This window comes from Erythranthe guttata, chromosome 4 (assembly GCF_056151865.1).
Source record: "Erythranthe guttata isolate IM_541 chromosome 4, IM_541, whole genome shotgun sequence".
In the NCBI taxonomy this organism is placed as follows: domain Eukaryota; kingdom Viridiplantae; phylum Streptophyta; class Magnoliopsida; order Lamiales; family Phrymaceae; genus Erythranthe; species Erythranthe guttata.
Window position 1 is genome coordinate 19396315 of NC_142536.1, and position 226917 is coordinate 19623231.

General features: G+C 35.6%; 32 protein-coding genes, 1 long non-coding RNA gene, 1 other non-coding gene and 1 pseudogene across 48 annotated transcripts; 15 read left to right on the plus strand and 20 right to left on the minus strand.

Moving 5' to 3' along the window:
- Nucleotides 1-11870: 11870 nt before the first annotated feature.
- Nucleotides 11871-15573, plus strand: LOC105958528 (putative glucomannan 4-beta-mannosyltransferase 11). The gene is made up of 9 exons (XM_012982530.2): nucleotides 11871-12541; nucleotides 13089-13187; nucleotides 13276-13528; nucleotides 13612-13722; nucleotides 14103-14239; nucleotides 14320-14433; nucleotides 14527-14729; nucleotides 14832-15038; nucleotides 15138-15573. The coding sequence occupies exons 1-9, from the start codon at nucleotides 12134-12136 to the stop codon at nucleotides 15313-15315; spliced, it is 1710 nt and encodes a 569-aa protein (XP_012837984.2). The 5' UTR covers nucleotides 11871-12133; the 3' UTR covers nucleotides 15316-15573.
- A 4637-nt stretch (nucleotides 15574-20210) lies between these two features.
- LOC105958526 (glucomannan 4-beta-mannosyltransferase 2) lies at nucleotides 20211-25076 on the plus strand. The gene is made up of 9 exons (XM_012982529.2): nucleotides 20211-20646; nucleotides 20785-20883; nucleotides 21597-21849; nucleotides 23152-23262; nucleotides 23370-23506; nucleotides 23782-23895; nucleotides 23980-24179; nucleotides 24298-24501; nucleotides 24586-25076. The coding sequence occupies exons 1-9, from the start codon at nucleotides 20308-20310 to the stop codon at nucleotides 24743-24745; spliced, it is 1617 nt and encodes a 538-aa protein (XP_012837983.2). The 5' UTR covers nucleotides 20211-20307; the 3' UTR covers nucleotides 24746-25076.
- Nucleotides 25077-25449: 373 nt separating this feature from the next.
- LOC105958525 (histone deacetylase HDT2) lies at nucleotides 25450-28106 on the minus strand. The gene is made up of 9 exons (XM_012982528.2): nucleotides 27929-28106; nucleotides 27458-27528; nucleotides 27157-27373; nucleotides 27013-27072; nucleotides 26749-26918; nucleotides 26561-26605; nucleotides 26370-26463; nucleotides 25875-26004; nucleotides 25450-25750 (listed from the first exon to the last, which is right to left on the minus strand). Exons 1-9 carry the CDS (start codon nucleotides 27939-27941, stop codon nucleotides 25690-25692), a joined length of 861 nt encoding a protein of 286 aa, XP_012837982.2. The 5' UTR covers nucleotides 27942-28106; the 3' UTR covers nucleotides 25450-25689.
- Nucleotides 28107-28611: 505 nt separating this feature from the next.
- LOC105958524 (vacuolar protein sorting-associated protein 29) lies at nucleotides 28612-31136 on the minus strand. The gene is made up of 4 exons (XM_012982527.2): nucleotides 30936-31136; nucleotides 30189-30351; nucleotides 29186-29323; nucleotides 28612-29064 (listed from the first exon to the last, which is right to left on the minus strand). Exons 2-4 carry the CDS (start codon nucleotides 30318-30320, stop codon nucleotides 28777-28779), a joined length of 558 nt encoding a protein of 185 aa, XP_012837981.2. The 5' UTR covers nucleotides 30321-30351; nucleotides 30936-31136; the 3' UTR covers nucleotides 28612-28776.
- Nucleotides 31137-31415: 279 nt separating this feature from the next.
- On the minus strand, nucleotides 31416-34101 carry LOC105958523 (vacuolar protein sorting-associated protein 29). 2 transcript variants are annotated; one of them, XM_012982526.2, is made up of 4 exons: nucleotides 33821-34101; nucleotides 33191-33372; nucleotides 32040-32177; nucleotides 31416-31934 (listed from the first exon to the last, which is right to left on the minus strand). In XM_012982526.2, the coding sequence occupies exons 2-4, from the start codon at nucleotides 33320-33322 to the stop codon at nucleotides 31644-31646; spliced, it is 561 nt and encodes a 186-aa protein (XP_012837980.1). In that variant the 5' UTR covers nucleotides 33323-33372; nucleotides 33821-34101; the 3' UTR covers nucleotides 31416-31643. The 2 variants fall into 2 exon arrangements, with proteins under 2 accessions (XP_012837980.1, XP_088673387.1); XM_088817261.1 differs by having other exon boundaries at nucleotides 33191-33369; nucleotides 33821-34011.
- A 1186-nt stretch (nucleotides 34102-35287) lies between these two features.
- On the minus strand, nucleotides 35288-36439 carry LOC105958504 (uncharacterized). The gene is made up of 2 exons (XM_012982504.2): nucleotides 35842-36439; nucleotides 35288-35687 (listed from the first exon to the last, which is right to left on the minus strand). The coding sequence occupies exons 1-2, from the start codon at nucleotides 36254-36256 to the stop codon at nucleotides 35497-35499; spliced, it is 606 nt and encodes a 201-aa protein (XP_012837958.2). The 5' UTR covers nucleotides 36257-36439; the 3' UTR covers nucleotides 35288-35496.
- A 5892-nt stretch (nucleotides 36440-42331) lies between these two features.
- Nucleotides 42332-48144, minus strand: EMB1211 (MORN (Membrane Occupation and Recognition Nexus) repeat-containing protein). The gene is made up of 11 exons (XM_012982524.2): nucleotides 47270-48144; nucleotides 46702-46773; nucleotides 46504-46593; nucleotides 46209-46382; nucleotides 45921-46011; nucleotides 45325-45387; nucleotides 45059-45125; nucleotides 44506-44609; nucleotides 44306-44432; nucleotides 43333-44078; nucleotides 42332-42785 (listed from the first exon to the last, which is right to left on the minus strand). Exons 1-11 carry the CDS (start codon nucleotides 47899-47901, stop codon nucleotides 42480-42482), a joined length of 2472 nt encoding a protein of 823 aa, XP_012837978.2. The 5' UTR covers nucleotides 47902-48144; the 3' UTR covers nucleotides 42332-42479.
- A 908-nt stretch (nucleotides 48145-49052) lies between these two features.
- Nucleotides 49053-56493, plus strand: LOC105958520 (DNA glycosylase/AP lyase ROS1). Of its 6 annotated transcripts, none has more exons than XM_088817263.1 (20): nucleotides 49053-49239; nucleotides 49443-49829; nucleotides 50613-51845; nucleotides 52086-52424; nucleotides 52546-52636; nucleotides 52740-53340; nucleotides 53440-53519; nucleotides 53660-53744; nucleotides 53841-53929; nucleotides 54012-54080; nucleotides 54164-54200; nucleotides 54328-54410; nucleotides 54537-54971; nucleotides 55047-55083; nucleotides 55187-55244; nucleotides 55386-55501; nucleotides 55604-55669; nucleotides 55751-55865; nucleotides 56023-56061; nucleotides 56192-56493. In XM_088817263.1, the coding sequence occupies exons 2-20, from the start codon at nucleotides 49469-49471 to the stop codon at nucleotides 56290-56292; spliced, it is 4035 nt and encodes a 1344-aa protein (XP_088673389.1). In that variant the 5' UTR covers nucleotides 49053-49239; nucleotides 49443-49468; the 3' UTR covers nucleotides 56293-56493. The 6 variants fall into 6 exon arrangements, with proteins under 6 accessions (XP_088673389.1, XP_088673390.1, XP_088673391.1 ...); XM_088817264.1 differs by having other exon boundaries at nucleotides 49206-49272; XM_088817265.1 differs by having other exon boundaries at nucleotides 49208-49239; nucleotides 52092-52424.
- A 6311-nt stretch (nucleotides 56494-62804) lies between these two features.
- On the minus strand, nucleotides 62805-63679 carry LOC148771352 (uncharacterized; annotated as a pseudogene). Its single transcript, XR_016031064.1, has 3 exons — nucleotides 63377-63679; nucleotides 63203-63291; nucleotides 62805-63104 (listed from the first exon to the last, which is right to left on the minus strand). The product of XR_016031064.1 is annotated as an uncharacterized LOC148771352 (transcript).
- A 1804-nt stretch (nucleotides 63680-65483) lies between these two features.
- TRNAL-AAG (transfer RNA leucine (anticodon AAG)) lies at nucleotides 65484-65564 on the plus strand. The gene has a single exon. It is a non-coding gene; the product is annotated as a tRNA-Leu (tRNA).
- Nucleotides 65565-70641: 5077 nt separating this feature from the next.
- LOC148771354 (arogenate dehydratase 3-like) lies at nucleotides 70642-72706 on the minus strand. Its single transcript, XM_088817266.1, has one exon. It carries the CDS (start codon nucleotides 72336-72338, stop codon nucleotides 70971-70973), a length of 1368 nt encoding a protein of 455 aa, XP_088673392.1. The 5' UTR covers nucleotides 72339-72706; the 3' UTR covers nucleotides 70642-70970.
- Nucleotides 72707-75895: 3189 nt separating this feature from the next.
- LOC105955662 (uncharacterized) lies at nucleotides 75896-77250 on the minus strand. Its single transcript, XM_012979432.2, has 2 exons — nucleotides 76867-77250; nucleotides 75896-76784 (listed from the first exon to the last, which is right to left on the minus strand). Exons 1-2 carry the CDS (start codon nucleotides 77158-77160, stop codon nucleotides 76326-76328), a joined length of 753 nt encoding a protein of 250 aa, XP_012834886.2. The 5' UTR covers nucleotides 77161-77250; the 3' UTR covers nucleotides 75896-76325.
- Nucleotides 77251-81467: 4217 nt separating this feature from the next.
- On the minus strand, nucleotides 81468-86813 carry NAT12 (nucleobase-ascorbate transporter 12). The gene is made up of 10 exons (XM_012982519.2): nucleotides 85873-86813; nucleotides 85512-85609; nucleotides 85221-85391; nucleotides 84449-84549; nucleotides 83283-83418; nucleotides 83109-83159; nucleotides 82726-83013; nucleotides 82394-82628; nucleotides 82032-82318; nucleotides 81468-81938 (listed from the first exon to the last, which is right to left on the minus strand). The coding sequence occupies exons 1-10, from the start codon at nucleotides 86408-86410 to the stop codon at nucleotides 81717-81719; spliced, it is 2127 nt and encodes a 708-aa protein (XP_012837973.1). The 5' UTR covers nucleotides 86411-86813; the 3' UTR covers nucleotides 81468-81716.
- Nucleotides 86814-87823: 1010 nt separating this feature from the next.
- LOC105972460 (phosphoglycerate/bisphosphoglycerate mutase family protein) lies at nucleotides 87824-90825 on the plus strand. Of its 2 annotated transcripts, none has more exons than XM_088817268.1 (9): nucleotides 87824-88305; nucleotides 88568-88673; nucleotides 88765-88981; nucleotides 89100-89218; nucleotides 89363-89455; nucleotides 89702-89755; nucleotides 89842-89940; nucleotides 90049-90156; nucleotides 90235-90825. In XM_088817268.1, the coding sequence occupies exons 1-9, from the start codon at nucleotides 87890-87892 to the stop codon at nucleotides 90616-90618; spliced, it is 1596 nt and encodes a 531-aa protein (XP_088673394.1). In that variant the 5' UTR covers nucleotides 87824-87889; the 3' UTR covers nucleotides 90619-90825. The 2 variants fall into 2 exon arrangements, with proteins under 2 accessions (XP_088673394.1, XP_088673393.1); XM_088817267.1 differs by having other exon boundaries at nucleotides 87839-88305; nucleotides 89699-89755.
- Nucleotides 90826-94576: 3751 nt separating this feature from the next.
- Nucleotides 94577-96191, plus strand: LOC105972457 (DUF868 family protein (DUF868)). Its single transcript, XM_012997419.2, has one exon. The coding sequence runs from the start codon at nucleotides 94995-94997 to the stop codon at nucleotides 95925-95927; it is 933 nt and encodes a 310-aa protein (XP_012852873.2). The 5' UTR covers nucleotides 94577-94994; the 3' UTR covers nucleotides 95928-96191.
- A 3769-nt stretch (nucleotides 96192-99960) lies between these two features.
- LOC105972455 (dehydration-responsive element-binding protein 1B) lies at nucleotides 99961-100548 on the plus strand. Its single transcript, XM_012997417.2, has one exon. The coding sequence runs from the start codon at nucleotides 99961-99963 to the stop codon at nucleotides 100546-100548; it is 588 nt and encodes a 195-aa protein (XP_012852871.2).
- On the minus strand, nucleotides 100546-103591 carry IPT2 (tRNAisopentenyltransferase 2). Of its 4 annotated transcripts, XM_088817270.1 has the most exons (12): nucleotides 103262-103571; nucleotides 103128-103182; nucleotides 102971-103050; nucleotides 102779-102847; nucleotides 102465-102537; nucleotides 102225-102352; nucleotides 102059-102133; nucleotides 101482-101742; nucleotides 101392-101448; nucleotides 101219-101294; nucleotides 100954-101111; nucleotides 100546-100840 (listed from the first exon to the last, which is right to left on the minus strand). In XM_088817270.1, the coding sequence occupies exons 1-12, from the start codon at nucleotides 103454-103456 to the stop codon at nucleotides 100706-100708; spliced, it is 1362 nt and encodes a 453-aa protein (XP_088673396.1). In that variant the 5' UTR covers nucleotides 103457-103571; the 3' UTR covers nucleotides 100546-100705. The 4 variants fall into 4 exon arrangements, with proteins under 4 accessions (XP_088673396.1, XP_012852879.2, XP_088673397.1 ...); XM_012997425.2 differs by having other exon boundaries at nucleotides 101392-101742; nucleotides 103262-103591; XM_088817271.1 differs by having other exon boundaries at nucleotides 101392-101742; nucleotides 102967-103050; nucleotides 103262-103575.
- Nucleotides 103592-104213: 622 nt separating this feature from the next.
- On the minus strand, nucleotides 104214-105230 carry LOC148771355 (RAB6-interacting golgin (DUF662)). Its single transcript, XM_088817273.1, has 4 exons — nucleotides 104946-105230; nucleotides 104768-104878; nucleotides 104568-104648; nucleotides 104214-104458 (listed from the first exon to the last, which is right to left on the minus strand). The coding sequence occupies exons 1-4, from the start codon at nucleotides 105147-105149 to the stop codon at nucleotides 104396-104398; spliced, it is 459 nt and encodes a 152-aa protein (XP_088673399.1). The 5' UTR covers nucleotides 105150-105230; the 3' UTR covers nucleotides 104214-104395.
- Nucleotides 105231-107765: 2535 nt separating this feature from the next.
- On the plus strand, nucleotides 107766-112066 carry LOC105972461 (uncharacterized). Its single transcript, XM_012997422.2, has 4 exons — nucleotides 107766-107912; nucleotides 108074-110404; nucleotides 111171-111460; nucleotides 111545-112066. Exons 2-4 carry the CDS (start codon nucleotides 108186-108188, stop codon nucleotides 111814-111816), a joined length of 2781 nt encoding a protein of 926 aa, XP_012852876.2. The 5' UTR covers nucleotides 107766-107912; nucleotides 108074-108185; the 3' UTR covers nucleotides 111817-112066.
- On the minus strand, nucleotides 112033-120301 carry LOC105954313 (pleiotropic drug resistance protein 2). The gene is made up of 20 exons (XM_088817269.1): nucleotides 119718-120301; nucleotides 119382-119502; nucleotides 119022-119110; nucleotides 118816-118900; nucleotides 118403-118693; nucleotides 118232-118322; nucleotides 117051-117951; nucleotides 116616-116776; nucleotides 116402-116505; nucleotides 116150-116306; nucleotides 115957-116037; nucleotides 115284-115408; nucleotides 114867-115199; nucleotides 114224-114514; nucleotides 113779-113862; nucleotides 113564-113697; nucleotides 113248-113475; nucleotides 112983-113154; nucleotides 112642-112896; nucleotides 112033-112549 (listed from the first exon to the last, which is right to left on the minus strand). Exons 1-20 carry the CDS (start codon nucleotides 120089-120091, stop codon nucleotides 112277-112279), a joined length of 4350 nt encoding a protein of 1449 aa, XP_088673395.1. The 5' UTR covers nucleotides 120092-120301; the 3' UTR covers nucleotides 112033-112276.
- Nucleotides 120302-121994: 1693 nt separating this feature from the next.
- Nucleotides 121995-124591, plus strand: LOC105958518 (uncharacterized). Its single transcript, XM_012982518.2, has 3 exons — nucleotides 121995-122127; nucleotides 124054-124216; nucleotides 124327-124591. The coding sequence occupies exons 2-3, from the start codon at nucleotides 124055-124057 to the stop codon at nucleotides 124372-124374; spliced, it is 210 nt and encodes a 69-aa protein (XP_012837972.1). The 5' UTR covers nucleotides 121995-122127; nucleotide 124054; the 3' UTR covers nucleotides 124375-124591.
- Nucleotides 124592-128517: 3926 nt separating this feature from the next.
- On the plus strand, nucleotides 128518-132171 carry LOC105972458 (Protein kinase superfamily protein). The gene is made up of 2 exons (XM_088817274.1): nucleotides 128518-129303; nucleotides 131244-132171. Exons 1-2 carry the CDS (start codon nucleotides 128699-128701, stop codon nucleotides 132046-132048), a joined length of 1410 nt encoding a protein of 469 aa, XP_088673400.1. The 5' UTR covers nucleotides 128518-128698; the 3' UTR covers nucleotides 132049-132171.
- Nucleotides 132172-133413: 1242 nt separating this feature from the next.
- Nucleotides 133414-136374, minus strand: LOC105958485 (NAD(P)-linked oxidoreductase superfamily protein). Of its 2 annotated transcripts, none has more exons than XM_088817276.1 (9): nucleotides 136002-136374; nucleotides 135298-135382; nucleotides 135077-135193; nucleotides 134808-134872; nucleotides 134629-134717; nucleotides 134460-134539; nucleotides 134257-134368; nucleotides 133943-134062; nucleotides 133414-133803 (listed from the first exon to the last, which is right to left on the minus strand). In XM_088817276.1, exons 1-9 carry the CDS (start codon nucleotides 136303-136305, stop codon nucleotides 133618-133620), a joined length of 1158 nt encoding a protein of 385 aa, XP_088673402.1. In that variant the 5' UTR covers nucleotides 136306-136374; the 3' UTR covers nucleotides 133414-133617. The 2 variants fall into 2 exon arrangements, with proteins under 2 accessions (XP_088673402.1, XP_088673401.1); XM_088817275.1 differs by lacking the exon at nucleotides 136002-136374 and adding an exon at nucleotides 135517-135933.
- Nucleotides 136375-143181: 6807 nt separating this feature from the next.
- On the minus strand, nucleotides 143182-144859 carry CYP94C1 (cytochrome P450, family 94, subfamily C, polypeptide 1). Its single transcript, XM_012982517.2, has one exon. The coding sequence runs from the start codon at nucleotides 144694-144696 to the stop codon at nucleotides 143194-143196; it is 1503 nt and encodes a 500-aa protein (XP_012837971.2). The 5' UTR covers nucleotides 144697-144859; the 3' UTR covers nucleotides 143182-143193.
- Nucleotides 144860-149652: 4793 nt separating this feature from the next.
- On the minus strand, nucleotides 149653-153839 carry LOC105958484 (fatty acyl-CoA reductase 3). The gene is made up of 10 exons (XM_088817277.1): nucleotides 153663-153839; nucleotides 153410-153513; nucleotides 152263-152462; nucleotides 151566-151666; nucleotides 151252-151444; nucleotides 150996-151157; nucleotides 150807-150888; nucleotides 150414-150680; nucleotides 150124-150251; nucleotides 149653-150051 (listed from the first exon to the last, which is right to left on the minus strand). The coding sequence occupies exons 1-10, from the start codon at nucleotides 153739-153741 to the stop codon at nucleotides 149889-149891; spliced, it is 1479 nt and encodes a 492-aa protein (XP_088673403.1). The 5' UTR covers nucleotides 153742-153839; the 3' UTR covers nucleotides 149653-149888.
- Nucleotides 153840-163152: 9313 nt separating this feature from the next.
- LOC105958516 (proteinaceous RNase P 2) lies at nucleotides 163153-165953 on the plus strand. The gene is made up of 7 exons (XM_012982516.2): nucleotides 163153-163766; nucleotides 163905-164297; nucleotides 164472-164573; nucleotides 164892-165064; nucleotides 165277-165397; nucleotides 165512-165583; nucleotides 165651-165953. The coding sequence occupies exons 1-7, from the start codon at nucleotides 163248-163250 to the stop codon at nucleotides 165801-165803; spliced, it is 1533 nt and encodes a 510-aa protein (XP_012837970.2). The 5' UTR covers nucleotides 163153-163247; the 3' UTR covers nucleotides 165804-165953.
- Nucleotides 165954-166138: 185 nt separating this feature from the next.
- LOC105958482 (alcohol-forming fatty acyl-CoA reductase) lies at nucleotides 166139-168848 on the minus strand. Its single transcript, XM_088817278.1, has 10 exons — nucleotides 168704-168848; nucleotides 168533-168636; nucleotides 168205-168431; nucleotides 167956-168056; nucleotides 167432-167624; nucleotides 167199-167369; nucleotides 167041-167122; nucleotides 166626-166904; nucleotides 166413-166540; nucleotides 166139-166331 (listed from the first exon to the last, which is right to left on the minus strand). The coding sequence occupies exons 1-10, from the start codon at nucleotides 168780-168782 to the stop codon at nucleotides 166166-166168; spliced, it is 1530 nt and encodes a 509-aa protein (XP_088673404.1). The 5' UTR covers nucleotides 168783-168848; the 3' UTR covers nucleotides 166139-166165.
- A 1175-nt stretch (nucleotides 168849-170023) lies between these two features.
- On the minus strand, nucleotides 170024-175917 carry HIRA (histone chaperone HIRA-like protein). Of its 2 annotated transcripts, XM_088817280.1 has the most exons (11): nucleotides 175377-175905; nucleotides 175190-175297; nucleotides 174423-174698; nucleotides 174091-174342; nucleotides 173616-174013; nucleotides 172048-173002; nucleotides 171665-171875; nucleotides 171330-171570; nucleotides 171058-171180; nucleotides 170840-170954; nucleotides 170024-170567 (listed from the first exon to the last, which is right to left on the minus strand). In XM_088817280.1, exons 2-11 carry the CDS (start codon nucleotides 175295-175297, stop codon nucleotides 170232-170234), a joined length of 3015 nt encoding a protein of 1004 aa, XP_088673406.1. In that variant the 5' UTR covers nucleotides 175377-175905; the 3' UTR covers nucleotides 170024-170231. The 2 variants fall into 2 exon arrangements, with proteins under 2 accessions (XP_088673406.1, XP_088673405.1); XM_088817279.1 differs by having other exon boundaries at nucleotides 175190-175917.
- A 572-nt stretch (nucleotides 175918-176489) lies between these two features.
- LOC105958513 (Tetratricopeptide repeat (TPR)-like superfamily protein) lies at nucleotides 176490-179635 on the plus strand. The gene has a single exon (XM_012982513.2). It carries the CDS (start codon nucleotides 176716-176718, stop codon nucleotides 179320-179322), a length of 2607 nt encoding a protein of 868 aa, XP_012837967.2. The 5' UTR covers nucleotides 176490-176715; the 3' UTR covers nucleotides 179323-179635.
- A 198-nt stretch (nucleotides 179636-179833) lies between these two features.
- On the minus strand, nucleotides 179834-183636 carry SKD1 (AAA-type ATPase family protein). The gene is made up of 8 exons (XM_012982514.2): nucleotides 182780-183636; nucleotides 182391-182496; nucleotides 181833-182031; nucleotides 181142-181210; nucleotides 180986-181060; nucleotides 180797-180895; nucleotides 180552-180707; nucleotides 179834-180238 (listed from the first exon to the last, which is right to left on the minus strand). Exons 1-8 carry the CDS (start codon nucleotides 183255-183257, stop codon nucleotides 180113-180115), a joined length of 1308 nt encoding a protein of 435 aa, XP_012837968.1. The 5' UTR covers nucleotides 183258-183636; the 3' UTR covers nucleotides 179834-180112.
- An 802-nt stretch (nucleotides 183637-184438) lies between these two features.
- LOC105958512 (S-adenosyl-L-methionine-dependent methyltransferases superfamily protein) lies at nucleotides 184439-187140 on the plus strand. Its single transcript, XM_012982512.2, has 5 exons — nucleotides 184439-184852; nucleotides 184985-185091; nucleotides 185885-186374; nucleotides 186501-186619; nucleotides 186722-187140. Exons 1-5 carry the CDS (start codon nucleotides 184598-184600, stop codon nucleotides 186918-186920), a joined length of 1170 nt encoding a protein of 389 aa, XP_012837966.2. The 5' UTR covers nucleotides 184439-184597; the 3' UTR covers nucleotides 186921-187140.
- An 11716-nt stretch (nucleotides 187141-198856) lies between these two features.
- LOC105958511 (Glycosyltransferase family 29 (sialyltransferase) family protein) lies at nucleotides 198857-200435 on the plus strand. The gene has a single exon (XM_012982511.2). The coding sequence runs from the start codon at nucleotides 199093-199095 to the stop codon at nucleotides 200266-200268; it is 1176 nt and encodes a 391-aa protein (XP_012837965.2). The 5' UTR covers nucleotides 198857-199092; the 3' UTR covers nucleotides 200269-200435.
- Nucleotides 200436-200617: 182 nt separating this feature from the next.
- LOC105958481 (poly ADP-ribose polymerase 3) lies at nucleotides 200618-205751 on the minus strand. Of its 2 annotated transcripts, XM_012982482.2 has the most exons (17): nucleotides 205543-205751; nucleotides 205150-205445; nucleotides 204096-204294; nucleotides 203886-203999; nucleotides 203726-203783; nucleotides 203573-203642; nucleotides 203310-203484; nucleotides 203088-203221; nucleotides 202762-202999; nucleotides 202468-202672; nucleotides 202226-202386; nucleotides 201921-202130; nucleotides 201714-201816; nucleotides 201539-201621; nucleotides 201305-201448; nucleotides 201029-201211; nucleotides 200618-200926 (listed from the first exon to the last, which is right to left on the minus strand). In XM_012982482.2, exons 1-17 carry the CDS (start codon nucleotides 205546-205548, stop codon nucleotides 200858-200860), a joined length of 2448 nt encoding a protein of 815 aa, XP_012837936.2. In that variant the 5' UTR covers nucleotides 205549-205751; the 3' UTR covers nucleotides 200618-200857. The 2 variants fall into 2 exon arrangements, with proteins under 2 accessions (XP_012837936.2, XP_088673407.1); XM_088817281.1 differs by lacking the exon at nucleotides 205543-205751 and having other exon boundaries at nucleotides 205150-205460.
- A 12224-nt stretch (nucleotides 205752-217975) lies between these two features.
- Nucleotides 217976-219760, plus strand: LOC148771356 (uncharacterized). Its single transcript, XR_016031065.1, has 2 exons — nucleotides 217976-218204; nucleotides 219595-219760. It is a non-coding gene; the product is annotated as an uncharacterized LOC148771356 (long non-coding RNA).
- A 2989-nt stretch (nucleotides 219761-222749) lies between these two features.
- ATC (centroradiali) lies at nucleotides 222750-224132 on the minus strand. Its single transcript, XM_088817282.1, has 4 exons — nucleotides 223845-224132; nucleotides 223660-223721; nucleotides 223340-223380; nucleotides 222750-223228 (listed from the first exon to the last, which is right to left on the minus strand). Exons 1-4 carry the CDS (start codon nucleotides 224040-224042, stop codon nucleotides 222975-222977), a joined length of 555 nt encoding a protein of 184 aa, XP_088673408.1. The 5' UTR covers nucleotides 224043-224132; the 3' UTR covers nucleotides 222750-222974.
- Nucleotides 224133-226917: the final 2785 nt, after the last annotated feature.

A 226917-nucleotide genomic window follows, 5' to 3' on the forward strand; every position in this document is an offset into this window, starting at 1 on the left:
TAAGACAACTGTAATCGATGAAAAAATTACCATTGCTGCAGTCCCGTTTGCTCTATAACGTATACTTTCATAGACGTGTTAGTATTCAATTCGAAGTTTTAACAATCTACGAGAATTTAATTCAAAATCGATAATATCCAACTCGTATTATTATCATTTCCTATAAATAAATTTGAAATTCAAATTAGACAACTGTAATCGATGAAAAAATTATCATTACTGCAGTCCCGTTTGTTCTATAACGTATACTTTCATAGACGTGTTAGTATTCATTTCAAAGTTTAAAAAACCTACGAGAATTTAATTCAAAATCGATAATATCCAACCCATATTACTATCATTTCCTACTTATGTCTATAATATTGATAACATTTTGACTAAAAAATGTATTATTTTCTTACAAAAATTAAGAATTTTAATTAACTTCCAAGCGATAGACTTTTATTTTTCTTTCCTATTATTTTTTTTATTATTATTAATTTATTATGAAATGAATATACCGAAAAAGGGAAAAAAGAAGAAGATAAAATGTAAATTGCTAACTCTTTATTTGTAGCACAAACACATAAATAATATATTCCTATAAATAAATAATTATACACAGTTATGAAGATTGTTCTTTAATTAAAAAAATTGCTTTTTTATTTCTTGAAATTTCAAAAGACTTTAATTTAATTATTCCACGTGTTAAATGATTTTCTAAACCCTAAAAAAAAGACAAATAAAATCTAAAAGGGTATTATTGGAATTTCGTGTAAAAATATTCGGGTAAATTCCACTTTACCCCCTCGTACTCTGCCCGAGAGTCACTTTACCCCCTCGTACTCTCAATTTTATCGATTTACCCCCTTGTACTTGTACAATTTCCCAATACAGCCATTTCCTTCAATTTTTGTCAATTTTGACTCTAACGCCATTTGGTCAACTCTGTAAATTACAAAATTGCCACTGCCTATAACGCGTCGTTTCTCCTCCGTCAATATTGTCATTTCTTCTTCTCCCACCACTTCCCCTTCCAAGATATCCCCAAATTGAACCCCTAACTTAGTAAAATTCAAGACCCAAAAATTGATCGATTCCACCCAGTGCAAAGAAAAAAATATATGAATGTGTGAAACTTTCTCTTTTCTAATCTCGAGAGTCAAAATCGAAAAAAATCAATATTTACGTCAATATTTTGACTCTTGACCAAATGTCGTCAGAGTCAAAATCGAAAAAAGTTGACGAAGAGGGTTGTACTGGGAAATTGTACAAGTACAAAGGGGTAAATCGACGAAATTAAGAGTACGAGGGGTAAAGTGGTTCTTGGGCAGAGTACAAGGGGGTAAAGTGGAATTTACCCAAAATATTCCCTATAAAACACACACACTTATACAGGAAGAGTGACCAAGACTGAAAAAAAATATATCATAAGGACTACTCTAAAAACTTCAAAAATTCTTCCGATTTTGCTTATTCTGAAATTTGCATAGAGAGATTAATTCTTTCAATCAGTTTACCAACACACGCTTGAACACACATTAGTATGTGTTCTTGTATATAACTACGTATTAATTTTGCATGCTTCTTTAAATGCTTTATGAGTGCTAAATCTTGTATTTGTTTCATTTTTCTATTTGTTATCGTTAACAAAAAGTTTGTTTTTGTTGTTTTTAAGACCGACAAATGGAAGATCTACTCGTCGAGAACACCATTCCGCATCATGCGACATCGGTCGCCGCCGCAGAACATACAAAGCTGGTGGAGGTTGCCGTAGAGGAGACGTCGGAGAAGGATGGCGGCGTTAAAACGGGTAAATCTACCGCTTAGGGCTCCAAAATATAATGGGGACATACATCGTAATTTCTATAATTTTGGAAGGGTGTTTTAGTAATTTTAAAATAAATTAAACCTATGAATAAGTAGGATTAATGTAGAAAAAATAGTCATACAAGTGACAATTGCTCTTTTAAATTAGCGTTTTTGTCATTTCGATATCTGCATTTATAACAAGAATTTCTTAGATTTTAATTTTGTTAATAATATTTTTCAAAGATTTGGACTAAAAACTAATACTAATTAATATTTGGTTTTGAATCGTTTTCGATTCTTTCGTTGTTATGAACGAATCGAAAATGATTTGCAAAAAAAAAAAAAAAAAACTGTGAAAATCAATATACTAATTAGTTATTTTGTTACATGCTTCTATAAATGTTTTATGAGTGTTAAATCTTGTAAACTTGTTCCCTTTTCTATTTGTTATCATTAACAAAATGTTTTATTTTTGATTTTTTTAATACTTAAAATTGGAAGATCTATGCGTTGAAAACACCATTCCGCATTATGCGACGTTTAACGCCGTCGCAGAACATGAAGAGATGGTGGAGGTAACCCCCGTTGTCGCAAAGGAAGAGACGGCGGAGAATATTGGCGGCGATAACACAGGTTAATACAATGCTTAATTAGGGTTTCGAATGTAATGGGGACATACATTATAATTTTACGATTTTGTAAGGCATTTTAGTAATTTTAAGAATAAATTAATACCTATTAATAAGTAGAATTAACGTCGAAAAAATAGGCATGCAAGTAATAATTGCTCTTTTAAATTAGTGTTTATCCGTCGTTTCGATACCTGAATTTATTACGAGAATTTCTTAGATTTTAATATCTTACTAACTATTATTTTTCATATTTTGAAATTTGAAACAATACTAATCATTTATTTATAATAATGTACATGAGTGGCAGTTAATTTTGAAAAAAATATTTATAATATTTTGAAACAATACTAATCTTTCAACTATTTGGGCCACAAAATAGTTGAAGACACCCCTCTTGGCAATGATCACGGAGTGGCCGCGGAGAGCTTCTCGGAAGGCGGAGGAGGAAGCGAAGATGTGGTTTGTAGCAAGAGAAAGAGAGGGCGGCCGAGGAAGCAGTCAGTGGGAGGCCGACAACAATTTGCGAAGATGCCGCCGGAATATTATATCTCTGCACCGAAGCCGAGAAGAGGCCGCCCTAAGGGATCAACGAAAAACTTGGCTGCCTCTTTAGGTAAATTTTATTTTTTTCTTTCTTGATTATTTAATTTTTTATATAAGCTAAGTATATTGCAACATGCATTTGTGAATCTACCATTATTGCATTAATTTTATTTATCAAATTATTTATTATATACATATACTTATTTATATTGGCATGGTAAAATCAATTTAGTTCTTGTACGGTGTGACATTCGTGCAATTCTAGTGCATCTAACAATACTCTCATTGTTCAATATATATAAAAAAAAATTATGATATCAATTTTCCTTATTAATTATCGAAATATTTTTGTATTGCAAATAAATAAATTATTGACAAACTTTTATTCCATATATATTTATTGCTAACCGGGGCAATATTTCTCGTAATATTGAAGGTGGAAGTGTTGGGGAGACGGCGGGAAGAAACTTCACTTTCCACACCATTACAATTGAACAAGGAGAGGTATACAAATATAATATATATGTATATCAATCGATTCGTTTTTTCTTCAACGTATAAGATTAATCGTTATAACTAAAAGTTACATATTAATTGTTTAACTTTCGTTGTTTGATCGACCAGGACATAGTGCAAAGAATTAGGTCATTTTCTGAGATGACTCCCGATTCAATTTGCATTATGTCGGCTTCGGGTACAGTCTCTATTGCTGAAGTTTATGTGCCTAATCCTCGCCGTGACATTTTCCGATACGAGGTTTATATATATATATGATCTCTATATTTTGTTCATACTTGTAATTATTTTCGCAATTAATTTGATCTCGCGTATTGGTGGTACAGCTGACTATAGTACACTTAAATGGATCGCATACATATGATGGAATAAGAGGTGCTAAAAAGTGCCTATTAAGCGTACTTTTGGCTGATTCCGAAGGCCGATGCTATGGTGGTGCTGTAGCCGGTTCACTTATTGCTGCCGGCCCAACTCGGGTAACCCGACATCTCAATATTTTTATTTTTAATTTTCTTGTGCAAAGATTGTGTTTAGCTTGTATATATTTTATGTATTTAAACACACACAATAAACGCACATGCATGTGTACAAGTGTGCGCACAATTCACACAAAAAGGGGTTTCCCCCCTTCATTTTAGCCACAAAAATAAAATAATAATAATAATCATGAATATACTTTTGAAATTATGTTTAGTTCCTTTAAGTTTAATTTCTTTATTTTTTTTCAGTTTAAGAATTCAACACATAATATTTCATTTTAATTCCCAGGTTATCATCGGAACGTTGATTCAAATTTTGAGGCATCGAAAACGTAGAACTGCAGCCCCAGAATCAGCCACTCGCAGCTCCGTTTCTCCGGTAATTGATGGTTCGAGTGAAGATTAGAGTACTTCACAAGATTTGAAGCTAAAAGAAAACCATTTTTATTCCTATTTTCTTGAATTAATGTTTTAATCACTTGACATTATATTTGTTTTTAAGGGCTTAATTGCTCATTTGCTGTATCATTTATATATGTTGTTATTTTTTTGAATATTTTACCTTGTTATAATGTTCCATTTATTTTTAAACAATATAGTGATTATGTCATTGCATGCCATAATATATGGCATTTTATAACTCTTATTATATGAAAAGTGATTTAATAATTGGTTATATATAATAATAACAATAATAATAATAATAATAATAATAATAATAATAATAATAATAATAATAATAATAATAATAATAATAATAATAATAATAATAATAATAATAATAATAATAATAATAATAATAATAATAATAATAATAATAATAATAATAATAATAATAATAATAATAATAATAATAATAATAATAATAATAATAATAATAATAATAATAATAATAATAATAATAATAATAATAATAATAATAATAATAATAATAATAATAATAATAATAATAATAATAATAATAATAATAATAATAATAATAATAATAATAATAATAATAATAATAATAATAATAATAATAATAATAATAATAATAATAATAATAATAATAATAATAATAATAATAATAATAATAATAATAATAATAATAATAATAATAATAATAATAATAATAATAATAATAATAATAATAATAATAATAATAATAATAATAATAATAATAATAATAATAATAATAATAATAATAATAATAATAATAATAATAATAATAATAATAATAATAATAATAATAATAATAATAATAATAATAATAATAATAATAATAATAATAATAATAATAATAATAATAATAATAATAATAATAATAATAATAATAATAATAATAATAATATTTTCATCATACATTTTAATATGCATGCACACTGAACACGCATCCCATGCACATTAAACACGCATCTCATGCACATCATTGCGTGTAACAATTACACATAGGTTTTTCTTTAGTTTAAAAAAATCTTTTATTTTTTGGTGATTTATTATATAAATTCTTGGATTAGGCGATCCTAGTACTTTTCAGTTATAAGTCGGGATCGTTATCAGCGTCACAAACAAGTGATTTCATGTGATTGATTATATTTATAATTTATCCCATGTCGTTAATAAAAAAAAAAAAAACTGAATAGTACATATAATCGACGATAGAACTAGATTTTCAGAAGAAGAAAAAAAATCGAACCAAAATCCCAAAAAAGAAATCAACTAAAAACGCAAAAAATATACGTTACGAAGGAGCTAGATTTTCAAAATTCAATGTAAATAAATTTGAAATTCAAATTAGACAACTGTAATCGGTGAAAAAATTATCATTACTGCAGTCCCGTTTGCTCTATAACGTATACTTTCATAGACGTGTTAGTATTCAATTCGAAATTTTAACAATCTACGAGAATTTAATTCAAAATCGATAATATCCAACTCGTATTACTATCATTTCATATAAATAAATTTGAAATTCAAATTAGACAACTGTAATCGATGAAAAAATTATCATTATTGCAGTCCCGTTTGCTCTATATATAACGTATAATTTCATAGACGTGTTAGTATTCAATTCGAACTTTTAACAATCTATGAGAATTTAATTCAAAATCGATAATATCCAACCCGTATTACTATCATTTCCTACATATGACTATAATATTGATAACATTTTGACTAAAAAGTGTATTATTTTCTTTCAAAAATTAGGAATTTTAATTTAACTTCCAAGCGATAAACTTTTATTTTTTTTCCTATTATTATTTTTTATTATTATTATTAATAATTTATTATGAAAGAAGAGAAAACGTAAATTACTAGCTCTTTATTTGTAGCACAAACACATAAATAATATATTCCTATAAATAAATATTTATACACAGTTATGCAAATTGTTCTTTAATTTAAGAAAATGCTTTTTTATTTCTTGAAATTTCAAAGACTTTAATTTAATTATTCCACGTGTAAAATGATTTTCCAAACCCTAAAAAATGGCAAATAATATCTAAAAGGGCATTATTGGAATTTCGTGTAAAAATCTTCCATAGAAAACACACACACTCATACAGAAAGAATGACCAGGATTGAAAAAAAAATATATCATAAGGACTACTCTAAAAACTGCAAAAAATCTTCTCATTTTGCTTATTCTGCAATTTGCATAGAGAGATTAATTTTTTCAATCAATTTACCAACACACGCTTGGACACACGTTAGTATGTGTTCTTGTTATATAATTAGTTATTAATTGTGCATGCTTCTTTAAATGTTTTATGAGTGCTAAATCTTGTGTTTGTTTCCTTTTTCTATTTGTTATCATTAAAATTAACAAAAGGTTTGTTTTTGATGTTTTTAAGACCGTCAAATGGAAGATTTATGCATCGAGAACACCGTTTCGCATCATGCGACGTCGGTAGCCGCCGCAGAACCTACAAAGCTGGTGGAGGTTGTTGTAGAGGAAGGGACGTTGGAGAAGGCTGGCGGCGATAAAACGGGTAAATCTACCGCTTAGGGCTCCAAAATATAATGGGGACATATACGTAATTTCTATAATTTTGGAAGGGCGTTTTAGTTATTTTAAATAAATTAAACCTATGAATTAGTAGGATTAATGTAGAAAAAATAGTCATACAAGTGATAATTGTTCTTTTAAATTAGCGTTTTCGTCATTTCGATATCTGCATTTATAACAAGAATTTCTTAGATTTTAATGTTTTGCTAATAATATTTTTCAAAGATTTTGACTAAAAACTAATACTAATTAATATTTGGTTTTGAATTGTTTTCGATTCTTTCGCTGTTATGGATGAATCGAAAACGATTTGCCAAAAAAAAAAACCGTGAAAATCAATACACTAATTGGTTATTATTTTTGCATGCTTCTATAAATGTTTTATGAGTGTTAAATCTTGAAAACTTGTTCCCTTTTCTATTTGTTATCATTAATAAAATGGTTATTTTTGATGTTTTTAAGACCTAAAAATGGAAGATCTATGCGTCGAAAACACCATTCCGCATCATACGACGTTTGACGCCGTCGCAGAACATGAAGAGATGGTGGAGGTTGCCCCCGTTGTCGCAAAGGAAGAGACGGCGGAGAATGTTGGCGGCGATAACACAGGTAAATCTAACGCTTAATTAGGGTTTCGAATATAATGGGGACATACATTATAATTTTACGATTTTGCAAGGGCATTTTAGTAATTTTAAGAATAAATTAATAAGTAGAATTAAATTCGAAAAAACAGGCATACAAGTAATAATTGCTCTTTTAAATTAGCGATTTCCGTCGTTTCGATACCTGCATTTATTACGAGAATTTCTTAGATTTTAATATGTTACTAACTATTTATTTTTCATATTTTGAAACAATACTAATCATTTATTTATAATAATAACGTACATGAGTGGTAGTTAATTTTGAAAAAAAATATTTATAATATTTTGAAACAATAATATTAATATTTCAACTAATCATTTAGGCCACAAAATAGTTGAAGACACCCCTATTGGCAATGATCATGGAGTGGCGGCGAAGAGCTTCTCGGAAGGCGGTGGAGGAAGCGGAGATGAGGCTTGTAGCAAGAGAAAGAGAGGGCGGCCGAGGAAGCAGTCGGTGGGGGGCCGACAACAATTTGCGGAGATGTTGCCGGAATATTATATATCCGCACCGAAGCCGAGAAGAGGCCGCCCTAAGGGATCCACGAAAAACTTGGCTGCCTCTTTAGGTAAGTTTTTTTTTTTTTTTTTTCTTGATTGTTTAGTTGTTTATATAAAAATATTGCAACCTGCATTTGTGAATCTGCCATTGCATTAATTTTATTTATCAATTTATTAATTTATTATGTACATATATATTGGCATGGTAAAATCAATTTAGTTCCTCTAGGGTGCGGTTTTTGTGCAATTCGAGTGCATCTAATAATACTCGCATTGTTCAATATATATACATTTTTGTTTAATTTTTTTTTTTAAATCAATTTTCTTTATTAATTATCGAAATATATATTTTTTTATTCCATATATTTATTGTTAACCGGGGAAATATTTCTCGTAATATTGAAGATGGAATTGTTGGGGAGACGGCGGGAAGAAACTTCACTTTCCACACCATTACAATTGAACAAGGGGAGGTATACATATATAATATATATTTACTAGTTCAATTTATGTGTTATATTTGTGCACATATATGTAATTCTATTATCGATACATTTGTTCTTCGACGTATAAGATTAGTCGTTATAGATACAAGTAATATTTAATTATATTGTTTATCTTTCGTTTTTTGATCGACCAGGACATAGTGCAAAGAATTAGGTTATTTTCTGAGATGACTCCCGATTCAATTTGCATTATCTCAGCTTCGGGTACAGTTTCTATTGCTGAAGTTTATGTGCCTAATCCTCGTCGTGACATTTTCCGATACGAGGTATATATGATCTCTCTATTTTGCTCATACTTGTAATTATTTTTAATTAATTTGATCTCACGTATTGGTGGTGCAGGGGGAGTTGACTATAGTCAACTTAAATGGATCGCATACATATGATGGAGTAAGAGGTGCAAAAAAATGCCTATTAAGTGTACTTTTGGCTGATTCCGAAGGCCGATGCTACGGTGGTGCTGTAGCCGGTTCACTTATTGCTGCCGGCCCGACTCGGGTAACCCAAACTCTCAATATTTTTATTTTTAATTTTCTTGTGCAAAGATTGTGTGCTTAGCTTGTACATATTGTATGTATTTAAACACACACAATAAACGCACATGCATGTGTATAAGTGTGCGCACAATTCACACAAATTAAAAAGGGTTCCCCTCATTTTAACAAATTAAAGAAAGAATAATAAATCATTAATATACTTTTGAAATTATGTTTAGTTCCTTTAAGTTTCATTTCTATAATTTTTTTTAAGTTTAAGAATTCAACACATTAAATTCAATTTAATTTCCAGGTTATTATCGGAACATTTATTCAAATTTTGAGGCATCGAAAGCGTAGAACTGCAGCTCTAGAATCAGCCACTCGCAGCTCCGTTTCCCCGGTAATTGATGGTTAGAGTGAAGATTATAGTACTTCACAAAATTTGAAGCTAAAAGAAAAAAATTCTATTTTCTTGAATTAATGTTTTAATTACTTGACATTATGTTTGTTTTTAGGGGCTTAATTGATTATTTGTTGTATTATTTATGTTGTTGTTGTTTTTTTTGAATATTTTACCTTGTTATAATGTTCCATTTATTTTTAAACAATATATAAATTATGGCATTGCATGCAATAATATATGGCATTTTATAACTCTTATTATATGAGAAGTGATTTAATAATTGGTTATATATAATAACAATATTTCCATCATATATTTCAATATGCATGCACATTGAACACGTATCTCATGCACATCATTGCGTGTAACATTTACACATAAATTTTTCTTTAGTTAAAGAAAAATCTTTTATTTTTTGGATTAGGCAATCCTAGTACTTTTCAATTATAAGTCGGGATCGTTATCTGCGTCACAAACAAGTGTTAGGGCGTTGGGTTTTAGTCTCGACAAAAACCCAACATTAGCCATCAAATTCCAGAGAATAAAGCACAAGTGTTAGAGCGTCGGGTTTTAGTCTCGACAAAAACCCAACGTTAGCCATCAAATTCCAGAGAATAAAGCTCCAAAGAAAACTTAGGAGAAGTGAATAGCATAAAATTAAAATTACCTCTAAACTATTGAGATTAGGATTATTTATACCGATAAATAAGACAATATGGGATTGGGCTTTGATTAAACTTAAATTAATTTAAATGGGCCCAATTGAAGTAAAATAAATTAAAATTTGGGCTTAATGAATTTATGGCCTAAGAATATTTTAAATTTTGGGCTGAGGCCTATCAGTCCTATTCAATTAATATGCTCAATTATTTTGTATTAATAATACATTGCATAAACAATAAATGAACTTTCCGAGTTCATTATTGGAATAAATAAATAATTATTTTCCGAGAGATGATTAATTTAATTGCTTTGAGGTTTAGGTTCCCTATGTAGGTTAGAAAGTCCTTAATGAGTGATTAATATCTCCTGCTACTTTAATTACTTTTACTCAAATTCAAACCCATCAATTGAATACAGTTTAGTCAATGGAACCAAAAATAAAAGAAAAGAAAAAAGACGCACGCACATTTAGACAAAATCGCACAAAGATATTCTAGTTGGTGGAGTAAAAAAACGCGTAATCTGATTGCTGAAGTATGATTTCCTTTGTCTATACTTTATAAGTCGAGTTTGTCGTATACAGTTTGCCTAAAAGAATAATATCCAATGGACATATATTAATACTAAGTTCTTTGTATAAAAAGAAAAAAAATAAGTAAAGAATTGTTGAGACACAAAGAAGCTTCCAAAGTGGTTTCGTTGTGTGTCTAAGGACTTTATAGATTACTTTCTTCTTCTCTAAGATTGGAATTTTCATTTTCATTAGCTATTAGTGAGAACTGTGAAACTAATAACATTAAATTAAGGGTAAATTACACACACCCCCTGAGGTATGCTTAAATAACTGTAAGGTCCCTGTGGTATTGATAATTACACTTAGCCCCCTGAAACGTAGTCAGAAACTCTAATGGGATAATGAATTGGATACGTTATTCCGATAGGGTTCTAACGGACTATTGGTTTCAGAAAGTGGTGAAGACAACAAAGAGTTATGGGGTGACATGGCTCCCCGAACATTCCCGAACATTTCTTAAATCACCCATAGCTCTTTGTTGTCTCCACCACTTTCTGAAACCAATAGTACGTTAGAACCCTATCGGAATAACGTATCCAATTCATTATCCCATTAGAGTTTCTAACTACGTTTCAGGGGGTTGAGTGTAATTATCGATACCACAGAGACCTTACAGTTATTTAAGCATACCTCAGGGGTGTGTGTAATTTACCCTTAAATTAATTAATTAGTCTTATGAATCAATTGAGGCAATTTGTCAATTTCAAAATTTAAGAGTGGAAAGTGCCCATTCATATTGTTTTCAGGGTGCAAAATGCAATTCACCCCGCAGAAATATCTAGAATTTTATATTTTCATTTAAATAATGAATTAATTGTAAATATCTCAATTTTTTTTTACCCTTTCACACACACACACACACGTGAATAAAACCCGGATCTGAAAAACAGAATAAATGGAATTAAATAAAGCCTCAGACAAGAGCGATAAATGGTGCGGGTTTATCGACTAATCTCTCTGATCAACTTTTTTTGCTTTGAGAAAAACAAAAACAAAAACAATCTCCATTGCATTACACTAATTACTAATTAGGTTTGAAAATAACGAGAAAAAATGTGTCTAAATGGTCCCCCACATAAGTGGGTAGTTGATATTTCTCACAACAACAGTCCACCAAACACCCTCCGCCCTTCATTCACTCTCCCTCAACGAGAAGAGAGAGAGAGAGAAGAGAGAGAGAGAGAGAGAGAGAGAAGGGTAAAATAATAGCTCAAATTCATTCCTTGGTTTTGGATTTGATTACGTTTCAGATAGAAAAGAAAACAAAAGGGGTTGGTAGGTGAAAATTAGAACCGGACAAAATAGATCTGTGTTTTTTTTCTTCATATATATATATATATACATATATATATAGTATATATAGATTTATATATATATACACACACAGACACGCACTAAGTGGTGATTGGAATGGAAAATGGGAACCAGAGCAGCATCCCCTGTTTGTTGATATTTTGCAAAGGAAAAATGGCGGAAATCTCGGCGAAGGCCGTTGTATTGGAGTGGGTTGTCGGCTCAACGGCCGACATAAGAGCGAGAATATCGCCTGTTGTCGCGCTGATAAGGGCCAACGTTGTCGTGCCATGTCTGAGGGTTGCTCTCTACACTTGTCTAGTCCTGTCCTTCCTGTTGTTCCTCGAGTGGGTCCACGTCATGTTTCTCGCCGCCGTCGCGAAGCTCTTCCGGAAGAAGCCGGCAGAGAGGTACAAGTGGGAGCCCATGGCAAACGCCGCCGCCGGCGACTTGGAGAACGGCGGTAATGGCAAAGACTGCTTCCCCATTGTTCTTGTTCAAATACCCATATTCAACGAAATAGAGGTTAACCTTTTTTTTTTCCTCAATTATTTTTAGGATAAATTACACCTATACCCCTAAAATATGCTAAAATAACTTTAATGTCCCTGTAGTAACGGAAATTACAATCACCACTGAAGCAGTGTTAGAAACCCTAACGGAAGACATGCATTTGAATAAGTTGTTTCGTTAGGGTTTGGAGTTCGGACGGACTATTAGTTTCAGTTAGTGGTGAAGATAACATAGAGCTAGGGTAGCATTTCTTAAATCATTATTATTTTATATAAGATTTATAAATTTTCGTCTATGGTGACATTAACTGCCCCATGAGAAACAAATATAGTGCATTTCGGTCTCCAAGACATGAAATCTTGGTTCCGGTAATTGTTTCAGGAGTGTGGCTGTAATTTTCAATACCACATGAATCTTAAAGTTATTTTAGCATACTTCAGGGGTGTAACTGTAATTTATCCTTATTTTCATTACACAACCACAAACAAACAAAAAAACACACACACACGTGCGGGTTTGTCTGAGAATAAAAAAAACAAGTGTTTATTATTTTATTTAGGTTTATAAGATGTCAATTGGAGCAGCTTGTAGGCTGTCTTGGCCTTCTGATAGGCTAGTGGTTCAAGTATTAGATGATTCCACTGACCTTACTATCAAGGTAATTTATTAAAAAATAATCTACAATTATTTTATTAATATAATATATTTAATATTTAATTATGTAATTAATAATATAAAAATTGCAGGATATGATTGAGAAAGAATGTATGAGATGGTCAAGTGAAGGGATTAACATTAGATACCAAGTTAGGGAAGGTAGAGTAGGTTACAAAGCTGGAGCTCTTAAAGAAGGACTCAAACGCGATTACGTTAAAGAATGTGAATTCGTCGCTATTTTCGACGCTGATTTTCAGCCGGAGCCCGATTTTCTCCGTCGGTCAATACCATTTTTTACGTACAACCCGGAAATCGGGCTTATACAGGCCCGTTGGAGATTCGGTAAGCCTCGTTTGTTGTGTATTTTTAATCAAATCGAAATAGAATTGATATTCTTGATTTACGAAGTATATATATATTTGCAGTGAATGCAAACGAGTGTTTCTTGACGAGAATGCAAGAAATGTCATTGGATTATCAGTTTGTGATTGAGCAAGAAGGGGGGTCATCCATTCATGCATTCTTCAGCTTTAACGGTAATCACTCCGTTTTTTCAAGCGAGTAAAGATATTTGTTCGAGTTTATTGCATTTAGTACCCCCTGCGTTATATCGAATTCCTAAAAAACCCCTTATGCGTATTTTTTTTAGCACGTAACCATCTAAGTAGTGATTTTTTAGGCGTCGTCTGTTAAAATAGAAAACAAAATGTTTGGCGGTTTTTGCAAATAGAATAATAACATGAGGGGTTTTTTTGCAAATAAAAAAAAATACAGGGGGTGTCGAATGCACTAAACTTATATTGTTTTAAAGTTAAGCCAGTGCTGGAATAAGAACTTAGACACATAATTGAATGAAATTGTACTACATAACCGATTCGTAATCTAAGGCGAATTCGTAATTATTTTATTTATTTAGGAAGTGGTGGAATATGGAGAATTGCTGCAATAGAAGAGGCTGGAGGATGGAAAGATCGAACCACCGTAGAAGACATGGATCTTGCTGTACGAGCTGGACTCAAAGGCTGGAAGTTTCTTTTCCTAGGAGATCTCGACGTACATTATTGTTATTATTATTTTCAATTTATATATATTTTCAGCCATTAAATCGAATATAATTTGCTGTTTTTCGACAGGTTAAAAGTGAACTCCCGAGTACTTTCAAAGCATACCGTTCACAACAGCACAGGTGGGCTTGTGGTCCAGCCAACCTATTCAGAAAAATGGCCACCGAAATTGCGAAAAACAAGGTTTTTTTTTTTTAATTTCATTTCGATACGAAAATTATTGTTATAACATATAATTTGTGTTTTAAATAATATTTTTTTTGGGCATATATGCAGGAAGTTTCGATCTGGAAAAAGTTATACATGATATACAACTTCTTTTTTATCCGAAAACTCGTCGGGACGATGTTCACATTCTTCTTTTACTGCGTTGTGCTGCCGTTAGTAAGTTTGATGCCGGAAGTTGATGTTACAAAATGGGGTGCCATTTTAGCCACCTTCGTAATCGCCACCATAGATACTCTCGTCGCTACTCCAAGGTCTATTTCGATTTCATTCTCGACTTTTTTTATTTTTTATTTTTGCAATTGTTTTTCGGATGATAATTAATTTAGAAAAATAAAAATAAAAATAAAATTCAGGTCTACTCATCTGGCTGTGCCTTGGGTTCTGTTCGAGAATATAATGTCGTTTCATCGAACAAAGGGAATATTCATCGGTCTCTTTGAGGCTAAGAGAGCTAACGAATGGGTCGTCACCGAAAAACGTGGAGATGCCCTAAAAAACAAACCTAATGTTGAATCATGTGCACCAAAGAAGCCTCCGAGATTTAAGCTTTTCAGAGACCGGTAAATTAATCTAAATTTATTTAAAGAAATTATTATAAACTATATATATACATATACACACTCTAATTATCGGGTTTTTTTTTCTTCGTAATTTACCAGAATACTACTACAAGAGCTCGGAATAGCAACGTTTCTTTACGCGTGTGGATTATACGGTGTGTTTTACGGAGACGACAAATATTACATATACCTATTTCCACAAGCCATTTTCTTCACAGTTGCTGGATTTGGGTATTTTGGTACTATGATAACTGCCCCCATTTCTTATGTTAGCTAATTAAGCATCCTTAGTTATAGTTAGCTTATGAAGTAATTAAGTTAAAGACATGACTAATTAATTAGGATTTGCTGACACTAATCCATAGTTTTAGGATTTTTGTTTGTCATAATACTTGGTCATATTTAGCAGGCAAAAAATTAAGGTAGTACTAATTTTTTTGTTGTTTAGAGTGAACACTAATTATTGTGGAGCACATTTGATTTTGTAACTTGGGCTCCATGGATTATTTTTTAAATATAAGTTTTGCACCTTTCATTTATTTATTTATTCAGATTTATCATTACAAACATAAAATAAAACTAAATTTAAGAAGTTTTAGTAATTATATCATGGTCATTTTATTGATTTTTATTACTTATTTATAGTTGCATATTCGGGGACACTGCTCCTGAACCTTCGTAGGTCCTTAGTTCAGTGTTTCGTTCTCTCGGCCACCTTTACGAAATCGTTGTCCTAGGTTTGCCCGGTTTGAGTATAAAGAAAAATCTAGAACTGTAGCTTGATTAAAGAAAAATATATATATTATTAGAAAGATAAATTTTAATTATTAATTTTGGCGGGTACGATGAATTGATGAGGGTTTAATTTTTGTCAGTTAATTAGCGAAGGGCATGTGCTATGGTATGTTAGTTTCCTGCATATTAACATGCATGCTAGATGTCTGTCACGTGACATAAATGAGCAACCACATTTATTGCCTTGTTTTTCTTATGCGAATATTAACTCATGAAAAATTGTACCAAAAAGTCGAGATCTCTCATCCCAGGGCCCCGATCTCCTAGTTCGACATATATTATGGAGGATGTAAATTGTTGTGACTCAACGACTCATTAGGGTTATAAACTTAGACCTGATGCCCACAAGTAACCACCTCGATTAAAATTGAAATTCTCACATTAGAGCTGCCAATAGTCAATGCTAAAACATTGCACCAAATTATCAATCCCAGTTGAGCTACACATGCTGGCTAATTGAACAATTATCTTCATTTGATTGTGGGTTGAGCGAGCAAAGGTACACTGGGATTGGTTGCTCCAAGCCCAATAACTTTTTATTGGAGGGGTATTTTTTAGAACAATTACAATAATAATTAGTAACAAGCCCAAGCCGCCTACAAATAAATTGGTAATAAGGGCAAATTTCACTTAACTCCCTTATACTCTATTTAGCTTTCACTATTCTCCCTACTACTTTTGATTGTATCACTATGGCCCATTCTAATATAATTTTTGCATCCGTTAAACCCTAATGTTAACTATGAAATTACCAAAACACCCTCTAAAAGACGAGAAAGTCAATTGTTAACTATATAGTTGATGATAAAAAAAAAATGAAACATAAAAAAATCAAAAGATTCCCAATTCAAAGTAGTAAGTATAACACAATTATATTCTTTATTCCTTAGCTAGATCTTCCGCATTTCACGGTTGTATGAATGCAAGTCTCCTTTAAATCATATATATAATTAATAAATACAAGTTTTTTATGATATAGTTAGTTAATATATAACTGTATTAAGTTGGAATTTTGAGTGTTGAATTTATTTTTCAACACATATTCCCCAGCAATCCATGCAAAATTTGTGGCATATTGCAGATCAATTCTTCTTTTATTTTATTTCCTTTCAATAAGGGACAGTGCTTCTGCTTCTTGTCTTTTTTTTTTAATTATAATTATTATTAATTTATTATTATTATTTTTTATTTAAAATGTTGTCTCACTGAACCTATTCCTAAAATTAATAATTATGACTTGACTATATGTGACTTGTTCCATGATCCCACTAGATATAATATCCAAATGGAATATTCCCCTATAGCTAAACTACCAACTGAGTCAAGTTGCTTCCCGAGTTAAGATCAACCGGTATATTTAGTAGTTAGGGGTGGTTCAGTAGGGTAACCGTATCAAACCCCTTAAATCACTATCGTTATTGAAATTTCGGTATTATAAAATTCATTACAATAGTTCTACCAAAAATTTCACTACGGTTCTATATGCATGATAATTGTAATTACCAATTTAAATTATCGAGACGAAATTGAATATTATTAATTATATTTTGAGTCATTTTCCATCAGATACAGGGGACAAAATGAAATCAACTATGTCATATATGGTAACACTATGAAAACTTCAACATCCAATGTCAACTTAAACTTAGCATTAACGTTAATTAAGATGGCACCGACATAATTTAAGGAAATTTTATGTTCATTTGAAGGAAATTTCTTCTATTGCTCTAAATTCCAAACACTTGACAATATTTTATAATATTTATCTATCAATTCTATTATAATTCTCAAACAAGTAGTAGGAATAGAAAGAGACTTTTGAGGAATTTTAATACCATCAATTAAAGGCTCCTTTTGGCTAAACTTATTCTAAACAGCTGATAGAAATTGAAAAGCTGTTATGTCTTATTTTTAGAATTAATTTTGAAAATATTTGGATAATGATCTTATAAAGTATTTTTCCTCATTAAGCGATCTTAAATAAAAAGGTGGGGTATTAAAGGTATTTAAAATAAAAAAAATCTGATTTGCTCTTTAACGGCTTATTTTTAATTTTTAAGATCTTTAAAAGAAAATTAACAAACATTTTTAAAATAACTTATAAGTTCTTGAACTTCTCATAAACTATGTTTAACAGCTTATAAGGTTAGCCAAACACCCTTTAAATCCACCAATTTCTTGCATTGCTTTAATAGGCCTACTAGTTTATAATTACATTTGACTAAAAGTGGGCAAAACTAAGAAAGTAGAAAATAGAGGGGCTACATTTAGAGAGTACAAAAAGATCTAGTATTATATTTAATTTTTTCTTTTTCCTTTCTACATTTTAGATCCGATGACGTCATTAAATAGGATGCGATTTATGTATGGATTTTACACATGTAATATACGTGGTTAAAAAAAAGGCCCATTAGGCGTAATTTGAATTTAATTACAAAAGTCTCTGCTAATTAGCCCATGAAATATATATATTTACTCTTTTTGCATCACTGAATTGAAGGAGCTATGAAATATTTTATTTTACTTTATTTAATTTTCTAAAATTAATTTATGAAAACATCAGCCAAACAAAACCTTAAAAAGACAACAAGCTCTTAGATGTAAATGTCGGCAGCCATGTTACACTTGTCGAATCACAACTTTCTTTGCTGTTCCTCACATGAATCTTGCTAATCTGCAACTTTTTTTTCACCTAAATTTCAATTTTTTTTTTATGAATAATCATTTTACATTTTCTTTTTTTGGTTCTTGAAATGAAATATAGCCTCTTGAATTGGTAATTCGGTCTATTTTACCTAAAACCATGGAATCCACCTCCGGCTGACTTAGGGGTAGAATTCGAATGAATTAGATTGAAATTAGAATATTCCCGAATCAGATTTTTTTGACCAAGTTGGCATAATTCATAAATTATATTTAATTATTTGTTTATAATATTAATAATATGGAGATTATGAATGTAATTTCAAGAGATGTTGTTTCAAAATATTTGGAATTATTTTTGAAAAGTAAGTCGGATCGAAAATCAAAATTTAATATATATAATCGTGATTGTGATAAAAAGAAACTTGAAAAAAAAATAAAAAAAAATCAACATTATGGGAATTATGATGAAGTGATTAATGAATTAAGTCAAAAAAAATAAAAATCGAACAATCGATGAAATCCAGCAATTTTGTTTTGATTTCCAAAAATAAATGGGCAAGAACTTTAGCTCACTTATAATATTTAAAAAAAAAAAAAAAAAAAACCCCATATACTTAAACTTCGCCTAGTTTAATCATAGGAAAACTCGATAGGTTAATAACTTCGTCAAAATAATATTTTTTCTCGATCTCAACTCGATAAAAATGTATTAAAATATTAATTTGATAATTTAATATTTTGCTGAAGTAATACAATTTTATTAATTCCGATTGTATTAATTTATAGTAAAATGTTTAATTAACTTTTTATGGATGGATTCATTTTGGAATTGATTTCAAATTTAAGTCTCTTATACATTAGCTAACTTTAAATATCAATGTAATAGATTTATAAATCCAGTTAATATGAAGTCATTTGAAATTATTTTCCAAAATTCTCAACCCAAATCTAAATCATTCCATTTAAATAGTGAATATTCTCAATATTTGATTTTAAAAATACCGTTGAAAACTCGTTTAAGGTCAATACTTATCTTAAAACAAATTCAAAATTTGAAAACAGTTAAGTATTTCCTAATATGGATTTCAACATTCCAACTTTCACCCTGGATATAGTATTTACTATTTACTATTTTAAAAAAAATAAGGGTAAATGTAAATTTCTGTAAAAAAATAATAATCCAAAAATGGTAAATTACGGTCAACCCCTAAGGAAATGTCAAATTACGAAACCACCCTCATATTTGAGTAATTACAATCATCCCCATCAACTGTGTATTGTCTCACACGTCCATCTTTAGGGCGTCAAATTTACCTACTGAATGAGAGTTTTTTCGTAAGAAAGTACATAGTTAAGGAGGTAGTCGTAATTTCCCAAATATAAGAGATTTTTTCGTACTTTAACATTATCTCAAGAGATTGGCCGTAATTTGCCAAGAAACAAAAGATTAAATGGGGTGGCTGCCAAACTATTATAGTCAAAGGATTTTGAATGCCAATAATTTAAATAATTATGATATACCCATACTTATTTCCTAGTGATTAGGGTTTAGTGGATATGAATGTCAAATGTTTAAACATTTTAGGGTGCGGTTGCAACATGGGCATAGTTAAGGGTGTGTGAATGCAAATTCCCCCATATTAGTTTACCTTAATTTAATTTAATTTTTTAATTACTTTATTAATAATTATCCTTATAAAAGTCACAGTCGGGCTTAAAAGTTTTGACTATAAAAATCTCTTCAATTTCTCACTCTCACTCACTCACTCACTCTCTCTCTCTACAACTTTCTCTCTCCTCTGCTCAAAACCCAAAATCCCTCTTCACAATGGCAGAGGTTTCGGCGAAGAGCTTCATACCGGAAACATTCCAGGGATACACGCCGGAGATAGCGGGGCAAATCGGTCTTTTATGGGAGCTAATCAAAGCGCCGTTGATAGTTCCGGTGCTGACGGTGTGCGTGTACATCTGCTTGGCGATGTCGATAATGGTGTTCATGGAGAGGCTTTACATGGGGGTTGTTATTGTTCTGGTGAAGCTCTTCTGGAGAAAACCAGAGAAGAGGTATAAATGGGAGCCGATGGAGGAAGACGCCGACGATTTGGAAGCCGCCGGAGCTAATTTCCCGATTGTCCTTGTTCAGATCCCCATGTTCAACGAGAAAGAGGTCTCTGCGCTTTTTTTCCTTTTCGATTATTTATGCTGTTTTTTTTCACACACAGATACACGTGCGGGTGTGTGTGTGTGAGAGAGAGAGTTTTAGAGAGAGAAATTAAAAGGTGAGGGGTTGTTTGGTTTGTTGCAGGTTTATAAGATCTCAATTGGTGCAGCGTGTAATCTTTCGTGGCCTGCTGATAGGCTGGTTATTCAAGTTTTGGATGATTCCACTGATTTTGTCGTCAAGGTATACTTACACTTTTTATATCTATATATATCTGTATATATACTATATATATATATGTATATAGAAATATAGATAAATTGACAGATAGATAGCAGGTAAAAGTAAAACCCAAAAATTCTGGTCATGAAAATTCAATTTTGGTATTCACTCAATTGTGTTCAATTCTTATATATATATATATATATATATATATATATATATATATATATATATATATATATATATATATATATATATATATATATATATATATATATATATATATATATTTCGTTTTCCTGAATTTTATTCGGTTTGTATATATAGAACAATAATAATAAATATATATATCGTCTGCATTTATACACGCCAAAAAGTACGTACATCCACGTTAGTACGTGTAGATGAGCCGAGCGGTAGATCTTCACTTTATCGATTATAACATATAACCGAAATAAACTTTTGTTATCTGACCTAATTACTAACATTACTATTATTGTTGAATGTTAATTAGTTGAAAATCCTTCATATTATGGTAATACTAAACAAACCATGATTTAATTATAGTTAATTTTGCATTTTATAGCGTGCAGTTATGGTTCAATCCCTCGAATTATAGTAATGCTAAAAGAAGGCATGAATTAGTTATGGTTTATTTTGTAATTAATATTTATTTTTTTTAATTTGAATTTCGATTAATATTTAATTAATTGTTTTTTTCTTTTTTTTTGTAGGACATGGTTGAGAGAGAGTGTTTGAGATGGGCAAGCAAAGGGGTTAATATTAAGTACCAAATTAGGGAGTCGAGAGGTGGTTATAAAGCGGGTGCGCTTAAAGAAGGCCTTAAACACGACTATATCAAACAATGCGAGTATGTCGTAATTTTCGATGCTGATTTTCGACCCGAACCCGATTTTCTCAAACGGGCCGTTCCGTTTTTGATCCACAACCCGGATATCGCCCTCGTACAAGCTCGTTGGAGGTTTGGTAAGCCGTTTGATTTACTACCTTAGTTTCATTTTTCTTTTTACTTTAATTATTTATTATGATTTGTAAATATTTGTTAATTAACAAGTCATATATTTGCTAATTTATTTTACTTTAATTATGTAAGAGTGTCGGTGGTGTTATTACTATAGAGGTCATAGATGCTGTAATGGGGCCCACAAAAAACACTAGAGCCCAAGCCATGGCCCACGGGCCCATTAAGCCCGCCCTTTTCCTATTAATCGCCGCCTATTACGGCCCTATTAAAATCAAATCAAATCTAATGCATGAGTATTATTAATTCCATATTTAATATACCAAAGTTTGATTACCATTTTGCTTACCTCTAATTACGAAGATTAAGGACTACTTAATCCTTGTAATTTAATTAATATAAGTTATTGCCCTTTATTAAACTTTAATTAAATTAAATTAATTTGGCCTAAGTGGACCAAAGTATAACACACATTGAATTAGGTTTACACTCATTTTCTGAATTCGTAGTTAGGTTTACAGTTTACAGTTATTGGATAAATAATAAAATTTAATTAACGCATGTGTATTATCCACGTCAGATTAATAAATACTAATTAATGACCACCGTCTATCCCTATCATTTGTTGTCGTTAAACTTGAAAATGACAAAACTGCCCTGACCTTTTACTAGAAATAAGACTGTTCAGGCCAGATATAACGGGGCATTTTCGTCCTTTCTGCCTCCATGCAGACAGACTGTTTAGTGTAGTAGTGGAGGGTAGATTTGTCATTTAATGTAGACAACGTGGTATTATTCTCTGCTCAGTATCCGCACACACCATTTGGTGGACCCGCGCACCTGTCTGCATCTTGTTTATAATTAGTGTCGACGTGTCTGTTTTCACAACCGACAACGTAATTTGTTTTGTAGTAAAACCGAACTTTAACTTATAGTGTGACGTGGCAGATTATTTTAGGTGTTAAATAAATAAAAATATTTTAACATTTTATAATTTTGGCATGGGTCGGTTTTATAGGCCTATCGACCCACTTTTTATGATCGATAATTTTTTAACCAACGCATATATATAAATGGGTTGGTGGTTTCAGTTTACGGTTGGCTGACAATTACCCGACCAATTGATTTATTTTAATAATAAAAATTTATTAGAAAATAATAAATTTCAATTCTTGTTTCTATAAGTTCAATTAATATATAAAAGAGGTCAAAAACTCGAAATACAAATTTATTGACCATTTTTATTTCCTATTCTTCTTTATATATTGCATAAATTTATTAAAAAGAGTATTGATATGATATTGCAGTGAATTCAAATGAATGTATGTTGACAAGAATGCAAGAAATGTCATTGGACTATCATTTTAAAGTGGAGCAAGAAGTGGGATCAGCAACTCATGCATTCTTTGGCTTCAATGGTGAGTAAAGTTTCATCAATTTGAACACGCTCAATGTGTGTGGCGTGTGCGTGAGAGAGAAAGTAAGAGTTATTAACAAATTAAATTAAAATAAATAAATAAATTAGGAACTGGAGGAATATGGAGAATAGGAGCGATAAACGAGGCAGGAGGATGGAAAGACAGAACAACAGTAGAAGATATGGATCTTGCTGTTAGGGCTGGTCTTAAGGGCTGGAAATTTCTCTACTTAGGTGACCTCCAGGTACATTTTTCTTTTTTTCTTTTTTTTTTTAATCTTTTTTAATTTTTTTTTAAGTTTTCAACAATTTAATATAATATATTGTCATTTAAAATTAGTCATTTGGTGATAAATTTTTATACTGTGGTGAATTTTTTTTGAGAAAATTTTCTGCATGGAATCATGATTTTGTTGTTTACTTCAAAAATGCTAATTCCGATCTGATTCTGGCTTCTAGCCCCGCCATATAAAATTAAATTAGAATTTGTGACAAAACTACAATTTTTTATTTCGGACAGGTGAAAAGCGAACTTCCTAGTACTTTCAAAGCATTCCGTTTCCAGCAGCATCGGTGGTCGTGTGGGCCCGCAAATTTGTTCCGGAAAATGGTTATGGACATTGCTACAAACAAGGTTTGTTAAGAAAACAAATTTGTTTAGTTTGTGATTTTTTTTATCGAAAATAAGAACTAAACAATTTTCTTACGTTTTCCACAGAAAGTTACGCTATACAAGAAGTGTTACGTGATCTACAGCTTCTTCTTCGTCCGAAAAATCATTGCCCATTTTTTCACCTTCTTCTTTTACTGTTTAATTCTGCCGTTGACAATTCTTGTGCCTGAAGTATACGTTCCAAAATGGGGAAGCATTTATATTCCTTGCATTATAACCATGCTCAATTCTGTCGGAACTCCAAGGTATATATATATACATATACATTGTTCATTTATTTTAGTTATTTTTTTATATATATAAAATGATCGCTAGTTCCGTTTTCGTTTTCGATCACACGAATTTTGTATTTGTTTTTTGCAGGTCATTTCATTTGTTGTTCTATTGGGTACTTTTCGAGAACGTTATGTCATTCCACCGGACAAAAGCTACGTTGATTGGTTTGTTCGAGGCCAAGAGAGTGAACGAATGGGTAGTCACCGAAAAACTCGGAGATGGTGTTAAGAACAAATCAAACAACAAATCAATCGGATTCAAGAAATCCATTTTTAAGTTTCTTGGTGACAGGTACAATTATCTTACAACATTTTATTTTTACTTCCAATTAATTTTGGAATTTTTTTAATTATTATTTTGTTTTTTTTAATAAAGGGTTTCGGTACACGAGCTCGGATTTGCGGCATTTCTTTTCGTATGCGGATGCTACGATTTCTTGTACGGGAAGAACAATTATTTCATATACTTATTCCTTCAAACCATCACCTTCACTATTGCCGGATTTGGCTACGTTGGCACCTTTGTCCCTAGCTAGTAGAAGATGAAGATGAAGATTATATAATTAAATATTTTAATTTTTTTTTCTAAACTTATACGAGAAAATGTACACACGTGTACAACAGAAATTCGAAGGGATTTGATCAGAAAGCAAACGTCGTTAGCATTTTATACAGTCAGGATAAAAAGGTTGAAAGAACCATATATATTATTAGGGTTAGATAAATAAGTGTTTCTTCTTTTTGTAGTCATGTAGTTGTCTGAAAGCTGTGTGTGTGTGTGTGTGTGTGTGTGTGTGTTTTAAAGATTTTTCTTTTAATGTAATAAGATAACTATATGAATTTTGAGTGAGAAGGTTCATTATAATTTGTTTTGGCTTTGGTTACAAAATGGAAACAAGGGTTAACTACGATTTACGATCACCTCTCGCTGTAAAGACAAATTGCGAAAATATCCCCTTTATTTGCATAGTTACAACTATCCATCAATTATGATTTTTTTTTTTTTTTTTTTGCAAAATCACTCATTGAACCAGAAGGTAAATTTAACTATAAAGATGAACACATAATACAACGCATAATTAAAGGAGGTGATTGTAATCACTCAAACATAAGAGATAATTTTATAATTTGACATTACCTGAGAGGTTAGACGCAAATTGCCATAAAGAAGGACGATATATCTATCTAAAGTCAAATTTAGATTCAAGGAGAAGCATAACATGAAAACATGCGACAACAATTCATTGCAACTCAATGATTTTAATAAAATTAAATCTAAAATCCATGAAAACAATAATTAAAATTCATAGTGAAACTTGCCGAAATAGAAACATCGATTACGAGACTCCCCATCCCCGCTACAAAATCCGCTACGATTAAGACAACACTCTTCAAAAGGCTATATATATAATAATTTTATAATGCAATAATATTATCAATCAAAATTGCTTCCGAAATTCACCGATCACCCATCGGAACTTCATTTGCCTCCATGCTTACCCTTCGAGTGCGAGACCTGAGCCTTCCCAGAGGGGAAGTTTCTGAAACACAAAAAAAAATATCAGCATAGTAAATTAAATACTAGGGCTGTTTTAGCAGTTAGAGTATGCACGAGGGTGCAGAATGCAAAAAAAAAAAAAAAAGACCGACAAAGAATGAACATACTTCTTGCTCGACTTGTTTGCGGATTGTCCAGCAGATTTAGGGGACTTCTCGTTCGACTTGTTGTTGCCAGCTGGCATTTTTCCAGCAGCTGCTTTTGAAGGTGGAGTAGCATTTTGGCCCTTCTTGTTACCTACAACAAGATATTACTTAGCCGAAAATTCATAGTTAAATAAATCAAATCGATAACATTACTCACAAATACACACACACACACACAACAAAAAGAAAACAATCCCACCGTTAAACAACTAATAAATATGGATGGATTTTCCACACACGAAAAAAAAATCATGTAATGTGACTAAAATACCCTTCTTGTTGAATTTATTTTCACAAGTTGTCTCGAGCTTATTAATAGTAACAAGGGCAAATTGATAAAATAATAATAATTAAAGAATCATTGGAACCGAGACAGGTAAAATAGAGCAAAGAAAAATTTACGACAGATAACTTGAAAAATGGGGGGGGGGGGTTATATAATATTATAATCAAAACCTTGCTTGTTGTCGGGAGTAGCTGCTTTAGCTTTCTTTGCTGGAGCAGGAATTTGCTGTGCAGGTTCAGCTGGTCTTTTCTTAGCCTGCTTACCCTAAATTACAATATAGAAACATAAGATTTTGCCACATAAAGATTCAAATCAACATTTGATAAAAATAAATATAAATATAAATAACTAAAATCCTTACCTTAGGTAACTCTTCCTCTTCAGAAGAGCTCCCATCCTCAGAATCCTGAAAAATCACATTGATTAATAAAGACATTATAAATTACAAATAAAAACAATTGCATCAGAAATATATATATATATATATATATATATATATATATATATATATATATATACATACACATATAAAAGATTATTATGACATACATCGCCAGATAAGTCGCTGACATCATCTTCACCCAACACAGCCATTTCTTCATCGGAATCATCACTGTCGATTTCATCATCATCAGAATCGGATTCTAACTTAGTCAGTACAGGCTTCGCCGGAGCTTCTTTCTTGGCCTTCACTTCGGCAGGCTTGTGGTCACATTTACCTAAAATTAATTACAAAAACAACCCTTATACTTTATGTTTACATTAATTTCAAATTTCAAAAAAAAAAAACACGGGTTGGTGTTTCGCATTTACCGGTGTGCACATGCTCATGCTCCTCCTCCTCTTCATCGTCTTCATCGGAAAACTCATCACCTTATAAATAATCAAGAATGGAATATATGTATCAGCAATTAAGTTAAATAATTTATTCCGTATATTATATGTGTATATATGTACCGTCAGTGGGATCATCAGCAATGTATCCAATAAAGAAGACGCTCCCGTTTTTCCAATCATGGGAGAGTTCGAAATCCTTTTCGAACACCAAATCAAACATCAACTGAGTTCGATCCTCTGCAGCAAGACTTCCGATTATGAAATTTTTGAGATCGATTCTCAAACGAAGCGGCACATTCTTGGCTCCTTTCACATCCTTCACCTCACCCAATGCTGCCTGTAAAAACAGTTCAGAAATTAATCAAAGCCCTAATTAAAATTTCAGCGATACAATTTAACCAAAAAAATCAACAACTCTTACCTGTGAAATGTGAATCAGTTTTCCTTCTTCGGGATGAATTTTGAGAGTTTGTCCAGCTTTGACTTCGACGCCTGATTGAATTGCACCAACAAACAACAGTTGAAATAAGAACACATGACAAAATATTACCAACAATTTATTAACAATTATTTAATTATTTCTCCAAAAAAGTCAGATACTCTTATCATTCAACACAGCATCTTAACCCACAAAGTAAAAAAATAAAAATTCAATTTCTAGGCAGCCACACAACCATGTAATAATTAAATAAAAATATATTTTTATTAAAAAAAAACGATAGCCGCAGAAACATATCAACAGAGCACCATCTAACAATCGAAGCACACAAATTTTCAATACAGAACAAAATTATTAAATTGAAATAATTCTCGAATTAATCAAATTAAACATAAGATATCATTACTGATTTACTGATAAATTAGAAATAATTAAAGGAAAAGAGAAGCGTACCCCAAAACTCCATTTCTTCTTCGGTAGCTGGGTGTGTGGATGGCGAAATGGATTCAAATTTTGAAAGAGGCGTGAAATGAGTTAGGGTTTAAGAAGGGTTTATATAAGAAGATGGGGAGTCGACAAACGGGTTTATTCCTCCGCTCGGCTAGGGTTTTCATTAAGGAATTATTTATTTATTTATTTATTTAATTTATTTTTGCCTTTTTCGATATAATATAATATATATTGGGCTTTCTTTTTTTGAATTGTATGGGCCTTCGTAACAAGGTAGGTAATTTCTTTAATACTTTGATTCTGATTTATTTATTTCTTTGTTTGGATATTAATTACTCGTGAATTTTATTTTCAAAAGAAAATTCAATTATTCTTTTTTAATATTTGATTTTTTTAATCATATTTTAGTTATTATTCTAATTCGGACATATCATAAGGTGTCAATAAGAAACGACTAATATACTTGATATAAAAAATTGAGTAAATTACGGATTCACCCTTAAAACGTCAAATTTACCTATGATGGATGTTTTCGTAAAACAATACATAGTTGCGAACAAAATGGATTTTTTAGTAATTTGAGTTTGCCTCAAGGGTGGCCGTAATTTGCCCTAAAAGTGTACGCATATTGTTATTCCTCTCATCATACTTCATAGCAATACTTATGTCTATCAATATGAACCGTCTTAATTTAAAGGGTTATTTGATAATTTTATTACAAAAGTACTTCAACCTCACAACAGACTAATAAACTGGACCAACTACAGCCAAAATTACAAACAATTAATTTAAAAGAAAAAAAGAAAGAAGGAAAAACACAATAACAGAAGCATCATTCTCTATCAATGAGTTCAGTTAGTTGTCTTCTTGAAATCGATTTTATCGACCTTCACTTCTCCATCAATGAGTTCGTAAACATAGACGACAACTCGCAGACCATCAATATCCATAAGAACAAAGCTAGGGTTGACATCGTAGGTGATGCTGCTAAAGGCACCCGTTGCTGACCCTGGATTTATCACAACCCCAGCCTCGTGCTTGTACGCTGTGAACTGGTGTGAGTGGCCTGTCACGAGAATGTCTACGTCCAGCTGTCGCTGTAGCATTGCCAGCGAGTCAAGGTCTCCCCATGGAATCACCTTCATCAATGGATCATCCGGAAAAAAAAAATCCCGTTACATCATAGATTTTACACATAATCACACACACATACATGTGGATGTGTGTAACTAAAACGCGTGTACGGTTAGATAATCAGACCTGATGACCATGGCATATGCCAAGCTTGAACTGACCAATTGTTAAGGTTTTGGTCTCTGGGTAACGTGCATCGTCGTCATATTCGCCTCGGGTAATGTGCAAATCTGGACAGAGGGTTTTCAAGTAGTCGTGAACCTCCTGCAAGTCATTATTAATGCGCTAGTTAATTATTTCCCATGTTCAGTGAATATGTCGTAGAATTGGAGGAAATTCTCTAACACGGCATATTGCAGCATAAGGAGAATCCTACAAACATATACTAGTTTTTATTTTAGTGCTAAAATTTGATAATACATGTTCAGCTATCAAAGCACAAAATTATATTTCGAGAATGTAAATGGATCAGAACTTTGATACTCGACTAATTTCCGCGTATCTACTTTGTAGCTCATCTGTAAGGATCTGTATATTAGACTAACATCGGGCAGGTGCATATAAACTTCCTTCATGGAGAAGTACTCTTTCATCCCGACGAAAGAGATTCGAGTATCTGCTGGATTTATACAAAATTTAACATATAGATCAAAATGACTTAATTTATTCCATTAACCCGTTTAAATTAGCAAATATTCTCATGGTTCCACGTTGAGTTACGTGTAGCCATCACTGCTTAGTGTTTAGCTAACTATCCCAATTATTTTTCTGAGTTTCAGAGTGAAACACAAAATCATTCCACCACGAGTCACTCTCTTTATCTATAAAGACCTATTATCTAAGCTATCTTTTTATCATTTTATATGTTTCAACGAAACACGAAACCATTACACCACGAGTTACTCCGTTTATCAATAAAGACCTCTTATCTAAGCTTCCCAGTTTCCATGATCTCTAGGATATTCCTTAAGCCAAGTTATTTTAGAGCATGGAAAAAACCCGAAGATTTTAGGACAGTGACACAAAGTACAGACTAACATGCCAAATAATTAAGTATTATAACAGTAGCACAAAAATCCTTCCGAAAAAGAAACGAAAAAATATAATCGGATACACCATGTACACTCACTTTGATACATAAATTGCCGGTGCAAATGACGTGCTGGATTTTTCCCGGAACAAGCATGGACTTGAATTTGGCTGGCAGATCGGGCGCCCTGTGCGGTATGTGTAAATCACCCAATGCTAGTACTAGCACCATTCCTCCTTTTTTCGATAATCGAACTTTTTTTCTGAATACAAATAAGAAACTTGTCACACACACACACACATAAAGAAAACACACAAATAGGTGAAAATGTGCACAATCAATAACAAATTCTAGCACCATTCCTCCTTTTTTCAATAATCAAATTTTTTTTTTCTGAATACAAGTAAAAAACTTGTCACACACACACACATAAAGGAAACACACACATATTGGTGAAAAGATGGACAATCAATAACAAATTCTAGCACCATTCCTCCTTTTTTCAACGATCAAAGTTTTTTTTCTGAATACAAGTAAGAAACTTGTCACCCACACACACACAAATTTTTTTTGGTGAAAATGTGCACAATCAATAACAAATTCTAGTAGTGCAATTCAATTTGACTTCAAATAAACCAAGTCCTAGGCCCATGATCTGCAATTTTAACCATTTCGCCCAATCTCAAGGCAAAGTGAGAAGGCTGTATACTGAGATCGCATAACAATTGAAGACGTTGGTTCCGATTAAAGTGAACCAAAATTTGTGAGTAAAGCTCCAGAAATTGAATTAGCAGCAGGCACGCAAGTATTTCAAACGAAAATACTAAAATTAAAATTGAATTTTACCTGCAAGAGGAAGAAGATTATTCAAGAGACGGAAGGAGAGAGTTAAGAGTACAGTGGTGATGGAATTTCTATTGCGATCTGAGGATTAGGGTTCTTCGCTGAGATTCCCGTTTGATCATCGTGCTGAAATTGCAATTCTAAAAGTACTTATTCAGGGGTTTTGGGAATTTGTCCCCTCAGTCTGCTTCGAGCCATTTCTTTAGTATATAATAAATAAATAAATAAATAAATAAAATTGTCAAATTTTTTTTTTTGTAAATTGAAATAATTGCTTATTTCTTCAACAAGGGTATTAAAAAACGTCATGAAAAAAATTGACTTGAAACAAATAATTGGAAAATGTGATATTTGCAAGCGAATTTTCATTTTTATTTTTTTTAATAATTAAAATATTCTAATAAAATGAATTGAAATAAATATAACAAGAGCATCGATATTGGTTACAATTTTCATTTATTTAATTATAAACATGTTCTCAAATTCGAAAAATTGAATTATAGCTTTAATCATCTCGTTTCAAAATGAGTAGAATACAAAAATTGTAATTGCAAAGAATTAAAACCAAATTACGAGCAATCAAACTCAACCATCAATCAACTCAGCACCTCCGAAATAACAAACTTGGTCCAATAGTTAGACAACTGTGGCAGAAATTTGTAAAGAAAAAAAAACTAAAAAAAAAAAAAAAGGAAGTCATTGTGGTTTCAGTTAGGATGTAGTTGTCTTCTTAAAATCGATTTTATCGACCTTCACCTCTCCATCAATGAGTTCGTAAACATAAACGACAACTCGTAGACCATCAATATCCATTAGAACGAAGCTAGGGTTGACATCGTAGGTGATGCTGCTAAAGGCACCCGTCGCTGACCCTGGGTTTATCACAACCCCAGCCTCGTGCTTGTACGCTGTGAACTGGTGTGTGTGACCTGTCACGAGAATGTCTACGTCCAGCTGTCGCTGTAGCATTGCCAGCGAGTCGAGATCTCCCCATGGAATCACCTTCATAGAAAGATTACATCAAGAGAATGAACAACCATTTATCTAATTTTTTTCGGCTCTATTTGATAATGCATTATCTTTATAGCAATTAAAAGAGAAACAAACCTGATGGCCGTGGCATATACCGAGCTTAAATTGGCCAATTGTTAATGTCTTTGTTTCGGGGTAACGTGAATCCACATCGTATTCTCCTCGAGTAATGTGCAAGTCTGAACAAACGGTTTTCAAGTAGTCATGAACTTCCTGCAAATATCTCAACATTCTCAGATTAAATGCCTTTCTTGATTTTGGGGCTCAATCATAAACCTGATGGTTAACTATCTAAATTCTAAGCAGCACTTTATTTCACGTTTTACTTTGGTGCTAGTTGACTGCGTGATGATTAGTCCGTGCAGCAACGGTAACAAACATGTGCATCTACATAGGCAGGCAATCATACGGAAAACACCAATAGTAGTAGTTTATGGATAGTAAATTAGGAGGCATAGAATTAGCGTATGTACTTTATAGCCCACTTATTGTATCGATTTTCCAGCCTAAACTGTTTATTATGAGTGCTGTAAATTGGAGATTTTGGTTGTTGACATGTCCGTTGATCACTCAGTGGAGGGTAGAGTAGTGACTAGTAAATTTTCAACATGAATTCAAAAAATGAATGCACAAACCAGATATTTACGTTCCTTCAAAATCTAATATCTAAATTCACTAACAAGTAACAAACACCATCACAAGTATCAAGAAATCAATAAAGATAAGACTCTACATGCAAAGAGAGTATAAAACAGGCAAAAGGGCAGTTTGATCAGTAACTTCTACATCTCATGAATTAATTGTTGAGGGCAAATACAGATTTCCGTGGCCTTTTCTCAAGTCACAAGGTTACCTACCCCATAGAAGGTCCCTCCAGTCCTATCTTTAGTAATTATTCACCAATAGAGATTTTTTATTATCTCAATCCACCTATTGGAATTAGCAAATATTCGTTTGGTTCAAAACGAGCTATGCAGCTATCTTCTGCTACGCGTTCAGCTGATAATCCTAATATTTAGCCCTTCTATAATTTAATGAAGTGGAAATCCCTAAGTTTGCCGTTTCAAATGCTCTCTAAGAAATTAAAAAAAAAAAAAAAAACAAATCCGCAGCATCAACGTAACAAATTTCAAGGCACATAAGTTATTCCAAAAGTACAAGAATGGAATTCTCAAGCGCATAATCCTTCCGAACGAAAAGAATAATCAGAGACTATGTGCACTCACTTTGATAGATACGTTGCCGGTGCAAATGACATGCTGGATCTTTCCAGGAACAAGCATGGACTTGAATTTGGCTGGCAAATCCGGAGCCCTGTGTGGTATGTGTAAATCACCCAATGCCAGTACTAACACCATCGCTCCTATTTCAATTATCAAATATTCGACTTTTCTTTTCGACAAATCTTCTGAAAACAAAACAGGGAATATACACTATTTTAGAAACTAAGAAACTTATCACACAGAAAACACACACACACACAGTGAATACATAAAAGTATGTACATCTCTGTGTTCTTGTATGAGCATTCTTAGTAGTATATTTAGGTTTGACTTCACAATTAAAAAAAAATGATCACATTTATCTGGCATTTTACCCATTTTACCTTAACACAGACGATACATAGATTGGGATCGTGAACGCTTTACAAGGTTTCATCTAACGGAAAAACAAATTGAATCTAACGCTTTACGTATATTTTGATAAAGGAATTATGAAATTTACAGGAATTTCAATGAATTTCAGGAGATAGGTTATGTAAAAATTGAATCGGAATTCGCGATTCAGCTTCAGAAATTCAATTAAATAGGCCTAAATTATCATTGTTATACACAAATAGATAAAGTGATGAATACCTGCAGGAAAAGAAGGTTACAGAAGTGATCGCGAGAGATGATTATTACAGCTAATGGAAGCGGCGGAGGCGGCGGATGGATGGACGGTGGCTCGGCCACGATAAGCTGCCGGCGGAGAGAGCCAGGCGGAGGTCCGGTTAGAAGGATCGGAGAGGTAGATCGTGGGGTTCGGACCGTTGATCTGATTAGTCAATCGAGTAATCAAGCGGCCTTGATTTTATTTAATATTAATGATAATAATAATAATAATAATAAAATTCGTTTAGCATACACCTTCCTTTAATTATACTTTTTACAAAAGAAAAGACCTTCAGAAATACATTGTGTAAAATAAATATTTTATAAATAAATAATTATAATATGTATTAAGGAGTTAAGTTGTAATTAATTAGTATGGTCTCAAAAAAAAAAACAAGTTGTAATTAGAACCTCTTTTATTTAATAAATTTTAATTGTCACAAAATGTTTTTTTGTGTAAAAGATTTGTTGGGCTTCATTCGGGCTTGTTTGGGCTCTTAGTTAGTATATGGGCTTTTATAGTGGGTCAGGCCCGAAGACGAATATCATACTGCATAAAAGTGGACAGATGTCCACGTCACCACCCACAAACAAATCACAATGGGAATATACCAAGTTTATTTGGCTTGTTCGATGAATTTCAAACGGTTTTATCATCTTAAATTACACGTGTAATATGATTAGATTAACTTATTGAATTATAAACATTCTTATAGTTTATTTGCTCTTATATTTCTATTTTATCAACTTTTTTTAAAACGTGTGAGCATATTACATACTCGAAGAAAAATAAATACTCTTTGTTTTGTCTATGTAGAAAGCAAAAAGTTTATAAATTGCGGGTTAGATGCTACACGTGTTTATTTACATCGGGTGGATTCATATCTTATATTTGATTAAATACTAATCATTAACCACACAAATACATAAGTGTATGTAATTATATGTAGATCTGTGGTTCGAATTCAGCGAGTGTTGATCGTTATTCTGAAAAAAATATATATATATACAATATTGTATTTTCACTTATCACGTGTTTCTGAAGAGAGTTGAGAGCATAGCGTTTTGGATGACCGTACAACTTCTACAACACCTTGATTTCGTTGTATTTTTATTGAGTCTGTTTGTATTTAATATAATTGGATACTAATTTGTACTTCTAGAGTTCTAGAATAAATACCATAGATTTAGAAATTCTTATGCTAGTATTCTTTAGATATTGTTTTAATAAAATTTTAGCTTGTAAAAACACATCAAAAAATTATATACTTAAAGATAATGACTTAAAACTTAAATTGTTTAATTTCCGCCGCAAAATATTTTGTTACACAAACTTTTATTAAATTATACGTGTAAATCCCTATTTTTATATTTTGTATATTAATTTACACGAATTTTGTGACATTGAATTCTTTCAATTTTGCGATAGAAAAATTCAACCATACATAATTTGAAATAGAAGACAAAAATAACCATACTTTATTTTTCCTAGAACAGTGTGACCACTCTATACAATTATGTCTTGCTGGAAAATATGCCAAACTTTGAATATTCCTAAGAAAAAGACATTCTATATATTCATTTTCTATTTTAATTTTACAATCTACATAATATTCAGATATTAAAAAAGAATTATTGGCACAAATTGTGGCTGTAGTTTACAGTAAAAAGTCCATGAATTTGAGCCATGTGCCTTTCTTGATGCTACCCCTATCAACTTCTTCTGAACATCTTGATGTCGACGCGCCGCCTCTAGCGGTGGCCGCCACCACCTCCGCCGCTGCCTTCTTTGGGTACAAAAAAAAGTTTCTTGATCCCAACTCATTTAGCTTCTCATCTCTATCCAAACCTGTTTATTAACCAATAAATAAAATTAGCCTTTTTTTAATATTAAAAAATAATCAATCAAATTATTGTAATTTATTGAAATGAATTATGATTTTTGTACAAAAATAATAAATTAAATTATAAAAATTAAAGAAAGTAATCGGATCGAGGCTTACTTTCTAAGCTGAACTGTGAGTAATGGAGGTCGAAGTCGGAGGCGCCGCCGGGAGGGATAACCGGCAGCCGCGCCTCCTTCGCGTACTGGCGGAGCGCCGCCGCGATCAGGTCCTCAACCGTCGCCTCAAGCGGCACCACCACCCTCACGGCCCCGAGGCATCTGTGTATAGTCACGTTCAACAGCAGCTTCGTCAGCTTCGCGGGTACTCCCATCGCCACCGCATCCTCCGCCGACCTCCGACCGGCGAACAAGTCCGGCGCCGTCCTCGGCCGTCGCAGGATCATCTCCGCCGCCACCACCGCGCCGTCGTCTCTGCCGTGAAAAGAAGACGACTTCTCCGACAACGTCTTCCTCATCATCCCCTTGATCTTGTTCTTCTCTCCAGCTTTCCGGTGAGTCTTCGGCGACGGCATTAGATATAGATATAGATATACAACTATCTGTATGTATATATTGTAGAATCTAGGTTTCGTAATATAGATTTGTAGTGAGAGAAAGTCATGAGAGAGAATGTGATGAGTTAACCCTGGAGGGATTTTATAGAGAGATGTACCTTGGAAGCTACATCGGCTGTTTCCGTTATTTGGGATGACTTTCCTTCAATGTAAGAAAAAATCTAAGTAAATAATTATTTATTTAATTATTTAAGAATTAAAATATTTTATTTAATGCCTTTTTAATATAAGATATATCGTAGAATTAGAGTAAATAAATACCAAAAATTGAGGGGGTGATCTTGAAATTACGAAACACTTGTTATATTATATCTATTTCCTAATTTTGAAATGTAGTAATTTTGATTGTTTTAACTTTTAACTAGCATTTTTTTCCCGTGCGATGCACGGGATTGTATTTTAAAAGTGAAAAAAAAAATGATCAATTTAACAAATCGAATTTCTATCTTTATTTCTTAAGATTTGAGATGTATTAACGAAAAATAGGAATTTTGATAATTGCTAAAAACATAGTTGTAAATTTAGTAAAAAAAATATTAAAAATAAATAATTAGAAAAATGTCATTAGTGTTTTTTAGGGTTGCCCAACGTTTCTTTCTTTTATACTAGTAATTTAACCCGTGCGATGCACGGAATTTTACAAAAAAGAATTAGGTAGATTATACTGGCCCTAGATCTATATTTGTTAAATGAAGGATTGTTAATTAACTATTATGAAGAGACTGTAATGGTAGATAGATGATCATGAGATCGATGGGTGACAATAATAGCAGCTCAAAAGCCAGAAAGAAGATGATACATGAGATTAATTACGATATCGAAGAATTATTACGAAGTAAAGATTCCACTAATTTCAATCATGAGGCATATAATTATTTTATCAATAAAATTAAGTTAAACATACACTATTCATTTTGGGAATATAATTGCATTGATAATTATATATTTTCTTAAGAGAAAATATTTCAAAGATACTTGAATAAAAAGTTACAATCGGAAATATTTGGACAAATTTAATCTCCTAATAATTTTTTTCAAGCCTTGAACAGTATAACTCATGTTCGACCGCTATCCAACATATTAGTAAAACATGAGAGAATATGAGTATAGAAAAACAATAAAATATAAATCTAGAGTAAACATAAACAAATAAATATAGATTAAAAAAGCAAAAAATGATAAAAGAAGTATATAACTTAATAAACTAAAATCAGATAAAATCATTTTCTTAACTTGAATAGTTAATCTATATACGATGATAATGTCATTGATAATCATTAAAATTGCAAAATAAAACAAAAAGAAACGAAAAAAGGAAAAAAAAACAACTCTAAAATATTATCTGTTTCTTCTTTCCAGCCTTGGGCAGCATATATCACCAGCTTTTGCCATTTCTTAGCATTGAATTAGATAATGGGGCAATAAAACATATGAAAAAACACAATCTTACCTTTAATATATTGTAAGTTGTTGACATCTTTGTTGAGCTTGCATAATGATTTACACAATAAGAGCGCAGAGCAATATATGTAGAGTTTCAGGATTCTTCGAAAAGTGGCTTCTCCTGATTGAATTTTGTTGCAGATCGGAGCGAACAAATAAACCCGTAGACATGCTAGGAGAAGAACTACTAAGTATTGTCTTCATGAAATATTAACATGTCTCTGCCCCGAGTTGACCCAGTTGTCCAAGTGATTAAGATGATCAACTCTTTAATCTGAAGAAAATCATTAGGAAGAAAAATTACCAAATATAATGAAATAAAAACTAAAAAAGATGGAAGATTTCAAAGCATACATTGTCATCTTTATCAAGTTTCTTGTATTGCAGAGAAGTTCTTTAGAGATAATTTTTTTTTTTCCTTTTGTTGTTTAATAAAATGGCTATGAAAAATCAAAAGGAAGAGAAAAAAAGATATATAGAAGGGAAGACGAAAGACTAATAATGCATGCTAATGGGTCTAGAAAAGCTGATAGCCAACTTCTCACATGGTTCATTAAAAATAATCAAACTTAAATACGTACCAATCTATCATCGCCAGGTCCATCGTAACTTAAATGTTCATCGCCAGGTCCATCGTAACAAAAATAGTCATGCGGGGAACTCGATGGCAGCCCGTGAAGTACGCTCCAGATGGCAGCACTGCCTTCGACATGAAAACAAAAATGTAGATAAACATTCATGAAAACAACGTAACAATTCGAGAAGAGAGTTTTTCAGAATACCTAAGGAAACTTTCTCGAGAGAGAGGGAGTAATAAAGAGAGATGGAAGTCCATATGAATTGGTCATATTTGCCTCTTACCGGTCACATTCAAAAATTTCTTTTTTTCTTGAAAACATGATGTCGCTCGTCATGACTGCATTTGCCTCTTATGAATCACATTCGGAGAAACAATCTGAAAAATTGACAGCAAACATCAAACAAAAAACTCATATATAGACAATTATGTTCAACGATTTACAAAGCAAGAAACTTATCACATCAATAAATCTTTCGAATGACTTACAAAAACTAATCAAAGAATATTTTTTTATTCAAAAGAGGAACCAAAATGAACCTGGAATTGAGCAACTGCCATCAATGCGATGCCTACGATTTTTCAGCCCCATTTTGTAGCAACCTTGTGTTACAGGGTTTTGGAAAAGAATAAATTTATAAACTTAAACAAATCATGCCTCAAATCTTATCGTATATAATTAATTCCACAAATTTCGGGCGTGAAGATGATAATTAAAAATTAAAAACGATACATATAGAGAAGTGGGAAGGGAGAATGTTGATGGAAAAATATACGTATCTTTAGATTTGTGGGAAGGAATTCGGGGAAGGAAATATTGAGAAAACACAAAAATCTCGAGAATTAGTTGTTACAATTGATTTTAATAAATTAACTAAATCAAATAATAAAAGAAATTAATCAAGCAAATGACAATTATAACCATTAAATGAGCCGGAAAAAAAAACCATAGGGTTTTATCCGGAGCAACCTTACTTTTATTAATAAAATGAAAATAATAAAATAATAAAATCTGGATAATTCCTTGAAAAACGGTAATAAGAGATTGAAGTAATCTTATTAATAAAATGAAAATAATAAAATAATAAAATCTGGAGAATTCCTTGAAAAAAGGTAATAAGTTTAGAAGATACATAATTAATCTTATTAATATATCATTAAAAGATAATAGCTCGATTGTTCTCCTATATACATTTTGATGCATATTCTAATAACAAAACCGACCGATAGAAGAAATATAAATCAACAAACATCCATATAAATTAAACCCTTTCCAATCCTATAATTACTGTTAAATACATAGGAAGTTGAGAATAAGTGGGAAGTGGAAAGATTTCGTGGAACTTACCTGATGACTAATGGAGTTTATTTTTGCAAAGAGAAAGATACCCATAGAGAAGTGGGAAAATGATATAAATAGGTGTTTTTTGGGAGAAAAAAATTTTTAAATGAAAATTGAAGTAATCTTATTAATAAAATGAAAATAATAAAATAATAAAATCTGGATAATTCCTTTAAAAACGTAATTAGTTTAGAAGATACGTAGTTATAGTTTAGAAGATACGTTATTAATTTTATTACTCTTATTAATAAGATTAATAAGATACATAATTAATCTTATTAACATAGTTTATAGTTTAAATGTAATTAGTTTAGAATTAAAATATCATTAAAATTATAATTAATCTTATTAATTATAAATGTAATTAGTTTAGAATTAAAATATCATTAAAATAATAAAATAATAAAATCTGGATAATTCCTTTAAAATACGTAATTACTTTAGAAGATACGTAGTTAATCTTAGTAATATATCATTAAAAGATACGTAATTAGTTTATAGTTTAGAATTAAAATATCATTAAAATTAGTTTAAATGTAAATTGAAATAAAAAAAATAATAAAATAAATAAATGGTATAAAAGACAAATGTAGCCATAAAATGAGCCGGAAAAAAACCCTAGGGTTTCACCAGAACAACCTTCCTTTTATTAATAAGATATACGGGATCGTTTTTTAAAAGTGAAAAAAATGATCAATTTAACAAATCGAATTTCTATCTTTATTTCTTAAGATTTGAGATATATTAATAACAAATATGAATTTTGATAATTGTTAAAATTATAGTTAGAAAATTAGTAAAAAAAATATTAAAAATAAATAATTACAAAAATATCATTAGGGTTTCTTAGGGTTGGCCAGCGTTTCTTTCTTTTACATATAAGGTTAAATAAAAAATTAGCTTTAGTTTTAAATTCCACTCATAAATCATAATACATTGAATCGGGTCTTTCTTTACGGGTCTTTCTTTAAACTTGGTACCGGCCCTTTATTGTTTAGATGAAAGTGATACGTATTGTTTGAACCAAGTTTAAATTTCTCAATTTACCTTCTAATGCTCGAATTAGTACAAATTATGTTAATTTACCACTATCAATTTAAATATTAACTTATTAGTCACGGGCGGACCTAGCGAAAAGTAAATGTTTTGCTCCAATAGCGAGTGCGAAAATATGTTACATAGTTGACAAAAAAATTTTGATGTTCGGGCAGTGCCCTAAAAAATTAAGACATGTTTTTGTTAAAAATATGACTAAATTAGAAAATAGGTAAAGAAAAAGAGAAAAATAATAAAATATTTTTTTATTTTTTATGCTTGAAATGTAATACGGTTATATTATATGCTATTTTAATAAAAAAAAATTATCAATATAAACTTATTTTTACAATCTTTTGTACGTGAACCTAATTTTTTTCCGAGAGCAGCCCCCAACTCCAAAAATTAACTTGATCCCCCCTGTTAATAGTAGTGGTTAAATTAAATACTGGTTTAACTGATTTTGAGTACATTATTGAAAATTGACAGATGTTGGAGTTTAATTTTTTTTAAAGGGTAAAGAAGTAAAATGGCATGGCCACTTGTTGCAAGAAAAAGACAGAAGAGTCATCGGTGTGGGACTCGGGCGGGAGGACTAGTTGACTATAAATTAATTCCATGACCGGTATGAGTTTGGCGGCTGTTGGTTTGTGTCACGTCATCAGATTATAACACGTGTCCCAATGATGATGTCACCACACGAACATTGTATTCAGACAATTGGGTCTTCTCTGAGCCATTTATTGGTTCATTTATTCAACAGCTACTGACACATAGCTAGTCGACTATTATGACTGTATGAATTAATTGTGACTATTTTCAATACTTGTCCGAAATTAATTTTCAGGAAATATATATAATTTATTTTCAATAATATTAATATCGGAGATATTAATATTATATGGGGTCCTGAGTTCGAATCCAGTGCCGCCTACACATTTCAAATATTTCAAGTGTAAGGCTTCAAATGTAAATTTTTTTGCGCCAATTGATCCCTCCAAAATCGAGAAGAAAGTGACATAAACCAAAAATCGCACAAGAAAATAAACATGTAAATATGAAATAATATTCTTGAATATGCAAAAAGAAACAATTTGTTGGAAACCCTAAACGACTAACTAATTATTATCCATTTCAAAATATTTGTTGTTGGCACAACTATTTTTTTCTTCACAAACTACAGTTAAACTTTTATAAATTAATACTAATAGTTAAGATTATCCAAATTCTATTAATTTAGTGAAATATTAGTTTATGAAGAAAAAAATATTATTTAAACGAGGTTATTAATTTATCGAGGTTCTACTGTATGTTAATTTTCACGAGACAATGGGATATTATTCTATTGTACAACTGTTGCTTTGCTTATTGAATATTAGCTTCCTAATTGGACGTACTTGATTCAAGTTTGTGTCACGTTATGTATGATGATGATGCAATGAATATGAAAATAATAATAATATATTACTTGCCGTGATATACTAATATTACTAAATATTCTACATCTGTTCACATCCAATGCATATTTTTTCTAAAAGTTTGTCTCGAAACAAAACGGAATTTGGAGAACGATGCGTTCGTTTACCAAATATATTTTCATTTTTTCGAGAATATATCATGAAAATGCAACTCCATATTAACTAACTCTCAGCCACGGGCGATATAAATTTTCAAAAAAAATTAAAAAATACGTCGAATACAAAAGGGGCTACAGCTCAAACGTAGTATATTCAGCTGCAGGTACACTACAAAAATAATCGATAATTTAAAGACAAAAAACGGGGCTATAACGTTATTGGTGTGTGTAATGATAATATACTCAAATTCTCCAAAACTCGTTCCGTTTCCATTGAAGCTTTCCTTTTCGAGCGATTTCTCAAGCTCAGCTTCAGGTTTTGTTCGACGTGGTGGTGGTGGTGTGTTTGCCTCGTTAATTTCAGGTTCAAGTTTTTAACAACTGAACGAGGAAAGCTAACGGCGTGCGTACTCTGAAGCTGTTGATGCGTAGGAGTAGGAGTAGAAGAAGAAGCCCGTTTTGGTAATTTCGCCTCCTTCCACTTTGAAAATGAATTCTGCAACTTTTGTGGAACCTGTCGAGGAACCATGAATGAGATGAATGTACGACTTTATTGAGTTCTAATAGTTTGCGGAAGGAAAAAGAAACGTACTGCGAACATACATTCGCGGAATCGAGAACACACATGCAAACACGCACACACGAATATACACTGTAAAATCGACTTTGTGCGTATGTGGATGTGCATGGTTTTATGTTTCCGGTGTATTCTGTACAGGTGATTTTGTGTTTTGTGTGTGTGTATGTTTTTATGGTGTGAGAGTGAATTAAAATAGTTTCATGCATTCAGTACCATTGTGTTTTACCGAATTGTTAAAGACCCCTCATGTTTTAAATATTAGCAAAAAGACCCCCATAATGTATTTTTTTTTCAGCACTCAACCCCCTAAACAACACTTTATTAGGAGGTAGTTTGCTAATAAAATCACAGAGGGGATTTTGCTGTTATTTATATAAACACGAGGACTTTTTTGACAATCAGAATAAACACACGGGTGCTAAATGCAACAAAAACCTCGAATTCAAACACAATCAAAAACTAAAGACGCTTCGAAACTTACCAACGAGAAGAGATTAGTAGAACTCCCAAACGACAGAGAAGTCGCCGCAAATGTAGACTTTCCAAATTTACCCCCCTTCGTCTCACTATTCACCGAGTTTCGCCCTTCAATTGACCCAAAACTAGACGGAGCAGCACCATCATCATCATCTTCCTCTTCCTCCTCTTCTTCCTCCTCTTGTTCAGCCTCGCCTGTAATTTGCTCGACCTCCTTTGTGGGACCCACAGTAGAAACATCTTCCTCTTCTACCCCTCCCTCCGTTTTACTCTCCTCCTCCTCCTGCATCTTCTTCAACTCCTCATCCAAATCCTCAATCGCATCCTTAAGCGCCAGCTCAGCGTCCACCAAGTCCATTTCTTTTTTCAAAACCTCCAACTTCGTCTCACTAGCTTTCTTCTTCTCTTCGGTCCATTTTTCTATTCCAGCAAGCATGGGTTTGCATTTATTTTCAACAGATGTTATAAAACGAACCCAGAAACTATCTCTCTCTTCAACCACTTCACGCCCGTAGAACTCGTCGAATCCAAGGGGGAGAAACTCTGCCTTGTCTGGATCGATTTCTTCGCCTTCCTCTACCGGAGGCTGCCAGAATAAGCGGACCCCATGTTCTTCATCGTCTATGTAGTTTATTAATCTTCCAGTTGGAGTGTGTAGGATAAGGGGGTCTTCGGTGTAAATAAGATTTGATGGATTTTCAGGATCTGGCTCCGGTTCTTTGCTTATCAGTACGAATTCTGGTTCTTCCTCTGAATTAAAAAGCGCGGAAATTTAATCAAGAAACCCTCTCATGTATGTACATTCATGAATACATAATCAGGCAGAAAATAAAAATAAAAAAGTAATTTAAATTAAGAAATTTCGAAAAGGAAAAGGCAGAAAAAGGTCTGGGAAGCTTAAGAAATATTGATTTAACTTTTCAAGTTTGCAGAAAAAAAAGGCAAAACGGGGGCATATTCAAGAACGAAGTTATTACCTTTGGACCACCAGTATTCGAGTTCAGCAGGCATGGGTATCCTGAGCGGAGCTTTATAAAATGAGTTCAACCACATCTGTCTTTCTTCATCCACCTCATGGACGTACATTTTCCAATAATCTGGAACCTGAAAAAAAAAATTTACAATTTTTTTATGCCTTGTATGATTGCATTTCTCGTGTTTTTATATGCTGAGTTACCTCGTAGAATTGATTGATGAAACCTGGAGCCATCCACACATCCTCTTCCTCGTATAAATAGGGATGTTGAGGATCAGAGTATGGACCTCTATCTTCTCTCACCACTACACAGATTTAGAATTGTTTTGCAAATTAATTAAAGAGGAAAAATGGCACCAAATGCAATGTTACAATGCTTAAATCACAAATTAGATTATATCAATTATTTAAATTATTGTTTCTAAGATAACATAATATCTTCGATCCCACCAGCTGCATATCATCCCAAATTATCATACTCGACTAAATATTGAGAGAGGGTACACGAGTGAGCAATTATAAAGATCAGAACACTGATTTGTCGAAGAAGCTTAAACAAATCTCCACATAGTACAATTAAACAAGCAGCTTATGTATCCTACAGTGAACTTATATTCTAGGACCCTATTAGGTTAGGGTTTTTTTCGAACATTGTCATGCAAACACTGCCATTTTTTTAAATGCAATGATACAAACAATTAAGACTTTTAAGAAATAAACGAGTAATATATCAGTAATCGGGAATGCTACTTACTTCCATCAGGCTTGTTGACAAACATGCGTGCCTTTGCAGCTGCCACCTCTGCTATACCTGCATGCATCTGAGGTAACATACTATAAGTTATCCTCATCTGAGCGAGTAAAAAGTTTTAGAGGTGTGTGTGTGTGTGTGTGTGTGTGAGAGAGAGAGAGAGAGAGAGAGAGAGAGAGAGAGAGAGAGAGAGAGAGAGAGAGAGAGAGAGAGAGAGAGAGAGAGAGAGAGAGAGAGAGAGAGAGAGAGAGAGAGAGTATTTAATTTACCCCTGAGACTTCTGCATCACATCCAGTAGTATCTTCCAAAAGTTCGCCAAAATAGAATCGTCCCTGCTCACATAAATAGAAAACGCGATGCATTACTTCTCATTGTTTGAAATTGTGCATGAAGGTGTTTTCCTCTTCCATAAGAAATACGATGTATAATATCTGCAATATTATGTATAATATCTGTCTCTAAATCAGAATTTTATAAGCCCTTTATATTTTCTCAAACATCAATCAGATTAACAAACTATATACACTATGTTTTGCCAAAGTATCAACTATCAAGTCAATCTGTTTAAAATTAACATTCTTAAATTGTAGTTAGATTGACTAGTCAACAACACCGGACGCATGATGGAAGAGAGATAGCATATAACAACCCTTAATATAAGGTGCTACATTGAGAAAAACTACGAAACGAAGATGAAAGAAATACATTAACTTCATAAAAGCAAGATACTGTCATTCTCATTATCGTTTTGTACGGGTAGAATCAGGGCTATTTTGTTTCTTTAACGTCAAATGTGTTTCAAGTTTTTTTACTGCAGAGGGATTAAATGCAAGGGAGAAAAGCAAGAGTAATAGCGTGTTCTTACAAATGTTGTTCGCTCGTTGACTTCATATACACCACAACCGTGCATTCTCCCATGTTTCCACTCACCAGCATATCGGTATCGGCCTTTCTCCCTAGCATCAAAGTACCACAAAAAAGTCACATAAGCACAATCAATTATAAGCTTAACCTAATGGGCAGCCATTCTTCTCATGTGAATCGAACGTTTTCTTATTCTTTATAGTAGTAATTCAGATGTTTTCTCTTGAATATCATAAAGTATTCACAAGGACCGTCTATAGCAATAGTAATTAATAAAAAAAAAACTTACGGTTTCTCTCCAAATTCTTTGATCCACTCGTCATTTTCGTAAAAAGGGATTTCATAATTTCCATCAGCTAAACGTACACTGTCTTCAATATCCTTCTCTAGCCATTCCCTGTCTTCAGGTGACATAAAATCTCTCGATATTATTTTCCCTTCGGCTCTCATCTTTGCTTCAAGCCTATATTAAAAAAAACAAAAGGGATATGATAACTAAATAGAATATTCCGCAATATGTTTCTATTCTAACTTCTAACTACGAATTATATAATAACGAGTTTGCATGGATGTGAAAGACGTACTTGGAACCGGGAATAGGCTCTGGGGTGGGAATATCCACTTCAATAACTCCGTGACCTTCCATGTTGTTTTGGAGCCATTCTCCTTCATACCTATCAAGCAGTAACTAACCCTTGAGGACTTGTGATTATAACGGCACAATCGGAAAAACGAGATATTCATGGATTATCAACGCAAAAACTTCAATTCTGCACACAAACCTGACCAGCCCTTGCTCGGCAACGTAAACGCCTTTACCATGAGCCAAATCATCCCAAACAGTGCCTTCGTACCTTAAAAACATCAAAATTCATCAATGATCATATAATCGGGAATATGTAGCATTAATACACAACAATCACACCTAAATCATAACATTGGTAGTAACGTTTTCATTTTGTTCCCAAAAACTAATAATCGATTATCGAACTTCTCATAAAAGTTCCCAAAACAATTTCAAATGTTCGCGTCTCTTCCAAACATGATTTGACTGCTACAGTCACTAGAAACAATCAAATATCACTACATTTCTTTCAAATTCTTCTTCTAAAATACATTTTTCCGACATCTTTAGACAAGTACAGTGTATTTTATCTCCTCCCTAAATATAAACAAACACTACTTTCGAAATTCTATCCTCAAAACATATTTCCCCAAAAATAAAATTAAAATAAGTCTAAGAATGCAAATATGTGCACAAAATGCTAAAGAAATACCCCACCAAATCACACAACAAATTCAAAATTCAGAAAAAAAAGTGCGAACGAAAATTGAACTCCGAACACTCACGAGCTGCCGTCAGGGAAAATGTAGCTAACCCAAACCATGAACTCCTCAATCCTATCGAGCTCCTCAATAACCGACTTCGGGTTCGAGATATCGTAGTGGTTATCCGGAATCACCGGATAAGGCTTCCTGTACGGCACGTAAAACGGGGCAATGGGCGGGTCCCGGCCCTCCCGAATCTCCTCGTCGACGATATCGAAATCCTCCTCGTCCGCCGTGTGTGGGTCCCACCCCTGCTTGGTGGAGGCAATCGGAGCGTCCCCCCACAGCTCCCTCAGATCCTCCTCCCGCCAGTTCTCCGGGTCCCTCGGGAAATCGAACAGGTCCTCGTGGTACTCGATGTCCTTGTCCTCCTCGTCCTGCTCCCGGCGCAGCCGCTTCGAGTTGAGTAGCTTCGTGAAGCGGCGGATGTTGACCTCCGGCACGTTCTCGCCGTCGGAGTCGCCGGCCATTACTTGCTGGCTCGTGCCGTCGGCTCGGGTGTAGGTTATGATTTCGTCGTCGGAGTCGGAGTCCAAGTCGGAGTCGGAGGAGGAGGAGGAGATTTCTACGGGGGTGCGTTCGGAATCGGAGTCATCTTCGCCGGGGTTTTTGGCCTCCGGTTGGGCTCCTTCTACCGGAGTTGGGGCCGGCATTGTTGGTTGAGTTTCAGTGTGTGTTTGTGTGTAAAAAATGCAGAGGAAGGGCGCGGAGGGAGGAAGAAGATAAGGTGAGGGAGAGTGAGAAATTTGGCCGTGGGTTTTTGTTTCTATTTCAGTATTGAAGTTATCGAAGAAGGGTAGTAGTGCTGCATTGAGGGGTTGTACCAACGTATCATATCGCTATGACTGGTTGTACTTAATTTCCCTCTTTTTCCCCCAAATTTTTTAAAGGCTTTTCTATGTAGTACAATTTTTTCTTTTTTCTTTTTTGATATAAAGTACAAATTTTAATTTCTATAATACAAAATTCAACATGTTTTAGAAAAAAATAAAAATTGAACACTACACTCTTTAGTCTCTAGGTTATAATTGTAAAGTTACCATTTCTCGATTTAATTTCCGAAATACTCGCAAAATAAACAACGGTTGCAAGATGCACCATAACAGCTCTAATTACGAGGTGAAATCAATGTTTTAATGGTCGTCTGACTGTTTGATGCTCTATTCGATACATGCTTTATGGAGTGAAAATATAAGTTGCCCCCGAGAGGCCGAGATTATAAGCTAATTCGCACGTCATCCCCAAACATTTTTCTGGGACATTTTTGCATAACTTGATTATATGATTGCACGATGACTGAAACTTACCATTTTCACCGAATTTTGAAGGATGTGTATATCACTTGCATTTTCCATGGATAGTATCGTCATTTCAATGGATTTCAACGAGAATCTTCAATTTTCTCTTGTGTGTTTAAATGTGATTCAAGTGCGATTAGGTCTTGATTTGTGCATTTGGATTGAGACTCACGATTTGAGTGCAATTCAACCAATTAGCTCTATTTTTACACCATTCAATTGCAATTATGCGTGAAGTAATCTAAACAGTCAAGATCGAGATAGTTGAATTTTAAGTGAACTTTAATTGACTTGGACAAATTAAAAAGTTGTGTGGTAAAAAAATAATTAAACTTAGGTCCAATCATAAAATATTCATCCATGGGCCCAAAACTTAACAAACCGAAAGTTATGGGCCGAAAGTTGTCACCGCTATATAAGCCCCATTCATAAATACATTATTGTACACGTAATAAATTGATACATAAATAAAAATATTAAATATCCCAACAATTAAACATGTAGTTGTATGATAATTGATAACCCAAATTCAATAGAGATTGATTCCAACAAAAATACTAGAATCCCATAATAATAAACTACTTCCTCTTAGTGAAATTCAATTAAAATAACATAGTCGATTTATTTATTTATTTCCTTTTTCACTATTCCTTTTCCCTGCGACAAATAAATTTGTTTAATTTGTTACCAAAGGTAAAAATTTCTTCTTTTCGGCCGTCGAAAATTGTGTGTTTTCTCTCTCTCTCCCTCTCTGTGTGCGTGCGTGCGTATGTTTTTTCAATTGAGTGATGACTTCTTCTGCAAGTATTTCTCTAGACGTTGTGTTTATCTTCAGTTTGATTCTCGTTTTGGTTCTCTCTCTCTTAAAGCTGAACGATTTTTTGCTTTTTTTGAAGTCTCAATAGAACTTTGACGGCGCGCAATGTCCGGAGAGTTGAAGGAAGACGGTGCTTGGGTGCCGTTAACGCCGCCGAAATCTGCTCCGGCGAGATGCGAAGCTACTACCAGCTCGGCTGATAAGGTCTTAAATCACGTCGATTTTGGTCGTGAATTTGGGGTTTCCGCCGGAACCTGCTCCGGGGGAGACCAGGGAGCTGTACGGAATTCCGATGGTTCTGTGCTGGAAATTAGGGCACTGGATTGTGCAAAAATTGGTGAGGATTGTGGAGAAATTGCTGCTGGAAAAGTTGGTTTCGTTGCTGATGGAAATCCAGGCTGCGCCGGTGGTTTTCAGTCGCCGGGATTACTTGGAAAACCAGAGGCCATAATCGGTGGGATTTCAGGTACACTTCGTGCACACTTAATTGCATCTGTGTGTGAGAGAGATTAGTCTGTGTGTGTGAGAGAGAGAACTTGGGAACATGTTGTATTAGATGAGATTTGAATTAATTATTTGACTAACAAGTAAAATACTATTGTATCCTTCAAAGCGAAGTGTTCGTTTTTTCAATAAAATGTACTTGTATTTAATAGCAGACTTTAATTTTTGTAGCGGATTTGAGTAAGTATGAATCTAGTCAACTGAAGGTGTCGGTACAATGTTATAGTGGTAACTGAACGGGCCCTTAAACTTTAAGTAGTTGTTTACTAATACTGCGGCGAGTATGTCTGTGGTCAACTTGACACTGGTCAACTGAACATGTCAGTAGAATGTTATAGTGGTAATTGAACGAGCCCTTAAAACTATAAGCAGTTGGATACTAATACTGCAGCAAAAGTATATGAGTATGCCTATATATATATATATATATATATATATGTGTGTGTGTGTGTGTGTGTGTGTGTGTTTTGTGTGTGTGGTTTTTTCTTACTATGCTTAGGGCATCATTAACTAGTAACCATATAGAGAAGCCTATGTTAATTAAAGCTAAATTCATCTTTTTAGGCAGGATTGTTTCCTTGTTGTTCTGACTTCACTTGTTCTTTATTCTGTTTTCACTTGGTCAGTTGACTGCATATGTACAAGGTTTTAGACACATACCTACGAGTAGAAGTTCATCGATGTCAATTTTGATTATATTTATGACATTTTCTAATTCTCTTTTTTTTCCTTCATTGTGCTGTAGAAAATGGCTTGACAAAAGATTCAAGTGTGCCGATGAATCAAACATCCAGAAAGAGGAGCAGAAAGGCCATGGAATCGAACAAAAAGCCACAAAAGAGACCGAAAATAAAAAGACACAGACCTAAAGTCTTTGACGAAACTAAACCGTTGAAGCCTTTAACCCCTAAACCTCGTACTCCGAAGCGCCCTAAACTAGTGAAGAAACAAATCCCCAAGCCTGTAGCCAGTCCGTTGAAAGATCTTCATATCGAAGAAGTCAGCGAGTATAAAAGGAATGGTTCTTGCAGGCAAAAACTGGATTTCGAAGTGCAAAACTGCGTTGTGAGTCAGAATATTCCTACGGTTTGTGACGGGATACAAATCGAACCTGAGGCTGAGCCAAAGCAACAGTCTAGCAGCAGATTCAGTTCTCCGATAATTGTCTACCGAAGAGTATTCAGACCAAACGAGTGTTTGAAAAACAGTAGAAAGACGGGTCCCAACTGTCCGAAAGTATTCAAGAAAAAGAGGACGATGCGGAAAAGGGCAATCGTGTTCGACAAGTACATTGGAATAGTTGGTGGTACAGTTCCACCCCCTCGAAAACAGAGAAGAACAGCAGCAGGGAACGAGCCACTGAGCTTGTGCCACATGGCAATACATTTCAAGAGAAAACCTCGATCTTTAACACAAAGGCGGAAATCCCCGAATGCATGGATATCCGTGGGAAAAGTATCAAAGAAAGTAGGGCCCACCTTGAATTTAACATGGAAGGCTACTATGAAGAAGAAAAGATCCAATAAATCCACTTCTCGGCTGGACTTATCATCGTTCGTTAGTGATATTTCTAAGCTCCAACTATCGGAGGCTTTTCTTTTGAAAGCTTTTAGTATTAGAACCCGAGATCGCGACGTGGACAAATTTGCAGCTTGTGTTGATATTCAGGATAAAGTCATTCAAGATTTGGAAACAAAAGAGAAAGAGGAAATTCTGAAGGACTGTGTTGTTGTTTCTTGTAATAAAAGTTCGACTCAACGAGAGGAAATTCCTCAGGATTATGGGCTTTCTTGTAATGAAAGCATTCACAGATGTCTTGCAGACGAGGTTATGCTTGAGGTTGAAACATATCCACCTGTGAATGGTGAAACCTCTGAAGTTAAGTGTGCGAATGAAACAGGATCGTTTTTCGATATTGCCACTCCAAACTTTGAGGGCCCGTGTGATGAAGAAGAGAATGTCTCGGAAAACGACAATCGTGAGTCCAAATCCCAAATTTTATATTTGTCTTTTGTTTTTATTGCATTTAGCACCCCCTATGTTTTCCGTAATTGCTAAAAAACTCCTTGTGTTATAAATGTAGCGAAATCCCCCCTTAAAAATGTATCATGGGTGGGTGTTTGCTGAGTTTTTTAATGCAATAAACTCATATTTTTTAGTTCGAGATTGTTTTACGAAAAACTGATGGATTGTGTTTTCACGTGTCTTCTTGCTCTAGCTTCAGATGAGGCAATAGCAGAAGCTCTGGCTGATTTTGCTACGGAGAGGATGGAGTGTCTGAATATCGAAGACCGATGTAATGAAATTGTGGTGAGAGATCAAAATGCCAACGGTGCGATTGTTCCTTCCGAAGGAAAATTTAATCCAATCAAGAAACAACGCAAACAGTGGCCAAAGGTTGAACTCGATCCAGAGTTTATGCTGGTGGAAAAATGTGAGGGTGAAAAAGATACTGATAAACAAGACGAAGATGCGACGGAGAAATATTGGAGGGAGCAGAAAGCACTATTCCGAGGGCGAGTGGACTCGTTTATGGCCCGCATGCGTCTTATTCAAGGTATGCATTCTATATTTTTAGATCGAATACTGGCTTTTGGGATAAACCTTTTATTTAAGTGTATTTATTTTTATTTTTTTGAAACTCTGGATTAACGATTTGAAATATATCAAATTCTCAGGTGACAAGCGATTCTCAAAATGGAAAGGGTCGGTTGTTGATTCGGTGGTCGGAGTTTATCTTACACAAAATGTCAGTGATCATCTCTCCAGGTATTAAAAGAAAAACATTCGTATTTTAATCCAAATTATTGCCTCTCCACCTTCTTTCTTATTTCAAAGTTTGACTATTTTTTGTTTGTTTTACGGCTTGCAGTTCCGCCTTTATGGCTCTCAAAGCAAGATTCCCACCTGCACCCGAGACTGAGCACAATGACTGTGAAGGGGCATGTGATTGTGGTCATGATATTCCGCAAGTGATAATAACCGAACCACCCGAACCACCCTCTGACAAATCTGAAGAAGTCCCGATCACGGAAAATTGCCCTTCACCGCCCCCAACAAATCAGGTGCCGCCATCTGTCAAATCCGACGAATTTCCAATGACGGACAATTGCCCTTCACCGCCCCCCACCAGTCAGGTGCCACTCTCTGACAAATCTGAAGAATTGTCTGAAAATTGCCCTTCACCGGACCCCTCAAATCGGGTTGAAGTTGATCAAGAAAATGGAATCGGTACTACACCTTCCTCTCAGACCGAATCTACACCGGGAAAGAAAAAGGGAAAAGCTAAAGAAAAACCTGAAATCAATTGGGATGAATTGAGGAAACAAACTTTAGCCGGTAATTCAAGAAAACGAACAAAAGATGAGGCTGATTCCGTTAACTGGGAAGCCGTTAGACAAGCACCGGTTGAAGAGCTGGCCAAAACTATATTGGACCGGGGCATGAACAATTTACTCGCTGCAAGAATCAAGGTTTTATTTATTATTACAGTAACGAGTCTTTTGTTTTTTTGGCGGTTAACATACGATGTCTCTTCATTATTGTGTCTTAAATATCAAATTCTTTTGCAGGATTTTCTTGATCGAATTTATAAAGATCATGGCAGTATTGACCTTGAGTGGCTAAGAGATGCTCCCGAAGATAAAGCCAAGTCTGCATGCATGCTATTGATTTTTTTTATTTTTTTATTTTTTTATTTTTTTATTTTTTTATTTTTTTATTTTTTTTATTTTTTTATATATTTTTTTTAAAGTGTAATACATCGAATCTAAATATTAAATTACTTTATAGGGATTACTTATTGAGTATAACTGGACTGGGATTGAAAAGTGTCGAGTGTGTAAGGCTATTGTCGCTTCACCATCATGCATTCCCAGTAAGTATTTGTTGAACACATATATATAGGTGGTATGTATATGTATGTATAGTATAACTTCATTGGCAATATTATGGATGTCTCTCCTTTTTGTAGGTCGACACGAACGTTTGTCGCATTTTGGTGCGTCTTGGATGGGTCCCGATGAGACTACCCAAAGATGTTCTGATACACGACCTGAATCAGTAAGTATTTATCGGAAACAATTAATTAATGTCACTTAAGTCATTAAATATACGGTAGATAATCTGAATTATTCTTTTGCAGGTACCCATCGTTAGATGATGTACAGAACTACATTTGGCCACGTGTGTGTGACTACTCGCAACCGGACTTGTAAATCAACGAACATGCTCTTTTCTTGTATATATATATATAAATAGTAGTGAAATTGCTTAATATTATTTTACCTTGTGCAGATACGAACTCCATTGTCAACTGATTGTATGTGGAAAGGTCAGTTTTTTTTTTGTTTTTTTTTTTTTAATCTTAAAATACAAATGGAATCTATGACAAGCTTTTCTCAATTGCCAATTGTATGAAAATAAACACTGATATGCGAACATGTTTTGTAATGAAATAGGCACTATGTACGAAGAGACAGCCAAATTGTAATGCATGCCCAATGAGAGGAGACTGCAGACACTTTGCGAGTGCGTTTGCAAGGTATTCTTATCGTCTGCTAACTTTTAATACAACAAATGCAATTTCAAAATAAATAAATAGACAAATAAAAAAAAAGAAATTACTGTATACAGATATATTTTTTATTTTAATATTTTTTTAATGCAGTTCCAGGTTTCGACTTGATGGCTCTCGAGCGGAAAATGTGACAAATGAATATCTTACTGCATCTAGTCAAGAAAGCTCAAAGATGAATACAAGTCAACCAGAGATCTCCTATTTAGACGGTGATTTCTCCACAGATGGGAATCAAAATAATAATACTTGTAATTCTGAGCCATTTATAGAATTTCCAGAATCTCCAAAGGCCTCTTCTTTTCCTACGGAATTTCTAGAGAGAGATATTGAAGACTTTGGCGAACCCGACGAATCTGAAATTCCTACAATTAAAATTAACAGCGAAGAATTCATTAGAAATGTAAGGAGTATCATTGGTGAAGACAATGAGACGTCAAAAGAACTCGTTATTTTAAGACCTGAATTTGCATCCATTCCCGTGCCTAAACTTAAGGATGTCAAGCGATTAAGGACAGTTCATCACGTGTAGGGATTTTTATTACCCTTTTTTGTCAATGTCTTGATTTTATTTAAAAAAAGTTTAATAACGATTCATTGCAGGTTTGAGCTCCCGGATACACACCCTCTTTTGTCAGGGGTGAGCCTTCTCTACTAACTTTCTTTAATTATATATATTTGCGTAATTTTTTAAAATTATATTAATGCATAAAATTTTCATTCTACTTCTTTTTTTTCCACAGTTCAGGAAAGTTGAAATTGACGAACCCTCTCCTTATTTGTTTGCAATGTGGGCATCAGGTTAATTTACTAATTTGTGAAATAAATGTTGTTACAAGGGTAAAATCCCATGGGAGTGTAGATATTATTCGATTTTGGACATTTTTTATTTTGTTATTACTCGGTATATTTCATTTTGTTGTTTTTTGTAATTTCTCTCAGATGAAACTCTGAATTATTCCCAAGAGTCGAGACAGGATTCCAACTGCGAGGAGTTAATAACAGGAGAATCTTCTCAACAAAACCAAAATGACACGATAGTTCATGGAACAATTATGGTGAAAATAATTTAACATTATTTTTTATTTTCGATTTTACATATTCTATCGTATACTACAAACTACAGGGAAATTTATATCTTCAACCAAATGTATTTTCAGATTCCTTGCCGAACATTTAACAAAGGATCTTTTCCACTCAATGGGACATACTTTCAGACCATCGAGGTACGATTATTATTATTTTTTATTTTTTTTAATAAATTAAAAACATTAATAAACTTTTATTCTTCGCTGGTCTTTATGCAGGTATTTGCCGATCATAAATCTAGTCGAAATCCAATAGCTGTTCCAAGAAAATTGTTGTGGAATCTGAGGAGACGGTTATTGTACTGTGGAACATCATTAACGTCAATATGTAGAGGTGATTTTCTTTTTTTGTGCTAATAAGTTCTTACACTTTGACTTGTTCGATTTTTATTTTTTTGTGCTAATAAGTTCTTACAGTTTGACCTGTTCAAATGAAATTGAATTTTACATCTGATGTTATTATAAACATTTTTTTTCTTTTTGTAATATAGATCTGTCAACGGAGGAACTTCAACATATGTTTTGGAGAGGTAAGTATCAAAATGCGTTCATAGGGTTTCTCTTGTTCATCTAAAACAACCGTAAAAGAATTCCAAGAATATTTGATGAAGAAAGAACGGGATTTTTAATGTCGGTTTGTTAACAAAAATATTTTTTTAGGTTTCATCTGTGTTAGAGCTGTTGACACAAAATATGGGAGAGCAATGCCACTTGCAAAGAGATTCCATCATTGCAAAACAAGGCATATTGACGACGAATGATTGAATTTATATGGAAAAAATAGAGTAAGTATATATTTGACTATTTTCGGTATATATTTTGCTTTTGTCTATGATAATTGATACAAATTCTTGAGACATTGACCAGCTATAAAGCTCGTAATATTTCCTCAATTGTAAATTTCTTACAAAGGAAATAGGGCTAATACTTAATTAGTGCTAGCTAATTAGTGTAGAACCAAATCATGTTTTTTTTTTTTTTTTTTTTATGATGATGATTATTATTATTATTATTATTGGTATTATTTATAATAGTGGGGCTAATACCAATTTGAGGATAGCCAAGGGAATGGAGCAAGACTTTGCCAAGTAATTTGAAAATATTTATTTAATTTGGGAGAATACAAAATAAGCTAACCACTAATCCGTAATTAAATTCATAAGCATATGCTAATAAAGGTGGTCGCCAATTGCTATAGACAAACCGATTGTTGATAAAATGGGGCCCACTGCTGCATATCTGGATCATGACTTCCTGAATTTACTATTCTTAGCCATTATTAAGTTGTAAAAAAAAATGTTATTTCACATATATTAATTTATTTAAAATATATGTAGGGGAATCAGAATCCATATAGTGTAAGATTGAGAATTGAGAAGAAAGCAATGGTGAGCATATTGAAATCTTTTTGGGTCCAAAAGGACCTCTCTTTTCAAGAACTTGTGTTGACTCATCAAACATTTTTACCCACCAATCTTTGATAAAAACATTTCAATTATAAAAGTCTCTCTCTCTCTCTCTCTCTCTCTCTCTCTCTCTCTCTCTCTCTCTCTCTCTCTCTCTCTCTCTCTCTCTCTCTCTCTCTATCTATAATAATAATATTAAATATTAAATATGCATTTCTAAATATATAGAAATATAGGTTGAATATTCCTCAATGAAATTAATCAAATTTGGACTACCCAACTGAGAAATTAGATGTTACATCTGATTATATACATCTCGGGTGATTGTTAACCGTAAATTTGCACATAATCACATATGTACTTAGTGAAGTGTAATTTAACTCCATCTACAATTTATAATCACTCTATTTAAATAATCAGGTGAATCATCTCGCTTGCCATACAATTTTTTTTTGGAAAAATATAAATAATGAGGTTATTTGTATAAATATTTGTTATTTCGAAAAATGTATTATCATTGATTTGCCGTCAAAGACTAATTAGGTTGGACTAAAAAAAATAATAAAAAACCAAAAAAAATAAGAAATTACTATTGTTAGGATAAAATTGGACAAAAAAAATTCTATGAAGCGACATTTGATTTTGATGTGAGAAAAAAAAATTATGGCTATAAAGACACTTTAAATAAAATTTAATAATCAAACATGAAAATATCCAAACATTGAAATTATGTTACAATGCGCATTACTAAGAAATTCCTGGAATTCCAATTTCCAAGAATTTCTTCTTCTTTTGATAATTCTACAAAACAGTTACTACTAAAAGAGACGATTAATTAATTACTACTACTAATTATTAATTAATAAATAAATAAAAACAACTGTAAAATTGTTCACCTGCATTTCACTGTGTTTTTTTTCTCACCGTCGTCTACGTTTTGACGGAAAAACGGACGAACCGGGTCTGGACAACCGGGTCAATGGCTCGAGCACCGAGTCCCTGTACTTGAACGGAAGAACCGGCGTCCTCCCTCGGTTCGACCGGACCACCTGCAACGACGGCGTTTCTTCATGAAACCCCCCACCCATTTCCTCCGCCGCCGTCCAGCAGCTGCTCCGCCGTCTCGTCGATTTCCTTCCGTTTGGCTCACGAATATCCTCCTCCGCCGCTTCGTCTTTCTTCAGCTCGCCGGACTCGGGGTTACCGTTTTCCTCGAACTCACCGAAGATCAGCTTCGCCGCTTCAATGAGAAGAATAAAACTTCTCTCATCATCCGCTTCTTCTTCTTCTTCAATCTCGTCGTGTGAATTTTCAGTAACACCATTCTCGTTCTCGTCGCGGATCTCTAGATTAGCTTCGCAGTATCCGCCGCCGTGTACGGCGGCCGACCCACCGCCTTCTACCGCGGCGGCGGCGGCGAAAGATTCCTTCGGCTCGGGCGGAATTACGCAGAACGCGGCCTCCGAATCGAACCCAGGACCTTCGTTTTCGCCGCTTCCATCGTTCTCCACCGACGATTCCTTGATTTCCGGGACCGATAGCGGCGGGCTTGCGGCGGAGAGCGGCGGCGGTGGCACGGTGGTAATTATTCTTAAAATCCTGTGCAGACACGTTTGTGATGTGGATCGGGCCCCACGGGTTTCGGAAAATACGGAGCCGAAGAACACCCGATCGTATTCGGAGCGATGCTGACCTAAGGAAGCCATGGAAGAATCTGATAAGAACTGTACAGAAATTGTAGGATTTTAAGCTCTGAAAATGGAAGAGGGCGACGATAGAAACAACTGTAGAGAAGGAGTTATTAAGCTATTTTATACAAACTGCACGAAATTGCAGACTCCCGAATATTTTGCGGCCTTTTCTAGTTAAATATTAAATCTTTTTATTTATTTATTTATTTTATTTTAATCCAAATAAAAATTAAATTTTAAATTGAATGAGTATGAGATGTGGATAAAATAGATGACTAGCTATTATTAGACTTGCAACTAAATTGAGTTGAGCCCATTAGGAACTAAATTTAATTAGCATTTTTTTGGAGAAATCAAATTCAATTAACTTAATTTATATACAAATAATTGAATATTTATAAATTAATACAATCGAGATAATTGTATTAGTTTATCGAAATACCAATTTAGCACGTTGTCATCAGTCGAAAAAACATATTATTTAAACGAGGTTATTAATTTATAGATGTTACGTTATTAACGGGTCTTAATTTGTTGGGTCCGTTTTTGTTTTTTTTCAAACTTTTACTTATTCCAACTCAAATCTACTAATTTTATGTTTATTATTATTTGTGTTTTTTTCATTTAATTCGAATTTAGTGCAGTAGGGTTCTATAAATGAGAAATGTTTTTGTTATTTAAAAAAGAATATATATCTTTATAATTGACTTGGATATATTTACCTTGAAGGAGGGTATATTGGTCTTTTCACTGTGGCAGAGTGGCGGAATAAAGCTTTTTGAACCGACGTGTCTTCCATTTGCCAGGTCATAATATTAGACGGTGAGTTGATAAAATATAAACCCTTTTCTATATGAAAATTTATTTAGAGAATGTATTTAGTTTTAATTAAATTCTATTAATCAATTAAAAAAAATGATTATTTTCAATAGTTATTCAAATTGGCTACATAGTTTTTACTTCACGTTACGACCCGTGATCGTGATCTATGTACCACAGATACGGAAACAGTGATCTATGTTTCATGGAAATTATAGCAAATAACTCATATTTATCATACGTATATTTAAATAGTATCGAATTTTAAAACTTGTAATATTTGATTTAACAAAATTGGAAGGTCAAACAAATAATTAATACTGTCCAAATTGTGTATAGATAAATAAATAAATAAATAATGGGTCTAAGTCTGTAGTCAATATTAATTTATTTCTTCACGCACCAGAGAATAACCAAAATAAAATAAGGGACCACTAAAACAACTAAAGTATTTATATTATTTTTATATCTATCCCATGGCACAAAATTTGCAGGTCTACTCATTAAATCCAGTCCTGTTTATTTAATTTAAATTTTTTTTATATGTGTACTTGGATTAATTGCCTAAATTAGTTTTTTACTTAGTAAGGTATTAGTATATTAGATTAGATCTTGTATTAAAATCTGTTAAATTTTATTATTATATGATATTTGACTATAAAATATTGTTACAAAATTCGATCCATAACAAATCAAAATTCATGGCAAAATATATTATTTCAAAACAGAAAAAATTTGATTCGGAATCGATGGAAATATCCTCACAAATAGGAAAATGTAAGGGAAAAAAATTAAAAAAACTTCGCGGGTCGGATCTTAGCTCCAGAAAGTCATGACCCATACCCGAGGTATTTGGATCCGAATTTAGAATTATTATTGAATCAAGTAGGAATATGTTTTTGTACGGATAATAAAAGGGAAAAAAAAAGTTTCTTTTAGGGCTAAAAGAAGCACTTTGAACATGCTTGTGTGGTGACGTCATTATATTCTTTAATGAACTTAAATCGTAATTACTACCACCTAATTGTAATTAGTAGTACACCCCAGCACAAAAAAAGTATTTTCTGGTCATAAGAATCATTTAAACTAAAGTTAAGCAAATTAATGAAGAGATTAAAAGCGAATTTCCATTAAATCATTAATAAATGGGTTACTCGATCCCTAGCCTTTTTTAATTTTTACCACGACGCAGTAAAAAAGAGTCAACAAACAGTAAAAAAAGTAAAAAAAAATGAAAAATTACTGTCGCATAATCACCTGGACTTCCGCTTGGTGGGGGCAACGGCGGCGGATTTGCCGCTTTTGTTAAATCGACGAAATTCCGCCTCCGCCGCCGCGTCGATAACTGCATCCCTGTACTTGTTCGGCACCGCCAACGCTCTCCCCCTTGCCGATCGGACCACCACCGGCGCCGCCTCACCGTGATCATCATCCCATTCATACGCGAAACTACGGCGTCGTTGTCGTCCGCCGGTATTAATCTTCTTCTCCGCCGCTTTAGGTAGCTCCCCGCTGAGTTTGAGTTCGAGTTGCCGAGTCGTCGTACCACGCTTCCGATTTTGTTTATTCCTGGGTTTCTGTTCTTCGTACTCGCGAAAAGCATTCCCTGCAACTTCTAGAAGCGCATTCCAACGTCTCTTTCGAATCTCTCGTTCATCCACCATTAATTCATCTTCCTCCGAAACCGCAACGCAATTCGAATTCTCAATTCCTTCCCCAAAACGATTGAATTCACTCGTTCCCCCTTTCGAACAATGCGATTGAATTCGATCCCGACCGAAATTCAACTCACGTTCGTCGCCGCCGCCGTCGTCGGCTTTCTCCCCATAAACACCGGCCGCGGTCCGGATTTCTCGCCCGTTATCCGCGGGCGGCGGAGATTCAGAACCGACTTCTTCAGGAGGAGCAACATTCAAGTCGATGTTCAGTAAACCCCTCTTCCTCCCCTCCGCGACGGGAATCTCTCCATCTCGAATCCGGCGGGGGTGTTTCCCCGGAGAATCCGGCGCGGCGGAGATGGTGTGGAGAATCCGGCCGAACGACGCCTGCGCCTTGGACCTCCCCCGTGGCCAGGTGATGCTGTCTATCCCCCGCTTGAAATTCGCCCTATCTTCGCTCGTCGCCATTGATGAACGGTACTAGCAATTTTGATTCTACAAATAAATCAAACCGAGAAAAAAACAACAATCTTTTCACTCCTTTCGCGATGTTTCAGTACGTGATCTCTCTGATTTTTACTCAGATCGCAAGCAAAATCAAATATGATTATCACTGTGATTTTGTAGAGAGAGAAAGTAAGAGAGAGAAAGAGAGAGGAGAGAGAAAGAAAGAAAGAGTAGTAATGGCACAGAAACAAGAAGCACACACCCTGATTCGAACACAGTTACTTTTTCTTATCATTTATTTATTAATTAATTAAAATTTCAAGTTTCCTAATTTATTTAATTTATTTCACGAGATTAATGACGTGGCAATTGCAGTGGGGACTCTGGTGTAAACGTGGCGTTATATGATTGGGTGGAAGGAGCTTCCCGTAAGAGGACAAAAGTAGCCGATGTGACCAGAATCTCATCAATGTACATAACTTTGGATGTTGCTTCTCCTGTCACTTTGACGCTAAATATCACATAAATGATAAAACGCTGTCGTTTCACAGAACTTGGTAGTGGTTTTGAAAAGGTGTGTCTATAATTACTTAATTACCAATTTAATTATAAAAACATAAAATTTAATTTTAAATATTAATATGTATAAAATATTTCAAAATAAAATTCCGTTAGGAAACAAATTTTGAAACCAAAATTTGGGCCCATTTGAATAAAAATGGGCCGGAAAATAATTGCTAAATTTCAGCATTTGGGCCCTTTGGGCCTATTGGGCCCGAGAAGTTTTAAATAACCCACCCTTGAAATAAAATTGCTATTTATTTTTGTTTATTCAGCTCAACAAATAACTTGGGCTTGAAAATAAAATTTTAGCTATTACACACACACACACACACACACACACACACACATATATATATATATATATATATATATATATATATATATATATATATATATATATATATATATATATATATATATATATATATATATATATATAGTCCCTTTTGTTTCATTTTTAAATGTAAAAAAAATCAGTTTTAAATAAATAAACTTATTTAAAGTTGTGGTTAAATTTATTTGCACCAACTACACAGCTTCACAGCATATTCATTCAATTTATCCGCATAAAATCCCCTCTTTTTAAGTATTACTGAAATTAAAAGGAGGAATTGCAAAGAAAAAATAATAATTAAATCTTATCTATATATATAATACTAAAATAAAGTTTTGTCTTGAATAATAATAATTGAAATAAAAGCACAAATATTCATACATGTACAAACACAACAAACTAAAATTAAAGAAATTATAAAAAAAAAAAAAAAAAAATTGTCTAGAGATTAAGAGTACTGTCCTAAAATTAAACCAGGCCTTTCTTAATTAATCATCCACGGAAATTAATTAAGTAATTAATTAATTAACTAAATGTAATTAATTAAGGTTGATGTTGCTGAGTGTAAATGTAGTCGAGATGAACCTCAGCAATAACCCTTCTCTCCAAGCAATCTTCATCTTCTTCTTCACACTCCTCCACCCCCATCACCTTCTGTTCATTTACATATAATATATATATTTAATTAATTATATCAGAAATTAAAAAATATATAAATTTTAAATTATTAAAATAATATCAGAAATTATTACACTAAAAGAATCTTTAGTCGATTCCATTTCTCCTGTAACAGATTTCTTGCTGCTAATATTGTTGTTAATATTCAGATTTGTTTGTTCTCCTGCACACAGAAAAAGATTAAATGTGTGACGTAATATATATATATATATATAATATGTTAGTATAATAATAATAATTAATTTTACCTATTAATTTGGGTGAGAGGTTTCTGGCGGAGGTTACTGCGGCGGCGATGGTGAGAAGAACAAGGAAGATTAAGACAAGTTGAACTGAGTTATTGAATTTCTGCTTCATTGTATATATTTGCTGAGTTCAATACAAATGTGTGTTTTACTGTGTGTTTTACTGTGTGTAAGAGAGAGAGAGAGAGATAAAAAGAAGAGAGAGAGAGAGATTGGGAGTGGGAAGGAGCATATGCCTAGTATAAATACATATAGAAATTGGCAGTGGGCTTGTCTTTTTCATCTTGTTAATTCTGTCGCATTTTATTATTATTATTATTTATTTATTTAAGATGTTGATTGAAGATATATGTGTGTGTGTGTGTGTGTGTGTGTGTGTCATGTGATATGTGTATAAAGGTAAGTAGTGGACAATATCAAATCCACTACATGTGTTGTGTTTATGTTTGTGTTAATAGGGTAGAAATCGGAACGCATTTTCGAATTCTGCCGATTTTGATTCAATAATATTTGTAAATGTAGTCCTCAATATGTAACAAAAATTCTTTGTAATTAATATTAGCAAATTTTCTCATAATATTATCCAAACCGAACAATCCACAATATGTAAAATTTATTATTAATATTGCAAATTTCTCATGATATTTTTCAGCAAATTATAAAAAAAAAATCACATTTATAGATATACCTACAATCAATTGGTATAAAATATATGAAAACTACATTAAATATATATATAATGGGGAATAAAAATATATAGGATTAATATTTGCTATAGTCATTGTCAAGATAGTGGTCCATGTAAAAGTCCAAGCACTCCAAAAATCAATGTAAAATAGTGGGTTTGACAGTATCAGCAACTAAGTCAACCTTTTGGACCTGCTTTGACAGCTGTTTCCCATTATCACTTTTTTTTTTTTTTTTTTTTCTTCTTTATAGTAATAATTTCTTTTTATTTCCATTTTGTTTTTGAAAAAAATTAATTTGAGAAGAAAAATAGTATTTATTATTAGTGGCATCTCAACGAATCATGATTTAAGTTGGCTTATTCCACATTGGTTACATGTAACTCAAAACAATATTTATAATAATACAAGGTCACATATAAATTTTGGAGATATTAATTATTATTATTATTATTATTAAATGGGCTGGAAATTACATTGAGCTGGAATAATGTGCATAACTTGTCTGCCAGTTTCAGACATCTTATAATATAAAAAAAAACATCTCTTCAACTCATGCAAAAGCTATCTCATACAATATTTAAATTATTAATCATAGCTTTGGAACATGGTAATTAATTCTATCTAGATTAAGATTCTTTTTTCTATTATTATATTACTAAACAATTATATATATTCCCTGGTGTGTATTTAAATATTCGTATTAAATCCAATTAATGCGCATTATGTATTTTAGACAATTAGAAGTATGAAATTTGCACCTAATGAAGTTTAGTGATTTTTTTAATATTTCAATATACTAAATTTAACATTCTTTATTTTATGTAAGTCATTTATCCAAATTTGACATATTTGTTTCATAAAAAATTACACAACGAAATTCATTTGTAGGGAAAGTATATATGCACGAAACATTTGTTGGGCCAAGCTCAATGGGCTTTGTGGTTAACGGGTTGGTTATGAGTATGATGTTGACCCGTTAACCGAGTTTAATGATCCGATTTGAGTATTTATTTAATAACGATTTGGGCTTATTTTAGGTCCAATAATTGATCAATATTTTTCGTATGGGAAATTTACTTGGTCAATCTGCAATACCAAAACTTTAAATAATAATAATAATAATCATATAAACCAATTTCAAAGATACATGCCAACCAAATGTGAATAGTATTTAGTGGTAGGTGAAGACAACTCTTAAATTTAGAGATTTGACTTAGAAATGATTCTATATTTGGATGTTCACATTAAGATTGTCTTAATTATTCAATATCCAAGGAAAATTGAAGGAATAAGTCCTATATTTTCTAACCATCATGTGCTTGGTGATGATAGCAAATGGAAAATTTTAATATCATTCACATTTATTTGCTCCTTGGATAACGCATAGGTTATATAAGTAATAAATTGATTTATTACCAACAGTTGATATGGCCGAGTTGGTCTAAGGCGCCAGATTAAGGTTCTGGTCCGAAAGGGCGTGGGTTCGAATCCCACTGTCAACATTTATTGTTTTTTGTATTTAGTATTTTTTTTAGGGTTAATAGCACTTAACCCCCCTGTGGTTTCCACGTTGTGCACTTTACCCCCCTCTGATATCAATTTAAGCACTTAGCCCCCCTGTGGTTGTCAGTTTGTAGCGGCCGTCTAATATTCCGTTAAAGTTAATGGCAAGTGCATCTTACTCGCCCAAAATTGAAGTGGTTGAAGGTTTTGCAAGCTAAAATTCGTGATAATATCCATATTGCCCCTTTTCCTTCAATAAAAACCCCTACACCAACCTCTCATTTTTCTTTTAATTAAAAAAACAAAATAGATTTTTTAAAATTCTATACTATATAATTTTTTGAATTTTAAATTAATTACTGTTTAAATACATCCCAAAATTGAAGTGGTTGAAGGTTTTGCAAGCTAAAATTCGTGATAATATCCATATTGCCCCTTTTCCTTCAATAAAAACCCCTACACCAATCTCTCATTTTTCTTTTAATTAAAAAAACAAAATAGATTTTTTAAAATTCTATACTATATAATTTTTTGAATTTTAAATTAATTACTGTTTAAATACATATGAACTTTTTTACAGCTAATAATCATCATCTGCTATGCTATGGGATGAAAACATCAACTGAAACTAAAAAATAAAATTATATATATACATACACACATATATCTATATATATATATATAAAAGAAATCAATTTAAACATTAGAAAAAAAATCCCTAAAATAATCAGTTACAAAATTAGGTTTAAATAATGGCTGATTGATTTATACAGCATAATAAAAAATACTACGAAAAAAAGTAAAAATAGAAAAAAAAAAACAGATGTAAGAAAATGGAAAATCTGGATGATGAGGATTTTGATCGACCCGCCGCCGATGAAAAAAAACGCACGTTTCTTTCTGGAAAATTCCGGAGGCCATAATCTGCCTGGGGTTCCGGCTTCCCATTTACGTACCCCCTCCATCACCCAACTCAATGCCTCGATTCAAGATTCTCAAATCTAATTTATTCTCTGTGTCTACAATAATACAAAATACTTATATTTCTGAAATCGTAAAATATCGAACCCCCAACCAAATTCTCTCAATGTAATCATACATAAAATAGAATTATCAATATTCTTCACAAAATTGAGGACTTCAAAGAAGAATCGAAACCCTAGGAATTTGAGATGTTTGCCCGAGAAGACAAAAAAACTCGAACATTGGTTTTTGACATGAAATCTTTGGGCTTTTTCCTCTGTTTTTTGGATGTAATTTTCTGAGTTTTCTTGGAATTTTTTTTTTAAGGGGTCTGGAACAGTTCAAGAGGATTCGAAGGCGAGGAGAAGAAGCAATTCTGATAATTGTAATTTAGTCCTATGAATTGGTGTTATTTCTAATTTAATGCAATTGAATTTTTATTTATTTATAAAAACAAATATAACCTGCAAATAGTTGGAAAATAATGGGGCAGTTCAGATATTTAACATTTTCAGTTAACTTTAACGGTGTATCTGACGGCCGCTACAACTTGTCAACCACAAGGGGGTAAAATGACCAAATTGATATCAGAGGGGGGTAAAGTGCACAACGTGAAAACCACAGGGGGGCTAAGTGCAGTGCTATTTACCCTTTTTTTTTGCGTCATTCAATGTCAGGACAACGTGGCACTGCCACCAACTCAATTTCGCAATCATTAAGAAGGAAAGAAAGTCTTGGGAAGTTTCCCTTGAGACCGTCAAACTTGTCTTTTCCATTATTTACCAAATTTAAAAGGGTTAAATACAAAAACACCCCTGTACTATGGACTTTGTATCATTTACACCCCTGTACTACACATAAATACAAAAACCCCCCTGCTATTATATTTTTTCCAAAATATGACGAAAATACCCCTGCTAAACCTATAAATATAAGGGTTTGTTTGAGCCATTTTCCACTATATTTTTTAACATTTTCGGTTAATTTTACTTGGGAAATTTTTATTTTTTTATTTTTTCCTTCAAAACATTTAATTACTTAGATTTTTTTTTTTAATTTTCTGAATAAAAACCTTTTATTTTTGTCATTTTGAATTTCTTCTTATTTTTCTTAAATGTCTTCCGGTAGTTCAAATTCTCAACAATAATAGGATTGTAAAGATGTTTGTAATCTTAGGATGTTTGAACTACCGGAAGACATTTAAGAAAAAAAAATGAAGAAACTCAAAATGACAAAAATAAAAGGTTTTATTTAGAAAAAAAAATGTAATCAATTAGAAAAAAATATAAATACAAAAATTTTCAACGTAAAATTGACTGAAAATGGTAAAATATATGGTGGATAATGGCTCACAGAAAAAAAAAAAAAAAATAAAAAAAAAATATATATATATATATATATATATTTATATATATATAGTAGGGGTATTTTCGTCATATATTGGAAAAATGCAATGTGAGGGGGGTTTTTGTATTTATGTGTAGTACAGGGGGGTAAATGATACAAAGTCCATAGTACAGGGGTGTTTTTGTATTTAACCCAATTTAAAATTAAAAAATCAGAATGAATTTTTATAATCAGTATTAAAATCGATTTTTTCTCTTCCAAAAAGCTCAAAACGAAGGTGGTATTCGCAAATGATTATTTAAAAGTAGTAGTGATTGTGAGGGAAGTCAGTTTTAAGTGCTTATTTCTAAAAGTTGACGGTGTTTGCAAATATTCCGGAAAATGAACTTAAGTAGAAAAAACAGGGTTATGGGTGCTTTTAAAAAAATCGCTTAAAGCAGATTATTTTACGAGAAGCAAAAGCAAAAGTTGATTTTCAAGCACCTAAAAACAGATTATAACAAAAAAAAAGCTTATAATCACTTTCAAAAAGCATTTGCAAACACCACCGAAAATATTGATCTCTCGTTTGGTTCCCAAGATATGATTAATTTAGATAATATTAAATAGTCTAATGAATACATATTTGTTTTATGACTGTTTGGTAGAAAAAACAGGGTTATGGGTGCTTTTAAAAAAACCGCTTAAAGCAGATTATTTTACGAGAAGCAAAAGCAAAAGTTGATTTTCAAACACCTAAAAACAAATTATAACAAAAAAAAAAGCTTATAATCACTTTCAAAAAGCATTTGCAAACACCACCGAAAATATTGATCTCTCGTTTGGTTCTCAAGATATGATTAATTTAGATAATATTAAATAGTTTAATGAATACATATTTGTTTTATGACTGTTTGGCTGCCAAGATAAAATTAATTTAGATAACGTTAAATAATCTAATGAAAACATCATCATGTTTTACGGGTAAATTATATGGTCAATTTACGAAAATTTCCCTTTTGTTTGAACAATTACATCTTCTCCGTCAATTATGAATTTTTTCTTACACCTCCACCCTTATGGTGTCAATTTCAACATAATTATCAAGATTTCGTTAAATGTGCTATAGTTTATACTCGTTCTGTGTAAACATACAGTTTCTGATGCACCACAATCTGATATATACAAGACATAAAACACATATTATGATCATCTTGTTTCAAAATGTGGATTTCAAATAGAATAAAACGAGTACAAAAGTGATAATATTCCATGTAATCTCGAAGATTCCACTAACTTTGGAATCGCAAGGGTGGACATGTACAAAGATTTGTAGTTGATGGACGATTGTAATTACCCAAACATAATGGGTGTTTTCGTAATTTACACTTGTTTTATTAGACTACGATACGTTCAATAAAAAAAAACTTTGATAATACAAGAGATAAACAATTATAACATAATATTTAAAGTGTCGACCCAACGAATTATTAGATATACCAAATATCAATCAAAGTCCTATTATTCAGTTAAATATCCCCAATTAAACGAGGCTCGAAATTATATTTTATAATCCTTTATGTCGATTTTCACCCCTTAATACGATCATTTTCATGCCCCCCCACACGCAAATATCTACACTATTAATTTTAAAGCAAAACACGCGCGCGCGCACACATTAAATGTGAAAATGCAAAAAAAGAAGGTAGGATGAGTGGCCAAGATTAAGTTTTGTAGAAGGTTGGTTACATTTCAATTTCAACCACCACCACCAACAACAACAACAAGCCTTCAACTACCACAACTAAGCTGGATCTGCCGTCAACCCCTTTTTCTTCTGTTTTTTTTTTTTTTTTTTAATTATTAAATTCCCTTTCCTTCAATGAATCATTATTTATTGTTTTACTTTTAAAAGACAAAAATTCAAGCTTTTCTAACATTAATTATTGAATAATATTATCAATATTCAATATTTTCATAGTCCAAATAATTGATCCTTGTACTTTTCATGACCATTATGGACAGATAAAAAATGATGGCTTTTGTAGTGATATATGGGAGTCATTCAATTCATAAGTTAGATAAATATATATATTTAAAAATAAATAAAAAATAAAAATTAATAAAAAAATGTTAGCTAATTGGATGCAAAAAGAGTGGTAAGTAGTTGGGTGCTATCAAGCATCATCACAAGTCATTCTATAATAGTGATGGTCCCTTCTTCAATTTGGAACACTAATTTCACATCTAATTAATCATCATCATTAGCTTAACTAATCTCAATTAGTGCTCGTGTATTTGTCATTGAGGTAAGACGTTCAATCACATTGCAATTGTTGTTTGGTGGGATTGCTTGCTAATTAAAAATCTAAATTTTGTTGCGACTCGAATGAAAGATGGATTTTTGTTTTTTGAAAATCAAGTATCATTACAAAATTTTACTGATATCGTAAATTTGTCTCTTCGTATGATGTAGGATCGACTGGAATATGACGTAACGTAATTAAATTAGACGGGATGAAAAACACGAACTATTAGCAAATAGTAAAACGTCAGTTGTTTTAATTTGAAAGAGTATTAGTGAACGAGAGCGAAAGAAGATGTTCGAGTTCAAGTTCAAGGGATTACCATACCTACCTTTCCAAAGAGATTTTGGAGGTAGCTAAGCCTAAAGTCAATATTCAATACAACAATAAACATTCAGCACTGGTAATTATTGAATAATTAAATTACACGTAAATGTCCCACAAAATTCATATTAAATATTTAAATAATTACAGATAAATGTCCCACAAAATTCATATTCAATATTTAAATAATTACAGATAAATGTCCCACAAATTTCATGGGCTCAAATTACATATTTACCCACCTTTCCAATTTGAAAAAAAGTAAACCTAAAAATTGGAAATATATATTCATATCTACCAACCTAATAAAAACAAACAGCAATTTTCAAATTGAATGGTTGTTGTATCTACTACTTTTTATTCTTTCGGGTCCAACCCTTGGGGTGTTTTCGTAATTTTTTAAATTACAGGGGGCAAATCGACAATTACCGGAAAATAAGAAAAAAAAAAGGAGAAAGGGTAAAATTGGAGAAGAGGTGGAAAGCCCTAATCTCCGCCGGCGGCGGCGGCGGAGGGCGACCACGGCGTCATATCCATAGGGTAGCTGCCGAGCACCCTGAGGAAGGAGGTGAACTCCTGAACCTCGGCCAGTGCGTTCTGCGCCCTAACCTCCGCCATTGACGCCTCGAAATCGACGTAGAACATGTACTCGAAGTGCTTCGCCGTGCCGACGTTGGCGTCGTCGACGAGGCGGATCGGGCGGTTCCGGTGCGGCCGCGACTCGATCTTCGTGAGGCTGATGTTGCGGAATGCGAACGCCGACAGTACCTTGAAGAGTACGCTCATCCCCTTCTCGTGCGCGAAGACGATGCTGGTTTTGAACGGCCGGTCGGTCCGGGGGATGATCGGTTCGCGTGCCAGCATCACGAACCGGGTCACGTTGCCCGAGTCGTCCTGGATCCCGTCTGCTAGGATCTGCATTCCGTAGAGATCCGCCGCGCGGGCGGAGGCGATCGCGGCGGTGTCGCGGAGGTTGTTGGTCGCGATGTACTCCGCCGCCCCGGCGGTGTCGTCCACCGCCTCGCGGATGACGTTGAGCCCCATTTTGGTGAGCGTGTGCTCGCATTGGGAGAGTGCCTGCGGGTGGCTGATGACGCGGCTGAGGTACTCCTTTCTCACTCCGGGGAGGGCTAACAGGCAGTGGTGGACGGGGAGCTGGACCTCTCCGACGATGTGGAGGCGGTGGCGGAGGAGGAGATCGTAATTGCGGTGGATGGATCCGCCTAATGAGTTCTCCACCGGCAACACGGCTCTGTCGGCGATCCAGAGCTCCACCGCCTGGAACGCTACTTCGAATTGGTCGCAAGGTATTGCTTCGCAGTTCGGGTAAGCCTTCCCGGCGGCGGCTTCGCTGTAGGCTCCGGGGACGCCTTGATACGCGACTCTGAGCTGCGCGCCGTGCATCGGCGCCGGAGACAGGTCGGCTATGCTCAGCGGCTTGGGGAGCGGCGCGGGGGATGAGCTGGATTTGTTGTTGTCTTTGATGGGGACTATATCGAGGGTGGTGGGGTGGCCGTTGACGACGGAGATGCCGTCGGCGCCGCCGCCGATCTTCTCGGTGTCCTGCTTCTGGGACTCCACCTTGCTGGCGAGAATGGCGCACGAGCTCTGCCACTCGTGGCGGCCCCTGCCGACGTGGCCGGAGCCGTAGCTCAGCCCACCACTCGCCGGCGCGGCGGTGGAATTGGAATTGGAATAATTCGCGTTGGCGTTGGCAGAATCATAACGAGATGCGCACTTGATAACGGGTCGACCCGGACCGACCCGGTGGTGGCTCAGACTCCGGCAAGGAGGCGACACAGTCTGGATTAAGGATTTGAGATCTACACCTGGAGCGGGAGTGAGGGATTGCATTGTTTATGGATCCAAGTGGAATGGAAAAGAAATACTGGGGCAAATCTGAAATACTGAGTAAATAGTGGGGAGGAAAAAATCAAACACAATTATTTATTTATTTATTATTATAAAAAGCTTGCAGTTCTCTGTTAGAGGAACGTCCAAGCTGAGAAAAACAAATGGGGATTAAGGGGGTTTATATACTGAGAGGCAAAAGACTCAAAACATGATGGGGTTTGTGAGCGTGTGTGTTCGTACGTGTGAAGTTGGTTTGGTCAATACCACACCTACCCCCATTCATTTTCTCCATTTTTTCCTTTTTTCTTTTTTTAACTTTTTTTATTTAATTATTTTGTAAAAAGACAACAAATTACCCTAATATGTCTATTTTCCAAGGTTGTAAAAAGCGGTAATCGGGTCCGAGTCGGTCAGGCACCGACTCACGATTAATCGGTACGGCGGCGATTAATCGTTGATAAATCGGAAATAAATCGATTTTTAAAATTTAATATAATATATTTCTAAATGTTATTTATAAATACTCCAAACATATATAAAAAGATATTTAAACATAGTTGTATCTTCATCATGTATATATCTCAATAACATAATAAAAGTTTAATAATCATAAGATCACAATACATAAATATCCTTATAAAATAGGATAAATTACAAACACCCCCCTGAGGTATGGTCAAATTACAAAAACACCCCTCTTGTTTGAATAATTACAACCACCCCCCTCAACTATGATTTTTTCTTAGACCTCCACCTTTATGGTGCCAAATTCAACATAGTCATCTAGATTCCGTGAAATGTGATCTAGTTTGTACTCTTTTTGTGTAAAAAATACAGCTTCCGATGCACCACAAACTGATATATACAAGCTAAAAATCACATATTATGATCATCTTGCTTCATAATGTAGAGTTTGAATGGGATAAAACAGGTATAAAAGTGATAATATTCCATATAATCTCGAAGATTCCACTAAATTTGATGAGTTGAGGGGGGTGGTTGTAATTATTCAAACAAGAGGGGTGTTTTTGTAATTTGACCATACCTCAGGGGGGTGTTTGTAATTTACCCTATAAAATATAAACAAAAAAACATTTTTTTTGAATTTACATTTATTCTTGAACATTCCTGGCATACATCATTAGTTCTTTAACAATTAACATAAACAAAATAAGGCATAAACTCATATTTTCTTTTATTAAAATCCAACTTTTATTTTGAATTTTAAAAAGAAAAAAAAAACCGATTTTTAACCGGATTTTTGACCGATTTTTGCCACCGAGTTTGACCCGCCTTAAAGGTTTGACCGCCTCAGACCGCTTCGGACCGCCTAAAACCGCCTCACAGGCAAAAAACCGATTTTTGAAACCTTTACACTAAAATCGTAAAGGTTTTGGACCGCCTCCGCCTCGGAGACCGATTAATCGGTCGCCTCGGCCGATTTTTAGAACACTGCTATTTTCTTACATAATCATATACGTATATGCATGCCAAAGAATTTGTTCTATACTTGGTGTACAAATCCATTTATTTTATACATATCTACATTTTAACTTATTTGATGTATTTCGTATAACACCGACAAAGTGTATAGAAGTTAGCTATATCTGAATTTATTACTTTTAATAGTATATGCACAAAATTATTACACCAATAATCATATGGATTAGGTAATATAAGATTAAAAATAAAAATCGGATCCTCATATATATATATATATTCGGCGTCTTTGAAGGTACGACTTATTAGTTAAGTTAAATTGCCGAGGTTAATTTGACTTCAATATATGCTACAGTCTCCGAGTAGATTGTATCCTGCATAATTAATCGAGGGACGATGTATCGAAGACGACTATCCATCCTTAATATTTAGTCGAGCGAAATTCGCATAAAAAACACACAAACATTTGTAATTACATTAATCAAATGCAACACAGTTCATTAAAATTGACTGACACCTGGTAGAGCAGATATAGATTTTTTTTTAATTAGTAATTAAGTCATATTAATTAATAACCTAAATAATTAATTAAGCTGAAATCTTAACCACACATCAAATTTATCATTTTTTTCCCCCAAGCACTGTGTTTGGTGAGATGCATTTATTCATAATTACCATTAATCATGTAGGGGCGATTTCATTTTCATAACATAGACATTTTAATTGGCTGTTAACAATGGATTAATTAGTGGGGGATATTCTCTAAACCAAGAGCTTAACCTGACAATTAGTGGCATCATCAATACATCATTTGAATCACATTTCTTTTATATTTAAAAAGATAAAAATAGCATAAACGAAATAAAATTTTATTGATTTTAATAAAATATCGTAAATTAAAATATATTATTTTCAAAAAAATAATTATTTGAACTCCCAAAACTCATTTGAGTAGTTGGGTGTATTACATATCTCACCTATTTGGTGGAATAGGTCAATCTAGGATGACTTATTAATGTATGGGATTATTTCTTTTTCATTTTTTCCTTAATATATATTATTCTAGGAAGTAAATAAATTAATAAATTGGTGCCATGTTTTATGAGGCCAAACATATAAAACAATTGTGTGACGGTTGCCCATAGCTTTTAGTGCAATTACTTTCATTAAAATTTTATTTGTGGCCATGTAATTTCGGGTGTTTGGCTAAACTTATAAGCTGTTAAAAAAAGCTTATAAGATGTCGACGACACATGTTGAATATTTTTTTTGGTCATTTTGTAATTTTTAAAAAGTTAGAAACATGTTTGAATAGCAAAATTTTAAATATTTATGCTGATTCCTTAATTATTTACATGATCTAATGACCAATTACAAATTGACGGTTGATAGTAAAATTTATCTTAGAATTTACGCGTTTCCTTCAAGTTCTCGTATCCCATTTTAGGATACACCGTTTCCCATATTAGTTTTTTTGTTTTTCGTATTACTATTTCTGTGTCCGTGCTACATGTTTAATTTCATTTTTAGGTTAAAATGGGAAGCATATATGAGGGCATCTTCCACCCATCTCCATATCCTATTTTTTTCACCTAATTTAGGTGTTTTTAACCTCCCAACTTAAATCACTAAATCGGCATTACACCTAAAATTATGATGATTTGGTTTTAGTCTCCCATTGTGGTCAAACCACATATCACCATATTACTAAATTCTATATTTTCACCAAATTTTTTGGTGAAGAAATTTGCAACTCCCACCCTATCACTACTTTACCAATTTTTTCACCAAATCCTATTTTTTATATCAAATATAGAAATTAAAATAGGATTTGGTGTAATTAACACCATTTTACAATTAGTATATAAAATTATTATATTAACTAATTTCATGTGATTACCAATTTATAAGCATATTTATAGAAAATATATTAGTGTTAATTAATGAATTAGTGTTCAAAAAATAAATACATTACTTATTATTATTATTATTATTATTATTATTATTATTATTATTATTATTATTATTATTATTATTATTATTATTATTAAATAAATATAAATACATTTGGCTCTAATAAGTTATATGTTTATACAATAAACATGTTTATTATCAAAAACCAACAAAAACATAACATTATAACGTAACATAATAAATTACAAGACAAAATATATAAATGAAATACATAAACTACTTAGCAATTTTTTTTTTCTAGCCAAAATAAAATTTTATTAATTCAAAGGGGCCTCGTTAAAACCTTGTTTGGCCTAACAAGGAAAGAGTACCCTTTACTTTCTAAGATTAATAGTCTTGACTATCATAGTTCGAATTAGAGAAATGTCCATCGCCAGTAGGTTCGCCATAGTTGCATTCTCTGTTGTTGTTTGGAGATTCCGGGACGTAAACATCTTCATCACTTGGTCCACTCCCCTCTCCACTAAAATTCAAATTCCTAGCAGCTCCTGACCTGCTTCCCCTATCAATGATGGCTTGTTTTTTATCACTCCAGAATTGTTTACTAAAGGGTGTGAGAGTACTCAAATCCACTCACATAACCTCCATATCTTGTTCAGAAGCCTTTAATTTTAGTTTTTTTTCCCTATTGTCTTCTTTTTTATGCTTAAGGCTCGCCAATAAATCCGAACGTGCTTCTCTTTTTCTCTGCATATCTAAGTACTCTTCATGCTGTTTTTGCATAAGATCTTGGCTCTTTCCAACACTGTTCATCATCTCCTGCCACATGGGATCCTTTTCCTTTGTGAGTCTTTTTTTTGTTTTCGCTCCTTTCATTCCCCTTGGTCTGTCATGTGAGTCACTATGTCCAAGAGGAGATGATGAACTATCTCCAAGAGGAGATGAAGTACCGTATCCAATGGGAGATGATGTACTCGGCTGAATTGGTTCAGCCCATTTCACGTGAAATTTTAATATTTTCCAAGCATGATCAAACTTAAAGGGTTGATTTTTGGGTTCTTTGATGATATATAGTTCTTTGGCCTCCGCAAACTGTAAAGGTTAGTAATAAAAATGTTTATTGGGAATAAATTATAATTAACTATTTTTAAGTATTAATAAGACATATACTTACCATGCTTTCAGCATTGCCACCGCTCTGGTTTCGAGCTGTAACTTGAATAAGTGCTGCCCGGAACAATGTGCACGAAGAAGCTATTTTGTCGAACCGAGAACTTAACGACCTCAAGTTTCTGTGCTCCAAATTATTTACATCAACAGCTTCGTGGTTGTAGTAGTTTTGTATTTTCGCCCACAAATCGTCTTTGCTCTGATATGTTCCGACCGCACTATCAGTTGAATGATGTACATATGCATTACAAAGAATCTCGTCCTCAATTACCTTGAATCCAAGACCCCTTTGACTCATTTTCTTTTTAGAAATACTAATACTATTTGTTTGAAGGAAAATATGGTGAGAGTATGATTTTGAGTGGTGAAGAAATCCAAATTCGGAAGACATTGAAAAATTGTTACAAGTTGCAGAATCTCGTGGTTTTCCTGGGATGTTGGGGAGCCTAGATTGCATGCACTGGGAGTGGAAAAATTGCCCAACAGCTCATGCAGGGGCATACCGTGGACGCAACAAAAAATGCACTATCATACTTGAAGCAGTAGCATCGCATGATACTTGGATATGGCATGCATTCTTCGGCCTCCCAGGTACAAATAACGATGTTAATGTCCTACAAAAATCAACTCTATTTCAAGCATTAACCAATGGTACATCTATACCAGTTAATTATTCGATCAAAGGTAGGAATTATGATGTCGGTTATTATCTAGCTGACGGTATTTATCCTAAATGGTCAACTTTAGTACAATCCATTCGTGTACCCAAATGTGCCAAAGAAACTTATTTCGTACAGAAAGATGAATCATATCGCAAAGATGTAGAACGAGCATTTGGAGTTCTTCAAGCTCGATTTGCAATTATTAGAGGAGCGGCTCGATTCTGGAATAAAAAAGACTTACATGATGTCATGTTTGCATGCATTATTATGCACAATATGATAGTTGAGGAGGAACGAAGTGGATATCTAAATGACATTCTTGACTATGAAAGTTCACCCACTGTCCCTCTAGCTGAACTTTCAAGAGATATCAATAATACGAAATATGTTAGTTTTCTTGGTCGACATCGGAATTTGATAAATCAAAGAGAACATAATGAACTAAGAAGAAGGCTGGTAGCACATTTGTGGGATAAACGTGACCAACTAGATGGTGTTGAAGATGATGACGACAATAATGGTGAATGAGACCCTATGCTAATAAGGGGTACTCTTTCCTTGTTAGGCCAAACAAGGTTTTGATGAGGCCCCTTTGACCTTCAAAATTATCAATGCAATAATTTATTTTGGCCAAAAAAATGTTGTAATGTTTTTTTTTAAACCGTGTTGTAATATTTTTATGCATTTAGTTATGAAATTATTGTTTATGGGGGGTTTTATTATATGTATAATAATTTACGTCGATTTTCATTCATGTTTCAATAGTTTTTTAAAATTTAATATAATTCTAAGATTATATAATCAATAAAATTATTACTTATAATCGGATCTATAATCAATATTTTTAAAATTAAAATAGATTAAAATTATGATTAACATTAAATTATAATTTTGTGATATATTTTATGAAATACTATGGGAGACCAAACCAAATGCTATTCTCTATAAATAGGAAAATGGTGAAATATTATTATTTTATTGTTTAGTGTAAAATTTGTTGAAATTGGTGGGAGACCAAATGCACTATTTTTTCACCAAAAGTAGTGAAATTATAGAATGGTGTGCTAAGGGTGGGAGATAAACCCATTTTTTCACCACAAAAAATAGGATTTGGTGAAAAAATGGTGATTAGGGTGGAAGATGCTCTGAAGAAGGCCAGATTTTGGCTTTACTCTTCTCCAAAAAAAATAATTTTATTCTTTACTCAAAATATATATGCAATACATATTCCTCACTTTTCCGGGAATATAGTGTGAACTTTACTTTTAAATTTCCTGTTGGCACAATTTAGCTACTCCCAATGTTTAGTATTTGTTTTTTTTCCTTTTTAATTTATTTACTTCTCATATTTGCTATTTCCAAAGTATTCGATATTTAAACTATGAGTATATAACACTCTGCCGATAAACTGATCGAATCCAAATTCGGTATGTGCCAAATATCGAATCGAAAATTCGATTATTGAAGTTTGACTTTCAAATTCAAAAATCAATTAGTTGAAATATTTTTTTTTACATTTTTGAAATATTATGTTTTTGATTTTACAGTTATCGAACCGAAAAGACCGAATTAATTCGGTAAAAAACGGTAAGAAACCAAGTAGTTGTGTATGGTAAACGGTACAAATATTCAAAATATCAAAATTTCGGTTTACCAAAATTCCGATACGTTTATTACCAAATGAACACCCATACTAGTATAAAACTTCGACTGTGCTTGTGTAATTTGCACTGGGAAATCAATGAGAAGGCCACAATTGTCATTTTTTGAGCGGAATTTCCACTGAATAATTAAAAAAAAAAAACTGGATTTCTTACAACACGTGGAATTTTTTATTTTATTTAAAAGTAGCCATTTTCCACGTGGAGTGCACCACTAATAAAGCTCTACTTCTAGAAAATATTGACTGTTACTGGAACTTTCTATTGTAATTTTCCTTTCCTCCATGACTAGTTTCAAATTTTCATCATCACATATCTATATTTTATTTATATATTTAAAGGAAAATAAGAACACCCACCAACTCATTATTCTGAAATAATTTGTTATTACAATATATCCTAAATATAATGGAAAAATAATACAATATTTTTTTATTACAATTATAAATCTTTATTTTTTCATAATACTATAGTTTGACTTAGTAGCAGCAGGGCCAAACCACGTTGTTCCATTACTTCATTACAATTAACATCTTCAAATTGTATATCTAAAAGCATTTTAATTAATCTAAATAATTTTAAAGTAGGTGAAAGCTTTTGAAACCCAAAACTGCAAAATTACAATAAAAAAATAGAAGAAAAGGATTAAATAAATAAAAATAACAAAATTTCCACGCTACACCTACCCTTAGTTGTTTTATTTTTATGACACGAGGCAATATTTCATCATTCAATTCATATACATAATTCATGTGAAACGATCTTATAAATATAATATTGCATATACACTTTTGAATATAAATAAATCAACTATTGCATATACATTAATTTTGTGTGTGTGTGTGTGAGAGAGAGAGAGAGAGAGGCGTCAAAATAAGTAGACGGTGTTGACAAATTTCATTCAACACCAGATGTAGATGTAAATAACTTGGCAAATACCCCTATTTTTATTAACATGCTTTTATTATTATTATTATTATTATTATTATTATTATTATTATTATTATTATTATTATTATTATTATTATTATTATTATTATTATTATTATTATTATTATTATTATTATTATTATTATTATTATTATTATTATTATTATTATTATTATTATTATTATTATTCACAAAAGGTAGAAAAAGTGGTAACAAAACATGGTGCCGAAGCTTTTCCAACTATAAATTGTAACAAATTAGATATAAAAATAAAAATCCGAATTTACAATGTACGCGGTTTATAATTATTACGCTAGATCATGATGACGTGTCGTTCTTCTTCCACGTTCGATACGGCTGATGACGTGGCCCGCCCCCCCAAACGTTGATGACTACCTTGACAAATTTGCTTTTAGTACTCAATGCATAAACGACATCTTCACGGCCGGTACGAAGCAAGTGGATGAAACGAATAGTTCCGATTGCCGAAAATAAAACAAATACCTCATATAAACCAAGCATGGCAAAACAACAGATCGTAGCCACGAAAAAGGAAGGCATCTTGTCTGTTTTCTCCACTTAGCAGCAGCGCATACCCGAAAAAGCCAAAAGTAATCGCTACGACGAGAAACATGGAAAGCTCGCTACGACGAGAAACATGGAAAGCTGATCGTAAAACAAACATCAATACTTTTTCATCGGTTCATTCTTCAGGTTTTAATCTGCACCATGCACCGTATTAATGAGAGAGAGAGAGAGAGAGAGAGAGAGAGAGAGAGAGAGAGAGAGAGAGAGAGAGAGAGAGAGAGAGAGAGAGAGAGAGAGAGAGAGAGAGAGATGCCGCCGTTAATTAGCTTACCGATCACGATGGAGGGGTTGATCGTTGTTGGTGCTGGTTGGTGCCTCTGTAGGATTCGCCATGCAACTTGTCCGTTTAAAAAAAAACAAATTAATAGAAAATACTAATTAAATCGAAGAACATAAATCATAATATATATACACACACATGTACATACATACGTATATTTCTTTTGGTATCTTGTGATTAATTTGTCATCAAATCGAATTTATGACTATTATTCAATTGATCTTACAACAGAAAGGAACGGAACTTTATAAAGTTGTGCAAGATATCAATTGTAGACAATAAATTTCGACATGCAGGTAAATCTTATTATATATATTTAATTTTTAATTTGGATGAATCTGTATGATGGAAATATTATTATTTATATATTCAACCTATCTAAGTTGGTCGATAATGGTTTTCAATTTTTAATTAAGTTGATCGGTTGGATTTGATTAGTTTATTTAATGGCCAGTAATCAACCAACTCAACCTACGGAGAACCCTAAAACTCATCTACAAAATGTTATAAGCAAGAGACATCAAAATAGACATACACCATCTTTCAAACAATTTAATATTACAACACATGACTCACTCTACCATTCTCCACCCTCCAACCACCACCACCACCAACGCCGCTGCCGCCATTCTAGTTTCCAAAAAAAAAAAAAAGAAAAAAAAAATAAAAAAAAATCAGCAAATATACACAAACTCATCTCTGCAAGACTGTACTCCCACAAAAAAATTCAACCCTAAAAACCAACCCATTTCACCCATCTGAAAATTTTGCCAACTCTAAACGGCAACTCATAGTCTTTCGACACAGCAGGCTCTCTTCTAGCAGCCTCAGCTTCGGACCAGGTATATACGCCTCGTTCCTGTCTACTCCCAGGCACCGTATTATCCAGGACGACAGCCACTAAGAATGCAATCACCATATTAAGCGAAAGCAGTGTATTCAGAACGTAATTCAGCTGCCACGTCAGATGAAATAACATAATAATCAGAAACAACTAATTTAAATGCTAGCCCATTAAAAGAAAGTCGAGAAGATTCTGTAAAATTACCCCGTCAGATTTTGTCTGAATTGGACCGTGAGAAGCCACGGCGTAGGGCTGGTAATAACTTGGTACGGACATGTTCGAGTTTGGAGAGATGCCATACTGCTGAAAGTAGGCGGGTACTGATAGGGAGAAGAATAAAGACAGGCCCACGATTATAATGTTCCTCGAACTACCTGCCTCGCTGTACCTTAAATTCGATAACCCTAATGCAGTAAGCATTGCCCACATGAAGCACAAGAGAGCTGCAACCATTACTTCGGGTATCGATGCAATAATTCCCCCAACTTTACCTGGGAAATAAAATCTTGAATTTAGAGAAGGGGAAAAAAAATCATATTTGGTGATGATGTTAGAATTGGATATACCTATGAGAGATAGGACAATCATTGCACAAGCACCGAATTCAACTGCTCTTCGACTTCCCATTTTAGTGACTGCAATGGTGTGTACATTTTCGGTCAAAGTTGTTGACCCTGTTCCGGTTCCCCATATAGCAGCTAGAATGCTGGAAAGACCTTCGAGGCCGATTCCTCGACTCAAGACACCTGGTGTTGGAGGTCTCGATGCCACCAACAATGCCGTTGCGTGATATGAACCGACCTAGAGATTTAAGTGGGCCCCGAGGAGGGATCAGTCTTCTGATAATAATTCAAAACCAATAGCGATATAAAACAAGAGAAAGCAAGTGCGGACTCACGGAATCAACTGACGAGATAATAGACACCACACACATTACCAGGGCCATCTTCCAATGAAAGACAGGTGTGCCCCATTGCAACGGGTAAGGAAATCTAAACCATGGTGAAGATCTGAATGCATGAGAAGTATCGACTCGACAATTCTTCATCCTTGAAACATGTCTTCTGCAGTGGTCCGATATTATATTCGCGGCCGGTATATTCGGATCACAGCCTTTGTAGCTGTATACTCCAGATTCAGTGAGAAGGAAGGCTGCAGCCCATGTAATAAACAGACCAAGAGGAACCTAGGTTTTTAGAAAGCAGAAATCGGATTAATGTCTGAGAAATACATTTGTCATAAAAAAAATCAGGATACGTAACGCAAACGACATCAGCTTACCGCATAAATTAGGAAGACTCGGTGACCCAATACAGATACTTTACGGAGGTACTGCAAAAGAAGTAACATGTCAATTAAAGCTGCTGTGTCGGAAATTCACTCTTGCATTATTATAATGTAAAAGAGAGAACAAAAGTTTAATACAGGTAATCAAGAATCAGTTGTCAAACTTACAAGGGAAAAGATAATAACTAATAATATCTGCAGCACACCGATTTCAATACAGGAGCCGACTCGCGGGAAGCCATAGCTGTAGAAAGAAAGCCCGATTGCCGCAATGGTAGGGGACACCACAACTGGATTTATTAACCTGAAAAGGAGTGGGACAAACAAATGAATTATTGGTATGTTTTTATTTATTTCCATTATAAAGAAGATTCTATTTTCCAATAGGTCAGAAACCGAATATTTGGGCATACGAGGAACCGGGAAAGCATTTAATAGACGTCTTACTTATATGAACCAACATCAGATAGATATTACTATCAATACACATCTTATGCAAATCTCAATCAATGTTAATTGACCAAATAAGATCAATTGGATCCTAACAATACTTGCCATATTTTTTTAACTGAACTATTCGTATTTTTGAACTGATAATTTAGGTGTTAATTTTTTTTAATGATGATACAAAATGCATTTAATAGTAGTTGGTTTGCTTGTGTTATCTAAACTCTTTTTCCTCTCATAGGTATCGTACATCTAACGAGAGTCAATGATTATGACTAATCAATGTCAAGCGCATATTGTTAGGATCCTATTTTGTTAATTGGCATTTATTGGGATTTGCACAGGACAGATTTAGGAGGGTTTTCGACGTGACAAAGCTCCGGCACCATAACGCCTGTTAATGACACAAATAGCAATCCACGTGTATACTTAGAACTTAGAGAGAGTCTTTATTTGTCAGTAAATACTAATAATGCACATGTAATCTGAATTAGTGAACACTTTGTTTGCAGATCACGTTGCACGTACTATACAATTGTGAAGCAAGTCAAAACCCTATGTCAATCAGTTGCCCTTTGCTTTTCATTGCAACGATTGTCTATTCCAAAAATTCACTATCTTTATTGAACTATTTTATTCAGTAAAAGCGCACTAAAGCGTATATTTCAACCCGACTCGCAGAATCAAGCTAAAAATTTTGTTGGTTCTAAGTAAATTTTTTTTACCATATATCGAGTCCCAGTTTTGAACAAAAATAATCCTTCTAAGCGAAATTTGAAATCAGATTACTTACCGGACTAGAAGAAATTCCAAGCGAACAAATAAATGGTGGCATGCGAGTTAAGATATAAAATATTGTATAATTATATGATGAAATAAACTCATACCTTAGTAATATTTTCATCAAACCACTGTATCCCAAGAAGGCCTGAAAAGCTGAACCAATTATTATAGCCCCTTGTAGCTCTTTCATTATGTGCTTGAAATTCTGCCATTTGGAAAACGTAAGTAAAAAGCACACAATACCAGATAGTAAAAAAAACAAACAATTATACTTGCAGGACATTTGGCACTAAAAAAATTGCCGCAGTCGCATTTGCAAATTACGGCCTTTCACCAGTCAACGTCTCAGTACTTGATTTTATAGATAAAACAAATGACGCCATAATAATACTTGGTCCGTGATTATACCGAAATGAAACTGGCATAACATATTTCTTTCAGTTTCATCCCCAAGCACACTGCTCGAATGAGAAAATGCAATCTAGCCTATATATAGTTGAGTTCAGTGTCTCACTACTGGATCATGACTTAACATACTTCGGTATGGGATTGATTACCCCTTTGGTAAGAATAAAATTCGGCGCCGTATCACTAGCAGACCAAAAAATATAAGATCTACAAAAAGCTGAGTAAGATTATCTTTATACTCTTCTTTTGTATACAGTATTAACAGAAATGGAAGAAAATGCATTTGGAACCTAGCCGATGCACCCCATTAGATTACCTACTTAGATGAGTTAGGCAAACAGAGCCCATAGATGTATCAAAAGCTCTTAGTTATGCAATTACGATAAAGTATCTCTTTTTCACATAACAGATGAAAAGAAGAATATAAAGAAAAATGCCTGAGAAAACAGCAACCAAACATTTACATACATTTCCGTTAAGCCCCAAAAATTCTGGAGAGTTGATAATTGCAAGTACAGGAGCAAGATAAACAAAGGAAGGACCCTGTATCAAGGGTAATCTTGACCCAAACGATATATGCAAAAGCGTCGTCATTCCCGAAGTGAATAGCACAGTGGAAACGACATTTGCTGTATCTTCCTATAAAAAAAAAAACAGCTACAATTAGTTCAACTTATCTAAAAACATATATATATTCAACACAAGAAGAGAAATATTTTTTTCCGAAATGAAACGTTGAAACGAATTACGAGTGCTCACATAGGTGCCACCCATTGCCGGAACTATCACGAGCGGGATTAGTATCAACGAACCCAAGATAGAAAGAAAATGTTGAAATCCGTAGAGACCGATGGGAACTGAAATATAAAACAAAGATCACTGTTACATAGTCATCAATAATGCTGAAGATATAGAAACAAATGGTATGCATTAAAGCATCAATCTCAAATTCGAATATTCCAACTTTTAAACTCCAGATTGCAACCGTTCCGCCATCATTACATAACCGATAAAAAGTGATTAAAGGGCTCATTATCTTGACTTTTAATAATGCAACAACAGAATCTTAAATATTCCAACACTTAAATAAGTAATTAAACGAAAATGTAAAAAAGCTAACCAAGGCCAGGGCTATCTCTAAGCTCGTATTTCATGTGCGAATTCCTCGAAATAAACCCATCGTCGTCCAGCGACTGCGGCAGCACATCCACCGTGGCAGCTCCGTCATTCCTCGCTCTTCGACTACCCTCCCCAGCCGTGGGCAGCCCGTTCGCCCCCAAATTCTTCCCGCCGTCTGATTCCCTCCGTTTCCTCACAGGCGGCGTAAGCTCCTTATCCTTCTCTTTCGCCCTATCCCTCGCAACTACAGCCTCTCCGTTGGAAGTGGGGCCCTGCCTCGGGGCAACCGGCCCAGCTTCAAGGTCCAGGTTACTATCCGGTTGCTTGGGCTTCGCCTGAGCCTGTTCCTGGACCGGAGGTTGAGCCGGGGGAAGGGGCAAAGTGGTAATTTGACCGGAGTCACTGGCATTAGTCTCGCCGGAGAATTTAGGACGGAAACCAGTGCGCTTAGCCCAGGAGGAAGGCGGCATTGCGGCGGAATCGGGTGCGGGTGGCCATGGTCCGGGTCGGGGCTTCTTGCTAGGGTCGGAGCTCGCCATTTAAGCAGCTGCTACCACAACTAGAAATGCATAGCTACAGAGAAGATTGAGAGTGTAGAACAAGCATAGAACAGAGGAATTAAGAACTCAGAAATCGAATGTGGAAGCAGATCTGAAGTTGGTGTTAGGGTTTTAGAGTTAAAACGATGGATAGAGATTAGAGAGAGAAAGAGGAGAGAGAGAGAGTGTGTGTTTTGGTGGGTGCGGAAAAGAAAGAAAAAAATCTAATAGGCTTTAGTGTGTACTGTGTGGGAGTGAGTGAGAGAGAGAGAGAGAGTAACGAAAGGCTGAGTTAGTATGTGTTTTTGTGTGTGAGAGAGAAAGTGAGAGAGGAATCGGAGTTAAATACGTCCGGCACCCGCGTTTAACTTTTCTGTCTATATATTTATTGTAATTTAAATTTATATTCGTATTTAGTATCGAATCTTTTATTTTACTTCACCAATATATATTTATAATCTTTTTTGCAAATTTACTTGAAGACCCCTGAAATTTGAAGACATGCTTCGGTAAGTATCATTTTGATTTTTAATTATTTTCTTCTTTTGTTGAGAAATTTAAAATTCGTAAATATTATTTTAATTGCGTTGTTTATTAATAGTAAGTGACTGTTGGGAAGTTTTATATGCATGCACGTGGGATTGTTAATTATTATCCTAAATCCTAATCCACAATCTATAATACACGTTACTCATGTTTTATTCAATGGGCCTCCAACACGCTTAATTATGCTAGTTAATAAATGGGCTTACTGTAGTAAATTAGTAATTTAAAGAAAAACATATATATATATAAAAAAAATCCATAGTGATCCAAAGTTGGCCAATTATATAATAAAACGATATCAGTATAAGTCAATTTTTTAGAGGTGAAAAATAATTTCAATTCCGTACAAAAAATATTCGGAAAAAATGAAAATCAAAATTTTGGAAATTGAAATTAACATATATGTTCAAGAATCAGAAAATTGCGGATCAGGCGGAAATTAAATATTTTATTTTGTTTTCATATATAATATAAAATATATAATAATTTTAATATAATAAATGTATTTTTTTAACCAAATTCGAACGTTCAAAAATATTTTTGAGAATTAGAATCAAATAAAAATTAAAATCTAATATATATTACAATTTCGATCAAAAAATTTAGAAATTGGAATTTTCAAAATTCAGAGTAGAAAATAGTATAATAAAAATCCGATTTTTTGGACCATGACTGAAGTAAATAAAAAATTTCGTTCCGATTTTCACCTCGAGAAGCAATCATTTTTCTTTATGATTCTAAACGTGAACTAGCCCAATACTTATTTGGATCAGGCCCACCTTGAGAATTGCAGCTTATCCGTATACTGTGGACCCCATCCAGGATTAACTGAACGTTAAACCACATAAAATAAATTAAAATAAAAAAATGTAATTTTAGCGCCAAAAATAAAGAGAAAAATCTCAGCCAATAAGAAAACAATTTCTCAGCAGCATGTTGTCCACAGCCCTAACAGTCCACCTCTTTCCCCTCCACAGAACCACCGAATTCTCCTACCACCACCACCACCGGAGCAACCGCTACCGGTGGCCACAAGGCAAGCCTCTGAGGATTAATGTGCCGAAATTCTCTTCGAGCCTGAAAGAAGAAATCGAGAAACCTCCGCCGGTGCCATCGGAGGGTTCCGATGAGGGGAATGAGGTGTTGACGAGCTGGGAGAGCATAGGTCTGCCGCCGGTGACGGCGGCGAAGAGGGTGGTTCTAGTGAGGCACGGTCAGAGCACGTGGAATGCGGAGGGACGGATCCAAGGCAGCTCCAATTTCTCGGTGCTCACTCAGAAAGGGGAATCTCAGGCCGAGATCTCGCGTCAAATGCTTCTGGAAGATTCCTTCGATATCTGCTTCTCCAGGTCTGTTTACACTCAGTTTATTTAATTGATTTTTTGTTTAGTTTTCCGAAGAGACGATGCAGAAATTATTGAACTTAATTGTGGCAATTAGGGTTTATTTAGTTTGAAATCATAATGGATATGGAAATTTTGCTTTAATCGATGGTAAAACAAAAATTGAAATCAATTTAGCTGAATTTTTTATTTTCAATTTGAAGTACACAAATGTTTAATTTATGTGTGTTCATAAACGTTGTTTGTCCTGTTCTTGCAAATGTTGCAGCCCGTTGAATAGATCGAAGAGAACTGCAGAGGTTATATGGGGTTCTCGTGCAGAGGAGATCGTAACAGATTACAACTTGAGAGAAATTGATCTCTACTCATTCCAAGTTAGTATCGAATTATTGGTTTAAATTTCGCAAACCGGATTTTATTAACATGTGTATGTAAAATCCACTTTATTGCTCTTTAATTATATAGGGTCTTCTCAAGAACGAAGGAAAGGCCAAATACGGTGAGGCTTATCTTCAATGGCAAATGGATGCACCAAATTTCAATATAGACGGTCATTATCCAGTTAGGGAATTGTGGTCGAGAGCTAGAAGTTGCTGGAAGAAAATCCTTACACACGAAAGCAGATCGATTCTTGTGGTTGCTCATAATGCCGTCAATCAGGCTCTTATTGCCACAGCTATCGGTATTGTGTGTGTGTGTGTGTATTAATTATTGCTTCGATTCTTGAAATTGAATGTTGATGTTTATTATCATTTCAACAAAATTGATTCGAATCTATTTTTTTGGTCTGTCACGTGTAGGATTGGGCACTGAGTATTTTAGGGTTCTACTTCAGAGCAATTGTGGTGTTAGTGTTTTGGATTTCATCCCAAAATCTGAAGGCGGGTCTCCAGAAATATGCGTTAATCGTCTTAACCAGGTATGCAGTCTACTTATGCACGACCGTGCTAAAAAGATTTATTGAAAAAAAAAACACAGCAGAAAGAAGCATATTTTCATATGTTCTACGTTTTTGTAGGTTATTTGAAGTTCTTGGTGTGATATTTAAAATGTAATAATGCAGACACCAAGTTCGCCTATATCTGCTGGCGGAGGAAGGAAAACTAGTACGAGGATTATACTCGTCTGTCATGGATTCCCTCAGAATAACTTAGAGGTATGAAAACACTACTATAATATAATATCCGAAAATTATAGTAGGCAATGTTTGTTGTAAGTGGTGTAGTCTATAAAATTTTCAGTGATTGGGATAGGAGTGCTATTGCTAACTATTTTCGATGAGAATATTGAGGCAAATAAGTTTGAATTGATTTCTTGAAAATATGCCATTATTTTGTCTTTTTCTTGTTATTTCTCTTCTACCATTGCTCGATTTTTAAGTGGCACGCCAATTTCTTAGCAGGGCAGCAATCCTTTCTCTGTGGATATCCCAATGAACATGCTTGGAACGATTCAGGTAAAAAAACACTTTTCTAAATGGTGCTATCTTCGAATAGTTTTAGTGTTATTTATTTTTTTAATTTTTTTTTAATATAAATATAGGCACAGAAAATTGCCGAGCTACTTCTTGATGCAAAGGTGAGCATTGTAGTCAGCAGCAGTGCAGTAGCATCGGTTGAGACAGCAAATGCAATCTCCAGAGTAAGTATATACTTTTGTTCGTAAAAAACAGTTATATTCACTTAGCTTAGCAATCTTTGTATATCAAATGTGAGGTTTACTATGAATAATGAAATAGCTCGTGTTTAGGTTCAAGAAGCTGCTGATTGCTTGGGCGCTGATTGTGTGCCACGCTATGTGGACGCAAAGCAAGTAGCGGATTTCGATGTCGAGAATATCCTTCACAAAACAAAGAAAGTAAGACAAAATGTCATGAGATAAATGGAAACACGAACTTGTCATAACCCTGTTGATTTTCTACGTTTTATTACACAGGATTTGACGAGTTTTCAACCTCTTCAATCGAGTTGGTTAAAGGGATTCGAGGAAGAGGTAAAAAAAGAATTATGGCAAAAATCAGGGGTCGCGTGGCAATTATTATTGGAAGAACTTTCGAAGGGATCGTCGAATCCCGAAAATGTTGTTGTTGCAGTTGGCCATCCAGCTCTTCACATTGCAATGATGGGGCATTGCTTGAACCTGAGCGATGAATGGCTGGGATTGTTTCATCTTGATGCTGGCAGCATCAGTGTCGTTGATTTTCCTGATGGGCCCACCGGAGGAGGAGTGATCCAGTGCATCAACTACACGGCCCATTTGGGTAGGTGGTCGGTACCGATTACGAAAATTAAAGGAAAATATGAGAACATAGTTACATAAGGTATATCTCTCATTTTTCAGAGCTCGTTTCATATAAATATATATATATACACACACAAACACAAAATTATGTACACATAAACACACACTCAGCACGCATAAACACATACATATGAAAACATTCAAAAACTCACGTACACATATAAACACACACATAAAGACACACAAACACATTCCATATATACACGTACACTCACACACACTAGGGTATGAAGAAAAGGACAAGATAATGGGTTTATACTGAGCTGCACCGGGTGAAATTACACCGAGTAGATATTAACCATTCATGTATAACACACAACACGCACACACCCGTATTGGTGTGTGTAGATCAACGGTAAAAATACACCAGGTGTAACTTTCAACAGGTGCAACATAGAATAACCAAGATAACGTGACGGACTCACAACAGATTAAGTAACAATTTTAAATTTGTGATAGAAGGATTCTTAGACAGTTTCTCTTTTATTTATTTGTCGACATCCAGACTCCTTCAATCAAAAAATATGATTACTGTGAGGATTAGGGCCACATATTATTTTAATTGCTTGCTTCTCAAACTACACATTTCACCTAATAACTAATAAGTGCTTACGATATATATTGTCGTAAGCAAAATCTTAACCATATCACAAATTAATATGAAAATTAAATGTCAAATGTTTGTCACTTAACGTGACGATACACATTAGCGGAGTCAGAACTTTAAGTACGAATGAGCTGAATGCATTAATTTTTTTAGGGGGCTGTTAATACTATTGTACATAATCAAATTATATTTATATAGAGATTCGAGAAATGTTGGGAGGGGTCTAGCCCCCCGCCCGTATACTGGCTCCGTCACTGACGATAATAAAAAAAGAATAATAATTTGAGAATGGCAAGTGGACTAACATGGGAAGGAATGAAGATATTCATAAACTAGGGTTCTTGAGATGACCACGAGAAAATGACTTGGGCCTGCAGTTAAGGGTACAAGGGAATTTCACAAGTTGTTTTTATCTTAATTAATTAATGTTTTAGCAGAAAATAAATATATATAAAAAAAGTAAATTATTAAAATATTAAGATAACAACGACAAAAGAAATTTAATGTGGACAAATTCCAAGAAGCAACGAGGCTATCATAAACCCTATACTTCTTCACTAATATAAAATATAATAATCCCTTTTGACCTCAAACAAGATTTGTTTATGGTTCATAATCCCAGTTTAACCCATTTTTAATTATGGATTAGGGGCCGCAATAAGTTACATTGCACATGTTCTCTATAGTAGATGAGATGTCTTCTCATTTTGTATTAATCCATTTAATTATTAATTAATTCCAAAACTAGGGACATCGAAAAGTAGTTAATTAGGTTTTGTTTTTTGGGGTCGAGTGGTTGATGGAGATTCTGTGGGCTAAACCGTTGTAATGTGAATTGATTAAGAGCCCGTTTGATTAAATTTATTATAAAAAACTGATAATCTCTATACGTTTGATAAGCTGTTATAGGAGCTAATAAGTTGTTAAGTCGTGTTTGTAAACTCTTTTGTCATTGTCTAGCTAGTATAGTCACCGGGTCTTATGTTTCGTGTCCTACCACCAAGTTGCATTTCGTATGCTTATAGATTTCTTTGCTCATTAATTAGAATTGATTAATCATAATTAGAGCATAATATTTTATATGTCTATATTAAATTAAGGCCGGTGGGCAAACATTAAGCTATCTTTTAAGTGTGGTGGCATTGTTTAAGAACGTATTATGTAAGTTTATACTAAGTTATAAGTTATAACCTCAAGTGCACATTTTTCAACTAATTGAATCATTTTACAAGTTAATCAAATATTGATATTTAATTATGACGATATAATCTATACAAAAATTTCACAACGACGACTCAATTACTTGGTCAATGCAGCCAAAAAGGGGAAGATTTTTCAGTCTCGACGTGATCATGCTCTTATTATTATTTTTCTTATAATGAATGAATCTGCAGATAACAATATACATGCACTAGGTAAACCTACATATTCGTGTAATAGCTTGCAAATCATACGAAAGACGTAAATCACACTAGGCTATGTGTGACAAGCTCGTATAAAGCACTTTTTTCAAGTTCAAAATATGCTTTTGAAAGACACAAATATATACATTCATTGAATCTTGTTCCAAGTTGTATAATTAGGCCAAAAATTAAAGAAATGACATGCAAAACTAGCCAAAGATTGAATAAAACAGTGATGAACAACAATATATGAACAATCAAAGCATCCAAACAAAAAACCACACACACACACATTTATGGTTAAATGAATTACAATCTACTTGTTGGACATTAAATGGGGAACATGGGTTGGGGGGCCGCTGCCCACCTGCGGTCCATTGCTCCACACCCTAAATAAATTACATAATATTGCAACCAAAACAAAAGCAATAATTCTTTTACATATATAAAGAATTTTTTGTGTTATAAGATTCAATTCCTCCATCCCTACATACATACATCCTCCTAATTTAAAAACAACTCCATCATAATAATCCTAATTACACTAACAGCCCTTCAAACTGAAGGTGCTGATAGACGACCAACTTGAGGTTGTCAACCAAATTATAGTCACATCTTTTCGGATGAGGCGTGTAGCGTCGGGGACTTTCAGCACTTGAATGCATGCATGCAAAATTTACCAGAATTCCGATGATCGTCTAGTTTCCATTAGTTGAATATATCAGCTAACGACGATCTTGATGGTACTTTGATCAGAATGTCGATTGTAACGTCGTGCACATCGGCAAATGTAGGACAACATTGATTTAATAAATCAACAAAATCATTGTCTATTTATGGACCAACTATCTTTATCTCAATAAATCAATTAAATATGATAATCAAGAAATCATTGTCTATAATGCAATAATTTGTGGCAAATAGAGTATTATTAGTAAAGAAACAACATATTCAATATAGGTACAATTAGTATATATTAGACTATTGTATGATAATCATGGCCTCCTCATGGTAATTTTTCCATAAGTATATATGTCTTTTATTTTTTTACTCTATTGGAGGATAGGTCAAATCATTTTTGTGACGTGAAAGGCCAAAATTAAATATAAGTTTCATTAGTCAATTATAATTTAATGCTCTTTTTCTTCCCAACTGCAACCATACCACAATTTTATTACAGTACATCTTAATCTTACCCCATTAAATCAATAATCTTGTAATAAAACAAATAATAAAAGTTTGGGATTTGTTACTCTTAATGTGGAATTTTAATGGCTTTTCTTAATAAAGAAAATAAAGAGAGGGGCATGTAAGAAAATTAATTAATCTATCTTAAAGAGAAAAAAGGAGGGAGTTATTTGTTTCACATTATTCCTCTGCTTTCAATCATAAGTGTGTGTGGGGGGCAGAAGTTGGTGGGTCATCAGTTTGGTTTTAATTTGTGGGGGCCAAATTAAACACTAACCATCATAAAATAATTAATTCATTTTTTGAGCTTTTCTTTTTAATTTCAATATATACTATTTACATAGTAAGTATTTTTTTTTTTTTTTTGTTTAATATGTTATTCTACTGATCAATTTTCTGCAAAATGTATATACATATATACAAGCACCATATTAAACTAGTCGAATGACCTATTAACTTAATTATTGATAGATGAGTTGATCGCTGATTTAATCGGTATATCTTGCAAGTGAATCGAACGCATGAAATTCATTGAGTTGACTATAATAGATTCGAGATACTTCTTAATTCTTAGTTCTTACCATGTTTGATGATTAAAATTACTTAACTAAATAGGGTTAAATTAGTAAGAGAATAAAACTTCATGGTCCGCATAATGTAGCGTCAAACCATTAATTAATTTATTTAGACACTTAAAACCACTATTATTAATTAATTATTAATTATTAATGATATTTCCAATTTTAAATATTACAATATCTCAGTATCAGATGATCTGTCCAGAAAATAAAGAAATAAACCTTTGAAACTTTCTGTTATTTCCCCCCTCTCTCTCTCTCTCTCTCTCTCTCTAGAGATGCAAAATTTTAAGGAAGAGAGAGAAAGAGACACGGAGGAATCATATTTATTACATACATGGGCCTGTCAGGAAATTAATATTTAAATAAATAAAAAATATTAATAATAAATAAAACTGGATTTCCATTACATTTCCTCTCCCATCTCCCCCTCTCTCTCTCAGTTTCTTTCTCTCTCTAGATTTTAGCTATTCTCTCTTAATTCCTTCGTTTCAAATTCACTTTCTCCCATTTCTTCTCTGCAACTACTAATCTCTCTCTCTCTCTCTCTCTTCTCTCTCTCTCACACACACAAACACACACACACACAAAAACACAGAGAGAGAGAGAGAGAGACAAATGAGAGACTTTGCGTCGTGTTTCAGTGAATACGCAGTGCAGGTATCCGACACGTCATGTTCGAGCTACTCGAGCAACTCCTGCATTTCACCGAATTCGATCCCATCCGTTCAAAATTCCGTCACGTGTCTCTACAGAGCCGCCCTCTCCTCCAAGAGGCACGTGCTCATCACGCTCACATGGTGTAAGAACTCCCTCTCCCAGGGCCTCAACATCACCTTCTCCGGCGACGACCCCACCGCCACCACCACCGCCGCCGCCGCCACATTCAAGCTCAACACGAACTCCAGACTCTTCCGAAAATTAAAGGGCAGCAAATCAATCGAGTTCCACAACACAAACATCGAAATCTTCTGGGATCTGTACGCGGCCCGCTACGAATCAGGGCCCGAGCCCGTCGAAGGATACTACATCCTCATCACCTTCGATTCGGATCTCGTGTTCTCACTCGGCGACACGGCCCACGAAGCCCACCCGAAGAAGCTCAGACCCAACCCGACCCGAACCGCGAAATCATCCCTCATCTCCAGACAGGAGCACTTCTCCGGGAACACGCTGTACTCGACCCGGACCCGGTTCTGCGAAAACGGGTCGGCCCACGACATCGTGATCCACTGCAGCGGGGAGAACGAAGGGCTGAAGTACCCGATCCTGTCGGTGAGTATCGACAAGAAGACGGTGATACGTGTGAAGAGGCTGCAATGGAATTTCAGAGGGAATCAGACGATATTCTTGGATGGGTTGCTTGTGGATTTAATGTGGGATGTGTTTGACTGGTTTTATAATCCCGGCGGTGCGCCGGGAAATGCGGTGTTTATGTTCAGGACAAGGAGCGGATTGGATAGCAGGTTGTGGCTGGAGGAGAAGATGGTGCAGAAGGATCTTGATAAAGTTGATTTCTCTTTCATCGTCTACGCTTGTAAGAATTTATGATCTTTTTAATTGTCTTTTTTTTTTTTTTTTTTTTTTTTTTTTGTTAATGTTTCATTACTCGTGAAAAAAAAAGGGTTCATTAATTATTTAATTAGGAGGGTTTTAGAATTCATATTGGAATTAATAATGGATGATTTGAAGAATTGTAAACTGATTTTTTTTTTTTTTTTTTTTTTTTTTTTTTGAAGTTGTAATTTGTGAAATTGTGTTTGAAGGTTTGAAATTATATGGAAAAAAAAAAAAACCCAGTGATTTTCATCTTCATTTGTGTTTTTTTTTTTTTTTTTTTCATTACTCGTGAAGAAAAAAAAGGGTTGGATTAATTAATTATTTAATTAATTAGGAGGGTTTTAAAATTTAAAATTCATATTGGAATTAATAATGGATTATTTGAAGAAGTGTAAACTTTTTTTTTTTTTTTGAAGTTGTAATTTGTGAAATTGTGATTAAAGGTTGAAATTATATGGGAAAAAGAAAAAAAAAACAGTGAATTTGATCTTTATTTGTTTTTTTTTTTTTAATAATTTAAATGTTTAAATTTAATTAATTTAATGAAATATAATCATTTGGAATGTTGAAAGAATTGCAAGTGAAGATTCGAATTGCAGTTTTGTGCTTTTTTGATGATGATTCTTTTGTTCACATATTTCAAGAAAAGTTTTGATGTAAAACCTGGAAAAGGTCAATCTATGCAAGAGAATATAATCTCTAAACAGTATTTTTTGTTTTTAAATTAGGGTAAATTATTGGTTGCCCCTTAGGTTAGGTTAAATTACAAAAATAATCCTTTTTGTTTGGGTAATTACAACCACCACCCATCAACTATGGGTTTTCTTACACATTCACCCTTATGACGTCAAATTCAATAGAATCTTCTAGATTTTATAGAATGTTCTTTAGTTTGCAATCGTTTTGTGCTAAAATGCAGTTTCTGATGCACCACAATTTGATATTTACAAGCCAAGAGACACATCTTATGATCATCTTGTTTCGAAATGTTGAACCTGAATGGGGTAATAAAGCAATGGGGGTAAAAGAAGTGAATATTCCATATAATCTAGAAGAATTCCACTAAATTTGACATTGCAAGGGTGCAAGCATAAGAAGATTCATCATTGAGAGGTTGATTGTAATTACCCAAACACGAGGGTTTTTTTGTAATTTGACATTACCTTAGGGAGGTGGCTGTAATTTACACTTTAAATTATTCTTACAAATATTACATGACACGCACTAAAATGTACATGTCCAAAACTTTATTTAACTTAATAAATGTCACATAAATAATGAAAAGTAAATTGATCACAAGGAAGAGGTGAGTCACATAATATATATGTTTGAAAACAAGAATATCATCTTATCAGTGTTAATATTCCTATCTGCATTATCTTTGGACCACTTTTTTCATGGGGCCCTTAAATATTTTCTTTTGTTTTTTAACTGAATAAAGAGCTTTTGTGGGGGCTATATTGCAAAGTAACTGGTGGTTTAATTTTCAGTGCTTTTAAAAAAAATATTTTTAATATTTAATTTCAATTTGATTAATATTAGGGTATAATTTGACAAAATAAATTTATTTTTCAAATTGCTTCTTTATTAATTGGATCTGTACGTTCTTGAATTTTGTGTCTGTGGGTGATAAATGAATTATTCTAAGTGATGTTGAAGGTTTTATCTATCCTACACCCGGTGAAGGTTACACCGGGTGATTTTTTACCGTTGATCTACACATACCAATGTGGGTGTGTGTGTGTTTGTGTGTATATGAATGGTAAAGATCTACCCGGTGTATTTCACCCGGTGTAGGATCTCAAAAGCCGATGTTGAACATGGAAAAAATTCCATTTGCTGCAATTTGTCATAACTGAATAAAAATAGGATCTTGTGCCAATTTATATAGCAGGGTCTTCTTCTTCTTCTTCTTCCCATGTTACAAATTAAATTACAATAATTTTTTTTTAATGTTATAAAAGTGTTACTTTATGGGCAAGAATTAAAGACGCTTTATGAACACAAATTAATTAATGCTAATTGAACTCACTAACATTAATGTTTGTGTTGGAGCCTTTTTGGCAAGTAGGATTTATTAAAAAAAGAATATTCAAAAAATCAATAATTCGCGGTTTTCGTTATAATGTATCGTAGTTGTGGTGGTAAACGGTACTTCCTCGATTTCCTTTTTAAGTATCTATTTAGCCAATTTTATTTTTCATGTATTAAATGTCACTTTTTATAGAATTAAATGTAGGACAAATTTTGTTCTTCAATTTTACGAAACTTAAACGACACATAAAAAGAAACAAATGGAGCAATAAATAACTACAAATTTATTTTTATATTTTCGTAGGTGTGTTTTGATATTTTAAAATTCAGATATACATTATTTCGTGAATATTTTTCTATCGAAATCAAAATATGCCTATTTAGATTCCAATTTTTCGATCCATTGTCACAAACACGACATAAATAGTTGCAATAATTTTTATTTTATATTTGAAACAAATAGTTGCAATAATTTAGTGCAAGTAATTTGGGGTAAAATATTTCATTTGACTTTGAACGTGTGAGATAGGTCGTATTTGGACACATCACTAGGTGTGTGCCATCCTATCTACTCCCCCTTAAATCCATATTTATTTTTGATTTATTTCCTTACCTATATTTAAAGGACCACATATTTATCATTTGTCAATTGGTTGCAATTTCAAAATACTATTTTCTTTTTCAAATTTTTTTTTTCAATTTTTTTTTTTTGAATTGGAACTGAAAATATATGTTTAAATTTGGAATTTTCGTTCAGATTTAATTTTGCCAAAAATTCGAAATAATCGAAAATTATCTCCCCCTTTCTGAATGTGAAATTAAAAGTAAAAAAGAAATATTGGAAATAAATAGAAAATGGAATAGAATCCGATTTGAGTATCTCGATTTTGGAATTATTTTATTCCGTGTTTGATATGGGCCGGTGATGTTCTAGTAGCCCATGACCCATTTCACTTGCAATCTGCCAATTTGGTATTTGGGCTAATTCGGAAACTATTACCCGACCCGTTTCTCTTTGGTTTGTTTATTTGTATACTTTCTCTAAAATGAGTTTATTAGCCCAAATCTTTCTATCGGGCTACACAATATTTTTCTATATTTTAAAAAAAATGTACACGAAAAGGTAAGAAAATTCAAAAGAGAATTCCATAAAATACAATAAATAAAACCACATGTACGAACAACAAATTGAAACATAAAGTTTCTGATGCAAGAGAGAGTTTCTGATAGAAATTAATATTTTTTCTAAGGTTTTAATTTACTTGACTATTAGATATCAATATTTTTCATATAAAACATAACATAAAGTTATATTACCGAATTACAAAATATATCATAAAATTAGATTATACATTTCGAAAAACAATCGAAATATTCGAAACTAAAATCGGAATATCCAATAATTTTATATACAATGTCGATTCCATTCCAGATAAATTCAGAAACATCGAAAAAATGGAACTTCAAAAATAAAATAAAATTAATACGATTCCAAATTCGAATATTTTCAAATCAAAATTAGGAGAATTCGAAAATCTCATTCCAGTTTTCATGGCTACATTAAGAAAGCGGCTACTTAAAAAATCAAAGAACAAGAGATGCCCCACGAAAGTCAAAACTCTTTTTCGTGTTTTCAGTTTTCTTGAAACAAAGTCACAATCTGAACCCCGCATTATTTTCACGTGCTTTATTACATCAATTTTTGTTCGGTTGTTCCCCCACGTGCTTTAAAATCCCCTGTCGTCCAATCCTAACAAGCCAACACCACGTGTTTCCGTCTTCTTCACTCCCTTTACATACAGATTTTTAATTTTCGCCATATTTTCACTAATCAAATAATTTTGACTTCAAAACACGTGATTTATTGCAACAAATTCAAGATTCTTTTCACTTCAACCAAACGTACTATATATATATATATATAAAACTACATTACATATGCACACATATGTAAAAAGCCAATCTTCAACCTCATTTTTGTAGAAAGCCAATGCTCACTCCATCCAAGATCAAGAAAAGGGCCGCCGCCCCCATTGGCCGCCGGAATTCATTGAAGAAGACGTGCCACCCGAGTCAAAGAGGAGTCCGGCGGAAGAACAGCGGATCAAAACACGCACGCACATCAGCTTTGGCCCCACCATCGCATGGTCATCAAAACGCGCAACTCAACTCACCAGCCGTGCACACGTGTCTCCCCCATGCCACGTCATCATTATCCCACCGGGCCGGTTTCCAATCATGTACCTGTGGTTGTCTTAATTCAGTGAGGGTTTTGGAAGAAAAGCAAGTTCTTGATATTGACCAAGTGGTTTCTGAAGCCTGTAATAATAGTGTGAAGTTCGTATTCGATCAAGAGCAAGAAATTAGGGTTTCCGAGTTGGGTAGTAACTCGGGCCGAGTCGTCGAATTTGCAGACGAGGAGGAGATTTTTAACATGCCGGTTTTGTTGGATAGCATGGCGGAAGGGATGCTTCTCACTCCATTAGCTATGAAGAAAGGCTTCAATTGGACCCAATATTATAATCACGACGAAGACGACGACAACGATGCCATGGGGTTGACTTTGTGGGTTGACTAATAAGAAATTGCACTTTATATACGTTGGTATAGAAAGTTTCTTCATGCAAAGAATAATTAATATACGAAAATACAGTCGGTCCAATTTTACTGCTTCAATACATATAAAGAACAGAAGTTACAGCCGAAAAATAAAAAAAAAAAAAACCTAATAAAAATTACTGTTCTTCGTCAAATCGGGAATGAATGCCCGATTTTTTTTTATTAAGACGTGATGCTCGTTTACGATGGGTTCGGCCCTGTTTATGCTGTTCCCATTCATGTGCACCTCTAAGCTCTTTGTTGTCACATGCCTAACAAAAAAAAAAAAAAAAAAAAAAAGACAAATATTTCATCAAATTATGTTTTATTTTTTTTAGTTTCGAGAGATTACGAAAACGAGTTCACTATATATATGTATAGTAACCTCACAAACATGTAGGGTCCACAGGTCCTTCTGAGCCACTTTTATTTCTTCGTAACCATTTTTACTCGTTTCGGAATTTGAAGCTTTATCTAGGAAAATTCTGATTATATTCACGGATGGTTCCACCACGTTTACACCCCACGAAGTTTCTGAAGCGCCTATAGAGAGGGGTGAATTCTCGATTTTAAACTAATGCAATGAAATAATATTACTCGGTATTTATTAGGATTATTTTTAGTGCAGAAATAGTAGATTGAAGGCGTACTTTGCAAGCAATTTGTCACATCGACGAAATGGATGCTCCATCCGAAAAGCATTTGAAGTCGACCGAGTCTTCTTTTCTGTTGAGTATTAATTAAATAAATTAGCAAATAATGAATAAAAAAATTAAAATGTCATAAATTTGAGCAAATAAATAAAATAAAATATTTTTCTTACTTGGCGACGAACAAGTCTTCTCGTATTTAATTTCATTTTCTCAATAGCTTCTTCCAACACGAGTTTTGTTCTTTCCTCACCAACACAATCCATGATTTGACTTGTACTACTTTCTTGAAATTCAGAGTTCTGACATTTTAAAAAATCCTCAAATTCTCTTACACCAATTGCTTGTCTCAATCCTCGTGTATAATCGGCATTCATATTGTAAATATCACGAACTTCTTCAAGTAAACCGCCACAAACCATTAGATCCACCCTTTGATCCACATATCGATCCAATGCCGAAAGAGATGCATCCACACATATAAAGCAACAATCGTATCTTAAATTATCCGCTCGACCCCATTTCTGCCCTGCCATTTTCCATGTAAGAAAAATTACATGAAAATGGTACGATATTTACTCAATGCTATTTTTAAATAAAATGCCTCGTTTGGGAATATTGATGGGATTGCTTGAATTGGATAAGATTAAATTGTCCAGGATAATCAATGAGTGATTTATCTTGTGTTTCGGTATCATTCATATGGTTGATTAAATTCAGGGCCCGGTTATAATCACGGGCTTAAAACTTAAATCACAAAAAATCGGAACATAATCAACTACCATATCGCTATTGTTATTCCCAAACGAGGCCTAAAGAAAACCTAGTAGTAGAACAAACCTGCATAGTATTGCCTTGGAAAAGTTTGCTTGGCAGTACACCGAAACGCGAATATAAATTTAGATATTGCTTGATCTGCAACCGTTGTGAAATATATATCATGGGACTGAAGACTATATCAATAAAAAAAATGTAATTAAAAATCTCAATCGAGTTATTTCCTCACCTTCCTTTGGTCGTTTGGATGAATTCTGTTTGCTGCAACTGGATCAATGTCTTTAAGACGACTATAAGTATAATCATCACAACTTTCGGTCCGCAATCCAAATTCAGAATCCAGTTCTTCGTTATTTTCTGTAAAAAGAGCAGAAACATGTTATTCTTGCAGCTGATTCCCTATGTAAATACGAAAAAACAGAACAGTGAAGTAAGCTTTCATGTTTTCAATGTTTCATTTTTTTTTTACCTGGAAGATCGAATAAGCAATTTGTTTCGAGATCGTCTGCATGGTCATCCAATAGGAACTGACTAACAAGAGCCTGAATAAAAAAATATATTTATCAGCTTAGAAATAAACGGCAAGACAACAAAGTGCAACGATCAAGAATATTCATAACAAGGATAAAACGAAAAAGCACAAGAAAGCTAAAAGTGGATGTGATTTACAAAAGGTTCAAGAAAATACGAGTTTCTGGGGTCTTCCAGCGATCGATAAATCGGAGAACAAAGATATGAAAAAACAGTTTAATATAACAAGACGAATATAATACAGCAGCTAACCTGGATATAGTAATTTGTTCCACCTACTATAACGGGCAAGCAATTACGAGATGATATCTCATCAATTAGCTGGAAAAAACAAAAAAAAAAAAAAAAAAAAAACAGAAAAAAACAGATGCCAAGATATCAGAAAATAAATCTGGAGAAGAAATGTAAGTACATACATACATCAAAATGTAAGTACATACATACTTGAATAGCCGAATCACGAAACTCTTTAGCAGTGAATTCAACATTAGGGCTAATTGTGCCCAGCAAATGATGAGGCACTCCTGTCAAAATTAGCAAATTTTATCAATAATTACAATAAACCTACAATTCAATTTTGCCCTAAATAATCATTGAAAACCTTTACGCTCAAGAACAGGGACTTTGTTGGTAAGAACATCCAACCCTTGATAAACCTAAGACAAAATCGAATTCATCAACAACTACAAACACTTTGCAGCAAAATTATACACGGATAAATACATGGGGTGGTACCTGCATGGAATCGGCGTTGATAATTTCAATCGGAAAGTGGGAAGCGAGGTCTATGGCTAATTTGGATTTGCCTGCTCCGGTGGAACCCATTATCACCACAATCTTCGGCTTTGCGTTCGGGTCATGGGTTGAACCCGGATCCGGATTCGGGAAAATGCCCGATAATTGCTCTTGAGGTGTGGTTTCGGCTTCCATTGTTGTGGGTTCCACTGGTGTCCCTCCGCCGCTGCTGCTCTAAAAGCGCCGGCGAGAATCAGGGTGGAGTGAGAGAGAATGGGCCGCGCAAATATTTTTGGGCTTACAATTGTGCCAACGGCTTATCTGGCCCAATTACGAACTCGTTAATTTTTAAATTTTTTTAGGGTAAATTACGATCAGCCCCTGAGATAGTCTCAAATTACGAAAAACCCCTTTATGTTTGAGTAATTACAACCACCCCTCAACTATGAATTTTCTTACAAGGTCATCCTTGCGGTGTCAAATTTAATGGATTTTTCTAGATTATGTGGAATATTGTTCAGTTTGTACCCGTTATACCCCCATTTCAGCTCTATATTTTGAAATAAAATGATCATAAAATATGTTTCTTGGCTTGTAAATATCTGATTGTTGTGCATCTGAAACTGACTTTTTACACAAAACAAGTACAAATCGAAAAAATTCCACGGAATCTAAAAGATTGTGTTGGGGTGGACGTTTAAGAAAATTCATAGTTAGGACTGGTTGCAATTACGCAAACAAGAGAGATTTTTTCGTAATTTAACCTCACTTCAAGTGGTGGCCGTAATTAACCGGTTTTTCTATTATTAATTATTGGATATAGAAAAGTGAGATACTTTATCTTATGCAACTTTGCTTTATGGAAACAAAATATAAGTCATTATATAATCAAAAGAAATAATTGTGACCTCAATTACATGAACAAACACATTAGTACAACAATACACATCACTTTAAAGTTTGTCAATCTTAATCATCAAAAAAATAAAAAAATAATAATACCGAAAATAATAACAAGCCGGTAAATACAAAATAGAAACAACAAAATAATAACAAACCAGAAAATCAATAAATTGTTAATTTAAAAAAAAAAAAAAAAAAAAAAAAAAAAAAACAAATGTTGGTGAAGGCATTCTAAATGTTCTTGCAAAGCTCCTCCAGTTTCTTGAACCTCAAATTCTCACTTTCAGTTACCAACTGCCAACAACAAATCAAACATATGTAGTAATTATTAATATTAATGTTAATAATAAAATAAAATAAATCATAATTGGTTAAACTAAAGCATAATTCTAATTATTTTTACCTCCACTAATTTGCCAATTAGCTGACCCTTTTCCTTGTTCTTCTCATTAAAAGCCTCAACAGCTTCTTTGTATTCTTTTTCCTGTCAAATATTATAAAAATATTATGCTATTGGTGTAGTGTGTGTAGATAAATCAAGGTTAATGTGGTAAAAAAAAAGGTTAATGTGGTAATTATACAATTAATTAATTAATTAATTACCTTCTTGTGGCAGTTAACTCCAAACTGCTTCAAATCTCTAGTAATCAAATCAATCCTCTTACAGACAATTGCAGCCTCTTTCCTCATTGGATCAGTCAATGCTTCAACCTCCTATAAATACAATTCATTAAACAAAAATCAAATTAAAAACATACACTTTTAATATTTCCAAACTTACCCCTCGAATTCCGACGAGTCTTTTCGTTTCTTCCTCGGCTCGGCTTAACTGAGCCTGGACTTTCTCCCTGACCTCACTCTTCCTCCTCTCGATTTCTTCTTCCTTGGCGCGGAACGTAGCCAGGGCCGATTTCGTCATTTCCTCGTCTCGTTCTTCGTTTACGAGCAAAGGGCTCTCGACGTAATTACTACTATTGTTCTTCATTTGTATATGCAGCTTTTGTATGTTTAAACTGCCTCCAATGTTGTTGCTTTGTCTCCTATATATTTTACTTTTGTGGGTTTTTATATTATATAGTTAGTTAGATACACACACACACACACATGTGTGTGTGTGTGTAACTTTTGATAAGGAGCAGAAATTTGCTGGCATGTTTTTACAGCCTGCTGCCAACACACAAGGGAACTTTAGTACTTTTGATTTGTTTGATGATTAGTATGTTTGTTTGTGTGTGAAATGATTTCTAGGTAATATTAAATGTTATGTATAGCTTCCTTTTTGCAAACTTTTAGCAGTTTACAGTTATACATTTTCAATTATTGATTTTCAATTTCGCATAATTTTGAGTAATAATATATTTAGGGCAAATTACGGTCATCCCCTGAGGTATGGCCAAATTACGAAAAAAAAACCTCTTGTTTGGGTAATTACAGACAATCCCCTCCTTTTAGATATTTTTACATCAAATTTAGGGTAAATTACAAAAACCCCCCTCTTGTTTGGATAATTACAACCACCCCACAACTATAAATCTTCTTACACGTCCACCCTTGCAGTTTCAAATTTAATGGAATCTTTGAGATTGTATGGAATACTACCACTTTTGTACCCATTCTATCTCATTCGAACTCCACATTTTGAAGCAAGATGATCATAATCTGTGTTTTTTTGCTTGTATAGATTGTGGTGCATCAGAAACTGTATTTTTACACAAAACGAGCACAAACTAGAGCACATTCCACTAAATCTAGATGATTATGTTGAATTTGACACCATAATGGTAGGGGTAGATGTAATTATCCAAACAAAAGGGTTTTTTTCGTAATTTAACCATACCTCAGGGGGTTGGTTATAATTTACCCTAAAATTTATGTAACTCGATTAACCAAAGCAAATCGTATATTCAGTTCGGTAAACGGTATGAATTGTTGGTGTACCGAAATTTCGGTTCGATTTTTTCGATATAACATCCCTAAATTTACCTCTGTAGGAGTTTTTTCGTAAGATTATACATAATTGAGGAAGTGACTGTAATTACCTAAACAAGAGGGAGTTTTCATAATTTGACCATAACTTAGAGGTGACTGTAATTTACCCTAATATTTATTTTAACATATTTGTATCAAAATAATGAAATATATCAAAAAATTCATATTAACTTGAATAGTATATTTATAAACAGGCCCGTTCCTAAGAATTCGGGGGCCCAAGGCGAGCTATGTAGATCTTGGAAATGGGGGCCCCCTAGCAAGGGCAACATTGTCTTTTTTTTTGTTCGAAGTAATATAACATAGTAGGTTAAAAATCTTGAGGGTACGGGGGCATCGCCCCCGATTTTTTTTAGAGGTGTTGAATGTAAGTTTTACACTAAATTTATATTTTCTTATGAGGATTTTTATGGAATTTTATTGATTGAATGATGCTTAATGACTTGGTTATTGTATTTTAGGTACAAATTGAAGAATTGGGAGTCTAGAGGATGGAACGGTAGAGAACAGGCAAGAAGGGAAGACAATCAACCACAGACCAAAATAGAACTGAGACGGCTGTCTGGAGATTTCGGCTGATTCTCCAACGGCTGTCCCGAAAGGAAAAAAATCTAATAGAAGGTTGAGACGGTAGTCTGAGAAAATGAACTAAATTTCGGACGACCGTCCAAAGTTCTTCGACTGCGCATTAAATGAATTTTAATTGCACAAGGAAGCTCCTATATAACCAAGTCTTAATTACACCTATATAAGATAACCTCAATTACGAAAATCTGGACGCAATCTTAGAACGAGATAACGCATAATCGAAGACAAAGACTTGACGAACCTTCATTATAGTTCTTCTTTTATTTCTCTTTTTTAATATATATATATATATATATATATATTATCAATTGGGGGCCCCTAAAATTCATAAAAAATCGGGGGCCCGAGGCGACCGCCTTTCTCGTCTTCCCTCAGAACCGGGCCTGTTTATAAATATACCCACATATTTTCAATATTTACACATTTCCGCCAAATTGTCGTATCCCCATTTTTAGTATGTGTCGTTTCCTGTGTCGGTTTCCCTGTTTACCCCGTCTCAGTGTTTCCTTGTCCGTGCCACGTAGAATGAAAAACAATAATGTAATTTTTGTAAAATATAAACATTACTATCATGAAAACATTAAATTAAAAAAAGGGTAAATTACAAACACCCCCCTGAGGTATGACCAAATTACAAAAACACCCCTCTTGTTTGGATAATTACAACCACCCCCCTCAACTCATCAAATTTAGTGGAATCTTCGAGATTATATGGAATATTATCACTTTTGTACCCGTTTTATCCCATTCAAACTCTACATTATGAAGCAAGATGACCATAATATGTGATTTTTAGGTTGTATATATCAGTTTGTGGTGCATCGAAAACTGTATTTTTTACACAAAGAGTACAAACTAGAGCACATTTCACGGAATCTAGATGACTATGTTGAATTTGGCACCATAAAGGTAAGAAAAAATCATAGTTGAGGGGGGTAGATGTAATTATCCAAATAAGAGGGGTTTTTTTGTAATTTAACCATACCTCAGGGGGTATTTGTAATTTACCCTTAAAAAAATTACTAACTAATTTAATTTTATTTGGTTGGTCGGACTTTGCCCTAAATCAGACGATTGCAGTTCCCTCACCTCTACAACCATACAACTCCCCAATCACAGTCTGAATCGAAGTTCCAATCACGCTGTAGAAATGGTGCCCTCTTTCCTAAAGGTTCGATTTTCCCGCTATATCCGATTGCAATGACTTGTTAGTAAAAAAAAAAAAAAAAAATCAAAACTTTTGAATGAATTTTTGTTGAATATTTTGGGGTTATGGAGTTTTAGAGATCGGGATTTGACAACGCAGTTCGTTTTTTTTTCTTCTTTCTTTAGGTTTTAAGTTTCTAGGGTTTGTTTTCTATGCCTTTAACTTCGTAATCGAATCGGGTGTTAGCTGAACAACGTAGTTTCTGCAAATTTTTTTGTTGTCAATTTATTGACGACGATGGCGGATAGGAGGTATAGGGTGAGTAGCAGGGGTGGGTCCCGGTCACCTCGGCGACACTCGCCCGGGTCTCGTGATTATATTCCTTCAAAGCGTGGAGAATATTCCCCCGATACTCGTCGTGGGAGAGAGGAATATTCTCGTGAGGCCGATAAATCACGAAGAATCAACAGAAGTGACCATTTCGAAAGGGATTCCGCTCCGAGGTTTACAGAGTACGATAGCAGGGATAAGGATAGATATGTGGTTGGTGGTAGGCAATATAGGAGCCGGAGCCCATCGATAATCGAGAAACGGGGTAGTTTCGGTAGGGATTATGAAGATGCAAGTAAAGGTAGATTTAAGGATAAGGGTTTTGTTGGGCGTCCGAGTATTGATTACCAGGGTTCTTATATTGGTGGTGATTCGAGTTTAATGAAGTTTCAAGTGGATCGCCTTATAGATGGGCCAAGAAAATCGGATCATCCCAGCTTGAAGGATTATAGCCAAGCTCGTCACTACAATGGTGTTGGTGATACTAAAGTCACTAGTGGTGGAGAGAGGGATTATTATCCGGGTAATCATTACTCGGAATCGGGTCGACCCGGATTACCGTCGGAATCGCAGTATCTGGATAGGGTCAAGCCCGTCCCCCTAGAATACGAGAGGGGGAGAATGACGCACCCTCGTTCTTACAGATTGGGTGATGGTGGTGTTGAACGTATACCCGCAAGTAATTTCGGTGGTGGCAATGGTAGCAGCAGCCAGATGCCATCTGTGGCATCACGGTATTTGAACAATACCGATACTGATAAATCGAGATACGTTCATTTCCGGGACGAACTTGCTACGGAGAAAAAATACGGTGGCTTGCCCGATCGAGAATCTCACCCTTTTGAAAAGAAAAACGATACCAAAACAGAAGGAAGAGAAATATACAAATTCAAGAAAGAAGACGACCTTCTTTCTTCACGAGGCTATTTGAAGGGAGATTCCGACTATATGGCATCATCGTCATCTCAGCCTAAGGATTATGTTCCGTATTCATCACGGATTTTGAGGGAGGGGTTTAAAAGTTACTCCGGTAGTAGAGAACTTAATACGCCGTCTGATGTGATTCGAGGAGGGAGTGGATTGGCTTCTCAGCCTATTGGCTTCGATAGATACAGTGAAGAGAAGCAAAACATGTTCTCAAGGAGTAACTCAAGATTAAGTATTGGGTTGCCCGAGGAGAAGCAAAGAGACGAGCTGTATGCAGGATTTGGTCGAAGCAAAATAAGGGGTATGAGTACAAGGATCAATGATGTTGAAAACGAATACAAAGACGAGTTTGTTTATCCTTCACCTTATAGCTTCTCTCCTACCGAGTACTTGCAGTCGACATCTGATAAATTTGATGCTAGTGGATCTGTGCGTGTTAAAAGGCAAGATCTAGATATGTTGGGTAATGAGAGCTCTCTCCTCAATTATGGAACTGAAGAATATTCTGGATATGGAATTGATAGAACTGAGGCGGATCGTTTTGAAAGATCGGATATCTTACAACCGAAAGCATACGACCCCTCGTTTGGCAGACTTTATGAGAGCTTCGATGAACCCTCTGAGAAGAGGTTGAGACACAAACATGTGAGGGATGAACTGTTGTCCGAGCACGATGCCGGGATCAGAATATCCACTGACAGGAATGGTGCTAGGAAGATTTACAACCACCAAGTAAATGCAGGAGATGAAATTGATCTTTTAAATTTGTCGAAGAAGAAGCCCAAATATAGCGAATCTATCTACGAGGAAAATGACCGGCCAGCCTCTTCAAAACGGCGTTCGGTCAAAACCCGTTTATCTGATTCTAGAGACGTGAAGGATCGATTGGGACCACTTCCTCAAAAGCTGCACGTTTTCCAGCGTTTGGTGAGAAAAAATAAGCCTTCCATAAAGAAGCGTTTGGCACCTGCCCCAACAAATAAACGTTCTCTTCCATGGGTGAAAAATCGGACTAGTGACAGAATTACGACAATCCAAGATGATTCGGATGTAATTCCTCACGAGCTTGGTGGGGCCCACTTGGAAGATGATCTTCCTCGTGCGAAGCCTGAGCCTTCGGAGAAGTCTCGGGACTTCAAGCAGATGATGAAAAGCGCGTTTTTCAAGTTTCTGAAACAGATGAATGAGACGCAGACGAGAAGAAAGATGTACACGGAGCGAGGAGAAGCTGGTAGTTTAAAGTGCATTGTATGCGGCAGGTCTGTGAATTGTTTACCTAGTGGAGATAAACTGCTAAACATCTTCCCGTTTTTTTCATTGTGCTTAATTATTTTTAGAGCGTTCGAGTAAGCATTTTTTACTGATCTCATGTCATTATTTCACATGAGATCATTCATCATTCACCTAACTTCGAGGAATCTTTGTCGTCATGCAAATGCAATCCCATGGGAAGATCACGAGAAGTCAACTTCAAATTCTAGTGTCATTCTGTGATGGAAAGTACAAAATTATTATTTGAGCTCCCGATTTCCTCCGAGTAGAGACTCTCTTTCCAACAGTGTTGTTGAGAATTTTCACTGCTGGCTGGTCATCGTGCGTGTGTGTGTTTTTCTATTATCGTTAGTAATAATATATTTTAGTTTATTACTATGTGGGTCCCACAGGAGGATAGATTAAGTATGTAGCATTAGGGGTAAAAATGGAATTCAATGTCCATGTGCATAGAGTTCGGAAATAGCAAAGACAGCATCAGTCTTTATAACGTTTTCCGAAAGAATGTTTAGTATGGAATTTGGGATTAGTGTATGGCTGGCATAGTTGGCGTTGGTTGAAGCATGCAGAAGTAGGGGGAAAAGAAACAAAGCACAAAATTGCGTCTTGTTTGATATTTTCTCACTAAGATACTTTATGTTGGATATTTTGTGTTCTTTCTGATATGAAATGTTCTCGTATGTTTTTTCTGATATATTCCTTCGTAACTCAAAAGTAGTAATATTTATCTTTGTTGGCCAAGTGTTGTTTCAGCGACTCGGACGAGTTTGTAGAGACAGAAAGCTTGGCAATGCATGCGTTTACGTCGAAAAAGGCTGGCCTTAGATCTCAGCATTTAGGGTTGCATAAAGCACTCTGTGTGCTGATGGACTGGAAGTTTCCAGAAGATTCGAGCAGTGAGTGGCACTGTGAGCCCATTTCCAGTGCCGAGAGTTCCGCTTTGAAACAAGACATCATTATTTGGCCCCCAGTCGTGATTGTTCATAACACTACCGATGAAGGGGTTGTTCTATCGACCGAAAACCTGCATATGAAACTCACAGGTCATATTTTTTCTCCGATTCTTTTTTTTTCAATTTTTTTACGTTGTTTCGGTTATTTTCTAAATTGTTTATATTTTCGTATAGAAATGGGATTCCAAAGCATTCTTAAAGTAAGCAATGGAGAACCTGCAAATCAAAGTACGATGGTGGTGAAATTCAACGCTACACTTTCTGGATTACAAGAAGCAGAGAGATTGCACAGAAACTATGTTCAATCGTCGGAGAGAGAAAAGGAAGATCTTTTGTACGCTCATCTGGGAATTGCGGAGGATCTCGATAAACTCGACTCCGACACCAAGAAACGGTGTCTTTTGAAGAGCAAAAACGAGATTCTCACCATTGTGGAGAATTGTTAATGCTAGGTGAAATATAATTTGTTTGGTTGGATGTAAAATGCTAGGTTGAAATACCAAATTACTTTACATTAGTAGCATTTTATTTCCAACCAAACAAATGGAACTATTTTTACCTCGTACTTTGTCCAGTCAATTGTTTTTCTTGATATAATCATAGTCTTGGTGTTTTGGATTTTGAAGACTGGAATTTTGTAATTTCTTTTTGTTCACGAAAAATTGGAGAAATCGGAATGAAATACATTGATCAGAATCGGTGGAATTCGAAGATTCCGTTTCGATTTCCAACCCTAAATATACATAATTATTAAAAAAAATACAAGGAAAGTAGTTACTCTCCATAAACAGACAAATGTATCCCAATAAACTTCAAAACAAGATCAAAACCAAATTAAAAAATATGTAAAAAAATATTATGGAACAACATTTCCCAAACGAAAACCTCAAAATTAATTTCTCACAATCATCTTCTTTGAAAGTTGAGGAACTTAATCCCGTACGCGAAAACGAGGAAGAAGAGCAACACCCATCCGACATGCGCAAACACCACCGGGATAAGAAAATCATGATCGTACCCTAATTCCTCTTTAAGAAACTGATTCACTTTCATCGTTGCGATATTTCCCGTTAGCTCAAGATCTCCTGTTTGGTCTCCTATTTGCGACGTGAAAATCCCGTATATTGTCCATGCAACCGGCGAAGCCCAGTAGTACCATCTCCACCATATCGGTATTAGCTGCAATTATTCATAAAAAAATATATAAACATATTTGTTCATGTCTTGATTTTTTTACATATATATAGATATAGATATAGATAAATACTTACGGGACGTGGGATGAGAAAACCGGAGAACAAGTTCCAGAAGCTGAGAAAAAAGGACATAACAATGGCGGCAATTTGATATCCGGGAGTTAAAGCAACGACCATCATACCGTACATCGAGAAATAAGTGAAGCACATAAATATAAAGTAGTAGAAATAGAAGAATTTTTCTCCAGTCCACTGATATCCAATCATCGAGTAGAGAAGTAACGAGTACACTAATGTCTGAATCGCGACATAGATTGTCTCGATCGCCACCTGTAATAATAAAAAATAAAAAAAATTACACCCCACTAAATATTTTAGGACACCATGTATCAAGAAAATGGGTAAAAAAAATTTACCTGTGCAAATGCGTAAGGCAACTCCGAGTACATTCCAGCGGCCCTTTCACGGTAAAAAACGGTTCTTTCGACTGCGACAACTGATTGAACTGCCGAAGCATTTGATGCTCCCAAGAAAAGAACAGCAGAATACGTTGCTCCCAATAGATTAAGCAAGTCTTGTTGCCTGTGTCTGATTATTTGAAAGATAAAAAAAGGTGTGATTTTTTCGTTGTTTTTCTAAATTAAATATGATTGAAAAAAAAGGGGATTTTTTTTAGCTTACATTTGATCTCCCTTTTGCCAAAAGATAACGCCAAACATAACGCCAATAACGACCGTCGTGAAGAAACGAATAGCATTGTACTGCGAGTTTCTCCAGTATGACCAATGCTGCTTCCAAAAGCAAGCTTTGCACTGAGTTAAAAAAGATTGCGAATATTGTGTCGGAAAATATAAATCCGATGATCCAGGTGGCGGATTGCTCAGTTCTTTTATCAGTTCTTGATTCCTCCTAAAAGAAGAAGAAGAAAAATATAAAATCAAGAAATAGTATCGAAATTATTGAGGCATGCATTTTGTCTCCGGTTTTTTTCGCTTACCGATAAAGGGCAGAATTGGCATAAACTTCGGCAAAGTCAACATCGAGTTGACCTTCAGCAGCGGAGGAGGTGACATCCAACATCCAAGTAGCTGGATTATATCCTTCTTTAATCTTGGCTACCCCTGGAACAGCCTGTGTATAAAACATTATTTAAATTCAATATTTCGGATTCTTACATCAAATTTTCGTCGAATAACAAAAAAAAAAAATCACCTCAAAATATTCGACAAGTTTGTGCGATTGCCGACCGAGTGGTCCAGCGTAGATCACTTGTCCTCCTCTCTTCATCAACAGCAGCTGCAGAGGGAGTAAATTAGCATATGTTAAAACAAAATGCAGTTATTATTTGATTATTGTAAGTAGACATGTCAAATGACAATTTTACCCCTTACAATCTGGTTCCGTCCAAATTTTGAACGGATATAGGGGCAAGATTGCGTAAAAAAGTGTTCAGGGACAATTTTACCCCTTTCAATTAGGGTTCCGTCCAAATTTCGAACGGAAACAGGGGCATGATACAACAAATAATTGAGTTCAGGAAAATTTGTGCAAAAACAGAATTGATAAGGTGGCAATGTGCAAATTGACATATAAGTTAGGGGGGGCAAAAATGGTATTTCGCCATCTATGTTATTATTATTATTATTATTATTATTACCTCATCGAAAGCTTCGAAAATATCGATACTAGGTTGATGAATGGTACACACGACCGTACGACCGGTGTCGACCGTGTTTCTAACGGTTCTCATAACGATAGCAGCGGCTCTTGCATCGAGGCCCGAAGTGGGCTCGTCCATAAATATTATCGAAGGGTTCGAAACTAACTCAACCGCTATCGTGAGCCGTTTCCTCTGCTCCGTCGAAAGCCCGTCGACACCCGGAAGCCCTACGAGCGCGTTCCTTATCGGGTTAAGCTCCACCAACTCCATCACCTCCTCAACAAACATCTGAAAAAAAATCATAAAAAATAAATTAATAAATATTTCTTTTGAAAAAAATTACACCTCCCATCCCCGAGGTTAGTTCATATTACACCCAGACACCCTCAGGTTTGGTTTCAGTCACTTTACCCCATTTGACCGTTGGGCGTTGACTAACAGAAAAATGACGATGTCAACGAATAAAATTGACTTTTAATAAAAAAAAAATATTCTGGTGAGGATAAAATTGTCAATTGCTGCATTTGAGTTGATTTGTAATAAAACGAAACTTCAAGGGGGGTATATATAATTTCTCAAACTTGAGGTGTATATTTGTAATTGTTACTAACTACAGGGGAGGTAAGTGTAACAAACTTGCCTTTCTGGTTTCAGTATTGACGTCAGCGGCGAGACGGAGCCAAGCAGAGTAGAGGAGAGATTCGTAGATAGTGACGTAAGGCGAATGGATATCGTTCTGTTCGCAGTATCCGCTGACACGTGCGAAGGTCGTTTGGTTTTTGGGATATCCCGAAACGGTGATTGTTCCTTCTGTGTAGCCGCCGGTTTTCCGACCGGCGAGAACGTCCATTAAGGTTGTCTTTCCGGCGCCACTCACGCCGACCAACGCTGTTAGAACACCTGGCCGGAATGCTCCGCTGGCGTCCCGGAGAAGCTGGAGCCTCTCGTCGTTCACCCCTTGCGTCTTCATTTCCTGAATTTAAAAAAAAAAAATCAGTTTTTTTTTTCACATGTTAGTGTGTGTATCTGTGTGAGAGAGAGAGAGAGAGGGACTGACAGCTGGCATATCGACGTAGTAATTGACATGGTTGAAGGCTAGAGAGAGGGGTTGAAAGGGCAAAACCATCCCTCTTTTGGGCTCACTTGCAGTTGCAGTTGCATTCATCTCAGACATTTGAACACCTGTTATTCATCAATTACAAATTACTAAGTTTTTTATTTTTTGGACATAAAAGAAGGTTGTCTTTAAATATTGGGTAAATTACGATCAACTCTTGAGGTAATGTCAAATTACGAAAACACCCCTTATGTTTGTGTAATTACAAACCACCGTCATCATCGGCTATGAATTTTTTTATACGTCCAGTCGTCCACCTTTACGGTGTCAAATTCAACATAATCTTATGGATACCGTGGAATGTTTTTTAGTTTGTACTTGTTTTGTGCAAAAATGCAGTTTATCATGCATCACCGAACATTTTATTTCAAAATGTGGAGTTCGAATGAGGTAAAACGAGTACAAACTCGAGAATATTCCACATAATCTAAAAGATTCCACTAAATTTGACATCGCATGAGTGGACGTGTAAAAAGATTCATAGTTGAGGGGGTGGTTGTGTAATTATCCAAACATGAGGGTCTTTTTCGTAATTGTTCCTTACCTTAGGGAGTGGCCATAATTTACCCAATATATATATATATATATATATATATATATATATCTCACACACCTTGAGCATTTGATGTAATCTGTCTCTTTTTCTTGCTGTCATCACTTTCATCACTTATGATAGCTTTATTATCACCAAGAGCTGAATTTTGAGTACACAAAACAGTTAAAATTAAGTCCAAATAATGATTAAAAAAAAGACAAAATAAGAAATACGAAATACGAAAAATCGAGTAGTTTAAATATATACTTACGGTTTAAGTATGTCAATGCTCCGATAAAGAGGACGTTGAAAAGAAGAGAGAATCCGAAAAGAGCCATAATGCAAATCCAGTACCAAGATTCTGTAGTGAATAAACCTCTGTCCTTAAGTAGTGTTTTTCCAACTGTTGGCTCTGATCCATTTGTAGGCTGAATTTCAAAACAAATAAATAAACCAACATTTAGTTGTCATAAAATGCGTAAATATACTTTCGAAAATTTTAAGGATATATAAATAAACTTACTGCACTCCATCTATCATCGAGAAACTCGTTGATGGCGATAGCATTTTGTCCGTACATCATAGGAGAAACGTAGTACCCCCATATCATCCAATCTTGAATATCATCTGCCAAAAGAAACGGGAATTCGAATTTCTTACTAACGATCGATTTTTCCATCGAGTATTCTAATAGTAATAGAAATTGAATTATTACAAAAGTGAATTTTGTTAATTACCTTTTGCAACAACAAAGCCTCCCAAAACGAAAACAAGCAACAGAGCGAAAGATCCGAGCGTATTAGCAACAACTTGAGTTCTTCCAGCTGCTGCGATAAAACGGAACAAAGACAAAGCCATTTGATGCACCCCGATAAATGCCAAGAATTGCTTGAAGAACCTATAAAATGTTGTATTAATACCAAAATCAAGAAATCATCCAAAAAAATAAAATAAAGGTTTTATCGCATTCGACACCCCTGTATTTTCTCTAATAGCAAAAACACCCATATGGTTCTTTTTTTTGCAAACTGCCCCCTAAAAACTCATTATTTAGGGGGTTGTATGCTAAAAAAAGCATTATAAGGGAGTTTTTGCTAATATTTATGACATAGGGGTACTATATGCAATAAACTAAAAAAAAATCATCAAATATTTCATTTGAAAAATCTTACCTAACAGGAGAAGGTGCAAAGCCAATGGTGTAATAAGTAAGCACAATCCACAATCCCGATTCCAGTACCGAAATCGGAATACGAAGAACCCAAATCGGAAGAGCAAAAGCCCAAGCGGGATAAAACAAACTATCCCTCTGTTTGAAGAAAACGGGCAACCGAAAAACCGTCATCGCCAATTCTTGCATGCCGTTAAACATAACATTGATAAGACTAAAGAACAGAGCTCCCCAAAACTTCGAAGCATCAACTATTTGACCCGATTTCATCTCCGTCCTAAGAAAAACCGTTAGAGCGATAGTGGCCATTATCGTAATTTGCGTGGTCTTGAAAATATAAATAAACGAGCTCCGTTTCATCAATAGCCATTCCCTATCAAAGCAAGCTCGAAAAAGCTCCCAATTCGAAATCCCGTATTTCTCCTTCACTAGAGCCGCGGGGTGAGCTCTCGATTTATCGTACGGTACTCTAAGCTCGTCCACGAAATTTTGACCGATGTGGAAAGAATTGAACGCCTGCGCGAATTGAGAGACGGGGATATAACGGTAATTTTGATTCGTCTTGCACCAATATTGCTCTTGGTCCCTCTTTGAGGTGACTTCTTGGAGAAAATCGGCCACTCCTTTTCTTTCGGGGCATTTGAACCCCATGTACTCGAAGAATTCTAGAACGTTCTCGCGTGGGCCCTGATAGACGATCTCACCGTCGGATAGAAGGATGACATCATCGAAGAGATCGAACGTCTCCGGTGCGGGTTGTAGTAACGAGATCACCATTGTTATGTCCATTATGTGAACCATTTGTCTCATGAATTTGACGATTTGGAAAGTGGTGGAGCTGTCGAGCCCCGTCGATATCTCGTCCATGAAGAATGCCTTTGCCGGCCCCACTAGCATTTCTCCTGCATTTTTTTCAAAATAAGTGTCGTTTAAGATTGATGCACACTGATTAAGAAAGTTATTAAATAGCAAAAAAAGTCTGATTTGACAAATTTACCCCTTTATGGTTTTTTATTTTCTATTTATCAGTTTAGGGTAAAGTTGGACAAAAGAAAATTGTTATACTTTGAAATTCTAAAGTGACAGTTATTTTGAAATAACAGAGGGAGTAATATATATTTATTAATATATATTTATTGAACATAGATAATTAACATTTCTCTAGAATATATATTAACGTACCGGTGGTGACACGCTTTTTCTGTCCACCGGAAATACCCCTCCGCATGTCGTCTCCGACCATAATATCGGCACAAATGTCCAAACCTAGTATCTGTTCAAGGTCATATCAAAATATCGGTTTTTTGTCACACAAAAAAAAAAAACGAAAATGTAAGGAAAAAAAAAACGAACCTTGAGGACATAGTCGGTGATCAAGCTCGTTTCTTGGCCAATCAAGGCGGTGGCTTTCATGAATGCATCAATTTCGGGATCGGGTTTAATACCGGCTTCTTTCTCTCTCCTCGATAATTCCACGAGCATTTCATACCTCGTTCCAACTCCCAAGCATCTACCGGAGAAATCTAACGTCTCTCGAACTGTCATTTCACCGTAGTGAAGATCGTGTTGACTGATGTAAGCGCACGTTCTTTGAGGAACGAATTCGTGGAATTCATGCCCGCAGTAAGTGATTTTGCCACTCACCTTTTATTCCAAAAAAATAAAAAAATCAAGATTAGTTATATATCGAGAAAATATTGAAATAAATAACCGAATTGATCGATATATTCGAAAAAGTTTTGCACACTAATTATATTTTAAATTACCCTCATATCATCATCTGGTTTTCCTGCGAGTGCTTTCAACAGAGTCGTTTTTCCCGAACCCGGTGGCCCGAGAAGCAGCGTCATCCTGAAAATTTTTAAATCGTCGATTTTTTTATTTTTTTTCGAAAATTGAAAATCAATTAGCAAAAGCCAAAAAAAAAAAAAGAAACTTGTCTGAAAATTTACAAAGGTGATTAATTAATTACCTTGATGGTCTAACAATTCCACTAATATCTTGAAGTATCTTAACCACTCTTTTCTTTGATGGAGAGAGCCCAATCATGCCTAGAGCAGCCTATGATTATCACAAATCCAGGTTAATTAGCTAATTAATTAATGATTTTAAATTAATTACTACAACAAAATTAATTACATATCATACACAAATAGTAGTAATATAATCCTGTCTAAAAATCAGTTATACTTATGTATTACTCATGTTAGAATTAGACAAACAAGTCGACAAAATCGAAAAATATGAACTATATTTTTTTGTTCGATGAACCAAATATTGTATACTACTCGAAAAATAACAAATTCGAAATATAATAAAATAAAATATATACCTCTAATGTATTGAGGGTTGAATTGATGAGTGTAGGAAGTGCTCTTGTTCCAACATAAGCATCTCCTTCTATAGATACATTCTGGAATCTCACTTCAATCTTTGGAATCTCAATTCCAACCCTATTAAAAAAATTAAATATTTAAAAAAATCCACATTAATTAGATTATTTTTTATATACAGTAGTTAAACTTCTATAAATTATTACAGTCAGGACATACGAAATTCTATTAATTCAGCGAAATATTAATTTAGTACGTTTTTACCGAGTCGGGACGGTATTTTTTTTTATTTAAGTGAGGTTATTAATTTATCGAGATTTTACTGTATACAGTACCTGTCGGTTCGGTTTCTGAGTCTGTGTAAGAACTTGTCGTTGTCGTCTTCGACGACTTTAAGGATGCTCTCCATCAGCAGTTTCTTGTCCTGCACGCCGAGGTTCGCCACGTCGACTTCGGCGTGGACCATCCTGCCGTTGCTCATGACCTGCTGGAGCACGCCTTTTCTCATCCTGTCGTACGTCGGCAGCCGCTCGATGGCGGCCCACCGGAGCTCCTCCTCGTCGTCCTCCTGCTGCCGCCGCGTGCTGCTCCTCATGAAAACGTCCGGCTGCCCCTGCCACACCTCCCTTATGCTCTGCGACCGCCAGCTCCGCTTGCTGCTCGCCGTCCGCGACAGCTCGTCGCCGCCGGCCACCAGCCCCGCCGCCATTTCCGATTGATTTTCTAGAGTGAGAAACGATTTGACAAGAGTGAGAGAATATATTTATGGATGCATGCAGTTTCTCTGTTTGAAAAAAACTGAGAAATTCAGATATTTTCTTGAGAGAATAATATTGTGAACGTGTATATATACATATTTATATATGTATATATATAGATACATATATGTGTGTGTATGTATGACTTAGGTTTCTTACATAGTACAGTTTGATGGTGGTGGCGGGGTGGTAATATGGGACTGAAGTCTGGTCAAAATTAGGCCACAAAAACAGAGGTGCAAGCATTATTGACAAAAGGGTTTTTAATTAGACACGTGGCACGTTGGCATTGGATGGGTTAGTGTAATTTCTTGATTAGATTTAGTAAATACTAAATAGTGGCAGTTATTGTTTGACTCATGATGAAAGGAGAGAGGTGTTTGGTTGTGCTATGCTGACCAGCTGACAGAAACTTCTTTTCCAGACGACGTCGTTTTCCTTTTGTTGGCTTAATAAATAAATATTGTTGGTAGATAAGGACGATTTGGTCTTTTTACCTTTTTGTTCATTTATTTTGTTAAAAAAATAGATGGGGTGGTAAATTACTTTACAACTTCACTTTTTAATAACAAAAGTATTAACTTTTTTTTTTTTGAATTGCATCTAGTCATTTTGGAGTTGAACTCTCGAATAAAAAATATAAAATAATAATTGAGTGTTATTAATGCCTTGAGCACTTCATCGTGCATAAGAAGGTTATTTCTATATTACACTCGGTGAAAATTATATCGGATGATTTTTTACCATTAATCTACACACCAAGAGACGTTATAGATATTGCACCGTCAGATTTAATTTAATTTTATTATCATTAAAATCAAGATTTTGCTTAATTTCAAACAAATTGACCCTATCTAGAAGAAAATTGTTGCTATAAATAGTAGGATGTTGTCTTATATACTATACTCGGCTTACTTTATTTGATGCTTTCTAGAAGGGTGGCTATATATATTTGATGGTTCCAATTAATTTATGATTCACTTTTTAAACTTTAAATTTTAATTATTAATACGTTTTTTTATTTTGTATTTTTGCTTCTTAATTCAAATGAGGATGGTTATTGGTTCATCAATTTCTCTCTCGGTAATTCGAACCCATGACTAAATAATTATAGATGCAAGGCAACAGGTTACCAACGGGCTACATTGTCTTGGCATTACCGAGAAAAATCTTAAAATAAATTTAAATTACTGCATATGAAAAGGCCATACGACTAATGGAGCTCGAGTCATTTTTCATGAGCTCGAAGCAGATCGAGCTCGGGTTCATTGAACTTTAATTATTATATTTAGGTCAAATAGGAATTTGGGATTAATTCATTAAATCCAAAGGTTGAATGCAGCCGGTCCCATTAGTTGCCTAAAAAGCTTAAAAACATGTCATAATTAATGAAAGCATTGACAATGTTTTTAGTCCTAAATGATTTTTGTATTAATATAATCTATATCAATCAAACAACTTAATCACTATTATTAAGTCACGGGTTCTATTTCTCGTTGGATTCGTTTGTAGGCCAATTAATTTTTTTTTTAAATAAAATAAAACAACTTGACTACTCAGTGTACTTCCAAATAAATAAATACAATTAGGACATTTTTTTTAAATATTTTTTAATCAGATGAATTAAGCAAATATCTATTTTAATATTTAATTAGTGAAGAATTAATTAAATGGCTGCCCCAAAGCCCAAACTAGCTATTTAGGCCCAATTAAAAATACTCGGGCTCAATTTTAAAATCGGCCCAATTAGAAAAACTTGGGCTCAATTTTAAAATCCGGGTCCTTCAATCGACCCACTTTGAAAACGGGTAAACAATTCGGATCATACCAGATTTTCAAGGCCCATCTTCTTCTTCTCCACTATTTTTCCAAAGCGTGCGCATTTTTCATTTCTCACATTTATTTTTTTTTCTAGATCAGAGAATTCCGCAGCTGTTCATCCACTCGATCTCTTTCTTCTTCGTTTATTTTCAACGCTCTCACTCAGGTAAATCCTCTTTTTCCTTACTCTTTAATTCATGTATATTCGTCGATAGCTGCCGATTTCTCTCACCTAGGGTTCTTTGCTCGATTTTCTGTTAGATTTAAATCTTCGTGGCGAGTCGATCGTTAGTCGCTACACGATTGAGATTCTTCATTTTTTGGTTTTAAAAATCTGTTTATTTGCGTGTAATTTTTATATTGATTTTGTGCCTAGCTGAAAGAAATGGTGTTTGAATTTTGGAATAATGGCATCCATGGATTTATCAGTTTCAATCCATTCATCGGAGTACAGATTTTATTTTTCATTGTTTGTATCGTTGTTTTTCTGAGATATATTGACAGTGTATGGTTTTGTTCTCGACTTCCACCGATTTCCCAACGAGTGAAGATCTAAAAACAAATTTATGGGCTTGTCGGAAAAAAAATGTTCTCCTTGTGAATTGATAGTCTTGGATATTTTTAATATGCTAGTATGTTCTTAGGCCTCAGTTTGGTTGGGGAGATTAGCCATGATTAACTAAATAATTGGCCCTTGTTTGATGTTTGGTATCCCCCAACAACTTGCTGGGTCGACCCGCAAGTATTACGTTATCATGGTTTATCTTGCCTTTGAGGGAGCTTTTTTGTTGGATGTCACGGGTTTGGATATAATAATTGGGTTTTCATTAGATTATTTAATCTTATCTTGGCAACCAAACAAGACATTAGTAGTTGTAGTAATGCGTTATGAAATTTCTAATGTGGCCTGTTTTTTTCGCTTTCGTTTTGGGTGTACTCTCTATATTTATGTCATCCATTTTCTGCATTTGTATTTCTCCGATTAATATGTATGAACACGTGATGCTGGAAGAATGTTTGTTTTCAGTGGCTTGGTTAATGGATTACTATTTTCGGTACCTCTAGTATGTTTAGTAAAGCAATTGGCTATTGGAACTTGGATTTTATCTATATTTAGGCTTGCAGAGAATGCATGTACTTGTGTATTTTTACCTCTTTTGAGTTCTTCAAATCCCGGGGCTCTTGCACCCGATAATACCAACTTAGAGTTATGTGTGTTAGCTCGAGTTTACCAGCAGAGTACTAAAACAATTAAAAGCAAGGCTCGTTTCAGATTTATGATAGGACTTGATAGACAATATAAGTAAGGTTTGTCAAATGTATGGGGTTTATTTGTCAAGCCATGATTAAAAAAAAAAACAAGGTTCAAGAATACGAGGATGTTTTGTTCGAATTCAACCCCTATTATTACACAAGCATGTGAAGGATATCAACCAGTGCGTGGTTTTTATAATCGCAACTCTCGAACATCACATAATCAATTATTATATCATCATGAACAATTGAATCCTTAATTAATTCTATTATATCATCATCGGGAAAACTAGGAGGTCAAGGTGTTCCATTTCCAAAATTTAGCACTAAGCATTTGTAGCCATTGGTTAGGTAATTTGCACGACTAATTACTCGCTGCTTGAAAGCTCGCTTTGTAATAGCTTCTAAATATTCATATCATCACATATGTTGAAAGTTATTTATGAATAATTGATTAATTGATGTATTTTTGATAATATATATGTAGTGGAAAATAATTTAAAAAAATAATAGTTTTGTTTATTAGTGTCTCGTGCTATGATCTGATGAAAATTCATTGGGAAGCAAAAACACCTGGCCTTTTGCATGTCCCAATTTCGTATCTTTTTATTTAAAATTAATATCTCTGTGCTATTTATATTTTTAATTTTAATTTTTAATTTTTATGTCTGAAAAGCCATCGATCTTGTTTACATAGACATATATATACATATATACCACTTACATGCATATTATATGTGTGTGTGTGTGTTTGTGATCGGATGGTGTGTGTGTAAGGTGCAACTTGTGAATTTTTAAATAAATAAAACTGATGTGCAATATCGTGCCAATGATGCAGGATGAGTATGGTTGAAGAACCCTTTAGGCCAAGGGAGAAGCTCGTCGAAAGGCAGAGGCTTTTCCAGAGCATTCATAAACACACATACCTAAAAGGACCATTCGACAAAGTCACCTCAGTTGCCATTCCTCTCGCTTTGGCTGGTTCTTGTCTTTTTATGATTGTAAGTACCCTTTTTTTTCCTCGTTTAATAAATTGACAAGTCCGATGTTGATTGTTTTTAAAAAAGAAAAAAAAAGTCCGATGCTGATTGTTATCTGCATTGTATTGCAGGGAAGAGGAATCTACAATATGTCTAATGGGATTGGAAAGAAGGAATGAGTATGTGTCTTTTGTTCTTTGAGAGTCGTTTATGGAATCAAATTTAATTTGCAAAACCCGTTTTTTTCTTTTCGTTTTTCTGCATTTTAAGTGCTAATAATTTCAGAATTACAGACATGTTATGAGTAGTTGATGCATCTTCCTTCTCATTAATGACATGATTGTATTGTTTGTGGAGTTTGTTTACTTTTTTGAATGAATTTGAAATTCGAGAAAAGATTCATATTAAGCTTAGGATAATGTACGAAAACTATCCCTTCGACATGTTAGAGAAATAGTCGGCTAAATTTTGTAAATTACGTATAGTCTCGACATTTACTTCAATTTCGCTAATTGGGAACTTAATAAATATAAAGTTTAATGGAATTATCATCGAAATATGATACTTCAGATTTTATGTTTTTCAGGCTTCGAAATGTGACAAAAAATAATCTGAATTTTTCGAAAAAGTTAATTCCGATTTGGTTCGAAAAACATTTTTGAATTATGTAAGCTGTGTTTGAATTTACATTTAAAAACATTGTAAGAGAATGGCCAATCAGCCAATAAATACTGCATGATATAAATGAAGTCACATGCATCTACTCTTACTATTGAATTGATTAAATTCTTACCTATATATTTTAAATAACCATCTGTAATATTGTTGACAAAAGGTTTTTTGGATCTAACATCCCCTTTACACAATCATATGTTACTTATTTATGCACATATTCGAGCATATAATTTTACGAAAACCAAGCCACATTTATCGAGTTTCTTAATACTTGTGCAAATATGAAAAGAGACGATTATTAAACAACGGAGGGAGTAATCAAAACTATGGTTGGATTTTTTTTATTTTTTTTTTTTATATTTGAATACGAGAAATTATGAGCATTTAATATATGGTTGCCGTACAATTGTCTTGGACCACATATGTATATGGAAAATTAAACTAAGGTTTATTAAGTGCATGTACTTATAGGAATTCAAAGTGACACTTCTCGAAGCCAGTTTGTAGGGTATTCAAGACTTCGAGTCGAATAATATTCGTACCAATAATTATTAAATACATGCATAAATTTTGGAGTTATGGATCACTGATTTTTATTGAATTAATTTTTGTAAGAGTAAATTACGGGAAATCCCATGAGGTATGACCAAATAATTTCTACTCTTGTGTTGTGGTATCGGTAATTACAAATACCTTTCTCAACTATTGTTATATGTAACAGTTACACCCTTACGAAGTTATGACTAACGGAATACCGAAAGTTACATAGAATATTCGATATAAAATTAATCTACCCGTAGGGTAAATGTAATATACCCACAGGGTGTAATTGCAATTTTTTGTACCCGTAATTTACCTTTGCTTAATAAAATGATAATTTAGACAATTCATATATTCCATTAAGGTTTATAATGGGTTGTTGCATTTAGGGGTATTTGTAAATACAAATACCATATGAATCTGTAAGTTATTTTAAGCATATGCGAGATCTAAATCAAAGTCCAATATGTTTTAATTCTTCTAGAAAATTATATATAAATATATATTATCATCTCAAGATTTTTTATTGATTATTGATCCAAATGGACCCACATAAACCATAGTTTTGAACCGGTCCTCTAATTCGGGTTCTTTGTCCCTACGATGATCAATAGAGGACACACCAAAAAAAGCAAGAAATTTAATTAAAATATCAGATATTATTATTATTTATTAACGACAAAGAAAATATTAAAAATGGGGAACAATATTGTTTGATTATTCAATCGAGTGCTGGTTAGTTTGAAGATGAAATCCCATGATTGATGCTAATCAAGATAACATGATCATATTCATATATATACTTTATGTGACATACCAACCGTGGTAATAAAATATATATATTTATATAATTTTATGTACTTCTCAAAACAAACTTGTCTGAATTTTTTTGGATAAATTTACGGTAATTAATTTATTCAGAAAAAAATATTTAAGTTTTTGAATTTGATAAATAGTTAATCTTGGTTTATTAAAATCACATTTTAAGGATTTTTATCTAAAGCAAATATAAATCTTAGATGGGTAACTTTAATTTGTAAATATATTTAATTTATAGCTAGTAATTATTGTTGATAAATTACAAGTATATCAAATTAATACTATTTTTTTTGGTAAACAACTACATTATGAGAAAATGAACTAAATATGGGAAGGTCTCGCACATGAGTTGTACATAGGGTATTTATGATTGTACTTTTGGATAGAAGACGGTCTCAAATCTTAATCGATCCTAAATTTTCTAAAAGGAAAAAAAACAAAATTAGGACCGACAATTGAGCGGACCTAACTGAAGCTCGCTTGGTTCGGCTCAATTACATTGAGTCTATAGTTATGAGGTCTGATGGTTTGTAAGCTGAATCCAATCCAAGCTCGACTGACATGATTCGATTGTCAATCCTATCCTTATTGTCTTTTCTGCGATAGTATAACCTCCCAATAAAATAGAAAAAAATAATTTATTGAATAAATGATGTCATTAAAACTAAAATATTCTAAATATATTAGGAAACGAATAAAAAGAAAGAAAAGAAAGATAATATAGTTATGGCAGCGACTATTTGCAAGACGAAAATTACTTAGGGCAAGACCAAATTAATTTTTTTTATTAAATTCAGTATAAAAAGACTATAATAACCTTAATAAAATACAAAAAAAAAAATTTATTTTATTAATTTCCTTTTGCAAGACCAATTTAAAAAAGAAAAATTAATAAAAAAGGAAAGAAAAAAGAAATTGAATTGAGAATTGAAAAACGAGGAGGGAAGAAGGGAAGAAGAAAACAAAAAAAATCATCGTCGCCCCGTCGCCGTCGCCCCGTCGCCGTTGAAGTCCACCACCTCCCCGTCGCCGTTGAAGTCTGTTGTCGAAATATCCGCAAAAAAATCGACATGTACAGGTCGAAATATCCGCTTAATATCGACACCATAATGTCGAAAATTTCAATAATATTCGACAATTAAGGAGTGTCGAATTATTTTGAAATTTTCGACACTACTGTGTCGATATAAAGCGGATATTTCGACACTACTGTGTCGATATAAAGCGGATATTTCGACCTGTACATGTCGAATTTTTTGTCCGTGAAATGAGGTGCGAAAAACGAGAAAAACGATCTCAAAGTAGAATATTTCTTACATCTTTGTGTTCTTCGACCTTAGAATCCTCCATATTTATGTCTTGTGTATCCATAATGTCCTTCTTTTCAAGTTTTAGTAAGATTTGAGGGTTTTATGTGATAAGGGTTTTGGAGAATATGGAAGATTTTTTTGTGGAAAAAAATGTGTAAAATGAAGGTGAAGAAGAAGATGTTGGTGTTTTGTTGGGGGAGTGAGTTCCCTCTCTTTTTTCCTTTTTTTTTATTTTTTTTTTTATATTTTTTTTTGGTCTTGCAATAGCAATTAGCTTAATTTAAATTCATAATATCTAAATTATTATTGAGGTTATATTTGTAATTTCCAGTCTTGATCTTAGTAAATTTATTTATATTTTGGTCTTGCATGAAGTAAGGTCTTGGACTTAGTAATTTTCGTCTTGCAAATATCTGCAGCCTATAGTTATATATAAATGAGGCAAAAAACATAGTAGTCTTTTTTATTAAATGATAGAAGTAGCAACCACCCACAAGAGCATGGTACAAAATTGTTTTTGGCTAAATAATGTAATTTTTATTTCTTCTTATAAATTAAACAAAGAATAAAAAATAAAAATAAACAAATAGTCTAGTTTGTAAAGTTTAGAAGCTATTAATGCACCTCTCAATATAGTTGAATACGAGGCAAAATCGTAATTTTTTTCGAGAATTAAGAGGACAAAGTGAAAAATTAGGACGGTTTAAGAAGAAAAGTATTTACAAGAAAAAAATTAACATAAAATAATTACTTGAAATTTTAATCATAATCAACTAGTCTTTTACTTTTGGAAGCACGAATTAAGTAATTAAATTAACATAATAAAATATTAGTAGTTTCCAAATTCAACCATTCCAAAAATATAGAAAAAAACTAAATAACCGCCTAAAAAGGGGGAAATAAAATAAAAAATAATTACATCTCGGGCCCAATAAATGCAAGTTCCTATAATTCCTCTAATTTGCTAAACACCCCCTCACGGCGCCCCAGCCTTTTTTTTCGGCCCAATAAACTCTTCCCATTTCCCAATATATATATTTAATAACTCACACCCACTTTCCCACGACGCTTTTCATTCTCCCCCCACCGCCCTCCGCCCTCTGCCACCACCACGCCGCCGTCACCACACACACACACACACACACACTATAGTCTATACATGATGGAGCCATGGCTGGACGACATAGCCGACGATCTTCAGAGCATGAGCTTCAACTCCACAACCACCACCACCGCCACTGACATCCACCGCTCCACCAGCTCCGGCTCCGATTGGACTTCCCCCTCCGCCCACTTCCCTCCCACCCCAACCACCACCACCGCCCTCAAACACCATTCCTCCACCACCACACCTTCCGGCGACCCCTGCTGGGACTCCATCCGCCGCTACCCCTCCCTCTCCCTCCCCGACATACGCTTCCTCCACCGTCTCGGCGCCGGAGACATCGGCTCCGTCTACTTAGCCGAACTCAAACCCCCGCCGCCTCCCTCGTCGGATGCCCCGCCGAAACCACCCCCTCCGGCGGCCCTTTTCGCGGCGAAAGTAATGGACAGAAAGGAACTCGCGAGCCGTAATAAGGAAGGTAGAGCGAGGACAGAAAGGGAAATTCTCGAAATGTTGGACCATCCCTTTCTGCCGACGCTTTACGCCGCCGTCGAATCTCCGAAATGGCTCTGTCTGATGACGGAGTTTTGCCCCGGCGGAGATCTCCACGTCCTCCGTCAACGTCAGCCGTGCAAACGGTTCCCCGATTCCGCCGTCAGGTATGCCGTTTCTGCAATTTTTCTAATTTTTTATTTTATTTTATTTTATTAAACCACTCATCCTCCATTTGGCCTGCATGCATTAAAAATATTTTGTCGTTTCATAGTTTAATTAATTAAAATATTTCGAAAAATATTTTTATTAATTATTTATTCAGAATCACGATCAATAATTTTTTGTTAATATGCAATTTAATTTTAATTTTATTTACAAAATTGGGTTGAAAATAATATTGGGGAAGTTTGGGGGGTATGATGGTGAAATTGAAAGCAAGGAGTGTGACGTGTCAATTAAGGAAGTGGGGCCCAGCACCTGGCATAAGAGCTGGTTGGCATCACTAGTGGGCCCCCACCTTCTGGTCACTGTCTTCTCTGTTTCGCAGGCAAACTGAAATACACTATACACCACTGCGAAACACTGGATCCCTGCTCCCTCCCCCTTTTGGCTTTTGCCTTTGGGAAGGTTAAAAGTGGAATTTCGAAAATCGTGAAAATTTTACTGTCAGCCAGTGTAATTATGATCACCACCATTTCCTTTTATTTTATTTTTTTTACTGTGGGTAATTTTATTTTTACCCGTTCTTGGGTAAGTAATCAAAATGATGATGCGAAAATTACCACAATGACCCCACTTTTTGGTTTTAAATATATTTTTTGATATTAATTTATTTGAAGCAACACGTGGCATGTCTATTTGTGATCGGAAGGTGGAGATTTGTTAATGCAATTACATGTTTTCTAGGTGTAAATCTTTTTTTTTTTTTTTTAATCAGTGTATAATTATTATTATTAATTTTTTTTTTATTACAGTTGGATCATTACTATTATGGTTGACCTAAAAAATAAAACATTGCAACTAAATCACGTGGACCTTGTATTATTTAATGATCATCACTGTAAAAAAGATTTGAATTTGTGCCAGAATTTTCTATTTTGTCCATATTTACACATGTGACCCTTAGGAGTAGAAGTCCCATCACATAAAAAATAAGTTTTATTACAGATTCGGTGTGTAGTATATAATTTTGACATAATAGTCCTTGGAATGGGGTTCTAATAACTTTTTGCTGATTTTAGGGGATTAAATTACAATTCTTGGAAATTCTTTACGTTCTAAATGGCCCCCCCTTAGGATTAGAGAAATTGTGTTTGTGGCCCCTACATGATTGGGTAATTGACAATTATGCCATGTTTGATAAATCTAGAATGATAAGAGGCAATGTGGCTACTAGCTAGCTAAGAATGGAATGAAGTGTGATTTGAATTATAGATTGTGACATTGATTATTATTGGACAAAAAATGTTAACTTATCGACATAATTTAGCTTCTCCTTGGACTAATTAGCGAAGCATTAGGACAAATCCGATTAGAAGGAACAAAATGAATTATTTGCCATTTTTTTGTTTGTTATTTTCTTCGTGTTTCTTAGAAAACTAGAAAACAAATCGAGACGAAGTCCAGAAAGCAACCTCGTGAAACACGACAAAATTGATAAATACCGACACTAAATGTTGAGTTTTAGAGGACAAATTGAGCAAACTTTCATCGATATTTTCTCTTACTTTGGTAATTTGTTTCTTTCGTTTGGGGAGACGAGGGTCCTAAGACACCCCATATAACATAGTTCATATAAAACATAGTTCATAAAGTTGGGAAACATATTGGTCCCTTCTTCATATGTGATAAACACATGATATATTACATATATATACATATATATGTATATCTATGCTTTAGTGCAATAGTGCTATATGTATTTTCTGCATGAAGTAATTAGGTCCACTCATTTGGCACATTGCTAAGTAATCAATAATTCAGTAGGTCTCAACTAATCAATTTTGTCGCTTCAGATAAATATTTTTGTTCCATGTTATCTGTCGCATTAAATGCATTATTTTTCTTGTTTTACCATTATTAACTTTCATCGTATTGTTACAAGGTTCTACGCATCCGAGGTTTTGGTAGCCCTCGAATACCTACACATGATGGGCATCGTGTACCGCGATCTCAAGCCCGAAAACGTCCTGGTCCGATCCGACGGCCACATAATGCTCACCGATTTCGACCTCTCCCTAAGGTGCGACGACTCCACATCCACCCCTGCCCAGGTGATCCCGGCCCAAAACCAACCACCAGCCCCACCCCAGAGCGAGTACGCAATGGACCCACCCAAATTCGGCGCCACATCATGCATCCTCCCAAATTGCATCGTACCGTCCGTCTCGTGCTTCAACCCTATGCGCAGGCGCAAGAAGAAAGCCATGGCCGGCCGCCACGTGGGCCCCTCGTTCGTGGCGGAGCCGATCGACGTCCGGTCGATGTCGTTCGTCGGGACCCACGAGTACCTTGCCCCCGAGATAGTCTCGGGGGAAGGGCACGGGAGCGCGGTCGACTGGTGGACGTTGGGAATATTCCTTTTCGAGCTCTTCTACGGCGTGACGCCGTTCCGGGGCATGGACCACGAGGTAACCCTAGCAAACATAATGGCGCGGGCGCTCGAGTTCCCGAAGGAGCCGGTGGTCCCCGCATCGGCCAAGGACTTGATAACGTTGCTGCTCGCAAAGGACCCTTGCCGGAGATTGGGATCGACGATGGGCGCTTCGGCAATTAAGCACCACCAATTTTTCGGAGGGGTAAATTGGGCACTCTTGAGATGTACAACTCCACCATTTGTTCCTCCTATTTTCACTAGAGATGTTCTCTCTGATGAGAGTTGCCCTGATACCCCTGTCGAATATTACTAGTGGAATATAATATATATTTTAGTAAAACAAATTAATTAATATTGTAAATAATGCTCTTATCTTTTTTTTAACATGCATGCATGGGTCAAATATTTATGTTATATCCCACATATTTTTTCATAATTTTGCCTCGAAATCGAATTATTCTAATACATTTTTGTAATTTAATATATATATGAATATATCACTAAATATTTATAGAATAATGTTGTGTGACGTGTCTACAATTGATTAGTTATTACAATGTTTATTTATTTATTTATTTTTTGGTCTAGGAGCCCATGTTTTGTTGTAATGATAAATTCATATGGTGACAAAGGGAATTTTGTTTTTGAATTTCAATTTTTTATTTTAATATTATTATATAATTATGTATAAGTCAACATTAGGTTTTGTATATGTGATGAAGGATGTGGACAATGTACCATGTAAAAAATAAGACAAAGACAACCATTGCATTTCATTGCATGATAAACCCACTTGCCAATACCATGTGGGCATCATTATTTCGTGCGTGTTTATGTATGTATACTTTGTATTAATATTTAATAGACGGTGACTATTATATTTTTATTTTTATTTGTATAATTTTAGCAAATTTATTTTTTATTACTTAGCACATAAACTGAAAAATGAGATTTTTTGTGTTTAATTTTTTTAAATTAAAATGAAAAACGACTTTTTAGATCTATATTCTTATGGATTTTCTTCAATAGTAAGTCGAAACATTAAAAAGACTTAATTTAAAACGGATGGAGTATATAAAAGGCATTTTTTTCGCTTTTCTAGCATCGAAATGTTCGAGGTAAAATAGACAAAACACGAATCGAGAAATTAAAAGAAATCGAAAAATTTAATTTTGGAAGTTATTTTAAGCCATAAATTGAGTTTCATGGAATTGCTCCCACCACGTGGTTACGTATACATCGATGGAAGAATGTAGGGTTGGGATGTTTTGTAATCACCTAATCAATGACGTAATTTAATTTAATTCTATTTAATCAAATAGTACAGTGCTACAGTTTTGCACGAATACAAATAATTTCATTTTTAATATTGTTCGTAAAGATGTATTTTTGTGTTCTGGACAAATTGCAGTAATTCAAATACTTTCTATGCAACAGGTCTTTTAAAAAGGAAGAAATTAGCTGGAAGCCCTTCAAAAATAAAAAAATATACTTTTAAGGACACACGGATTTTGATATTTTTTACATGTGTTATTTACCTATTCATATTAAATTTCAAACACCCTTATCTAAAATCCTGGATTCGCCGACATTTATATATACGGATGTATGGACTATTTGTAATGTATTATCTCGTTTTGAAGTTTTATGCGACAACATACTCAAATTGCGAAAAAAGTGTTCAAATGGTGCTATGTATAAGCCTTATATTCAGTATATAATATAAGAGAAGTTACACGTGAATTAGTTCGAAATCAAGAAAAGTATTGTAAAGAGATAAAAGATGCCTCATATACATAAATACATAATACGATTGGGCAATCAAAATTTTTATATATCGGTTGCAAATATGGATGAATGGTCCACATTACGGAGGCGAGTATTACGCGCGCCTGTATTCGTCGCCACAGTCACCGATTATTTTCATTAGATCTTTGCCTTTCTGGGTAACTTCTAGAATGCTGCTAACATCTTCAACGTCGAGTTCGAGGGAAAATATAGCATTGGCATCTTTGATGTGATCCGAAAGACCAAGCCTAACACCTATCATCGATCCCGCCACACCTTGCTGCATTATTTCAACCCATATTAGCACAAGATAAAAATCATATATATATATATATATATATATATATATATATATATATATATATATATATATATATATATATATATATATATATATATGATCTTATGAAAGAAGTAACCTGATCAAGGACGTAACGAACAGCAACTGTGGGGATTGAAACCCCGTGTTTGGAAGCTACTTTTTTCAAGGTCTGAAGCAACACTTGGAACAAGCTCCATCCTCCCCAAGCATCTACCATCTGAATTTTTTTCGAGACGAAAAGTGTTAAACCATCAATTTGTATAATTTAATTGTCAAGGGATGAATATAGTGTCTCAGAATGAAAATAAACAAGTATATGGGCAATACTCATCGAAAATACTTCGATTCAAGAATTCAACTCTGCACATGCAAACTTTGAGTAGAATATTTTGCTTGCTAAATGACACTTACCCTTTTGTACTTTTGCAGTGAAGGAGTGTTTAGTGGAGGGCCGGCAAAAGGAATCGTTAAATTGGTATCAACAAATTTTTCAGATAATAGTCCACCCATCACGGTTCCATACCTGCAAACGAGTTTTTAAGCTCAGCTTAAATCATAATTCATAGTGTGTGTGTGTGTGTGAGAGAGAGAGACATAGAGAGAGAGAGACGTACGTTATAAGTTTAACTCCGGTGAGCTCACAAAGTTTCGCCATCCTCTGTTGGGGACGCATATCAACAATCGAATGTTGTACCTGAAGAAGATAATAAAGCATTACTTGAGCACACTAAAACTCAAAATGAAGATCCAAAAAGACACTCAAGAAAATATTTTTTGTCTTACCTGGTTACTTACTACAGGAATCCCATTCTCCAGTATCTTTTCCAACCTCAACGTATCAAAGTTAGTCAAAGCGACTGTCTTAATCTTACCTGCATGTCAATTACTGAAGTAATCCAATCCAATCAAGAAAACTTTGAAGTCCATTACTATAAGTTGTACAAAAGTGAATGCAGACACACCTTCTTCTTTCAAATCCGTAAGGTGTTTAAGAGCATCAAGGTAGCCAGTATTAGCATAGTCCCACCTAGTTGAGGCACAAAGAAAAGAAAAAAAACGTTTCTATTTCAACGCTCGATCTTAACCGAAAGCTAATATGTAGACAAGAAATAGAGCCCGTTTGAACTTGGTCTTTCTTTATGTTTATCAAAGATGGTACATACCACATGTAAACTAAAATTCTCTTTTATTGTGAATTCGTAGAACATAAATAAGAAGAGGAACACATTACCAGTGAAACTGAAGCATGTCTAAAGCAGGAACATCCATTCTCTTTAGTGAAACATTAATGCTATCGCGCACAAAGCTACTCGTCATCTTGACAGGTGGCGGCACCCATTTAGTAAGACTGCATAGCATAACGAAAAACCAAAAGCACATCACATTTTCTTTTAGATTCACAAAATCAATGCCTAGAATCCCGTGATTTTGTACGCCACACTAAGGACTTACCCCCTGACGTTTTCCAAGTACTCTGGCGGACGCTCTCTACGTACTTTATTTATAAAAATACCGTAAAGATCTTCTGCAGGTCCATCTGTTAAAAACAGATAATATTTACATAAGGAACACAAAGACCGTAAACGATAAATATACAATATACAATACTCATTCACTAATTCATATTCAACAATGCGATAAATCGTAAGCGTTATTTTGGGGGTGGTTTACATATATCAGCTAAATCGAAAGTGTTGAGTCCAGCATCAGAATATCGAAGCATGGCCTCAACGGCATTGTCTCGATCGATTCTACCCCAACCACCACTAGTCTGCCACGTTCCGTTAACCACCCTGCAAATGTCCAGTGAATCTTTTCCATTCTTAACTTCAACCCTTTGCTTATTATCATCAGTTAACAAGCTTACAAATGGCCTTGTAAATGTAAACACTTTCCTCCTCTCAATTACTCCATTACTACACTTAGCCCTTCCCTTGATTGAATTGAAAATAAACGGATTACACGAATTGATCAAGATTTCTGCCATTGGAAGACAGAGAAAAGACCCAAATTGTCTGGAAATTAGTTTTTATCCTATCTTATAATATATGAAAGTTCTCATCCCTCTATTCTGTACCATGTATATAAACTACATAGAGAAATATGACATTTTTGCCCTAATAAAGGAGGAGGGGCAGAAGAGTAAATTCACGTACAGTGGTCAGCCATATCGAAGGTGGAGAGACCGGCGTCGGCGTAGCGGAGCATGGCCTGAACGGCGTCGTCTCGGTCGATTCTTCCCCACCCGCCGCTGGTTTGCCACATCCCGTTAAGCACTCTGCATATCTCTAGTGAATCGTTCCCGTTCTTCACCACTGTTTTCTTCTTCTCCGCCACTTCAACAGTCGACTCGCAGCACCGTACCACTCGGCTTTTCTCCGACCGCCGGAAGCCGCCGCAAGGCCGAGAATTGTACAAATTGGAAGTCAATTGATGCACTGACATTGCAGTAGCTGCCATTGTCGAGTGTGTGTGTGTGTGTGTGTGTGTGTGTATTTTGGGTTTATTTTTGGCAGTTGTATTTAGATTGGTTTAATTTTGGGGGCGTTAGATAAGGTCTATTTCTGTCTTTTCACAATCTTCGAAATATATATTATTTTCGGGAAAATATAGTTTTCACCCCTTAAGTTTGCATTTATTCCACATTTGACCCCCCATGTTCATAAAAAAACATATTTGGTCCCATGTTTCAAAAGTTCAAAACTTTTAGTTTTTTCCTTCAAATTTCCGTTAAAACTAACGGAATCAAGTGTGTGATCATCACTACCGTAGCTGACGGGTAACAGTAAATTGACGAAAATGACAGAAAATGTCAAATTAATAAAACATGATTATAAGAGGGATCAAATGTGTATTTTTGTAAACATAGGGGACTGAATATGAATTGCAAACTTGAAGTATGAAAACTATAAATGTCCCAATATTTTCCGTTTAAACTTTAATAATTCAATAATATGCAATCATTTGTCTAATGTAACACCAATCTTAAATTAAAATAATCATCATACATAACAGGATTTAGGGCCTGGTCCAATAAGCCATGGTAGTCCAACAAAATTATTAAAGCCCATGGAGACGAGCATCTTGGCCCAATGGGCCTATAGGGGAAACCCATAGACTAGTTGTCGAGCGTGCCACGAATGAACCATACCGAGCTGAAAGTCAGAAACGCGTTTATTGGTATGACAAGCGTCGCTGACAACCAGTCAGTGGCATTTTGGTGACGAAATGACCTTACAAATAAGAAACCCAACTCCCTCCTATATATATATAGAAGACCGTATGCCTGCTCGGTCCATCGTGGGACCGTATGCATGCTTGGTCCTCGGCGGTGCATCCCTTCCGCTTGGATAGATCGGCAAGAGCTTGCGTTGCTTTCTAGCGGGCCTCGTCTCTTCGGGCCGTATTACATACAATCTGGATCAATCACTAACTCAAATTTATATGTGTTGAAAAGGAATCTGGAGTGAATACACTAGGGGTGGATTCGGTACGGTTGCCAAACATTTGGCTCAATACCGTGTACCTACCGTACATTGCGGTATTGAAAAATTTCATACCATTACCGTACCAAAAAGTTTGGTATACCAATGTTCGGTATACCGTTATTTTCGGTACGGTATAATCGGTACGCGGTACTCTACCGTACTTGGTGATGCATCAAAGATTAAAGAACAAAATGAGTTAAAAATATACATATATATCCCAATTGAAAATAGTTCTAGTTACTCTTGTATGAGTTGTATTTTATTTTCTAAGAAGGTCCGGTGTATAATCGGAATAATTAACATAATTTGCTTCATTGAAACAAGAACATATGTCATAATAATGTAAATGTTGTTTAATTGAACAACTAGGTATTTATTAGGAACTTGATTGTACTTAATAATTATTACATACAATAAATACTTTACCAATGCTATACATACATGTAGGTAAAAAAAATAAAATATTCATACATCATATATAATAAAATTAGTTGGCTATAGAAAACATAAAAGACAATTTAGTAGAACATATATGTTCAATTGCAAAATTCAACTTGGTAGAAAAAAAGAAAAAGAAAAAAAACAATACACTACCACTAACTTAAGGGAAAAATAATTGTTGCCATTTATAAGATTCTAAGTAAACAAAATAGAATTACAAAAAATAATATCGAAAAAAACATATTAATCAGATTAAAAATGTAAATAGCGGTACGGCACGGTATTACCGTGGTATTAGAAATACAATACCAATAGCGTACCATATTGTAATGGTACGGTACTAATACCGTACCGTCGACAATGGTAACCGTTCTTTCGGTAATTTTTCGATAATCCTTGGTTGGTATACCATGGTATATGGTAATCGGTATTTTTTTTCCAGCCCTAGAATACACCTACCTCACCCATATAATTAATTATAAATTTAATTTACAGATGCACCTAAATAATTCATTACCGAGTTGAGTTGAGTTGAGTTGAGTTTCGTTTAAATAAATAAAGTGTCACCACCCGTCAACCTTGTCAGCCATGAATTTTCTTTGTTATATAAGTTGTCAATTTACTACGTCAGTCAACTATGTATATATTCAATATTAAAAATAATAATACTCACATTTTTTTCAATTGGATCAAAACTATCTTAAATATTCACTTACAAATTAAAAGTAACTAGTATTTCACCCGTGCGATGCACGGAGATAATTTCTGGAATGAAAATATTTGATTGAAAAAAAGTACTCGATCAAATTAAAAAAATCGGATATGCAATACAAAATAAATGGAAAGTAAATAAAATGACGGAGTCGTTTGTTTCAGATAATGAAGTAAACCAAACTAAGCAATAAATAGAAAAGTATCGAATAATAAAAGTTGTACACAAAAACAGACAATACATTTTTTGATTTAACTTGTATAACCATACCGGTCAAAATTTTCAATTGAAAACTCAAATAGCAAAATTGTGTACTACTAATATTAATACTAATACTAATAATAATAGTAATACTAATACTGATATTGATACTGTTACTGTTACTGATACTGATACTGATACTGTTACTCATATTGTATATTGTTATTGTTACTGCTCATACTGATACCGATACTGATACAGATACCGATACTGATACCGATACTAATACTAATACTAATACTAATACTAATACTAATACTAATACTAATACTAATACTAATACTAATACTAATACTAATATTGATACTCATATGCTAATGTTAATTCTTATGTGCTAATTATAATGTTGATACTTGAGGATGAGCATGGGTCGGGTCGGGTAACTATCAACCAATTACCAACCCGACAAACCGATTTTGCTGAAAAGTGAAAACATTACGTTAATGCTAGTGCTGATGCGGATCTTAATATTGATATATGTTAATGATAATGTTAATACTAATACACCAATGCTAATGTTAATGCTAAGCTAACGTTAATTCTAATATGCTAATGCTAATGACAATGACAATCCTAATCCTAATGTACTAACATTAATGCTAATTCTAATCCAAATTCTAATAATCATAATCTTGACCCTAATCATTATCTTAATTCTAATGCTAATATTAATATCATAGTTATAATTTTAATCATAATTATAATCTTAATTTTAATTTTAATCTTAATATTGTTACTAATCATAATCATATTTCTGATACTAATTATAATACTAATCCTAATACTAATACTAATGCCAGTATTGATCATAATCCTAATATACTAATGCTAATTCTAATTCTCATATGCTAATGTTAATCTTAATATTAATACTAATTCTAATATGCTAATGCTAATGTCAACGCTAATATTGCGAATGCTAATAATAATATAATCATAGTCCAATACTAATTATAATGCTAATGGTAATACAAATGTTAATGCTAAATGCTAGTGCTAATGTTAATGCTAATGCGAATATTAATACTAATATACTAATGTTAATGCTAATACTGATATGCTAATGCTAATGTTAATACTAAGTTAATGTAAATCCTAATGTACTAATGATAGTCCATATCCTAACATGCTAATGCTAATTCTAATCCAAATTCTAATAATTTTAATCATAGTCTTAATTCTAATGCTATTGTTAATTCTAATTTGAAACTTAATTATAATCCTAAAACCAATACTAATCAAATTATAATCCTAATCTTATTCCTAATACTAATATTATTATTAATGTTATCATAATCTAATATGGTATGTTAATTATGATTCTAATATGCTAATGGTACTGCTAATACTAATTAATGTTAAGCACCTCCTAGAAATTGAGAGTAACCTGCAGATATTTATACTAATAAGTTGCATTGGAAGTATTTATACTTTTTTTTTTATGCATAAGAAAGTAAATAATAAGTTATTAAGAAAAAAACACATTTAATTTAATATTATTAAACTATAATTAAATAAATCCTCTAATACATAACACATGAATTGAAATAAAAACAAATCTTAACAAACCGTTCATATATTTGTAAACTTTATTTTCATTATTAAACAAAGTAACGTATGTGAAAATCGATTTTACTGCTATTAAGTATTAACAATGTTTACATTCGAACTATTATTAAAATATATATAATATAAGAACAGGATTTATGTCATCTATGAATGATATGTGGCAGATGCTTATGTCATACCTCTAAATTGTTTAGCTGAAGTTCAATTGATGATGTGTATTTCTCAATTGATGATGTGCAATTTCAAAGGAGTATGATTAAAAAATCTATTTATATTTTACTAAAAATATTTTTTGTTGTGATTAAAATAAGCATAAACATTACCACAATAATATAAACGAAATACATTGTACATATTATTTAGATTAATTATTATATATTTCACTTATTATATATTTTCTTCCAAATATTTTTTACCTAATATTTACAATAAAAGATTCATCAATCGAATAAGTGATAAAAACTTATTTTATTTTACTTTGTAAGAAATATAGTTTTTCCACTTATCCGGTTTGATTTTTATTTTTTTCCCACTTGGTTTCGCTCAAAATTTGGTTGGATGTTAAAGAAACTGACAATTTAATTTTTCATTTTGCACTTTGAAAAAAAAAATGAAATTGTCTTTATTATTCAATTCAGGGTGAATTGTGATGTATTTATTGTGTTTTAAGGGTGCAAAGTGCTATTATTATTTTTCAAGGATGCAAAATGCGAAAATGCTCCATTTTAAATGTGCAAAGTCGAATTAAGTCATTTTAAGACTAAAGAAGTAACCAACATGAATTTAATGGATAGAATACAAACAATCCCCAAACAAATCATGTACAATAAAAAACAAAAAATAACAGATTCTTGGAAATTTTCAAGTGTAGAATCAAATTACACAAGCCCCGCACAAAATAATCATTCGTAAACAATTGAAATAAAAAAATAACATAAACTAATATGGTAACATACTAACATGAGTATTTCTTCGAGCACAAAGTGAACACTACAGATAGCCATAAATAGGAGACAATTCCCCTTTACGACTTCTTCGACCCTACACGCGGTGATAAATATCGGGTGTGTCTTCTGCTGTCACGTGTCCTTTTTTTAATTTTATAATATATCCCCACACTTAAGTTAACATGTATGATTTTAGAAAAATACACAAAAGAACACATGGCAGCAGAAAACTCACCCGATGTTTATCACCGGGTGTAGGGTCGAAGGAGGCCTCCTTTACAAAACCAACAAAGAATAACAATACTATAAATCATACCAATGACTGCCAATCAAAATTTAATGTGGGATATCATAATCTTTTTCAAAATAATTAGAAAATCGAAAAGAAATCCTTACTCATTTGTGTATAAAAGTAACAAAAGTAATTTAATTATTGAAAGATGTAATTAATAAAAAAAACAAATTAGAGTTAAAACATATAAAACAATTATGAATACTGAAATATATAAAGAGCAAAGCACGAAAAAGAAATAGAATAAAAATATACGAAAAAAATTGAACTTAGTGAATCCTTAATCTTTACACAATTTTATTGATACAAACAACAATATTCAACTGAAAAAAAAATATATATATAACAATAAGAAATGAACGGTAATGAAATACAAAAATGACAAAAAAAAAAGAGGATTAGAAAAAAAGAAGTATTTGAACAGTACACAGTTGGAGTGAAAAGTAGTGATGAAATGAAATGAAGACAAGGGGTTTATATATTATTTTTCAAAGATGAACTTACGGAAAATATCATTTATATATAGGAATAATATCAATTGCATTAAAGTGAATCATTAATTAGTATCAATATAATATATATATATATATATATATATATATATATATATATATATATATATATATATATATATATATATATATATATATATATAGAATAAAGATTCCGAAATAATAAAAAAATATTGGAAGAAAACAAACAATTAGAAAGTCGCAACAATAACCAAAAAATTGAAGCTCTCACATTAAATTCAAAATGTTAATTTCGGAAGTTTGAAATGTGATTGGCAACTTTTGATTTTTGATTTGTATATATGGAAATTGATAATATATTTTTTATATAGTAACTATAATAAATGACGTGGAAACTTCACTAAGTGTAATATGTTTAATGATGACGTGTTTTTTATGACTTATTTCAACCAATCAAGTTGACACATGGGATGAAATTGGGGAATTGCACTAAATGGAATTCATCTTTTATATATTATTATATAGATATAGATTAATAAAATAAAATAAAAACGAATTTTATAAATTAATCCAGTATAATTGATTGAACGTATAATAGAAATACGCAATTTCAAGTTATTATTAACGAAAACTATTGTATATTTATTAAACAATACAATGTAAAAATGAAACATTTTTTTTATAATTATGGTTAATCGAATGGATATTCGAATATTCCAAAATATTGAAAATTAAAAAAAAAAAACACAATTGTATTCCTTTATTTTAATATTTGAATATTAAAAAAATATTTTTTTTCCGGAAATTATTTAAATATTCGTAAAAAAATTAAGTATCCTTAATTTTTACAATAAATATATTTTGAAATACTAAAAATATAAATAAGATATTTTTATTTCGAATTAATAGAATATAAAATTAGGAATAATATATATACACATGGTAATTGTTTGAATGAGTGTACAAATGTTAAATAGGAAAGAACTTAAATACATACCAAAATAAAATTGACAACTCACCAATTGAAGAATCCACCTCATCAATTGAACTCCAACTAAGCAATTTTGATAAATGACATCATCATTTGCCACATGTCAATCATTGAGGGCATAGATCCTCTTTTTATATTATATATAGATTTGTGCTTAAAATACATGTAAATTAATCAACATTTTCTATCTCGGATAAAAACCGGTAAACCACCTCGAACGGTGGCGGTCAAACCGGGCACAAACTTAGGAGCCCGACCCGGATGAGCGACCCGGAAATCAAACCGCCGGATCAAAGACAAAGCAACAGTCTTCATCTCAACGACCGCCATTTCCATACCCAAACAAACCCGAGGACCCGCCTGAAAAACCGGATACTTAAACGGGTTCTCCTGCTTAAAAAGCCCATTCTCATTAAGCCATCTCTCCGGCTTGAATTCGAGACAATCGCCGCCCCATATTTTCTCCATCCTCCCCATCGCGTACGGGTGGTACGTAACCCTCGTGCCTTTAGCGACGAATGTTCCGTCGGCGAGAAAATCGTCTTCGTCGCAGAATTTCGAGTCGAACTGCACCGGCGGCAGGAGTCGCATGCTCTCGTGCACCGCCGCCTGCAGGTACTGCATTTCACGTAGCTGAGAAAAAGTCACCGGTTCTTTGTCTTCTCGACCCATGACCCGGTCCGATTCTTCCCGGATCGATTCCACTGCTCGCGGGTTTTCCGCCAGTAGCAGGAAGAAACCGGTTAGCGACGAAGCCACCGTGTCCCGGCCGGCGAGGAGGAAACTGATCACTATGTCCCGGAGAAAAACGTCGTCGTTTATCGTCCCCATGAATCTAGACAGTAGATCTTCATGTGAAAAGTCGTCGCCGGCGGCAATAACCTGGTTTCTCTTATGTCTGATCACGCCGTCGGCGAGCTCGTGGATGGATTTAATGGCTTCTCTCAGCTGCTTCTCCGATCCGACGTTGAAGAATCTTTTCAGCTTCCACACAAGCGGCGGCGTGGTGATAGCCCTCTCCGCCGACAGCTTCGAAGCTAAATCGAAAGCGTAAGCGAATTCGGAAACGGGTAAGGATAGGTTCAAACAACCCGGATCCATTCCGAATGAGAATCTGCATATACTGTCGAACGAGAATCGCCGGAAAATATCCTGCAAATCGACGGCTGCGTCGGCGCCGGAAAATGACGTCAGCAGCGGCGTAAGCCTGGACTCGATCTCCGACGAGACGATGCCGAAGGCGTAGGATCTGATGGAGATGCTGCCGAGTTCGAGGATTGCCATTTTCCGTTGAAGCTTCCATAAGTCGCCGTCGACGTTGAAGATTCCCCGGCCGAGTAGATCGCCGAGGAGAGTGGAGAACGGCTTCCCCTTCGGGTAGTTGTCGAAGCGCGTTTTCAGCACGTGCTCCACGTTTTTCGGGTTTGATGTAATTATGTTGTTGAGCACGTGGACGTGGATTGTACCTGTAGGGGATTGTGAGAGGAGATGGGTGTACCAGTCGCAGAGATTGTTGTACCTTAACGACCAGCTTGAAGTGAGGAAACTCTGACACGTGTCGCAGCTGCAGTACGGCTTCAGTCTGAAGATTGACAGACCCAAGAAAACGGCGGAGGAGATTAAGAAGAAGAAGAAGAAGAACATGCAAACTAACGCCGTTATTAACGGAGACAACATTTTTTTAGAGAGAGAAAAAATACTACAGATTGATTGTGAGGAAATAAATTTAGAATGTGGTTTATATTGTATTTGATGTGATTTGTTGTGTAGTTACTTGACAGTTGTGTAACTATTTGACATGAGGGAAAATTAAAGCACGTGGGAGAAACTAAATATACATGAAAAACACGTGTTAAATAGGCAAACGAATATGAACATGTGGATTTTAACAGGAAATGGCGTGTGTTATTTTACTTGTTGGAAGTGCTAATAAGAACAAAATTGAAAATAATTTATTTATTTTAATTTTTTTTTTTATCAATTATCCAACTATATATAATTGTTACTAGTTCTTTATTATTTATTTATTTTCTATTGTGTATATAGGAGCGGTGAAAAATGAAGCTTCGAGAATGAATGTTAGAAATTTTCAACTGAGTCTTCCTTGGACTATTTCTAGAGCTTAACTATCAAGTCAAAGTTGGGATTATTAATATTAATACAGTCAAATTCTAAGATTTCATGCGGATAAATCTTCGAATTATTACACTGCTATAAGTACTATATATAGTATTGTTGCAATTAATAATACGTTTATATATGATTATATGTTCTTTAGAAATATCCTTAATACATTTTTATAATCTTTTATGTTGTCTGCTATACAACAATGAAAAATGTGTGGTGATAGACTTTTATCGCATTTCTCTTTTGTCAAGACATGATTAATTATATTATTAATTCAAAGGTCCCATAATCAATTTCTTTTTAGGGGTAGTATATATATAGTAGAGGTCCCTAGTTAGAAACATAATTAGATGTGGAATACAACCTTAATATTTTTCTATGAACTAAATACTTTGTAGAAAAATAAATATAAGTCACGTCCTCAATTTTTCTTTATACCCTTGACCTAAATTCATAAATTCTAAAGTCACGTTTCTCTCAGATTTTTTTCTTTCTTTTTTCTATTCTCCCTCTCAATCTCGTTCCCTCTCTCGCATCTCTCTCTCTCTCTCTCTCTCTCTCTCTCTCTCTCTCTCTCTCTCTCTCTCTCTCTCTCTCTCTCTCTCTCTCTCTCCAATCTTTCTCTGTATATTTCTCTCTCTCTCAATGTTTATTTCTCTATTTTTCGATATTAATATCTCTCTGTCTCTTTCGTTCTCCACCACTCCAATCCACTATTGAGAGGAGCGGTGGTTATGGCGGTGGAGATGGCGGCAATAAACGGATGGTTGTAGAGGCAAGGAGACGGTGGCTATGGTGGTTTAAGGTCAGATATATGGTGGAAGGCGCGGCGACGATGTTGGGCATGGATGATGGCGTGATGGCGGCGCTCGGTGATGGTGGTGGTGGTGGATGGTGGTGGTGGAGGAGCGAATCTAGGGTTTGGTGGGGAAAATTAAAAAAAATTCGATTTGGATGTCTATGGGTCTGGCGGCTAAGGTTTGTAGTAGGAGTTAGGGTTTCAAGATGTCTATAGGTGACTACGGATTACTAAAGTTTCCTATGGGTTTCTGGAGATGTCTACGACTGTTGGCCGAAAACCTACACGCAAGTGCACGTATCGTACAAGTAATATAGTGGACCAAAAGTCCGGATATCGAACCCACAGAGAATATTTAATTGTCTAATCCTAGACTCTAAATTCTACCAATTATTATCAAGTCCACCCTACACAGTAGAATTTTAGAGAGAATTAACTAAATTAAATTAAATTAAAAAGCAAATTAAAACGACAAAGCAAGAAAACAAATTAAACACGAAGATTTATCAGAGTAAACAAGCCTAGGATTTTATTCTCCCCCTATGTGATTATTATTTCACCCAATTCCTTCAATTATGCAAGCAATTAACCCGGATTATTAACATGAGATGCTAAAATAATCATAACCCGCTTCCGCGTGTATTACGATTCTAATACCCTAGAATCAATTACTATATATTCCTATGCAATTAATTCTAGAACACATCATTAAGCACAAATCTCAATAAATGGCTACCTAAGAGATTAACTATATTCCTATGTTAATAACACAAAGGCTCTTCTACCACAGTTCTAATTATTAACCCGATCTTCCGATTCATGCGATTAACAATAACATAAAAGCGCATAAAGTGGCCAGTTTCATGAACTTAATAAAACAAGTAGAAGAAATAATCCGGAATTAAAACTTGCATAAAATCATAGAATAGGGTTCATAAATCCCACATAGGGTTCCAAATAAAATCCTAGAAATAAGAAATTTAGCTACTCATGATTAAAGCAAAAACACAAATAAAATAAGTCATAAACGATAAATCTATGCTTAGAGTCTTCGAATTCTTCGTCTTCGTTATTGCTTTGTTGCTCTCCAAATTGCGTCAAAAAAGATCCCCAATTGTGTAATTAGGAGTCCTTTACTGCGCCTTTTCGTCATCTCGGACGGGGGTCCCACAATTTGAACTAAAACTCGGACGGGGGTCCGAGCTTTTAAATCTTCAGAATTTTGATTTTTTTACTTTTGACCCATATTTTCTCCAAAATTGCAGTTTTGACCCCATACTTTTCCAATTCTTCAATTTGTACCTAAAATACAATAAATCAATTTTTTAAGCACCAATTATCGTTAAAACACACCAAAAGCTCAAATAAAAAGGTACGATAAAGTGTAAAAATATACACTTAACAACGACCGAAAAAATTAAAAAAAAAATCATAATTTTCAATTTATGTAGAAAAGAAGGGGAAAAATAGATTTTGATATAATGATAAAATACGGGAAGAAAAAAAAACGTGTTCCACGTAAAAAAAAAAAATGCTAGATACAAACTTAAAAATGTTAAATATTACCATAGTTCATTATAGTATATTTACAATTTGGTGTAATTTCGACTTTGTGAGTGGAGGGGCATTTTTGGAATAAATTTAATAAATGATGTGAAGCAAATTTTAATTAGACTTATCATTTAGTTCTAATAAGGTTTGTCACCAGGGACTTATATCTTAAGACCCCTTCTTTCCTTCTTTTTAATGCTTAAACATTTTGAAATATTTGAAGTTTGAAACTTTTTTTACCCTTAAGTGGAAATTTTATAGGTCTCCCAACTCAATATTGATAGACTTGATTAGATTAAACATGATTATATAATTAATGGGATTTATTATTATTATTACTTTACAATTATTACTATTATTAGTAGTAGTAGTATAAATTCAAGTATTTTATTATTTTATAGTATTTTTTATTTACACATATATTCAACCAGGTTCATTTGATGCAGGGTTTCGTGATAACTTTGTCTAATGGTGATTTTATGCCCAAATTAATTCTGGTTACATGAATTAAAAAAAAAAAAAAATTAACTAAGTGCGAATAAAATTGATAACCGAATTTTTTTTTGGCATTGGCATTAAAAATAGGTCAGTTGCTTTGCCATTACGAGGTTGGAGAACAAACATGCAATGCAAGTAGTATTCATAGCTTGAAATAAACGTTTTTATTTTTGTTGAAGTTGACATCTTAAATGAAACACGTTTTAAATGAGAAAAAAGCAATGAAGAATTTCAAGTACAAAAAGATATCGACATGTGTTTTTCTTTTTTTAGTTTTTACATGCGCTACAGTTTTGAGGTTTGCCCTATTTTGATTTGGTAATTAATTATGTTTCATTTTGAAGATTGACAGAGACAAGAAAATGGCGCCATTTGAGAGAACATTTTTAGAGAGAGAAAAATGGCGGGAAAAAATGTAGCAAAATGCCTTTTTTTTTTTTTTTTTTTTTTTTTTTTGTTGTTGAAGTCGATATCTTCAATAAACACGTTTTAAATGATAAAGTATTATATGGGAAATTTCAAGTACGATGAAATCGACATGTGTTATTTTAGTCTTTATAGGGCACTAGTTTTTGTGGTAATTGAAGTTTGCCCTATTTTGTCTGTATTAAACTGAAGATGATGATTGGTTTATGTTTCTGTTAATTTTGCAATTTATGTCGGCCCTGATTTTTTATTTTTTTATTATTTGTTATTTTTTATTCTAAAAGTTCCTCACCGTTGAAATTTTATAAATTCATTTTACATGATAATACTTAATTCTACTTTGCACCTTCAAAATGCACAATTTTGGCACTTTGCACCTCGAAAAATAATTTATGGCACTTTACACTCTCAAAACACATTTAATCGTTCAAAATGCACCCCGTTCTATGTTGCGGTCATATTTTCCGGCATTGACTAATTTTCTGATTGTCAAAAGGGTTACATTAGCACTTTGCAACCCAAAGAAAAAGTCGATGAAGAGACAAAAGTACGTCTGTTGACAATCAGAAAATTATTCAACGCCGGAAAATATGACCTGAAAATAGATCGGGGTGCATTTTGAACGATTAAATGTGTTTTGAAGGTGCAAAGTGCCATAAATTATATGTGAGGGTACGAAGTTCTAAAATGATGCATTTCGAAGGTCCAAAGTGGAATTAAGCCTACATAAGTAATATTTTTTTTAGGTTAAATACACTTCACACCCATCAAGCCCTTGAAGTTTTCTGATTTTCTCTTCTATGGGATGAAATAATAGAAAGAATAATTAAATTATATTATTAAAAATATGTAGTGGAAGAAATGCAACATTTAAAATTTTAAAAATGTCATCTTGTTTTGATACCATATTTAATAAATCCACAAACAATACATTTATTTATATACATTTATTGAATACTTGCATCCCTTGGTCCGACAAGGATTGATGGAGGAATGTAAATCATGGTAACTCAACGGCCCGTTAAGGTTCGGACCCGGACCTTGGTGCCCACAAGGAACCAATCTCATTGGAGTTGAAATTCCCACACTGCGGTTGCCAGGATTCGATCCTAGGACCTTGCTCCAACTTACCACCTCCGGAACCAGTTGAGCTACACCCATGCGGGCACATTTATTGAATACTTACAAGTAAGAAGGCATGTTTAAACAATAAATTCTCTTTAATTTCTACATCACTAATTGTATTAAATGTCTATGCATTATATTTATAGTAAATTTTAAAACACAAGTTGATGTTTAAGGGATAACTATTACAAATAATACCTTAAAGGGGTACCTATTTAACCTTAATTTTTCAAGACAAAAGTACACAAGTCATTATTTATTTCATTACATCTATGTCACACATACATATATATATATATATATATATATATATATATATATATATATATATATATATATAAAATCACCGGCGGAAGCCATATTTGACGACGGCGGCAATATGAGTGTACATGAAATAATCATCCCAAAATATGGTCTTCGGGTCAAAGTTGAACATTTCATACTCAATTATTCCATAGTTTTCCTTTGCTGCCCTTATCATATTTTCAGTGTTCATGTCATCAAAACTGCAATTATATATAATTATTATTATTATTGTAATTAAAAAAATATGAAATATGATATATTATATCACTTACACTCCCTTGAAGAAGACATAGGGGCGAAATAGTTGTACCAACCGCATCAAGAATTGAACCTTTCGAGATATATCGAGATACGTCCCTCGAAAATATTGGCAGCTCGCCGTGTTTACAAGACTTAGCATCTATTTTCATAGAATCGGAAATTATATATATAAATATATATATAAATATATATATATATATATATATATATATATATATATATATATATATATATATATATATATATATATATATATATATATATATATATTCAAATTAATTAGTTGAAAGAACAAATTTACCTTAAGAGGGATCAAGTAATGTATCTGCATGTATCTTCGGACAGATTCCATGGTCCCTAATTCTTTGCCCTTTTTAACAATTACGGTTTTGCCATTCTTGTCGACCCACGGTCGTTCCGTGAAGAAACGGAGCCCGTAATTTTGAAGGCTACGATAATGAACCGGATTCGACATGGAAGTTCCGATGTGGTAGATAGTTTGTTTCGGTTCGTCTGCATTTGCCACTATTGACACGATCATCGCATTCACCACCATGTCCGCTGGAATCTGCATCATTTATTTATTAAATAAATAAATGACGTTAATTATTTGATACTCGACTCGAGATTGATCATTAAAAACTCGTTTATTTATTTTTAATAGTTCGAATAAGAAAAGTATATAGCAACTCACCAAGTCTACTATACTTTGGGGATCACCCGGAAAGCATGACATTTTGCCTTTCCCATATCCAACAACAAAGCTATCAATATTTCTATATTCATCCAAAAAAAAATGTGAATTTAATCAAAAATTTATTATATATATATTTATTTATTGTAGGAAAAAATAAAAAAAAATAATAATAATGAGATTTATTACCTGACACCTTCAAGCCAGCCTGGAAAAGGTTCTTGAAAAGTACTTGTGATAATAGTGGGGCGAATTATTACAAGAGGAGTTTCTTCTCTCAAATGGCCCAACAACATTTCTCCCATTGCCTTTGTGAATGCATAAGTATTGGGCCATCCATACTTATTTGCTCTGTCACATATTTAAATAAATAAATAAATATAATATTTTTTTTTATTATTTTAGAATTTATGCAAATAAAGAAATAAATAGTTTGAAAAATTACCTTTGAATACCCAATTCCTTCATAGTTGATGCAATGTATTTTTCCGGGGCAGATTCCGCCCGGAGCTTTTTCAATAATTCGTCCACGATTTTCTTCTCGTTTTCGATATCCAGTCCACGTGTACCGTTCAGAGTGGCTCCCATGTTAAACGGCGTTTCCAGAACTAGCCCCTCCTTCTCCCCACACACGTATGCTGAAAATTTTAGTATTTATTTTTGAATTATTATTTTCATTTAATTTAATCAAACTATTTTTAGTTAATTTAAATATTTTATTAAAAAATATAGTAATTAGTAATAATAATAATATCTAACCGGTTGATACGTGAAGGAGGAGCCTTAAGTTTCTGCATTTCATCGAAAAATTTAAAATATTCGCAGGTCCGTAAGTATTGATCCCTAGTGCAACATCGTATCTGTTCAAAACAAATTAATAAACGAAGAAGATGATCGTACCTCGTTATTAGTATTAACAGCAAATTAGCTTACTTGCACAAGCAATTTTCTTAACATAATCCGTATATTTATCGAAGATGTAGCACTAATTTCGGGTACATTAACTGAAATTTGCTCCAAATCGACAAATTCCACTTTAATTAATTATGACTTTTATTTTCTCTGCACGAAATCTCATTTTTCATTAATAATTAATATCTTTACTTATAAGTGGCCATTTTTTGAAATCTTATGTTTGCAATTAATCTAAAACATAAGTGAGTTTTTTGCAATAAAGTGAAATAAGTTGATAAATATGGTGCAGATTTTTGTTAACACATGGTATATTTAATTTGTAAATGCTATTTACGGATTTACCCCTTAATAATTCAAGCTAATAATATTCTTTTCCTTTTCTTTTTGCATAGGTACATATTCTTCTAGATTGGCATCGAATATATATAATATATATGATGCCATAGCATTTTAAGTTGAAATAAAAGCAGGTAATTATTGATGTATAAAAAAATAATAAATAAATAAATAAATAAAAAGGAATAATTTTTAATATTGATACCTTTCATCAAAATCAGTGGTTGCAGCTGAATTTACGATAATATCAACTTCTTGAAAAAGCTCTTCCAAAATGGATTCTTGTAATCCCAAGTCGTCACGAGTGATGTCACCATTCAGCACAGTAATTTTTTCCAGGATTAAAGAATTCAAATTTGCACCATATTTCTCCTTTACTACCCCAAACAAGTCCTTACCTATCACCTTCATTAATTATTTAAAAATAAATAAAAATATTATCCATTCAAATAAAATTGATCTTACTATATGATCATTATCCATTACAAAATACTCATGGCAAGATATATATGTGTAACCTAATACTATTATGGGTAAATTACGAAAACCCCACTAAAGTTAGATTATATTTTAAAAATCACCTTCACCTATTCGTAATTATCAAAAAAGCCCTGACGATTGTTTCTTTCTTACACCAACACCTGACAGTGCGACTTTTCACGGATTTTTTTTATTCTAGAAAATAGACTTTACACAATTTAAGATATTTTCTTTTATTCCTCACCTATTTAACAGAATATATAATAGATTGTACACATTTTCTGTTAAATAACTCGATCAACAGTTAATCAAAGGGGTCTTTTAATTATTACGGATACGAGGAGGTGTTTTTTGTTATTTAGCCTAAGTTCAGGAGGGTTTTCGTAATTTATCCTAATATTATATATTCCAGGAAATCTACAATAAAAAAAAATTAATATCATATAAACATAATATAAGTTATATGAAAACACTAAATTATATAACGTATATTGAAAACACTAAAGTATATTTGATCAAATTAAAAATAATTATCCATAACAACTTATTTTCTGAATTTGATTATCGAAAATACCAATTAATTAAAAATAAATAAAAGTCAAACGGATAATTTAGGTTTCAACGTTGACTGATATATATACAGACAACATAGGAGAAGGTGTTGAGAAATGATGACGACGACTCACACATGTCATGTTCGCTGACTTACACAATCGATGACGTCACTCTTTTATGCATGAACACTATCATCCAAGTATATCAAATTATTGTTTAATTGATAAACATTATTTTTTTTTTATAAATTAAAAAAATGTACAAAAATAATAATAATGAAATCACCAAATGTTAGTTAGAGATTCTTGATACGATACCTCAGTATTGAAACGATGAAGAGCTGAAACAGAATCTTCAGCCCTCAATAGAAGATACAGCTTCTTCACCTTTGGTTGTACCCTCATTATTTTCTCTATCAACACTGTAATATATATATATATATATATATATATATATATATATATATATATATTCAAACACACACACATGTGTATTCAGTGTTTGTGAGAGAGAGAGAAAGAGAAAGAGAGATAGTGTAATGGATGAGAGAGAAAGGTAATAAAAAAATACCCTTTGCAAGAAAACCAGTGGCACCAGCTACAAGAATGCTCTTGTTCTCAAGAAACTGCACAATGCTCAAACACTCCATTTTTATTCTATCTTTTTTTTTTTTTTGTGTGTGGAAATATCAAGTGTTAATGTTGTATATATATATATATATATGTGTATGTGTGTATAGAAACTTTAGGATATGTTTGGGAAGAATAATATAATAAAAGATGGATGACAAATGATTTTTGACATGTTTGTGTTCGATGATGTTAAAAATAAATCATCTCGAGTGTTAAAGCTGGGAGAGCAAAGTAGGTCACGTGCTCACGAGCTAGATGGCCCTGAAACACTTTAGTTACCTCAATAATCCTGCGAACGGAAAACACGTAATCTGAGCCGGGAATTGATCCGGTGGAAACTCCTCCGACGCTCAAGTCAGACGTGAGGATAATTGATAATAGCCGATATAATTTTAGTAGAAGAAATGATTGAATAACAAAAGCGTACCTCTATGCTGCACGGACACTGATACGTGGACACGGCGATACGCGGACACGGACACGGTGATACGGTATTTCCAAAAAACTAGGATACGGACACGCGGGGGACACGCGTAAATATAAAAAATATAGGGGTATATTTATACATAATAAAAATATAGGGGTACATTTTTAAATTGTAAAAAATATGTCTAAGTCGTCATTGTATAAGAGAACCGCTCGCCCTTGTTGCTCGTGTTCTTGGTCACCGTCGCATGCTAGACTTTTGGAGTTTTGGGTGAACTCACAAAGAAAATAGAGGAAATGTGTATTACAGAGAAAAGAAAATGCGCATTTTTTTTAATTAGGGTTCTCTCTTAAAACGTAAGAGAAGTGTCCGAATTTTTTTAAAATTGTGGACACTGCCCGACACGGGTGTCCTACTTTTAGCGAAATTACGACACGGCCCGACACAGGTGTCCGAAAAGTGTCCGGGTGTGTCCGAGTGTCCAGGTGTCGGATACGGGGACTCTTCACCTTCTAGAAGTGTCCGTGCAGCATAGGCGTACCTTCATCAAATGAATTTAAGTTTTATTTATACTTTATTGATTGGGTCGAGACCAATTTATCGGGCCCAATCTTATTTGGATGCGATTGGGCCTTCGTAGAAATAGCTATTAAGTTGGGCCCGTGGCCCAGTAAATATGGGTCTATTGGGCTGGGCCAATAGGCATATCATTAAGCCCCCACTCTCGAATCGATGTGGGAGCGATTTGGAGAGAGGTGCCGGATCGTGTCAAGAGTAAAATTGTATTTCGATCTTCTGGTTTGTTTCGTTGACGTAGGGATAATAATAATTTTTTATTATTATTTTGCGGCCCGGATTGGTGAGCGGATTTATATTTAAAGTGCTTGAATATAATTTTTCGCCTTGTAGTAATTATTTCTTCTGACATCAGTAGAGAGGAGTATCAAGATTCACGTCGAATAAATATGAGTGAGTAATTTTTTTTTTTATATATCTCCGTATTTTAGTTGCTCAACATATTCCGTTGTAGAAAAGAATATATTCTCTGGCTGAGAAGATCATCAGATAAAATAATTAATATGACCGAAGCGGGGAAGGCGAAACAGTTGAAAATTATCCTGCGAAAGTCGTTTGTAGAGAGCGAGATGACCTTTGGAACTGTAGGAAAGGTAATTAGGTCGAGTTCCGGTAAAAAAATTGCACCGGAGAAAGAAGTCGAGCGTTTCGATTGCACGCGATTAGGGTTATCCGGGGATATTTCTGCGGAGCCAGTAGGCCAAGCCGCGCGGCTCGAGGATGAGAGAGGAGTCGCGCGACTCGGCTCCGCACGAGTGGAGCCGCGCGTTCAGTGTGTGAGGGTGGAGCCGGGCACGAAGCCCGAAATATAGAGGTGGGCCAGGAGAGAAAAAAGAGAGAGAGAAGGAGAGAGAAGGGGGGGTAGGTGGGGATTACCCACCTGGGGGAAGGGAAGAGAGGGAGGGAGAAGATGAGAGAGAAGGAGGGGTAGGTGGGGCTGGGGGGCTGGTGGGGGTTACCCACGTGGGGGGAGTGAACAGAGAGAGGGAGAGGAGGAGAGAGAAGGAGGGGTAGGTGGGGCTGGGGGCTGGTGGGGGTTACCACATGGGGGGAGGGAAGAGAGAGAGGGAGAGGAGGAAAGGGGTAGTTTTCATCGCAGGACTGCTCAGAAAATTCGGGAATTATAGGGGATGTTTGGTTTTATTTCCAAAACCAATTTCCAGTTCTATACTATTCATAAAACCGAGATCATGTTTGTTTCACAATTTTATCCAGAAAATCCCATTTTTTCCTATCAAATTTCTATTGAAAATACACTATTGATACTTTTTTCAATTTTCAAACCTACTAAAACCTACTACTAACCTATATATTTTATTCCATCAACTCATTTATCTCTCCTCATTAATAATCACACTCTCTCTCCTCTCATTTCTCTCTCCTCATTAATATCTACACTCTCTTTCATCTCAATTTACTACTACTAAAAATAATAATAATAATAATAATAATAATAATAATAATAATAATAATAATAATAATAATAATAATAATAATAATAATAATAATAATAATAATAATAATAATAATAATAATAATAATAATAATAATAATAATAATAATAATAATAATAATAATAATAATAATAATAATAATAATAATAATAATAATAATAGTAATAATAATAATAATAATAATAATAGTAATAATAATAATAATGATAATAATGATAATAATTATTATCATTGTCTGAAGAAGATTTCGCCATGAATTACACAGCTTTGTTGGACGAGAACGCGAATTATCCAGATTTGATTGAGTATCTCCAATACACTTGGCTCGTATACAGAGAGAAATTTGTAAAAGCATGGACGGATCTAATTTTCCATTTGGGTAATACATCGACAAGCAGGTATTTATTTATAAGTTGTTAAATATATATACTTAACTTACTGTCATGTAGTTTATTGAAACATAGCATATTCTTAACATATAAGGCTCGACCGTATCCATCCATCGAATAGTCCCGTGATGAACCGTCTTTGCAACTTCAGATGACACTTTCAATCCAAATGGCGTCCAATTCACCTATATTCATTTAATTATACACATATATTAATAAGCATAATTAATATAAAATGATACTTACACACATAGATACTTACATCTGACGGACGCATCGAATCGAGACGTCTACGATAATCTACAAGTATATCCTCGTCCTTAGGAATATGATGTATCACCTGCCACCGTTTACACCATGGCTCTCCCGTAACATATGCGTTAACCATCGGAGGCCGGAAACACGGAAAATACTCATATATCCAACACTACAGTACGGGAAATAATAATACGGCATAATTAACAACAACAACAACAACAACAACAACAACAACAACAACAACAACAACAACAGCAACAACAACAACAGCAACAACAACAACAACAACACCAGCAACAACAACAACACCAACAGCAACAACAACAACAACAACAACAACAACAACAACAACAACAACAACAACAACAACAACAACAACAACAACAACAGCAACAACAACAACAGCAACAACAACAACAACAACACCAACACCAGCAACAACAACAACACCAACAGCAACAACAACAACAACAACAACAACAACAACAACAACAACAACAACAACAACAACAACAACAACAACAACAACAACAACAACAACAACAACAACAACAACAATAATAATAATAGTAATAATAATAATAATACCTCTAATAGTGTCAGACATCCAGCAATCTGCGCCGCCTCAGCTCGCGTAGCCATGCCCAACTGTCGGTACAGATAGGCCAATGTAGCCGAACCCCAAGAATACTCGCAAATGAGATTGATTTCCTCTAACAGTGGGAAAAAATCTGCTCTAACCTTCGATCCACTCTTTTCCACGAACAACAACTTTCCAAGCAAGTATGCAATATATGCTCGTACCCGATACGCGGAAGGAAATGTAGAATTGTCGCCATACTTCACCTCCAAATCATCTAACCGGGGTCCGCCACCATACCACCACTGCTCCATAAGTGCGGGTGCGACCCCGAAAGCTCTCGCACCAAGCTGGATCGCGTCGGCCTTATCCATCCAAACGTTAGGGCGAGTTCCACTAACTCGCAAACCCATGATGTAATGCACGTCGTGCAGGGTAATTGTCATCTCACCGAATGGCATGTGAAAACTGTTGGTGTCCGGCTGCCACCTCTCAATAAAAGCCTCTATGAGTGGGTTATTGTGCTGAGGCAGCGAACAATCACGCAAGTGATACAAGCCGGTACTCTCCAGTAGTGAGACACAATCATCGTCGTCGGGGCCCGGCCAAGTACACTTCGCGTGCGACCGTAATTTAACCATATGTCGACCCTGTTCAAGATATATTCATATATAAGTATACCACAAGCAAGTGTAAATATTATAAACAAAATTTATTAATATTAATAAGTATTACCTTTCCCTCCCAAATGTCGTAGGCAATGTGTGCTCCAAAACTTGGAATCAAGTGAGCGTATTTAGGTCCACCGGGTGTCTCACCGGTCAACATCCAAGGTCGAGAAGGAAGTTTTTTTCTCGGAGCGGTGCGGGACCTCGAGACAGGATTAGAACCATCGAAAGTACCACCCATCGGGACAGGAGGCGGAGTCGGAGTCCGAACATCCTCGTAATCGTCATCGGATGGAAAATCCGGCACCGGAAACTGATACTTCTGCTGAAAGCGTAGTTGTGGATCGTACTCGTACTCCTGCGGCTGCATATATGCATCCATGGGTGCATCCATCTCCTGCTCGGCATCTGTCTCTGTCTCCTCCTGAATCATCGTACGTGGGGGTACAAAAGCACCAGTGCGTTCCCCACGACGTTTAGAACCGGTAACATTTCTATTATGTGTCCTTCCCTCCCGTTCCGCAGTATTCTCCTCCACCGGATCTGCAGGAGGACGAATCAGGAGTCCTTTCCCTTTTCCCAGTCCGAATTTTTTCGCCCAATTAGACATCCTGTAAACATAAAATTATTATAATTTTCTTTGAATTAACTAAATTATATTAAACTAACTTATTTTAATTCAGAATAAAAAATATTTATTTTAAATCAGAAAAAAAAAAAAAAAAAAAAAAAATTAAAACCGAACGCCCGGTTTGGGCGTTTCCCGACCGAACCGACGCCTGGACCGGGCGCCGGTTCGCCCGGTAAACGCCCAAACCGGGCGTTCAAACATTGATTCAACGCCCAAATCGGGCGCCGGCAGCATGAACAGACGCCCACTTTGGGCGTCTGTTCATGCAGCCGGCGCCCGATTTGGGCGTTTGGGTATAAGTTCCGAAAATTTCAAAAGCCCTACAAATCGATTTGTAGGGCTTTTAAACATGAAATTGGTTGCAAAATCGAGTTACCCATTGCATATAACACATGTAGGTGTTGAAATTACCTGAAAAAATCGAAGCCCAAGCTCGAAATTTGGTTGATTTCGAAATTTTTTGAAAAAAAAAAATTTTTCTGAAATTTTTGGAATGGGGGGTAATTGGAGAGAATTTAGAATTTTAGGGGTTTTAGAGAGATAAACTGTTTTTAACTTTGAACGGTAAATAGCAGTTATCAAACCGTAAAGAGCATTTTCTTAATAATAATAATAATAATAAGGGTAAATTACAAACACCCCCCTGAGGTATGGTCAAATTACAAAAACACCCCTCTTGTTTGGATAATTACAACCACCCCCTCAACTCCTCAAATTAAGTGGAATCTTCGAGATTATATGGAATATTATCGCTTGTGTACCCGTTTTATCCCATTCAAACTCTACATTATGAAGCAAGTTGATCATAATATGTGATTTTTAGCTTGTATATATTAGTTTGTGGTGCATCGGAAACTGTATGTTTACACAAAACGAGTACAAACTAGAGCACATTCCACGGAATCTAGATGACTATGTTGAATTTGGCACAATAAGGGTGGAGGTGTAAGAAAAAATCATAGTTGAGGGGGTAGATGTAATTATCCAAACAAGAGGGGGTTTTTTGTAATTTGACCATACCTCAGGGGGGTGTTTGTAATTTACCCTAATAATAATAATAATAATAATAATAATAATAATAATAATAATAATAATAATAATAATAATAATAATAATAATAATAATAATAATAATAATAATAATAATAATAATAATAATAATATTGTTGTTGTTATTAAAAATAATATTCATTGTAGAAGTAGTAATAATAATAATAATGGTAATAGTAATAATAATACTAATAAATAATAAAATAATAATAATTATAATAATAATAATAATAATAATAATAATAATAATAATAATAATAATAATAATAATAATAATAATAACAATAATAATAATAATAATAATAATAATAATTATTATTATTATTATTATTATTATTATTATTATTATTATTATTATTATTATTATTATTATTATTATTATTATTATTATCATAATAATCATCATCATCACTATCATCATCATTAATCATTATATTCTACTATTGCACGTACTTTCGTAGAGAAAATTCACCACAACCAAACATATTCTCATTTCTACACCTACATAAAACTAAAAATACACCTTCATCCAAACATATTCCCATTTTCTACACAAAAACCAATAATCTACAATTTCCATCAGAAATTTTGAAAACTAGAAATTCATTTTGGAAACATAACCAAACATCCCCATAGTTTTCTATAAAAACCTATAGTCTTCTATTGTATATCCCGGATTAATAATTCTTCTACAAGGGTAGACTTGTACTTGAAGAAATCTAAATCTATAATCGAGAAACTTAGAGAGAAAAGAAGAAGAGAAAAATATTCTCATCTCCGGAACGTGAATAGGCGTATATGAATTCTTATTGTCCTCTCATCAACTCAATCTCTATTATATAGCACAAGGAATTAAAGTCACACATAGAGAGGATTACATGGAAACAAATCCCACTCCTTCTATAACTCTATATAGTCGAAAATTACAGTCCAATGGGGACTTAATTTTCGGCTATATTAATTCCAATATATAATATTGGTTAAACTTTATTTTCTCGATTAATTAGAAAATCCATTGGGCTACAATAGGGACTAAAGGAGAAAATATAAATCGAGCAACTAATAATTAATTAAATCCAAACTCTTAAAAGAATTCATTTAATTAATCATTAAATAATTATTTATTTTCCACTACCAAATAATTATTGAACTCCCGTTTATATTCTCAAATATTATATTCGAGCCCCGGTCGATCATTACTTAGATTCTCCCCACATTAAGAAATCTTATAACCACCAAATAATTTGTTCACTGCTAAATAAATTAAATGGTTTCTTTTCATGAGTCTTACCCGCTTAACTTATTTGAGTATGCCAGATACGAAATCCACCTGGCCAGGACTTGGCATAAACAAATCTTACAAGCTACTAAAGGGTTATTATCAATCCCATATTTCAGAGATGTGGATTCCTTTCGATAATTAATTTCCACCTATTAATTCTTAATGTCTCTACCCAACGCACCGGGGCCATTTGTCTCAATATAGGAATCTCTCCCATTGTGACATCAAAGTAGAGATCATCAATTAAATGTGTACGTTAATTATCTAGGGATTAAGAGAGTAAGTAATATATTGTCAACTAGAAATAATACAGTTTCATTTATGAACAGTGATGAAACAATTATTTCACTTTGTCCGGTTCAACACATGTCGGGTGTGCTAGCACAATAAGTCAAAACAATAACTACAAAAGTTATTCGATGTTTACTGTGATCAAGACCAATCACTTAAATATTGTGCTACAATCTTTTACCAATGGTTAGTCCATTTCCATCTATTGTGAACGTTTATCATTATATTCTAAACGAACTTTCAAAATGATCTTTCTGTGCGCCGTAGCACACCATTTCGAATACTATTAGAATATTAGACTTATGCTTTTAATAAATTGGCAACAATCAATTAAATGCATTGAATACCCTAGTGCAGATTCTCATAAAATGATAATAAATTATTTTATTAATTCACCTAGAGTGTTAAAGCTGAGAGAGCAAAGTAGGTCACGTGCTCACGAGCTAGATGATCCTGAAACACTTTAATTACCTCAATAATCATGCGAACGGAAAACACGTAATCTAAGCCGGGGGTTGATCCGGCGGAAACACCTCCGACGCTCAAGTTAAACGTGAGGATAATCGATAATAGCCGAGAAAATTTTAGTAGAAGAAATGATTGAATAATAAAAGCGTACCTTCATCAAATGAATTTAAGTTCTATTTATAGTTTATTGATTGGGGCGAGACCAATTTATCGGGCTCAATCTTATTTGGATGCGATTGGACCTCTGTATAAATAACTATTAAGTTGGGCCTGTGGCCCAGTAAATATGGGGCTGGGCCAATAGGTACATCAGTGTTCATTTTCTTTTATGGCTCATCATCTATGTAAAATACAAACTAATTATAGTATTTAAGGATATTTTTTATGGGGATTCGGTGACATATTGTCCTGACTTTTTTGAAGGACATTCACAAGAATATAATACAAATTAAATTAAATTAATATTTGTAAATTTTAATTAGATATAACAAGTGTTTTTGAAAAAAAAAATGGAAAATTATATTTGTAATTATTTGTTCATTGATAAGATGTATAAATTATAGATATAAAATTTAATATAGTTACACAAGTTTGTTGGTTTAAATAGTCTAATAAGAATAAAAATTATTAATTTAGATTCATTAGTAAAAAAATTAAAAAAAAATTACATTCTTTGTATATTCCAATTTATAATTAAATTGGAAAAATAATTATTAAATACAACTTAACATAAAAATATTTATAAAGATATTTTACAACTTGAATACGAATTTTATCCAATTGAATATGTTAAGAGGAAAGAAATTTTATTAATGTGACTTAAATTGAACATCTGCCATCTATTCATATTATCATATATATACACAATGATTAGGAATCTTAATTATATCCCCAACTACTCATCTAACATCTAACTAACTAATTACTCTTAGGGGGTGTTTGCAAACGTTTGAAAGTGATTATGAGTTTTTGTTTGATCATAATTTGTTTTCAAGTGATTGCAAAATCGACTTTTGTTTTTGCTTCTTTTAAAATAATTTGTTTTAAGCTATTTTTTGAAAAGTACTCTTAATCTTGCTTTTTCTATTTAAGTTCATTTTCCGAAATATTTGCAAATACCCCAACTTTTAAGAATAAACATTTAAAACTAACTTAATTCAAAATCACTAAATTCTGCTTCTAAATAATCATTTGCAAACATGAATTCCAACAGAATATATCATTATCAAATTTCAAACAAAATGAAAAGCCCAACATAAAATAAAATTTGAAATGCAAATTAATTTATCTGAAGCTAAGCCCGGCCCAGCCCAGCCCGACCAAGCCCAACCCAATTAAACCAAAATGAAAATAGAAACTAAACATAACTCTCCGCCCCCACCTCACACCGCCGCTGCAACCGGAGAAAAAAAACGCCACCCACCAATCCCCCATTCCCGAAACCGCCACCATGGACCACCACAACACACGGCGGAAGAAGCAGAAACTGTCACCGGAATCCCAATTCCGATCAACACTCGACCAATGCTCCAAGACGAAAGACCTCACCGCCGCCATCTCTCTCTACGAATCGTCCCCTTCTCCAACCCTCACCCTCGGCAACCTCAATTCCTTCCTCTACATCTGCTCCAACTCCCTATCCGACCCGGAAACCCGACAGCCCGCCATCGAATTCGGATTCAAGCTGTTCCACCACCACAGCGACGGCGATAATTTCAAGCCGAACGAGGCGACCCTCACCGCCCTGTCCCGCCTCGCCGCCGCCAGAGGCGACGGCGACCACGCGTTTGAACTCGCGAAGAGCGTGAAGAAATACGGGGTTGCGCCGAAGCTCAGGACCTTTTCGCCGGCGCTGATTTGTTTCTGCGGCGGAGCGGCGGCGGCGGCGGACAAGGCGTACGAAGTGGAGGAGTATGTTGAATCCGTCGGGCTGCATTTGGAGGAACCCGAACTCGCCGCATTGTTGAAGGTCAGAACCCCTTTTGTATTGATTTCATGAATTATGATCGATCTTTGCATTCGGTTTAATTTTATCTGCAAATTTATAATTTAGTGTGAGAAAGTAACCTATCTATTATTGATTGAAAAATCAAAATCATATTTGAAGGTTAGTATCGAATCGGGGAAAGAGAACAAGGTTTACGAGTATTTACATAAACTCCGAGCAACACTAAGAGAGGTTAACGAGTCGACCGTGGCAGTTATCGAGAGTTGGTTTAGCGGTAAAAATGCAGCTAATATGAGTTTAGTTAGTTTAGACAGTGATCGTATTAAGGAAGCCAATACGAGAAACGGGGGTGGATGGCATGGGCTAGGGTTTCTCGGAAATGGGGAGTGGGCCCTACAGAGATCGAAAATAGCCTCAAATGGACAGTGCTGTGCGTGTAACGAGCAGCTGGTTTGCGTTGATACTGATACGGAAGAGACTGAGAAGTTCGCTCAGTCGGTTGCTTCTTTAGCCATGGAAAGAGAACTCCATTCGAATTTTAAGGAATTTCAGGTTAGATAGATATTCTTTTAATTTTTTTTTTTTTTGCATTGTTAAAATTCCTATTTTCCGCAATGAAGAACAAAGAAGGTAGTCGTGTTCAACATGCGAAACGGTATATCGTATCTTTTGAGTTGTGATTAACTGATGATTTTAATCAACGTATTTCTTGAAATAAATTTGAAGGATTGGCTGGAAAAACATTCCGAGTACGAAACTGTGGTGGATGGAGCAAATATTGGGCTGTATCAGCAGAATTTTGCGGAGGGAGGTTTTAGTGTTACACAGGTTGTGTGTGTGTGTGTGTGTGTGTGTGTGTGTGTGTGTGTGTGTGTGTGTGTGTGTGTGTGTGTGTGTGTGTGTGTGTGTGTGTGTGTATAGTAGAACCTCGATAAATTAATAACCTCGCTTAAATAATAGTTTCTTCTGGTCCCGACTCGGTAAAAACGTACTAAATTATTAGTTCGATAGTTTAACATTTCGCTAAATTAATAGAATTTTTGCTAGTCCCGACTGTATTAATTTGTAGAGGTTTAACTGTAATATATTTGAGAAAAAAACAACAATGGCTAATTTTTTTTGCCTCCCGTGTTTTTTATAGAGCAGCTTGATGCTGTTGTGAAAGAAATACATAGCAAGAGCAAAAAATGGCCACTTGTTGTGATGCACAAAAAACGTGTGCGCTCGATTCTTGAGGATGCTTCTAAAAGAGAGCTGATTGAGGATTGGTTGGATGAAGGAGTGCTGTATGGAACGCCGTACGGATCAAATGACGATTGGTAAATCTTTAATCCTATTTAGGAAATATCCGTCTTTTCTTGATTTATTTTTTCAATTTATCGAGTTTAAGTTGAATATAAGTAGTCACCCTTTTTTTTCATTGATTTTCTCATGTTTATTGAACATATGGCAAACTTCTTGAAGTATAAGCATGCTACGTCGTGTTTATTACTTTATTGCATTTTTATTTTTTTTAAATTCCGTGACTTAGGTATTGGCTTTACGCTGCTGTGAAATTGAAGTGTTTGCTAGTAACAAATGATGAAATGAGAGATCATATTTTTGAGCTAATCGGTAGCAACTTTTTCTCGAGATGGAAAGAAAGACATCAGGTACAAATTTCAGATTGGTTTTATTTATATTCTTTTCTATCTAAAATCAGTAATTAAAAAAATAAAAACTGGCCTTATAAACAACCGTTAAAATACGTGTTTTCCATGTTGCAGGTCAGATACACATTCACGAAGGGGGGTGGTCTAAAACTTATCATGCCACCTTCGTATTCTTTGGTCATCCAGGTAATATTTTTTTTTTTCCTGTATTTATTTATCGTTGATTTATGACATATTTTTTCTCATGTTACAGGAATCCGAGAAGGGATCTTGGCACGTACCTATAGCAGGAGAAATTAGCGACGAGTCTTCAAGAACTTGGCTATGTGTGACAAGATCGGGATCTATTGACGCTGAAGAAGTTTCCGGTAATCTGGTAAGTAATGGTAGTAATAATACTTCCTAGATTACGAAAATTCATTCTTTGCTAGTGAAAGACGAAATTTCACAATTGGACCGACATGGTTAGAAGTATTTTAAAAAAATTGGATATTTCGTGTAATCAAATGTATTCATTGAGGTTTTTTATCCAACTTTATATACCTTCCTGTATTTTCGTCGGGTGGCCCAGAAAATCGAAAAAATAAACTACATTGATAAAAGACAACCAAGAAGAAACTGCATATACAAATAAGGAGAATTTCCTAATAAAATGTTTGACATATACATATACATATACATATACATACATATATATATATATATATATATATATATATATATATATATATATATATATATATATATATATATATATATAGATATGAATTAATTATTCTTGAAAACGTGTTTTACTATTCCGGGAATATGAGTGTTCGTGAAATAATCGTCCCAGTTAATGATCTTGGCATCGAAATAGAATATATTTGTCTCATTTTCGATGCCACTCTCGTTCGCTGCCGTTCTCAGTTTCTCTGCGTTCGTATCATCGTAGCTGCAAAATGAAAAAAATGAAAACAAAAAAAATTAAAATATAATACTCAAATCGCCAACTACTAAAAATCGAAATACTTACAATCCTTTGAAGAACAAGTAAGGTGCGTAAAGTTCGACCAGACGCATCACGAACTTGATCTTTCTGCTCAACTCAAGATAAACCGCCTGGAAATACTTGCAGCACACCGTGTTTGCTATTTCCAGTCCCTGTACGAACAGCATAAATATTCAAGATAAAATTATTTATATATTTATGTATATATTAAAATGAAATCGAGATTATATATTAGACCTTTAGAGGGAGAAAGTAACGAAGAGTCATGTATCGTTGGAAAGTAGCCATTGAAGTAAGCACAGTGACGTGGCCAACGATTACAGGGTTTCCATTTTTGTCGATCCAAGGTTTTTTGGCGAAGTATCTTATTCCATAATCCTGAAGACATTTGAACTCGATTGGGTTCGAGACAGAGGATCCTACGTGGTAAATAATATTGTCTTTATTATTATAACGTTGATCTGCATGCGCCACCATGGCTACAATCATCGCATTCACCACCATGTCCGCCGGTATCTGCCAAAATAATAATTAAAAAAAAAAATATTTTAAGTATGAGCCCAATACATAGACACAGTGGCGAAGCCATGATTTTATTTATTTATTATTATTATTTTAATTTAATTTTTTTTGGGGGTAGGTTTTAACTCACAACATCGACGATAGACTTGGGATCGCCAAGGAAGCATGTAATTTTTCCTTTGCCATATCCGACGGCTAAGCTATCGATAGTTCTGGCAAATAACGGAGCATATTAACACGTGATATACGTACGTCAATACACGGAGAGGGGTAAAATGGTAAAATTACCTGAGGCCTTCAACCCAACCAGGGAAAGGTTCTCTGTAAGTACTAGTTACTATGGTGGGTCTGATGATGACAAGTGGCACTGTCTGATCTTCTTTGATCAACTGCCCTAACAGCATCTCTCCCATTGCCTTTGTGAAAACATATGTATTTGGCCATCCATACTTTCTTGCTCTATTTACATTTAATTAATACATTATTTTATGAATTACATAATGAATTTAAAATAAAATTACCTTTGAATTCCCAAGTCTTTCATGGATGATTTAATGTGTTCCTGTGAATAATTGTTCTGATTTAGATGTGTCAACGTGGCATCTACCAATTGGTTCTCTTCATCAATGTCTAGTCCACGTGTCCCATTCAGTGTCTCCCCCATCTTATATGGCAGTTCCAATATCAGTCCCTCCTTTTCACCAGATACATAAGCTGATCGATGATCAACAAATATCATATCATCATCTAATAATCATATATACTACTTTTGTAATTAGGGATTAAATTATCGCAACTGGGATGGAACTAAATCCTGAATCATGTAGCATATTTCCTCCTAATCCCGACCCCAAATCCCATAATCCGAATTCCCGAAATTTTTGGTCCAAAATAGCAAAATCCCGATCGGGACCATTACAGGATCCTGAATCCCGATCCTGATGTGTGTCACTAATTCAATTAAAAGTGAAAACATATAGATATAGCCAACTTGATATATAAAAGTGTAGGACTAATTAGGTATTAATTATCATACTACACTAACCAGTTGATACGTGAAGAAACACCTTTAATCTGTTACATTTCTTACAGAAATCGAAAACACGTTTAGCTCCGAGAGTATTTAACGTAAGTGACACATCGTATCTGCATGCCAAAATAAAACCTATTAATTCCTCCGCTTGAGAATTTTATAATTATTTCATATGATCTGTTACTTTAAATTCCAACGATACAATATTTATTATATTTGGTTAATACTTATGTCGAAACATTGTATTAAACGAGAAATAACCTTTCGTCGAAGTTGGTGGTTGCAGCTAAATTAACAACAACATCAATTTGATGCCACATCTCTTGGAGTAAATTATTATCATCATTGATGATTCCCAAATGGTGACGTGTAATATCTCCAGCAACAACTCTTATTTTTTCTGATATAAATGAATTAAAATAATAATTATTATTATTATCTCCCCCATATTTATCTTTCAGAACCCTGAACAGATCCTTCCCTATTATCTGCAAATAATAATTTAATTAATTAAATAAATTTTTTTTTTATATATGGAAGCGAATATATTATATTAAATTAAATTAAATTAAAATATATATACATGTACCTCGGTGTTGAAACGTAGCATGGCTGAATTAGTGTCTGAAGCTCTTAGAAGAAGATAAAGCTTCTTCACGTTTGGTTGTACTCTCAGTATCTTCTCAATAAAGACTGCATTTTTAATTTACCCACTTTAATTTATTGATGAGAGAGAGAGAGAGAGAGAGAGAGAGAGTACTCTTTGCTAGAAAACCAGTGGCACCAGTTACAAGAATGGTCCTGTTTTCTAAGAACTCAAGAATGCTGCCCAATTCCATTTGCAGAGAGAGAGAGAGAGAGAGAAAGACGGTGTGCAGTGTGTGAGAGAGAAAGAGAGACAGAGAGAGAGAGATCAAATTTCGAGAGGGGTTATATAGGGAAAAAAAAGAAGGAAAATAGGACAAAAATGAAGGAGTTCAATAGTGTGGGGTGTTTCCTGCAAATATGTATACCGCAGTTTATGGGATTTCTGGGCCCCAATTTGCAATTAATACAAAAGTTTGTTTATTGAAAAAAAAAAGAAAAGGGATTGAGTACACGCAAGAGAGAGTAGATTTCTTATGGTAAATTGCAGATTCACACTCCAATTTTTTTGCTCCATCATATTCAAAATTTCCAAAACAAGTGTTACGGTTTGTTTAGTTAGTTTGTTTGTTCATTTTTGTATTTTTATTTTTCTCTTTTTAAGGGTAATAAAATCGAAAAAAACATCTTTGTGTATTTGTCACGACTATTTCAAGGGATTCCAGCTCGTAAATACATTATGGCTACTTTCATATACTAGTTTCAAATTGATCCCGATTGGTCTTGTATACATCGATTGAGGTTAATGATGTTTGGGAAGCAGAATAATTGATTTGGAGTAGAAGTAAACGGCGTTTGGTTATAAGTATGGTTAAATGAAATGAAAAAAAAAATCGAAATCAATTAATGAAGGGTAAATTTGTCATTTCATGTAGATAGTGAGTGAATATGGAATTGTTAAGAAACGAATAAAGAAGCGACAAAGCAAAGAGAAATCGAGAAGACGTTAGAAAGAAACAAGTATATTATGATCTTCTTCTTGTGTGCACAACTCTTTACAATGTGCACTATTTATAGGACAAGAAAGATCATTCAAAAGTCATGAGTTACGACTATAGAATTTATAACATTAATTAAAATTAAGGGCAAAAGTGCAATTTTTTTCCCCTGAACAGGAAAAAAGTTTCACGGGCATGCCTCAACTCCATTAATTGTTGTAGCAACGCCAAAAATGTCAATTTTTGGCCAAAATTGGTCGGCCTTCAAAACACTGTGTCGTTCCACGTGAAAAGGAGTTGGGGCAAATTAGTCTTTTCCTCTACGCCCTTCGCTCCCGCTTCTTGCCTTCTTATTTTCCCTCCATTTCAAAAAAGACTAATTTGCCCCAGACCTTTTCACGTGGAACACACGTGTTGTGAATGCCGATCGATTCTAAAAAAAATTTGAACAATAAATAAAACTATATCCCATTCATTAAATTTGAACATGGTCCAAATTTGTTAAATGATCCCATATACTAAAGTTAAAATGATTCAAAATACAAAAGCAAATCCACAAACTAAAATTTACTTTTACAACATATTTCGAAAACGGGAGCTGAATGCAACTCACTCTACATATACATGCAAAATCAGCTTATCTATCGTACAAGAAACACGCTCGAAATAACTCCCCATAAAAAAAAATTAAAAAAATTAATCCTTTTAATTTGCTGCGGGCCCCGCTTTATTCGAATGATCTGACGCAGGAATATCCAAATCCATCTGCTGAGATATTTGTGGCGCGGTTTCCACTTGATTTGCTATAGGTGTTTCTGTGTCCATTGGATCGTTTTTCTCCGATGCAAGATCAACGGCACAGACGACTTGTTCTTGGACAGAGTTTTTCTGAGATGTTTGATTCGTCGGTTTTACGGTTGTTTCGGTGGTCCCGTATTCAGACAGGAGATCCATGAACTCGTTAAGCAACCTTTGAACTTTGCGGTTTGATGCCATAGCTGGGAGAATATCCTCTCGAAGGAGCTTATGCTTATTCATTCCCTAAAAAGGCCACAATCACGAAAATTTAAGGGTTCATTGCATTCAGCACCTCTGTGTTTACTCTAATTGTAAAAAACTCCCTGTGTTATAAATATTAGCAAAAATCCCCCTAGGATTCAATTTTATTAGAAAACTACCCCCTAAAGACGCACCGCTTAGGGGTTTGTGTGCTAAAAAATGCATTGTAGGGTTTCTTTTTGCTAATATTTATAACAAAAACCCTTATTAAGATTCGTGCATTTGGAAGAATTAATTAAAAAAAAGGGTCTTACGAGTACAAGGGGGGCCCACGCAGGTGTTTTGAGATCCGATCCAGATTCGGACATTCCAATAGGAGGTCCAAGAAAGCTCTCGCAAACTTCCCGTAAACGTGACTCATCTGCCTCCCTACGTATTTTTATGACATGATCACCAAAAGGTCAGAACAATAACCGAACATAATAAAAAACCTAGACAAAAAAACAATTTTTTACGTGTGCATTAAACAAACCTTGCTAAAAACCGAATGTACGATAAAAGGGATTGTCTATATTCATTAGGAGAATTCAAAGACAATGCGGATGCCAGCTGAGCTTCCAAATGCCCACGTGTCTGCACCCCGTCATCAGTCACTCTGCACAGAGGTAAAACACGAATTTCATGAGAAATGCAAAATAATAATAAAAAAAATTAAAAAAAATTTAAAAAAAAATTTAAAAAAAAATTTAAAAAAAAATAAAAAAAAATAAAAAATTAATTTTTCATTTTATAATTAAGACAGACCTGGTCCATCCTGGTTTTCGAGCAAGAAATTTTCTGACATCAACTTGCAAAGACGCCAGCTCACCGCCATGAGTAGAACCCAAAGTCCACGAGCTAGCAAAATTCGAGGCGGGAAAACAATCGTCGGCCACTCTCAGCCAACACATAAGACTCGAATCGAATAGATAGGCATGGCGTGTGGCCAGTACAACTAGTGGAGAACCGGATTTCGATAGCTTCACTGATATAACTTTTATTGTACCTGCAAGAAAATATCAAGAATTGGAGGTAACAAGTTAAACTCTATATTCCACTCGGAAAAAAAAAAAAAAAAAGACGAGATTTTTATGACTTACCAGTATCCTTATCGTTGGATTTCATATCTGGTGTTATCAGTGAAATTAAAGAATCGTGAAGTAGACATTTCTTGTTAAAAATATCCCAGACATAAACGGACCCTTTTCTAGTCACGAGCAATAGTTTCCACAATTCGTCACAATCAATAAATACCGATGCGGACCCCATCATCATAGTCGGCATGGCCCGCCTCCCACATTTCGTATATACCTTCTCAAGAAAAAGTATTGCAATCAACAGATTTAGAAAAAAAAAAAAAAAAAAAAAAAAAAAAAAACACATACTATTTTTTTTTTTCGCAAACCAAAGTAATCAACACAAACAATTAAATACCTTAAACTAATAATCAAGAAATAATAACCTTAATAATACTTAAACAAACCTGGAGGGATCCATCTTCACAACCAACAGCCCAAAAATTACAATTTCCAGACAAGACAGTAACTTTCCCAGATATTCTATCAGACCAAAGATTTTCAGACCCTCGTGTGCAAGAAAGTTCTGTTTCCTTAATCACAAATGTACTTCCAGCTCCCACAATATCACTAACCGCATGCTCTCTCGGACGAGCTTCCAAGCAAACAGGCAAAGCATCATCCCCTCGTTTCTTATCAAACACTCTTATCGAAAGAATATTCCCACCAGATGCCACACTACCAATCTGTTCGACGTTTCTATTCGTTTCTTTACTTCCACTAGCCGGGATTTTCTCAATCACCAAGCTGTCACTAACAGAGGCCCTAGCTGTGACACCCGAGCGCTCGTGGGCCCCACTAATAACTCTCCGCACTGTTCCATTATCGTTCTTGTCATGATTATTGAAGGTATTCACAGGTGGTAATAATTCGATAGCTTCGGATTGATGATCTGTCACACCAACTGCTTCCGGAATTATCCTCTTCCGACCATCGGGTCGTCTGTACTCCTTTTGCTTTACGGGGCTCGAAATTCGGGCCTGGCCCACTTTATTCGAACCATCAACTATAGCATCTTCGGTTTTCTTTCCATCATTATTGATATCATTAGTCTTCTTGATTTTTGTTGTGACAACCACTGAATCGACTGAGGATTTTAAGGATGATGTCTGATTTTCCATGGCAAAGGTGCTCGTTTTTTTGCTCGGTGTTTGCTTTGCGGTTGCTGCTGCTTCGAGCAGTAGCTGAGCTGGCGTTTCGGCTAAGTTCCCTTGTCGGCTTCTTACATCACCGTACCGACTTTTTTTCAGATCGTCCAATTCGGAATCGGTCAACTTTTCGCCTATTTCATTCGCATCGAAATGAAATGTCGCCACTGTTCCATCCAATGAACAAGCAAATAACGAGTAACCATCGGGGCTCCTGCAAGTGAAAATTTGAAGACTCATAAGCAATTAAAATCTTAAAATCCTAGCATTTCCGAAGCAAAATCCCTCAAGTCAGGGAGTAAAATCCTTAAAATTTTAAAATTTACAATTTTACATTGGAATCATAAGTCGGCTAGAAGTCAATTTATTGGGCTAAATTCAATTTTGTTACCCTTCAAAACAAGTGAAGCTCTACAATTTTTAACACTGAACTGAACAACTTTAAATTTTTTTTTTAATTTATTCAAGTAAGACGAATAATTCTGAAATTTGGTGGAAATTGAACCATAGAATAATAATGAACAACAACGATCAAGAACTAATCCAAGAATCAACAACCATACAAAAATCATTGTTTATTTATGTCGGGACACAACTTTATTTCATGTTAGGTGATGTTCTATATATGTTGAGACACCAAAAATATTGTCATGCTATGTAAATTTACACGGTAAGTAAAAATCCTACAATTTTACAGCATCTTGTTGATTTTACTTAAAATCACACATATCAAATTCAAGAACACAGCTCAAAAAAAGCAAAGACTGAGTTTTTATTCACGAGTACAAAAATATACAAAAAGAAAAACCGAAAGATAATTTTGTTACCAGGTCAAATCCACCACGCTTTGAGTAAAGAAATGCTTGGCCACAAACAGCGGACGAGGACTCGCGGTGGTCCACACAGTTATGGTGCGGTCTTGACTTCCGATTGCAATAACATTATACGGCTGTAAGTCTTTCCCTTCAGTCCTTGAAGAACCGTTACTCCAGCCAGCAGATGAAGTCTTTACATCATGGGAATTTGAGAAACTCCGTCTAAACATCGAATGATTGAACCTAGCAACAATAATCGGAGCATTATGTCCTAAAAAGTCAAAAGTGGCGGACCATTCTCCTCTCTCAAGAACAGGAGCAGAATGCCTCGGTTTCTGAAACCCATGTGTGGTAGTTATAAAATGACCGCAGGGTGACCAATCGAGCCGCCTGAAGAACGTGGACCCCAGCTGAAAAAGAAAAAAAAATGTGATAATCGAGACAGCTGTAAAAAACAGCAAAAGAAATAGAAAACTGTTTAGCTTACGGATTTAGCCCAGTGACCGTCTGTTCTATGGGCAAGGCTCCAATCACTCGTTCGCCAGATTATGACAGTCTTGTCATCTGATTGGCTAGCTATAAACGAACCAATCGGGTCCCACGCCACACCTTTGACCAGACTAGAATGCCCGCGAAGAACAGCTGTACAGATACCGTTACTCATATCCCAAACATGAATCGAATTATCAAGACTGCCACTGGCCAATGTCGAGTCGTCGGGAGACCAATTAAGATCGACCTACTTTAAGAAACAGTAATTAGTACACGCGCCACACCCGATTATAGAAAATGGTAAAAACGGTAATATCATGTTATTACCACATCGGCAGTGTGCCCTCTCAGAGTCATAGCAACTTTCCAGTTTTCAACATCGGGCGGCTCTCCACTACCGAATTCGGTAGTACCCGAACCTGGTTTTCTCTCGTGAACGAGAATAACTTGATCGTCTGAGCCAGATGCGATGTATCGGCCATGCTTGGCCCACCTAACACAGTTAACTGAACCGAAATGGTCGCGAAGAGTTGCGAGAAGATTCGACGCTGCGTCATCAGCATGCAGTTCTCTGCCGACGGATTTCATGTTCCAAACACGGACCTGAATATGTAACAGAAACTTTGCTTAGTTCGGCAATAAAGAGAATCTTGATAAAATCTAAGTGGTTTACACATATTTGAAGGACGATTAGAGCAATTTAAATTATCGTTTTCTCAGTATTTACTGTTGTCGCGCGTAAATTCAAACGGATGATTTCCCGCGGTAACCGATGAATAGAAACTTCCCTGATCCAAGATTCATTGGGTGTTCTTTGAAACCGAATTACTTCTAAAAAATCCGAATATAAGTTACTGATAATACCCAATGCTTAAAAATGGTGTATTCAAGATTTACGGCGTAAGATAATCGTCCTATCGATTACAAATGCAAACCACTGAGTTGGTCATAAAACCACAAAATCATGACACTTATAGCAGTTTGATGGTCCAAATTGCTGCACTACAAATCCTAACAAGGCAACATTTTTCAGAATTGACAAGAAATATTTTTGCATTAAAAGAAACAAATCAGAAAAAGAAAAAAAAATTTACCTTATGATCGCCACCGCCGGTGGCAAACCTGAGGCCGCCGGGCTGAATATCAATGGAGAAGATCTGTGTGCCACCATGCCTAATCCAACCAGGTTTCTCTGCTATCATCTTTCACAACTTGAAATTCCAAGATTAATTCTTGAAAAAGGCAAGAAACACAGAAAAACAAAAGGGTTTCTTTTTTCACCTAAAAGTTAAAACCCATTCATAATCTCTCCAAGTTCTTGACTTGCAGCTAACATGAGAAATTGGAAAAACCCCAGAAATTTAAACCTCAAAGAGTGTATGAGAAAATACAAAATTCGAAAATTAGGGCAGCAAAGATGGGAACTTTAATTAACCAAATTGAGGAAGGGAAAAATGGGTTTAAAGAATTATGGATGTTTCAAGTAACTGGCAAAGATTAAGAAATTATTAGTGAAGTAATCAATAAAAAAGAACTCTAGAATGGCAAATAGTGAAAAAAGGTTGATTTTTTTTTCTTTTGTGAGCAGCCTGAGGGGGAAAAAAACCCTAGTGCGTAGGCTATTTGGGGTTTGATTTTCTTGTTTTTCTCTTTGTGTTTTGGAAGAAGAGAGAATGCTTGCAATTAAGTGTTGAGTAATAAATAAAATTCTTGTATTTGTATTGAACGGTGCAATGTGATGTAAGATAAAGAAAGAGAATCAAATTGCCCCAAGATGGTTTTTTTTTCTTTATAAATTGACCTTATAAATCGATCTACAATCGAACCCAATGAGAATAGAACCCATATAAATCGGCCTACAATCGAACCCAATGTGAATAGAACCCATGTAAATCGGCCTACAATCGAACCCAATGTGAATAGAACCCAATGAGAATAGAATCCATGTAAATCGGCCTACAATCGAACCCAATATGAATAGAACCCAATGAGAATAGAACACATGTAAATCAGTCTACAATCGAACCCAATGTGAATAGATCATGTGAACTATACCCTCACCATCTGATACAATTAGAGCAATGCCCTTGCACTTGGCCCAAGATAGTTTAATTGTGTCTTGTCAATATTTTCTTGGACCGAATACTAGTTTGTAAGTTATTGTCCGAGAATATGGTTTCGTTTAACTAATGTACATCTACTACTACTATTCAATTATGTAATTGTGATGATATTTACAAGTTTATAGATACATACAAAAGGGGTGTGTTTTTTCTTGTTTCACTTATTTATTTAATTGCTCTAACCTCTAAATAATTATTTGCCTAAATCCATAGCCTAATATAAATTTTATTATTATTATTATTATTATTTATTTATTTTAAATATACAGTGAAGCTTTAATAGCCGTTAACTTAAAACCAAAAATTGAAATTCGGTTCTCTAACAGTTCTTCAACATGAACAACAAGGAGACTAGTTTTATTTATGGATGATCATTCACCACACCGATATCGCAACGGAATGTGCTACTAACTATTGGTTCGTTTTCTCTGATTGATTGATCATCGGTTATAAATCTCGTTATTCCTTTTTGGGGATAATTTCAATCACAAATTACCATGATTGATCGCAGTAGACCATTAAGAAACCTCAAATATCTATCTTGTAACCCATTTCAATCGTTTCGTTTCTTTAATTCCCCAGCGGTTGCACTCAAAACCCATAAGGAAGCTGCAAATTTCACAGTTTTTCATAACGCCCACAACCCGTTTGATAAAACTCCTCACAGGGATATTTCGTATTACAACCACTTACTTTTTGAGCACTCGAGGAATGGTCTGAACGTAGAAGCGTTGAAATTTTATGCTGTAATTAACAGGAGCGGGGTTTTAGTCGATGGGTGTAGCCTTTCTTGTATATTAAAGGTTTCTGCAGCCTTGTACAACCGTGCTTTTGGTAAACAAATACATTGCCAGTGTGTTAAGAATGGGTTCTTTGATGATGTTAGTGTTGGAACCTCACTTGTTGATATGTATGTGAAAAACGGGAATTTGGATGACGGCAAGCGAGTGTTCGATGAGATCAAAGAGAAGAATGTAGTAACTTGGACATCGTTACTCACAGGCTATTCACAGAAGGGGATGATTCGAAAGGTCGTAGAAATTTTTAGCCTGATGAAATTTGAAGGAGTTGAACCGAACCCTTTCACGTTTGCAACTGTTCTTGGAGCTTTGGCAGATGAAGGCGAACTAGATGCTGGAGCTCAAGTGCATAGTATGGTTATCAAGAGCGGTTTTGATTCAATCCGGGTTGTGGGGAACTCTTTAGTTAGTCTTTACTCGAAATCTGGGATGACGAAAGAGGCTATATATGTCTTTGATAGCACAGAATGTCGGGATTCGGTTTCTTGGAATGGGATGATTGCAGGCCTTATTACAAACGGGCTTGAGTTCGATGCTCTCGATATGTTGTATAGGATGAGGTGTGCAGGTGTAAAATTCACGGAAACAACTTTCGTGAGTGTTGTTAAGTTGTGTGCGAACCTTAAAGAATTCGTTCTCGCCAGACAGATCCATTGCCAGGCTGTCAAGAGCGGGTTTGGTTGTTTCGACAACATTCGAACGGCGCTTATGGTGTGCTACATGAAAGGTTGTGCGATGGACGATGCAGCCAAGATTTTCTTGGTTACATCCACGGTTCAAAGTGTGGTGTCTTGGACAGCAATCATTGGAGGGTACATGAAGAACTCTCGAACAGTAGAAGCACTAAATATGTTTCTCGAAATGCGAAGAGAAGATGTCAGACCTAATCATTACACTTATTCGACAATACTTGCAGCTCTTCCAACCAATTCCTTGTTTCAAGTGCATGCAGAAATCGTCAAAACCAATTACGAAAAATCGCCTTCAGTAGGCACAGCATTGCTCGATGCGTATATCAAGATAGGAAAGACCGACGATGCTTCGAAAGTTTTCAAACGAATTGAAGATAAGGATGTCGTTGCTTGGTCGGCAATGCTAGTCGGATATGCCCAAGAAGAGGATATCGAAGGAGCTGTAAATATTTTCGATCAGTTAACTAAGGAAGGTGTCGATCCAAATCATTTTACTTTCTCTAGTATAATCAATGCATGTGCTACACACTCGGCCGCATCAGAGCAGGGGAAGCAGTTTCATGCAAGCTCAATCAAATATCGGTATAACAACACTCTGATTGTAAGCAGTGCCCTTTTAACAATGTACGCCAAAAAAGGCGATATCGAGAGTGCCTACGAAGTCTTCAAAAGGCAGAAGGAAAGAGACTTAGTTTCTTGGAACTCGATGATCTCAGGGTACGCGCAACATGGCTACGGGGAAAAGGCGCTAAAAATATTTAAGGAAATGCAAAAGAAAAACATGGAAATGGACGAAATCACGTTTATCGGTGTCATTTGTGCGTGTACTCATACGGGACTCGTAAGCGAAGGTCAAGTATACTTTGACATGATGGTGAATGATCTTCGCATTTCTCCGACGATGGAGTTGTATTCGTGCATGGTTGATCTGTACAGCAGAGCTGGTATGCTGGACAAAGCTATGGCTCTTATTGACGGGATGCCCTTTCCTGCGGGGCCGACTGTTTGGCGTACACTATTGGCTGCATGCCGAGTGCATCGAAATTTAGAGCTTGGCAAATTTGCAGCTGAAAAGCTCATTTCGTGTCAACCGCAGGACTCGGCTGCATACGTCTTGTTGGCTAATTTATACGCTGCGTCTGGACACTGGCCAGATCGAACGAAAGTGAGAAAACTGATGGACGAGAGAAAAGTTAAAAAGGAAACCGGGTATAGCTGGATTGAAGTGAAGAAGAAGACGTACTCTTTCATAGCTGGCGATGTTTCGCATCCTTTATCGGATCAGATTTACAAGAAACTCGGAGAATTAAGTATTCGGTTGAGGGACGCAGGATATCGGCCGGATACGAATTATGTACTCCACGACATTGAAGAGGAACAGAAAGAAGCCATCCTTTCTCGGCACAGTGAGAGGCTTGCTATTGCCTTTGGATTGATTTCGATACCTAATGGCATTCCGATACGGATCATAAAGAATATTAGAGTTTGTGGTGACTGCCACGCGGTGATTAAGCTAATATCAAAGCTGGAAGGGAGAGAAATTATCGTAAGGGATTCGAATCGATTTCATCACTTTAGTGAAGGTTTGTGCTCTTGCGGTGATTACTGGTGACATTTTCAAGAAGTTGCGAATTGACTACCGAATTCATCAGAGAGAATAACGTTATTGGTTGTAAATATAGAATTTTGGTACTCGAGATGGATAAGACAATCGAAATTCAATTTTGCCATCATGTTGACGTTTTCATCTGCTTCTTTATGTCTTCTTTGACACGGTTGAATGTACAAGCAGTGACCTTCATATTTGTATTTAAGGGTTCAACATTTTGGAAAGTTTTGCTATTTCCATTGTTGTGTAAGAATGCTGCATAAGAAAGTGAATCAAGAATTGCTAATGGTGATTAGTTTGATTCTTTGGGATTTTATTGACCGCAATATTCGAGTTTTTGTCGGCTCTACCGCAATTTTTGCCCAAATACAAAAGCATCATCCATATTAACTGTCTCTATATGGAAATCGGAAGCTGGCTTCGGTTAGTATCCCTGCAATCGTTTATCATCAAAAACAGAACAAAATAAACGCAGTCCAAGTAATGAAAACAAGCCGTAGGACAAAACAACGCCTAGATAAAAATCCATTGTATATAGTGTTGCACATGAAAAACACACCATATATTAACAACATTCGTTGCAGTAGTTTTAATGTTTGTACACAACATTTAAAAGATAACATGCATTTTGAAAAGTGTCGGCTCATTTTCCAGCCAAGTGCAGGATAAATATGCGGTCACCTATCGATGAGGGCTAATAATGTTTAAATCCAGTGAATAAAACACAATATACAAATGCCTTGAAATTGCACCGAGTCGAAGAAAAAAACAAAACCCAATCACCACACGTTCTTCAACCTTCCTCACCGAACTCCTTGGTGAATCTTTCGTGCACATCAAGGTCGCTTTTGCTCACAGTCGGTCTCTGTCTCGCAAGCACCTTATCAAAGTCTGATTTTGATATAGGTGGTGGAGTGATCTACAGAAACAATAACAAAAAAAAATAATTTAATTAAATCTTTATTTGATATCTGGTTAGTGCAATTATTAAAAAACAAGTTCTCAGTATTGGACCTGATTGGGTTCTCATAAGATAGCTAGCTAATCTTACCTTGGGCACCAAACGAGGCATAATTGCATTACAACTGTTGGTATATTTAGTATCGAATTTTGCCATCATTTGCCATTAGTTTTTGTTTACATTCACTAGTATGTTCATCTTACATTGTACAAATATACAAAACATATATAAAATAAAAACGTATACTGATATAAATTAAGAAATTTAATACCTTTGAAGCAAGTCCTTGTGCATCAAGCTCCTCCATGGTTATCTGGATGGCACCTTGTTGCTTGGGTCCGCATGGTATCCATATTCCACTAGAAGTCTTAAAAAAGTACATAGCATCTTGGGTTTTGCGGACAGGCTCAAATAAGACATCTTTCACCTATTAAAGTCATTAACATTAATTTTACACAACAAAAAACAGACATCATATAAATATTGGACATATTAAAACACCAATCACAAACTTACACAAACAGAAACATCAGAACCAGAAAAACCTTCAGTTTTCTGACCTAGGGCTTCAAAGTCAGCTTCAGTCAAGTTATGAGGTGTATCTCCTAAATGCACCTACACAAATATTGACAGGGCACAAGGGAGAATATCAATCTTCGACAACCAATTCTGATTCCTTCTCTGGACAAAAGACAAGTTCCTTACCTTGAACATGTGCTGTCTTGCCTTCGCATCTGGTAGGGGGATGTAAATGCGCTTGTCAAATCGTCGCCTAATAGCCTATTGAAAAGATATCCAAATTAGCCAAAAAAAAAAAGAACAATCATTTTGCCAAAAACTCTACCTGGATTTAGATGTTACCTGATCAAGAGAATAAGGAGTATTTGTTGCAGCAAGAACAAGAACTTTATCGTCATTGTGGCCTACGCCCTATTAATAGATATCAGATAGCCATGAAACTGGTGAGTAATACAGTATTTATCTGCATTAACAACGAAATATAATGAACCCAAATTACCACATATAAATCTTCAAGATCCATTCAGATCTATAAAAAAGTCTATACCATTTCAAGCTGAGGACTAGCTAACAGAATTTTAAGATACATCATACATTTATCCACCATCTCAGTGTAAAATCACCTGAAGCTAATTTTTGTATTTTGAAATTTAACACCCCATCAAAAAAAATTGGCACTTTTGAACTGCAAGACAAGAATTACTGATTTTCACAATGAAAAAATTCCAGTCAGATTATTCAAATTGCATGGGTAGCAGTTTCCTTCAATGCAAGCACAGGACAATCATAAATGATAGATGTTATACACAACCAATGTACAGGTACGGAACTATTTGTTCAAGGAACCATAACAACCACAAGTGCGGATGAGTATTCAATTTAAAGAGCCAACTTGAAGAAAGATATGTAACCGCATAAGATCTCAGATGGATCGGCAATTCAATAACAGAAATGAAGCAGGTTGTCTGCTTAACAGAGTCACAAAGAAATTGTAAGGCATAATTTCAATCATTGGTCACTACTTTAAAGTTACCTGCATCTGCACCAGCAGTTCTGTTTTAATTCGTCTGGAAGCTTCACTCTCATTTCCTTCTCCACGTTGGCCACAAAGGGAATCTATCTCATCAACAAATATAATGGAGGGAGCACTTTCTCGTGCCATTTGGAAGAGGTTAGCGACTAGCTTTTCACTTTCACCCATCCATTTTGAAACCAAGTCTGAAGAAGAAATACTAAAAGAGAAGATAAGTTGGCATTTGCCAACTTTATGGCGTAAGTACATGATCATTGAAAACAACGAACTAAAAAAAACAACAAATAAAAAGATGTGTAAGGAAAAAAGTGCCCTTCTACAGATTACAGCACATGAGTAAACTCATCTTAATACACATTTTATTAGAACTTCATTGCGAATCATCTCAAAGGAATAGAAAGAGCTTGTGTGCAGAGAGAAAAAGCACCAATATCTAGACGAAGCCATTTACATTCACTTATAAATAATGAAGCATACGCAACTCCCTCAGTTAGTGAACGATATCATCAAGCAGAAAGTACGGAAAGAGGTATGTGCAATTGCTGACATATAAGGTACCTGAAAAATGTCGAGTCAGCTTCAGTGGCAACAGCCTTGGCTAAGTATGATTTTCCTGTTCCAGGTGGACCGTACAAAAGAAACGCCCTCCATGGGCGTCTTTTCCCTAAAAAGCACACGTAATAAAAATAATCATATAACAATACAATCATAGGGATACATTTATATCAATTCATTATTTTCTCTCTTTGTGGGCTTTAGAACAATTCATTGCAGTGCTTCAATATTCAAATGTGATTTAGAGCATTTAATCAGGCAACACCAACAGACCACCACAAAGGAATAGACTTTTCGACATTTCATTTCGTCTGTACTTCGCACACAAAAATACGACCAAGGAAACACACACGCACACAAACATATATATGAAGTATAATTAATCAATATACCAGTAAAGAACTGGGGGAATTTCACAGGAAGAATCACAGCTTCCTGCAAGGCCTGCTTGGCGCTCTCCAATCCGGCAACATCGTTCCACTTAACATTGGGCTTCTCCCTAACAATCGCGGAATTCAAACCAGACCGAAGCTTCTCCTTATCAGCATCATCCCCATCATTCCCATCTTTCCCATCCTTGGGCTTGGTCTTGGGCCGGGTCGCCACGGCAGCATCCCCCCCATTGGCAGAGTGTCCCGAACCGCCCTCATCAAGCACGGCCCGGATCTCCTCGGCCCGGCGCAAGTACTCGGTGAATTTCTGCGTGATGGCTTCCTTAATTTTAGGGTTCTTTTCATACTTGAGGTGGGTTTTGAAATACTCCAAGGCGTTCATGTACAGCGGGAACGCTCTGGCGTAGTTCCCGGCATTATCCTCCGCCACCGCCTGCCGGACGTACTCGATCGCTTGCTCCTTGAAATTGCTGTACATCCTTGCCGATCATAAAAGTTTGAAAAAATTTTGTCAACGGCGGATTCGATCGATTGTTGATTTTTCAGCTCGTTTTCTTCTGCGGAGACGTAGATCGGAGAATGGAGGATGAATTCTTCGAATTTTTTTCGGGATTGAAGGTTGAATTGGTGGATTAGGTTGGGGGAATTAGGGAATGGGCTGCGAAAGTACACGTTTGTATCACAAATTGGGGATTGGAAATTGTTGACCTGAAGTCGCGTGATGTAAACGCGCTTTTATTGGCTGCTCAGTGCTCACGCAACCCCCCTCACGCGCCATCCAAGCTTTGCATTCCAAATTGATAAAAGTATTTAAAAATATTAGATTGGTTGTTAAGTTCACAAATCATTTCTCGTACATTTCATTTTTCTAATTACAAAATTGACATTTATTTACAGAAATACCACTCAACATCGTAACCGCAGACTGCCGGTGAACATGGCCGAATCCATATGGATCTGATTGAATCCATGAAACTGGATCCAAATTGTCGGCCCTATTGATCGCATTTTCCGAGTTCGCATTTGTTTAAAAGTAAATTTCAACCATATAAAAATATAACAATTAATCCCCTAATATATTTGTTGACATTAAAATTTCGAGATAAATCACCAATTAATAATCCAAATAATCAGTTAGTAAATTGAGACTCAATAGAAGTCTATAATATATTTGGGCTTTATAAATATCATAAATTGGTTAGTTCAGGAAATAAGTCATATATATTTATTTGATGGATTAACTAATTGGGCCCATATTTAGCCCAAATAAATCAAATTACAAGAGTCCACCAGAACATACTAAAAGTCGAAACACTAGCTCGTGACTATAAAATGTATGTCTTCGATATATGCAAATTCAGATTCAAACATACACATATCAAGCTCTCAAGCTCAAGTCTCGAGCATCCGTCGAGAATTCATACAATATTTGAATTCGAGGTGTTTATACTTATTCGGTTCAATAACAAACGTCTAAGCCTTTGAATTGATTTAGAATATGAGATAATAATTAGGGGAATTCTTGAAGATTGTAATCCATTTTTTATTAATAATTATTATTTTTTCTCAATTTATTTTTCTCGTTTTTATTATATTTTTGTATACTTGAAATTTGTTGTTTACAAATATAACAAGTTGCAAGTGGCAAAATTGTAATATCTGAAGAGTCTGTTAATTTGCCCTATTTTCACTTGAAATCTGTAAACCAAATTATTTCCTTATTGAACTTCCCTTTCCGTCGAGAAGACAAGAAAACTGTAAAAATTCGCCGGAGCGAGCATTGGTTTGAGTTGAGGCGGAGGCGGCGGCGGCGCGGAAATGGGTAAGAGCGGGAAAAAGCAAAGTCTGAACCACCGCAGAGGAAAAAAACCCTCCTACACTCTGGAAGAAAATGAAGAAGAAACCTACCAGCTAACCCAACCGGCATCTTCTGCTCGAGAAGCTTCTCCCTCCGACTCCGACTCCGACCAAGAATCGCAAGAAGAACAAGAAAAAGACAAGGGTCTTGTCGGAAACACATCAATTAACAATGGGCTCCCTTCAAAATTTTCTCTTTATCAGCAGTCTGTGCAGGTGAGCTGTTTTTTAATCCCCCCTTTCTTTATATCTTATTTTTTTTTTTTTTTTTTTTCGATGTAATGGATCTTGCATTAAATTGGAGCTAATTAAGTTGATTTGAGTACTATTCTGTTACATGATTTGCAGTCTCCAAAAGGGGATATAAGCTATCTGCAGAAGTTCTTTTTGATGTATGTTGGGGGGCGGGCACCCCTTCATTTACAGGAAGACTTTTGTGGCACTGCTCTTTTGAGGTACTTCGGCACGCACTGCCCCGTTTTCGATTTTCTTCGTTTTTTTTTTTATATAGTTTTTTTGCGATTTCGATTTGTTTTGTGAGCATTTTGTAATAGGTGTCTTGATCTCTGTCTTGGTAACATGTTATTAATTCCAAGAAAACATATCGAATCGTTTTTACTTACTTCTTGGTACTGAATCATTTACTTACTTCTTGATACTGAATCATTTACTTAGCTTGTCGGTTTGCATCAATTTCAGTGCTGTGCTTCGTTTATATGATCGTCGAAGAAGGGTTGTTGCGTTTTTTTTTCTTAAGGATTTGCTATCTCTTTAGATTTATAGGCATATTATAAGTTAAAATCGGAAATAATGTCACTGCATTTGCCTAATTTCTTGGTCGGTATAATTATTGTGTGGTTGAATCATGAATGTGACACGATGGATGTTGAGTTGATAATTTTTTTGTTCTGCATTATCTATCACTTTAGAGTTCCAATTCCACTAATTACTCCGTTTCCAATTTTACCCTTGTTACTCCTATCTTATCTCAATCATTAATTTTCAGAAATAATGGAAAGATAATTAGCGGCAAGGGCATTTTAGTCATTTTAGTCATATTTAATTTTTTTCTTCTTCTTCTAATATCTGTGCATATTTATTAACTTTTTTAATATGTGTGCCAAAATTTAGTGATAGTTAATTTGAAACGGAGGGAGTATCGTACTTCAGCTTATAAGCAATTCTTGATTGTAACTTGCAAATGCGGATAGTGTACAAGGATGTAATATTACGTAATACATTTGGCAGTGTAGAATGGCTCCACAATGACGCTAGACGAACTGCCGTGGGCTTAGATTTGGACAACGAGGCGCTAAATTGGTGCCTCGAGAACAACCTCAACAGGATCGGTGCTGACGTGGACTCGAGAATATTCCTTTTCCACGGAAATGTCTTGCAGCCCCTCGAATCGAAATTGGTTGGTTCCAACCTCGACGAAATCACGAAGAATCTTACATTGAAAGACAGCGAAGGTGATTCGACAGCTGGCACAATGGAAAGCCCAAACGATGTTCGAAACGTTAAACACTTGAAGGAGATTGAATTGCCTGAGAGAGATATAGTGTGTGCGTTTAACTACAGTTGTTGTTGTCTGCATAATCGGAAAGAACTGATTACGTACTTCAAACACGCGCTGAATGCTATAAGCAAGAAAGGTGGTATATTTGTGATGGATTTATACGGAGGCACTTCGTCGGAGGGCCCACTGCGGATGCAGAGGCGATTTCCGAATTTCACAGTATGTTATTTTATTTTTTTTCATTACACTGTCGATACCTTAAAAATCGAATCTTTTATTATTTGTGTTGCCTGTAAACTTCTACTTAACACTGTTGTTACATTAAAAATCGAATATTTTTTTTAGTATATGTGGGAGCAAGCTGAATTCGACGTAATTCAACGAAAGACAAGAATTAGTCTCCACTTCAATCTCCATAAACACAACAAAAAGATTCGACACGCGTTTAGCTACAGATGGAGACTGTAAGTCTTTATTTGGCTTGTATATAATATATATCCTCCGACTTAAAGAAATAAAAAATAATATATATATCGTTGTACCGTAAAACTTTGTCTTTGTGCCAGCTGGTCTCTGCCTGAAGTTAAGGATTGCTTAGAAGAAGCCGGATTTAGCTCGGTTCACTTTTGGATTCGTAATATGCCAGACAGTGAAGATATCCGGTGCATCGATGGATTCTCTGTCGGACGAGATATTAAGTACGAAGAGGCCGTAAGCTTCCAACAGCAAGATTCTTGGAATGCGTACGTTGTAGGAGTTGCGTAAGTCACTGCTATTTAGCATATGGAGAAAGAAATGCTCGGATTTTTGTAATTCAGGTTCGTCGTTTACTTGATCTAATTTTGAGAAATACGGACTTCGTTGACCGTGAGCTTAAATTGCTTTTAAGGGTTTGTTTAATTAAAGAAAAAATATTGCCGAAATTGGAGAAGAACTATGTTTATGTCATTTTCTTACATCGAAAAGAACAAACCGTTTTTCTTTAGATACTTCAGAAGTTTATTTACGTCTCGTTTGGTTGTTGATTTGGTCCGTGGGGCTCTTCCTCGCGTCCTCTAAGCTCTCTGTCGGATTCCGGTAGAAAAAAGACCTGCAACGCCGGGAGGTGTTCCCGGCGGGAAAGCTCCGACGATCAAGTCAGTATGATTTCAAAGCGAGTTTTTAGAAAGTACGTAAAAGTATGTGAAAAATGTATATTATCTGTGTGGAAAAACGCAATATCATTCCCTATTTATAAATGAGGAAACCTTGGCCTCCAAGGTTTCCTTTTTAGGGTTTTTTCCCCCTCAAGCCATTGTGTGTATTGGGCCTTTTATAACCCTGGGCTCGATTTACCACGAGCCGATACTGGGCCTGCGAGCCGAAGTTCCGCAGTTCGTCGTTGAGGTCGTACGACCTAATGGTCTTTTTATATCATTGGGCTGAATTGCCATGGGCCTTTTGTCGTGGGCCTAATTCGTATTGGATCTTTCCAGAATGGCCCGTATCAACTACTCCCCCCTACTCCTTAATTATCGGGCGAGATAAAACTTCTGTTTTGTCCCGTTCGATGAATATGGAGTATGGAGTGCGAGGTAACAGTTCGTTTTTAGCGTTTAATCTTTGATGGGGAAGCGTGCTCTACCGCCTTCTGCTGTCCTATCAATCAATGCAGTCGATTCGAGTTCCCTAGGTCATAATGAGGGAATTTCAATCGGTGCTTTCCGCGCCGAATTCGAGGCGGCCTGCTTTTGATCTCGTTCGTCCGAATGAGTGGTTGAGATCTAATTTCCTCTTATCTCTTTCCCTATAAATACCTCATTAACCCAACTTGTAAAAGTTTTTTCTTTTTGCCTACACGTCTCTCCTCCTGCTTGATTTCTGGTGATTCCATTTTCTGAGACAGAGCTTTCCTCCCTCAAGCCCACTCTTTCTCTCTAGCCAAGGTATTACTTCTCTTCCCCATCTTTTATTACCTCCATCTTATTCTTCAATTCGATAATGTCAGCCCATTCCCCTGACCCTTTTGGCCAAAAAGCGCCTTCCGGGGAGGGGGGTGAAAACCCTGCTTTTTCTATCTCTTCTTCGTCGGAGGAGGGGCCTTACTTCTCCCCTTCGGGTAAACTCTTGGAACGACCCAAGAAGAAGGGCAAGAAAGAGGTTTCTTCTTCTGCGAGGAGTGGTTCGCCCTCCGTATCTGAGGGGAGGGATTTAGATGACCAATGGGGGCCCAGTACCTTGACCGACATAGATCTGGCTAACTTAGTCCGCGACATAGGCCTCTCCACCGATGTCGAGTTGATTCTTCCTTCGCGAGATGACCGTCCTTTAACTCCCCCCTTAGGTTTCAGTACTTGGTTTTCAGAGCAGTTTTATTTCGGTCTATCCTTCCCTATCTCGCCTTGGTTTTCTGAAATTGCCCAGCTATGTAATGTGTCCCTTAATCAATTCCACCCTCACGCTATAATAATTATGACGGGATTCCGTATGCTATGTGCTTGGTCGGGGGTGATTCCTACACCAGCTCGATTCCGAAGTGTCATGGTATTGAAAAATTCCAGTCCTTTCCATGTTTCCATCTCGGCTCGTCCGGGTTTCAAAATATTGATGCCACCCAACAAAACCGATGGGTGGCAAGGTCATTATTTTTTCGCAAAAAATCCCGTTGATACTCCCTATTTGTGCCCTTGGCTTGCCACCTTGCCCGAGAAGAAAAGGGGGAAACCCTTGGCAGTTGATGAAGTTTTGCTAAAAATGATATCTCACTTTCAACCGAGTTACGGCGTCCCGGATAGCCTCACCAGCTTTCCGCCGATGCTTCGTCATTTCCATTTTCACGACAACAGCACATATTCTTTAACTCGGGAGGACTTAGGTAGGTTTAGTTGCAACACTTACTCTTACTTCAACCCATTGCCCTATTTCGCACGGTTGCTTTTTGTTATTTGGCTATGTGCTTATATGTTTTGTTTCTCATCTACTTATCTTCCCTCTTTTTTTTATATTCTGCTGCGCAGACTTAAGGATGAAGAGGATGTTTCGAGGCGACAAACCGGCTACTCGCCCTGCCGAGCCGGAGCCCGGGTTCGAAGCATTTGAGTTCCAGCGCCCTCTAGTCGCTGAATCTGAAAAGCACTCCTCGGAGGAAGGGGCTCTAAGACCCAGGCCTCCCAAGAAAAATGCCGCGCCTCCTCGCGCCCGAGGTGGACCACGTGCTGAAGATTCTGAACCTTCCCGGCGATCATCTGCCATAGTTCTGGCCTCCTCGCCACCTCCTCCTTCCACCGAAGCAGTGGTGGAAAAAGAGCCCGCTCCGAAGAAGCGGAGAACGGACTTGGCCCTTGGGCAGGCTGGGTCATCCTTACCCGCCGGCTTCGGACTTCATCTCTGCCAAAATGCGGAGAACGCCATCGCTGCGTGTCGGTCTTTGGCCTTTCCTACTGATGTTGCCCATTTCGGGCAGATGAATAAAGGCGATCGTCTTGAGCTACTTCTTCACAACATCACACAGGTTTGTCTTATTTCGATCATGCGAGTCAATTCCTTTCTTTCACATTTTTTTTTTTTTTTTTTTTTTTTTTTTTTTTTTTTTTTTTTTTTTTTTTTTTTTTTTTTTTTACTCAAGGTTAACTTTATCGGAATTTGTCACACATGCAGCAATTTGCCATTGCGTTTTCGGGTCCTTTGGGGTGGGATGATGTCTCGCGTGAGGCGTACGACAACCAGAAAAAGGAGGTTACCCAACTTCGAAAAGAGGTCCGAAGCTTGAAGGAGAGTTTGGCGATGTCGGAGTCGTCAAAGGAAGGGCTGTTTGCCGAGGTGAAGCGGCTACAGGAGAGGGAGAAGATCCTGCAGGCGGAGAAGGACTCCCTGGGTTCGATCGTCACCGGCCTAGAGGAAAAAGCCAAGGGACTTTCCAACGAGTTATATGCGGCCGGAGTGCAGGCTTCTACTAATTTTGCCGAAGGGGTGAAAGAGGGGCAGAGGTTGTTCCCAGGGTCGCCTGAAGGACTTCGTTTTATTGAGGAGTTCGTGCGCCGCTTCTTTCACCGGTTATGGCGTTCGACTACTTTCACCCGAGAAGCTTCAGGGTTGGCTCGTTTCTTCTTCTCATCGGCAGTTGCGGCTGTTCGAAAGAGGTTAGGCATTGCCGGCATCGAATTTCTATTGGTAGAGAACGAACTAGCCGAAGACCTTCCCGACGACGTAATTCCGGGCTTTGAGGGAGACGTTAATGAGGACCCTAATTTGGAATGGTGGAGGCCGGTTTACCAGGGTCTTGTTGAGGAGTTTACCCGTCAAGGAGCCATTACGGACTTCGTCGGGGACATTGGAACCCTTGGAACGGTGGTCAGTTCTGATGAGGCACAGCCAGTTCTCGCTTCGCCGCCCCCTTCGGATGTTGAGAATCGAAGTGAAGCGGACACGGCCATCCCGAAGTGAAGACTATGAAGAAAACTTAACCTTTTTCTGTTTTGTATTCTGAATATGTATCTTTTTTAAACATTATATTTTTTACTCCCTTTTTGCCATGTATCCTTAGCAATTCCTCCGTTTTTCCATATGTTCAGAAGCGTCTTTATTCGTTTTTCAAATTTGTGCTTCGAGCTTTGATATTCGTCTTGTCTTGACTTCAAGTTCAATTCATGTTTCCATATCTCAGATCATTCTCATTTGTGCTTATCCTCTAAGCTTATCAGTTAACTTGATCTCAGAAAACTGTTTTTATATTTCAACTTGATGCTTGACCTCATCATCTCGCTTATGAATACGCGACTTAGCGCTGCAACAGAAAACACAAACCATTGTCACACTAAAACATGCTTTTTACTTACTTTAGTAAAACACGCGATTTAACGTCATAGTGAAACACGCGATTTAACGCCACAGTGAAACACGCGAGTTAACGCCACAATGAAACACGCGAGTTAACGCCACAATAAAACACGCGAGTTAACGCCACAATAAAACACGCGAGTTAACGCCACAATGAAACACGCGAGTTAACGCCACAATGAAACACGCGAGTTAACGCCACAGTGAAATACGCGAGTTAACGCCACAATGAAACACGCGAGTTAACGCCACAATAAAACACACGAGTTAACGCCACAATAAAACACGCGAGTTAACGCCACAATGAAACACGCGAGTTAACGCCACAATGAAACACGCGAGTTAACGCCACAGTGAAATACGCGAGTTAACGCCACAATGAAACACGCGAGTTAACGCCACAATAAAACACGCGAGTTAACGCCACAATAAAACACGCGAGTTAACGCCACAATGAAACACGCGAGTTAACGCCACAATGAAATACGCGAGTTAACGCCACAATGAAACACGCGATTTAACGCCACAGTGAAACACGCGATTTAACGCCACAGTGAAGCACGCGAGTTAACGCCACAATGAAACACGCGATTTAACGCCACAGTGAAACACGCGATTTAACGCCACAGTGAAACACGCGAGTTAACGCCACAATAAAACACGCGAGTTAACGCCACAGTTATAACTTAAGCAAATAACACAAGTATTTTTTTAACGTGGAAACCCTCCAAATAAGGAGAGAAAAAACCACGGGGCCTAGCCCAGGTCGGAAAATGGATGTTTATTAATGGTTTTTTGTGCGTACAAGGTGTGTCTCGATTTCACTGACTATCTGTCCTCCTTCTCTCTCCCCCCTTTTTTTTTTTTTTTTTTTTTTTTTTTTTTTACGCGAAGAAGCGTTTTAAATGGATGACATTCCATGCCCGTGGCAGTGGTTTCCCTTCTACGTCTGCTAGCTCATACCCTCCACCAGCCAAACATTTTGTGACCATGTATGGTCCTTCCCAATTAGCCTCTAACTTTCCTGTATGTTTTAGTGCGTCAGCTCGGCGCAAGACCAGGTCGCCGATCTGGAATGAACGAGGCCATACCCCTTGATCGTATCGTGCTTTAATCAGGTTCTTACTTCGCTCCATGTGTAGATACGCCGCTTCTCGCAGGTCAAAGACCTCGTCCAGCTGTGTTCTCAAGGCGTCATCGTTTGTTTTTTCATCAAATGTGGCGATGCGAAGTGTGTCCATTGCCACCTCAACCGGAATAACAGCGTCGGTTCCATAGGTTAATCGAAATGGTGTCTCGCCGGTAGCTGCTTTGGCCGATGTCCGGTAAGACCATAGGACCGAGGGCAGCTCGTCGACCCAGCTTCCTCCTAGCTCATCCAGTCTTTTCTTCAAACCATTGACAATGGTCCGGTTTGTGGATTCCACTTGGCCATTAGCCTGGGGGTGTGCTACCGCCACAAATTTCTGTGTTATCTTCATCTCTTTGCACCATGCGCGGATCTTTTTGCCGTTGAACTGAGTGCCATTGTCTGACACAATACTGCGAGGTAGGCCAAACCGGCAGCATATATACTTCCAAATGAAGTGCATTACCTCATCTTCTGTTATTTTAGACAAAGCCTCAGCTTCAACCCACTTGGTGAAATAGTCCACCGCAACAATAAGAAATTTCTTCCTACCGGTGGTTTGAGGAAAAGGTCCCACCAGATCAATTCCCCATTGGGCGAAAGGGCATGGAGCGCTCATAATAGTCATTTCTTCTCCTGGTTTATGGATTAGTGGGGCAAATTTCTGACATTGCGCGCAATGTTGTACATATTGATGGGTGTCTCTCTTCATGCCGGGCCAATAATACCCAGCCCGATGTAATTTTTGCATGAGGGCCCGAGCTCCTCCATGCTCCCCACAACCTCCTCGGTGTACTTCGTCTAGGACGCATTTCGCTTCTTGTTTTCCTAGGCACCTTGCATCCACCGTGGTGAAGGTCCTTTTATACAATACCTCGTGTCGCACATAAAAGTGCCTTGCTTTATATGCCAAACGATGCTGTTCCCTCTTCGTGCCAAAACGTTCTCCTCTAAAATATCTGAACAAAGGTGTTCTCCAGTCAGATTCTTCCTCGATTATCATGAGCCCTTGCATCGGGGTAGGGGCGATGAGGATGGTAATTTTTCGCTCGACACAGTCAATAACTGATGACCCAATTTTAGCGAGGAAATCGGCTCGTTGGTTGTCGCTCCTCGGAAGTTGATGCACCGTGCAGGTTTCGAAAGTTTCTTGTACTGCTCGAGCTTTATTCACATATCCCTTCATTCTATCATTTTTTACTTCATAATCTCCCTCTAGTTGGTGTATCACCAATTGTGAATCAGAGTATATTCGCACCACTCGTGCTCCGAGTTCCTGGGCAATCTCCATTCCTCGGATGAAAGCTTCGTACTCTGCCTCGTTGTTAGAAACTCGAGGCAGTTTGACGGCGAACTCAACCTCCGTTCCGGTGGGATCAATGACTATTATTCCTGCCCCTGCTCCGGTTGTTGTTGACGACCCGTCTACGTAAATTTTCCACTCTTTTTCGATTGGTATCCTGGTAGTTTCCCGGATGAAATCTGCCAGGGCTTGCCCTTTAACCGAGGTACGAGGTTGATACTGAATCTCGTATTGTCCTAGTTCGATGGCCCATTTGACAATTCGTCCTGACGCAGTAGGTTGACCTAAGGTTTGCCGAAGTGGTAGACTTGTGCGGATCACCATGGTATGCGACAGGAAGTAAGGCCGGAGTCGTCGCGTGGTGAGGACCAGAGCATACGCTATTTTCTCGACTTCAGAATATTTACTTTCCGATGTAGTAAGGATTTTGCTAATATAGTAGATTGGCTTTTGTTGATTATTCACTTCCTTGAACAGAACCGAACTGATTGATTCATCGCCTACTGACAGGTATACGAACAGAGTTTCCCCTTTTTCCGGAGTGCTAAGGATCGGTAAACAAGTGAGGGATCGCTTTAGCGCGTCGAATGCGAGCTGGCACTCGGTAGTCCATTCGAATTGGGCCGTTTTTCTTAATATTTTAAAGAAAGGTAAACTCTTGTCAGCCATACGCGATATAAATCGAGCTAGGGCTACTACCTTCCCTGCTAAGGATTGGACCTCCTTGATGGAGCGAGGGGGTGTCATTTGGAGTACGGCCTTAACCTTATCCTGGTTCACTTTGATACCTTCCCGGTTAACAATATACCCCAAGAACTTTCCAGCTTGTACTGCAAATGCGCATTTCGCGGGGTTGAGCTTCATTCCATACAGACGAAGAGTGGCAAACGTTTCAGCTAGATCTGCGAGGTGCGTGGAACGCTGCTTGCTTTTAACTAGCATGTCATCCACGTAGACTTCAATGTTGCGTCCGAGCTGAGCCCGAAACATTCTATCCATTAATCGCTGATATGTGGCCCCTGCATTCTTCAAACCAAAAGGCATCACCACGTAACAATAAGTACCCGTGGCTGTGACAAAACTTACTGCTGGCTGATCCTTCTCGTCCAACGGGATCTGATGGTATCCTTGCGAAGCATCCATCATGCTAAGTAGCTCGCACCCGGCAGTGGCATCTACAAGCTGATCTATGCGAGGTAAGGGGTAATCGTCTTTAGGGCAGGCCTTGTTTAAGTCCCTAAAATCGATGCACATTCGCCACTGGCCGTTGGCTTTCTGTACCAAAACCGCGTTGGACAACCATGTGGGGAATTGAATTTCCCTGATATGTCCGATGTCCAAAAGTCGTTGAACCTCTTTTTGTATGATTTCATCCTTCTCAGTACCGAAGTGTCGTCGTTTTTGTTTGACGGGTCTACACTCAGGTCGCAAATTGAGCCTGTGCACGACAGCGCGAGGCGAGATACCGGTTAAATCACTTGATTGCCATGCGAAGATGTCCTCATTAGATCGCAACAACGCTATCAGCTCATCTCGGAGAAGCGGTTCTAAGTCCTTGCTTATCCGAGTCTGCTTCATCGTGCCAGGGACGAGGTCAACCATCATCAATTCGTCCATAGGCTGTACATGGTTAACCTTATCCTCAGGGTCAATTCGAGGGCGTTTCTCGTCTCCCAAATCTTCTTTGGTGAGGGTATCACGTCGGCCTTTCTCTGCTACTTTAACCATTTCGACATAACACGATCTCGATTGGGCTTGGTCGCCCCTGACCTCTCCCACCGTTCCATCAACTGGAAACTTAAGCTTTTGATGAATGGTTGAAGGGACCGCCCGAAAGGTATGTAACATCGGTCGCCCTATCACGATATTATACGAGGTTGGCGATCCTTCGACAATGACGAAATTGACGGTTTGAGTGCGTACTCGAGGTGGCGTCCCTATAGTGACGGGGATTTTAACTTGTCCAACCGGCGTCAGGGATCCTCCCGTGAACCCGAATATCGGAGTAGTGACAGGGAAGATTGGGAGGTCAAGCTCCATTTGCAGGAAACATTCGTAGGATATAACATCCACCGAACTTCCTGGATCAACGAAGGCGCGAGCGACATCGTACCCCCCAACGTTAATCGTGATGAGGAGAGGGTCACAATGGAAATCCTCTAGGTCCGCTTCATCTTCCGGACCAAACGAGATAGTGGGATATTGACGATACTTCGGTGTCGAGATTTGGCAAACCTCATGATTATTTTTGAGGCTACCGAGGTGGCGTCTCCTAGCCCGGTGAGTATCTCCTCCCGTAGGACCCCCCGAAATCATCTGAATGTACCCTCTTTTCGGTGCTGGTGGTGGTGGCGGTGCTCGTGGCGGGTTCCCAAACTGGGCTTCACGCTTTTGTCCCCGAGGTGAATCTATCTTCACAAAATCCCCGATTTTGTTATCTCTAATGAGACGTTCCACTTCGTCCTTCAGATGTGCGCAATCGTCGGTCGTATGTCCATATTCATTATGAAAACGGCAAAAAGTACCCAACGTTGGATCTCGACGGGGGGCTCCGCGAGCAGTTCGAGGCCATCGTAGATCAGCCCTCTTCTCAATCGCGCACAACACCTGGGACAGAGGAGCCGTAAGGGGCTGATATGATTGAAAACGAGATCCCTTAGCATCCGGGACAATACTCCGACTAGGGGCATTGGCATCCCTGCGAGGTAACATGAGCTCCCTGCCTTTCTTTACTTCGCTGACTCGTGCATTTGCGACTTGGTGAGATTCCTCCATTTTCTGTTGGCGGGCCTCTTCTAAATTGATGAACCTAGATGCCCTTTCTAATAGGTTATCGAAATCAGGGGACGGCTCCAGCGCCAAAGCTCGGAAAAACTCATCATCTCTCAGTCCTTGAGAAAGAGCTGCCATGAGTACCTCATCACTGGTGGTCGGGACTTCCAGGGTGGCCGAGGTGAACCGTTTGATGTAACTCCTGAGGCTTTCTTTCTCCTTTTGGCGAATGCTAAATAGTGACAGGGAGGTTTTTTTGCACTTCTTTGAGCTGGCGAACTGGTTCATGAAAGCCTTGGCAAATTGCTCGAAAGATTGTACGCTCCCGGAAGGCAGCAAACCGAACCAGGCCTGAGCAGATCCGGCTAGAGTGGTAGCGAAGGCACGACATCTCACCCCTTCTGTGAGCTGATGAAGCGATGCTGTATTGTTGAAACGGCTTAGGTGCTCGGCGGGATCCGATGTGCCATTGTACTCGAACGAAATGGGTCGGTAGCTAGCTGGTATGGGGTCATCATCAAGGTGTTTTGCGAAAGGGCTAGATCCCACGAGATCTCGCGCTGGCCTGTTCCGTAAGGCCTTTAATTCATTCATATCGCGTCTCAGGCTGTCTACCTCGGTCCTGACTCTATGACTATCGCCTCTTCGATTTTCCGAATAACTGTCGCCTTCGTCATCAGCTCGTCCCTCGTTCAGGGAATGTCTGGGATCCCTCCTGAGTCGGTTATCGTGAGGTAAACTTTGGGTGTAGTTTCTGATGGCCGCGGTGATCATGGTTTCCACCTCGTCTCGGGTATACGTGCGCTCATTGGGAGCCTGAGCGGGGGTTGTGGCTGGCCTTCTCGAAGCAGCTTCGCCATCCTGGAACTCGAAAGAGGGGCTGCTTGGAGCGAAGGGGATCCGGCCCTCCTTTTCAGGTGTAAGGAAGCTACACCCCGATTTATCTTTCTGAACGGACGATGGGTCAACCGGTGCACCACGGGCTACCGCATCCAAATCCTTCTGCAAATTCCGGGCGACTGCGTCTTCTCCGTCCATTCTTTCTCCACGTTCTCAGCTCAGATCTGGACTTCCGGGGGTAGATCTGATTTTTCCCGGAAGCTGTTTTCTCCTGATTTTTAGGCCTTTCCCACAGACGGCGCCACTTGATTTGGTCCGTGGGGCTCTTCCTCGCGTCCTCTAAGCTCTCTGTCGGATTCCGGTAGAAAAAAGACCTGCAACGCCGGGAGGTGTTCCCGGCGGGAAAGCTCCGACGATCAAGTCAGTATGATTTCAAAGCGAGTTTTTAGAAAGTACGTAAAAGTATGTGAAAAATGTATATTATCTGTGTGGAAAAACGCAATATCATTCCCTATTTATAAATGAGGAAACCTTGGCCTCCAAGGTTTCCTTTTTAGGGTTTTTTCCCCCTCAAGCCATTGTGTGTATTGGGCCTTTTATAACCCTGGGCTCGATTTACCACGAGCCGATACTGGGCCTGCGAGCCGAAGTTCCGCAGTTCGTCGTTGAGGTCGTACGACCTAATGGTCTTTTTATATCATTGGGCTGAATTGCCATGGGCCTTTTGTCGTGGGCCTAATTCGTATTGGATCTTTCCAGAATGGCCCGTATCAGTTGTCAAGATAAAATTGAGCAATTTTATGCGTATTTATTGTGTTATTATTGGATAAGGAGATGTTGAATAGATAATTAATATTTCCTCAATAAGAATCATTTAATTTAGGCTTCATTCATTGTAACCAAGAACCTCAATTTGTTGTCTTTATTTTGTGCGTGCTTGTATGTTTAATCGTAAGTTAATGCGTGCACGTAGGGGCATTTGTGGTAATTATAATTATCAAGTGTCTTATATATATAATTAATTAAAAAAAATTAAATAAAGGCACTTCTAAATTCCCACAATTAACTTCCAAAAAAAACAATTGGGGACGAAGATTAGTTTCGAAAAAACAGGATCAAGACTTTGTAAAACACGATTAAAGGATTATAATACTTATTTTGGTTTAATCGAGGAAAATGAAATACAAGTCTATTTCAAATAATAATCTATTGGGTTTACAATAATTTTGTGCAACTTGTAGGTTAATTAATTGTTAATAATTTGATGATCTAAAAAGAAAATAAAAAAATTATCGTGCCTATTGTGAAGTCGGTAACTTGGAAGAATCGACCGACAATAATGGGTTTTTTTAACGACGAACATTTTTTTTGCAAAATACAGTTAAATCTCTATAAATTAATACAATCAGGTTGGCATTAATAAAATTCTATTAATTTAGTAGGTTTTTACTGAGTCGGACCAGAAGAAACTATTTGCAGTAGGGAGTAACAAAATTCTATTAGTTTAGTAATTTTTTACTGAATTGGGATCAGAAGAATCTATTATTTAAGCGATGTAATTAATTTATCGTGGTTCTACATTAGTTTCTATTTCTTCAAATAAAAAATAAAAAATCATTTTTATTTTTTTAAACCCTCTTCCAATTATGTAACAAAATCTAATAAAAACACATATGAAAGTGAAACCTTCCCCAAATATCCCCTCACTTAAATAATTAATTAATAAACAAAAAAAAAAATAAAAAATAGTTGGAATCTCAAAATCACACACACAAACACGCACATGATTAGTAGATTTGGCTTTATTAATTAAACTTCATTAATTAAACTAAACGTAATTAATTAGATTCTATTTCCCCCAATTTCTCTCCCACCCCTTCCATTTAGGTATTTTCCTCCCAACTCACTCTCTCTCTTCTTCCCCAGATCCCCCCTTTCTCTTTCTCTCTCTAGAACTCCACTCCACCACTGTAAATTAATCGGCGGAGATTCAGCATTTCCACAGCTAGCTATCAATGCCCAATGCGTTTGTGTTTTAGCAGATCTTCCTCACCAGCTACTACAGTTTCGATTGGTGTATGTACTACTCAATGAAGCGCACTCTGCGCCCACTGTACAGTGTTCTTCTGCTCCTAGTTATGGCGGCCACTCTCACTATCAGAGTCGTGGTTCAGCAGAACGGATCTCTCCAGCTGAAATACGAGTTTTCACCTGTTCGAACCCCTAAAAAACCGGTCTTCAACGCCACCCTATTGAACCACGCCGCCGTCGACATCGGCGGGCCCAAATTGAAGCAGGAGATCGACGATTTGCTCGAGGGAAATTTCAGAACCCGCGGACGACAGAGAACGTTCCTTTCCTCCGGCAAATACCACATCGACGTGAAACTCCGGTCGTCTAGAGGCACGCCGCTGCAGCTCCGGTCGCCGGAGTTCTACCGCCTGTGGCTGAGTTTCAGAAGGTACTTATCCGATTGGTCTCGGAATCGGAGGTTTTACTCCGACGCAATGTCGGATTTGGTTAGCGAGATTAGAGTTCCGATCGACGAGTTCAACGGTGAGAAGAGTTCGAAAGGGAGATACAAAAGCTGTGCTGTGGTGGGGAATAGTGGGATTTTAATGAAGAGCGATTACGGTAAATTAATCGATAGCCACGAAGCTGTGATCCGTTTGAACAACGCGAGAACGACGAGCTTCGAGAAAAATGTAGGATCGAAAACGAATATTTCGTTTGTCAATAGTAACATTCTGCATCTATGTGCGCGTAGGGAAGGCTGTTTTTGCCAACCCTACGGTAAAAATGTACCCATGATCATGTACATATGCCAGCCTGCGCATTTCTTCGATTACTTAGTCTGCAACTCCTCACACAAAGCCCCGTTAATAATCACAAACCCGAAATTCGATGTCATGTGTGCTCGAATCGTGAAGTACTATTCTTTGAAAAGATTCGTTGAGTCAACCGGGAAAGATTTCGGCGAGTGGGGCCCGTCTCACGAGGGGGCAAATTTTCATTACTCGTCCGGGATGCAGGCGGTGATGCTTGCTTTGGGTGTTTGTGAAAAAGTGAGCATTTTCGGGTTCGGAAAATCGAAACTCGCGAGGCACCACTATCACACGAATCAGAAGGCGGAGCTTTCGCTGCACGATTACGAGGCGGAGTATGATTTTTATCGGGATTTAATGGAGCGGCCCGAGGTGATCCCGTTTGTTTCGGATAAGTTTATGTTCCCCCCTGTTGTAATGTATCACTGACTTTTCGATTCTTGATTTTCCACTTGTTTCGATTAGAGGTGTATTGTATGTTTTGGTGTCTAGATATTCCTTGTTTGGGGTTTTTTTGATTGAGAGAATGGAATTGATTTTGCAACTGTAATTGTACATTGAATTGAAAGAAATATATTCACACTTTCTTTTTCTTACACCTGGCTGTCAATGCAATAGATCGGGATCGATAGGTGTAAGAATCGGGATTAATCCGATAAGTTTCTTGCCCAATTTAGACAACTGGTGAATTCTTTTAATGTTGTTTTGTCATAGCTCGTGTAACCTAGGCTATACTCAAGTTTTAACTCAAATTGTTGTTACAGCTGCAAGAATCGAATAGTACACGAAAACTGTAGAAATTACGGAACCATACGTTGCAATACCATATTTACATAAAGAGTTTTAACATCGTAATTTTTGTCCAAAATGATGACTATGTACAAAGCAAAACATGTCACCATTTAACAAGATTGTTCACACAATCACACACAGCCAAAACCGAACACTCTTTCCGAAACGAGTTTCTTGCCCGACGAACAAAAGATATAGTCCACATAAGATGCTATTTACCATTCTCCTACTCCGCCGTATCATATTCAACATCCTTCTCCTCGAATTTCACCGACACCAGAAACCTTATACTAACCTGAAAATCGAAAAAAATGACCGAGAATAGAGTCGAATCAAGTATATTTAGGTACTCGACCTAACGAGTATACTTTTATTTATTTATTCATTTTTCTAATACCTGTTTTGGATCGTAGACAGCATATTCGTTGTACTCGAGAGGGCTATCCTTGTGCTCAGAAGGGATTAGCTTACCACAAGGCACCTTGATATCGTTCTTCCACATAAAATGCTCTGTTTCATCTGTTTTCTTTCGGCCTAGCCCTATCACCCCGTTTTTCTTCTCCTCTAGTTCTGTCGAATCCTATATAAACCAATATTAACAATTTTCAACGAGAGCAAATAATTAATAATTACAGCTAAAATAATAATAATAATAATAATAATAATAATGTACCTCTGGTGGGCCCGTTAATTCGGTTATGTTTTCACCCAAAGATGCAACAGCCAAGATCAAGAAACCCTCCGGCCGATCAACGGCTGTGAAACCATACCTCGCCGCCTCTGCTGCGGCGTCTGAGCAAACAATTGCTTTTCCAAACTGTCGACGAAAAAAAAAAAAAACAAATTAAATCGCGACGTAAAGAAAAATATTTATTTCCGATTTACGGACAGTGATTAATGTTATTACCATGTATCCAGGAACAGGGAGAGAACATGGTGCTGGTAAGAACCCCTTCTGCAGATGCCTCAACAGATTACAACTCCGAGTACCTAATAATCACACATTAATCAATCAAAAAATAATAATAATAAAAAATACCAACATGCAAAAAATACGATGAGTCGCCGATTTCAACACCCACCACACCAAAGCAGGGTCTTGTTCGGAAGCTTCTTGATTTCGTCGAGAGAAGGACAAGCGCTCACTTCGACAGCAAACACATCCTCAATCGACACCCCGTAACTCTGAAAAAAAGTCAACATCGGATAAAATAATCACTAAACCATTAAATAAAAATATGTCAGCTTAAGTACTGATATTCGTATCCACAGATGAGAAACGATCATACAATTTCTCCGACTTTGACAGGCTCGTATGTCTTCTCAAGATAATTAGCAATCATTTTGAAATCCTCCGTGTCTTTCTCCACCGGAGATACGGCGCACCCCAATTTCTTGTACCGATCGAATAACGGATCGTCAAGAGTCGCACCAGACATATCTCCCACTAAACGCGAAGCCACGTTTATATCCCTGATAGTCTCGAACGCAGCTGCACCCTGCACCATATTTTTTTTTTATTTCACCTCTTATTATTTATTCATGGGATATACAATGTCATAATCAAAACCCTGTTTGAAAAAAAGCAACTCACATGATCGGCTATATCATGGAAATCACGAAAAACGTAAGGCCTTATCGAAGGAAGCAACGTGAATATTCTTTGACTGAAATCAGACCACAACGCCTCCGCTTTCTGCCCTGTTTCCTTGTTCGACTTCAGCTTATCAAGAAATTCCAAGAGTACTTCTTCACCTGTTCATTATTATCGTAATCATTACATAAATCGAGGGAAGAAGAAAAAAAAAACGAGTCTTTACGTGTTAAAAAGCTTACATCTTTTCAAATGGATATCGGTAACCATACCCAACGGAAGGTCCGGAAAATCCAATCCCGTCTCCATTAACGCATACCTATATATCTCTTGGCTACATAAGACCTTCATAAAATTAGCGACCTTCGAATCGAGCTTACAGTGAGCCGCCGCAACTCCGAGCTGTCTAAGTCCTAAACCACCGTGCCTAATCTCGACTCCGTCATCCTATCGTAATAAATACATTTATCAGTCAATTAATTAGTTAATTAATTAACTATGATATGGGAATTAATTAAAGTAGTGCACATTCTAACCAAATCGATAGGGAAGAACATTTGCATCTTCTTCTCGATTTTCTTCTCTCTCTCCCACGGCTCGAATTCATTTCCGGTCAACCCTTCGAACTGTTTGACGAATTCTTTAATTGCATTATCCACATTGTCCCATTCATCGAGCCTCTCCTTTGCTGCGGTACTATCGCCAATTTTGCCCCTCTTGTAGTACATGTACAGTTTACTCTCCGGCACCGTAATAAGTTGCACAATGCAAAAGCTGTATCCAATCAAATCATTACTATATTCAGCACACAAAATAAGGGTCGACGCGTAAAAAAAAAAAAAAAATTCGATGTATTTATTACTCGTTAACTCCACGACCCTTGTCTGAACTAGTAAAAGCACAGTTGTACAAGATTCCGTCCTTTTCGAGTATTTGTCCACCATCGTCTTGCAGTTTAGTATCTTTGTGCACACCCCTTTTTCCATATACCTTAAGCTGAAATTTATTTTTAAAAAAAAAAAAAGATTTTAAGAAACAAGTGATGTCATAAAAAACGCGGCGTAAATTTTATTTATTACATTACCTCGGCTGTTATGGTCTCGAGAGCTTCCTCGGTTGGATCTTGATGGTACAAAGGGATGCCACGCCCAGCTACGGTGATGTCACTGATGACATCATACTCATCGAGAGGCTGCGGTTTCTTTTTCTCGATGCTGTCGTTTAACCAAGCTTCTCTTACTATCGGTATACCTTTCTCCCTGATTAATTGTGGGTCCCACATTAGACAATGTAACAAATTACAAAAAAAAAAAATCAGCACAGAATGTTGGTGATCAAGATTCTTACATTGCTTCGACAACCTTGGACGAGCCACCACGCTCCCTTTCGGCTGGGGACACTACCAGACAAGTCACCCCTGAAAATAGACACGCATTCTCGTAAAAATGAAATAATAAATTAAACATAAAAAAAAAATTAAAAATCGATGATCATATATACCTATAACCGAGCTAGCAACTTTCCCTCCATGTTTCTCTATCTTTGTCTTCCAGTATTGCTTCACAACATAAAAATAAGGCAGAAAAAAATAAAAATTCAGAATTTCTACAGAAATTACGATAAGGCCACCGAACAAAAAACAAAAAAAAAAAACACTAACATGTGTTCGTGTTAAACGGCCGGCAAGTGAAATCATCATGCCCTTGAAAGGTTTATCGGTAACGGTCGATTTTCTAGAAGGCCGTGATTTAACATCTTGATGCTCTCTAAGCAACTACACACATACGGAAAAAAAAACAAGAAAACGAATTTTTTATCTTTTTTCAAGAACGTAATAAATAAATAAATGGAGCAAGAACATAATAATTACATCAGCAACATTTGAGTTCTTGATGGAATCGGGCAATTTGATCGGCTCGTCTTTTCTAGGAGGCTCGGTGGTTGTAAAGGTGCAAGTAGACCACTCACTATACACCCCTTTGCATGAGTAGTTCATATTATTAGAAACCTCCAACAGGCCGCCGCACACCGGACAACTATCTAACGGCCCGTAAAACAGTATATCTTGACTGTAATAATAATTCAGTATAAAAAAATTACCGTTATAACTAACATGTAAAATACTTTTGAAGAAAAATGGTTAATTACAACCACCTCCCTGAGCAGGGCCGGTTCTGAGGGGAGGGCCGGTTCTAAGGGGAGGCGAAGTAGGCGGTCGCCTAGGGCCCCCGGATTTTTTTAAAAATTTAGGGCCCCCAAATTCTTTTATACCCTTTATATATATTAGCATTTATCCAAAAAAATAAAATTATATTATATATATAATTATTGAGAACCCTAATTCATTAATTGATATAAATCAACGATTGTTACTAGTATCTATGATTCTTCTAATTATGGGCCCCTAATTATTAAATTTACAATGTATTAGTTATTTATTTATATATATTCACTAGTTTTAGTGCTACTTCATGCAACTTATCCTTAAAAAAAATCGGGGGCACTGCCCCGAACCCCCGCAAAGTTTAATCCCACTATATCACAAAATTCTAGTCGTCATTGGCTATATACCTTATTTAAAGGAGTTAACATCGAGTTTATCAAGTTTTAAGAAAAACAAATGAGTTTTATATTATATTTTAGAAGGGCCCTATTTTTTCACCGTCTTCAAAACTCGCATAGGACCCCCAAAATAGGAACCCCCTTAATTTTTGAGAAAGAACATTTAGCCCCCTGTAGTTTGTAAATTTATTACATCCACACCCCTACAGAAGGGTGTAAATGTAAGAAATCTACAAACTATAGGGAATAGATTGAATTATTAAAAAATAAGCAGTTTGTTCGTAAATAAACCTTAGCTCAAGGGGTGGCGGTTGTAATTTACACAAATTAAAAAAATGATAAGACTTAGGTTATTTACTGACCATCTAGGGACAACGGCATCATCGGAGAGAGTCGAATCCTGGCCGTTGGCTTCGAGAATCTCGCGCATCTGCTTAATCGAGAGATGTTCGCTAGTGGCTTTGCAGAACTTTTCGAACTCGGCTTTGATCGCTTCTATGGATTTACCATTTTGCCCCTGCCCATTTTCTTCTTCGTTTTCGTCCTCGATTTTCGCCTTCTTCGGCGACAGCTCAGCATCGGTCTTGGCCTCGGCTTTCTGCTTCCTCGTCACTTTTCTTTCGTCGGTACCGTGAGCCTGCGATCTCGTCTCGTGCACCTTTAATTTTTTCATGTCCAAAACCATAAAAATTAAAAAGAATTAATAAAAATATGAAAACATGCAGCAAAAAAAAGAAGCAAGAAATAGAAAATACCTTCATTTTTTTTCTTCTCTCTCTTGTGTTTTTCCTCGTACGAATCGAAAACAAGAAGAGCCCAAAACAACTTACAGATAGCTCAAATTCACAGATTCGAAAAACAAATTAAATGTTTTATTTATTTATTAACTGGAGTAGAAGAGCTAAGGAAGAAGATGATTTGTGAGTGTGGAAGCTGTTTTTTTACAATCACCATTTGCGGTGGTAAGGAGACACGTGGGATGCAGTGGTGTGTTTGTAAGAAGAGAACACGTGTACTCCAGTTAATAACATGTCTGCCACGTCTACTAATTACTTACATTCACCACCTTTGCATGCTGACATCTGTTTATCTATATCCCCACTGCTGTAACATCTTCTACCTTATTACTTTAATATTGTTTACATTAATGCTGGGACTTTTTTTTTCTTTTCTTTTTTTTTTTTCCGTTTTGCTTTATCATAATTGTTTTTTTATTTCTTTTTTGCATTATCATAATTAAAATCTTTTATTGGTTCAATTTTGAAAATTTTGATTTTTTTTTTCTTCCAAATGGAATCACAATTATCAATTATGTTGACAGTTATGAAAAAGTAATTATAATTCATAATTTTCACAAATTGAACTTGAAATTAAAAAAATAATCAAGAAAATACATTAAAAAAAAGAAGTATAATTTCGTAATTTTCGATAAATTTATTTAATAACATATAATATTTATTTAAAATAAAAAAATAAAAATAAAAATAAAAATCGAGAGGCCTATATGGGTTCTTCCTTCTGCAATTGAAGTGAGTTTTTCTTTTTTCATGGGCCATTTTCTAGTAGTTTTGGCCCATTTATGCTTTGCACTTGTGAGTTTAGCTTCCCAAATCTTGAATAGGGGCCCATAAGATTCTTGGAATCGAGCAACCCAAATCTTGGAATCGGCCCATTAACCAAGGTAACCCCGGTTTTAGGGGTTTGACTGATCTTGACCGTTTATTTTAAACAATCCGATATTGGCTATTCATCTCTTGCTTTATAAACCTAAGCCTAAATACACTCCTCTCATCTCGATCTCCTCTTAATTTTGATGTACCTTCCTGATGATGCTAGAGTATAGCTCACCTAGGATAGTATATAAAACGAGCTGGGAGAGCAAAGCTGATCTGTAGCTAGTCAACTCGATGTTCCTGAGGTCCCTACAAAATGAGCGCACGTGAACTAAGCCGGGGGTTGATCCGGCGGAAACCCCTCCGACGCTCAAGTCAGATGTACGGATCGTAGAGAAAAGTGGAGAGAATAAACTTGTGGTTGATTATTAATAAAATGAGCACGTACCTTTTCAAATGAATAAAACTTCTATTTATATGTCGTTGATTAAGTTGGGCTTATTTTGTTGGGCCCAAGCCTTACTTTGAAGGTGCTTGGGCTTTCGTGTAATGGGCCCGAATATTCTCGTGTATTGGGCCTAATTATTAAATAAATTGGGGTCCATTGGGTCGGCCCAATTAGGTATATCATTAAGCCCCCCAACTCTCGATTCGAGACGGGGCTTGTGTATAGGGACCCGGGTCGTGTCGAGAGTTAATTGCGTCGTGGAGTGAATTGTTTCCGTTGGTGGTGAATTAATTCCTTAATTTAAATAAGGAATAATTGTATTTATTTGGCAGCGAGGTATATATTTAAGGGTTTTAAATAATATACCAGGGGCCAAATAAATATACTCCTTTTGTGGTGGAAAGAATTAAACTTCAACTCTTGCGTGATAGATATGGGTATGTATCTTTAACCTTAGGTCTTCTTCTGCTTTCGCTTATTTTATTTTATATCGGTAGAGTAGAAATTTTTTGTTTCTTGATTATTTCTTCGGGGAGAAAATCTTCACATGTCGAACTCGGGTAATTCAAAATCTTTGCGAATTAAACTTCGAGATCCGGTTGAAGGGGGCAAGAAAACTTTTGGTACGGTGGGCTTGGACCGCGGGAATCTTGTGGTGTCGAGTGCGAAAAACGGATCTACATCCGGAGGTGTGCGAAATTCCGTGCAGATGGGAGATAGGTCTGCGGCTGAGAAGGAGGGGACCAGCGCACGTGGTCCAATAAGGGGAAGCCACGTGCGCACGGCGGATACCGAGGTAGAGGCACGCGCGCGCGCGTCGGGCGCTGGAGTTGAGAGACGCGCGCGCGCGGTAATTGATGTTCAGCAGGTGGGCGCGCATCCCCAGCGACGCGCGCGCGCGTCGGTAGTGGGGATTGATGCTGACGCGCGGGGTCCGGCGATTGGGGAGGCGCCACGTGGCTCTGGGCAGGCAGTTGGTGTGTGCGCGCGTGGATCCGCCCCTTTTGGGGCCACGCGCGCGCGTGAGGGCGCGTGTGATGCCGGTTTTGAGCCCGGTTCGGGCGAAATTAACGGGCAAATTTCCGAGGGTGCTGATTCGCGTGATTGTTTCAATGGGGGAAGTGTTGGTCGGCGAGAAATTATTGAATCGTGGAGTGACGATGTAGAAGTGCGTAACAATATTAATATTTGCCCTACTGTTGATGAAGCGAATTCCAGTGGACGTCGATATGGGCGTCGAGTCGTGGATTTTGGGAGCGATAGTGATGATTCGAATCAAGCTCCTTTGGCGAGTGATGAAGCGGTGTTAAGTAGTGAAGTTGAAGTGACGGATGAAGAGGAGGAGGAAGATGATATTCCGTCAGGTGATATTGAGATTGATAAGAGGAAGCAAAAGAAAAAGAAGTTAATTAATTTGGACTTAGTTGATTTTGATAGTGTGTTGACGGAAGAGCATCTGCACTCTATTCGTCGTTTATCTGGAGCGCCAAGTAATGTTGAGTTGTTGTTGCCTCAGAAGGGCGATCGCTTGTATTCGCCACCCGATGGGTTTCATACGGTATTTTTGGGGTACTTGACGTGCACATCTCAGATTACACCGCATCCTACCTTGTTGAAGGTTTGCGAGGAATTCAAGATTGGGTACAGTCAGCTAACGCCCACTGCTGTTCTGATGTTCCAGGCCTTTCATTTTAGGGTGGTTCGAGTAGGTCTGCCTGTGTCCGTGAGTTTGTTCAAGGCGTTATTTACGTTACATCGTCCCAATATGACGCCTTTCTTTTGTTTTCATCCTCGCGTTCCTTATCGATTCGTGAAGAGTGTGAAGTTATCTTTGGGGAAATGGAAGACCCATTTTTTTTATGTGAGGGCTCCCACTTTTGAAGTTCCTGTTGTTTGGAATCCTTCGTGCGAGAGTTTCACGATAACTGCGAATATGGCGAAAAGGATTGAAGAGTCGGGATTGTGTGACGTGGAATTTGACCCGAGGGTTTTAATACCAAAGCCGAAGGGTCAGCGCTGTATATCCTTTTGTTGCCTTGACTTGTGTTTTTTTTTTTTTTTTTTTTTTTTTTTTTTTTTTTTTGTAATTCCGTGGTAGTATATACCTCATGTCTCTTATGTGTTTGTTATCTTTTGTAGATGGGGGTATCACCTTTGCGGCGCTTCAAGCTAAGGCGAATGGGACGTCGAAGAAGGCATCGAAGAAGGCATCGAAGAAGGCATCGAAGAAGGTACCCTCTACCTTGGGAGGTTCTTCAAATGGTTTGCCTCGTGGGGAGGTCCATGTAGAAGCTCCTCGAGTAGTCGCAGATGATCGTAGCAGTGCTGGTGAAGTGGAGGGGCGTCCACCGACGAGGGACCGTGCCAAGGGGAAGAGGGTGGATACCGAGTATGTGGCTGTGCCTAAGCGTCCACGGGTAGATCCAGAGGAGACTTATGCTTTCCATGGCGGAGGAGGTAAACAGCTGTTTACTTATGGAGTAAACCGCGATGGTAAGGAGTCGTACTGGGATGTGTCGGACTATGATTTGCCGATGTTGAGTACCGAGGGTTTCGTTCGAGAGTATGATCGTGCTCGGATGTCTGGTAAGGGTCCTTCTCATATGTTAGAGTTAGCTGGTGGCGACATATGTCGGGTGAGTACTTGCCTATGTAAAAAAAGATTTTATGTTAAATTCTCTCTTGGCTTGCGAATAATATTGTTATTATTATTATATTTTTTTTTTATAGTTGGTAGCGACTTGGAGATATCTCATGGAGCATGGTAGGAATGTGGAAGCTATGAAGGAAGAGGAGAGGGCTCGAGGTCAAGCGCGTGAGGATGAGCTTGTAAGCCAATTGGAGATAGCGCGGTTCGATCTTGCTCAACGGTCGGAAGAGTTGGCTCGGAGGACAGCGGAGCTTGCCGAGAAGACAGAGGAGCTCGAGGTCATCCGAGGTGATGTGCAGGCGTATAAGGATGATGTTCACAAGTTGAACGAATGCTACGACCAGCTCAAGGAGAAATACGATGTCGAGAAGACGACGGGGAAAAGGTTCCTCACGACACCGGGTGGTGCCGCTTACAAAGAGTCCATTGTGGAGGAGACCAAGGTTAATTTCCGAGGTAGCGATGAGTGTGCTGCTATGGTTGAGGAGCATGCATTGGCCGTGGTTTATAAGCCATTAGTGCGTTCTTGTCGCAAATATCTGCGTGATGCGGGTGGGATCAGCGAGGAAGTGATTCGTGGGATGGAGGCTGGTATATCCGATGAAGAGGAGGATGAGGTAGATGTCGATGTGACGGGCACAGAGCTCGTGGATGACATGGTTGCGGATGACTCCACTGTGGGCACGTCTTCCGCTCGCGGTAGGGGAGTTTAGATTTATTTGCTAGAGTAGTTAACTTTCCCCCCCTTTTTTTTTTATTTTTGCTATGGATTTCTTAGTTTGTTTTTATCGCTGATGTAGTTGGGTATGTCCACTACTATGTTATTTGAATTTCTTCCTCGTTTGACTTTGAAGTTTTATATTTCGATTTATTTATCTTGACATTGTCAAGAATTAATGCGTTGCTTCTATGTGTTTACATTAGCATTATACGCGATGTACTTGAGGAGGGGATCAATCTCCCAAGGTTTTTGTTAGGGGTCGTGCCCTTTGTTTGGACCGCTTGGGTCTTAATTATATTTGTCCGTGGCCACGTTTTAAAATTAACACCTCGTGAAACAAGTAAAGGGACTTAGATAATCCAGCTGGCCAGGCTATATGGATCATCTAAATCTCTCTAAGTGTTTATAGGGTGGTATTGAATTAGACTCCTGATGAGAAGTAGTTTATATCGATGTAAAGGCATAGATAGTAAAACGAAAATTGTGATATATTCGATGATAGCAAAGGAGAGTTGTTACAAGCCGATATGAGGCGAATTTAAATAAATCGCTAATGCGATGGGCCTACATGAGGCGGGGGTAACTAACTACCGCTAAAGCAATAAATTGTCTAAAAAATAAAAATGCTTCTGAGTGATTGTGCTACACTTGTTCTTCTTCCACGTCTTCCTTATACTCGTTCGTTTTACTGTGCTGATGGTAGATTGACTTCTTTTGACGTCTTTATGCCTGTCGAGTAGAATTGAGAAAAAAGAGAATTTATTCAATCCCTTGTATTGATGATTTAGTAATTGAAGCTATGGTGATGTGTATTGCTCTTTCACGTACCCTACAACGGGAGTTGATTTTTCTTTCTCGCCCTCCGAGATATGAAATGAACTCGTGAATTGCCGCGGGTTGCTATGCGATCACGCCTGCTAGTGGAATTACTTTTTCATGTTAGTAAAAGTAAATAAGATCATCCGTATGTTAAATTCTAGTGGATGTATAATTATTACCCTTGACGATGTGGTATAGAGTATCTTCGCTCTATGGGGCATTGATTGAGTAAAGTGCATCCTCCCGTAATAGATTCTCAACCTGTGAGAGGATGATGGGATGTAATTATGAGTCGCTGATGTACGTAAAAATTACTAGCCCCCCAGTTTAGGTGGGACGTTCACGTACCTCGTTATGTGGTGTCAAATTTCCCACCGTGTAAAAGCAGCTTTACAAAACAAGTGACGTGGAAGGTCGTGGAGCCTGCATGGGTGGCAATTCGTAAGTAACTTTCATATAGAAGAAATATGGGTGATGTCTTCAACTTAACTGAAGTAAGGTAGGTGTATACCTCAGGCGTAGAACCGTTTGAGGTTCCCTATATTCCATGTTCTGGGTATAGGGTGTCCGTCAGTGTTCTCGAGGCGGTATGCTCCCGTGTTGACCACTTTCGTGATTTTATATGGTCCTTCCCACTTAGGGTCGAGCTTGCCAATTGGGTGAGATGCTTCAGCTTTCCGGAGAACTAAATCTCCGACTTGGAAAGAGCGAGGGCGGACCTTTGAGTTATATGCCTTGGCCATGCGCGATTTATACATCTGTTGTCGGATGTATGCGATCTCACGTAACTCATCTACGAGGTCTAGGCTTCCCCGCATAGCCTCTTCATTAGCTGTTGGGTTATAGTTGGCGACTCGCCAAGATGGTTCTCCGATCTCGACGGGTGCGATTGCCTCTGTTCCGAAAGCTAGATTGAAGGGAGACTCTCCAGTTGCTGCTCTTGGGGTTGTGCGGTAAGCCCATAGTGCGTTAGGCAATTCGTCCACCCACTTCCCTTTGGCACTTCCAAGCCTTGTCTTGAGGTGTTGGAGTATGGTGCGATTCGTGACCTCTGTCTGGCCGTTAGCTTGTGGATTGGCTACGGATGTAAAGAACTGTTTGATGTCTAAGCCGAGGCACCAATTCTTTACTTTGTCATCACAAAATTGGGTTCCGTTATCTGAGATAATGGAGCGCGGGATCCCAAAGCGACAGACGATGTTCTTCCATAGGAATTGGATGACTTCTTCTTCTCGGATGCGTGCTAGGGGTTCAGCCTCCACCCATTTGGTGAAGTAGTCCACTGCTACGATGAGGTATTTACGTCCTCCTGTGGCGGGCGGGAATGGTCCAACTAAATCCATCCCCCATTGGGCGAAAGGGATGGGGCTGTCAATTGGTTGCATTAACGCCGCTGGCATGTGATTGATATTAGCATGTTCTTGGCAGGGCTTACACCTCCGAACTAATCTTTTCGCATCTTCATGCATCGTTGGCCAATAGTAGCCTTGCCTCAGTAGCTTTAGAGCTAAGGTTCTCCCGCTCAAGTGATTGCCGCAGATGCCTTCGTGTACTTCTCTAAGTACATAATCCGCTGTGGTCGGGTCGAGGCATTTGAGGTAGGGGAATGAGAACCCTCGTTTGTACAGTTCTTCTCCCACTATGACGAATCGTGCAGCTCTCGTTTTTAACTTTCGTGCTTCGGTGGGATCCGTTGGAAGTTCTCCTTTTTTGAGATACTTCAGGATTGGAGTGAACCAGCATGGTTCATCCTCCTCGGTGTATTGTACTTCATTGGGTGAAGTTATTTTCGGTTGAGGGGATGTGAGGAGCGTCACCTTCCGACTTCCGATGCTAGCCATGGAGCTTCCTAGTCTAGCTAACTTGTCAGCGTGGATATTGTTGGAGCGGGGTACTTGTATTATCTCGTAGCTCTCGAATTTGGATAGGAGAGTGTGTGCGAGAGCTAAATATTTCGCCATGGTGTCTTCTTTGGCCTCGTAAACTCCGAGTACTTGGTTAACGACGAGTTGAGAGTCGCTTTGGATTAGGAGCTTGCGCGCTCCAGCTGCTAGGGCGAGGCGGATTCCCGCTATCAGGGCCTCGTACTCAGCGACGTTGTTTGAGGCTGTGAATTCGAATCGTTGAGCATATTCGAACTCATCTCCATCAGGGTTCGTTAGGACGATACCCGCTCCCCCTCCTGTTGCAGTGGACGATCCATCGACGCTGACGGACCAAGTTGGAAGAGAGGTACTTTCTTCTACGGAGGTCATTTCAACTAGAAAATCTGCCAATACTTGCGCTTTGATAGCCGGGCGGGGTTTGAATTCGACCCCGTATTCGCTTAGCTCTATCGCCCATTTTGCTAATCGCCCGGATGTCTCAGGACTTCTTAGTATTTGCTTCAGAGGATAATTGGTGAGAACCACCACTTGATGCGACTGGAAGTAAGGTCGAAGCTTCCGAGCTGCGTTGATGAGGGCGAGAGCGAGTTTCTCCATGTTGGTGTAGCGTTGTTCGGCTCCTTGGAGGGCGCGACTTATGTAGTATATGGGTTGGTGGCCTTTTCCTCCATCTCGGATGAGGACTGCGCTGATGGCATTAGCTGAGGTAGCTAAGTACAGTAGGAGGGTGTCTCCTGGGTGAGGTTTTGTGAGTAGGGGTGGGGATGCTAGGTATGACTTTAGCTCTGTGAATGCCTTTTGACATGCCTCATCCCACTCAAATTTCTTTCCTCCCCTTAAGATTTTGAAGAAGGGTAGGGCCTTGTCCGCTGATCGAGAAATGAATCTATTCAAAGATGCCAAACAACCGTTAAGCTGTTGGACTTTTTTGATGGATGTTGGTGGAGGCATGGAGGTAATTGCTTCGATTTTTGCGGGATTAGCTTCGATTCCTCGCTGTGAAATCATGTATCCCAAAAATTTACCACCTCGAACTCCGAACGAGCATTTGAGGGGGTTGAGTTTCATTTTGTATTTTCGCAAGGTAGCGAAGCACTGATCCAGATCGGTTAGGTGATCTGAGGTTTTGACACTTTTGACGAGCATGTCGTCGATGTACACCTCCATATTTTTACCGATTTGATCTGCGAACATTGTGTTCACTAGACGTTGGTATGTGGCTCCTGCGTTTTTTAATCCAAAGGGCATGACTTGATAGCAGTAGATGCCTTGGTCAGTGATGAAACTAGCCCTCTCTTGATCCTCTGGCGCGAGTAAGATCTGGTTATATCCTTGGTATGCATCGAGGAAGCTGAGGAGCTCACACCCCGAGGTCGAATCGATGAGTTGATCGATTCTGGGTAGAGGAAATGGGTCCTTGGGACAAGCTTTGTTGAGGTCAGTGAAATCCACGCATAACCTCCACTTTCCCCCAGGTTTGGGAACGAGTACCACGTTCGACAACCATTCAGGATACTGAACTGGTCGTATATGACCCGCATCTAGAAGTTTAGCCACTTCTGCCTTGATATGCTTGTTGCGTTCGGGTCCAAACGTTCGTTTCCTCTGTTTGACTGGCTTCATCCTCTTGTCGACGTTAAGCCGATGTAGGGCTACCTGAGGGGGAATGCCCGACAAATCTTGGGCTTTCCATGCGAACACATCTCCATTGTGTCGCAGGAAGTTGATTAGCTGCTGTTCCGTCTCAGGATCTAAATCAGATCCGATGCGCAGGAGTTTGGAATCATCTCCAGGTGTGAGCTCTATGAACTTAAGCTCTTCGACAGCCGCTAGCTTGATGCTATCGTCTGGTACACTGATGAGGATTTCTTTATTGTCCTCAATGATTGCATTGACCCACTTCCGCTTGTCGGATTTTTGGGTATCGTCTCCCTTTCCGGGCGGTTTAGGCTTCTTTGAGGGTTCTCGTAGGGCCCTTGCATAGCATTCTCGAGCGAGACGTCTATCTCCAAGCACTTCTCCCATTCCATAGGGAGTAGGGAACTTCCACTTCTGATGGTAGGAGGAAGGTACTGACTTGAATGTGTGGATGGCTGGCCTCCCTAGAATGATGTTGTAGGGTGATGGCCTGTCGACGACGAGGAACTTGATTAGTTTCGTGATTCGACAGGGGTCTTCCCCTAAAGAGACAGGCAGCTCCACTTCTCCCATGGATAAGATGCCTTCTCCTGTGAATCCTTTCAGGGGTGTGGAGACGGGACTAAATCGGGCGTTATCTATACCCAGCTGCTTAAAAGCGTGAAGGTACATGATGTCAGCCGAACTTCCGCCGTCCACTAATATCTTCTTGACCAAGAAGTTGGCCACCGTTGTTGTTACGACCAATGCATCGACATGGTCTTCATCTGGACCTTCGAGGTCGGAGGAGTTGAAGACTATGCTGTGATCAGGTCTTCGTATTTGATATATGCGTTCGGATGGAGAAGCGCGTTCTTGATTCATGCGCGCTGATCGAGCGAGTGTGCGTCTTGCATTCTGTGAATCGCCCCCCGCCGGTCCTCCGGAGATGAAGGAGATGATTCCCCGGGTAGGCTGGTTATCGTTGTTATCTAGGTCACGTCGGTGACCCCCATCTTCTCGTCTTTGTTGTTGATCTCGATTGTTATCTCGGCGTGGAGGATCATCACGGCGTTTATTTCGTGGCTTGTCGACGTATTCGCCTAAATGGCCTTGTTTGATCAGCCTCTCAATCGCCATTTTAAGTTGTGCACATTCCTCCGTAGTATGCCCTTTGTCTTTATGGAATCGACAATAGCGATCCGATTTTTCTCGCTTTGCGTTAGGCTGCATAGGACGTGGAGGCTCCGCTAAACCTCTCTGTTCTATCACGTGAAGGATTTCAGTGAGGCGAGCGTTTAACGGAGTGAACCTATTGTAGGAAGAGGAGGGTTGGCTTGGAGGTGGAAGTGGTGGACGTCGGTCATCACGCCTCCTATTGTCCTGACGGTCATCTTCCCTTTTCCTTTTAGGGGGAGCGTGGGTGGAAGCTTCCTCTATCCTGACGTACTTTTCGGCTCGGTTTAACAACTCCTCTAGGTTGCCTGGTGGTCTTCCGGCAATAGATTCCTTGAATCTACCCGGTTTCAAGTTCTGTTGCATAATCCCTGAGAGCATGTCTTGCCCCACACTGGGGACTTCATGGACGGCTTCTACGAAACGTTTGATGTAGTTGCGGAGTGTTTCGTTGTCTCTCTGCACTACAGAGAAAAGATGAGCTGGGGTCTTGGCGTATTGTTTGTTGATGGCGAATTGGTTGGTGAATCGGGTCGACAACCGAGCGAAGGTGTCAATGGACCCTATGGGCAGGGAGTTGAACCAATTCATTGCCCTCTTGGAGAGAGTGGTGCGGAACATCTTGCACATCGCCGCATCCGTCGGGCCGTATAAATCCGCCATGGCACTGAATTTCTCAATATGTTCCTGTGGGTCGGTGGTCCCTTCAAATTGAGGTAACCCCGAGATCTTTACCCCTTGAGGTAATACCTCGTTGAGGATCTCTATGGTGAAGGGACTGCGTCTTGCTGGGAGAGGCATCCTCTCACCCATTTGATTATTTGGTTGGGAGAAAAGGTTTTGGCGAGACACTCGGCTGTTTACCTCGCCTTCTCCCTCATTAAAGAGAGGGATTCTTGGTGGCGATGCATTCCCCCGTAGGGGTGAGCGCCGACGTTGTTGTCTAGGTTGTGCTCCTCTGTGATTAGTAGATAGCTGCACTCGGGACCGTGGGTCCGACGTAGAGGAAGAGACGCTTATTTGATTCTGGATCGGCGGTGGGACCACTGGTGGTGCTATAGGTGGAGCTTGTGCTGGTATCGCATTGGGAGCGTTTGCTCCCATCGTGGCGATATATTGAGTTACCGCCTCCGTGGCGGCGCGAGTAGAAGCTTCCGCTATCATACGTTGGAGTGCGTCCTCGGTTATCTGAACCGTTCGAGGAGCAGGGAGTGGTGGATCGGCGAGTGGTGGGTCCCGAGGGGGGATCACCTGAACCTCGCGAGGTGGATCTGCAGTACGTGGGGGAGCTGGCTCCGCGGCACGTGGAGGAAGTTGCTCCGCGGCGCGTGGAGGAGGTGGGATGCCAGATCCTCCACGGGCGGGGAGGTTATTAGCTGTGTCGTTTTCTCTCCGAGCTGATGCCTCAGGAGGATCTTGTTGGCTACGTGATCTGGTTTGCATCGTTCCCACAGACGGCGCCAAAATGATGATGCTAGAGTATAGCTCACCTAGGATAGTATATAAAACGAGCTGGGAGAGCAAAGCTGATCTGTAGCTAGTCAACTCGATGTTCCTGAGGTCCCTACAAAATGAGCGCACGTGAACTAAGCCGGGGGTTGATCCGGCGGAAACCCCTCCGACGCTCAAGTCAGATGTACGGATCGTAGAGAAAAGTGGAGAGAATAAACTTGTGGTTGATTATTAATAAAATGAGCACGTACCTTTTCAAATGAATAAAACTTCTATTTATATGTCGTTGATTAAGTTGGGCTTATTTTGTTGGGCCCAAGCCTTACTTTGAAGGTGCTTGGGCTTTCGTGTAATGGGCCCGAATATTCTCGTGTATTGGGCCTAATTATTAAATAAATTGGGGTCCATTGGGTCGGCCCAATTAGGTATATCATTCCCTTGCTTTTCATGTCGTTTTTCCAGCGACTTTCTTCAACATTCGTTTGTTGCCGTACATGAATACACTACAACAAAATATGGATATAGGGACACTTTGTTAGAGACATTTTTTTTTAAATGTCTCAAATTTGATCTATTAGGACATTTAATAATATATCTAATTTATTAAATTTTTTGGGGCACTTGTCTCTCAAAATTTAGAGGCACTTTTCTTTTACGCCTCAAATATACATGTTAGACTTGGACTATTTATGAGTGGCGGTAGTTTTGTTTTGTATTTTTATATATATATTTTTTCTCACCCCAAACCAAATTTACCCTTGTAACCGAACTCGATAAAAAGCCCAAAGTCTTTTTTCTAAATTGATACGCTTAAGAAGAAAAGAGATCTCCGATCTGCCAAAGAATAAGAGTTCTCCGGCGAAGAAGAAAAAGAAGAGTCCACCGCCGAAGAATAAGAATGGTTCTCCACCGAAGAAGTAGAAGAAGAGTTCCCATGTTGAGACTTGTTTTCATTTTCCCCTCTTTTTTTCGTTAAGGCGCGTTCAATTTGAGAACCCACTACAAACGCAACGAAGAGTTCTCCATTTTAAGAAGGTAATTTCCTTTCTTTCCTCTCGATAAGGCTGTTAATTTGTATGAAAATTTCTCATCTAATCAATTGTATTCAAGCCCTAATCCCTAATTTATAATACTGAACTCGTATTTGTGTTTGTCTGATACGAAAATTCGACATATAAGTTTAGTATAATCTAGGAAGTTGTATACAATTCAATTTTAATTACTCTGGACTTCTACACAAAGATCTTGAAGGTCTGTTCATATGTGGCATTGGCTAAGGCCCTTTCGCTTCTTCTTGTCTTTTTATTTGCTAAACAACTATGGTACAAAGAAAATCTGATAATACATACTGGGGGAAAAATGAGTTATGGTCATTGTCTTCCACTCCTGATTGATTAATGAATTTTAATTTTTAACTTCTTAGGTGAATTTTTGACAATTGTGTTTATTACTAATACCATAAATTTATCAAGTGTATAATATTTATATTTTGAGAGAAATTTCACCAAATACATATCTTATTATGCCATTACTTTCAGGTTTTACTCTTAGAAGAAAATCTACACAACTGGATTGTTCATCCATTATTAGTGTTTGGACATATGTGTATTACTTCTTGCTTTAATTGATTCTATAACAATAGTAAATCTGATTGATCATTACAAACTCTTTTTATTGAATAATATTTATTGCCTTTGTATTTACTAGATTTTGGTCACTAAATTGCAATCACATATTTACTAGTTTGATTGATGGATTGCATAAGGTGTATATATCTATATGGCATATGAATGATACACTAGTGAAATGATATATGGTTAGCCTGATCTAGTTCCAATAGAGGTGATAGTGTACCATTATTGTTGATATTTCATTGTAATTCTTTGGAATTCTCGTAGTACACTCTATTCCTTTTCTATGCTACACTGATTTAAGTTCAGTTTTAATTCCTTCAATTTCGAGGTGTTCGAGTTAGTAATATAAATATATAAAATAACAAATTTAGTCGCCTGAAATAGTGTCAAGATGTGACATGTTGTGCCTACAGAATATGATAAGGTTTCAAAAGTTTCTTTATAGTAAAGCAAACTCCAAGAGGGTGTTCAGACAAATCTAGAGCGCGTATGTTAAATTGCACTTCCGATGATATTAAGTGTACTTATAATCATATGAGATGCCTTGACTTAACATTTCAGCAATTATATTCCTTGAGTTGTTTGATTTTTTTAGTAAATGTGAACCAGTTGGCTAGCCTTATCAGTTATATGGTTTCCTTAGTCTTCTACAACTTGTTATCATTTTGTGATCATCGAGCTCCAGAACGTAATTATGCTTTAAGCTGTTAAGCATTCTTTCTTATCCCAAATTTAATTTTCCTTCTATTTGTTTACTTGTAGCTGATTACCGTATTCTTTGTAACACGCAGGTCGTTTCGGAAGATGAGTTTCATTGTTGCATGATGCAGTTTAGAAGGAGCTATTCTTGTTTTATTTTCAACAATCATGGTTAGATTGTAATAGTATTTGTTGAATTTACAAATCAAATGTTGATGAAATTTTGATGAATATATAGTGATTGATCATGTTCATGTTCGACTGTTGTATACAATTCATTTTCCTATGTATTTCTAAATGTTAATATTGCAGCAGGGTAATTGGGATTGATAATTTTTTTTATATTATATTAACTAACATACTTATAAGTGTAATAAAATTTATTAAATTACAAAATCACGTTTTCCCTTAAGACTTTAAAATGAGAGTAAAAAGTGCATTCATAGACATATATAGTGACATTTTAGAAGTGTCCCGAAAAGAATTCTTGTACCATCGATAATATTTTTAGAAGGCGTATATATGTGCCTCAATACCAGCTTATAGGGACACATAAAAGTATCTCGAGAAGAATGTTCTATTAGGGCATATAATAAGTGTCCCATGGGCTATTGCGACACACAACTACGCGACATATATTTTAATTGTCCCTACAAGTATAAATGCCTCAAAATGATATGTATTAGGGCAATTTTTGGTGTCCTAATAAGATATTTTTGTTGTAGTGATAGCATTAATGAGAAGGTAACTTCGTTGTCTTTGACCGTTGCTTCTTGTGCTATAAAGCAACATATCATGAGAGATATATATAGAGATAATTTAGACATTGTTCATTCTTCTTCTCTTTTCTTTCTCCCATTCAGTGTATCAGAGTGTAAGTAAGTGTTTGAGTGATCAACTGATTCTTGGTTGAGTACTTGCGAGTCAACTCAGAGAGCGGGATGGTAGAGATAGGATTTTGAGTTTGGGATTTTTGCTTGATACCGTTGGACTTGCACAAAATTAAAGGGGACTGAGCCTAGATGAAAAAACGACTCCGTGTTATGTTTTTTCAATTTCTATTTCGTGTAATTATGTTTGTTTATTTGTATAAATCAAACGGGTACCCAACACCATACAATATTACACTCAATACTCGATTTATACCATCAATTATGTGTATTAAAAAATACAAATTACAAACTTTTGAATTACACAAGAATATACTCTTTTTTTTTTCTTTTTCTTTTTGATGCACTATTATATATATTTGACATTTGATTTAGACCTAGCGTGCGTGTGTGTCAATAATAAAGTAAAAAAAAACCGATGGTTCAAAACAAAAATATACTCTTTTCTACTGTCTCTGTATATAAAAATTGACAGTTCTTTTCTGTGTGTGTTTTATTGTCATGTGTAAAGACCGATGGATAAAAACCTAAGACGTACGTACATATATACCACAATTATTGTCAGTCTTTTTTTTGCATCAAATTAATACCTACTACATATTCAGATTATATATATGTTTTCCAGGATTCAAAAGTAGTTAGATTTGTTCTACTATTATTAGGTAAACATCTTCACTTTTTTTCAAGTTATAAGGGAATATTTTTATGTTTAATCTATTTCTTTTTCTTGATTTTTTTTAGTACAAATATTCATTTCTATTTTAATTATATTAAAAAAGAAATGATTTTTATATATTGGAAATTTGGAGTTAAATATTAATCAAAAGAAGAAATTCGGAGCAATTAATTATTATATGATCAAATTTATTTATCTTTTATCCCAAAAAAGTAACTAATTAAAGCACTTTGTATAAATATTTGTATCAACAAAATAAATTAAGATTAGACAAATTATATATAATATTACTCATTTAATTATTTATGATGATATTTTATATATTATTGTCATCTATTCGAATTAATTTGATCGGGTGTGACACTTATAGATTTGACATTTTAATCAGAACTTTCACATTTTCTTGTTGACTAATCTGACATTTCCCTCGTGGCTATTTCACTTTATGAGTATGATATTATTATTCTTTTTAAATTTAATATTTTTGGGGCTTTCTTTTGTATTATGAAATATTATTGGGGCCAATATTATAATTTAGCAGAATGTCAGATAACTTTTGAGTCCAAAAACAAGTGAAAAGATAAGCCTAGAACTGAAGTGAAATGACAAGTTGCACAGGGACTGCAAAGTAAATACTTTTTTTTCTTTTTCCTTCTTTTGCATAGCTGTCTAACTATAATTGGCAAACAGGTCACTTCAATTTCATATTTAATTGTTATTTTTATAACTAATATTCAAAATTCATGTTGACGACTTATTTCTGAAAATTTAATTAACGTACATAATTTAATATAAGAAGTTGTATTTTAATATTTTTAATACTTAATACATATAATTTAATGGTCTATGTGGCACGTAAACTTCAACTATTTAATGTATCCACATTTCGGACACTCAATAATACATGCAAGACACCTTATATATAGTCCATTATGCAATTTCTGAAAAATTAAAAAACATGCATGTATGAGAATATATAATAAGAATTTATTTCTTATATATAAAAGAACGAAACGGTAGTCATCCCTAAGAAACCCTAGATGCATTTATGTAATTATTTATTTTTAATATTTTTTCTGTATTAATTTTCTAACTATATTTTTCAACAATTATCAAAATTGAAACTGAACCGTGAAGAATTCTTACAATTCCGATCTCCTATTTTTCATTAATATATCTCAAATCTTAAGAGATAATATAAATTCGATTTATTAAATATTAACCAATTTGTTTAGAATATAAATCTTACATAAGATTAAAAAAAACTAATGTTATATAAAATACATATGGATAGCAATACATTCATAAATTTTACTATGTTAGTGTATTATATTTTTTTATTATGCATTAAATTGATCAATTTTTTTTTACTTTTAAAATACAATCTCGTGCATCGCACGGGGAAAAAACTGCTAGTATAATATAAAAAAAAAAAAAAAAAAAAACTTATACATATATAAATAAAATAAACCCCTATACTTTTAATATTAACACATTTTCCACAAAATTCCGTATTCCCATTTTCGGGACAAGCAGTTTCCCCGTGTTCGATTTACAATATCACCGTTTTTATTTCCGTGTTTAGTGCTACATATAATTTAATTATATAGTGATCTCATTTTAGCCAATTAATTATAAGTAAATACATAATTCTCCAAAAAAATAAGTAAAAATTAAAGTACTTTGACAAAGTTTTATTGATACTAATTAATTAATCAGAAGAAGAAGAAGAAGAAGATGCTTCTTGTCTTCATTAATACATGCACCATCATAACATAATAAGCAGTAGTTGAAAAAATACAAAGACGGCCGGCCGAATACATATATATATATATATATATATATATATATATATATATATATATATATATATAGATAGATATGTAGAAAGTGTAAGCATAGACGATCATCGTCTTCTGGAAGCAGTTTCGCGCTGGCAGTTGAAGAAGAGAGCAGAAACAGGAAGACCTAGATCATTATCTTCGGCAAAGATCCTCGTACTGAATCCATCCCTACAACCAGTACCAGGTGGTGGTGGTGGTGGTGGTGGGGACCACACGACAACACCCTGGTTTCTCTTCTTCTGTCTGTACAGCACAAACACTATCCTGTGTATACCTATGTTCGGCCGAGCCATTTCATAGCTCACCACTTCTTTCCCTGCACTTAATTCCATTTTTATTTATTTCTTTAATTCAATAATTTATTATATATATACATATATATCAAATGTAAATAATTCTTTCATTTCATTTCATACGCGGTACGTACCGAATGATGCATCTGTTGTGCCTGGGATATCTGTTACTATCCTGTACGTGAGTTTAATTTGTCAATAATTTATCATGTTATGCTAATAATTAATATCACTATTTCCATAAATTATTAATAATCATTATTATATATATATATATATATATATATATATATATGTATATGCGGAAATAGAGATGTGAAAAGTGGAAACCAGGCGATCGATATATGAGTGTGTCTGAGACCCCTCCACACATGCATATGCATGCGCATGCCCATGCATACATGCCCTACTAATTAGTTATATATATATATATATATATATATATATATGATACCAGTGCAAGTGTTCTCGGAGAAATGGATCACTAGGACCAGGAACATCAGGGTCTGTCATTATCTGAAACAATGAAACTAGGTTAATTAGTTACGTATAAAGTATAATGAATTAACATGCAACACAAAATAAAATAAAAAATTAAAGTAAAAGAAAAGAAAATAATAGAAAAGAGTAGGTACGTACGAGAGTGAAAAAGGATCTCATATCACCACCATGAACTTCAACCCTAGGTTTAGAGGTGACTGCAGAAGGGAATAGCTCATGCCCATTGTACACATGCTTGTTCGAGCTGCAGTATGTCACCGTCATTTTCACGCTCGCCGTAAAGTTATCCACTACATCTCCGATCACTCTACCGATCACAAGCGGTGTCGTCGACATTTTCTTTCTCTCTCTCTCTCTCTCTCTCTCTCTCTCTCTCTATAGATATTAATTGTGATGATATTAATTATGTTTGGCTGAGAATGGAATGGCTAAGCCCATGTATTTATAGTTGGAACAAAGAGTACTACCATATAGCTCATCACCAAATTAACTATAGAGGCATATATTCAAAATTAATTGATTAAAATAATGTATAGTGGTGTTTCAATAATTATATTATATGACTACTTTCCTCTCTAGGTACATTATATTGGGCTTAGTCATTATCAGGCATCTCTCTCTCTCTCTCTCTCTCTCTCTAGACACACTATATACTAGATATTAGATATATGTAGGTTTCAATAATATATTCATCGTTCAAATGATTATATATGTATATATAATTATAAAGAAAATTTTCAGTGGGAATTTACAGGTACTGTTTGGGACATTAATTTGCATGCATGCTACTAAAAATGGTTATGAACTTTGGTATTTCAGGTATAAAAAGCAGAAAAAAAAAATTCCCAATTAAAGGGTGTTTCTTGAAATTGTTACATTACGAAAGAATATTATAACAAGGGAAAAGCTAATTATGGGCATAATTAATAAAATATAAAATAACAAGTGCTTTTTTCCATTAAAAAATAGAATTGGAATAAATGGAAATGGATTTGTTGCTATAAGAAGAAAGTCCTACTGGTATCTTTGTTCACAGTCCACAGAATTAATACTTAATTTGTTATCTTAATTTGAATTTTAAAAAGTGATTTTTTTTCTCCTAATTGAGGCAACTGCTTTTTTCTTATTTTGTTTGTGGCTTTAATTTGTGCTTATTTTTCTTGTGATGCAACTTTAGCTGCTGCTGCTAATGAGGAGCCACTTATTTCGTGCATGAGTATATATCTTTTATTTATGGGTAAATTAAGGTCAATCCCTGATATAATGTCAAATTACAAAAATAACCCTTATATTTTTGGTAATTACTAATATTCATCAACTATAAATCTTCTTACACGTCAACTCTTATGGTGCAAAATGCAACAGAATCTTCTAGATTACGTGGAATATTCTCTAATTTGTGCAAAAATAATGCACTACAATATGATATTTACAAGTCAAGAGTCACATCTTATGATAATCTTGTTTCAAAATGTGGAGCTCGAATATTGAAAAATATTCCATATAATCTAAAAAAATCCACTAAATTAAACATGTAAGAGGATTCATAGTTGAAGGGATTTTTGTAATGAGGAATTTTTTCGTAATTTGACATAACCTCAGGTGTGGAAAAAGTAATTTGCCCAAAAATTAAATACATAAAATATGTCTTCTCACAAATGAGTCGTTTCTTTCCCACACGCGTTTACTTTTAATATATATATATATCAACTCTGTCTTAATAATTAGTATTAGATACATATTTATACATATCTTTTCTGCCACAAAAGACTTTAATAAAAGCCAAATTGCTCAGAGTTGAAAACAGAAAAAAAAGAAGATCGAAGCACCAAAATTTCACATCATATATATGAATTGTCATGTTAATTAAAGATGAGTCTGAGATCGATCAGAATAACTGGTGACGTGTCCCTTTAATTTGTCTGTACGTATTTTCTATGTGTAATGCTAATGTGATCAATTACTTGCACCAAAAGGCGAAATCCCTCGCCCCCAGGGCCCCCATCACTTGGCCCGACAAGGATTGATGGAGGAATGTAAATCATGGTAATTCAACGGCCCGTTAAGGTAGCGGACCCGGACCTGGTGCCCTCAAGGAACCAACTCATTGGAGTTGAAATTCCCACACTGCGGCTGCCAGGATTCGATCCTAGGACCTTGCACCAACTTACCACCTCCGGAACCAGTTGAGCTACACCCATGCGGGCAATGTGATCAATTACTAGTTTCTTGAAACAAAAAACAAAAAATAAAAAGAAAATTTTGATCATGTATATCAATCAGTATATGGAATAAATGTGTATTTAATATTTAATTAATAAAATATAAATGGGCCCATATGACCTGTGGCATAGTCAGGCCCATATGCTTATGGGCCTGTTCCAAGAATGTCGAATTAAGATATTAGGCCATATAATATTTGGGCCGCAGGGAGTTGAGATTAATATATTAGGATTAATTAGGATTGTAATTAGGATCAAAATTAGAATTATAACTATGATTTGAATTAGGATTAGGATTAATATATTTTGGCTTAATTAACTACTTAAAACAACCAAGGTCATTTTTTTTACATACTTTTATACTACTATGCATTGCATATCAACTTTTGTCCAAAAAAAAAAAAAAAAAAATTTAATCTTACTATTTCGATTATTCTTTTGTTTTCACGATGAATATCTTCGTACATCGCACTCACGAAATACAAGTAACAATCAAAAACACATATGTATCAAATAGGTGGTTAATCTGGTGGCACAAGAAATGGTACATATAGAATATTCTTAGACATAGCCATAAGCTTCACAAAAGGATTCCAATATTCTAATAGACTGCAGAAAGTATATGCCTTTTAAATATCCAATTAAATTTGAATTTGACCAGCAGAACAGCAAATAGTGTGAAAGTGTTACAAGTAAGTTGGAATATTTGATAATTAGTAAATTTAAATATTATTAAAATCAACAAAAAAAAAAAGTAAATTTAAATATTATTGCTTGGAGGACTCAAATTCCCAAAGCAAAAAGACTTATATATTTTTAATTAATGTAAATAAAATAATCATAAGAATGATGAGGAATATATGCTTTGTCCCACATAATAATAAGTAAATTAGAGTTCATTGTAATAATTGAATATGGGCCAGCAGACATATGTAGTGTGCAATGCCAACTAATTTGTTTTGTCATTTACTGTCATAACCAGACATTTA

What these genes read in the sequence shown, in the direction of transcription:
- LOC105958520 (XM_088817263.1), top strand. Translation starts at nt 49,469, where the DNA reads ATGTCCGGAGAGTTGAAGGAAGACGGTGCTTGGGTGCCGTTAACGCCG. An exon ending in CATAATCGGTGGGATTTCAG is followed by an intron (nt 49,830 to 50,612) that starts GTACACTTCGTG and finishes ATTGTGCTGTAG; the next exon opens with AAAATGGCTTGACAAAAGAT. An exon ending in GTTTGCAATGTGGGCATCAG is followed by an intron (nt 55,245 to 55,385) that starts GTTAATTTACTA and finishes AATTTCTCTCAG; the next exon opens with ATGAAACTCTGAATTATTCC.
- LOC105958481 (XM_088817281.1), bottom strand. Translation starts at nt 205,460, where the DNA reads ATGAAAAAATTAAAGGTGCACGAGACGAGATCGCAGGCTCACGGTACC. An exon ending in GATGCCGTTGTCCCTAGATG is followed by an intron (nt 204,295 to 205,149) that starts GTCAGTAAATAA and finishes TTATTATTACAG; the next exon opens with TCAAGATATACTGTTTTACG. An exon ending in AATTAACGGGCCCACCAGAG is followed by an intron (nt 201,212 to 201,304) that starts GTACATTATTAT and finishes TGGTTTATATAG; the next exon opens with GATTCGACAGAACTAGAGGA.
- LOC105958512 (XM_012982512.2), top strand. Translation starts at nt 184,598, where the DNA reads ATGGGTAAGAGCGGGAAAAAGCAAAGTCTGAACCACCGCAGAGGAAAA. An exon ending in TTTATCAGCAGTCTGTGCAG is followed by an intron (nt 184,853 to 184,984) that starts GTGAGCTGTTTT and finishes CATGATTTGCAG; the next exon opens with TCTCCAAAAGGGGATATAAG. An exon ending in TGTGGCACTGCTCTTTTGAG is followed by an intron (nt 185,092 to 185,884) that starts GTACTTCGGCAC and finishes TACATTTGGCAG; the next exon opens with TGTAGAATGGCTCCACAATG.
- LOC105958511 (XM_012982511.2), top strand. Translation starts at nt 199,093, where the DNA reads ATGTACTACTCAATGAAGCGCACTCTGCGCCCACTGTACAGTGTTCTT.
- LOC105958504 (XM_012982504.2), bottom strand. Translation starts at nt 36,256, where the DNA reads ATGCCGTCGCCGAAGACTCACCGGAAAGCTGGAGAGAAGAACAAGATC. An exon ending in CTCACAGTTCAGCTTAGAAA is followed by an intron (nt 35,688 to 35,841) that starts GTAAGCCTCGAT and finishes GTTAATAAACAG; the next exon opens with GTTTGGATAGAGATGAGAAG.
- LOC148771355 (XM_088817273.1), bottom strand. Translation starts at nt 105,149, where the DNA reads ATGAAGAACAATAGTAGTAATTACGTCGAGAGCCCTTTGCTCGTAAAC. An exon ending in GACTCGTCGGAATTCGAGGG is followed by an intron (nt 104,879 to 104,945) that starts GTAAGTTTGGAA and finishes TTGTATTTATAG; the next exon opens with GAGGTTGAAGCATTGACTGA. An exon ending in GAGTTAACTGCCACAAGAAG is followed by an intron (nt 104,649 to 104,767) that starts GTAATTAATTAA and finishes AATATTTGACAG; the next exon opens with GAAAAAGAATACAAAGAAGC.
- LOC105955662 (XM_012979432.2), bottom strand. Translation starts at nt 77,160, where the DNA reads ATGAGTCAAAGGGGTCTTGGATTCAAGGTAATTGAGGACGAGATTCTT. An exon ending in GTGGCAATGCTGAAAGCATG is followed by an intron (nt 76,785 to 76,866) that starts GTAAGTATATGT and finishes TAACCTTTACAG; the next exon opens with TTTGCGGAGGCCAAAGAACT.
- CYP94C1 (XM_012982517.2), bottom strand. Translation starts at nt 144,696, where the DNA reads ATGTTGTCTCCGTTAATAACGGCGTTAGTTTGCATGTTCTTCTTCTTC.
- LOC105958524 (XM_012982527.2), bottom strand. Translation starts at nt 30,320, where the DNA reads ATGGTGCTAGTACTAGCATTGGGTGATTTACACATACCGCACAGGGCG. An exon ending in CCGGCAATTTATGTATCAAA is followed by an intron (nt 29,324 to 30,188) that starts GTGAGTGTACAT and finishes AATGACTTGCAG; the next exon opens with GAGGTTCACGACTACTTGAA. An exon ending in GCATATGCCATGGTCATCAG is followed by an intron (nt 29,065 to 29,185) that starts GTCTGATTATCT and finishes CCATTGATGAAG; the next exon opens with GTGATTCCATGGGGAGACCT.
- IPT2 (XM_012997425.2), bottom strand. Translation starts at nt 103,456, where the DNA reads ATGGAAGCCGAAACCACACCTCAAGAGCAATTATCGGGCATTTTCCCG. An exon ending in TTGCTTATTCGATCTTCCAG is followed by an intron (nt 102,353 to 102,464) that starts GTAAAAAAAAAA and finishes CTCTTTTTACAG; the next exon opens with AAAATAACGAAGAACTGGAT. An exon ending in TCCAAGGCAATACTATGCAG is followed by an intron (nt 101,743 to 102,058) that starts GTTTGTTCTACT and finishes ATGGCAGGGCAG; the next exon opens with AAATGGGGTCGAGCGGATAA.
- LOC105958525 (XM_012982528.2), bottom strand. An exon ending in TGCTGATGATCCCACTGACG is followed by an intron (nt 27,073 to 27,156) that starts GTACATATATAC and finishes ATTATTTATAAG; the next exon opens with GTGATGAGTTTTCCGATGAA. An exon ending in GCAAACAAGTCGAGCAAGAA is followed by an intron (nt 25,751 to 25,874) that starts GTATGTTCATTC and finishes TTTGTGTTTCAG; the next exon opens with AAACTTCCCCTCTGGGAAGG.
- LOC105972457 (XM_012997419.2), top strand. Translation starts at nt 94,995, where the DNA reads ATGAGAGACTTTGCGTCGTGTTTCAGTGAATACGCAGTGCAGGTATCC.
- NAT12 (XM_012982519.2), bottom strand. Translation starts at nt 86,410, where the DNA reads ATGGCGAGCTCCGACCCTAGCAAGAAGCCCCGACCCGGACCATGGCCA. An exon ending in GATTGTCCTATCTCTCATAG is followed by an intron (nt 82,319 to 82,393) that starts GTATATCCAATT and finishes TTTATTTCCCAG; the next exon opens with GTAAAGTTGGGGGAATTATT. An exon ending in TTCAGACAAAATCTGACGGG is followed by an intron (nt 81,939 to 82,031) that starts GTAATTTTACAG and finishes CTGACGTGGCAG; the next exon opens with CTGAATTACGTTCTGAATAC.
- LOC105958513 (XM_012982513.2), top strand. Translation starts at nt 176,716, where the DNA reads ATGATTGATCGCAGTAGACCATTAAGAAACCTCAAATATCTATCTTGT.
- EMB1211 (XM_012982524.2), bottom strand. Translation starts at nt 47,901, where the DNA reads ATGCCGGCCCCAACTCCGGTAGAAGGAGCCCAACCGGAGGCCAAAAAC. An exon ending in GTGATGCAGAAGTCTCAGGG is followed by an intron (nt 45,126 to 45,324) that starts GTAAATTAAATA and finishes ATGTTACCTCAG; the next exon opens with ATGCATGCAGGTATAGCAGA. An exon ending in TGTCAACAAGCCTGATGGAA is followed by an intron (nt 44,610 to 45,058) that starts GTAAGTAGCATT and finishes AAATCTGTGTAG; the next exon opens with TGGTGAGAGAAGATAGAGGT.
- LOC105958518 (XM_012982518.2), top strand. Translation starts at nt 124,055, where the DNA reads ATGAGTATGGTTGAAGAACCCTTTAGGCCAAGGGAGAAGCTCGTCGAA. An exon ending in GTTCTTGTCTTTTTATGATT is followed by an intron (nt 124,217 to 124,326) that starts GTAAGTACCCTT and finishes ATTGTATTGCAG; the next exon opens with GGAAGAGGAATCTACAATAT.
- LOC105972460 (XM_088817267.1), top strand. Translation starts at nt 87,890, where the DNA reads ATGTTGTCCACAGCCCTAACAGTCCACCTCTTTCCCCTCCACAGAACC. An exon ending in GCGTTAATCGTCTTAACCAG is followed by an intron (nt 89,219 to 89,362) that starts GTATGCAGTCTA and finishes GTAATAATGCAG; the next exon opens with ACACCAAGTTCGCCTATATC. An exon ending in ACATGCTTGGAACGATTCAG is followed by an intron (nt 89,756 to 89,841) that starts GTAAAAAAACAC and finishes ATATAAATATAG; the next exon opens with GCACAGAAAATTGCCGAGCT.
- SKD1 (XM_012982514.2), bottom strand. Translation starts at nt 183,257, where the DNA reads ATGTACAGCAATTTCAAGGAGCAAGCGATCGAGTACGTCCGGCAGGCG. An exon ending in CAAGACAGCACATGTTCAAG is followed by an intron (nt 180,896 to 180,985) that starts GTAAGGAACTTG and finishes ATATTTGTGTAG; the next exon opens with GTGCATTTAGGAGATACACC. An exon ending in CACAAGGACTTGCTTCAAAG is followed by an intron (nt 180,239 to 180,551) that starts GTATTAAATTTC and finishes TTGTTTCTGTAG; the next exon opens with ATCACTCCACCACCTATATC.
- LOC105958485 (XM_088817275.1), bottom strand. Translation starts at nt 135,832, where the DNA reads ATGGCAGAAATCTTGATCAATTCGTGTAATCCGTTTATTTTCAATTCA. An exon ending in TTTCGATTTAGCTGATATAT is followed by an intron (nt 135,383 to 135,516) that starts GTAAACCACCCC and finishes TGTTTTTAACAG; the next exon opens with ATGGACCTGCAGAAGATCTT. An exon ending in TTCGTTACGTCCTTGATCAG is followed by an intron (nt 133,804 to 133,942) that starts GTTACTTCTTTC and finishes GAAATAATGCAG; the next exon opens with CAAGGTGTGGCGGGATCGAT.
- HIRA (XM_088817279.1), bottom strand. Translation starts at nt 175,297, where the DNA reads ATGATAGCAGAGAAACCTGGTTGGATTAGGCATGGTGGCACACAGATC. An exon ending in GAGGGCACACTGCCGATGTG is followed by an intron (nt 174,343 to 174,422) that starts GTAATAACATGA and finishes TTCTTAAAGTAG; the next exon opens with GTCGATCTTAATTGGTCTCC. An exon ending in ATCCAACGATAAGGATACTG is followed by an intron (nt 171,571 to 171,664) that starts GTAAGTCATAAA and finishes ATTTTCTTGCAG; the next exon opens with GTACAATAAAAGTTATATCA.
- LOC105972455 (XM_012997417.2), top strand. Translation starts at nt 99,961, where the DNA reads ATGCTCACTCCATCCAAGATCAAGAAAAGGGCCGCCGCCCCCATTGGC.
- LOC105958484 (XM_088817277.1), bottom strand. Translation starts at nt 153,741, where the DNA reads ATGGAGTGTTTGAGCATTGTGCAGTTTCTTGAGAACAAGAGCATTCTT. An exon ending in AAGGAATTGGGTATTCAAAG is followed by an intron (nt 151,158 to 151,251) that starts GTAATTTTTCAA and finishes AATATGTGACAG; the next exon opens with AGCAAATAAGTATGGATGGC. An exon ending in CCCAAAGTATAGTAGACTTG is followed by an intron (nt 150,681 to 150,806) that starts GTGAGTTGCTAT and finishes TAAATGATGCAG; the next exon opens with ATTCCAGCGGACATGGTGGT.
- LOC148771354 (XM_088817266.1), bottom strand. Translation starts at nt 72,338, where the DNA reads ATGCAATCCCTCACTCCCGCTCCAGGTGTAGATCTCAAATCCTTAATC.
- LOC105958526 (XM_012982529.2), top strand. Translation starts at nt 20,308, where the DNA reads ATGGCAGAGGTTTCGGCGAAGAGCTTCATACCGGAAACATTCCAGGGA. An exon ending in CCATGTTCAACGAGAAAGAG is followed by an intron (nt 20,647 to 20,784) that starts GTCTCTGCGCTT and finishes GGTTTGTTGCAG; the next exon opens with GTTTATAAGATCTCAATTGG. An exon ending in AATTCTGTCGGAACTCCAAG is followed by an intron (nt 24,180 to 24,297) that starts GTATATATATAT and finishes TGTTTTTTGCAG; the next exon opens with GTCATTTCATTTGTTGTTCT.
- ATC (XM_088817282.1), bottom strand. Translation starts at nt 224,042, where the DNA reads ATGTCGACGACACCGCTTGTGATCGGTAGAGTGATCGGAGATGTAGTG. An exon ending in TGAGATCCTTTTTCACTCTC is followed by an intron (nt 223,722 to 223,844) that starts GTACGTACCTAC and finishes TCATTGTTTCAG; the next exon opens with ATAATGACAGACCCTGATGT. An exon ending in CACAACAGATGCATCATTCG is followed by an intron (nt 223,229 to 223,339) that starts GTACGTACCGCG and finishes AATTAAGTGCAG; the next exon opens with GGAAAGAAGTGGTGAGCTAT.
- LOC105958482 (XM_088817278.1), bottom strand. Translation starts at nt 168,782, where the DNA reads ATGGAATTGGGCAGCATTCTTGAGTTCTTAGAAAACAGGACCATTCTT. An exon ending in ACCACCAACTTCGACGAAAG is followed by an intron (nt 168,057 to 168,204) that starts GTTATTTCTCGT and finishes TTTGGCATGCAG; the next exon opens with ATACGATGTGTCACTTACGT. An exon ending in TACTTGTTCTTCAAAGGATT is followed by an intron (nt 166,332 to 166,412) that starts GTAAGTATTTCG and finishes TTCATTTTGCAG; the next exon opens with CTACGATGATACGAACGCAG.
- LOC105972458 (XM_088817274.1), top strand. Translation starts at nt 128,699, where the DNA reads ATGATGGAGCCATGGCTGGACGACATAGCCGACGATCTTCAGAGCATG. An exon ending in TTCCCCGATTCCGCCGTCAG is followed by an intron (nt 129,304 to 131,243) that starts GTATGCCGTTTC and finishes TATTGTTACAAG; the next exon opens with GTTCTACGCATCCGAGGTTT.
- LOC105954313 (XM_088817269.1), bottom strand. Translation starts at nt 120,091, where the DNA reads ATGGCGGCGGGGCTGGTGGCCGGCGGCGACGAGCTGTCGCGGACGGCG. An exon ending in GAAAAAGCGTGTCACCACCG is followed by an intron (nt 117,952 to 118,231) that starts GTACGTTAATAT and finishes AAAAAAATGCAG; the next exon opens with GAGAAATGCTAGTGGGGCCG. An exon ending in TTTTCGAAGCTTTCGATGAG is followed by an intron (nt 113,863 to 114,223) that starts GTAATAATAATA and finishes CTCCCTCTGCAG; the next exon opens with CTGCTGTTGATGAAGAGAGG.
- LOC105958523 (XM_012982526.2), bottom strand. Translation starts at nt 33,322, where the DNA reads ATGGTGTTAGTACTGGCATTGGGTGATTTACACATACCACACAGGGCT. An exon ending in CCGGCAACGTATCTATCAAA is followed by an intron (nt 32,178 to 33,190) that starts GTGAGTGCACAT and finishes AGATATTTGCAG; the next exon opens with GAAGTTCATGACTACTTGAA. An exon ending in GTATATGCCACGGCCATCAG is followed by an intron (nt 31,935 to 32,039) that starts GTTTGTTTCTCT and finishes CTTTCTATGAAG; the next exon opens with GTGATTCCATGGGGAGATCT.
- LOC105972461 (XM_012997422.2), top strand. Translation starts at nt 108,186, where the DNA reads ATGGCGGATAGGAGGTATAGGGTGAGTAGCAGGGGTGGGTCCCGGTCA. An exon ending in AAGTGCATTGTATGCGGCAG is followed by an intron (nt 110,405 to 111,170) that starts GTCTGTGAATTG and finishes GTGTTGTTTCAG; the next exon opens with CGACTCGGACGAGTTTGTAG. An exon ending in CCTGCATATGAAACTCACAG is followed by an intron (nt 111,461 to 111,544) that starts GTCATATTTTTT and finishes ATTTTCGTATAG; the next exon opens with AAATGGGATTCCAAAGCATT.
- LOC105958516 (XM_012982516.2), top strand. Translation starts at nt 163,248, where the DNA reads ATGGACCACCACAACACACGGCGGAAGAAGCAGAAACTGTCACCGGAA. An exon ending in AACTCGCCGCATTGTTGAAG is followed by an intron (nt 163,767 to 163,904) that starts GTCAGAACCCCT and finishes TCATATTTGAAG; the next exon opens with GTTAGTATCGAATCGGGGAA. An exon ending in GATGGAAAGAAAGACATCAG is followed by an intron (nt 165,398 to 165,511) that starts GTACAAATTTCA and finishes TCCATGTTGCAG; the next exon opens with GTCAGATACACATTCACGAA.
- LOC105958528 (XM_012982530.2), top strand. Translation starts at nt 12,134, where the DNA reads ATGGAAAATGGGAACCAGAGCAGCATCCCCTGTTTGTTGATATTTTGC. An exon ending in CCATATTCAACGAAATAGAG is followed by an intron (nt 12,542 to 13,088) that starts GTTAACCTTTTT and finishes TATTTTATTTAG; the next exon opens with GTTTATAAGATGTCAATTGG. An exon ending in CCGAAATTGCGAAAAACAAG is followed by an intron (nt 14,434 to 14,526) that starts GTTTTTTTTTTT and finishes GCATATATGCAG; the next exon opens with GAAGTTTCGATCTGGAAAAA.